Source organism: Falco peregrinus, chromosome 1, assembly GCF_023634155.1.
Source record: "Falco peregrinus isolate bFalPer1 chromosome 1, bFalPer1.pri, whole genome shotgun sequence".
Taxonomy (NCBI): Eukaryota; Metazoa; Chordata; class Aves; order Falconiformes; family Falconidae; genus Falco; species Falco peregrinus.
This window is the reverse complement of record NC_073721.1, coordinates 11,178,788-11,467,145: the sequence shown is the minus strand read 5'-3', so window position 1 is coordinate 11,467,145 and position 288,358 is coordinate 11,178,788. Positions and strand designations below refer to the sequence as shown.

The window sequence follows — 288,358 nt, the reverse complement described above, 5'->3', positions numbered from 1 at the left end:
TGCAGTACAACTATGCTTTTGCATCTATGCAGGCAAATCTTAGAAGTATGTTCAGTTTTACAAGAAACTTTAATTTCAAAGCCTAACAAACATGATGAAGTCTCGGGCAATAAAACATATCACAGCTTGAATGTGTTGTGCTTCTCTTTCAACATACAAAAAGATGTTTGCTCCTCAGCTATCAGAAACATGAATCCCCATGGGCTAGAACAACCAGTTATTGTAGCTGTGGTGATTTATTCTATTAAAGAATTTCTGAAATGTCGGAAAGAATTTTCTCAAAGTTAACAGTGAGATGAAAGACCACATATTGGGAGAGTGGAATCACTTTTGGAATGCTGGAGTAGAAAAACATAGGCTTGGGAAAAAATATTAAGTCCTTAAAACATTCTCTGCTTAGTATTAAAAGCAGAAATGGAGCCTTTGATGTAGAAATCAGTATTTACAATTAAAGTAGGAAAGTAGGAGGCTATTATTATCTTGCTTTCCTTTCTTAATTCAATCCTTTTGACAGAGCATTCTGAAAGAAAAATAACAACACATTATATCTGAACTACTAGTGAAAGGCATGATTATTCACTTTTAAGTTTGCTTTAATTGCTGCTTAATGTTCATTAATTATTTTCATGTTTTAAAAGCTTTTTCTCTCCTATAATGCTAAAGCTTAATTCCCAGATCAACTGTAGCTCCTGAAAAGGAAACCTAGCATGCCAGTTTTGTTTATCTTGCTGTCCATGCTTCTGTTGTTACAAGTCTATGGGAGAAATCCTCAGCTGATGTACACTGATACAATTCAGCTGATGCTACAGCAGCTGAGCAACTTGCACTGAAACTCTGGCATTTGTTACGAGAATTTGCAAAACTCTGTTCTGTTGTGAGACTCCAACAGAGTTCTCAGTTTGGAATAGAGTATTGGCTACTTCTAGATGCCTTGCTCCAAGCTGTATATTGATTATCTAATTAGCCATTTAGATTACTTAAAAATAAATCCTCCTTTCAGAGTCTTTTCACTAACTTTGTAGCAGTCAGCCTCCCACAAAGATTCTGAGTGAAAGTGAGGAAGTGCTCAGAAATTTCTCATAAAAAAAACCAAAAAACAACCCCAACCAAAATCCACAAACGAAAAAAACAAAACAAAACACACTGTCAAATGTGTGCACTACTCCTTCGCAACAGATACATTTCACCTCAATAATAAAACCACAGGGCTCTTTCCAGAGCTTAAGGACATACTTTCTCACCATTCTGACATAATAATTTCAACTAGTGTTATTCATAATTTCAGCACATTAAAAAAATCTTCTACGTTCAACTGGTCTTTGAGTTGACCCATGTCAGCATATGACAACGTCAGGAACAGTGCTTTGACACCATTCAGTCAGGATTGCCATCTCAACCCACTGTAGTGCTTCCTTCAGGAAGACCTCTATTTGTAGTTGCCCTTGCATGCAATTCAGAGATATGCTTTATGTATTGACATCATACGCTTAACAGTTTTCCCCTGACCACGCCTGAGGACTTAGATATGCTCAGGATAATTTTCACCGAATAACTGCAGCTGGATAATGTACTGCACATTTTCTTAAGCCTCTGCTCTCACTTTATTTCCTTGCACACACACAGTGGCGATGATTGGGTTCTAACAATGCAGGCATTCTTGTTTCAGTCCTTAAATAAACAGTAACAAATAACCACCCATGCAACAATGTTTTGTTAAATTAAAATAAACATTACAGAGCAAAGCTAGATTTTGCAACTTTCTTAACTCATGCTTTAGTACTTTGATATAATTTTGCACCATCTCGTTAAATTGGTGACTTCCTTTAATATGTATTTCACTAAAAACATCTTAATTCACCCACTAGATTATGATCTATAATCAGACTACATCAAATGCATGATATTAATAAAAATACAAACACACCTGTGTCCTTGCCCCCTGCCCCACTCCCCAAATTATGGAACAAGCCAATAGCTGTTTGATTGTTGAGGGGGTTGTGGAATGTTTGCAGTTCCATATTCATTTACACAAACTAAGTTTTGCTTAAGAGTAAAAATCCTTCTTTTACCGTAATTAGATAATTCAGGCAGGGAATTAAGACTTTCCTATGCTAACAGCTTCCAGTATCTTATGCATGCTTTTATCCCAAGAAGGAGCTCTGGCTATCTGATAGTCACAGTCATAGCTCACATTTTTCTGAGATACTTCTTTTCATTTTCTTCATAGGTCTGAGATATGGAATCAAAGAGAATAATTATCCAGTGTCCTGTACCTTGCATGGTCACTGACATCTATGTATAATGTGGAGCCTTAGCAAATAACTCATCCATTTTGCAGGGTAAAAATACATTTCCATCGCTAATAACAATCCTTTATGCATATTTTTAAAATACTGATATCATGAGATAGTTTTTGAAACTCCTATATTGTTCTGTGGGCTCTGTCCTACTTTTTCTGAAGTAGTTCTTTCTTGTAAAGATTTCTATGAGTGCCTGAATATAAGCATATGTAGCTAGTGAAAGCTAGGAGAGAAATGCAATGAGTCTGCAAGGTGAATAAAGTTACAGCTGCAAGGAGCTCCCCCAGAAACACAGGTGTATACACTTGTGCCTCATGATCAGAAACTGATCCTGGTTTTTAGGGAAAAGTATGACTGAGACTTCAAAAACAGAAGGGGAAAATACCAGCTATTTTTAAAAGGGTAAAGAAGTACCTGACAATCACAGATGACCCAGCTTTATCTGACACCCAGGAAGATCCTGGAAGAGTTGCTAAGTATTCAAGACTAGTGTTAAGTAAATAAAATTATCCCTTCCATGACATACACTCTTATCAAAAACATGTTACTAGAGCAATTTAATTTCCTTCTAGCTTCATGAACAAGGTTAAGCAATAGGTGTGCCACACCTCAGCTTTAGTGAGGTATTTGACACTGTGACATAAGAAACTGGAAATATTTGCAGAATGGCAAGCAAAATAATAATCTCAAAAATTAATAGTTTATGACTCAAACTAAGAAACTAGGTGAGGTCTTTCAGAGGTCTGTCCTGAGATACTTTTTAAAAACTATTAAAACCATAATATCTGTAAATTATTTGAGTAATGAAATAAACACACGAAATCCACATGTGGCACCACGTTGGGAAAATTTACAAGCATTTTAGAGGAGATGATCAGAATTTGAAGTGACCCTGGTGAGTCAGAGAAATGGTTTAAAGTCAGCAAGATAAATTCAGTGAGGACCAGTGCAAAGCACTACCCATAGGAAGGGGAAATAAAGAGCAAAAATACAAAGAAGGGAAACAAACAGCCGGATTAAGTCAGCAAAGAGTCTGGTTGTTAAGATTAAACCTGAATAAGCATCATCCATACAGGGTACTTATTCTAACTGCACTAACAGGAATATCATAAATCTGAAATGGAGGAAATTACTCTGCTTTGCTTCATCCTGGTGAGAGCTCAGCTAGAACTGCAGTTTGGCCAGTCTGCTTAAGGCAGACAAAAGCAAATTACTGAGTCCTGATGAGATGATTAAAAGTAATAAAAGGTTTTAAAAATGTGAACTAAAAGGAAAAGCTGCAGGAATTCAGTAGAGTTAGTCTAAAGAAGAGAAATTTTAGAAGTAACATGACAACAGTTCTCTACTGTCATGGTTGGTAAATATGCTCTAGTGATGAATAGTTCTGCAGTCTCACTGGAAGAAAGAAAAAAGAGAAACAAACTTCAGTTGCAGCAGAGATTTCAGATAAACGCAGAAACACTCTAAACTAGAAAGTTTCTTCCAGTATCTATCATTGGAATGGCCACGGAAGTTCTGTCACTGCTTAGGCCATGAAGGACAAAACATCGGTCATTAATCTTGTCTCACTGAAAGGAGATGAGAGAGATAGAAATGTAACATTATTACAAGACCTTCTTTAAGTTTTGCATGCATTCATTCATTCAAAGACACAAAACTAAATACTGAAAAATATTGTACAATACTACTATTTGCAGCTTTGTAATCAACAAGTCAAGCAGTTTTCTCCATCTAAAAATAAATGAAAGCCCAGGTAGTCAATGAAGTGCTCCCGTTGTACTGATCATCGCCCCTTCTGCATACAGACTACATTCCTTTGCACACTTAAACTGTGAACACCGTACACATTCATACAGCTTTACAGTGGAATGATAGGTAATAGTAATCTTTGACTGGTTAATGCATATGCCACTCCTGAATAGAGCTTTTGACCATAAGAAGCTTATTTGCTTGCTTTTTAAGGCTTATTTCTAAGTCATTGGGAGAGTTGCAGTAACTGCTAAGCCATTTTATGCTATTCAGAGAAATAGTTTATATCTGCCTGGCATTTTGTAGGTGAACCTTGTAAAAAAAAAAAATACAAAGTATTCACAGTAGACATGTTCTTTCTAAACCCTGATTCACAATGTCTATTGCTGCCATATGTCTGAAACCCATGGAATGTAGTGCTGCTGCTGTTTTTTCCCCCCTATTTAATTACTTGTATTATGAGGAAAAACCCACTATTTTTAATGTTGATTTCTCATGGAAATGTCAATACTGTATAATTTCTCTCTAATGATATTTGGGGGGGAACAGTGCAATTTTCTTAATTAGTAAATGTGATTAATAATGCTATGTTGTTCAAGCCATTATGCCTGTAATTTAGCCTTGGCAGTGCTGTGGTATATTACAGACATATTCCCAAAATGTAGGATTGCTTAGCAATTTTACCATCTCTACAAGTATTTGCTTAAGATATGTGAATAAGCATACAAACACCCACACCTGCCTTCTGATCACGTGATGAATTACTTTTGCCACCTTTCATTGCCAATCCTCCTCCAGTTACTCTCTTGATTAACTTGATAAGCCCAGTTTTTCCCCAGTTAGGAATCTCTTGCTCAAGTTATGGGAGAAAATATGTCAGAAGAACATACCAAAACCACACAAAAACCCCCACAGAAACAACAAATCTACTTCTGCCGCCTTCATCCAGTGTTGACAGCACAGCCAGAGGGCTCAAAGGTACATCAGGAAGACAAGCTGGTTACGCAAATTCAGTTTCTCTGAATACAGAAGTAAAGAAAAAGAAGGGAGAAACAGAGAAAAAGCTTTTATCCAAGACAGTCAAAAGCCTGCTAATTATTAAAACAGCAATGCAATATAGGAGACTGAAATTCAAGTTCTTGTTTTAAGTCAGCTCTCAATGGTCTTCATGGAATTGACTGTTTTCAATAGTCATCATAACTGTGAAACTCTGGGCAATTTTCTTTCACATTTTTAATGTAACTTTCAAACACTAATTTGAGGTATCAAAAGAAAAGCTGTATTTGTAGTCCATCACAGTCTTCATGGGAAAAAAAAAAAAAAAAGGTATTTCCTATTAACACTTACCCAGAGACCTTGAAAGCTTACACAGTTGAAAGGACAGCTTTTTGTAGTGATAATGTAGAAGAGAAGAAGTAATAGCAACAAACCATGAAAGAGGGACAAGAACTTTAACCTGACTCCTAGAGGAATTACCACCTAGCAGCTTACTAGTAGGGATCGATCTTCTTTGCACGTCCTTTCTGTCTGTGAGGCTTTTTACCTTGCACTGAACTTTCCCAGCCATTCTTATCAAAGGGGAGAGGGTCTGCATTTGAATCAGCCAATGGAGTTAGCAATGGACTGGTGGGGCAAAATGGTACTCATCATCCCTCTCACCTGAGTACCAAGGCTCTAGCATCTGTTATCTTCCCATTGCTCCACACCCACTGGAGGGTAAGTCAGCCAAAAGGGCTGATGTATTACTTAGCATTCCTTTCCTTTGTAGGCAAATGCATTTCTGTTCCTGCACAAACAACCTCTTCTCTATGCATCATTGGGTCAGGAACAGCATTTACTGTTTGGGCAACACATCCCTGTGTCTTCTCAAAAAGATGGTGGTGGGCCAGATAGGAGCTAGACTCTCTTCTTCATTAGGCTGCCTTACAGCATTACATCTGTGTACTATATTTAACATACATTAAAAGTATCCATCAAAATGGAGATCATCAATTAATTGAGCATTCTTGTTGATAACCATATTCTGGACCCTTACTTTTCCTCAGAAGTTCTAACCAATAACTGTTGAGAAGCATTTTATCAAATAACAAGGAAAGAAAGATTGTTCAAAAATTACTAATGATTTTGGATGCCTCAATTTTTCGCCTAAGTTCCTTTGAAAGGATTTGCTCTGCAAAGCACTGGCAAATATAAAAACCTACCAAATGTCTCTAACTAACAAAACCACTCATCACATTTGAAAAGCTGGGCTGTAGTATGTTCCTAACCAAGACTGTGCTTGAAATACTCACTGAGATACAAATAAATGAACTACAGAGTGCTGTCTGGCAAGATGATCAGCCCTGTCTGTTCTATTTCTTGGAAGAACATATAATTGTCCTAGTTCATAAATGGCTACTGTATCTACAAAACGAGTCAATTTTTGTCTTACTCTCTGGCTTTAATTTCAAAGGCATAACATCACATGCAAGCCAAAGTACCAAATGCTATTAAAATATTTTTTAACAGACCATGCTGTCTGCTTGTCTCCCAAGTAGAAGGGTGATGAGAAAGTGAATTCACTGATGTTTCAATACTCAGGCCTTTTGCAGTGACAGTGACACACTAGCTAAGGAGGATTTTATGCCTGTTCCCATTTTAGTGTGATCTGAAACATTTTAAATTGCCTGTATCTGCCAAACCCTGAGAAGGGTTTAATTGTGATGTCCAGACAAAACCAGAATGCAAGCTATTTGACTCCATGCCTGTCAAAACTACTCTAATTATATGTTTATGACGAGTTATACACCCTTGGCAAATCTTGGCAGATTATTGCAGCAGGAGGTTCCTTATCTTATAAAGAGAAAGGCTCCATTCCAATATATATATTTTACAAAACTAAGCCAGCTACAAGGGGATGTTACAGTCACTCAAAGATCTCCTATTATACAAAGAACAAATGGGAAAAAAATTGATCTGGCAGCCTGGTTCAGTAAAATACTATTTTAAAAGATGTGGCAACTAGCCAGAGTACTGGGATTCTGTGAGCAGGACAATCAGAGTTCAGCAGGCTTGTTCTAGTGACTACACCTCTTTGAATAAACCACAAAAATGTTTTTTTAGAAGAACACTTACAAGTAATATGGTAACAGAATGTTGAGAATAATTATCACTGTTGAATTATGCAAATTGAACAAAATCAAGTGCATGTTGATGCACAGTAAAAAAGGGAAGATAAAGCCAAACGGAGCAAGTCTGGCAAGATCTCTTTCCCCTTTCTTCCTTCTCCAGCTCTGGCCCATCAGGAGTTTCCTGACTCCAGCATTATGAGTTATAGATGGTCATCAAGTTGAGCACCAAAAATGATGAGCTGGTCTTAATGATTTGCACAGTGTCAAAGCTGAGCTAATATATGCTCACTTGGTTCAGGGTTTATTAGTTTGACTCAGCACTATGTTCATGACTTCAGATCTCTGAGCACAGGAGGAATACATTCATGTCTGCTTGCAGCAGGAATATGCAAAGCAACAGAGTTCACTCATATCTGTGTGAATAAGACTATTCAGACTATATTCTCATTTTCAAATTCTGTACACTATGCTCAAAGGGAACGAAATTAGATGTGCTCAACTTCTGAGGGAGTCAGTTTTTCAAAGCCCTTCTCTTTCCGTCAGTTTTAATGAGGTTTTAATTAACCTTCTCTTCCTTGGACAGTGCATACCTTTTCACAAACTTGATGTACTGTTTGTGTAACATAAAAACTCCCTCAGCAAAGCAAACGTTTGGCACATAACATTTTGTATTAAATTATTTAGTATTTGGCTTGGAATTGTTCCATCACTAACTTATGCTATGGTGGACCTTGACTGGAATGCAGCCCATCACGTAGCAAACACTCTTTCCAATTCTGTCTCCAGCCCACATCCAACTGGCTTGTTCTACAGGTTGTGGAAACACCATGTTCTTGGTAAGGCACCATTACAGTTCTCCCAGTCTACCAATTCCCCCTGCACAGCTGCTCGGGAGCTTCAAAACGGTACTTGAGATCTGTGTTGGCTGTGTGCCGGCCTTCTGAATAGGGCTGAATTTTTTGTCTGGTAGGACAAGAGGACTAGACCATGCCAAGGAAAGAAAATCATCTACGTCCCCATGCAGGGAATGAATTGAAGATGAGGATTATGTTCTATAGAGTCATAATACCCAAGGCATAGACTGTGGAAATGGCTTGACATGCATTTACTTCCTTTCACCTTAAAGGAGCTGTTGTGATGATCACCAAATCTTATAGTCCCATTTTTACATCTTAAAGCTCTGCTTTCCACATTTTGAAGTGTGTCTAGATTATTCTCTGGAGCTTGCAGGCTCTCTTTTCCCTCTGGATGGAGTTACTCAAGTAAGTTCACCCCTAGATGTTTCCAAATCTGCTCAAGTGTTAGATGAGGCATACCACTGCAATAGCCTAATCTGTACTCCTAGCAGAAAGTGCTTTGAGATTCAACTATGCATTTCACTAACTGTCAACATTTCTGACTGCTCAATTATGGACCATGACTGGCAGTTTAGAAGGAAAAAGAAGCTGGAGAAAGAATCATAAAAAAAATTTCAGGAACCACTGGTTTGACAAAGCAAGCTGTGCAAATAGTCCAGACTTTGGTGAAGTCAGCCAGAGGTCTGCGAATTTTTGTCATGAGCATGTGAGTAATAAGTTATAAAAAAAGAGAATGTGTATGATTGGAACTTAGCTACTATTCATGAATCTGATTTTTAAATGGTTTGGTATTTGAGAATGAGTTTGACACACATTTGTGGCACTGTTCTACTTAGACTGGATCATTACTGGAATCAAATCTAGCCATTTTTGATTCAAAAATTTGAGAGCTTTTCCCTTTTCAAAACATCTTTATTTGAAGATCTAGTACTGCATGTTATTGAAAGAACATTGCCTTGTAAGCAACAACATCTAAGGTGTAGCAGATGCATTTTACAAGATCGTTTCATTGTTATTCTTTTGGCAAAAATGTTACAGAACCTCTTATTGCCTGGGAAACTTTTTTTGTTTTTTTTGAGTTACAGTTTACAATCTCTCTTAATACTTCACATATGATTAACTGGCTAGCAGCTTGCAACCAGATACCTAGACTTGCCCTGGTGAGCCATTTATTCAAGGATAGCTCAGTTCAGGCTGATGACTTACGGAAGTTAATGTTAAGATGAGCTGTCTTACGTTAATGGGATTCACATTAAACAGCTACCTAATCGCCAATCACAAAACCTCAGCAGGTGAGTCAAAAGCATAAAGTCAAATTCATCCTCCCAGTCACAAAATCTATAGAACCAAGATGAATTGTACAGTAATGTTCTGCAGAAAGCCCAGCACTGCAGCTAAACAAACTTGCACTCTTAAATTCAACACCAATGGCTATCACTGCACTCACACTTTTTGTCTTGAACATCACAACATTTTCTCAGACGGTATAAAATTTTCATAGTATTTTTTCCACTGACTTGTTTTCTTTCAGTGCTTCTCATATGGGTCTAACTCCTCTGCCAATGAAGTCAATGGGAATTTTACAGCTGACCTACATCAAATACTGGCTTCAGGCCTCCTGACTTACCATTTCCACGCAAGTAATGCTAGAGAGGTGGTTTTTTTCTCTTCACACAAGACAGAGAGTTTTTCAGGAAGATTTGTAAATTAATAAGTTAACAAGTCAGAGACTAAAACCCTCGACAAGATTAATTTGGTGACATTCAAGATACTGTTCGGAGCAAAGCAGTTTCATAAACAATAACGGACTCTTATTCAGAAAATGAATGGCATTTGGACACATACTAAAGGATTTTATATCTATTACAGTGATGAAAGATGGAGAATTAAAAACATCTTTAAATAGTTTAATTTAAAACACTATTAAAATCAAAAGTCCTTTATCCAGTAAGAGTTTCTAAAATCTTTACTCAAGTTCGTTAGGTATGCAAAAACCCCAAAGATCTAAACTGTATTTTGCTTGGTGCTGGTGGGATTGCTACAAGATAAAAGGTTTGTGAGGATATGGATTTGAAGCATTACAAATGGCTTTTTACTGAATATCAGGGCCATTTTATTGATAATGAGGGATTTGCTGACTATTTACCACTGACATTTTGAGAAGTTTTTCTGTAATCCAAAATGATCTCATACTGTACTGCATTCATTTATAAGCTAGGATCCAGAGGGAAAAAAGTAGGCATTTGGCACAGCATGACATTTTGATGTATTCTGAAGTTATTAAAGGACTTACCATCCAAAGTAGTAGGATAGATTAAAAAATACGTAAGGACATTTTCATTAGAGATTGGCTGTTCTCAAAAAGTTCAGATGTTTTCATGTGAAGCACAAGAGTTCAGACATTCCTCTGAAATTGTTTCATGGAATTCAGGTCTCTGGGATCCATCAGGTTTATTCCTAGAAAGGTCTTCTTTTGAAACTTCCAATTCTTTACAGATCTTCTTGCATCGAATGTTTTAACAAGTTGGAAAATGAGGATAAAAGCAGTCTTGCATGGCTTTCCAGGAGTTTTGGATCAGGCAGGCACTAACAGAGCATTCCTTTAGCACTCAGTTCAAAACTAGTAAGAACCAGAAAATTAAGAGAGCCTAAGCGTCACTGGAATTGGAGGCACTGAGCTTTTCTTAAACTTCAAAAGAGTTCTGGTACTGTCACATATAAAATCAGAACAAATTCAGTTTGCCTGAAATTGTTTTTCTTAGTTTAACTAAATTGTCTGAGTTTTTCTTTCTTACTTCTTCTACAATAACTTTTCTACAATAACTATTCTGGCATGGTTGCCAAAGGAATGCTTCAAGCACACTTTAATGGTGCACTCAAGTGACTACAACCTATTGGCAAACACAGGACATATAAACAAACAAACAAACAAACAAATAAATAGATAGATAGATAGATAGATAAATAGATAAATGCAGGAGGGAGGAACCAGAAGGGGAAGATATTCATGTCTCTGAAAAGAAGCAGAAGATCTTGGACCTGGCAAACTGAGCAACAATAATCAAGTAGAAACACTGAACCAGTTCATAGGCTGAGTTGTGCTACAATTAGCTGTTTATTGTCCCAGAAAATATGTTCCATTGTCTCCTTTTATTAGCCTTATGATTGCTGTTGACAAGGGACTCTTATAATGTGTGTCTAAATAGATTGACAAGAACCGTCAGAACTTTCTGTGACTTTCTGTGACTCAACATAGGCTCCAAATTTGTTACTTTGCATCTATATTGCCTCATAAATTTTCCAATATGATGAACATCTATTGTATATACTAAGTCCTGCAGAATATCTGAGACTTTTCAGTTTGGTTACTTCTATTGTGGTGCCAAAATGTGACTTTTGGAGCCTAGCTGAGGACATGCAACTAAGACCTTTTTTATTTTATTTTTTTAAAAATATATTATAAGGTACTAATATGTAATACCCCTTTAGGAAGTAAGAGAAAGCAAGAAAAACAATAAAGATGTTGATTTCACACCACAAATTCACTGTCTGGAAGGAAAGATCTCCATCAAGGAAGTTAACAACGCTGGTCTAGTAGCCTTCCTGAGACAGGACATCACTCAGATGCTAATATAAATTCATTGGGTAGACATATATCTATTGCAATATTTATTCATTTTCCTGTTGTCAGTAGTAACAAATTGTTTCCTGGCGTTCTTGGGTTAGAAATGAGCTGCTTTTTTTTTTCCTTTTTTTCTTTATACCTCCCAACACCCCACACTTTCTCAGTCATGTCTGTAGTTGTTACAGAGCTCATAGCAACAGCATTTTATTAGACATGCAACAACAGCACTCACTGTAAAATACCAAGCTTGAAGAAGGAACTCCAGCTTTCTAGGCTAAAATGAAGCCTTCAACAAATCCTCTTGTATCCCATCAAATAGTTCTTGTAAAAAAACCAAACAACAAAAAAAACCCCAACAACAACAAAACCACCTCTGTACCTTTATCACGTACATATTAAAGAAATACAATACAAAAATGAAACATGGCCCAGAATTCCCAGTTGGGTTCTGTAAAATACTTTTCAGCTTCTTTTCAGTAGAACTTCTGCCCATATTCACACATAATAAAATTCAGCATCTCTGCTGTAATCTAAGATTAAAAAAAAAATTTAAAAAAGTGTATGCAAATACTGTATTGAAAGATGAGCTCCAAGAATGACTATCTGAAAAAAAAAAAAAAAAAAGTAACAATACAAGGACAGATTAGAAAACATATTGGTTGGACCAACAAATTAGTCAACTATGGATCCTCCAGAGGATATGGTGACAATGAAGGAAAAACAAAAAGATTGCCAGGTACTGAAAGATTAAAAAAAAAAAAAAAAGGGAGAAAACTCAACACAAGTCCCAGGGAAGCTATCCTAAAACTTTAGTACAAACATGACTTCTGAAGACCCCTTAAAAACCTCAAATTATTCTTTGATTCTACAATTCTTCCAATCTAAATTAAAAGCAGCTTCCTTCTTTTATGTCATGAAGTGGCTCTTTACCCTAGTGTTTGCTGTGCAGAATAAGGGCAGGAGATTCTTCATCTTTTACCTGCTGCTTCTAATCAACTAAAATTATAATATCATATGTCTACGTTTTATTTTCTCTGTTGGACTCCTTGGCTTGTTAAAAATTAAATTACCATGGAAAATACCCACAAAATATTAAATAAGCATAAACATTTCATCTGAACTATTTAAGAAAACTTGAACTTCATTTAGATGTTCTCTAGCTTTTTTCTTCTGTAGTGAAAGGATGCATATCAAGATTACTTTAGAAAATGAAATCAAAACCGAATAATTTCATTATGAAAAACAGGCATCATGGCATTCTTGCTAGCTATTTACAACATTCCTTATTATGGAAAAGCTTTATTACGTTACATTACTGAGCATTATTTCAGTATGTATTAAATAGTCCCAGGTTTTGAAAATTTATAGACTGTAGGAGAGCATATCAAATCAACCAGAACATAGCTGTGTGCCACTCTGCTTTCTCTACCACAACAATTCCATTTTAAACAGTTCTTATTTTGACATTTCTAAGTGTTCAGACAGTTCTCCCTCTCCTGTACCTGAAATTGTGTTTAGTGCTGTATGAAAAGGTGTTAGTGATAAGATTTAAATTTACAATTTCAGAGACTGATACACTTCATTTCATTGAATAGAAACAGTTCCATTCAGGGAAACACAGGCTGCCCTGATAATGTGTGTTCCAGCTGTGACTGTGAAGGTGAGGAGGGAGATTTACCATCTTTTGAATTCAAAGCTTGATCCAACATCCGTTGGAAACATTGGAAAACATTCATGGCTTTGTAAATATCCTCCATACTGAACTAATATTTTATTTTCTTTTAGTGATTCATGGAGATAGGAACATGTTGGACAATATTTTTCCTTCAGATTTTTTCTAGATCAGACTTGAACTGTGGATTTGGTCGACAATGAACGCCAACCTCCTTAGCAACCACTGAGAGTTTTCCTATTTCTCCTATTTCAAAAATCAGCCAGTATCTTTCCAACACCATTACTCCGGCAATTCTGGGAAGATAAGCCAAACAACAACAACAAAAAAATGCATCTTACCTACCAGTCCGCCTCCATCAGGTTAGTATTACTGGAGAAGAGGTTTCTTTCCCATTGCCTTTGGAGGCAACATGGCAGCTGCCTTCCTCATAGTCTTCCCAGTTCTATTGTCCAGTCACAAGTAGCACAACTGAGTTAGGTCCTTTTCAGCAGATGAAGGGTCCTTAAACCTGGATAGTTCAGCGTTCCCTCATGTTTTTCATACTGCCAGTTTTATCCTGTCAATCTGTAAATTATCTGCTACCTTCAGCCTGAGAAGAATCAACCCGTGGAAAAGGTTTTTATCCAGCCCACATTTTGGGCCCTGGTTCAGATAGGACTCAGTAAATAGGAGGCTTTGGGCAGATGAAAACTGATGTTGAAATTTTCCTTCAGTCAAGCTGCGAGATTAAGCCCTCAACCTCCAAGCCTTCGCTTTGGAGCACTGATGAGCAAACCGTGTCACCACAGCTCCATCCCACCGCCTCCTCCTCCTCCACTGCCAGCTCCTCGGGCCACCCCAGTAGTGCCTGGCACCTCTCACCCCAGAATCCACATGGGGACAAGGCTGGGCTTGGGGACAGGGCTGGGCTGGGGGACCAGGCTGGGGTGGGGGACAGCCCCTCCGTCCAACTGCCACGCTGAGACCAGGCTCGGGGGAGCGGGCTGGGAAAATGAGGGAAGTCTGTCAAAACTAGTGACAGAAACAAAACCAAGCGATGAATCCAGATCGGTTCAGGTGAATTTAGAGTGATTCAACGACTTTTATCCAGCACAAAACTAGAAGCGTCTGCTTTATGCTGACCTCAATTTTTCTCTCATTTGCAAAGAGGGTTTGGGGGCTTTTTTTTAGAACGGCTAAAAATTGCCAGATCTGAAGGATGAAAGTCTAACAAGCCTGGCTTCGGCGGCCCGGCTGCCGCGGGTGGGCGCTGGCAGCGCCGGCTGCGGGGTGCCAGCCTGAGGGGAGGGGCAGCTTTAGCACCTGAGGCCTCATCGCTGTGCTAGAAAATGAGCGGGAATCCCAATACGCTCCTGAGAGCCTCGGTTTGTGAGGAGGCTTCACTTTAAGGGACTCTCTGGTGCACCGGACTGCCTTCCCCGCTGGTTCTGCTCTCAGGTTTTATTTACCCACCAAGCAGCCGCGAGCCGTGAGCCCGTGCCCGGTGCTGTGACAGCCCCGAGAGCGGCTCGTCCCCAGCGCCACCCGCGCCGCCCGCTGCGCCCCATGGCAGCCCACAGGCCACCCCAGCTCCAGCTATGCAGGAACCCGCACCCAACTGGCCACACAAGCCTTGAGCAAAATTGTTGGAAAGTTTGTGTTTCCTCCTAGTCTATTCAAGCTTGAGTGGAAGTCATTTTCTTTTGTCATATGCTTTTTAGTCATCTACAGTAGCGAAAAATAACGCGAAATACCACAGAACTAGTTCATACGGCTTAGAGGACCACAAACAAACCATTTCTACAAGGGAAGAAAATAGTTTTCTGTACAGGTGCCTCCAAGAGGAAGCAAGAGTTGATGGAGCTTCTGGAGACTTCTAAGTTTCCTAATTTGCAATAGACAGACTGGCAGGACTCAGGCAGGGAAAGCCCAGCCCCAGCGCTCCCCCTGTGCCAGCTCACAGGCAAGACCCCTGCACCTCACGGGCTCCTCCGAGGTGGGTGCAGGGGTTGGTGTTACTCCTGCAGCGCTGTGGGATTATTCTGGCAACACCCCAGGCTCCTCCTGCAGTTATAAAGAAGGGAACTCAATTCATGACTTCATACTTCCCTGCGTTAATTACTTCAGATCTTCCCCGACTCCCCAGCTAGTATGCTAGGAGTTAATGTGTTCCCTGCTACATCTCTGTGGCATTTACATTTAGAATGATCAGCCACCAGCTTCAAACCCCACCCTTTCCCCATTGCCTCTCACAGCACATTGCTAATGTTAAACTAAGTTCAGTAATGCATTTCATCTTTATTACAGCTGATCACAAGGATGCCACCACCATTGTGCAGGAACAAAGTTATCAAAGAAAAAAACTCTGAAAAGCTATTTTCCTTCTGGTCTTTAATATTGAAACAGGTAAAGCAACATTAATTCAGCCTCGAGTACTCCGTTCCATTGAAATTTCATTGATTTGCTGCTGATATAAAATGAACCACCACAGACATTGATAAAAAAGCTTTATAAAGGAATAAGGCAAGTGATCACCAATTACTAAAGTGTAACTTGAAATGGATTTTAGCACTGTGGGCAGGTGCAGACATGGTATTACAAACAGACTATTAGCCAGCAGGCAGGTTTCTCCTTGGTTGTTGTGAATTTAGTTCATTATTAATGGGGGGGGCGGGGAGGGGGGAAAGCCCTTATGCCTCTTAATTTATCTGCAGACTGGCCCAAAGTTAAAGCATCCAAGCCTTTTCAAATCACCTTGACTGTCTCCTTGGCAGACAGAGTATTTTTAGTCCATTGGATTTGAACAACTTCCGAGAACAGATGGGTTAGCACTTCATGACTGTATGTGTGGTGCTGTAGAACAGAATGAATAAAAAATGACCTGGCTGTGAAATCCTTTTTCCCCACTTACTTCTCATTGACTTCAACAAATTGTCTAAATGTCTGCTTACCAACAGGAAAAAAGATGTCTGCAACAGTTTCACAAAGCCTCTTTTTTTTTTCCCATTGTAAACTGACTCTTATCTAGGGTGGTGAAAGGGAAGTATTTTTTTTCTATCATGAAAATATTTCAAGGTTTCAAAAGTCTTCACACTCTCTCCTGACCCCATGTCTCCTCAAATAACCAGTGATCTTTGATAGAGGAGCTGATACCACACCGACCTGGAACTCTGGGTGAAGTCAGTGTTCCTAGTCCTGCTTAAGGTGAACAACTGGAATCCAAGCTATTCATTTTTACTACATGGCAATGGCTATTCTGTGGGATGTTTCACATTTGCATGAAACTGGCTCATTGAAAACGTTTCTGTTTGGTATTTGAATGTGTAGTCAGAACTTCGTATTTCTCAATCAGAGACCTTCATCCAGGAGGAGATTTCTGTTGTGATTAGTCACAATGACAACTTGGAAAATTAGATCCTTTCTCCTGCAAAAGTTCATGAATAGGCTTAGTCTTTTACATAACCATAGGGTTGACAGAATTAGGCTTTTTCAGAGAAATTGGAATAGCAGACAGAATTTCCATTGTTATTTATTATTCCATTTAAATTCATTATTTTTCAGTGCTCGCACTTTTTAGTAGTGCGCAAATGGAAATCATACTGTAAGGATCCAAGCATGTAACACAAAATATTCAAAACTGTGAACAAGATACATCAGTTCTTTTTTTGGAACTCATCCACCTTGCTAGCTTGATTTTTTCTGGACAAAACATTATCTGGGGTCTTCTTTAAACCTTCATGAATTTATTTCAGTTGTCAAATCAGATATTTAATGGGCTTGGCATTTTGAATAACTGTTCCCCAGGTATTTACTTTCTCTCTTAAAAGGAAACTAGTATTAAGGGAGAGAACGGATACCTAATGAAATGTCAAAAACATTGAATATTTGTATTGATTTTGGAGCCTAATGCAGCATACTTTCTTTTAAGGCTGAATAAAAAAATTGATTTTGTGTGTGTTAAATTTGTGCATACTTTTCATATTTTCTGCAATTAAAAAATGCCTTTAGATACCTCTAATCTATTTTTGCCTAAAAAATTGAAACCATTTCATGAAGCTTTGCATTTTGAAAATAGAATATTTCTCCATTAAATGTGTCAATGGAAGATTTTAGAGTAGCTCATTTTCTTTCTGGGGGAAGTGAAAAGTGATTCTGACAGGCAGTCCTTATAAAAGATTCTCATATTTATTATCTAAGGATTGCCACATGAACTCCAGCAGGGGTTGTTGTTGGGGCTCAGCATTGGAATTCAGTGAACGTGTTCATCCCATAGAACAGTTTGCTCACGTGCAGAGCTCTTTACTGTTTTGTTATTAAAAAATGTAGATAGATTCTAATGTAGCACATAGCATACTGAAATTCAAAATGAATGAACCAATGTGCTATGAGTGCAGCACATAAAATGTAACAAAATACTGTCTAGCAGCCAGACCAGAACTGTGTGCATTTAGTCATTGCTCTTAGAATTTTTTATTTTTGCTGAGATTCCCTGAGAGAAAATATTAATGTTAAAAATTATAACAAAACATATACCTTAATACATCTTCCATAAAATTGGATTTGAATGACTTACTAAAAATATATTTTTCATTAGCGTCAGACCATCACAAAGTAAGATGAGTTTGAGAACCAACACCAAGTATAAGTGCAACAGGTTATCTTACTAACTGGAGTGCAGTGTTCAGTGTACAGCACTCTGAAATGATTTGCTGTAGTTTACGTCCATTATTAAGCTTAAACTTCTAGATGAGAAGACATTTTCTTGTTTACAGTATTGACAGCATTTCCTACAGGAGACGAGTATAACCGGGGACAGCTTTATTCTTTGTTGACTTTTTAAGTGCTATAAAAATTACACTGAGAAGTTCATTATGCTTTATGTGGTAAGCAGTGTTTACCTTCTACATTCTCATATCCTGATTGCAATGCGTAATACATTTTAAAATTCTCTGCCCCAAATATCATAGAATAATGCATATTAACCCTTGTCTAAGACAAGTATTTCTGATTTTCCTTTCAGGCAATCTATGTTCTATGAATTTGTGGGATAGCAAGTGCATTAGGATCAGCCATGTCTTCACATGCATTGGCCATTAATGAGAATTGCATAATTATGAAAATTATCTCCTAACAAACAAGCATTTGCAATCACTCCTAGCTCTGCACACCTATATACAAAATATGTCCTTACCATATTCTTGATCTGCACTGCTTCTGTACCATTTCTGAGGCACTGTAATGTTACTTATTTGTGCCCTTTTCACACCCATACCTTCCTGCTGCTGTTGTGTAAGGGAAAAGTGGTGACGATAGGTCTCAGCCTAGGTCCTCTGAATGCTAAGCAGGAAAAACACTGCATCTCAGGAAATATTTAATTCAAGACTTGCCTCCTGTTATTTGTAAAATTATATGAAATAAGACAGTCCTACCCTCTTCTCCATTTGCTGCTTGTGAGCGTATGACCTTCTCCCACATACAATTCTCATTAAAACTGAGAACAGGGGAGAAATGGCAGCTAAACTTTAAAGAAGACATTAACATGCTAAGAGTTTTCTTTACATATAGATCAAGCACACACAATTAGGAGCAAACTAAATGTCCAATCTCTTTTGAAATTATTTTTCCCTCCATAAGAAAAATCACTTATTGATGTTTAGTAAAAATATGATAAAATGATGTTGTCTTCATTTAAAACTACTGGAAGAAATTCCAAGACAGAAGAAACCAAACTCATTGAAGGCTCCAGCCTAGTAGAAAATTTGCACTAGCTATGGGTCATAATGTAAACACACAAGCTGCAGGACTAATCACTAGCAGTAAACAAATATTTGAAGAGAAGGTTTAACACAGCACTTACATGGCAAGAAATTAGCTATAAAAATCCATCACGCATCATTACCATGAGACTATGTATCCAGAAGACTCATCTCAGGAAACACAAATCAAACATTTGGTCAAGTGCAAACACCTCATTCTCCAATTGATAGCCCAGCCAGGGACACATTACTTATAGGAGGTCACTGACCCTATCCCCTTTGGAAGGGAAAAAGGAATCTTAAAACGAAGGCTTAATAAAATAGAAAAGTCAGTCCTTGAAAATCGTTGAAAAATAACGTCCAAGCTGTTAATTATGCAAACAAATTTATTCATTCAAGAGAAGAGAAGAGAAGAGAAAAATTTCTCCCACTGTGAATTACCACATTACACCTGAGATCAGGTTTGTGTTGTGGCATTCTGTAAAGAGAAGAATTTAGACTGCAGTGAAATGTGGTGTAACTCTATTAATGCTCTATATTCAGTGGGGACTTGAGGGAAGAATGAGCAGAAGTGGATCCCTAGTTCATACAAAACTGAATTGTTTTACTGTAGTCAGTGTATTAATCTTGGCTCACCTCAGCAACGAAATAGATTTTGTTAATTTGATTCAAAGTCACTGAAATCCAGTGGAATTTCTCACTCCAAATCTGGTCTTTGGAAACAGTTTCTTCTCAGTAAATCTGAAAACAAACCCTGTTATAACTAAAATTTTTAGGTCTCTCTTTCTTAATGCACAGGCTATATTCTTTTGCTCGGTACTTGTTCAGCACAATAGAGATTTACCACTTCATAGTTGCCCTGGATCTTTTATAAAGCTAATATGCAAATACACATACTACATAATTGTTTCATTACAGTCATTATAAGAGGTAATAGACTGGCATCGACATTCTTCGAATAGCCTTGAAAATCTCACCCATGGTTGCTGTCAATTTCTTTGCTTGGTTTTTGCTGTCTTTTAGAGAAGAGAGAGGTATTAAATTGGAGATGTCCATGTACAATAACAGATTAAAAAAAAAATTATAAAGAACAGATGCATATGTGGATCCAAGAAGAAGCAAGAATAAATCCTCAAGAGCTGCTTTTTCAACGATATTTGCAACCAAGCTTGGGACCTTGTGTGCCATATTTTATTGCTGTGAAACAGATATGAAGAAAAGTTCAGCTCATTTAGAAGTTTTAAAGTTTTCCTTATTGCTGTAACATTTTTCCATATGAAACAGAATTACCATAATAGGTATCTCAGTACATTCCCAGCAGTCTCATTGACAAGAAATATTGACAGGAAATCTTATAATGGAAATCCATAACATGCACTTCTTCCAACTCAACAATAGCTAACACTAGAAAAACGGATCAGAAAGCAAGACTTGAAGATCACTCTGTAACAGAATAAAGCTAGCCTTTCCAGACAATGAAAGTGCAGCACTAAAAACATTTGTATACAGTGATGAGCAGCTTCAGACAGCACTAAATGTAGAGGCAGACAGTGTGAAGCACATGCAGCATTCAAGGCTGCAGTATGGACCATCCCAGCTCTTACAGACTGAGAGTGTAAAATCTAGCTCAAATGTAGATTTAGCTCAAAACACTTGCAGAGTGAAAGGGAGGTAGCAGCGCCCAGTCTTTCAGAGCAGCAAAACTACAACATGCTTTCAAAACAATGGGATAAGCACATTTTTCCCTTCCTTGTTAATTTTCCATTTTTACTCCACTGCTTTCTCCTCTATACTTCCTACTAACTGGTTACCTTTCAATAGTCCAATTTTTAATTCTTTTTCCGAAGGCAACAAGAAGCATTTGTTAGCTTAGAAAACATCTCTACACCTGTACTTTGCTCACAGCCCTCAAGTATATTGACAGCAGCTGCACATCTCTACCAAGGAAAGATTCTGTTCTTCTTAACTTCTGCTTGCTCTGATCTCCTTTTATTTCCTTCAAAATTTATCTTCGGTTAAGATGCACTGCATTTTATTGCTGCTGTTTCTGGTTATGTATTGTTGAGTTTTTCTTTCCTGGTAACTATGAATTGGCTGGCTATTTTTCATTATTTCTGTAGGGCTATGAAAAAAGGGGAAAAAAAGCAATTCCTTCACTTGAGAATTCTGACATTTATTAGCATAATAAAACTCTCAGGTGAAATTGCAGTTTTCCAAGTAATTTCATTTGCAGGAGAATTTACAAGGGATTTATTTTAAAGCCAGGTAAAACCTAGAATGAGAAATGAATGGAATTCAGAAAGAAAAAAATAGAAAATTAAAAGTAGGAAATGTGCTCCAAAGTGAAAATGATGATGCTGTTGTGGTGTTAATTACATCACAAAAGGACACATAAACTAAGTAGCTGGTATTTCCAAGCCCGCTTATCAGATAAACAAAACACAAGCAGTTGAAGTGTGTCACTAAAAATAAATAGCTGGATGATTATCAGTCTCTGAATGTGAATTCCTTATGGAACATGTTCTTCAATATTCTGTCTATAAACATTCCCAACACTGTGTATAATAGGTTGAGTAAACTTCCAAAAACTTTGGAAATTGCATGTCTTCTTTTCCAGCTTACCTAGCACCTTTTCTAAAGAGAAGGAGGCATTTCATGCCACCTTTTTTTTTTCTTTTCTTTTCAACAGTTCATGAAGGTAAAACACCAGTCTGAAAGGATGTCTAGGTGTTTAAATACCACCTTAATTACTCAGTACCACCTTTAGACCCTCAGCCCTATGCAGCCAGCTGCTGCTCTCTGGCCTCAGAGATACAGTCTATAGGTACCTACATTTTTTACTTTAAAAAAAATCCCTTTCTGTTCTCCTTTAAAGCAGAGCTCCAGTTGTTCTGTGAGGGAACATGTGCAGCTGTGAAGAACCTGAGGCTGAGGTGCTTCCTGAGATGCATATACAGAGGGAGCAAGAGCAGAGCTAGTTTCTCAAAGGAAGCAGCTGGTAGATAGTGGGGCTCTTTGGAGGAGGTAGATTGTACTTAGTGAACATCCTATTAGAAAAAAGCAACTTACTCTGTGATTGATTTTACAGAGTCCATATTTGAAGCACAGTGAATTACTCTGTGCTGAACTTCACATTCTGTTTGCTGGATTCAATGTTTCTATATACAGATATATAGAATACAGGTGTATTCTGATCCCAGATCACACATTCCAGGCTTCTCATTTAATGGAGACTATAAATCCTGCTGGAGGCCTACATAAGGTTACTATGTTGAGAATTGCAGAGCTGCATTCCACTTCAAGAATCTAGCCCCTGGTGACCTGCAAAGGAGCACACTTTAACAAAATTCCAAGACCATTTGGGTACCTTGACCCTTTAGTTAGCTGCCAAGTCACTTTGTTTCTTAAGGTATCAGACATACCTAAAGAATGTCCTACTTCTGTAAGCCTACTTGCTGTGAAAAGCCCAGCTGTCATCTTATCTGAGCACTGTGCACTAAGAACAGCTGCTCCAGCAAATAAGCATTGCTTATTTGCTGTGTCCTGGTTTTCTTTGTTATGAGGTACTAACAGTAACTATTTAAAACCTCCAGAGCCAGTCTCCCAAGTGATTTAATACAGCAACTGTCCAGCTAAGTCTCTGTGGGAAAGTTTGTTAGAATTTTCTTTTCATGGGTCACAAACATTGATGGATTAAATCACACAAAAAGCAATGTTAACAAAAGAAAATTTTCCTGAACAATGAAGTTTGTGTGCAAAAATCTGAACTTTAACATGGGCTAACTGCATAACTGATTATGAAAAAAGTTGATATTTCCACAGGTATTTATTATTATTGTGGCACCTTAAATAGATGATGTGCTTTATAAGCTTGGACAAGTTTCTTTTCCTAAATGAGCTTACCATCTAGGTCAACGTATAGAAGGCAACCGTGAGTCCAGAGAAATGACTGCTTGAGGAGAGATAGATTTACACGGGGTTTGGGAGGGAACTCTACACTGGGATTTGGAAGGGAACCACGCAGGAATTCAGAGACTGCCCAAAACAGTAGCATACAGAAATATACTCAGTGTGCCTTTCCTACGTGTTCAGAGATTCCCAGGAGAAAATGAACCATTGATAACAAATATATGTAGCGGTCTACTTTACATCTCAAAATACACATCACATACAAAAAGGTACTGAGAAACCGCCTGTTAAAGGCATGACTATGAGACTATGCAATAGGTATACAACTATTTCCCTCACGTCCCACCTCACTCAAACAAATCAGTTGCATACAAAACCGTCACAACCCTGTTACTTGAAACGTTGCCCTGCAAAACAGATGTTGGGAACTGAAAAGAACAATTCTATACCCAGCAGTTATCTATCTGGCCATTCATGGGAACAGAGCAAGGAGCACGGGAAGGTAATAGTAACAGTTTAACTACATTTCCTGAACTGGCTGCCTCAATAGTATCCAGCTCACCAGTAAAACAATACAGGACCATATCTATGCCGTGTGTCAGCCCGGAGTGAAAGGATTGCTAAGACACAAATTTCAGGAGGGCAAGTCAACTACTGTGATGAGATTATTTTGCTTATAGTCCAAACACTAAGCAACTGCTCCACAGATCTAGACTAAAACTCTGTTTTCATGGGTTTTAGTACGTATAACAAATGGATCAAGAACACATTGTGTGGCTTTTTTTAAAAAAAAAACCCATGAAATAGCATAATGATAATATAATTAGTTGTATCTTTTCTATGGATAAATATACCACCCTCACCTTCACTCATAGCTTAGCTACGGAAAAATACCTGGCCCTATAGCAAAGTAAAGCTAGGAATCTCCAGCACGTATCTTGCACAGCAGAAGGCAGAAAACATGACAAGGCCAGTGAGAGGAGCTGTTGTTACTGCAAATCAAACTGCTTTCATCAGAATAACTAGTTCAGAATAAACTGACCACTTTCTGTCCAGGAGTAAAATTCTTTCCAAGGCTGTTGGACTGCATGAAATTGTAAATAAAATGTGAATGACCTTATTCTGTCTCTACTGTGGGGAACTTTGTAGGCCTGAACTCAAAAACAGATGGCAAGTTTCCAGCTACACCTAACCACTTAAGCAATCACAAACTGCAAAAGGATGTTCTAAGACTGTCTCTTTTGTTATCAAAAGTGCACCAACCGGCAAACCTTTCTTTGGAAAAAAGAATCTGTTCTCCAATACCGGAACTTCATACAATACTGTGAGTAGTTACCGCCCATACTTGTTGCTGCATTTTGCATTTTCAATCTCAGACATTAAGAAAATTAAGATAGGAACTTAGCATCCAGCGCAATTGGCCACAACCCCTTGAAAAATTTCTGGGAACAGTCCTCATTTGTAATGTGCCAGTATTTTCTCACCTTTAAAATGTTAGCAATACAAATAATGATGATAATTCAGATGCAAACCAGAAAAATTTTGGGCCTTCTAATGAGGATAATTTTTGGCCACAAGACCAGTGGCTTTGAAAGTTTGTTAACTATTTTTCAATGTTTAATTTTGTAGCTATCTATTACTACAGATATCCAGAATGCATTCCTGTTAGTCCTGGATCCGTTATTCAAATAAAGGGCTGTAGTCTGGCGGATTCCTCTGCTGTCCACATGGCTCCAGTAGTAGCTCCCCCCCTGAGGATGTGATAATTTCTTCCTAGAAAGATAAAACCGATTAAAATGTCAAAGGTATAAGCCTTTCCCTGTCTTCTAAGAAAAGCAACTAATAGCAATAAAGACCATCACTCCACTGTAATTGGTAACCAATTATGAGTAAATGCTTGGTGAAGTACAAACCACATCACATGTTTTTGAGACGGTCATGTGGAAGTAAACACAAAGATTTAGCAATGATCTTGGATTAGGTTATTGCTGCTTTGCACACAGTATTTAAATGCAATTAATAATAAGAGAAAATGCACACTCATACCCTCTTCTGTAGGAAGTTTGTTCTTCCAGCTAATGGTTACCACCCCCTTCTGTCAACTGAGTTGCTTGAGTGACCTCTTCTTAATATTTTTTAAAGCAAAACGAAGCAGGTTTAGATGAGCCCTGCTCGTTTTGACTGAAAGTGAAAAGGACCCTCAAGGAGAAGTCCATGCAACTTTTGGGGTGGGGAAGTTTTTTCTTGCCAAAAATAGTCCTGAGGAAGCGGTAACTTTTCCAAACAATATAGCAATAGCCGCAAGAGAAAGTATGCCTGCAGCGCAACCATTTACATGAAGATTGCAGAGTTGGTTACCAGGAGGTTTGGGACACTTGACAATGTACTTCACCAGAAAGGGCAGGCAGAAAAGCTTCAGAGAAAACCATGTGAGAGACAGGATAAGATGCCTCCTGAAGGGATTGCCAGAGACCAGTTTTAATATAGCTATTAAGCTAGACGGTTACAAGAGAATTGTGTGGTGATGTTAAAGTTGAGCCAGTTTCTCTGATGGGCTTACTACAGTGGGAGCTGTTAACTATTACCAGGGGACAGCTAAGAAAACTTTTTTTTTTTTTAAATGTCAGGAACCAAAAGCCATTCTGCTTCTGACAAGTGCCCTGCTGCTGTCTGTAAATAGCTGTGTTTCTAGTACAATGATTGCTGAGGATGAGCTGTGATGATAACACAGGAACACAGCTGGAGCAGAGATGGTTGGAATCAGTTGTCACCATCACTCCTCTCCAGCAGCACAGCGGACACTACTTTAGCCAGAGCTCCTATATCCAATGGCTGATAATCTGCATTTGAGGTGTTGTACGTGTGCTTTTCTTTCTCTGACAGGGCCCTGGTTTATAGACTCTTTCCAGTTGTCTGGCTGGGATGGAGTTGACTTTCTTCTCAGCAGTCTGTATAGTAGTGTGTTTTGAATTTGTGGCTTTATAAAACAGTGTTGATAACACACTAGTGTTTTGGTTATTGTTGATCAGTGCTTGCACAGCACCCAAAGCTTTCTCATTTTCCTACTCAGGCCCTTCTGGCAATGAGTAGGCTGGCACTAAGGGAGAAGTTGAGAGGGGACACAGACCAGTTGGTTGACCCAAACTGGCCAAAAGGATATTCCATACTGTGTGTCACACACAGCAATAAAAACTGGGATGGAGGAAGACGGGCCTTGGGGAGTTTGGCTTCCAACGTGGCCATTGAGAAAGAATTTCATCAAATCAGGGGAGGATGTATTTTTTGGTGAAATGTGTCACCTACTAGTCTCCCATGTGGAAATATAATGTCATAGTGATCTGTGACGGGATGCTAAGGCAACACCGAAGAAATGTTGTGAAGTAGCTGCAAAAAAAGAAGTATTCTAAAAAGAAGGGAAATTAGAAGAAAAATAACCTCTGCTTAGTGTCTGTGAGACTGAATACTGAAAAAATGAAAAGCTGTGAAGGAGGAGCAAAATGTTAACAGAATTCATATGAAACAACAGTGAGAAAAGCATAAAAAAGGCAAGGGAACTAGAAAAGAGAGGATGAATAGAAGTTTTAAGGGTGGCTAAGAAAAAAGCAGAATTAAAACTGATGAAGATGTGGAGACATGCAAGATGATGAAAACAAGCTATGCTATCAGAAACAGTGCTACTGTTTAGTCAGTCTGACAAAAAAGAAACACAAGTTAGAAGCAGAGTAATTCAAACTCATCTAAAGTCAAAGAACAGTAGTAAATTACTCCTGTAAGAGTTTTTTGGATAAAGGAATGACCTTAGCACATCTCCAAAAGAACCCTTCCATGTTCCCTTCTTTACTGCAGGGTGCCACTCCTTTGCTTTTGCATGTTACAGCTCCCGCATTAAAGGTCAAAAAATGCTGAAATTTCATTGAGAGACCATTCTATGGTATTTCCAGTCCAATTTTGCACAGCAAAGCGGGCCAAAAAGTGTTAGCTCTGTCAGTCCTTATAATAAGGTCCATTTTCAGCCCAGGATAGCATACATTGTGTAAGAATCTGCTTAGAAGGGGACACAAATACATGCTGAAGCATTCAAAAGAAGAGGAAAAGCCTTCTGATTCACTGCAACAAAAGACACAAACTACAAATGTTACAGCTTGGCTTAGTGTAGAACATGTATGTATATTCTTTTCCCCACTATGGCTACTACTACTTTTCAGTGTGGTTTCAAATTACATGATTCCTTTCTAAATTATTAATCCATTCCACTCAGCTATTGACCTCTACCTAGCAAGTGTTACCTTGTGAAAATCAATAAGATCTGTCAGTGTTGCATGTCGGTTTGGATCTACCCCCAAGAAGCTGTAAAAATCCCCCGAAGCATCAACCAGGAAGTGTTTGAACCCACTTTGCTGGCGATAAGACAATGCATAGCCCCAGATCTTCTCGCTGACCCGCACTAGGAATGTTCCTTCAGATTTATTCATCAACAACTCTTCTGCCTCCTGGCGGCTGATAATACCTGGCAAGAAAAAACCCTATAGTTATAAAGAAAACAGGTCTGTCAGAGTAAATAAAATACAACAAATGCAGAGCAGAAGTGTAATGAAAGTGGCATAACTTCCCCAGATTGAAATGTCTGTAGGAGGAGTTAGAGCTATGGAGACACCATTTATGCTATTCTTTTCCGAAGGACAGCTGTAAGAGTTTTGGTGGAGTCTGGTGGGATATGCTTTTTAATTATCTGACTAAGAATTGCTTTTTCCCATCCTTACTGCTTTTTCAAAGGAAGTGCACAAACACAACTGGCCTATCAGACCAGTGACTTCTGTACAAGTGATTGCACAGATACTTGCAATTTTATTGCAGTACTTCTGACTGTTGCCTTACAACTGCTTTATAGGTCTTACAGAAGGAATATAAAGCAAGTGCCAGGAGAAAAAGCATTTTTCTCGTTTTGTACATCCATCCATACACACTCATCCATAGATGGGCTTGTATTTCTAGGGAACACTGTCACAGAGCAAAACAAGAAACAAAGATCACAGTCCTTTCCTTCTGGGGCATTTCAGGCTTAATATCGGAGTACGTATCAGTAGAATCAGTGTCCTCTAGCTACAAACTGTAGCCATGAGCTAAACAGAGTACCAACGCAAAGAAAAGATTGAATACTGTATTTGTTGACTAGATGTGAGCTCATCTTTACAATTCATAACAAACAATAATGAGTTATGCACCCTGCTCCAGGACAAGAGAAAAAATTAGCTGGGGCTTCTTGCAGTGCGTAACTGTCACCACCCGGTGGTCATTTTCTCTATGAGCCAATTTACCTCTCAGGGAACAAACTGTCTCCCCATATCCTGGTCACCAAACAGTTGTTTTATAGATGAATTCCTTCCTTTGCTGTACAACAAACTTATTTGTCGGCGCAAAGAAGGATCACAAATTCAGATTATCAGAGTATGCAAGGGAAAAAAGTTTAACAGGGGTAGAGCTTTCAAGAACTTTCTCATTTTATTCTGCTGTGTTGGAAAAAATCTTCTTTTCTTTCTTCCTGATCCTGGGACACAACACTGAAGTTGCTGGTACTCGCTTGCAAACGGGGTATAACAGATAAACCCCATTCTGATCACACCCCATGTAAAAGGTGTGATCAGAATTTCACCAAGCAGTGAACTGGTTGTACCATCCTAGAGAGCTGGGTTCTAATTTGTCTGGTAGGCCTAGAGGACAGTGAGCTCATGCCTCACAATTATTTGTGAAATACCAGATGCTCACTTTAATCAGGAACAGATGTTGAATTAGGCCATCCTGAATGTGAACATGGCACCAATTTCAATAAATAATATATGTACATGTTCCAAAGTTACTCTCTGTGAAGCTAAACTTTCTCAAAACAATGCATGTAGTATTTAATGGAACTTGTAGGATAGGATAGATTCCTACACCTGTCCTAGTGAGAGATCCATGGAGTCTGGGTACTGAAAAGCCACATTGGTTTACTGTAATGCTAACCATGCCCAGGGCCTACCTGAAAGACCAAATTTTGGGATGCTCTAATTAAGCCCACAAGGAAAATTATGCCTCTGGGAGACATAGGAAGGGACTGGGGAGATCTGGGTCCTAAAAGCAAGCACTGTCTGATGTTAGGAAAAGCAAAAAAGCATCTTCTTTCAGCTTTTGTCTACTTTGAGACAATGAATTTTTTTTTACGGTTTTACTTGGTGCAGTGATGAACACAGCAAGGGCTCAATCTCAGCGGGGCTCAAGAGGTCACTACTGAAATATCCTCAGTACCAAGAAGAAACATACACATACATACTCTGCTGAATGATGCTGGAGGATATTACATCATCTTTGCACCAGCCACGCAAAACAGGCAATAAACATGCAAAGATACGCATTTGTTTAGAAAGAGCATGCAACTGCTCAGCCAACAGTGTCATTTACTGCACTTTGCAGATCTATTTTTTTATTACAACTATTCCAAAATGAATTGTTATAAAGTCGTGAACTCTGTTCACATGAAAAGATAGTACTAATATGAATCCATATGACACAGCATGTTACGTGAAGCTGTATCACTAGATTCCAATACCAGGTGCCACGTGCCAAGAATTACACAAGAATTATTCTGAAATTACACGCTTTGTTAATCCAGTCTTCTCTCAAATTGACCTTATTTAAAAATACAATGAAAGGTTTTATTAGTGATTATGATGCCTACTTCCTTGACAAATCTCTGCTAGAAATACATGTAGATGAGCCACACTAAGAACCTCAGAGCATTCAACGATACAGGAATCCATCACCAGCAAATCCTACATCAATTCCAATAATCAACGTTCATACTGTAATGCTAGATTACAATCATGCTGGTAACGTCTGGGATAGGAACTGGGTGCTGTTACAACTACCCCTTCTCTAAGCAGCGTTAGAACTGTTTATGCAGCCCTGCCAGGGAATGAGGTGGCCTAGACAATTTAGCACCTATAAAAACAGAGGGTTGGTAAAAAAAGAGAGTTGTAGAAAAAGAGGTTTTGTATTATATGGTGAAAATTATTCTTAGGATATTTATAGGGTTTGAATGACCATCACTATCAGGCATATAATATGAAATTTATTTAGCATTGATTAGTTTAATGCTGAACAATCTGTTCATCTACTCTTAACTCTCACCAGTACAGGTAAAGCACTGCAGGCTTCCACATGATGTTATCTTCTTTGCCAGACCTTATTTTTGTTCTGGGTGCTTTATATCATTGAGTAGGTGAGAAATGCTACATTGCTTACAGCCAAGTTCTTTTCTGTTTTTATTCTCTTTTCTGCTAAAGATGGTGTAATAATTTATCAGCCAGCTGCTCTCTTCCCTTTTTCTCTCCTGATTCTGTTAACAGCTCATGAGAAACCATCTTTCCCCGCCACCTCCTCCCCCTCTCTGCCTCCCAGTTATTTTATTTTTCTCTGGTTCAATTCTTCAGTGGGTGGTGATTGCAGCACTGAAAGTCTCCCTCCACCCTTTAAAAAATGTTATACTGTTCTCAAGATAACTAGAAAAACAGTGGCACTGTTCACGCCTGAGAAAAGTTGTAGAGAAATAGACAACATCTGTGAAACCCCTACATGAACATTTAATATTGTCTGAATTGAGGTCAAGAAACCTTGGTTTCCCAAGACTCTGGTAAGAAGTTTAGATCCATCAGTGCTCTTATTTGTGCTAGTTAGGATATTAATTTGAAATATTAACTGGAAAAGAAACCACTGGTGCTTTGAAAGCTGATGTTCCCCTCTAATTCTTGCTAATCTCTTAGGAAAAAAAAAAAAAGGCAACATCCTAACGTCTTCACTCGGTGTAAAGTGACACTGTGTCAAAAGCAATAATCCTTTCACATAAGCACAACTTTGCAAATTTGTTTTAAAATATATACCTCACAATTACTTATCATCAGTATCATAGTTTCAGATTGTCACGTGGCCAAATACAGACTAGCATATTGGACAGCAGTTAGCTACCCCACTGAACCTCACTCACATCTTCTACCTGTCATGCCAAATAATAGAGTATACAAACTGCTGCTGTCTGTAGTAAACTGTAAGAGAACTGTAAGGTTTTGACTGGGACAGGATCAAAAGTGTATGCGGCTCCTCTTGAAAGCATGGAAACTCTATCAGCTGGCTTGAATTTTAGCCCCTTGCCCCCCAAATTCACTGCATGCACCTATCTATGTTACAAGCATCTACCTGTACACTTGAAACATGTTGGTTTTGCAGTGCTTATACCTAGTAACATTTTTGATCCTTAGCAAGAAAATAACATTTTGCAAGACAGTTATTTCAAATCATAGGACGTTCATCATCAACTGACTTGTTCCTAATTAACAGCTTCATTTTTAAAAACAGTTCCTGTAATGACAATTTGTAGATAGGCAAGTCTTAATATTTTTGTTGTAATTATGTTCTTTTTACTGCCACCAATCTTCCAAAAAGGGGAAAGAACATCCTAACATTTAAAGTATATTAAGCGCATGGAGTGTCCGTTTTGAGTTTAGTGGGCACAGCTAAAAAATCTTCATGCTGCCTTCCAAGTTTACAGCAGCCTCAATACCAGAAAATGCTATTTGGAAATATTACGCAATGACACTTCAGCTTCCCACTCCTCTCTCAGCATTATCCTACATACTTCCTTGAGTGAAACTCAGGAGATAAAATACATAAATATTTGCTAAGAAAATGCCATAACAAGCATGAATCCAAACCAGAAAAGCTGATAAACATTGGCAACAAGGCAAGACTATATACTAGAAGTCTAAAATTACTCTTTCGATTATACAGAGCACAAAGTTACACCATGTCCATTGTTGTAATCTACCAGTGGTCAAACGTACTGAGTGTAATAACAATGTCAATACATAAAGATAATTTGGCCTTTCATGATCCATATATTTTTAAAATGCATATATGCATTTATATATGCCAAGAAGTCGAGTAAAATTAGAGGGGAAAATACAGGACAAACACATTGAAGTTTTCATTTACCCTTCTGCAATAGAAACTATTTGCTTAGCTGATGTTTTCTCTTTTCATATTTTTTCATTACCTTGATCTCAAACACTCTAGTGCATGAGGTTTTACTCACAGAGCAAAGCATCACAAATAGTGGCATGAATAAATATTAATGAGAGCATTCATGCCAAAAGTGCTTTCATGACCATTATGAAAAGCTTTCTATTTCATGCAAAATTGATTTGTTGAACAATTATGAATATTCACAGGTAGTCATGAGAGGAAAGAGACTTATCCTGTTTATACAACTTAAGACATCTAACCAGCAAGGTGTGTGATTTAGGTCACCAATCAAAATTAGGAGCAAGAGAAGCTAATACCAGTATCTCTTTTGTTTTCAGTGGGATTAGATCAAAGCCCATATGAATACAAATATCCTTGGCAATCATTACATGAATAATTCACATGCTAAAGGTCATACAGACACATTACACCTAGAGCAAGTGTAAACAATAAATAAATAAATGAGTAAACACAAGGAATTATGAGGAATTAGCAGATAACTCCCGACTAATGTAAAGGAGTATATTTGTCCGATTATACAGGCAGACCTAAACAGTAATTTGAAAGATAGTGATAAATTGGCACAAGGGTTAGAAGGATCAGTCTGCTAAGCACCAGCCAATCCCTTCCATTTTTTAAGGAACTGAAAATCTGAGCTAGACAGACATACTACTATAACTGTGCTACTTTGGAATAAAACGTTTCCCAAAGAGGAATAAACAAGCAAATTTTCCAAAAAATTTCAAATAAATTTCCTCTCTAGGAGACTTAATTTGAGAGTCAAAAGTTGGATTACACCTCACCTTGAAAAAAGCTGAAACGAATTTCAAAACAAACTGCTATAAAAGCCAGAAAATAAATTTGTTTAGAACAGCTTTTAGGGTCCTGGGTATTTTTAATCAAAACAGGAAAGTTCCAGTTTGAGGAGAGGAAAATACATCATAGTTTTTTCTGTCTACTTCTTTAGAATAATAAAACACCAGTAGTTGGAAGTAAAGACCCTACCTACTCTGGACCAAAATATGAATAAAGGCAATCAGTTTTGAAAGAAATAATCAGAAAAGTAAACAGAAATTCAGAAGGGATTAAGCCAATTGCAGCCAGTTGGTTTTGGAAGAGCTGACAGCCTGTGTTAGCATCCCAGCATTAACATAAACCACTGTCAGGAGGCGCAGGAACAGCTTGTAAGAGCGCTAGTCTACGAACCTAATGGAGGGGGTCATAGATTTCAGAGACCACAGCAAAGGAAGATATACAGGAGGAACAAACACAAGCTAAGATGAAAACTGAAGTTGGGGAACTAAGGTTTAGAATAGATCTGAACTTTTTTAGATCTCATAATAAGGTGGGACAGTAAAGGCTTGAAACAAATGTTCAAATGCGTGACAGTAGCAACCAGCTCTGATCTAGAAGGTGAAAAATCCGGCTCCTTCAACCGCTCAGAAAGATCAAAAGCATAAAAGCAGGGAAGATGAAGTGATTGCTTCCCTGCAGTGCAAGAACTAGAGCAGCTGTGGTTTACGCTCTCAAAGAAAAGCAGTCTCTACATCACTCAAAGCAACAGTTTCCTCAGGCTGAGTTTTTCAATTCTCTCCCACAGGTGCAAGTCTATATGTGGACTCTTAAGCTGGCTGAACATACTTCTGGTTGTTCATTCAGAAGGACACAATCTACAAAACTATGACGTCTAGACTGAATGCTTTGTTATCCTCCAGACTATTGATGTCACATATAATTTAAAGAACACTGTTATCAGTAATGATGGTTTATGGACCGATCTGCAACTGAAATAGCCAAAGGATAATGTACATATCTAGGTCATATCTTGTGCTTTCTCCAGCATTTACAGCAGGAGTAGCATGCAAAATTAAACACATGCACAAACATTTGCAGCAGTAGGATCTTACAGCATGCTACTGTATTAAAAAGGTTTCATCCTCTCCCTCTTCTCCTTCCTTTTAGTCACAATACTTTTTGGATGGTGCAACAAAACAAATAGCGGAAGAAGAGATCAATAGCATTGTGTGAGAAAAACTATGGCTGAGAGATAACAATAGCTCTGCCTCTGCTATTTCAGAATAGAAGCAATAAAGACTGCAAAGCAAAGCAAGGGAGTAAATCAAAGACAGCTGGTAATAGAAACAAAGCTGTTGAAGCTATTCACCATCTGCTGTTAAGGCAGGACAAGCTCACGTGGGACTAGGTCGTCAAAAGAGTTCTCTTCCCATTTAGGCACCAAAATAAATGGCCATGCTTTAAGAAAAAAAAAAACCACAAAACCAAAAACCCAACAACCAACAAAAAATAAACAAACAAACCAACAACCTCAGCACAATGACTGTTTTTCTTTTTTTTTCCCCCCAAACCTGGCCACAAGTGTTGTGGCAAGAGCCCAAGGGAAGAGCCAAGGGGCGCCGAGTACAGCTGGTGAGAAGACAGGTGTTTCATGCTATGCTGCACGTTGGTAATCTAAGTTCTAGTAAACTGCATAGTATCCATAAATGTTACTATATAAAGGACTATAGGACTCTGTGCTGACAATAGCATCACAAAAAAGCAAAACCTAAAATATGAGTAAATAAACTAAAACCTTCTTTTCTGCATAGAACCGCAATAGGAGGCAAAGCTGGAATGTATTTAGAAATCAACAAGTGAAATGCACATCTGAAATACACTGGCTGTGTCATGGATAGGTTATCTGAGTACTCAGTGGTCAGTGCAGGGCACGGCACGACTCTTCTCTGAGCTACATAGGCAGAGTGAAGTGACACTGGCTAGGGAGCCCCTGGAAAAACCCTTCTTTGTTCCACATTCACCACCTTTTCTTCTGCGCAAGCTCAGGAGCAATGCGCACAGTAGCGTAGCTAAGATAGAGATAAACCTGTGCTGTTTGCTGTTGAAAGGTGAGGAGGAGTCTGTTACCTTCACCATTCCTCTCCTTTGTAACCATCCTGGTACATTTAAGATACACCAGTGAACCCCAGCAACCTCCCCAGTGGGCCTCACTTGGTATGGAAAGTATGCCTGGGCTACTTACAGACATGTATAGAAAATCAAAGCCCAGAGGAATAATGTTTTTCTGATAGAAAGAGATCTCTTCAGGCAAGGATAAGGCATACTGATAATGCACCATGCCCTAAAGAAGCTCTCCTTGAAGACTTATGTGGTCATAGGACTATCTTGAGCCTTTACACAGGAGAAATTCACCAAGGAAAAGTATCATCTGTAAAATATATATAGGCCTGTTTTGTTGTGGGTTTTTTTCTCTTTTTCTTCTCTTTTTTAATAATATGTATTCATATCTCCGTTCTGTCAGGATAAAGTAAGTCTCAGAATAAAGAAAACTCAGACCTCAGAAGCTTTCTTAATTCCCTAAGGCTGAGATGCCTTAAAGCAATTAAAAACCTACTAACATACTGAAAGAAATGGGTGCCTGACTCCCCTGGGAATCTTTGAAAATCCTATCTAAATGAGCAATGCAGTTAGAATCACAGAACGGTCTGGGTTGGAAGGGACCTTAAAGATCATCTAGTTCCAAGCCCCTTGGCCATGGGCAGGGACACCTTCCACCAGCCCAGGTCGCTCAGCTGGCTTTGAACACTTCCAGGGGTGGGTAATGTGGGTTCCAGCCCCTTCACGCAGCCAGCGGAACGTCCCTCCCTCGAAGGGGCACCCTCCCACCCAAACTGCCACCGGCCGTGATCCCCGGGGCTGACGCTGTGGGAGCAGGGGGTGGCTGCCATTACCCTGTGGGTCTGGGCACTCCCCTGGGGTTCCCCAGCTCAGGAACCCGCGTAGCCTGCGACCTCCACAGAACATGCCTGCTCTGGAGCCGATCGCCTCAGCAAGTGACTGTTATAAGGGGTATTCCTCTTCAGGTTTACAGAAAATCAGATGTGCTACATCCATTGTTGCCAGTGTGGCTCACAGTTAATTCCCTATGCACTCTGGAGAAAATATACCCCTTAATTTTCTCCTTTAAAGTTCATTCTATACCCAAACTATCAAATACTCTAAAAACCCTTTACACTCACTGTCAAAATATTTATACCATATTCACTAACAGGCAGTGCAGCACATAAGAGATAGGCGTTTGCATTACTTGTCTGAATACACCGCTGGTATAATAGAGCTATAATTTTTTCTGTTAATGTCTCCTCAAAGCCTAGTGCTGGTTTCTTTCCTTTCTTTCTTTCACATCAGCCTATAGAATGCCATATAGACACCATTAGCCAGGAAGAAAACAAAGATTTCAAACTCCCTCTTTGCACATTATTGTCACCTATCAGAGGAGAAAAGGTAGCACAGAAGACCTTTAACCTTTTATCTCATATATATATATTTTCAGACTTGTTGCTTTAGAGATGGGCTCTTCTGACATGAAATCCCTTCATTAAACCTCTGCTATTACCATTTAATTTTTGTGAGTTTTCCCATCTGAACAGCTTCTGAAAAGAAGCTAATTTTTAAAAATGGAAGATAACCATTCCATTTTCTGTGGTTTCTCAAACTACATTCTCTGTGTAGTTCATCATGTATGATCAGTAAATTGACAGAAATTTAGGTGCAAGAATATCTAATTTTGTAATGTTTTCACTGACTGAAGTTAGAAGCCTCTATTTTCTAGTAAAGTCAATGCAAGACCAACAACAGGGAGGTTTCCAAGAACCTAAATAGGATGCATTACATAAACAGTACAAATATTATTGATAATGATGTTTTTTCCTTTGCTGATAGGATGACTGGAAAATATGCAAGTGTGTCTTTTAAAAAAACTAAAAAATAAAACAAAAAAAATCAGTAAATACTTCCAGGCCTATCCTAGATGCTGTTACATACATAGGTGTATTGACATTTCCTGTAAATGGCATGGAAAATAAGCATATTCATGAGGATGTCTGCCAACTCCAAATAAGAAACAAACATGCCTTGAGAAAATACACTAATCCGAATAGGGAACTTTGTTACAAACATTATTCCTGTAAGATGCGTTCACCCCCTTACAATACAAACGGGATTGAATTTTAATTCCTATTACGTGTGGAAAAGACAGCTGACTAAACAGACTATTAATAAACTTTTGTGATAGGTGCCTGATGCGACACATGTGAAGTAGATATTAAGACTTTACTGTATCTTCTGAAACATCAATTCTTGCTTAATCAGTAAAGCACACAGAAATACCTCACTAGAACAGCCTGGCAGGGCTAGAAATAGTACGGTGATGTAATACAAAAACACAGTAGACCAAAGTAGCTGATTTTAAGCTCTGATCCTGGTCCAGCAAAGAAAAACACATCTGTTCTGGTACAATAGTCACTGATACTGTGTTTTGTGTGAAAATTGAAAAGCGTGGCAGTTTTTTAGAAGGTTAGCGGTCAGTATTCACCATCCTTTCTCCAGGCAGGCAAAATACATTCATTCAGTCTTGGTCTTGAAAGCAACAGAGGAAAAAGAGAGGGAAATTCTAGCTTGTGGGCATCATTCATAAGCACTTCTTATCCACTTCACTTGTTTATGTTACTCACGTTGTTACTTCTCATTCAAATCCTCAAATTTTGCTGAATTTGAAAATGAGAGAAAAAAAATAATTTCTGGTATACAAATTAGATCTAAATCAAGGAAAAAAGATGAGAAAGCTGACCCGTGAGAGGATGAGAGAGCAAAAGCTCTCCTGGGATCTATTTACATTCTCATAAATCCAGCCATCAAAAGTCCTTGTTCCTCCTAAATACTTCTGAGGGCAGCGCAGACATGAAAATACACAGAAGACTGAGCTTTTACCAAACCAATTGCACAAAACTGAATAAAGCCCAGTGTGAGATTTTTTGTTACAGAAATCTAAAGCAAAGGTAAAGTAGAAGGATTAGTTAAAGGTAGTCTCTTTGTAGCCCCTTCCTGGCTTTGCACAACCCATTCTGAAGCAGCACTTCCAGATGACACTCCAGGGGGAACACGTGGACCGCAGACAAGAATAGTGCATGGAACAGCACTGCGCCCAGATAGCCTTAGCTGGGATGACATTCCTACAGAGACATGATTTGAGACATGGCTTCAAAGGGCCCGTTACTGGCTGATAGGTAGTTGCTGAAGGGGAGTTGGGAGGTACAGGTCTGAACACACAGAAACTGAGAAAAGTTTGTGAGGTTGGGGGAAATTCTATCTCGAATCAAAGGCTCCTTTAAAAAAGAATTTTAAGAAATATTCATGTAGAAGTAGAAATTATTAGCAATTCAAATAATTTCAAAATTATCGATCACTGGACACTTTGAATGCTGGAGGCATTAGAGTCAGAATTGAGCGCAAGTTCAATGCAAGCTGCATCTGGAACTTAAAACTCTAGACACCTGCTCACTTGTGTGTGTAAATGTTACCATTTCCCGCTTTCTGCAAGTGGAAGACAAGAATGAAAAAATTGCAAGCGTTAAAACTGCTGTCAGTCTCAGAGAGCGCTTCTGAAAAAAACATGTCTCAGATGTTTATCAGCTTGCCACTTCTCCCTTCCCTCAAGTATATGTGTACACTTAACCATCGAGATTTTCTTTGAAAACCAGTGCCAGAAGAAATACTTGCACTTGCAGATCAACAGGTGTTTAATCTCGACAAGAAAGACAAGTCAAACACAAAACTTCTACCTAGAAGGATAAACCATGCCAACCTTTAAAACAGCAAGCATATTTTACTAGCTCCAAAATAAGCATTACTGACTGAAGCGTGGAATACTTTTCAAAGCATGTAATTCCATAAGCACTATTTAAAAAATTAAATGCTAAAACATATACAATATATTTATTTTGGCACCAGGTTCTGCTTCTCTACTACACATTTTATATACTGATGCTTCTTAAGGAGTAAGATGTTCCTCCTCAGATAATTCTGACATAAGAAAAACAAAATATGCTAAACCAAATTATATATGGTTTCACTTACAGTCTTACAGTATTGATATGTAAATCTTTTTTGATGCTTCCAAATTGTGAATACATGGATGCTTAGGCAAACAATCATTTATGTTTGCAAATGCAGACTGGATCCTTTATGTAATCAGCCCCTCTTCTGAAAACATGGCCACATTTAAGGTTGTATAAAACAGAGAGCAATAATGCACGTTCATTAAAAAGCCCACTGTGGTTAGCCCACCATCTGCATGCTTTATCATGAATATATCACTTCTAGAGGAAAACAGGGGACTGAATTCAGTGCCTATTAAATTCTTAATGTTTAGGCTGTGAGTGTGACGTTATACTGAATAAATGATATAATAAATCAACATAAAAACTCTGGCAGAACAGTTAGGGCCGGATTTGCTTTTGCCTTGGATGTCATGCAGTCATTTATTCTGTGGCGGCTTTGCGACCCATTATACCCATTTTCCCATCATGTAACAGAGTACAGAAAATACAGAGAAATTAAAACATCAGGCCCTTGTCCACAGAGACTGTATTGAGACAACCTGCCAAAAAGCTTTCTAATAATACTAATAAATGACCAAGAATTGTAATATGCTGTGATTTCATATCAAAAGGAATAAGTAAGACACGAACATTAAGTTCGAGTGCAGTTTTCCTGTGCCACTATTACTATAGCTGTAAATACCTATGAAACATAGCCACTAAATTTACTAAATGAAGAAAATGAACAAATTAGTTAATAGGATGATACTGGCAAATTTCATCAAGCCAAGGGAGAAGTAGCAAAATGAACAATAAGGTAATTCTTATATCTTAAGTTAATTGCACTGGAGGCTGCATGGTGTAGAGATTAACAATAAAAAGACAAGCAAATGCAAAGCAGCCCTATCTATATCACCACATTTTGTGGGTACTCCTGTCTTTATCAAAGCATCTCCAAGAACCATACAAAAAAAAAAAAAAACAAACCAAAAAAACCCCCAACAAAACAGGAAGGAAAAGCAGTGCATTCAGTCATGAGCTAAATTATGAAAAGCCTGATTTTTTTAATGGTTAAAACTCAGGGAAGATCAGCAGTGCCACTTTCTCAAGCTCATCCCTAGGGGGAAAAAACAAACAAACAAACAAACAAACCAACCAAGCAACCAAAAAAAAAACCAAGAAAAATCCACGTTCTCAGGCATTCTCAGGCATTCTTTCCTTCTCCATATTGCCATGAAGCTCACCAATATGTCTTTTATAAAAACAATATAATTGCTTCATTAAAAAAACAAAGTACATTTAAAAATATCTTCATACATACTTAAGCTTTTTACAATTTTTGTGAATTAAGACAAAGCCCAACACTTCAAACTGGGACTTGGAAACTGAACTTACTGTCCTCATTAGAGGATTGACATATTTTATCTGGGTGCAATAAAGCAACCAAAAATACAGATTACAGTTTCAGGAAATCAGGAAATATATCCTAATTCTATTCATAATTAAACTTAAAAAAATAAATGAAATTTACTGAATGAAAGCACATTTTAAGAACATCTGAAGAACAACGATCATCCTAGTGAATAAAAAGGAAGGCAACTGCATTGGCTTTAGAGTAGCAGATGTCACTGACACATCTATGGATCCAAATAGTTTTCTACATGATGCATCTAGACAGCAGAAATAATATTCAATAAATACTTAAATTACTTCCATAAAGGCAGTTAATTTGCAGTTCTACCTAAAACAAATGAGCTTCACAATTACTACTGTGAAACAGAGAAGTAAGATTTTGACATCAGGAAGGACTATTAGATACTCAAAATCTGTATATAAACTGAAAACCGTATGTCTCCATATACATACATACTTAGTAAGATTTATGCAAATGTCACATTTCTGTGAACAAACGTCTTGAACAGTGTAACACAAAATGCGTGTCTGTGTAGGAAAGGTTTTGTAATTCTACTGGTTAATGACAAAGGCGCTGTCTAGGTTGGTCACGGTTTTTGAGCATTAGGAACGTTCAGAGTCTTCTTCGAGAGTCTTCCTGGTATATTGCTAGTTTAAATGGCTTTATTTTATGCTAGTATTGATTTGTCATTCAGTACACTGGGAATGCATTATGAATACAACTTCATTAATTTAGTGGTCTCACCGTAAGAGCATTTGCCCAGTGAATGGACACTGAAATGCCTAGAAGTTAATTGCATTACATGGCAGCAAACAAAATATCACATTACAGCCTCTGAGAAGCTGCTAATTTGCTAGAGTTGCTAATATTTTCCACTGGGCTTTTTATATTGATACTGATTTGTATTGATGTAGCTATGCTATTTTAATTTTAATTTGCTTTTTATCTGAGTATATGGAAGTTAGATTTTGATTCTTCATGACATCCAACAAGACTCATTAAACATCCAGTTGAACCTCCAGCTCCACAAGTAACAAGAGTTGACTTTTTGATTCTGGGGTCCATCTACATCAGCCCTAGAAAGGCAGCCCAAGGCTCATTCCGGTGGGTAGGGAGGACAATGGCATTGTCACTAGGGTGCAGTAAGCTCCAGCTTCTCTCTTCCCATGGTATGTTGCCCTGTACTTTATAAGATAGCTGAGGGTTCTTGTATGCTCCCAGCATGAAACTATTAATTTTAGGAAGAACTTGGGCTATTGTTATAAATTTGGCCCACAGCTTATAGCCAATTTGACACACTATCATGAATATACTGAGTAGATATCATGGCAATTATATAGTCCAATTGGCTCTGCAATCACCACAATTTATGAGTATAAGGTATAAAAACTTCTCAGGAGGATTTAATGGTAATGTTCTTTATTGTGAATTAGAAGAAAAGCAATTAAATGCAATTTCAATTCATTTGTAAAGAATAAAACCCCCTTGGTTATTAATAAAAATACATCACACTCAAAAATAACCAATCAACCCTTCTCCTTTCTATGATGAAATTAATAGATTAAAAAATTATGAAAACTTTACATGTGCCCATGATGGTCTTCAAAAGCACGTATATTTTACGGTTTACCTAGAATACTATAATCTCACAGGTGGTGAAGAAGCCGTCAAGACACATTTTCCATAAACCTAAATGACAACTGCAATAGTAAATCACAGTGTCAGCAGAGATCACAAAAGAGAAGGACAAAAATGAAAGTCACAGTAACATGGAGCCCTGGAATTCAAATGTTATAGCTGGTGTTAAAACACATAAAACTAAGCAGAAAATATACTGTGTTGTTTGCTTTTCATGCTTTTTTCATAGCTGATGGAAAATAGTTTTGCCTTAGATATATCCCATTTGTGTAAGGTTTAACAACGCATACATTTTTTTTAGGTACACTGGCAGTCAAATACGAAATCTATTTACATCTGTGACAATCTTCCAGATGGTATCAGCTTAGAAGAAATCTTTCTACCTGTTTTTTAATCAAGTAATCATTAGAACTTTTTCTGTTAAAAGGGATAAAAATTTAAATCATGCTGTATCTGGAGTATTTTCCCATATTCAAATTAGAATAGCAGTTCCAGACAGATTTCTACAAAGCAGTTTGATTGCAGTATTTTCTGTAAGTACTTAAGAAACTATACTTTATCTAGCTCAAAGAAAAACAAATCTAGGGATAATATTGATAACTGATTTTTCTTCTCACACTTGGCTAGATTTGGGAACTTTAAGTTAATTTTATTAATTACAGTGCTTTCTAGCTGCTTGCAACATTCTTGCATATTGATTTAGTGCACTGTTCCTCAGGGAAAAAAAAGTTACCTTTAATCACTCAATAAAGTGAACCAGACACCGAAGCACTATTGAAAGTCAAATGAGAATAACATTGGGACAGTAAAAACTTCACACCCAACGAGTGGCAGTATAATAACCACGTGCAGCTCTTACAATGATCCAGTTCTGGACATCCTCTGGGGTGTGACCCAGTTCTCAGTTAAGCCACTAAAAACCAGCCACTAAATAGCCTCATTTCCTACCAGCACTGGAAGGTGAGCAAGCTAGCAGCTAGGCTCAAACTCATAGCAGAATAATCTGAATCAGGTGTTCAAAGCCACTACTCAATAAGCAGAAATGGCTTCAAAGGAGGGACCAACTTCATCTGAGGTTCTGAAGAAGTTACAAACAGAAGCAAACATTTTTTTTTTACTTTATTTGTAATACAAACTCTGGGATTAAGAGTCCTTCATTTATGCTAAATTTCATCAATGGAACTATTCCAGTTTACGTGATAAGAGGATCTGGACACAGACAGCAAGTGTGCAGAATCATTTGTTGCTACCACCACCTTAGCTCTCAAAGATTCCATCCCCGCTCTGTAAACAGTAGCATGGGTTAAGAGAGAAAAAAGGAGAGGGAGCTCCATCCCATGACTAATAAACTATTACTCTCTTGTATCTTGGACTGAAGTTTCTAGACATCTTTGCAGCTCACTTCAAGTACAAGCTCACTTCAAGCTTTTTATCAAGCATACTAGAATGAATTTACAATAGCCGTATGCACTCATGAAAGATCCATGCTGTGTTTAATTGTGAGAAGCAGTGGTAACAGCAGTGGCAGAATGTTCCATGGAATTATACATGATTTAGACTCAAGTCCTCCTTATGACAGATTAAGAACTCTTGTGTATTACGTTACATATGCTAGTCTTGGATAGAGAGGTAGGGTATGATCCAGTCAGAGCCAGCGCTGATCAGCGTGCTAATCTGCATAGAACTTTTGGAGTTTTACCTCTTAAAAAGACTCATGAGTGTGTGATTTGACAGTCCCATTCACTGAAAGGCCAGGAGAAGAAGGAAGAGCTTTCTGAAATCCAAAAGGGAAGAAAAGGAGCTGCCATTCCCTTAACTTTTGCAGGGGAAGGGTAAATTTATGTTTCCCACACCACTGCATTCTGCCTCTACGCCAGCATCACATGGTGAAGTTGCACATACAGGTTAGTTACCCGCAGAGTTCTGGAAATCTCTTGCCTTTGTTTTCACATCATCTCCTACCGTTTATCTCCTCCAGTGAAAGCAGTTTACGTGTTTCACTCTGCTTCTTAACTGGGTGAACTGGAATTAAGTTAAACCAGCAACATAATTTTGTGCAATCACATGCTTTTCCCCGTGCATAACTACACACCATACCTGCTGATACTGTTTGAGAGAGTTGTGTTTTCTTAGCAGGGAAACAGCATTGCTTCAAAGGAGCTTTCAAACTAATAACTTTTAATCTTTTGCCTTAAGGCTGGATCAATAGGACTGTGGTTTCGACACTTTGCGTAGCAAGACAGTAGGACCAGTAAGGCAGACATCTGCTGGGAAACCAGTAAAATTTTCTGACCTTGGGCCTGCAAGTATTTGCTGTGCTGGGCTTTAAACAGAAAATACTACAGATAATAAATATAACTTTGTCTAGCATAAGCTGAAGAAAATGTATGGAAGCCTGTGAAATAGAAAGCATGTTATTGTAAGCATGCAAGCAAAGGGACAAGAGCTGGAGGTACGGCTGATAAACAAATATGGACCAACAATAAGCAGGATATCAGCAATTCATCCAAGACCAACGAGTTTCTATGCAGGACACCTGTGGTATGCTAGAGGGGGTGATCAGGAACATCTAGATACAGCATTTAAAGACATAGAGCATGAGCTGAATGTCTTGTGCTGGTAGTGACTGATGACTAAGCACACCTTGCGCATGGACAAACTAACACACACATACACAATTGACTCTGAAAGGAGAAAGCATGATCCAGCATTTAAGGAACAGATTATGATATATGTAAAAGGGTACCACAGCTCAGATTCAGGCTTCTGGACAGATGAACAAGGCCTTCTGCATTAGCTTTGGTCACCATAAAAGTTTCTTCCAGTCAGCATGAACAACCTTTGTAGATGTCAAGGCTTTTTACTTGAATGTAACATTCCTTATTTTCTTTAAAATGGTTCAGTTCTAAGTCCTCATATATGATTTCTTCCAAATAATACATGCTCTTTTATCACTTGGTTTTTATAAATGAATCTTCATTTCCAAACACTAAGAGCAGAGCTTTCCACTCAGCAACACCTCTCCTGTTTTATGTAATGTGATAAAGAAAGCCTGACTGAAGGAGCTGCAGTAACAGAGAAATGTTCTCACACACAGTCCAGTTCATTAAGAAGACAGAACACAGAACTGTAATGTAAAATTACAGGTAAATATATTAAACTACCACAATGGCTTACTAAATGAAATTATAATTGCTCACTATGTCATACTCTAATAGTAGCACATGGAGAAGAAGACAACCTTGAAGTGTTTTAATTAAAGGGGGCAAGAAGTCTTCAGAATGTAAAGCAATTTGGGTTTCAATAGGAAAATATTTGTTCATTAAGATATTCATAAATTCACCTGCGAGTAAACTCAATGAAAAAGCTGCTGCATATTCTTTACAAATGCAAAGAATCGTCTGGCAGAAACTTGAACGGACTTTTTTTTTTTTTTTTTTAATTTTTGACTAGCAGTGCACTGTATGGGCACTGCACCTGACCCGTTTGTATCCATGAAACCAGTAACACTTCATCAAACTTGTTTCCCTTTTGTGGTCACATGCGCTTTATTATCTCTCATTTTTAGTGTCTACAATACCTGTTTAGAATTGCTGCCTTCTATCTTTAGAACATGCCTAATCTTTAGAATATAGCTTCCAGTTAAAAAGCAGTCAAGAAGGACAATGTATTGTAAAAGAATAAGAAAGCTCATTTCATATTAGCAATTAGCCTATTTACATTAATTATTCAATTGCCTCATTCTACAATTTCCCTGCTGTTCTTTTGTGCTTCCTTTCTCCTTGCAGCATGTTACAGCTCACATTACCTCACTTTGATACTTTGCTCCCTTCCAAGGGGAGCCATGAGTCTAAAACATTTATTTTGTTTGCTAATAACCTGTCTGTGTAGACACTTTGGAGCTGTAATGGCACTAGAAAACCATTCCAAAGCCTGCAAAAGAACTGACAGACTGAAACAATCATTACAAGCTAAGTGAAATGACTTAGAATATGAAGGATTATCTTATTTCTCAGAAAACAGAAAACCACCTCTCATTTCTTAAAGAAGAAGCTGAGAACTGAACAAGAGCTGGTGAAGTATTTGGGCTTTGTCATGTTATGGGTCTTACTTGACTTGAGACTTCCATAATCAAGTACCAGAATCTACCACAGGATCTAAACACTTCCAATACCGTACTATCTTTGAAAATACTACCAGAACGGCCAGTAGATGTTTGATAGGAATATGTTTTGGAAATACAAAAAATAGTGTTCCATCTCACAGCAAGGAAACAGATGGTCATGGCTCTAATAACTATGTGCAAACCCACCCATATAAAGAATATATAGAAAACTGCAAGACAAAGTGGTTCATGTATAGTGCCCCAATAAAATCTGTATGCGTAGGTTGTGAACATTACTGCTTTATAGTTATTTCAAAGTAAAGCAAAATTGCAATATTATTACTATTTAAAGGCCATGGTGCAAAACCAGAGCAAGCCTATCATTAGTCTTTCAAATGCTAGAGACAGATTTTCCAGCCTGACTTGTCTCACTCAGTGTTCAGCAGCCCCTCTACAGAATACTACAGAGGGCTCTCATTCATCCTGCGTAACCACTGTGATATGAGTATCATTCATCTCTGTGTCTGAATTCAACAGTGACGAAAAACACAGGACTATGCAGCCTTGGAAACCCAAGTACTCTTTTTAACTACAGGACAGGTGACAGCAGTGTGTGCCTCCCCATGCAGGCCAACAGTATGCCTCCACCCTCTAAGCTAGGGTTACGTGACCAGAGTGAAATGTGGTGTCCACGCTTCTTCTGTACTTGTTCTTCCTGCCAAGATTCCCGGCAAAGGTAACACTCGTTCCTAACAATGTTTTTGGAGAAGTCCACACAGATTAGGAATGATGGTTAATACTAAATGACTGTGGTATTACTCGTTTCACACAAAACCAAGCAGGTGGCAATAACGACCAGCCTGTGTGGGCCTGGGTATATCCCTGCAGCTGCCACGAGCCACAAAGTCTACAGATACATGAACTGCTGATCACCGACTGTCAGCCCTCTCTTTGAGAACAGGCTGGCAAAGTAGAAAACAGAGGGATCCACCTTTTTGATAAAGAAACTAAGACATAGTCTCTGCTAAAATCTATAATGAACATAATCTTCAATTTTTAATCTTTGCCAGGCAATTGTTCAAAATAAATTTTGATAATCTGTAGCTCTATTTTAAACTCACACTTCCCCTTCTTCATTTTGTTGTAGAAATTGGAGACCCAGAGCTGTCCTGCAACTGTGTGCAAAGTAACAGGTACATTGTAGCAACTTTTGTTTTAGCTGTGTTTATCATGTGAGTCAGGAATTCTCTGATAGCATTCCAGATGTTTCCAATCACAGGATGGTTTAGATACCAAGCTTTGCATACAGTTATTTTTCAATTGTGTCTTTCAAGGCCTATGGAAGACAGTGGAAAAGCTCTCAGTGAATTCAGGAAATTTTTAACAAGATCTTGTATCTTTTTCCCAACAAAATACCCCAACAACAACAATTCTAGAATGTCCCAGACCCCTGGGGCTCAGTTTACTTAAGCAGAGAACCTGTCTGTGCACTTTCTCAACGAAAACTAAAAGCTAGATAACAATAAAGCAGTGAATTAGAAAATAGACTGTTAACATCAAGAAGGCTGTACTTCTGCTGGATTTACACCACTTGCTTTGTATCTTTCTAACATGCATTTATTGAACGACTGGAAGGTTCTTCTTCAAGAGCAGAAGAAGAAGTGTGCTTTTATGTTCAAAACAGCAAACTGTATTCACTGTCAGACATTTTTCCAAACCAAACCACTGCCATTTCTGTGTCCCTTAGAAAATATTACAATACAAACTACATTTTGTAAGATATATTTCCCACAGTTCAGCTATACCAATATGTCTAGCATTGTCGCTGCTGTTCAAGGACTTGAAATCAGTAGACTTTCAGAAATATTGCCTTCAATCCTTTAGTGAGAGCATCTGATTTGCAGAACCATTGCCACTATTTAGTTCTGCTAGATTTTCCTCTTGAAAACAATAGTCACCACCTGAAATTAAACCTTGATCTATAAACATTTACAACATGATCCTGTTCAAAATTAAAATTGCCTTCCCTGGCTCCCCTGACCTCAGGGATTACGCAGCTTCTGCTTCTCTCAGCATTTTTCAATCCATCCTTCAACTTGCTATGATCAGCTTCTTCACAGCTTGCAACTCCCTTAGCCAGTAACTGCACTGCCACCCTGACTTCCCTTGATAAAATAGTTCTCCACAACACAAACCATGCTACTGAAATTACATTTTAAAGGTACCGCCTTTAGGGCAACTACCTCGTGTTTCCAGATCTGTGATATCAGCCTCTGAAACTTTCCTTTCAACCTGAAGGCAAGTAGAGATCTGATAGTGCTACAGTAGATGCTTAGCAAACATGCACACAGCCACCTCATAGACAGGCAATGAATAAATCACTCATTTTGTCATACAGTATTGTACTCACTGTATCTCTGAGAGATGCCCTCTATATCATGAATAAATAACACCAACCATCATAAAACATCAGTTTCAACTAAAGCTAGGGAAATAATTAGAGAACAGCCCATCCTGCAAACAGTTCTCCGATGTTCTGAATGGAAAACAACCAAGTGCAAAACAGAATACGTGAAAGCGAAAAATCTAACATCTGAAGTTTAAAAAAAATAATCAAAAATATCAGAAGTAACAGCTGACAAACCAGTGGGAATGGAAAAAAAACGCTGAAACAGATTTCTAGCGAAAGAGAGAGATTAAAGGAGAAATGAAAGATAGAGCAAAGAAATGGAAATATTACCTGGCTCAGCCACCAGCACCCTTTTGTTAAACACTTACAGGATGAAGAGGCCTCTAGTTTTGTTGCCATATGGAATTCTATTCTCAGTGTCTTATGCTTGCAGTAAACTGAAAACTACAATTTGCCAATGTCTATGATAGTGTTTGGCAAAACTCTTCAACATATACAGGGAAGGCTGGTAACTTTCCCTTTATTTTGCAGGGGTCGCACAGAGGTTTGAAAATTCCAGTTCAAAGCTAAACTTGGCCGAAACAATGGGCACGTCTCCCTTTCTAGCCCTTCTGAGAGACAGACCTCCTACCCTTAACACCAGATTACCTCCCAGCTTTCAAACTGTACCAGCAACTGAGATATTGGCTAAGAATGTTCTGAATTCAGATTTACAAAAATTTTTTTTTTTGTTTCATACATCTTGATACAACACTAGGATGCCCTTGTAAATTAGATTCATCAGCCCATATTCATCAGTTAGCAGATAAGAAATCACATTACAATTATTAACTTCCTGGTTGTCAAAATTATGAGAATAGCCCAGCTTCTAAATTGAAAATGTCCAGCCACCACTCCCACACAGAAGGTGACAGGAAGGCATTCTTTTACCTTTAACTAAATTTAGTTTTCATAGTAAAAAAAAAAAAAATAAAAAAATCAAGGCATATTTCTTTTCACTCAAACTTAAAGCAACTATTAAAGAAACTATTAAATAATACAAAAGAAAAAGCTGTTTTTTGTACAAAAGATATCGACACCTTATATCCGAAGATAAGTCTCAGTGACACCTTAACCACTTGTTCCAATTCTCCTTTAATGTAGCAGTTTGAGAACTGAGCATCATTTCACTGTGGCCACTAAGTGAGCATAAGCCACTTAAAAAAAAGGTTCATTTTTTCCCAATCCAAATGAAGTAAATATCATCTAATTTTATGATTTCTGAAGGGATTAAATATGGTTTTGAATTACAAACAACATTTTAAAATAGATATTTATGTTTTAAAATTTTTTTAACAAACTTTAAAAAATCATCCTATATTGAAGAGGTATATGATCTACTTCTTGGCAGGGATCTACTACAAAAACATAGGAAAAAGAGTAGAATATACATCCAAAAGTCATAATAATATGTAAATGAACATTACATTTTGTATCTTTAACATGATAACTTTTTAAATCAAGAAAACAGTAAAACCTATTCAAAATGAGCTAAAATCATCTGTTAGTGGAGTTCAGGTAATGATAATATCAAAAGGCAAACAGAGACGAAGTCAAAGCTGGTATTTGTTTAAGAAGTAACTTTGCATACAAGGAAGGAAATGCTCAGATTAGAAAAAGACTTCTCCTTACCACAGATTTTACTGCTCCACTTCAAATGAAACATTTTGTAGTGATTCTTCATATGAAGATAAAAGGAAAACTTCAGGTACATTAAGTATGCCCTACATTACCCTGTTTCACATACCATGAAAGTGGCCTAGACAATATATATTTTAAAACAGAATCCAGATCATTTTTGATGATGTAATGTGAGAAATATACCAAATATATGAGGGTAAAGACATTTTTACATTGTTATTTGGACTTCACTATATTATCTAAACACACCTGCCTCCAACCTTCATCTCTGTATAATTAGAAAATACCATATGTCCATACTACAATTTGAAGACAGTGAATTGGCTAATGCTTAACTTCAGTTAAAAAGTTGAAAAACCTGAGAGTCAAAACAGGTAAGAAAAGGTCTATTGACCTCGGCAAAACCATGTAATTCTGTAACTAATATCTACTTTTTCAGTACTGCTGTAATGGATCTCTCAGTGCATTACATTCAAAAAGCCCTTAACATGAGGCAGAATATTATACTCCCATTTAATGGTCTAAAATTGGTATACTAGAAAATACAGAAGTTCCAAGATGTGAAGGACCTGATTATACTTCTTTTGAGAGATGCTTGAAGTTTTAAGAACCTGTCATCATAACACTAGACAACTTTAAAATACTAGGCAGCAGTTATCTACCTATCCAAATGATGATTGTATTATTACCCCATTGGCTCAAGTGATTAGCCTTAATTCTGGGCTCTGCAGAATGGCTGTCACTTGAATGGCCAATTTCTTACGCCAGTCAGATATATTCTGCTGTATTTTCATTCATACACAAAACCCATATATATTGTTCTGGTTCCATGAATACAATACAAAACATGAACACGCAGAAGATCCTAAATAGGCTTATACAACAGAAGTCACAATCTTTATTTTAATAAGAAGTAAACAGAGAACAGAAATAAAGATTACTGGTTGGATCAAAAATCTTCTGGCTGCCTTCCCTTCCCCACCTCCCCCAGCCCAAAACTGGAGGCCAATGCAATGAAGAGGGTTTGGGGTTTTTTCTAGAAAAAAGAAGGAAAAGTATGTCAATGCTTTCCAGTATTTTGCTTTGGGGTTTTTGTTTTTGTTTCGTCAAAGTTTGTCTACATTACAAAATGTAACACAGATGCTATATAACACAACAAAACATTGACTACCACACCTGTAACAACCTGATGTTTAGCTTCCACAGCTCCAGGAGAGTTACAAGGTAGTGGAATTGTTCACTAAGGATTCCGATGAACCTGACCAGAGCTGCAGAAGCTAAAGCAGCTAACCCAGCAACCAGGTACCAAAGCAGCATTCATGTGGATCTCTGCAAAGAAAACCACTGAACTTTGTGCTGGGAATCTATCTTGATTGTCTTTGTCAGGCTCCTTGAGTGGGGGGAGGACAAGCAAGGTACTTTGCACACTTCTATAAATGTTGTTGGATAGTTGCAGTTTCTTAAGATATGTATGGCATGATCGGAGAAACTAAAGAAAGACGATGAATTTCTCAATTCTTGTAGTGATTAACAGACTAAAATAAAAGCCACTGAAGTTTGCAGAAAGACTGCACAAGCGCATTAGCTCAAGCCCAGGTCCTTCTTCACTGAAGGCGTGAATTATGTTCCTAACACGTTCACATCAATAATAACGTCCTAGTCACGTCAATTTATATGGACGTGAACTTCCCACAAGCCGGGAAAACATTTACCATTGGACCACACAGAAAGATCATGGTTGAAAATACTTTTGAAAAATGTCCACAGATGAAATTTTAATCAGTTTGTCTCTCAAAGAAACCACACCAAATGTCTTTTGTAAGAAAACAAAAAAAACCCCTGTCTACATCACTATTCATAAGAAATGGAAGTATGTAGCATTTACAAGCTATTCATGACTGACTTCAGTGTCTTTGGCTAATTAGGCACTGAAAACAGTAGCTTGTTGATGTCTTTTAACACATAAGGATCTGTGTATCACACAAAGAAATCTGCAATACATGAAACACTAAACTTGTTCAGAAATCTTCCTTGCCTGGTTCAGTTTAGAACACCCACACATCTTCATCTTTTACTGAGAGAATCATGAAAACAGGATCAGGGTCAGCTTAGTGCTTTGAACAAAGAAATGTGAGACTCACCAAAGACAGCAATGAAAAATTATTAAGATTTACTTCAAAGTCTTTCCAGTCCCTCAATTATGTCAGCTATTAAGCCAGAATTCTTTTTTTCATGTTTAGGTACCTATGAAAGTAAGATGACTTGCCTGTAAATTTGATATTAAAGATTCAGCTGCATAGAAAATGCTATACAGAGCAAAAGCCTCAGAGACGCTAGGAACTCCAGCAGATATGACAGCAAATTATGGATCTGAACAGGAACTGGTTTGCCCATTTCATGAAAACTGTCTAAAATCATACACTACCAATTCTTTTTGAGAAAGATCAAGACCTTTCTATAATTTTTGTTTGCAGAAGAAAGCAAGCAAGAAAGAATGCTACCCCAGTTTAGAAAGTACAACAGGGATTTAACAGACATGAGTTCACGTCCCTCTTGCGAATCAGGTAAAGCAAAAACTTGAATGTCAGTCACCCACACACCATACCACTAGAGTATTCACCAGTTTATTTTGGAGTCCCCCTCACCCTGTCTTGGTCTCATTCCCCCTGCTTGGCTTGCTATTTTACAGAAAGTATATTTTGGCCAAAATACTCGTGAAAAAAAACCCAACTTTAGTGCTATGGGTCACAAATTAGTCTACTTAATCAGAAAAAAAGAAAACAGGAAAATCACATACTAATGACAGGAATGATGCTAACACCTTGTTTTAACAGGCACTAGGTTTCACAATGCCAGTAGAGGTTCCTTTTTGTGATGAAAGTTGGCAAGATTTATTTCCTGAGTGTATGCTTACAGCTCTATTATACAAGAAATGAAGGATCAGTGTATTACCATGAAACCATTGAGCAATCCTGTTGGTGTTCCTCTCAAACCCAGCACGTCGGGGGATCTGCTCTTCTTTGAACCAGCGAATGATGACATCTCGGGAAAAGGGTCTGGAAGGACGCTCCCAGATGTTACTGCATGGAAAGGCAAGTAATTAGAGAAAAGTCATACAGATAATTAGCAGTGTATGAACACAAGGGACAGTATCTCTTTTCTATATATATTTACAAAATGTACAGCTACAAAATGGTCATTATAACTGCTGTTCAGTATAGCTCACTGAATAATTTTAACCTTTTTAAAAACTGTTAAAAATATTGTTCGTTTTTATGGAAACCAGAATATTTTGATTTCACCTTTGCAATGGAATCTTAAACATTTTCTTAAGCACACAACTTAAACAGAAAAATAATTTACCACAAAAGAGGCAATGGACATTTCAGTTAGCTCTTTTTCCACTTAAATTTTATTCCAGTGTACATATTGACAAGTAAAGGTTTTTTTTGCCTAGAGCATACTACTTTTCACTGGCAAGCAATTCTCAGCTGTATCTCAGGTTGCGTATCCAAACCATTGAGCATGATAGAGGCAGCGTTTTGTTTAGACTCTTATGTCCCCTTTGCATTCTCTACTTGACAGCCTCCCTTACTGTTTCTTCTACTTTCTATGCATTTTAGTGAGTAGGAGGCAAATCAGGTAAAATATGTGGAAAATCTATCCAGCTACCCGAAATAACTACTAAGGATATTATATCAAAAGAATGTATGACTGCATTCCAATTAAGCACACAATCTCACTTTTCCTGAAAACAGTAGTAAAAGGGAGGCTTTATAATGCATTTCTGTATAGTGCCAAATCCCATGGGTTTCTGGGTGCTCAAACTGTTAGCACAAATTACCAGATCTTCATGACTGTATGTGTACCTGTACTATAATTTCACTCATTTGGTGAGATATACATTTCACAGCGTACAGCAGCTGGCTACCTGCTTCTAGCTTTCCCACTCCACCTGCCATACAGCTGCCTGTTAATGCTGTATATTTCTAGACAATGTAACAGAGAACTATTACTAAAATTAGAATGTCAGCTCAGAAGTCACCAAAGAGTGTTAAACTAATTTGTGAGATAATCAAGAACCCACAAAACCAGTCAAGGTTCTGCAATTCAGGACAGCAAGGTGCTCTTTAAAAAGGAATAAAAGCAAAAAGGTACATGCTGTCTGCTTGATGATATGCAACTGAGTCCTCCTTTCAGCTTGCCTTACTATTACTAAAACCAGTGATTGATTCAGTTGATACCAAGTCATGAAGCCCACAGTGAATGTAAGTTATTGTTCAATTGCACGAACCCATGTGAGCAGATCTGACCAACATTCATGATACAATTTGAAGATACAGCCATGAGTGAGGAAAGAAAATGAGAATTCAGTTATAAACACACGTTAAGGAAACCCACCTACATGTGTTCCTTATTTTTGTTTTTTAATATTTTCTATAAAGAAACAAGAAAGCCATTGAATTCCAGGGCTTAACAGTCCGTTCTTGTTTCTTAACTTATTTCTCTCTAATTCAGTTCAGCTTTGAAAAACTTGTCAAATCCATATTTTTGTCTGCCCTAGGCCAAATCTCGAAATTACTGGGTCAGGTTCTACCTATTCACTATTAAAGCAACTTTTATTTTTCTTGATACCTTCACAATCAAGTCATGGACAAAGAGGAGCCTTAAGAGATAAGAAAAATAAATACTGTCTATTTTTTGTAATATAGGTATAGCTTAGAAGCAGGTAAATACTATCGGATATGAGCTGGATAAAGATTAGAATATTTTCCAGCTTTTTTTCAGGTCCTTTTTGAAAAGGATTGCATCTAGCCCCTCCAAATCCTGTAGTAAATCACCTCAGAAGCTCAGAACTGCAGGTCAAACAAAGTTATGGGCTGTATTTTTCAAAATCTGCCACTGTCACTAGTGGTTTTACTACTTCAAATTGAAGAAAAATTCAAGTGGTTTGGAAAAGCAATAAGAGAATTCCTTTCTTTGATAATTTGATTTGATGATAACTTTAAAGATCCTGTGCGCTCTGAGATTGAATTTCTGATTCCTCCTCAAACTAGGAGTTTTGCCTACTGTTATGGGAGAGTTTCTGTGTCTCTGGATTATTTTTTTTTTTCATTTAATACCACCATCCTGCAAGTGTTCACATTGCCTTTATCACCACATGAGGCCAAATTAATGGTATAAGAAATAACCAGGACAAGAGTAGAGTGACTAGTCAATTTTCTAGCACCCATCTGCCAGTTCAGATTCTTTTCCCCTTCTGCAATTCATGGTGCTCCCTAAACAGTCAAAAGATTAATAAACACCAAAGTCACTTGATTTTGCCTGAAAAAAAAACCTTCAACCCCCTGAAACTTAGGAGTATGACAGCTCTCTGCAAAACATTTCAAAGACCCGTTAAGCAGCAGGCAGTTCTAGGCTTGAGGCTTAGACTTGTCTAAGATTTTGTCTATTTGAATTCTCCATATCGCAGCCTTCCATACTGATCTAATACTGATTTTTGAAGGACCCATCCCCCACCATGTGAACTCAAAGAAATCTGTCTGAAAAATAAATGGTGTTTAGTTTAAGTATTCTATCTGTTTTCACCTTTCTTTAAACATTCCTTTTCTGGTTGTAGCAAAAGAGCATGGCACTGAGAATTTCCAGCAACTGAAGAAGAGCTTGTTGAAATGGTGGGGATTGGAGAGAGAGCAATTCAACAGAAAGTTATTTCAAGGTCACTCTGGTACAAACTAACCTGGATGCTGCAGAGAGAGGCAGCAAAGAACTTGCACTATTGCTGTGCAGTTTTATCTCCTGATCATTATTCAGCCTTGTCCCCTGGAACAGATTACTCAGGCCAGCCACTCTTCCCTTCTGGATGGCACGCAAGGATTGTCGTCGGTATTCATCCCGGGCCCTGCGTGCTTTGTGGCTCCTTTCCTCATCTGCAGCTTTGGAGCGGCGCACTGCGGGGGATGAATGGGAAGGGTAGGGAGGAGAGACTTTAGAAATACAAACAGCCATTTACACCTTTCTTTATAGAACAATTACCTTTATTCCTTATATGACCTGATTTTAAGAGCGTTCATATTGCAATGCTCTATCAAAGAGATGGCTAACTGGATGACTTCCCTGATGCTTCAAATACAGGCCCACCAGTAGAATAAGCATGCCAGACTCGAGCTATCAATGATCTGATCACTATTGGCAATAACTGAGCCTCTACATACTGTGATTACATCTGACACTTGCTTTGGCTGTAAGAAGAGAAATTCTGCTTTGGGACATCTTTTCCACTGGCAGTGCACCAAGGTTTATGTTTCAAGAAAGAATGTTAACTATGGCTTAAAATTGCAACTATGCATGTAACAAGAATTGCAAGAGCTACTCCAAAGATTTACAATTATAAAAACTAACATGTAGGCCGCATTTTTTGTTGTTCATGTGGCTTTCTTTCTGAAAGGCCTATGCTATCTTTGTTACAGTACTCAAAGTCAAAGTAGTCTCCACCTTGAAAATTGCAGTCCAAAAATGGTTTCAGTAACAATGAAGAAATTAACAGCCATCGGAAAAGGCACACTGATACTATGGATGGGGTTGTCTCACACTCAAGTCTCTGAAATTGCATATAAAGAACCAGCATCTGTAATGGAAGATTTAATACACACCTATTAATGGCACTGACCAGGGAGTTACATATTTCCATAACCTGAAATGAGACTGCTGCTCTGGCCATTCCAGGTCAGGCATCTTTCATTTAAGGTTTTTTCATTTTGAATCTCTCTTCAAGATGGTATCACTTAAATGCACCAAGAATTGTGCTGCAGTATTTGTTATCTGTCAGCTCTTTTCTGGTGCCTCAAGCCCCATTTTGATGATTTTAATTTTTTTTCAGACACAAATAACTTCAGGCAGGCAAATTATTCCAGTGCAAAACAAACCTTTAACATCCAATGAAGCAAGTATTAAAGCAGCAAGCTATTGCCTCCAGCAGCAATTATCAATCCTGCCATGACTATCCTGGCTTAGATCATACCCAATTCATAAAGTGCGCACACTATTTCTTACACTACTGTGATTGTACCTGTGACTAGGAGTGCATGATACAATACCCGACAGCTGCATTTCATTAGGCTGTTTGCATGCCTCTGGTTTTAACAGTCCTGGTCTAAAGCAAGCAGAAGTATAAATGGATTTGTCTAAATTATGAAAAGGTTTGATGAAATCAAAAAATAAAAGCTCTCAAAGCAAAATGAAACAAAATAAAAACCTCAGGGCAAATGAGGGAAAGAGGAGACCTTTAAACTTAGAGTTATATATTACCATAGGTAGAAAGATATACAGAACTAAAAGCTTATCAAGATAGCACAGTAAACAAGTCATAGACACTTCATATTTATACAACTGGCAGGATTTCAGTTTCACTTAACTACATCCCCTGTAGTTTTAGCTAAACACAGTAACAGACAATTGTACAGCACAGAAAACATGAGTAACAGGCTTCACTATGGATCTTACAGGTCATTAATTTAAAGGGTAGATAATGTCATCTAGATATGCTACTTCAATGGCTCAAATATATTAGTTACAAAATTTCTGTAATTTATCCTTTGTAACGCTACTCCGTAACAGCTGCTTTAAATGCAGACTTCGTGTTTTCAACAACATGAGAGGCAGCAAGGAAGCTGAGTGCAATGCAACTTGGTAAGACCTTTAGAGACGAGCCATTTTTTGTCACAGTCACGGTATACAGAGTGAGGGCAGACTGCCTGGAGCTTCCTGGGATTCTTTTCTACTGTTGTACAGGCTGCCTGGTAACGAGAAAGGCAAGGTAGCTTCGTGCCCCACTTTCTTCAGCAACAGACACTCTTTTCAACAGACGTTCCTACTGCATTTTTGCTAGCTAATAAATTAATACCATCAGAAGCTAGTGACGTGGACTGCATTTTCCCAAACTATCAAATTTTAATATTTCTTATCACAAAACAATGTGAAGAGGTAGCAGAGTTATCAAGTGTTGCATATCAACATTCAGAAAACTTTGAAAGTATGTATGACATGCAGCCTTCCCTTATCCATACATGTATATGTGTTTAAATATATCTATGTATACATTCATACATGTGTATTTGTGTCTGCATGTATGTTGGGATAGGGAAGGCTGCATGCCATAGATATCTAAATGCATGCATATAGATTATATATATATGTATCTATACACACACAAATACATAGGCATCTCTTTAATGTCATAATGTATTTTTATTGAAATTTCCAACTGAGGTATCTGAAGAATTGTATCATTGACATAGGGATGCATAGGGGCTCTTAATCCATTTTTTTCATTACTGGAGTTCTGATTTTCTCTGTATTCTGTTCCTTATAGTTATTCCCAGAACTCTCTTTCTCTTTCCTCTATCTTTAGGAGTAGTCTAGTACAGCTCCTACCATTGATCTGTGTTGCTGTTATCCCGATTTTATTTTAAACCTCTCTGACTGGCCAAGGGACTTTGTGTTGGGTAAATAATCAAAGTCACTGGCACAATAACTGGTTTTGGTGACTGGAAATAGTACTGTGGATAAAGATTCATCCAGTCACTGCAGTCAGAAATCTACACAAAAGTTTTCCACTGCACTCCAGACAAGATGATGTGTGCCACATGAACTGTCCTCCCATACAGACACCTCCCAAAAATTTATCTATCTTGAGAAAGTTACTCAAGGTCTGAAGATAAATCTGGGCATATTTCTGCAGCAGGTTTATTTTACAATAGAATTTAGTGATTATTCATATTTCACTCTGAACCATCTCACTAGAAATAAGAAATTAATGTCTGGATTGAGCCTAGCACAAATATTCTAAGACCAAAGAAGCCACAAATTCTGCGTTACGTGTTGAAGTTCAGGACACATCATAGCCTTTCTCACAATAAGAAAGTAAAAGCAGTCAGGACTTCTAGTAATATCTTAAGTAGGAACAGATTACTTTTCTTGACTGGCTGTCCTTTTACAGTAAACGCACTTCTTGCATGACCCCTGTGCAAAGCATTAAATTCAATAGTCAATATTTTCAGTAGGGGGATTAGATATCTGAATGATGTCTTCCATCCTTAAAACCCCTGGATCACCACCATAGGTCCATGTATCTACCATCAAGAATTACTACAAATAATAGTTTACATTTTCTTCATCTTCTTGTTATATTATGGAATACTGTCAGGACTGACAAGACTGAAAACTGAGGAATTTGATTCATTTGTCAAGCTCACAGGAAATTTATGGTACAGCCAGGTCCTGTAAGTCCATGTCCACTACCAGTTTTTGCTTCAGGTGTTGGTGATAACAACGACAGGAACATCCTTCTTCAGTGCTTGTAAAATTACTTCTGCCCTGGTGGCACTGTAGCTTCTGTAGAAATGCCTGAGCTGTTTACGTAGGTTAGGTGCCAATATGATTACAGCTGCAGTAGAACAGGCCAAAAATGGGTTACCAAACCTTCCTGTAAAATTGGTAAAAACATCCAGACTGAGGTCTGTGCTGTCCTGATTATACGACTCATCGTTACTAGAATTTAATAGTTTAAAGCCATCTTGGATATGTCTACATGCCCTGCAGCGTGAACATACTCTAACAACAAAGAAGAAACCCAAAAGCTTGTGTACGCAATAGCTTTTATGATCCTATAGGTCACAGTTTAAGTTTGCCTTGTTTTCCTTGAACAGTTTATGAGAATCTATTATTCCCCTATGCTAACCTAAGTTGTCTTTTGAGTGAAAATGCAAGATTGCCTTTTGTATTTTCACTTAGGATTGGGAAAATCCTATTAGCAGTCCTGGCAAAGTTCTAATACCATGTCTTTTTATATAGATGAGGATTAATTCATGCTGTGCTGCAGCTGAACTTGATCACATAATTTGTGAAGGACTAGGAACTCTCCGTTTTGTATAATCTATTTTGTGCTTTGAAGAGCTGAGTTACAGTCAGAACTATGTGAAAGCAGAAAAAAAATAAATCAGTTATGAATATGCATCTTCATTTTTAAATTATTTTGTTTCAGCTTTATCCTTGTTAATAATTCCTGGAAGCTCATTTATGAGCAATTCAAAACAACTACTTAATAGATAAAACTCAATCTTCAGATTTTCTGAGTGCGCATACAAGTCACACAGGGTTTTTCCCTTTCCTAATTGGAAAATAACTTCCCACAAATACTCTGCAATATGGCTCCAGTTCACCAATCTTCTTATCTGAAAGCATGTGAATAATCCTGTCCCTATTCAACAACACACTCTAAGACCTATTGAAGTTCAGCAAGCAACATACTTAAGGCTGAACACTTGCTTAGTTAATACATAGCTGAACTGGGGACTACTCGCTTTAAAAATCAGCATTTTATCAAATGCTCCTGCCAGTAAACTCACTCACTTGAATTTCTGCAGAAGATAAGCAACAAACATACATAAATTCCTTTAAAATTCAGACAAAAATAAATTCACAGACATAGTTTGTAGAAGAACAGAAAGATACAATATAAAAGACACTGCAATGAGGCAGCCTGCTTCCAACAGAGACCAAAACTGAGTGCTTAGGGAAAGACATAAGAATAGATCAAGTTACTCAACTCTGTTTAGATTTTTGCTGGAATAATTTTTGTCTGGAGATGAGTACAGCTGGTAAGATGGTATCTGAGCACTTCAGTGCTTGATGCAGTTTTCAGGGGTTTGTAAGTGTACTAACAGAATGCCTTTTGCAGTATTCAATCAGGTGAATATTTATGCTACAGTTCTCTCACAGATTGTTTACTGAATACTCTAGAAACCTACAAATTGGAACAGCCCACAGAAAGGTCCAAACCTGATGAGAATATACATATTCCTCTCTCCAGGCTTTGCCTCAGTTGCCACTTCTCAGTTTCAAAGAAGAGCTTTGAACAGCAGACTCTTCGAATCAGTCCTTTCCACTATTCATCTTCTCATTTGCCAGCTGATACACTGCTCCCCACACTAACTCCCAACTGCCCGCTAAAATACCCCAACATATATCCATTACATGAAATCAAAGTGTATAATTGCTCTCACATCTTTTTTCCTTTTAGTACTGATTTCTCAAGTTATTCTACATTCATCACTTTGTATATTAAAACCCACTAAAATTTCAATTAATGCAGTGATTCTATGGGCTTTTACTGTTATTTGGCACAATCAGGCAAACAGCAGAAGCAAACTGAACTGAACAACAGAAACTAATATTAGTAACACTTTGCTTATTGCCTTGGCAATAAACAGCTGAGCGATAATGTGATGAGGAGAGATGAATCCTCATCACATTCTAAATTCCATCTACTAAATAAATTAGTAGTGTCATCAATATCATTGCTTCATTTGCTCTCCACAATAGCTGCTCTAGCACTCCTGTTCCTCTTCAGTACTGACCCCCCAGCACTGTTGAATCTGAAGGGCTGACTTCAAGGAGGTAAGACACACAGGAGCCTGGCCTTGTTCCTAATGGGCAATATGGTTTCCATTGCAGGTGTGTAGAGACAAAAGATGTTAATATTACATCTGCTTGTAATTCTGTTATGAATTCATGCATTTATTTATTGCTTAGAAAAGATGACAAGCGGATGGCTTTGCCCAACTTCACTGAATTTCCTCTCAGCATCCCGAAGGAGTATTTGAAGATAAAATGAAGGATTACCATAAAAAGGAAAAAAAAAAATCTGGAACTGAAATAAAAAGTGAGAAGTCTGGTGAACTTGAGGTATTAGTTCACTCCACAGCAACTCAGATGCTCCCACTTCCAAATATTTGTTATTGCCTGTCTGCTGGCGGTTCTGCCTTCTGCAGCAAAGTAAAGGAAACAGATGATGTTAACGCTCCTCAGGAAGCTCAATGCAAAGTCTGATGGCATAGTCTAAACCAGCCAGGAACTGGTTTCAGATAAGGCACTAAACACTGCATCTTCATATCTTAAGTTGTCACACCCATTTGCTAATGGAACACAGTTCTAAGCCCTCAAACCAACTGGGAAAAATTGAGACACTGAGATAAGCGTAAGAGGATAAACAAGGATGTGATACACTCCAGTCATTAGTCTGCAGTTAGTTTAATGCTGTATCAATTACTGATAACAGCATAAATTCTTGCAGCACAGAATTCATAGTAGGCTGCAAAACCCAGCTGTGGTGCCACCAGCCAAAGGTGCTGAGCTTTCGTTTGGCCACGGCAGCACTACTATTGGCGATCAGGCTAGATAGCTTGAAATTACATGAGCTGCAGTCATTTTGACCCCAAGCAGACAAGTCTACAGGTATTGAGGCACACAGACTGAAGGTGATAGAGTCCTTCAGAGCATACAGAATACTCCAAAGGTTACACAGGAAAAAATACGGGTGGTAGATTATACCCATGAGCATATGATGCGGCTGAAAGTGCTTTCACAGATCGAGGGTGCCATTGCAGAAACCATGGCCAAAACCTTCCCCAGCTCATTCCTTTCCTCTCTGCCTTCTCCCGTAATTCCTCTATTGCATTTCTGATATCTGTCCCTGTACAACCAGCATTGCTTGAGAAAACAGACAAAAATTTAAAACCTCAGTTACCTCTTTAATGTAATAGTAAGGAAATGATAACTGGGTTTAGTAATGTTTATAGGATTTTGTTTTATTGCCTATTTCACTGTAAAGATAGGCTGGGTGTTGTTCAATTTTTAATTTTTTATAACACAGTTGAAAAAGTATTTTCTTTACTTATATACCATCAAAGAAATGCTAAAGTACATAATACCATACTCTACACTTGCTTGCCAGCTGATGCTAATTTTCTACAAAACTAAATGGTTATTTTTACCCCAACTCATTCTGCTTCTAAACACCCAAAATACAGAAAGCTACAGTTTTCCTTTCTGAATAAACATACAGCTGGATTTAGATAATTCTCCAGGAAATAATTATCTTCTCTTTATTGACAGTGTAATATACAGAGGTTTTATTGATCAAAAATGAGAGTAGCCTGCTACGAGCTTGGAAAATGGCACCAGTGTATCTTATATAGATTTAATTCATGTTGTACAGAATGATTCACTATCACATCAATTCCAGGTAATAGGCCTTCAGTAATTAGTCCTCAGGAACTCCTGAAATGATGACTAAAACCATAAAATAAACTCACCGCATATTTTGAAACATTTATTTTACTTGTCAGGAAACAAGTAACACTACAGCAATATTTTTTTTCCTACTTCATGAGGTATTTTGTGCAACACATACTAACAGCTCCCTAAAACTACATTTTTAGTATTCGTTGCTTAATCTTTGTGTTACACCTAATTACTACAATAACCCCATATGAGCTAAAACTTTCCAACCATTAAATTTCTCTTTTTGCAGAGTAATCAAATCAGTACAGATGTGGGAAATAAAAAAAACATTCTTTCCCCAACAAAAATGCATAATTCTTATAGCAAAATTATTTTCTACTTCTAAAGCCAGCTATACAATAGACTCCAGATGGAATAGATGTACATTTTACTCACAATAACCTATTAAGTCTTATTACTCATAATGTGGGCCTTCACTTACCTACAGTATGTATGTATACATATATAAAGTAATATATTTGTTCTGTTCCTTATAGGCTTTTAAAAATTGCTAATGTATTTTGAAATTAATCACAATGATATTAACAAAGAATTTCAGGCTGGCTACAAAGGAACAGTACCCATAGAGTGAGATCATCATCATGAGGATTTTTTTTCAGGGCAACAAGCTAAGCATTATTTACTGTAATCTTTTGAAATTAAGTGAGTTTCAGTGCTGATATCGTAGCTTGATCCCGTTACCATATGGAAGCAATTAAAATACAGGTGAAGACAGATTTTACCTTTTCAGAGATAGCTGAGGACAAGCTGTCAAAATAACTGTGTCCAGAGCTATTGTTACTAAGCCAAAACATCTAAATAATTACATTAAACAAAAATTAATTCTTTCGGTCACTGTATGTGAAAAATTTTCTATAAGGCATTGACATGGATTCTTCTTCAGAAAGAAATGTGAAAATGGTAAACTCATGGTAACTTCTGTTTGTAAGGTCAAGCTGGTAATTTTCTGCAAAATAATACAGTATTTTGCATTGCTCTAGGTAGAAGAGATTTTCAGCAATACCTTTTTCCATTCTACAAGTGTCCTTTTATTTGCTTTCAGATATCCATTAATCCTGTGAAGGTAATTTTACTCACACTGTTCTTCCCACTCCTGGTCATCATCGCTGTGTTGACTATGCTGCTGAGCTTGCTTAAGGCTTAGATACAACTCCTTTGCTCGGATTTCTTCCTGTTGCCTTATTTGTTCTTCACCCTTTTGTCTTTCCTCTTCTTCTCTTTTCTAGGCAAATAAAGAGTACAACAGAGGTGATTAGAGAAAAATAATGTGCCAAAAGTTCGGACAGTTGCTTCCTCCCACAGAATAGCTACATTTCCTTGGACAAATCACTGTCTCTTCTAACTTTGGGTTCCTCACGTATCACATCAGCCATAATAGAAGTTTCCTACCTCCTAGGAATTTCTGAAGAAGGTGTGTTTTGAGATGCACTGGTATCATGGGAATAAGGAACATGAAGTATTTAAGACCTGAAACCTATATAGAAAACATGTTTTATCAGGTGGCACGCAAGCCTGTGCTATTCTACAATCCATAAGCAGTGCTCATCTTAAGTCCACATGTACTCCCACGGGAGAGATCACTCTCACTCAAGCAGTAAACACACCATCCACCGAATCTGTAGAATTCAGTAACTGATTTACTGGTGTTCTTAGTTTAGCAACTGTCACCATGTATCGTCATAACCAAGAAAGAGAAGAACATTTTCAAAATATCAAGACCATTGCACTCTGGAAGAAAAACCACATCCTTCAGCACACACCAGTCACTTTGCAAAACTTGGCTAAAAATACAAAAGTTTCCTGCCAAGACGACCTTAAAGGAGATGAAAATCTGATAAAGATTGCCTCTGCAGCTGGCCTTCCACATACTATCAATAACAACGGAGCTTGATTAGTGCAGAAACAGGTGTCTGTACCTGATTGCTGATAAATTTTCCCAAATTCCTTAGGTAGCAAAGAAACAGATTTAGTTCACTGTTTAATCGAACCCAAATAACCTACAAAACCAAACCTCATGAAGCTTTATTTATATTATCAAAATAACTTGAATTATTAATAAGATTTTTTTTATTTAATTTTATAATCGAACCAACACTATACCCTTTTGCGTAACAATCTTACAGATAATAATTTTACTGTCAGTCACTGAGTATAATCACCCTAAACATCTAACCTATTTACCAAACCTAAACTATAAGTGAGGCCCAAAGTAGATTGTGTGTTGTTGCAAAATCAAATTTCTAGGGTGAAGCAACTGCCATCCAGTTGAGTAAAACCTGGTGAAACTCTGCTTTTTACATTGGGAGGTCTGGGGGACATAATTCTGTCTTCCTTAAATAACTTTTGTTTACTAAATGTCAAAAAAGGGATTTCATGAGTTTTGCACTTTCCTAACTTTGCTCCCTTTTGGAGGGATTTTAATGTTTCATTGTAATGGGAGCAGTAATAGTTGAGCACAGGGAAAAACAAAAACACAAAACCCACCAAACCCATAACCAAAAAAACCCATTATTACTTTAAACTGGAAAACATTTTCTGAAATGCACCAAGACATTCTATCAATCAGCTGAGATGACATATTTTAGCAAATGTTTCTTAGTTACAGACTTTGTACTGGTAATATTTTCTTTTTCTTACGATACGGTATGATGTAAAGTCTGAAAATTATGTTCAGATGGGATTGCTCCTGCTCTCAAAGGGCAGACACACTTAGCTTTCTTTTTATTATATCGTATGATATATCGTATAATTCCACTATGAACTTTGTGGAAGGGCATATTTTGTAAGTTTGAAAACAAGCTTTCATGACAGCAGGATTCACAACTTGACCAAAACAATCCATGTTCTATTTTAGTAAGTACTGCAAATATGAGTGAGAGATTTAAAAAATGGGGTCAAAATATCACTTCTGTTACTAAGCTTTCATGCCGTTGCTCATAATCCTGCAAAAAGTAACTTGCATAACATTTTTTTTTTATTCTACTGATATGAAAGTTCACACTATGTTTAAATGTTTGTTACAATTCAGCCTCTTTGCAGGCTGAAAGGGGCTGAACTACCCAAAAGCAATATTAATTCAATAAAAGTGTATATAAATTGATTAACACTTCCCTGCAACAAATTATATTTTATAATACATTAGAAAAGTATTAATTCGAAGGTTGTTTGTCCTATCTTAACATCTGCCAGGCCAGAAGTATCAAAAGCAATCCAAATATATGAATGTCCAAACAATGTGTTTTAATGCCTCAAAGAGGGACTCATGCAAGTTTTCCCAGTGGTGAAACAGGTGTCTGGAATGTCTGTGTGGGAAACAGAAACAAACTTTTGTCTACCCTGGGGAAGGAAAGGCACTTTTTTCTCTCCTCTCTCCACCGCAGTTCTCTCTAGCTCTGCAGAAGTTTTCTGGTTTTAACCAGACATCTGGAATTAAAGGATGACAACGCCAATTCTTTTCAGAAGACAGCTTTCCAAGAGAAACAACATTGCTGTTCGCAACCTCTACAAGCTCAGCGAGGGCCAGAAGCAGCAGAAGGAATCAGGACTGTTTGGGTGTTCTGGTCATGGAGCACACGACGACATGTTTAAGGAAGAATGACAAAAAGACTGAAAAGAAGCAAGCAATTTAGCAGTGAAAAGCAACACCATCTTCAGAGTGGGAACATGGAAGAAATGCAAAACTCTATCCTCTGAAAGCAATCAACCACTTTTTCGTCTCCCTAAGTAACATAAATCAACATTTCTCCGTTTAGCATGGCTGAGCTCCACCAGGTAACACCAGCAGAGGACCTGTCTTCTTGATAATACAACAATTCAAAAGACCTGAAATATTGAGCATTAATACTGATGTATCTGAGCAGTGAATAATGGTTCCATAACACACATGATGAGCAGCACATTAGGCTGGTCTTATTATTTATAAGAAATAAAAGCCTAGTATTGTTCTTCAGTCAGTTTTAAGGCTAGTATCTTTGAATACTGCTAACATCATCCTCTCACTGTTATCCCCCAAGTCCTAAAAATATTAGTTGAGCAGACAGTTCATTATTTTTGAAAAGTCAATGCTTTTAGGAAGCACTAATTTCAAAGCCCAGCAGCTTCTTCAGAACAAACAAACAACAAAAAATCTTTTTAAATACCCCGTAGAATTAGGGATTCCATACTTCAGTTGCTAGTAAATGGCTCTATTCGCCTCTTGGAAAAAGTATGCAATCAGCTGTTCCTTATTCTTACAAGGAGAATATTTATTCACTTGGTTTCACTACCTAAAAAAATCCAATATATCTAGGCTATCTTTTCAGAAAGATGTACAGACACCCGAGTAATCCTGGGTTATCACAATGGTTTCTATTTAACGTTTCAAAACACAAGGTTAGCTTAATGGGGGTGGGGAGGGGGGATCAATTTCACAGCAGTTTCCCTGAATCATACGAGTTTTGCCACAAATCTGTTTTGGGTTTTTTTTGATGTAGGTATTGTTGAACCTACATCAAAGATGTAGGTAAAAAATGAAAGTGTCCAAAAAAACCCCAACCAAAACCCAAAAACTAGAATTCAGGTACAGTTTCACTTCTTAATGGAAAGCAGTAATGCCTACTAAGAAATGTCTACCTTTTTGTGTGTGTGTGTGTGAAGGAGATTTATGTCAAAGAAGAGACAACAACAAACTTAACGCTGACACCTGATTCTGAATTCACAACACTTTTTCCTATCATTTTCCTTTTTAAAGGAAAAACATTTTTTAATCCTATTTATTTAAATTAGCACATAGATGCATGTGTAAGTATATTGGTACAACTCCTTACAGATGTGTGTGAGGAGAAACAACCCGTGCTAGAATGATGCAGGAAAGAAGAGTCATCCTTTTGTCAAGTATGACTAAAAAGCATAATTTGCATTTAAGATGACCAACTGAACTGTTCCCATTTACTCCACTGGAAGACTACAGCAACCAGTTTCTCTGCTTCCCCTGCCCCGTGAATGCAATCCTGCGCATTAGAGCTGAGAGCCAAGAGCTGCAGTAACCTACAAACATCACTTCCAGCCTGACAGTAGAGAGACACTGCACTGTGTCCTGTGACCCTTTCAGCCTTTCCAGAATAATTAGGAAGGTGACAAGTGAGTACATGGTTGCAAATTGCCATCAAATACCAACGTGCTGCAATAATTCAGGCTGGCAATTCAATAGGCAGCAGTAATCCTCTCCAGCTTTAACTCCACTGGAGAATTTAAACATGCTAAATGATCTTATCTGGCCTCTGGCAGTTGAGCATTATACCACAAACTTGTTACTTATTACTGTAAATGTGTGCCTCGCAACGTTTGATAGCTTTACTACAACCAGCTCTAAATAATATTTAATATTAGCCATGGTTAACTTTGCATGTTTCAGTCAAGTGCTGATGAGGGGAGATTAGGTCAACATTTGGGTTTTGCTGCTGAAAGATTTAGAAAATACACTGAGGAAAAGCCAAAATACAGCAGTTGTTTATTTACAGTGGAAAACTGAGCTTCTGGCTGGCATGGCTCTTGGGGTCTCTCTGGGGAGTGCTGTGGGATGTAGGGCAGCAGCATGACAGCCATCCTGCTCAGGGCAAAACCTGAAAGACATATTTGCTACAACAATCCTCTCCAAAGCAAAGGATGCCTGGGATTCCCTCAAAGCTTCAGGCTGGCAGGAGGTGACCTTGGCAGCCCTGAAAGCTGCAGCTAGTCGGCTGTATTACACCTGCTGTGAATCTCCTGAGCCGCCTCAGCAATCACCCCCGAGCCAGGGCAGGTATTCAGGCTACCTGCCCCAGAGCTGAGAGGACAGCTTGTCTTCAGACTGGAGCCCCTAGGACTCCCTGCTCTGAAGAAGGGAATCTGGAAATCCCAAGGTTCCCAGCCTCCAGGGCAGCCTGCTCTCAGCAAGGCTGGCACAGGAGGCTGAATTCAGAGATCAGAGTTCTCCACAAATCCACCTGACAGTTTCCAACAGAGCTGTGAGTATCAGCAGAAATATGCCCAGCTCCTTCCCAACGTTTTTCTGAGAAAATTCTCTCTTTTGCATCAAAAAAGAAACTGTTTGCAGAGAGATTTTTAATTCTCTGCTGCCAGTGTCTCAAAAGGAACACAGGGTTTGCATCACTTCACTGCTCATGTATTTGCACAGAGACAAATGTACGGAATTCGGTCATGCTATACATAGAACAAGTTATGTTTCAGTCATGGATTGCCCCAGGACATGCTACTCACACACGGCTCCTTTAGGGGGTAACAATACAGTCTGGTTCACAAAGACCCTCTTTTAGATCAGACAGAAAACAGAACTAAGGACTATTCCTGACTGGGAGAGATCTGAGACTTACGGCGTGTGCTGGGCAGACCCTGCTTGGGTAACTTGCCATAGATCCAGTGACAATCTACTAAAATTTTGTCTCTGGATCTTAGGGCCTCTTCACAGCTTGAATTCCTGATATGTAAACTATCATTAGCGGCTCAGATTTTCCCATTTATCCATGGAGAAGATCAGAGCTTTGCTAGTTTTTACCAGCAATCCAGAATAAAGACAGCAGCTTCAGCAGCGCAACCATTACTGATATCACTGGGGAAAAGATTTTTCTTAAAATTAATATTGCAGTTCCTCACAAGCAGGATAGAAAAATCTGAAGGCCTGATTCCCAGCAGAAACTAACAGCTGCCTCGCTTCCAACATTATTCAAGAGACAACTGCATAGAGAAAAAATTTCTGAACTGTGTTAGCACAAAAGAAAACAAAATGATGTATTACCGAATTATTCTAATTGCGATTGAATGAACCCAACTGAGGCATTTTCAGAATGAACTGGGTGCCAAACTCCAGCAAGAAGCTGTTGTCATATTCCTGGATTCTAAATAAGCTGTCCTTTGGAAAGAGTTCAGCGTTTTTTTGGCACCGCAAAGCACAGAGCTGAACTTACAGCTTATTTGCACTTAAAGATAACAGGCCCACTCAAGTGTTTGATGTTTACTTGGAGACAAGAGGGGGTTTTTTTTAGATCAGGACAGAATGCTTGCTGTTACATCATAAGAAGCCCACGGTACTGTAGATGGTGACGGCGACATTTTACTGCATCCCTAAACTCTGTACCTGGCAGCAGTTATCTGAAGCATCAGGTCCACAGCACTTTTGGACACCGTAAAGCACTCAGACATGTGCTGAAAAGACACCTAAGTCAATAGGACTGAGGCACGTTCGTTCTATTAAGCATAAACTGTCCTTATTAGAGATCTCCTGAACTGAAGCACTCATTATTCTGTTCTTCTCTGAAGGCTGATTCTAAACCTGTCGTCTTTGATGAGAATGGAAACAGCTAGGACATAGAAATTCTTGGATCCAGACTTTAAAAAAAGCTCATCTCACTCACCACAATCCCAACTGCAAGTAAAGGTCATGAACTTGCATTTTAAAAAAATAATTTTTATAGATATATATATATATATATGAAGGAAATGAAAATGCACTCTGACTCTCTTGTTGCCTATCAAGAGAATAAGCATTATTTCTCCTTAAGTGCCACTCTCATTAAAATGCCTACTAAATACTTTTTGATGCATGAAGAAAAACAATACCCACAAAGTTTATATGCAGCTTTTGGTTATCACACGTTTCATCTCCGAAGGAATTTTTAAAAAGCAATCTAGCTTCACTTTCAACTGTGCTTATATTACTGAATTTGGCAGTATCTGATGTTGTCATACAGATAGTACTTTACTGTCAATATTCTCTGGCTTTATGCAGACCACATGAAAAGCGAGCTCAGAGAGTACCTCTCTCTAATTTCTAAATGTAGCTGAAGGATACCACCCGCCCCTGGCTGGCTGACACTCATACCTTTAATTTGCCCTAGCTCTGCACATTGTTCCAGACTCTTAATGACAGCAACTGATAACAGTAGGAAATTATGCCTATGATCTCATAGCCTTTGTGAATTAGCAAAAAGATTAATGATAGTAATTGGCTCTCTTATTTGTCCTTTGCAATAGGCACATAAAAGAACTGCAAAAATAGAGCAGTCAACATTTATATTCTAGCATCATAAATTAAAGGCATTTCTGCTAAAGAAACACTAAGGAAAGCAATACTTTTCTGATAGTGTTGGAAAAGGAACCAGGGATCATCATTCACTTTGATATGTGAGATATCATTTATCTAGTGCAGACAGCCCTGAAGTCCCATGATAGGTCAAGAGGAATAAAAGCATTTTAAACAGGAGTGTTTGTGATACAATACGGTTAGAAATTAAACACATCAGCAGAAAGGACAGAGTTTCAATCTCCTAAGTCAAAATGCTTCAAGAGGATGAAGCATTATTAGAGACTGAACTTTTCATACCCCACTTTGGAGATTGCTTTAAACAGTCTGGTTATCATCACAGAAGGATGATTACCAATGTATTAAATATTCTAAACCTGTGAAAGTGGGCTTGCTGACTGATCTGCATCCCATTCCACACCCTGGATCATTCATGAAAGGTACATTTCTTTGTGATTTCAATGACTGCAGTCATACCTCAGTACATTCATTAATTAATCTTTTTCCCCAACACCGTAGTTCTTACCGCCTTTTGTAGTTCGAGGCAGATGCCAGAAACATAACTTTCCTGTCTCCCTGTCTAGGTACCTTTCCAGTCGTTCGGCTTGTAAATATTTCACATGATTTTTCCACTGCACAAGAGTAGTTATAAAAAGAGTAAAATGGGAAGGAGAAGGAAAGCCAAGTGAGCTTAAATAAGCCAGCAGACAGAGGTTAACAACTCCCCCACACTAGCCTGTGAGATCCACTTGTCTTTGAAACGCCTTTACTGTTTCTAAATAGTTCTACAGCACCACGTACAGGATCTGCTCTTCCAAGACCAAGGAATAGCTAAGCTGCTTTTCTGAGTGGCAAAGGTGTGGTGTTATAGTACCAGGGATCAATCCTGCATTTGGATCTCTGCTGGTGGAACCCTATGTTAGCCCATGTCCCTTCTAACAGATCTCAAGTTATAAACCTAATTGAAGACCCAGGGCTGGAATTGTAATTAGACTATGTTGTTGTATTAATACAGAAAATGCCAGGAGAGCATGCTCAATAAAGGTGCATTTAAAAAAAACCAAAACCCGCTGCATAATATCTGGTTTTCAAACTAATATTTGAAGCCAAAAAGTTAATTTCTGCTGGGTCTTGCCTTAAAAATTTTCATCCATTTATTTAATCTTTCTGCAAATATTCTCTCCAAATTTTTGACTTAAAGGAAAAAATAGGGGGAAAAAAAGGTTTCTGTTTCTTTGATAAAATAAAGATGTTGGCAACTTTATGAACAGGACTAAAGAAATCCTGGCTGAAGGTTAGTATTTGAAATTCAAAGTAGAAACTGACCCAAATTCTCATCCCACTTAACAGCAGTGCAATTCTTTCTCCTACCAGGCACACAGCTGGATGGAGGATACCTGCTCACTTCCTGAGAAACAGTGGGAACACAGATCACTGCGACATTGCCTTTCCACCAGTACAAAAATGAGCAGAATGTGGTGCTATTCCTTTTAAATTGCATCAACAACTGAAAGACTAGTTTCCCTTAATAGAGAATTATGACTGCTGGCCACTAAAAGTCTCGCAAGTTGCTCATTCTGCTTTTTGAAAAGTCTCTTTGAAACAAAGTAACAACAGTGAGCTTGTGGACATTTACCCCATCAAGTGCACTGTAAATCAACCACAGAGATATAAGTGAACAGTCTTTGTTCAAGAGGGCTTTGCTTTCCGGAAAGCAGAGAAAAGAGCATTTAATTAGTTGCTCTGCTCATTATTCATACATTAATAAAGCACTTGAAAGGTATAGTTTCATTACTCATTGACATCAAATTTCAAAGGCCCTGTTCTCTGCTATGAATTCAAATTAATCGTGCAAAGGTAAATCGGCAACTTTGTGCAGAGGAGGCTACAGGAACCGCCCTTGCTTTGTGCTACAAAACCACCTTCAAATCCCAGGCCCACAATTTATAGAATAACAAGTAAGTTGCTGACTCTAGTTTGTAATCAAACTGCATAAATTTAACACCGAGTTTTTCAGCATTCCTCCCATCACAGAGGGACAAGGGAGGAGGCTATCCACACTTTTAATCACCATCTCAGGACGGGAAAAATGACATAGCAAGCTGTCAGCAGGGCAGAGGCGTGTAGACATGAGTTACTGGATGCAGATCTCCTAGGAGTCATATTTTGCTACAGGCTTTCTCCATGGAAACCCAGCCTCACCAATCTTGTGCAGTCCCAGTGTGCACATCCCAGACTCAGAACTCTCTGATAATTTCTCTACACACTAAACCAATTATATTTTATTTTCCCATTTTTAAACAATTTTTTATCTTTACAAAGTAATATGAAAAGGGAAGGCAAAGGCCATCTTTTCCTGTTTTTCTCAACAAAAGAATGTGAAAAAAATATTATTTCAAACAAACATTAAAATACTATAACGGAGCCCGTAGAAAATTCATGATGAAGTCAGTAAAATCAGACAAATTAACTTCTCCCCACAAAGCCAACTGGGTTTTTCCCATCTGTTGATTAGGAGGATCCACCTCTCATTACCTTAAAGAAAATAGTGACAGAATTTTAAAGTTCAATATGTGAACTCACCCAAAATACACAAAATATGTTCAAGCAAACTAACTTAAAACGAGACGTTTCACAATTGTACATTTTTCCCCCCAGTATGACTCACTCGGCACAGCTGACTGAACAATCCTGTTAATGTGTGAGCTGAATAACCAGTTTGATTGTCCTGACACTTTTGAATGAGATATGTAATTTTTTTGCATCACTCACCCAGCTGTTCTGGTGAACACCATGTAGCTATTTGTATATTCCAGGATGAAAAATTACAACTCTGGGTTTTAAAGCTTATTAATAAACATGCACTGAAGGTGACAAGAACTTTGAAACTATACAAAAAGACTACTAGAAAAGCTAAAGTACTCTGTGCAAACCTTCAGTTCCTCCTGAATTTTTTCCTCCTCCAATTTGGCAGCTTTCCGATCTTCTATTTCTATTTTCCATTTTTCTGCCACTATTCTGGCTTTTTCTTGAGCCATAGCATCCCGGAATTTCTTTGTTATTTCAGCCTCCTTTTGTCTCCTTCAGAAAAGAATTTGAAAATGAAAATAATTTAAGACACTGATTTTTATTTTTTTTTAATTGAGGATCAATACTTGCTCACTGGTTGCAACAAATAATTAGCACAAGACTTCATGGAAACATAAAAGGAAATACTTAAAATGTATTTAACAAGAGACCTACTTCCAATCAGATTTGAGGAAACTATCCCGAAAGCAGACATTCTCAGTTTTTGATAAATGACTAATTAGAAGAGTACCTTCTAAATTAGAGAAGTAGTTTGCGGATGTTGAGTCATACCCTATATTTTTCCTTCCCTGGCTGAAAATATAGATTTTTCTGTCAGCCTAGCAAAGCATGATTGGGAATGTATTGTCTCTCAAATATCAATGCAAATGTCTGCCAGATTTTTACAGTAGATTGTTTATTAGTACTGACAATGTAAAAGGAATGCAGAGCACAGGTTGAAGCTTCTAATCCCTGCTTCAATATGCAATCACTATAAGCAAGAAGAATCTCCTATGAAAAAGAATAATACAGAATAGTCTGACATTTAAAGTGTCACTTTTCAGTGCTACACTACAAAAGGAAGCGTGGGAGGCAGGTGGCCAACTTCCTAACCATATCAGGCATCCAAACACTTTTGAATCTTTCCCAAAGCTTGAAGAGGCCCTGCTGGAAATACCAGCATGGCACTTTGTGTAATCAGTTTCTGAACTGCTGGGATAAGAATTAATACAAGCAATATGTAAATAAAACCAATTTCAAAAAGGACTTTATGTACCAATACCCATTGTGGGCATAGATGCGCAATACAACAAACATCTCTAATCTAATCATCTCAAACACAGATGGCTTTATTTTTATTTATTTACAAACTGGTCAATGGTTTAGCAAAATTCCTCGAAAGAAAAGTTTGCTTCACTTTTTTTGCGGAAGAGGATTTTTGTTCTTCAGTATTCAACAAAAATGAAATTCATGTTTTCCCCGTGCTGAAAAATTGCCAAAACAAGTGAAAACTAATGTTCACAAAACATACTTACCAGTTTTACCCACCATTACCTGCTGCCTTTCTACAAGGCCATGTCTCCCATTATGCCAAGTGGACCCTGAATTCAAGATTCTTAAATCCTCACCATAGTTCTTCTGCCTCCTTCTGCGCTTGTTGCCTGGCTCGCTCTGCTATGAGCTCCTCTGATATCTGTTCATACGGCTTGTCACCGGGGGCTTCTCCCATTACCCAGACCCAGACCTCACCATCCTTCCCACGCAGCCACTGCACATGTTTGCTGTTACCTGCAACAGCCACCAAGAACAAACCAAAAATATAAATACTACCTCAAATTCTTACATAAATGTAGATGAAAAGACGGGAAATCTGCAATTTGGAAACGATAAGCTTGCAATTTACAATTCAGAAGAACACATTACTAAGGAGTGGATGAAATCTTCAGATTTGAATAATCTATCATGCTGGGGAAACAAAAGGGTTCGTGCACTCCAGATCACACAGTATTTAAAGACTTGCTATCATGCAAAAATAAGAAATTATTAATTCTGACATGCATTTCCCAGAATTTAGGTATTATGATCCCTTTTTAGTTGTATTTTCTTGCTTCGCTCAGCAAAGGATATATGAAGAGAATGGAAAGAGATGGAGCAACAACAATAACCAGTGACATTATGTGACCAGCAATGCTTCAGCACATAGGGACTGTTGATGGCTGAGCTTATAGAGACTTTATCAGAACCCCTGCCAAAAATTCAGGATTCCATCTCCCACAGTGTGAAGGAGGAGTTTCAGCAACCTGCAGAGCACACCACTCAACACTGCAGAGGCTTTTCTGCTCAGGTAGGCAACTGAAAGGGATTAAGTTTCTGGTTCAATTTTCATGAAAGACACCATGCAAAAATCTACAGTTACTGTGTTGATAGAGTGATTTTAAAAATACCAAAAAAGCCTGAGTGCTCTTTACAAAACAGACTATATTTGGTGAATGTCATGTCCAAGGACCAACTACAGGACTTCTGCTGACTACAAAGAGCACTAAAATCATGGAATCATTTAGGTCGGAACATAGCTTTAACATCATCAAGTCCAATTGTTAACCCAGCACTGCCAAGCCCAGCACTAAGCCATACCTCTCAGCACCACATCTACACATTTTTTAAACACCTCCAGGGACGGTGACTCCACCACGTCCCCGGGCAGCCCGTTCCAGTGCCTGACCACCCTTTCGGTGAAGACATGTCCCCTCACACCCAATCTAACCCTCCCCTGGTGCCACCTGAGGCCGTTCCCTCCTGTCCTGTCCCTTGTTCCCTGGGAGCAGAGCCCGACCCCCCCTGCCTACAGCCCCTGTCAGGCAGCTGCAGGGAGCGATAAGGGCCCCCCCGAGCCCCCTCCTCTCCAGGCTGAGCCCCCCCAGCCGCCCCCCATCCCACGGGTGCCCCAGCCCCTTCCCCAGCCCCTGCCCGGCTCTGGACACGCTCCAGCCCCTCTGCGTCCCTCTGGCCGTGCGGGGCCACAGCTGGACACAGCGTTCCAGGGGCGGCCTCGCCAGTGCTGAGCGCAGCGGTAATCAATAGATTAGATTCTATCTGAATACATTTTAAAAGTCATATAAATTACCTGACTTCATGTCGTTTGGTCTTTTCCTTCTGCTTTTATATGTATAACTATCAGATACTATGCATTTTAGAGGATCATAATAAGGAACTGATATAAAGATCTCTTATGCATCCATTTTTGGTATTTTATTTCTCACAAATCTGTTGAAACTGCTCTTCACGAAAGGAGATTCCTCCACAAAGCGCATTCCCAAAAGAGGCAATGGATTTATTTTAAAGAACACACACTAAAAGGCCATAAATGCTTGACAGATCATCTCACTTCCTTTATATTACGGTACACTAGATTTCCCCCTTTCACCCAAATACTGAGGGTAGTAAATTGTGCATCACCACATAGCTTCTAAAAGGCATCTTGTCACATTTGAAAATATGAAGAAATGGACAGTCCACCATTTTCCCAGGGATTTTTTCTTGGACGTTCCTGGAAGAGTTAAAAGAAACCTTGTCCTACTTGAATGGCCAGTCTTTGCTTCGGCTCTTTCTACATCTTTCTCTACCAGCATCAGCTTAGCTGCTCTCACTTTCAGCTCCTGTTGTTCTGCAATAGGACAGTATCCATTTAACCAGATTAAGTTTCCCAATACACAATCAGTAACATGCTTTTGACATCCCAGACTGAAGAGAGAAAACTGCAGGAGGGAATGATGCAGGGCTGTTGACAGCAGGCAGTGCCAGTGCCAGCCCACATTCTCAAGTGTTGACAGTACGAACTGAAGGCAACAAACATATCAGATCTCTCAATGAAAGCTAATATTCTATATCAAATTTGGAAATGTGATTTATACAAATTCCCAGCGTTGGCCTAACAGTTCTGACTTCAAGGGGGGAGTGGGGGTGGAAATTTAAGCTAATGTTTTCCTTCAGTAACTCTCAAAACCATTTGCTCTTTCACAGTCTATCAGATTATGTCTCAGGTTAATGTATTTTATTGTGGTTCCTATTCTGTACATTTCTGTGTTCCTGTCAACACCACATTCATGTTGTACTTTTTGGATACAACATTTGAATGCTGTCTGCTGAGAACTGACTGGCCATATCAGTATTTGCCTGCAAGGTTTTCACCTCCTGCATTTTATGTTAAAGTATCTTGACAAGTATGGAATGATTTCCCAGGAGTACTGATCCCACCTAACCAGTGGCAGGTTTTCTTTTAAAAGCAGCCAAAGTTGTGTTTCTTGGAAGGAATCTTGATATCCTAGTTGTTCCCTTTTATTTAATTCTTTAAAGAAAACACTGCAAACATGCCTTGTGTTAATTTATTTGCATCATAAGTGGTAGATAGCAAATACTTCTACTGTTCTGAGACAACTTCACTACTTCTGCTCATTTATGAGCTTACCAAATGGAAAGAAAATAAATAAACCCCTCTTCAGGTAAGCAGGTAAATTACATCTTTGCTCTTTTCCAGGTTTTCTGTGCCAGTTATTAATAGTTCTCAGAGGCGTTACTTAGCCATTACTACCCAGCTCCATAAAACAAATAGCTGATTTGCAGACATGTCTTGAGAAATTGTTCTTTTTCTTCCTTTTAAAACAATGGATCTCTCTTCTGAAACTACAGACACTAGATGTATAAACTCTTCTGAAAACATCAGTATAACATATTGTTGGTTCAGCACTAACTACTGTATACTACAGTACAGTATACTACTGTATACACATCCATAGCTCAAGTTGAAAGGTAATAGCAGTATCAAACAGTCTGCAATTTTAAGCTTCAGCATTAAACAGACATACCTCCATACGTACAATTTTAAAGCAATTCAACTTGAGTACATATGCCTTTATTCCATTTTCTTCTTTAGACAAAGAGAAAACTTTTTCACAACCAACCACCCTTTCTAGTATACTTCAAGAAACAACTTCCATTCAAATCTTCCCTTAAACCTACAGAATCACAGAATAGGTCAGGGTTGGAAGGCACCTGGAGCAGGCTGCACAGGGTGGTGTCCAGGCGGGTTTGAGTGTCTCCAGAGAAGGAGACCCCACAGCCTCTCTGGGCAGCCTGTTCCAGGGCTCCGTCACCCTCAGGGGAAAGAAGTTCTTCCCCATACTCAGAAGGAACCGCCTGTGGTGCAGCCTGTGCCCGTCGCCCCTCGTCCCGTCGCTGGGCACCGCTGAAAAGAGCCCGGCCCGTCCTCCTGACACTGGCCCTTAAGGTATTTGCAGACATCGAGAAGATCCCCCCTCGGCCTTCTCCTCTCCAGGCTAAACAGGCCCAGCTCCCTCAGCCTTTCCTCCCCAGGGAGATGCTCCAGCCCCCTCACCACCTTTGCAGCCTCCGCTGGACCCTCCCCAGCAGTTCCCAGTCTCTCCTGAACTGGGGAGCCCAGCACCGGAGCCAGCGCTCCAGCTGTGGCCTCGCCGGGGCAGAGCAGAGGGTGAGGATCACCTCCCTGGGCCTGCTGGCCCCGCTGCCCCTAATGCCCCCAGGGCACCATTGGCCTCCTCGGCCACCAGGGCACACTGCTGGCTCGGGGGCAACTGGCTGCCCAGCAGCACTGCCAGGTCCCTCTCCGCAGAGCTGCCCCCCAGCAGCTCAGCCCCAGCCCGTACTGGCGGTGGGGCTGTTCCCCCCCAGGTGCAGGACCCTACACTTGCCTTGGTGGAACTCCATCGGGTCCCTCCACACCCAGCTCTCCAGCCGGCCCAGTCTCGCTGAACGGCCGCACAGCCTTCGGGTGCACCCGCCGCTCCCCCCGCCCGGCCTCCTCAGCCTTGCTGAGGCACCCGCTGCCCCTCGCCCAGGGCACCGGTGGAGAAGTGGAACAGGACTGGGCCCAGCGCTGACCCTGGCAGCACCGCGAGCCACAGGCCTCCAGCTGGGCCCTGCACCGCTGACCACGGCCCCCTGAGCTCTGCCCTCCGGCCAGTCCTCGGCCCACCTCACCGCCCGCTCATCTGACCCGCGCTCCCTGAGCTCACCCACAGCGGTGGTATGGCAGACAGCGTCACAAGCCTTGCTGAGGCCAAGGTAGACAACACCCACCGCTCTCCCCTCATCTACCCGGCCAGTCATTCCAATCATGGAAGACTATTCGGTTGCTCAGCCATGATTTCCCCTTGGTGAATCCATGCTGACTACTCCTACGCTCCTAAAAATTTGGAGAAAAGTTTTACTGTACATTCTGATCATAAAACTTGGTAGTTTCTTAGCATAAAATAACATTCAAAAATGAGTGTGCCAGAAAAGAAGTACGCAGCTCAGGGAGAAAATCTGGCACTGTGCAAATGGAATTCCTGCCATACAAAAAGTCTTTGCAGCTTGCAGAATCAAGTTCACAGTGGTCAGTGTCAGCTCTGCTAGGCTAACGATACTGGGTTTGCACTTTTAAATTGTAGAACCAATTGCAAAATCTGAGCTGAAAGTACAGAAAATTATTTTCCTTAATAGTTTTAGGATACCAGTGTTGTCTGCTTTGCAAGCAGAGAATTACCACCATTGAGGGCTGCTTATAATAATTTCTCCTTTAAGATGACCCTCAAGTATTATATTCTTCTGCAAAATAAGACACATTTTGTTATATAGTTAATAAAGTTAACACACTTTATTTACAAATAAAACAGAAATAGGGGGGAAAAAAAATCAATTAAATCTAAAAGGAAGAGACGGGTCCTGACTAAACAAATTTGAAATCTAGGTGAGGAGGAGGCAAGGGAGCCTTAGGTTTCCTGCCCAGAAGCAGGCTTCTGAGCCCAGTCACAAAGGCTAATGCAGAGTCAGGGAATAAAAATTAAATCTTTGAACCCCAGCCTTGTGCCTTGACCACAAAAGTACTTTTCTTTTTCCTGGAGACACTGTGCCAGGCTGCAAATATTAGTGCTATTAGGAAGCAGTGGACATCAAGATTAGTCTGGATTTGAAATGAAAGTGTTTCAGAAACAAACACTTGCTTTATCAGGAAAACGTACTGAATAATTTACCAAGTCTTTTCCATCTCTATTCAAACCAACAATTTATCAGCTGTAGTATTCTACCAGTTTTGGTTTTTTTTGTCTGAAACAACACTGCAGCACCACAAGAAGGCAACATCAATTTTTGCAGTTCTTTTCACCTGTAGCTCCTTCATGAATTAGGACCTCCCATGGAGTTCACCTAAATGTTTATCTGTACTGCTTTAAGACATGAAAATTGGTTTCTGGATATTGCTCCTTACTCCAGACAAATGCAAAATCAGATACCTCAAATTTGCAGCACAAAGGGATTACAGCAAAAGCCTTCTTGGAGACCTACACCTTGAACCAACAGCAACACAAATGCACACATATAAACACACATAGTCAAAAATAAGACCAGAACATGTTTTCTATTGTTTTGTATTTATGCAGTCAATTCTATAACAGCAATTAAAGTGTAAAACAATGCCCTAGAGAGCAACAGTAAACCCAAGGCTCTCACCTGTAAGAATTATTAGTCTCTACCAGCAGCACTACTAATCTCATACACACTCCAGCAGTGCTGGAGTGCAACTGTGAGTTGTGCTACATGGCATCACACACTGCTCTTGGCATTTCTGCTCCCCTTCAGCAGTCCCTGGTGTAGGCAGGGTATCCTGGCTGCCACAGCTGACCACTGCCACCCACCTTAGGAGAGAGAGGAAAAGCAGCACCTGAAGGTGCTTGGGAGGGCGAATTCTGGCTGCATGCAATGCTCAGACTAAACCAGGCTCCAGCTCCAAGCAGCCCAGACTTCCACACCATGACTAAGGCTTAAAAGAAATGAAGTTGCACAAAGGAGAACTGGGCCTTACGCTGCCTCTTCTAACCAGGACGGAGGAGCAGAACCACAGATTGGGCTTGGGATTTCTATGGGTTTGGCTTTCTGGGTTGTTTTTTGTGGTATTGGTTTTGGGTTATATCTGGCTTCATTTTCACATGTGCTTCTAATTAAAAGTGCTTTAAAAAATAACAGTAGTCAGAGCAAATGGAATACTGTTGGAGTCAGCTTCCTTCCTCCAAGCTTGTTCGTCGTTGCTTTAACAGTTACAGCATCCCCAACAATTCCCATTTGTGATCCAAATGGTAGTGTTTACAAGGGAACCACTGCAAGGACCACTAGATGCCTGACTTGGTGTGAAGGCTCCCAGCTGTGCTGTCACCCAGCCACCCTGCCTGCTCAGTCCAGCAAAGCACCAAGCAGCCCTGACTGCCGTCGCAGGGAGCAGTACAGGCTGCGCCAGGTGTAAATTCAGAATATAGGAAGATCATTGATTTATAATCTCAGAAATGTGGAATGGCATTCAAAGTCTGCTGAAACTTTCTCAAAAGAGCCTGCTATTTCCATGAACAGTTGTTTCTCTGAGGTTGGGCTTCCCACCATAGCTCTGCTTGGAAGCTACAGATCTCTGTGATACCAATTGACTCTCCTTCCTCACCTGATGGAAAGCTTTGTAGTCATACAAATATCCTTTGACTCCCTCTTTAAAAAATATTCCTTTTCTTTTCTCTTTCTGTGCTAGACAAGGCTCTTGAAACTTATTCTGCATTTGAAAGAGGCTGCCTAAGCATTCACTGCTGACGTCAAGCTGAGCAGCCTGATTTCCTTTTGTCATTCAGAGATAAACCCTAGCTTGTGGAGTCTGGTTTGTAAGGGTTGGGGTGTTTGTAAGGTTGGGGTGTTTGCAAGGGTTGGGGTGGTTTTGTGCTTTTGGAGTTTAGATGTCTGGTATACTTGGGCCTAAGCACAGTGTGTTTTACGTGAGGTTTTACCCTTGGCTCTCCCAGAAAGTTATTTTTGTGGCTTCTTCAAAGTAGAAGCTTGAATTTTGATAGTGTGCAGAGTAGATGAGGTTCCATTCGGTTTCATTAGCTGCAGGACATGTGTTACAAGCACATTGATTAGGATGAAAATGAGAAACCTTAGGCTGTTCTCAGATCCTGGAGCTTACCCTGTACAAGTATTTTATTTATTTCTTTTTTATACTAACACACACATACAATTTCATGTCTTTGTAAGGAGAAAACCTAGGAAATTACTGAATGCTTCTGAGACTGTTCAAAGGACAGAATGCACTTTTCCAAACATTAGCTGCTGTAAATCTATTAAAATACATATAGAATAATTAGATCGTCATGATGAAAGTAATGAAAATAACATAATGCCACAAGCAACTGAAGATCTGCTATAACTAATGCTGTGGTCTGCCCCTGCTGATACTCAGAGGACCGTGAACTTCTCTCAAAACCCCGGTCACTTCGATTCTTAAAACAACAAGAAAATGGGGGAAAATTCTGAACTTCTCAAGCATCCCCCCAACATTTCAGTTTGCTCACCCTCCATTTTCAACACTGTGTTGTGTGCCTTTCTAGTTAAAGGAGGATTCGCAGGAGGAGAAAGAAATACAGCTGATTTACATTAATATATCAGTAAGGGTTGCAGGATCTCAGCATCGCTGAAAAATCAGCCTTCATGGTTCTCCAGCTGCTTCCTGATCCTATAACAAAGTCAATCTTCTGTTTATGGAATTACAAACTGTTACCATGGAAATAATTATGCTGCAATACCCCTGCAGGATCAAATAAAGGAAGAGTGACTGAAGACAGCAAACATTAAGGGAGGGAACAGTTACTCAAATAAGACTATGGTAATTAAGAAATGCAGCAAAGATAACTGTACATAACACTCAGAGGTAAGTGGGCTTGCCTTACCACATGGTATGCATATATGCAATATGTATATATAGGTTTGCATACTGTAAACTAAAAAAGAAGGAAAAAACCCCAAAAGAAACACAGAAATGAAGTATCATTTATGTGCTCTCTATCTAGTACATCCCAGGTATTTTCCTGGCTCCCTGGCCAAAGCACGCTGTTACATATAACAATTTTGTAGTTTGCCCGCCTTCACCTGGGAGATAACGTTCAGAACTCATTCTTAAAGATATTGTTCTAACTCCGTCTACAATCTAGATGTAGTCCCTCGTCTGTCCATTTTAATGACTTTCACTATAAGCAGTATAAAAATGCAGATACACATAAGATTAGCTCCAAGGTTGTAAAATCATTCACATCAGTATCATTCATTTATTTTGGTTTTTTCCTACATTATAAAAATTAAGTCAAGAACATAGCACACTAATTTCTGATTCCTGATCCCAACTGTCTCTCGTAAAGTGTAAAAGCCCAAAGGCTTGGTTTCTCACACAGAGCTGTCACAAAGCATCCAGGTTTTCCCACTGCTAGAGAACAAATGAAAGTCTGCATGGCTACTTCAGGGTCTGCTGGAAACTCAAAGCAGAAGGAAAAGGGTTCTCTGTCTAAGACTGGACAGAGAACCATGGATCACTTTCTGCACCAGACTCCCCTACTTAATGCAGCATGGCAGGTTTGCACCGACTCCTTTTATCAGGCACACAGGACCACAAAAGCAGGGAGAACTATATCACTGCATTGAGATTTTCTAGCACCACAGCACACGAGCGGACTTGGAGGTTACTGAACCACCATCAGCATCTGGCTAAATCCACTGCTGACTTGAATACAGGGAGTTTTCTCATGTCTTCCACATCCTACTATCAAAACCTGGTACCTCTGTCCTTGAATGTTTTAGTCATTTATGCTACAAGCTGGCAAAATCAACAAGGAAATACTGAATTAGCTTGGGCGAATCCTGTTCTCCCCTTAGCCACAGTACTGCTCTTTCCGTATCAAGTATTCATGAGCTTGCAGACAGTCACAACCTCATATCATTACCAGAGCACCAGTATGTACAAGAAAGCCCATCTAACACCACTGTGTTCAGACAGGCTGAGGAACATAATGCCATGGAGAAACACGGGAATGCTCTCCACGCCAGTGGCTCAATTAACCCAGTAGCCTCTCTCAGCAAATGGCTGACGCCAGATGCTTCAGACAACAGGAACGATGAGGATCACACGCATGCAAGAGAAACCTCCAGTGTAATACGGCCCAGGTAGCCAGCAATATTCTGCTTTCACTTTTCTGCAAAACAGAGAAGTCAGCTGCAGGGCAGGATATAAGACTAAAAAGCAGAGACTTACAGCTAATCCTAGGCGAGCAGAGAAGTCCCTCTGGATTTGTTCCATTGGGTACGTATTTAGGTCATGCGGCGGTTGGAGGTCTCTCTCTAGCCCCAGGTTCAGAGAAGCGAACAGCTGAGAAGCTGCTGTTTAACTGTACCTCGGTGCGCAGCCACACTGAGCACGAGCTCTGAGCCACTGAGTTCTGGCCCCAAGGAATACAGCACTAACAAAACCGCATCATATCACAAGCTGCTATACACGTCACGAATGTTACATTAAAACTTTTCCAATGACTTCAAATCAGTTGGTTCGGTCTCCTAATAAAAATTATTCTAAAGTTCCTGCTGATGTTTTCCTGTTACAACTCAGATACAACTGAAAAAGTAAACAAAAGATAGGGCTTTACAGAATTCCAGACCACGCGCAGCCAGAAATTTCAGAAATACTGAAGCCTGATGTCTCTGTTTAGTCCCATGCCCAGTGATACAGAGAAAGATACAATGACCACTGCCAGGAGCACACCTCTGTAGGAGATAAAATCTTAGCTAAGCATTACCAGGGTGTGTGGAGGCCCTAGTATAAATGAAGAATTCATTTCTGAGTTCAAAAACATAGAAAAAAATGTCACTGCTTGTACACCCACTAACACTTCACACACACTGAAACACACTCCCACTCGCTGGCCTTCACATGTGACACTGATGTATCCTCCCACCACCCACTTGTGATATTTGAAATACTTGTTTCCAAATAGCTTCATCTATTCTCTAATGATTTTCTAACACAAATGCCATTTAGATAAAGAAATTATTTTCTAGCCACGATTGGTAAGCCTACCTAATTTTCTCCTAGCTACTCTCGTTAAGGACAGGTAAATATAAGTGTTTACAAATAGCTCCTCCCTGAACATCACGAGCTGCAGTTCCCCATGAGTAATGTCAAAATAAGCAGCAGCAGACCAGCATTGTCTTCCCTCCCGCGTGGCTGTCCTTCAGCTACCTAATGCTCAACAGTCTTTGAGATCTCATTTTGGGTATGCTGACAGCTCTGGATACTGCATCAGGATCAAAATCCAAATTGGCACGGTGCTTCGCTTACTCCTAACTCAGCTATACTGGGTAAAGGGCTCCTGCCTAATTAAGTAAACATGTTTATTTGCAAATGGCAAAGCTTCCTGCCAGTCAACTCTCAGCAAATCCCAAGGGGATCTTGAAATTTTGAGGAGACTTCCCTTAGTGATTTTAGCACAATAAGAAAACGCAATCTTATTTTATTACAATGAAAATATGTTCCTGAGTTCCAGGAGTAATTTGTAAATGAACCCGAGATGGACCTGCAAGAGTTCAAGTCACTTGTGAAGCCATTTCAGTACAAGCCAGCAGTCATGATTTAATTAAAGCTAAAAAATACTTTTTTTTTTTTTTTACCTTGAATAAGTTCACTGAACACTGCACTTTTGGGAGGACCCAAATAATGCTCAGAATCTACTAGTATTTTTAGGTAAGGTACAAATGTAGGCGAGGTACAAACAGAAAAAGTCTGGGAAGGGTTTATTCAGTATCATCTACAGGAAATATCTCACTCTGAAGTGACATTTATCTATTGTTCCCTTTTAGACATCAGTCTGTGTTTCTAAAAAGGGAAGGAAATTAACACTGTCGAATAATCTGAAAACATTTCATTTACCCGCAAAGTGAAACGATTTTTTAACATTGACTCATTCTGATACAAATTTCAATTTTAACCTTTCCTCAAGACGCATGGAACCAAACAATCCAAATGGGAAAGCGCAATTTAGCATTTACTGAAGGTGACTAATACTATTTTCTTTAGAAATGAAGAATAAGACTAATTACACACAGACTGTTAAGCTATTTAACTTGCTAAACACTCTCAGGAACTTACGTTGGTTTTGTTTTCTGAGAAGCAAATTTCATTGCACTGAATAGGATGTTTATGGACAACCTGCATTCAGTGGTGGTTCTGTATAAATCACTGCAGATACTGGTCCTTTCCTAGTTAGTTTCCAAACAATTAAAAAGAGCATTCCCTAAACCTGCTGATGATTTTACCTGTAGCACAAGGCCAATCTGACCTGAATACGCCACTTTTTACCTCCCCAGCTCTGCACTTGTGGTTTCTGTAAGACAACACATCTAAACCTGGCACAAGAACCCTTCATCCCTCAAGTCACTGTAGAGAATCAAACCCAGATTCACAATCACTGCTCTGTTTCAAAAAATCCACCTCTTCTTCTGTGCTGCTGGGGTCACACATAGCATTGCAGGTAAGCTCCTGAACTGACTGAGGTTTGAACCAGTTGGAATATAGGACTCCACATCAAGCCCAAGCACTTTTTGGAGCATTTTTAATTGGAGAAGTGCCTGTTGTCATTAATCCTTTTTGTTCTATCTCACCCTATCCCATCCTAAAGAGGTGAGGCAAAGTTCTCGTATATAGCTATTCAAACTATGAGGAAAACAGAAGGATTTGAAAGGTAGTCCTACACGTATAATTCTGATCAAATTAGTAAAAACTTTTTTTTTCTACAAATGTTATATTCATAAACAACATACACATTTTTCTGTCGACTAGAAAAATTCAGAAACTCAGCACAACATTAGAGAGATTAAAGTCTCACCTCTGTGTTTTACTACGTCAGGCTACAAAGATCTTTATAAAGCCAGAGCAACTCTTGGCTTTAACAAACCAGCATGAACATAAAACCCGTGTCATGCAGTAGAATGTCAATGAAACTTGCAGATGAAACTGCTCAAATCCCTCAGTTTGAAAGGAATATAGGACATGTAATTGCAGTAGCTCTAAATTTTCTGGTAGCCACTAATTTTAAACAGGAATAAAAATATTCCATGTTCTATACTGTGTAGCAGGGAGAGAATGTTTGGAAATTCACTTATACATCAATGGAAACTGAAAACTAAGCAGCTTCAAGGTCCAAAAAATGTTGATGCCAAATGTCTTTTAGGGGGAAAAAAATAAATCACATATTTTAAGATAGGAAAGGATTATTACAGTCACCTACTCTGACCCTTTGAATCATCCAGGCAAAAATACTGCACAGTAATTCTTACCTTACACCAATAATCTCTGGTTGACTTTTTTGCCTTTTTTCTTTTTTTATTTTAAATGGGAAACTAGCTCCCCTATGAGACCATTTACCATCATATTATGGAACTATGCAGTAGAAATCAGTTACAAGTATCTGTAGAGTTAATGACCAGCATGCCTAAAGATGGAAATTACCTTGCAACTCTGGCCCACATCAGTTCATGGAAGTCAAAATATATTTTTAGTGGAACCAAATGCCTGACTTGCACATCTAATTCCAATAGTCCTCTCTACAAAAAAAATAAAATTGGTGATATCAGCTCTTTAGTACAGTTGTGAAGGAAGTAGAAAGTTTCTAACAGTGGGCAAAAGTCAAACCTAAGCAATACCTTAAACTGCTAATTTAAGAAGCTAAAATGGAACTGCGCTATTATGAAATTTATCTCCATGTGTATTTGTGAATGCTTTTGTCAGGGCAAATATAATCTACAGGTTACTCTGCTGCTCTCCTTTTGCTTTTTTCTTTATAAATCAGAAAATTAATTACGCAGAAAATGGTCTCCTGTAGTAGGAACAGGTTTAATGTATAATTTATATATGGAAATCTAGGTGTCAACAGTGTGACAAATCATCACATAAATATTTTTGCGGTTAGATTTTTCTGCATCTGTCTTCCTCAAAGAACGCACATAATACAGATCGCAATGATATAATGTTGTTTTGGTATGTGGAGCTGAACTGCATTTTTAATTTTTTCTCAGCTACAAATCAATCAAAATGAACAAGGTTTTTGTGCTATATGAGAGAAGGTATTTTGACGCCACCCTTCTAGGAGAGCACCATTCACAGCAAGAACACAAACATGAAAGAAATAGAAATTAAACAGAATGAGGCTTTCCGACATCCACCTTGACATCTGTGGAGGGACATTTTAAACTCCTATTACAACTGATTAGGGTGTTCTGAACATTCCCCCTTTATTTTAAGGTTACCATCGTGACTTACTCTAGAGTCACTTCATAACGGCCTGTGCTTCAAGTGAGTCTTGGAAACTAGTTTTGCTTTGCAACACATTTCTTCAACAACAGGCTTTGAGTTGCTAACTATCTAATGGACACTTTGTAGGGTTCAGAGGCTCTACACATTTGCAGAAGTCTGACAATTGAATTTAATAATCTGTATTGAGGTGCTCCAAGCAAAGCTTTCTACCATGGGTATGTTAAGATAAGCAACACTTTAAACACTGACTGCAGAGTCACATAGCTGCTAGAGTGCTGTCTCAAAATCAGCTACTCAAAATTATCAGAAATTTTAAATATTGAACTTTTCATAAATTTAAAGATAGGCTAAGATCTTTGGCATTTTACAGGGAAAGGAGTGTTTGACATGTCTCTGTGACACTTCCTTGTTGAGTGAGGAATCACTGCAACTACATTTATTTCCAAGGCGAAAATGTTTTCTATCTTGCATCAGCCTAACAACTTCATCCAGTGAATGGGGAAAGAGTTAAAAGCCACTTGTTCAGAGCAGAGAGCAAGGAAATAAGTATTTCTTTTTATTCCAAACAACCTGGACCCCAGACCACATACTTGGAAATGACATTTGGAGAAGCTCTTTTTCAATGTTTTCTTCCGTGATTTTGCTTATTTGCTTTTCAAGCCAACACACACATTTAGCATCTGTAACAGCTGTGGAAGGAGCTCCATAGTTTAACTACATATTGCATGAAAACATATTTCTGTTTTTTGCTTTTGGTTGCTGGGGTTCTTTTTTACATGTTTGCCCCGCTATTATCCTATTCTCTAGACATAAACTTCTGGAGACTGTTTACTAGTACAGTTGGAAATTTAGTCTCGTATGGTATGGCTTACACATAAACAGCCCTTCACAACAAGCCCAAATTCATGAATTTATCTCCTACTCCAGCCACCTGGAAACATTTAATGTCAAGTCAAGAAACCTCAACAGCACAGGCAAGACTGCCTTTTGCCTGATTGAGGGTGAGGGGTGGGGATGGTAGGTGAAGAAAAAAGCCTTAGGAGTGGATGGAAACTTGGCCATGGTGCATCTGTCACCACTGAGAGAACAGGAGCAGTGACTCCTGACTGAAAGGGGCACTTCAAAACAATTCCCCTTTCTCCCACACTAAACTGTTCCCCTAGATGAAGAACCAGCCTCGAGAGACAAGGGGCAGGAACATGGTGGGTTTGCTGTCCCAGACTTTTTGCCTATGGGGACAGCTGGCACTCTTTCTTGTAATCTTTTCCAGACACATGCTGCACCACAGCCAGTTGCAAGCCCACCACCCCCAGCCATTTAAGTATAGAAGAAAGATACAAAACTTACTCTGGTTCCGCCTCGCTGTCTTTCTCAGCACAGCCTCCTCCACTGGTGCTTTTTCTTCCCTCTCCTTCCAGCGCCTCAGCTGCTCTTCTCTCATTTTATAGAACAAGATTTGCTTTTGTTCTTCATTCAGCTCTGCCAGGAGCTCAGGGTCAATATACATATCACGCAAAATTTGCTGCAGCATGATGACTCAAAAAACAACAACAAAAAAAGAGATGAACCTGCTTCCACTTGCACTCGCTACAGTGACCAAACCCCACCAACAGCACTCCAGAAAGCAACCTGCAGCAAAGGAGCTCTCCCACACCTGCCTGTGCCTGCCCAGGAGAGGTTTGAGTCTTGCTCTGGCCCTCTTTGTGCGGGCATATTCTGCTCCTCGTCTCTTACAAGGACAGAGTCCTCTGCTTATCTCATCCTCCAAAGGTAGGGACAGGTGTCAAGTGAAAGGGAGGGGGAGGAACAAACAAGGATAAGGGAAAAAAAATTGAAGACCAGGAGAGAAAAAAAAAAAAAAGTCGCTTCAGTGCTCCTGAGTGCAAGTCGGTAAAAATAAGAGATTATTGAAAAAACCCATCAGCTTTGCTCCCCCGAGAAGAAGGATATCCAATGTGAAGTCTCAGACTTTCAGCTCAAGTCGTTCCCTTCAGCAGCAATACACTCCCAAGGGTGTAAGTGCTGCCCTGGGGTTTAAAGTGATGTCACGGTTAAAGGTATCACCTACACCAACAATATCTATGTCACTTTGGGAACGGATCTCTTCTGATAAGAGGGGAGAAACGAGTTTGCATATTATTTCCCAGTCTAGCCCGTTATCTAGTCTCAACAGGGTAGGTCATATTAAAGGTCCTGTTTACCTGGTGTTGACAAAAATTGTCATGCAAACTGATTAAAATGCCTCCAGAATTAAAAGCAGTTGTAACATAAGCCACAAGAATGTTTTTATCACTTTATAAATAGTAAATTAATATTAATTAAACAAGAGTAAGTTCTCAGGAGTTCACGCGGACTATGCAAGTCCTGCTGTTAATTAATTTTCCACTTTGTGACTGCAGAAAGTTATAATGTTGCTTTTCAAGCAAATCGTGGGGTTTCACTATGTAACAGAGTTTTACCAAAATCAGTAAGATAATACTATTTCAGCACCAGGGACAACAGGCACTTAATCATGTAAAAAACGAAACCAAACCAAACACCACAAGACACCAAAAAACAAACTCTCTTTATTCCAGAGCCAGCTTTCACTGGGCAGGGGTCCGGCCCCTGCAGAGAGCGGTGGCACTTCGTGGGGAGGGGGCCATCTTCTAAGGAGAACCAAGATGTGGCCACTCGGAGTCGTAATAAACCCAGATCATGTTTGCAGGCTGAGCTGCATCCCACTGCGTGACGTTTACACAAGACTGAAGCTTGAAAGCAGATCTGTATTTCCTTAGAAGAAACCTGCTTTCTAGATAGGTATCTGCCAAACTCTCATATGACTCCCATGATCCTTATATTCAAAAACTGTACTGTTAATGCATCTATTCATGTAACATTCTTCTGAGGTATCCAAAATACTAACATCTTAATTTAGGCAGAAAACACATCTGATGCTGATGTAAACTAAATTTCAAGAGAAGACACTGTATAACCTAGAGGTATGAATCCAAAGATTATACTTGAATGACGCCTTCAGCTGAAACAATTTCGGAACCCATCACGTTTGGACTTTAGAGTGTTTGGTTCACATCCAAGCTACTCTGCAATTCAGGTTCTCTCTTATGTGCAGACTTTCTCTCCTAAAATAAAATACTTTTTTTTTTTTTCTTTTTTCTTTTTTTTTCTTTTTTTTTTTTTTTAAGAAATACTGTTTGGCAAGAAAAAAAACTCTGATAAGGAGGACTTTGGTACTGCTTCTTTCTTCTATTTTACTTGGTCGGGTATAGAATGGGGAGAGCCGGGGGGGTTGGCCTTTGTTTCTCTGCTTTTATTCAATTATATTAGAGCTGTGGCTCCACATTCTGGCACTAATTGAAAAAGACTCGCCTTCACAAAGGCTTCAGGGCAAGCACTTTTGCTGTTCTACCCATTTGTCATCTTTCTTATTTTATTTTACTTGACTTCACAGAACAGAAATCAAATCCTGATCAGAAGCTATCACAGTGCAAAGAACAAACTCTTCATCAAGGATTATGTGCATTTAAGCATGATAAGAACCACCATTTCTGAACTGCATTTAGCTGCAGAAGTAGCTCAGGACAGATACAAGACAGCATACAAACAAATTTTCAGGCAACTACTGGTAACACTCAATGAGCAATCACAGAACAAAAATAGCGAAACCAAGGAAATGAAATGAATACGTCACGAAGAACCCACTGCCTGAAGGTTATTCACCAAACATATTTGAGAACGGTAACCAAATGATTAAGTAGAATTAATCTGTATGAGAATTTTTGTGCTTTTTTTTTTTTTTTTTTAAAGTCACATATGGAAGTGTTATCTTCTAATCACAGCAATGAATGTGATTAACTTCCTCTGTTGTAGCTTTTCTTCTTTGGATCGTAGCAACCCCAAAATAAAAATTGCAGACACACAAAGGGGAAATTAGGAAGATAAATAAATACTCTATCTGACATAAGCCAAAATCCAAAAGAAGTAGAAATATACATCACCAAGTCTGCCTTTAGTTTCTTGTCCAAGATAAAAATACTCTGCCTCAGAGCATTGGGTCTTCGAGCTCTTACATGGGTGGCAGTTTTCCATCAACTCCCTCCCTTTGCCTTCACTGGTTGCTAAGTTTAAGTCTTACATTTCTTTATGGGGTGGAAAATTCAACAGGACCAATGGGAAGAGTCAAATGTTTTCAGCAGTCCCTTCCTTTCCCTTACAAATTAACATTTGATTTGACAACAATTTGGGAATGGAGTAAATGGAGGGAGAGAGATGGTTACCTAGCTGCAGATCCTAAAGGTAGACAACCTCAGTCATGTAAGTAAATACTTGACATGCTTGAGAAACCATCCAACATTCCACTTATCAGAAAAGACTAATGGTGGATGGTGTTCCCAGAAATACAAGCTTTGAATATTTTAGCCCAATGAAGTATTTGGCCCAAACTAGGCCTAGCCTCTCGGCTTTATCAGGAGCTAGCAACACCCAACCCATCTAATGCTGAGCACCTTGCAGGAGGTAAAAGAATTACACAGCATGTCCACCTTCCATATATGCTTACCAGACTAGAAGTGCTAAGGAGCAATAAATAATTCAGACAACAAAGCGTAGTCACTAACCACCATTCCAGACCCTCAAATCTCTTCTGCATCTGCCACAAATCCTTTCGTACTCACATTTCTCCTCTGTGAAGAAATACTCTTGAAGAACCATCAGAAAACAATTAAAGGACCTCTCTGATACAGGCAGAATGACCCCAAACAAGCACTGCAAGGACTAAAAAAACCTGACTGCACAAGATATAGTCATCTGTCCCCTCGTAATAGCCATCATGGGGAAAACGACAGCAGGGAAATTCTCCTGCTCGTGCTTTTTCCAGCTCAGTTTATTTTGAACCCTCTCCTCTTGCTTTCCTGCCCACTGTGATGAAGCTTCCCGAGAGGCCACTTCCCTCAGCTGGTGGCCCAAACGTCAGAGCCTTCCTGATTAGCTGTAACCCTTTATCCGGAATGAAAGAACACATGTGCAAAAATGTTCTCTTCCACACTGCTTGTCTTCCTGTGGGAGACATCACTTTAGATGTTAATGCCATCCTCACATCTGGCCTTTAGTGCCTTTTAAATGTAGACTGTTTTCACAGCCCATTCCCATAACTCACAGGGGTGTCAGGATGACCCGTGAGAGACAGGCATCTGTGCAGCTCTGCTTCTTGCTCATCCTCTTCACCATGGGAAAGCTAGACACTTGCTTCCTCGAAGAACGATGATGTCTAGAACGACCTCAGGTAAAATCTAGCATATTCTGGTATGAGAGAGATATCTGACTATCAAAAATCCAAAGAAAACACTCAGTCCGCACAGTTAAAGTAAAAAAAAAAAAATTGCATAATCAAAAACAGAAATTCCAATTCTAAACCTATCCTGTCAGAGGAAGAAGAAATGCCCGTCTACCAGAAAACAATTTTTCTCATCACTGAAGACAGTCCTGTTAAAGGCATAAAAAGGCTGCTTCTCTCTTGGCTATGTCGGTGAACACGAAGTGTTCTCAGCAGTACCCATGCAAATCCAAGACTGGATTTTTAACCTAGTAGTCACCAATTCTCATTACAGTTCACCTCTCCATAAATATTCCAAACAAATAGTCTGAATTATCATGAAGAAATTATCAACTCTCCTATTTCTCAGAAATTTGGAAAAATCTGTGAGGTCCAAAACTCAAAAGGCAACCTTGAAGAAACACCTACTTTAAAAACCCTTGCTACTTCTAGGATTAGCTCATATTTTGGAATGGATGGGCTTTGCCATGGTTCCAGACAACCCAGAGCCAGAAAGCTGACTAACAGGAGAAAACACAAATGATGACTTTCTAGTGTGAAATAAAAATTTCCTTTCTTCCCCTCCCTTCCCAGACCTGATTAAATTATGGATGAATTAATGACTCTGAGCAGGGAAATCTGAAGTAGGGGTGACTGTTTCCTGACTGTGGCTGTTCACCCTCTTCCCAGCATTTCCCACAAGTATTTTGAATAGTTTAGAAGGACAGTGACCTCTTCACTGCTTTTCTATCTTGGTTACCCCGAGTTCAACAGTCCAAACTAAGCTAAAATCATTACAGAAAGACACGACACCTCTACAGCCTATACACAAAATAAAAGATTACTACTAATGCAGGTTTTTTGTTGGCAGCCATTACCTTAAAAGAACTGCCACACAACTTGATGCTCTAATTAGCAGCAGTCTCTGCAAGGAGCTCAGAGCTGTTTAAAATTTAAGTTTGGGGTTTCCTTTAACCTTTAACAGTATCTTCTGGAACTCGACCCATTCTGTCCCATCTCTGGCATAGCATCTTTGTGGCTAAGCACTCCTCAGTGCTGCCACTAGAATTCATCTGCTGGGGAAGGGAGGGAAGGGAAAAGGCACAGAAGAACATTTTAATCTCATTTTTAGGAAAAGGGGAAGTGCTTAATTGTCCAAGGCCTGCAAATCTCCTCATCCATTTTCTTCCACGCATGTGCATCTCCCATTCCCTGAACTGAATAGCTCACTGGCAATGCTAATGAATGCTGAGACAGCAGAACAGCATTTTCATTTGGATTTTACGACACAGCCATATAACCTACTTCATCCCTATCATTTACACAAAAATATTCTGCTATAACCTGCCATTGCAGGGAAAGACTGGGGGGTAATGCACCTCTCTCCTTCAAGAAAGGGATACGATTAAGAAACAAACAAACAAAAAAAGAGAAAAGATGGCAATCATATGTTTTCCAGGCTGAACTCTGCAGCCTTAATCAATTTTTAAAATATTTTTTATTTTTTAAGAGGAAGCAGCGTACAGTATCTGAATTTTTCAAGTCCTGCTGTGTCAGCAGCAAAAGGAGAACAGTGGAATCTGGAACTGAATGCTGCAGGAGGGAGCTGACCACGTGAAATGGGGAAGGTAAAATTAACATTGGTTTGAGGCCTTCTGAACCCTACAAATCTGTCACTAGAAAAGTGAATGCAGTAGGGCGCTCACACAACAAACCAGTCTTGTGTCTGATTTACACATTGCTGTCAATTAAGAACTAGAAAAAACAAAAGCAATTGAGAACCATCCCCTCCCCACCTCCTCTATCACAAAAACCTGCCTGCTTTTCCTCCGCTTCCATAGTCAAGTCTGTGGCTCCCTCTAAGGGCTAAAATGAGCTCCTCCACAGCACGACCTGCAGCTGGACCAGAACGATCATTTCCCTGGAGCTGCTATTCCATTAAAAAAGCATCACGCAGGGCAAGAATGAGGGTATGTTTTTCCAGACCTTCCTTTTCCATAGGGAGCTAGTATCAGGAAATCAGACTATATAATGTTTTGGAGCATGGACTGGCTTTGTGTGTTTCTCGTCTTCTCTGTACTGGTTCAAGAATAGTATTTCTACAAGGCACTGTCATAATAAATAAAAAAATAAAAAAATAAAAAAAAAAAGGAAAAAAACCTTGAGGTCTGTATAGAAAAATAGGAACTAAATAGATAAATTAAAACCTATGTGAAAGAAATGAAAAGCAGCAGAAGAGCTACAGACCAATTAATGAGAAAAGATGTCTTATCATACTGTCAGTCACATAGCTGTAAGCGAAGTGATGTAACTTGGGATTTTAATGGTGTAATGATGATTTATAGTGGCAGGAGATTCATCAGATAGCTGGGTTTTGGTTTGTGGGTTTTTTCCCCAATTTCAAATCTGTTACTCCTCAGCCCCTCACAGAAATTAAGACGATCCCAAATATAGGTAACGCTGACAGTACGGAAAGAAAGGGGATGGGAACTAACCCAGAGAAAGTAGTATTGAAAGTCCAGGGCTGCAGACAATAGAACAACCTGTCATTACTCCACTCTCCCAAGGTTAATTCTGTACTGTGCAACACAACTTGCCCTTCAGAAGAAGTCATATCAGTGATTATTTTTGCCTGGCAGCATGGCAATCATACCCAGCAAGATTACTTTAGGTCTATCACTTTGTGTTCTGTGCTACAGCTACAGCTGTTGTACACACGATTACATTGGAGCCTGTAATGCCTTCATGGTTCAGCACAATTTATCGGAGATTTGGGGAGCTGGGTAAAAAGGGCAGCACTGCGATTTTTCTTCGAGTTGATAGTAGATACTTGAAATTCTGACCTATGTTACAAAGGTCTGAGGATAAAACAAGTTTGTCAGTTTTGCTTAGACTTGTTTTAATTTTAATGCCTCTATAGTAATGCAACCCAAACTAGAAAATTATGTACTTGATGTTTATTGCTATTAATACACTCACAAAAGCAAGATACATTAAAGAGCTGGCAAGTCCCATTATAATTTTTCAAACGGAGAATGAAACATCCACCATTAAAATAATTCAGAGTGAAAATTAGTAAAGTAAACCACACAGAAAAGAAGCCAAGCTTCCTTAAGAGAGTTCATCTGACAAAACACGGCCCATAGGCTTGCAAGCAACGGCTACTGTCCTGTAAGCCAAGCACTGCAGAGAGAAACTTCCCAGGAGAGGAGCAGAAAAAGGCAGCAAAACACTTCCAACATGCTGCAGGTAACTGAAACAGAGCTCTCCATCCTCCGCCACCCTCTCACTTGGATCGCGCTCTCTAATTCAATTGGTGTATATCTTATTTACAAAATAGTAATCAGGATCATCAGGTTGGACCCTCAGCTACAAATGGGGTGCACTTGGTTGGCAGGTAGCAGGCTCTACTGAGGAAGCAATTACAACTCACTAAGCGTCTGCAGAGATCTCTCCTTAACATAGGTTAAAAGGCCTGCTGGCAACAGTCTCCATGGAACTTCTCAGTTCAAGAAGATATGCAGGATGCACTGCCCCCTACTCGCCTATTTGCACTTCCTTGCTCCTGTCAGATCCTGACGCTATACTTCACTGCATTAAATGCAGCATGTGCTTACGCTGCACACTGCAGTTCAGCTTTGTGCTGTACAAAACACATCAGTCCATCTGTTCCTCAGCAGAAGTCTCCACAGCTGAAGGAGGCCATCCACAACTCTCTAAAGCAGAACTGGTTGCCTTTTAACTTCTGAGTGACAGGCTTTCCTTATGACTCTAACACCTTTCCTTTTTATTGATCTACCGGATCCTTACAACGAACTATTAACCTAGGACAAAACTCCAGGTACAGGCAGCTTCCTAAAGAATACTGGTATAGCCTGCTCTTCCTCCCCTGCCCCTCACACACACCTCTCCAAGACCCAGCTGTCTGCAGTACAACAGGATACATATCTTCAAGCACAAATTCAATATTCTCCTTTACATGAATTATTTGCTTTGTGTATCTGCAAGGCCCACGAGACCTTTGGATTCCATGACCCAATTGCTACATGAAATTATTCCAGCATTTGGTACATTTTCAATGAAATTCATTCCAATAAGCTACCCAAGAGATATCACGCTCTAAATTATATGAGTTTTTTTCTCTCAGATATATATTAACTTATGAAGATGCTCGGTAAGTTCACCTTTTTCCATCTAACCGTTAAGTGCATCAAAATGTATCATCTGAGAGCTAATTTTCTTTAATATACTCCCTGGTACAATTTAGCTGCATTATGTATAATGCAGCAGTCGTATCATATCAGCTTCACATCATATTAGACTCTGCATTATGGCAGCTAAATTGATTACTTGTGTAATTGAAGGCTACTGATAGGAAAATTTTTGATCATTTAAATGACTCATCAGCTTTATATACAAAATGTCTTGCTTTAGTGGCATCATGCAAGTGATTTCCTTTCAGGGCACAGCATTTTGCCCATTTAAGCCACTTCTTATTCTTATCATCTTTATTGGCAATAAAATCTTACAGATTTACAAAAGGCAGAGCATATTCTGCATGCAGACTATATAGGATTTTTTTTTGACTATTGGATTCTTACTTGCAAGACCCGATCAACAATCTAGCCAAAGCTAGTTGCCATTCTGAATTGCACCACCAAGCTTTTGATGATTTCTGTTTTGGGTTTTGTTTCTGGTGGGTTTTTTTTGTGGGTTTGTTCTGTTTCGTTTTTAATAGTTCATTCACCATAAGACGACAGACTTTTCTTTGGTTTTCAAGGGTCAGGTAGAAAAATCCACAAACACTTTTGGCATGAGATACTGTTCTTCAAAGCCCTTTCAGCTTCACTTGCCACCTACCTCCTAAGGTGACAAAGCCTCTGTTGCAAGAGACCCCTAACTTTCTGTGCAGGTCATATTCGGCACTTGCCAAGTCTTAACACTGAGGTGCTGTTCAAAAGGTTTAAAAAACAGTACCTAAAGTATTCTGAAAATCCTTCTTTTTTACTTCATAGGTTTTTTTAAGACCTTCTCCACTCCTGTCATATACTGTGGGACAAAGAACAGCTCAGTACATTGTAGGACATTGTTGAAACTATTTTTTTTTTTTTTTTTTTTACTCTAATCATCTTCACAGTTTCAAATCACAAAACCTGGATTAAGCCCACAGATTCATTTTCACAACACAAGCATTAGCAGTTTTGTCATTCATGTCTGTGCTCCATTCACCTGACAGAAAATACATTCTTCAAAGGTGCTGGCAAAATTATGACACATACAAGTTTCATAATACGGATGTGTCCCAGTCAATCCGTTATGCTGGAATTTTGAAGTTAGAGCAGCTCTATGTCTCCTCATTTTCTCGTCATATCCTCAGTCATGACAGTCACCTCCTCATTCTTTTCCAGGCAGTGCAGTTCTTCATGCTTTTGTTTATTTTCTCCTTTCTTCCAAACATCTGCATTTTAGATTTCTACTGCTGCTTCCTGCATTAAGAGTCTACTTACTGCCAGTAGGTAACTCCTGAGAAAGAGGACCAGCTCAAGTAAATTCATCCCTACTCATCTCACTGCAACATACAACTGCACTGCCCCTGTAGCATCGCACCTGTCCCCTCTCCCAACAGGAAGACAAGCCCCTCTACATTCCTCAAAAACGAAACATGCAGGGGTAATATACTTTATTATATTAAATACATTATACAATAGGGCCACAAAATGACTAAAGTAGGCAGGTGACTGAGAAATTTCTTCCTACAGAAACTCTTGCTTTGGAAGCTACAAGCTAGTTCATGCAAAGAGATACCTACCTTATGTTGGCCAAATTTTCTAGCCATTCTTGAGTAAGAGTGGATTGAAGCAGGTTATGGCTGCTGCTCCAGGCCTTTCTCTCCTTTTATTAAGTCATCTTAAGCCACCTATGTGCCCTCAGGAAGATATTCTGAGTTTTCCAAAAATAAGATTATCTCCAATTGCCAAACAAGATCATTTTCATGTGCCCACCTTAGAATTCAAGTCCCTCTTTATCTTACCATTGGGCACTGAGTGTGGAGTCTGGGCAGGAGACAGCATGCTACCAATGATCCACCTTCTTCTACTCTCTCACTGCTACCTGTATGAATCATCAGTAACTCAGGTCTCTTCCATTCTCTGCAAAGTACTGCATGACAAACTGCTGTCAGCTGTCCTCAGAAATTTGGGGTAGAGCTCAGCCAGCTGCTGCACTTCAGTTATCAAAGTGTACCCCAGTCATGGGCACAGTCACGCCCGTAATGGTTACAGCCTCCGGTTGAAGTCACTCACAGGCAGCTGCAGCTGCCTAGCGGTCCCCTTCCATTAGAGCTGGAATAACCAGAGCTCCCTGAACTTTGTTAGTACATTGCTGGTTCAGCTCCTGTGATATTTTCAGGATTCCGATGTCTCATACCAAGGCTCACTTACCATACTCCACACTGGTAGATGCCATCCTACAGAGTCCTATCTTTTCCACAGACCACTTGCCCTACTAAGTAGCTCAGAGGTCTCGTCCATCCACACTGCCATCAACTCCAGAAGCCTTAACTAATTGCTCTGCTCCAATCTACAAAGAAACCGATTGGGCTTTTCCCTAGCCTTTTTCCAGTTCTCTCCTCACAGCTCCCATGTCCAGGCCAGGCTGGCACACATTCTGATGATAGTCTGCGCAGCTGTAGCCCAGCTCTCCGTGCTAGCCACAAGGCTGGCACTTCCAAAGAAACCGGGCTTACGCTGCCCTTGAGCGTATCTGGCTCAGCCTGGACTACGGAGGAAGACCCGGTCCCTCTGATTTGACTGGTGAAATGTGATTTATTTACTACAAAAGGGATTTTTTACATTAATACTATTGGGAGTTTCAACTGAGTCATCCAGTGGGTTATACCTTGCAGATACAAGGAGCTGCTTTGATTAAATTATACTGATAATCATTAGTCTCACAGTGAGACCGGTCATACACTAACGTGAAGTTGAAGGCCCAGGTTTGCAGGACATTTCTACTTGTTCTCTACTGGCACCACAAACAGTTCTTTGCAAACTACATTAACCATCAATTCTGAGTGCCAGAGTGCTCCAGCAGCCCCGTGAAGCCACTCCATTTTCTCCTATTGAATTCAGAAAGGTTGTAGGTCTGTTATATCCAGCCTTATGAACAAATGCTACATGGATAACTGGGTGAAGTTTTAATGTCCTGTTATGATCGAGATGATCAAATAGTCTCTGCTGGCTTATTTACTATGAGTCTATAAACTTACTCAAGATAAACTTACTCAAGAGTGAGATAGACTGCTCCCAAGTGGAGATGTCACTAAATAACACAAAGAAGTTAGCACTTAAACATAACTGCCAGAAGGCACTGGAGTAATGCAGTACTTGTGCTGATAATTTTATTTAGTCTTTACTTTGATCATATGAAGTAATAATCCTTATAACCGTAACCATTAAAGAAACAAAACCAAAGCAGCTTTCTATTCCACACTAAAATTTATTGGATTTGCTTGCAGATTTGTCACCAGCAGTCTCCCTTTGTTGGCCCAGCTGTTAATAGAAATATAGACTGAGGCAAGCACTTAACTTTATGCTGTAGAGTCAACTCTAGTAAAACCTATAGGATTAGCTAGCATGTGTAATATCGAAAAGCTTTGTAGGCTGCAGAAGAAATGGGATCAGACACTGCATCTTCCCTGAAAAAAGCCCAGTAAGTACAAGGGAGTATTTTGCGGCATGTGTGAAAATAGGGAAATACAGGCCTAACTTATCACCAGTATAGCTCTTTGGAAGCCACAGGGTTGTATGCAGCCAGCTTAGTTTTCAAAGGACTCCCCATTCCATAGGTTCCATTGCTCTGTACAGTCCATACAGCAGCTCACGAAAACAAGTAAACATCAGTTTAAGAACAAGCTACAAGGCATCGGCAGAATGCTATAGATCAGGTGGCTTATTTAGAGAAAAGATGCATATATCCAGGTGCCTTTGGGCCAATAAAAAGCCAGTAGAGCACTATAACAACCTTGAGACTTCTCTAGGCTACACAGGAATGTAAACTGCCCCAATTTCACTCCAGGCCCTTCCCACAGACCCCAAGGCTATACAAAAAGTTCAGCTCAGCTAAACTGAAGACTAGGTCCTTGAGACTGTCATTTACTGCATGTTCTTACTTTCTGTTTCAGCCTCGTTTCATATGATTTTATGGAAATATTCAGAGACCAATATTTCTTTAGCTGTTATTATTCCATTACAGGAATGCTGCATTAAAACTTATTTTCTGGAAACAAAATCCATCATAGAACAAGATGGACAATATTTGCATTCTCTAGGAGTGACACTACATTCAGTATGTAGAACAGGGACTAAATTGTCTATTTAGAAAAAAAATAAGCTGCAGGAAGATGCAGGTGGTTGATATACAAAGTCATCTTAAAGTCGGATCCGCATTTAAAAAAAAACAAAAAAGAGAGAGAGAAAGGAAGAGCTAATAGTGTTACAAACTAAAATTAAAAGAACCAGACTACACCCTGGTTTAATAAAGTGAGATCTCAGAATTTAACTACAAAAATAATATTGTAATCTGCAATAGGCAGAAACTATTCTGCTAGAAGGATCCCTTTGTGGCTTAAGGACTACAGGGGCTGGACAGGTAGAAATTCTGAAAATCCAACCAAGATCCAGACTTCCATGATGTTTTGCTTCCAAGAAATTCATAACCTTCTAGACTTACTGTGGCCTATTCTCCATTACGAACAAGTTCTCTTTCTTTAATTCAACAGCAGGTTGAATACAAAGCCAGTTCTCTGTGACTGATATATCACTGTATTTGCAGCTTTATATTTTAACATAATAGCTCATACCACTAACAATACCTGATCTTCTTGTGAGCAAAGATATTCCGTGGTCTTTGCTAAACATTCAATAACCAAAATCACACACAAGGATATGCTTCTGTGTTTACACACTCCTTTATCATACAAGTGTTGTAAAAAATTATTCTAAAAGAAAACACGCTCATCTCCTAACTTTTTATGTCTAATGATATATTGTCATCACCAGAGTGGAACAAGATGAACAAAATCCACAATCTCAGAAGAAAACAAGCAGTTCTGAGCCTCATAAATACTTGCACATACTTCCTTTGCCTTTGCTCTTTTTAAGTTCATGTGTATCAGCAACAAATCTTTTTGTGGATTTACAATGCATTTTACAGGCTCTTATATGCCCCACGGAGTCAGAGGTTCAGGTATTTTCAATCATTCCACATGTTTTCTTTAGAAAAAATTAATACCAATACAATTTTTTTAATTTCCAAACAGTTTTATAATACCATAAACATAATGCACCAGCCCTTTTCTTTGAACAAAGCAGCTACTGGATTGTTTTATTGCTCTTCAGGTATCTATTTAAGAATAGACAATTCTTCTCTCAATGATTTAAAAGACTATTTCATTTCAGGAAGGTATTACAAGGAAGAAGCATGCTTGAGTTCTCTATCTTCCAGAGTTCCTCCAAAGGTCAGCTGGAATGATCCTCCAATATGCCTAAGCAAAGACTACAGTCATTTTTTATACAGCTGAGCTGCAGGACCTGTCTGCTTCATTCTCTTGATGAGAATATCACGAGGCAAAGAGCTGGGAATAGAGCACCTCAAGCCAGAATTCATTCAGTGGGCTTTGAATCTATCTCTTGAGCCTCAGACTGTGCAACTGAAGAGGAACTGTTCAAAAAAAAAAAAACAAACCCACAAAAACAACCCACCAACTACTAATGAAAATTATAGGAAGCAAACTCTTAAATACTCAGAGTACCTAAGAAAAGAATTGACACCAAAAATTAATCTCAGCAGTGAAGAAGTTCCTTGATCTCCATTATAAAATGAAAAAGAACAGCAGGATTTATATCACAATAGGTAATTAAAAAGTGGCATAGAAGTATTGAATATTTCACTAATATTACTTATTACAGTGCTGTTTGAATTCTGAAGTCAAATATATGAGTTCTCTGAGCCTGACAGAGATAAAGTACAAACAACCGAATCTTATGCCTGCTTTTAAATCTTCCCCTTGAGCAATAAACGCACTAAATGTAGAAAGCAGGATCTAGCTTTCCTTTTGTGCTGTACATGCTGTCACACATGGATGGAAATAATTAGAGATTATCAGAATGGTTTCGACTAAAAAAAGTTCTGTGAAAGCTTAAATATTTCAGAATCTTTAAATACCAATAAACATTTCATTAAGAAAGGGCGGCTGGGGTTACGTCTAAGTATGAAAGTGAGGCATTCTCATTGCACCGACTCCAGTATTGAAGTCTTTGATGTACACGGATGAACTCTTCATTCAAAACCTACTCTCAGAAGATAGCAGGCATAACAGATGTGTGCATCTGTCCGTTCCTAAATCAGCTTTACCAGTCTAGCTGGATACGTATGCACAGTCTTCTAACCATAATGGCAAGGTTTCGATCCCAGAGATGACCCCCCAGTACAGCTCTGGTTGTGGAAACATAAAAATGAAGCAAAAATCTTCCCAATGTAGAAGAAAATAAAGTGTCAAAACCTCAAAAAACTTTTCCAAAACCAAGTTGGTGGTGTGTAGCCAGCTGCTGTTGTAACACATGTTATAAGGCAAATTATCTTTTTACTGGACCAGATAGGAAGAATGAAAAATCTATAGCTAATTTAAAATCTGCCTGGTACACACAACACCTAGAGTATTTTGCAAATGCATAGTGGCAGAACAGTTCTCCTAAACAAGGGATTTGCTCAGTTAGTCTCCAAGTCATCACCGATACCCCTTTTACAGTCCCTTAGTCCGTGAAAAGGAATTAGTAAGTTCATTAATTTTCTCTCAGAAAGTTTCTTGCTTAATATCCTGAGGGAAAAAGGATTTAAAAGTGAGTTATATGGAAGGACACAACATCTCACAGCCTTAGCAAAGTTAGAGAACCAATAGAAAAGTTAATATCCTTTTTTTTTGTTTAATATATATGAATAAACTCTCACAGTGAACGAACAACAGCCTAGGATTTCACCTACGCTATAACATTACAGCCAGAAAATCAAGGAATGGAAATCTGACCTGTATTCATCTTAATAAAGGATTCCTAAGTAAAAGAAAATTGTACTAGTGAGCAATTATACTTGTCCTTGGTCACACAGATCTTGCCCCACCGAGCAGAGCTCAGAAGCATGCACATTAAGATTATGTAGGGTTTACTACCTTAATGCAATTCACAGATTCCTAATTCACTACAATTCAGTTTATTCACTGCCAAATCAGTAAGGCCTCAATATTCCAGAGAGAGGGGAAAGTATTAGCCCTCTGTTTCAACCCCTTTAACTAAAAACTGTAATGAAACAAATCTCATCACACAGCAGGTCAGAAGCAGCTCCGTATGTGCCAGTCTACACAACGGCTTTTCAAGCAGCCTGAGGGCTTCCACTGGCAGCCCCTGCACAAAACCACCAGACTTCCAAATAAACAGAGACAACAGCAAAGACACAGTATCACAATAAAGTCTTGTACTGGTCCACTTGTACAAAAGTACAAGACTGCCAAATTAGAAATTAAACTCGCGCGTGAACAACCTTCGGGATTGACACCACAGCAACCGTTTTGCGCCACCACCACCACTCCTTAAAATGTTATGGGAGTGAAGGACAACAAATCCACGTATGGGTGGAATAGAGCTGCTCTTCAGCACAAAGTAATCTGGTCAACGTCCTAAAACTAACAGTGCTTATGACTTAGAGCTAACCTGAATTTCTTCCACAACACTGCTACAGCATCACACAGGGCTAGAAATGGTGTTTTGACAACTCTGAAAAACATTAGTATGTGGGCCTGGTAAGAGTGACTCGTAAAATAAGAAACCAGAGCACTGCGTTGTTACCACCAGCTTGAACCTCCACGTGCAAGCTTCCTGACTAAAATTCAGCCAGGATCAAACTATCACATCTATTCCTGCTAGTAATTTCTTTGCCTTCCGGAAACATCTCTTAAAAATGATGACTGAAATGACTGGCATTTTTCATCTGTGTTCTCTTTAAAGGGGGAGCTTCTTTCTGGTCCCCAAAACCACAGGCTTCAATTCCTTCAGGTCTCTGTCCATCATAGAAAAACTCCAGATACGCTTCTTTGAAATGCAAGTCAAGAGAAAGGCAGGATACTGGTAGTGGTTTTTCCTCAGCTGAAGATACTCAGGTTGACAGGTATCTGATGCTTTTCCATTTCAATTGGATATTCTTATTCCATACTAAAAAGCATAGAAATCTGTGGGGGTGTGTATATTTATTGCACCAGCATAACACAAAACAGGAAGCAAAAAGTGGTACATTAAAATTGCAGCAAGGGAGAAAGACAGAGAAAACTATTGAAAGATGAATAAACTTGAAGTATCTAGGTACTTTGTGAACGCACAGGAAAGGACAAACCTCTGTCCCTGAAGTACTACAAGTAGTAAAGATGGGAGAGGAAATGATGACTGACTTGAGTATAAATCCAGTTTTTCACACTTAACACGTTATTTGCTAAAAGACATTATTCTTTTCTATATCTTATTTTCATCATCTTGGTTAACTTACTTTTCTTTGTAGAGTTCCCCGACTACTCATTGTCAAAACACAAACACTGAAAGGATTACAGAAGAGTTTGTAACATCAGCCCTTACTCTTCTCAGTAGATACCCATAATCAGACTTTCAAAAATAACAGCCTTCAGCAGAGATGCTGCCTAGAGGTATGCTCTAAGGTTCTCAGTCAGTTTACAACAGTACAGACACCACATTTTCCGAGTAACTATGATTACTAACCTGCTTGAAACTTCATGGCATTAAATGAATCCTGGACTCTGGACGATGCTTTATAGAAAAAGTATAATCGTGCAACACAAGAGGATGAAACATGTATATTACAAATTAAACACCTCCACATTTCAGTATTATGGGAAGACTCTATTCTAGAGAAAGATAAAACTTATAACATGGACACGTGACAAAAAACCCCAACACACCAACAATCCAACAAACACACAACTTGAAAATAACCAGAGAAAAACTCTAATGACCCAAAGTTCAATGACCATATCTCTAAAGTGAATGAGACACATACAAAAGGAGAGGCTATCACCCTTTTCTTTTTTCGGTGGCCAAGGAAAAAAAAAAAAAAAAAAGTGGTCCAAGGAGTTGCCACGGTCAGTTGAACTTCGTTACACTGAACCATGTCTCCAACTTAATGCAATCCATTTATAATCAATGAATGTAAGATCTTTGGTAGGAGTGTCTCCTTTATGAACATGACGGTTGCTGCTTTTGATTAATTAGGAATACCAACCTAAGTCCATCAGAAAGTGAGATGAGTACTCAGATGGCCCACTGCCTCAGTTTCATAAAGCCATGACTCTTTAAGGGGTAGACAAGCTTTTGGTGTTCAAATTCCTCTCATAATATTGAGGGCATATTGTTAAAAACTGCTTGAAAAGAACTAGCAGTGACAGCAGCAATTCATACACTCTTTCACTGACCAAGTCCTTTTTTGCCATCAGGAAGTATTGTACTTAATTTGAGAACATGACCATTAGGTACATCCCAATACAACCCTGCCAGAACTCCAAACGTGGCCCCTAAATATGCACAAATAGGGTGTCCAGCATGTGTGTTAGGACCGGAGTGCTCCAGGTACACAGTAACAATTTGTCCTGGATTTGGGGGTATCTTTAGCCCACTCAGCGCTGGAGTTACAAGGCAAGCAGTCTGCTCACGTCACATCCAACATGCACAGGAGCATGTAGAGCAAATCCAGAGCACAGTAGATGTGTATGTTTCTTTCCAGGAAATTTTGGACAGAATTCCAGTAACTGTGGATACTTGTTGTTTTTACAAATAAGAATAAATAATTGTCATAAAAAATCAAAAGTGTACCTCTAAGCCAAATAACAGTATCTGCTAACACGGATTCCTCATCAAAGTACCTCAGAGTAATCTGAATTGCAAAGAGTAGTAAGTCTTTAATATCCTCTGCCCAGCTGGAGCAGTATTGCAGCACACTGGGAGAACTGCAGCCACATCTCTCATAGCACTGTGATGTTGTGCACTGCTCTGTGTGATGATACGCCCCCACAAAAAGAATAGGACTTGCTGTGAATTTTAATGGGATGCTGTAGATCAGCTTATTTCCAGCTCTTTCCCCAAAAAAAGTTTGCTGAAGCATGACAAAGCCCTTGGCTCTTACTCTCCAATATGTTCACCCTCTGCTCTAACTCCTCCACTTTCTCTTCTGTTAGGTTTATTTTTATCATAGTTACAGAAATTTCACGCTGAGCAAGTAAGCTGATGATAGTTCCTTTTCTAACAAGCTTTTGATTTTCCCAAGATAACTGCATCTACTAGACCTGTGAACCACACCAGAATATCCTTGCACTAGCATTCAAAGGCAGAGAACAAAAACAATAGTATATATTCCTCAGCACTGTATATTCCCCAGTGTAAAGAGTTCTGGTATTTCACTGCTCAGATCAACACAGGTATCCACTGTCCACTTTTTTTCTGAAAAGATGCCAGTTTACTTAAAGCTGCAATCAAATAAATCACATTTCCATCTTGTAAAAAATTAAACCCGCAAGTTAACCTTCAGATGAGAGATACATCACAATGCAGACTATTAGATTAACTTAAAGTAATACATCAACTAAGAAAGAAACACTTCTCCATTGATTCTAGATATTCTCTTTTGCTGAAAGGAAGTTTTCTCATTGGCATCTGCAAGAAAATGCTTTCTCCATGTCTGTAGGTCCTGGGATGTGCCTAGAAGAGACATTAGCTTACCTCCAGTCCTGCAGGCAGAGTCCCTAAGGACCAAGCTGCATCGCTGTACGGGCACACAACAAGTCTCAGACCACAGCACATTGTCCCTCTCAGCAGTGCTGACCAGCTAACGCTCCAGCAGAGCAAAGCTTGGGCCTCCCTCACCAGTGGAAAATCACTGGGTCCTCTCACCACCTCTGCCACTAACCCTCCGCCAGGTTACCGCCCAGATATTTTCTGATTTTTCAGTTTGGTTGTAAACTTTCCCAACACAAAAATACCTTGCTGTGCATTTGTACGGTACCTAGCGTAATCAGCACCTGATGTTGGTAAGAACCTTCTGCAGTGCCTTATACCAGGTTTGCAGGATTATATTCAGACAGAAAAAGCACTTTAGCTTGAGGGCACTATTCTATAAATCTGGATTCCCATACTGTCTTATTTTGCCATAATCTTTGTAACTGATTAGTTTGTGTATAAAATCACCGTTCATTTCAAATGGGATTTCCGTCCCTGGCTGCCTGTCAGTGCTTTGTGCAATACTATGAACCTCTGTTTTTCCATTAGTATTCACTGCAGCAAGATGATGAATGACACTGAAGATGAGTTTATCTGATGTGATTTCTTACTTGTCTTCACCCATTTACTGTATACCTCATTTTGTTTCCTTTGTTATCTTCAGTCTTTTACAAAGGAAAGCTTTTTTTTTTTTTTTTTTTCTTCCTCATTATTACTGTTTTCTACATATCCGTGAGCCTGATCCAGTGTTCCTTTGAAAAAACTCTCATTGACTTCAAAAGACACTGGAACTTGCCCCTATGGAGATTGAATGCTTCTGGAGGCTGAATGCTCCTGGCATACTTAATATTGCAGTAACACCACCTACTTGTCCCCTCTGTATTTTGTCTCTTTTGGGGCTTCACAGTTTACCATGCCTGCCAATAAAATGCTAACATTCACCCCTCTTGCGTGCCTTTCAGAAGTGTCACAGCCTCTGCCCACGCTGACAGCACATGGCAATCCTGCTTCAGGCTCAGCTGGCACCATAATATCAATAAAACCCAGCACCTTTATTATCCCAAAGCGGTCAAGAACCAATTCATCTTGTCCACCCCTGAACTGGCAGGAAGATGTGATATGCAGCTTAACCCATGACTGACCTTGGCCCCTTTCAGGCAGTCAAACATTCATGCTGTATTTCTTCAGTATTCATAGCATATGTTTTTTTCTGAATGTGCCAATGCAAATGACTGATATACACATAAGCAATTTTCCCCATTACAAGATGTCACGTAGCAGTCTTTACCTTAGGACTTTTCCAATTCATTTGCAATTTTGCAAAACATGTCATTAGGATTGGGGGAAAAAAAAAAATCCTGAAAGCATTCAGCTTCCCCTCCCTCTCCATAAGCCCAGCCAAAGGGACCAGCTTTTTAATTATCTAGCAACAGTCAGTAAAATGTCCCATCCTCCTTAACAGGATCCGCAGGCTCCAAACTCATTATCAGATTGCTTTTTATCTTTAAGAGTCAGCAATTTAAGCTCCCTCCAGTGTTATAATCACCATAGCGATTATAGCTCCACAGTGCAGCAAAGTTTTAGAACACTACAGATTTGGAGCCCACTGTTACTACCACAAACACTGCGATACACAGCCGTGGCCAGGCAGCACCATACTGGGAAGCTCAATCTGCTTACTGGAACAATCTTTAAATAGTATTAACTGGCAGACAGTGGTTCCTCTAACTCACGCTGCAGCAGCGTTAGGGGGTTGTCATGCATCCTGAACAGAACACAGCACATAGTTCGTAAGCCATCATATAACTGGCTCTTATTTGTTAGAGGTTCAACTCTCCGATAAAGTGGGCTGAAAAAGGCAACAGAAAATGTGTACATTTTTTTAACTACTGTTCAAAAAACAGCATTGTTTTTTCAATAACTACCAAAAAAAAAAAATTACTAAAAAAAACCAAACCAAAAACAAAACCACACCACGATAAAATAATAGTAAGCCAGAGATCACAGCTTCAGGCTCTAGCATTATTTTTATGGAAAAGAGCGCTCCCATTTGTCTCAGCTACATAAACTTGAAAGGTGAGTGTGAAGCAGAGTAAGATGAGCTTGGATCAGGCTTTCTCAAGAACTCAGCACCCATCAGGCAAGATTCAGGCATCAATATAGTTTGGCTAGACTTTATAGAAGTAGCTTCTAGGAGCCAAACACTTTTTAAACCTGGCTGGTGTACCTAGATGCCAATGAAGGATCTGGTCTCTCTTAGAAATCTGTCCCTCATTAGATTCAACAATCACTCTTCTGAATGACAATAGAAGGAAATTCAATATAAATTATTTTGAAGATCTGAAAGATTCTCTCCCAGCATGATAATTACTGTGTTTCCATTGCTGTTAATGACATCTAAGAACTGGAAACACAAGCAACAGTGGAGGATTAAGTAATTACAGAGTATTAGATGCATTTGAAGAGCAGGGTCACAGAAAAAGACAGAAGAGAGTGAGCATGCTGTGGGCTGCTCATCAGCTTGAAAGCTATAAAATATCCCCTCGTATTCACAGCTTGCTAGCTGGGAAGGACAAAGGCTCACAGTACAGATCAGCTATTCTTTATTGTCCCCATTCTGGAGAGCTACAGCTTTTATGGGTAAGTAAAGCTCTTGTTAACTATAGATAGATATGATCTCTAACGTGATTAGTTTTCTCCCATATAGGAATTGTAAATGTATAGAAATAGAAAACTAATTTAGGATCATTAGAAGTGTAGTTCTATGACAAATGCAGTATTATAGGTGACCTGAAATTCTTGTGTGTCTTATTTCAAACAACATGTAACACTTAAAAGTCATATGAAAATTAAGGTTTGTTTAAAGATCACTAGAAAATTATGAGAATAGCAATGAAAAATGAACTTAAAGCACTGGAAAAATGTGAGTACTCATGAATTTAAGTATTTTGAAGGGAACTAAAATTCATCACGCTCTATTGACAGTACAACACACATCAAAGCGAAGCTGCGCACAAACAGGTCTGCATTTTGTCAAGTGCTACTGAAAAGCTGCATTGAAGCGGTCCGGCCTTTGAATATGTTTCTCTATGACTCAGCTCTAGGCCTACATAACCAAGGGCTTACACTCCAGCTTTATGACCACGCCACACGAAAGGAATGACATTCACAGTGGATTTAAAATACACCTTTGAGATTTTATTTCCACTATTCTCCAGATCATTCCAAGGCATCAGGTAACTGGATCAAAGGGTTCAGCCTTCCACCTTCATTCACATAATGGTAACTTACTCCACAATTAGATCTCATGACATCAGTGGAACTAATCTTAGTATTACTCAACATGTTTAAAGGTGAAATAATTTGTCTGAGTATAACAACTGAGCAGCTACTTAGAGTAATCACCCTCCTAGTCAATTAAGTAATTATTCAAGTGAAGTTAAACATCTCAATAGTTTCGGAACACTGATAAAAAAGCAGGTTTAAATTTAATTTAAAAGCACCTTAAGCAGTCAGAGAGATGGACACAAGATGTAGGTGGACTAAACCAGTATTACACAGGCACCGCTTCTGGCTAAACCAGCTCAATTTATACAGAATTACTGCTGTAGGACTGACTTTCTAGTGTGATTCAGGTAGAGATAACTAAACTTTGTGGATTGTTTCTTCTCCTACTCCTACATAGTTTATGTGTACCTGTCCTGCGTTCCAAACGTTCCATTCAGAAGACTTACTCTTTTGAAATATTTGTTGATTGTGGCTAAAAGTGCTTATTCCCACTGTTGTTAGTGTTCTTTTGCTCTGTGATGGTCCAAGTAACTTTTAATACCCATTCATTTTAAACTATCATTTCTGTGCTTTGGGATCCCCTTCCCCTTCATTGAAAAGGCTACATTAAGGAAATACAATATAGTGCCACTTGGAAAAAACTGAATTCTCTTCTCACTATTCTAATAACAAAATCCACTTTTTTGGGGAGCTACTTTCTAATGAAGAGCATATTTAAAATAAAATCCATACAGAAAAATTACTTCATTCAGGACTCAGTCCAGTAAAAGTATTATGACAGCATAATTCCTGTTTGTAAACTGGTGTGGGGACTTTCCTAGGGCCCCTTATAGACTGAAATGTAAAATTATTGTTCTGTTTACTTTAAAAGTATTTGGGAATAGAAGTTGCTCACCTTTACTGGAATACATCTAGAAACTCCTTCAAAGACACCAATTCCAGAAAGAAAAAGGAAATGCTTATCCATTTAAGAGAAATTAGCCCATGTTACAGATTATAGAATAATTCACCTTTAAGGCAGTAAGAAATATCACAAATAAATTTTTCTGATCAGCACTGTTCAACCCATTTGTCAAAACATTTAGCAACCCAAAACTATTTCATGAAAAGCATTTCATCATTCTTTAACTTTGCAAGAAAAAGTAGAACAATAAGAAGAAATTAGTCACAAAGTACTTAAAAATGCACAAGCTCACCACAGCAAAAGAATGTTATGACTTGTGTGCGGACACTTCCTTCCCCCCTTTATTAAACTCTTCCTTTTCTCCTTTCTCCAAATCCCCTCCTATACACTTCAATATTAAAACACTGACTTAGATAATTTCTAACGACTGTAAGCATTTCTTCCAGGCAAACAGAAGTGAAAGAACCTGCAAAGATTTTTGAATGTGGTAGTTCTAGGCACTGTCAAAAAAGCTCGTATAGTGTGTTACATAAACAGAAGTTTGTGCATTAAAACCTCATTGCAATATTCAGCCCAGAAAAGACACCCAAGACAGAAGTCATTCATGTCATCTTGTGCAGGCTGGAGCTATTGTAGCCATTAAATCTGTCTAAAATGCTTTAGAACTGATTGTGGGGTAACTGCTTTATTGAATTTATTTCATTGATACAACCAGGTTTTTTTTCCAAGATGTCAGTCTATATAAGCCTGCTTCCTTTCAAAACAAACAAAAAAGTTACCCAAATTGAATTTTCAAAAGCATTAGGACACCTGTGCTTGTCTACATACCTTTAAATCTGATCCTTCTTGCTCCACTGGGAACAAGCACTGAAGTAGCACTTTATAGGCATTGATAAAGTGACGTACCGATGAGCAGATTCTGCTGAGCAACTCAGGTTTTGGAGCACAGGACTAAAATATAGGTTATATACTGCAGCAACAGGTTACTTGTATTAAGCACTGACAGATCTCGTAAGGCCATAATTTTTAAACTATGTGTCAGACCTCAGAATGATCCTCTTTTCAGTATGAGGTATCTTCTACTGCACAAAAATAGCCACACACACCCTCCACTAACTAGGAAAAAAATAATCCTAGCACGTCCATCATGAATCAACCTTGAGGCTATCTTCCAAGGATGATCTTCCCATCCCTATGAAGTTATAAAACAGGTCAAATACACGTCTGGATTGACACTATAATACTGAGCACTACAAAAGCTTCAGACAGTGCCCACAGGAAAAGTTGCCAGAACTTATGCAAGTTCCCACTACAGTCTGCTTTATTCTGGAAACTTCAGATTAGTCAAGAGCCTCACTAACTACACCATAGATCGTGTAACAGCCTTCTCAACAGTGCAGAGACAAGATCCTCCTCCCAGTGGCTTTTCTCCAGATCTTGAGTGGAAAATGGAACAAGCAGTTAGCATGGACAAGATAGGTGGAGGAGGAGTTGCAGACAAAAGCTCTGTCCTTTCAAGAATCTAGAAATATACTCTTTTTTTCGGCACTGTACCAGAAAGCAAAGAAGAAAGGAATGCCCCTTAAAAGTCTGACAACGTAGCTTTGTACTATAGCCTCCTAAATTTACATGATACACCCACCTCAAACAGCATTTGTCACACAGAAGTGGAACAGACAAACGCTCGGGCCTGTGAGTTCCCTTGCACAGACAACAGTAATTAATTAAACCCTAGAGTTCAGGAGTTTTAGTCTGGACTGTAAGACCTTTGTGTTGTGCCTGTTTAGGTGGAATCCAATAACTGAATGTGCCTCATAACTTATCATCTGTCCAGGTAGCTCCCACGCTACCGGGCGTGCTGGTGGGGCCTCCTTGCTCTGCCAGCTACGCCACATGATGGGTTGCCACTGTTTGGAGCCAGTCCTACTCCCTGGAGTCTACCTGGTGATGCTCTCTCCACTGCAAACACGCCTTCTGGTTTCAGTTGTGCATTGCCGTGCTCCAGCAATACCTGTACACCAACCAAAACATCTGCAATCAACCAGCTGGCTTTGCAACAAGTCCCTGCGGAGAACGGGATTACACACACTGCCATGGCCAGGGATGAGACTTTTCTGCTTCACTGCAGAGGCAGCAGACAGCTGGAGCTGAGGGATGGCACATCTTCCCAGCTATCCAGCCCACCATTCCGCAGTCTACCTCCTACACCTGTCAACAGCTTTTCTTACGACAACACATATGACTGTTTAGCAGGGATAGTTGAGGACTGGGCTGATGCTTTGATACCAGCACAATGGCTTATTTTTTCACAGCTGATCTTTTACTTGGCTGAAAAACCCCTTGTAGGAGTTGTCAGCCAACGGAAATTAGTGTTTTCTCTGCTATGGAGTCTAATTGGTTTTTCCTCCACTGACAGCTCTTCAAGCTAAATTTAGGGAGCCAGGGAAATTAGACTGAACACTATTTGGCTGAAACTACGGCCTACTTCCCCATACACACATAATGACCAAAGGGAAGGGTTCCCTTGAATTCCTTTTGTGCAGCAGAACTACAGAATGTGAGCAAATAGCAAGCCTATCATATAAAAGATCTATGCTTAAGATGTATATTAACCGTGTGATCAAAGGTACTTTTAGAGGGCAACATCACTCACAAGAAAATGCAGAAAACCAGATCTCCAGTGAGCAAGCAAGGCAGAGGGATTTCATTCATTTCCATAAGTCAGTCAATTTATACCCAGCTGTCACAATTTTTCTGATTACTTTGCTGCTCACATTGTCCTAGTCAGCATGTAGCTTTGCCAGCTCTGACAATTTACCCCTGTGCTTCACAATACTTGGTGAAATCAACACCTTCTGGAACTAAACAGCTATAGAAAAAGCTGAACTTTCATTTAAACCAGAAAGTTTCCTGACCTGTCGTTTACAAAGAAAAACCTGAAAACATGACCCAAACTGTTGCTCACAGAAGAGGAAAGTAATTTTAGGTGCATTACTCATTCCTTTTGAGCATAGTACATTCGTTGCTATTCTTGCAAGTCTGATCTCTAAACCCGAAAGCTGGCATTCCCCTTCCCTTGCATAAGGAAGGAAAGCATCTGGGAGCTCAGGCTCTGCATTAGCCTGTGAAGCTGTCACCTGTCAAACAGGCCTATTCCATAAGCACCAAGTGTCACAGTTAAATTACCAGGCACGTGAAATGGCGCATACTTCTACACAAGTTTAAAACATTTTGATTCCTTTACACTAAAGTGAATTTTATTCCTATTCTCCATCCTTCAAAAAAGGACTAAGTTTAGCAGAATATGATTAAGCAGCTTTTCATGCTACGGGTCATCTCTTCAGCACATATGTTCTCCCTGACTGCACTCGGCTGGCTTTCTTCCGACTTATCTCACTGACCTGTTTTAGGTTAATCCTAGGATAATCATATTTTTCCTCTTATCTGTTTTCAGTCAGGGTTCTCCAGCATTTTTCTTGATGACTCCACAGGGCACAGCGTAAGCCACAGACCAGTAGGAACTGCTTTCTACCCCTACCTCCCCCCTGCCCTCCCCCCCCTTTCCTGTATTCCCTCCTTGGTGGAATTCAGTTATCCAAGAATAAATTTGCCAAGGAAAAGTTGTTTTCCTCCTCCCAATCAATCTCCATTTCACAATCAATTGCTATTTTTCTCACCATCAACAGCGTATTGATGTGTGTTACCACAAGGAATATCAGTACCCCCTTTTACCAGGGCCCCTTCCTCTGAGCCTGAATTTCTCCACTGCAAATTTCTGCAAATACAATCTTCCCATCATGAGAAACATGGCTGAGTCTCTTGCTGTTAACAATGAAAAAAGCCTTTGTTCAGGCACTTACAACTTTATACTTCAGTCATTGCACTGTGAAACTCTCAGCTTCAACCATGTAATTCCCATCCAAATAATCCAATATTTCTAGATCTCCTTTAACTGCCTAAATTTTCAAGTTCTTTGCTCACTTTTGTTTTTCTTAAGTTAAAACTATGCACAGGTTCTCAAAGGATAAAATTTAAATGCCTTCCTGCATCAGCATACTCTCAACCATATGATGAAGTTGTCTCCTACCACACAATGCAATCATATTGTTAGTAAAACGCGTGCTCAGAAGCGAACCCCTCTGTCCACCCATCTGTTTTCTAATACCCCTCTCTGAACATGCCTGAAAACAAACCTGACATCAAAGGCCAAAGGAGAACTAAGATTTCCGGACAAACTGCAGGCCAAGCAGCAGACGGACAGTAGGGAGTCCTTCAGAAGTAAATGCTGAGTGTGGTGGTGATCAGCAGCTGGGAGAGTAAGTAACAGTCTAAGGCCAGCTGATGCACATCTTGTAGACATACCGACACCATAGTGAACTCCCTCTAATACTTGCTGCTCCCCAACCCCTTGCAATGCTCTTCTGTTTAATGGTTGGTGCTCAGGCATTAAAAATTCAACACTCAATATCCAGCCATGGCAGCCAGATGCTGACCCATTTGTGTTCTACATCTATTTTCTTTTTCTACTTTACCGCTAGGTAATATCCTATTATTCTTTACCTCTTTTTTAAAAAAAAATAAATAATGCCACACATTACAGCATGTAAAGAAAGAGTATTTGTGGCTGTCCTGGCTGATCTATGACAATTAAGAGAATTTTAGACATGGATTATAGAAAGCTTTCTTAAATCCTTGAGATTAATAGAGAACGTTAGTGTAAGTACTAGCCAGTCAGGCTTAAATTCCTGTTTTTATCATCCCTTCCACCTGCAGCTCAGGCTAAACAATCAAAATCTCCTTAAAAACTCGCTGCATTCTCATGTTCTTTGAATAGTAAAAAGTTCAAAGGCGCATCCTACAGGATCATAGCCACTGAACAATGCTCAGAGGAGTTCAGTATGGGTCAACGCAGTCCAGAAAGGTTGCAAAAGCAATGGGCAAAGGCTAGTTTTTGTGGACAATACACTGGGCTTTCATCTATCTTTTTAGTCTTTGGCAACTGGCATTTTTAAAACGCGCTTAGAAACTGTACATATTTGTCCATTAACAATGAGAATATTTACCTTTAGTCTAAACCCGGATAAGAGAATATTGGGGAAAATACTGCCCTTTTCAGATTCTGAGAGGGCAGGAGGAAATATTTCAATTCCCAGATAGCAACATGGCTCCAGTTTTCTAGGACAACCTCTACAAGCCATCTAATTCCTACCCCTTTTCCTCCTTGGAGGAGGTTGCTGCAGGGTGCAGGGGCAAGGCAGAAAGGTTATATATGCCCCACATGATCATAAACTACAGGACTGTCCCGGTTAATTTAGAGTTAGTGTTAGGTGCCATTCCAAACAACATCTTAGATTTCATCCCCATGCTGCCATACACATAGGATCGAGCCTTAAGCTCAGTTCAGCTTAATTAAATCAAGGACATTGCAGTGAACATCCACCAAGAGAACCACAAATTAAAACACCATCTCAAGCTTTCAAAAGTATTTAAAGAAAAAAAAAATTTCTGCTTTTCTAATTTAAGAATTTTAATAAAGCCAATGTGTCCACAAAGTAGAAATCCTTTCTTGTCCACAGATGTTTTCTGTCAAGTAACTTCCATTCAGAAAAAGCTAAAAATGTCAAAGGAATCCTTAAAATTTACTTTCATTGTGAAATCTTTACAATTACAGAATAGACAAGAGTAATCAACCACACTTCATAGAGAAACAAGTGTAAAAAAAAAAAAAGTCAGGTGATGAGCTGCTCATAATTATATCCCCTGTCATCCTTAGGATATTGGTTTTAAAGTCTCTCCCCAGCTCCTTTTTAATCTAATGATTTTTCTCTCCTACATCTCATCACCCTTGAGTGCAGTGACAAAGACACAAAACGTATCTTTTAGCATGGCCATAAGTGACTTTTCATGGAGACATAGATAATAGCTTAGCTGATTTATAGGACAATTTCCTTGCCATAGGTTTGAAAGTCTGAAGAGATGGAGGAACTATTCTTTTCCAATACTTTATTTCATGCACCAAGATAAGATAGTTCTATTGGAAAGCATGTAAGTCAGCCCTGTCCCAAAACAGTTGCATGCCTTTCTAGAGATGGAATACAATAATTCACCACTGGAGAAATTAAAAAAACCTTTCCTCAGATTGAATTGTACCTTTCTCCTCCCTTTCCTGGTAGGGCCACCACAGTCAAAAGCAGCAGCTTTTGCTTCCCTTGGTTACAGCAGAACTGTTGTAATCATATAGCTGTACCATTCACAGTCGGCAGGAATGTAAGTATTTCACCTTGGAGGCTTTATTTGCTCTTAAGACACATATGCTGACCAGCCCTTCTAGATTTCTCCATCTCCAATTTACATCTTTTTTATGTTTCATTATAAAATAAATACAATAGCACATTCTTAGATGAGGAGACCTGGAGCCTTACTTCTATTACCATTGCTAATTCTTGTACTTAGCATACAGGCACATTTGTTACCATAGGTTTATATGGGTGTTGACATGGACCAGGAATTATTTTTGTTATTTCAGGGAAGAGCATTAAAAAACACACTGCGAGAAAACAGAGGCTTACAGTGACATGATTTTGCAGGCAGCCACATGAGTATGAATGCAAGTCACCTTCTCATTTTGTTTATTATTAAACTGCTAGACAGACCAAAAAGCTATTTTCTAGTATTATGACTTGAAAGTTTTGTTTCTTCAGGTCTCCTCTTATGCCTTCCAGCTACTCTTGACATGCAGAACTCTAGCAGTTTATCAGCATGGACTCTTACTCTCAGCTGTTACACAGGATGCATTTAATGGAGACTTGTGCTCCCTGCCCTGGTGATACAATTTTCAGAAAATCAGAGACAAGAGAACAATGATTTCAGAGACAAGAAATAAAAATGTGTTGTTTTCTCTCTCAATCAAAAATTACTTTGTGGAACTCATTACTAACGTGTGTTCTGGAAGCTAAATTCAACAAGCTCAAAACAAATACTTTCATGAATGTAAGTGCAATTAAACAGGATGAAACTTCCAGCAAAGAAAATCCCTAAGGAGTTGAATACTAAAAGTTGAGAAAGCATAGCAGGGAAAGGATATGTACTGTCTTCTTTTACTGGTTTTTAATCATCTATTACAAGAGACATTACACTGAGCCAAATGGACCTATACTGTAAACAATTACCACATCTTTATGTTCTGGAAAATCACATTAACCTGTTTTCCAGCTTTGAATAATAATAATAACAAAATCCACAGAAAAATCATCTAAAATATACTAAAGGTAAGAGGCAGAAGAATAAGTTTAGTATGTGAAATTACTAAAGGAAGAGGCAGCAGAAAAAGCAGACACACAAGACTCTGCATTCAACTGGACTAATTTGTTTCAAGCCCTCAAACTGGATCATACTGACTTCACACTGCTCAGGATCCAAACAGTAATAAGTGACAGCAAATGTAGCACTTGGCATTGCAACATAAGGTCTGTATTTCCTCTAGAAAAAACGAACCAAACAAACAAACAAAACAATCCAAACCACAAAATAGTTCCTACACGTGTGAAAGGGTAGAAAATGAGAAGAAAAAAAATAAATCAGATAAGGCATTCCTGTTTTAGGGAGTGCATAATCAGTCACTGAATAAGAGAGATGTGTGAGATTCCTTCTCTCTAGGTCCCTGAGGACTTCATAGGTCAAAACTTGTGCTAGGAACTGGCACAGCAATAGTCCAAGGGATCCAAAGAGCTCACACCTCATGTTCTTTCCCCACTGTAGAAGCCAGATGAAACCTCCATGGTCCAGAATGTTTTCTGCGTTGTTTCTGCTCTCAAGATGATCCAAAACCATCTCCCACAGCGGAAGTCTGGTTTCTGTGCCTTTATTTAGTAGCTTATGCACAGATTTATGTGTGAAACAATAACCTAACCGTTCAGGTAAAGGAGAGAAAAAAAAAAAAAAAAAAAAAAGCAGCCTTTTGAACTTCAGTCTCCAGGGATTTTTAAATTCAGGCCCTGCAGGTAATCAATGAAAATGTAAAATTAGAGCTTTCCAGGACAGAGCCCGAGTCCATTTCCCCTATTTCTACAGTGAATTAAAGCTGATCAACAATATTCTGATAAAAATGCTGATTCAAGAGAACAAACAAAATATTTCTTAGGAACGTTTATTCTGCTAAAACCCTCCTCAGAAGGTAGGCGGGCAGGCACTCCCACTGCCCAACAAGCCCGCTAGCCTGGCTGGCTTCTTTCCAGCTTGCCGGGCAGCAGACCAGTATGCCAGGCAGCCCCCGGCGGCAGGGGGAGAAGCACATTTGCAAGAAATCTGAAACAAATTGTTCTGTTTTGCCTGAAGTTCCACCTCATCAACATTCTGTTCCAGCACAGGATGAGACAAAATGTCAACACCACAGAATTTTACACAAAACAGAAATATCCTTCTCTGGACAATTTTAGTCACAGTCTGTATGTGTGCCTCTCCACAAAAATAACTGTCTCTTCTGACGTCTGCTTTAATTCCACTTTAAAAGCATGGACTTAAAGGCAATGAGTATTGAGGAATCAGTGCCATGTCAATAAAATTAATCAAGTTTTTATAAACAACACGTTTTATAACGTGTTTTAAAACAAGTTTTATAAACAAAACAAAAATTACATGATGAAATTCTGAGTACCTAAGAAAAGGGTTCAGTGTTTTAAGAGTGTTACAGTTAAACACTGCCTTCCTGCAAAACTTTTATAAAAATAGCTCTTCAGTCAGCTACTTGGTTGAGTCTCCTGCTTATAGTACTAATTTCACAATACTACGGACTGTAACCAGAGAGATATTTTATGAGGACTTTGTCATCATGCATATGGTGTTATTCTACTGATCTATTCCCTGGAAAAATAACAATGCACCTGGATTTCTAATTACCACTATACCAACCTAACAAGTGACCAGTAATGTAGCCTGTTCCCTGCTATTTGTAAAACCACCTCCCCACTTTAGAGTGCGCGATTTGCCTTTTCATCTTTCTATATATACTAACTGTATCAGAAACGTAGTTGCAAATATCACTACTGTTCTAATTAGAGGAGAGAGTACTACAAGTTAAATGTATTACCTCATGCCAACACATTTTGGGTCTTCATTAGGACGAAGTCAGAGTTCAGCAAATAATTCATTCTCACAGGATCCTAACTTATTTGATGTTGCTCTACCAGCAACTGTAGCCTTCTGCCCACTCCCACTGGATCTAGTTTAAGATCAAAGCTGATTCAACTGTCAGGTTGCTCAGGTGATTTTTTTTTTTTTTTTTTCTTGCAAACCCCCCTGTTTTCTCCATGTGTTTCATTCATGCAAAAATCATTTATTCAGCAAGTTGTGGCAGGAGAATGTGGACAGAAATGGAAACATTATTTTTTTAAAGCAGGTCAAAAGATGTACAACAAGGTTAATTTCCATATACTCCAGGAGCTTTCAGCCTGTTCTTATTAAGAAAACGGCAACAAATCTGAAGTCATCTATTTCTTAAAAAAGCCATTGATCTCCCATCAATTTTATGCATGGGTTGCCCTTAGCACATGATTTTGAAGAGGCCACAAAAGACAGTTACTTTGAACTACAAAGCCTTTCCACGAGACATCAACACATATAGCTTCAGTTTCTTAATCAAAAAAAATAATATTGACACTTCCCCATAAAGATTTTTAACCTGATGAATCCATTCATTTTTCTACAGACAGCATCTTGTTTAAAGCACAAAACCAAAATTGTTTTTCTTAAGTAACAGCTTTTGATTTTTTTTTTTAAACCAAATAATTTTTCTTCTCAAAGGACAGTAACAGCCTTTAATTACATTCTACTTCCCTCCCTTTAATTCATCCTCTCTTCAAAACAACTCAAGACACTTCTGGTTCCTCTGAAGTAGATTCCTGTATGCACTAAATTCATGGCTTCTACTTTTTAAAACAACACCACATTAACCAATGGACACATTAAGAAAAGAGAAAACAGTGAAGCCATCAAACAACAAGTAGTATGAATTATTAATCCTGGGCTGAAGAATTTCTAGACTAAAACTCATAACTCATCTTTTTCAATGAAATAGTTTGTGAAGTAAAATGCTATTTTACTACAGTTTTGGTAGCACTTTACATTATATTCTACTATAATTAACTACTTCAGCCATCAGTTTTCCCAACATTATTTCTTACATTCATTCAACCACTTCAGGTCTTTTCACTTTAAGGAAGTAAATGGAGGAGCCTTCAGATTGAAAGGACAGAAGATTTAGGACAAATCAGTAAAAGAAACGGTAACCAACTGTCATGACTGGATGTTATTCCACAGAGTTTAAGGCATTAAAGAAATGAATCATCAAGTCACCGACTGTGATATGCAGAACGCCATTTAAATCAACTACAGGATTAACAGGGTGGAAAGCAGTTAAGGGTGGCATGAGTTTACAAAAGCAGTTGCAAGGAATGCAGGAATTTAAAAACAGTAATCTGATATCTGCATAGGTAAATTGCAGAATTATAGTAAAGTATAAAATTACTAAACACAGACATGATAAAAAAAGGAGAGAGTCTCCGACTTCTGTGGAGGCAAGTAATGCTCAACCTCTCTTGCTTTAAATGTATTTTTAAGGAGCTGGCAAGAGGGTGAATAAAGGAGATACTATTAACTATGCATTTCAATTTCTACAAGCCTTTCAGTAAGGTTTATCATATACGCTATCTTGGGGTTAGAGATAAGGTTATCTGATGAAGTTTGAAGGGCAAAATAAAGACAGCTTTCACAATAGAGAGACATAATTATTAGAGGTTACCTTTGCTGGAACCTGCATCATTCAATACATTCATAAACAATCCAGAAATAGCCGAATGGTGAAGAGGTTTTGGATTATTTGGAGTACACAGCTAAGAAGAACTGCAGACAGTTGCAGAAACATATTATCATCCTGTATAACTTGGGACAGAGAGGCACATCAAGTTCAGTGTCTGTAAATACAGAACACAGATGGGGAAAAGACGGCCTAATTATGAATCATGGTGGGGATCTAAATTAAGTCTCTCTGCCCAGAAGACAGAAAGTCATTGTGAATAGCTGCACAAAACACATCCTCAAACAGACAAAGGATTAAAAGAAAAAACAAACAAACAAAAGAAAAACCCTATCTCTGTCTTAATCCCAGTCCACCTATATCTTGAAAACACTTTCAAATTCTAGCTCCTCACCTAAAAAAAAAATAAAAAAAATAAAAGTGAACTGGAGAAAGATTGAGACAAGTTATATCAAAGCTTCTGTAGAGGAAACGTTAAATGAACTGGCAGAAGAATTACAAGGGAGGGTTATAATAAGAATCCATTTAATCATGCCAAGTATGGGAAAGGCAAATAGTGAAGCATCTTTCCTTTCTCTTACTACAGAAACTCAAAGGCTATTAGCTTTGAGCTTTTTGGTAGCTATTTTAAAACAAAATGAAGTACCTGTCTTTTACAACAGCGAAACTGTGGAACTTAATGTCATAGTGTGCTAAGGAGATAAAAAGTATGAATTATCTTAAATAGGCAATTAAAAACATTATGGAATACAAGTCCATCAAAATGTATCAAGTGCATCGATGTAGATACAAGGCACATTTCCAAAAGCCAAGGTTGCCAGAAACTAAGGGAGAAGTATGTTACTGTATCTGTTTCATGCTTGCATTCTTTCAGTGCCTGCTACTGGCCACTATCAGACCAGATACACATGTAATCGAACTGCAAGTGCTATGGTTAGGGTAAGGAGACACTTAGAAATGACAGGCTCCATTTGGGTTCTCTAACTATTCCTCTCCCCTCCCCACTTCAAACTCTGCCACAGTTACTTTATATGTTGGTTTATTCTTCCAGATGTAATTTATCTCTGCACGTCTATACCTGCACAAGAGCTATGTGCTAAGAAGCAGACGGAGCCTTTGCCCTCACACTTTTGGATTAAACGAGTTATTTAGTGAGCCTGTTTAGATCTGGACCCTTCAGGAGCTGATCTTACGGTCAGCCATTGTCACTGAAAAATACCAGAAAGAACTAAAAATATTGTCCGTACAGGCTCACCACAGTTCTCTATACCATTCTGTTTAGAAACCCTGAGTCAGCACCTGGAGTACCTTGGGCTCTGCGGAGATGACCCAAAAGCTGAAGATCAGATCCTTGAAAGTCTGAACAGGATTCTGCTGGCTCTTACTGAAGACAGCTAAGTATCACTCCAGATCACTGTTTGACCCTTTGCACAATCCAAAAGCATTCACTGAAGGTTTTCATCTGTTGTGGTAATCTGTATTACAAGTGAATATTACAAGCTGCTGGAAATATAGCTGCCCTCAGCCTGTTTTGCTGCTATCCTTTCTCTTTGTATACTCATAAATCAACCTGTGACCAGATAAAGCTACTAGTCACTAGAGCACCTGAAGCTGCAGAGAAATTCCAAAGTTAATATTTTATTTCCTACAAACTCCTAGGATTAAATTAGAGTGACCCTATCGGTTAGGAATTTTAAAAAAGCAGTTCCTAGTTTCCTTATAAGAAAGTCCTTAAGGTCTCTGCACATTCTCCTGAAATGACATAAACCTGCATTTATTTGGATCTCCTGGCAGATGGTAATTTGCTACCTTAAGGACAATTAGCCATATTTTTGATGAAAAAAGGCTAAGGGAATTGACTGCTCTCATTGCTGGTCTAATAAAAGAAGATGTGCCTACCTACAAAATGAATCGCTAGGCCATACCTCAGGAATAGTCTTAATCCCTTACTTCCCATGCCTTATGCAAGCATCCTTTTATAGTCAGAGAAGATGAAACTGCCTTCCTCTTTGCTTTGCCACCTGTGCTTCAATTCCACATGAGGCAGAATAATCAACTGGAATTACACTTGCTGCAATTCAAGCAGATGACTGCTTCCATATATTTAGACTAAGCCTTCAAATACCTTGTTAAATCAGAACCTTGGATCCCACAGACGTCCACTCAGAATTCTAGGAAACAAACAACATCTAAATAAAACAGCTGCAAACCTACTGCAGGTATTGTTAACACTCTTATCATTACAGAGCAGAGATCCCTCAGCCTACTCAGAGAGAGCGGAATCTTCCTAACATTGGCAAAAATCCTGAAGGGCAATCCACGATGTGCAGTGAAAGCAGCCCAGGTGCTTTCAGAGATAGCTAAGAATGGTATGTTCTACTAAAGTGTTACTACAAGACATATTACAGCACATTAGCTGTACGTTTCCACTCTTGAGTTTTGTTTCATGGCTACCGGCTACTGGTCTTACAACTGCAACTGTTTCATTCCAACATGGCAAAACCCCACAAGTTCCTCTCCTTTACCTACACAGAGGAAATGAAGAAACCATGTATTGAAGCAGATTTGGTTCCAGTTTTGATACCTTTGCTGGAGAGTACAGACCAAGAAATGTTGCTGCATGCTGGGAGGGCTATTGGCCGTATCTGTTATGATAATCGTAAGTATGGACTTGCCAGAACCCTATTTTCCCTAGCTCTAAGGTATTATAACCTGTAACTCTCAGCTTTATGAGACCTGAGCACATAATGTACTTCAGCCTCCAGTTAAACATACAGTTTACACAGGTCACAGACACCAGGCTGAATGCATCCCAAACACCTCCAGAACTCTGGGCTTCCCCCTATATTTTTGACTTCAAGGTAATACATCTTTGTCAAAACTGCTCTGCAAGTACAAGAGTAGCCGAGCCTCATATATACCTTAATCTTGCAGAACTGCCTTGGGATCAAATCCTGAATGGTTTTGTCTTCTTTCAGAGTAATAACAGTGTCTATAAAGCAAAGCACTTTTTTTAAAAGACTCAGAAAAAGCATATCTAAAAAATAAAAAGTACTGATATATTTATCTCTGCAAGGAATTGTCCTCCCTGAGGACCATTGCTTGCATATAGGAGATCTCTGTGCTCCAGATTTTTCCATAAAGCCAGTACACTAGCTTGCCTGTTGGTCTCAAGATTTAAACCCTTTCCATTTACTTGCCCCAACAAATTAAGACCTTTTCTACCTTTAATCCCCAGACTGACCAAAATTATTTATTGCATACTGGAGGTAATATGGAACTTTTTACGCCGTACCTTCTATCTATTTCCTTCTACCTTCGACCTACCTTCTCTTACCTTTCTAGCATGGACCTGCATAGCTTTACCTAGAAAGCTATGGTTTTGCCTCGGCATTCTTCGCATAATAGGTACTGTATAGATTCTACCGGTCCCCTGCAAGTTATGTGTATTTGCAGCAATTTTATAAAAAACTTCCCCATATGATTACACGCAAGCCTCATGCAACTACTGTAAAGCCAGCATTACTACAGCATATGGCCATACTCCAAATCTGCTTCACTTCTGTCAGAACCAGGCCCAGCATAGATTTAACAAGATGACTATGACTTTAAGATATGTGCTTTAATAATTTCTAACACAACAATAAATACATCACAGAAAAATTAACTTCACCGATTCCCTGACTGATTCCCTACAATTGTGTATGCTGCAACAGCACTCAGGTACCTTCTGGAGTCTGTCATATATGCCATCATCCATGTTTGACTAGTTCTCAGCAAGACACTGCTGCAAAAGCCGTGTCACCATACTGTTAAGCAACCACTGTCCAACTTCGTATTTCATAGCTCTTGGCATTCTTAAAGTCATTTTAGATATTAAGCTTTCATTCTTTACAAGACAAACTACAAAAAGAAAACGGATTATCAGTGTTTTCCTCAGCAACTCTACATGTGGGTGGAGACAACTGTAGTTAGTATACTAAAACCAGGATCAAATTAGTTTTTACTTACTGTACTTCACTGACTTCCCTTAAGGGACATGAATTTACACCTGCTTGGAAACCTTATCAGCCCATAAAAATCCCAATGATACCTTGAATTCAACCACTCTTCATTCCTACATGCTGATCAGCTAGCATTCAAAACACTGAAAGAGGATGATTCCCCTGGATCAACTTTAAAGCAGTCTGTCTCACAGTGATTTCTTGTAATAGCCCAGGTATTTGTAAAGTGTCTTGTTTTACAAATAATATTTTTTTTTCCTTAAAAAAAAAAGTAATTCTAATATGCAAAAAGCAGGTATATGGACATTTGCTCTGAGTCAAAACACTACTGATCTCGGAAAGCAGACCTGTCACTAGACCATGCTTTATCCTGAGTTTCCAGTCCCTTCCCTCTCCCTGCCCTTCAGAACAAAAGCATCCACAGGACAAGGCTGAGATTCCCATTCCCTGAGAGAAATAAGCCAACTGTCTGTTCCTCACTCAATTTTCAGGTACACACCAACAGATACAGCCCATCAGAACTTGCATTAGTAGCTGTAGTAGTAATAGAGATGCTCATGCAGTTGGCTTTATGTATTTTTACAGTGGCTTAATTCCTTCAGTCAAAGCAGAACCGGGAGGTTTAGCAAAACTGCCCTGAACCTGCATTTCTCACACACATGCATTCACTTAGACCCACAGCACAAAAGCTGTATAAATTCTAACAGTGTGTGACAGAACCAGACTATATTGCTGCAAACCATCTCAGCTGGACCCTTTTTACTGATCTAATTGGACCCCTATAAAAGGGTCCCCTATATATTGGTCCCCTTTAACCTCTACGCTTACTGTTACCAGGGGATCTTCAGGAAGAGCTGGTGAAGGCAGGAGTAACCACATCGCTAGTCCGAATATTAACTGATTATGCAGACAGTGAGCCCCTTGTCCACGTTGATCTACTGGCCTTATGCAATCTCGCAGACCTTGGTAAGTAAATGTTTTCGTATCTTCAAGTAAAATATCATCTTCACACTGTCACTGCCTTTCTATGTATATGCAGAACACCCACAGGTTTTTGCTCTGGGGGTTTTTTGTCTTGTTTTGTTTTGGGTTTTTTTGTTTCTTTTTTTTGTTGTTGTTGGGTTATTGGGGGAGGGGTTTTGGTTTGGGGGTTATTTTGGTTGGTTGATTTGGGTTTTGGTTGTTTTTTTTAAACACTACTGATACCTAATCAGGGACTGGCCACCGTATCTGTATTGGATGCTTTGTATTTTTCCTGGAGTACCAGCTATTGCAGGTACTCTATTAACACAATTAAGATTTAAGAGACAAGTTTTGACCCAGAAAAAAGTACAGAGGGCATAACTTTATGTAATAAATTGGCAGTTTCAGCTATGTCAGATATGGTATCTTAAGTATTCATTTATTAAAATTTTATTTAATTATTAAGTTTGTATACCTTAATGAAACAGTTTCCCTTTTCATTTATGCAATTTTCAAACCAAAGGTGTCCTCACTGATTTAAAATACATCTACCTTACTTTAAACAAGTTGTGACAGAAGAAAAAGACCAAGTAGAAAACTATTACCACGCTTCGTATATGGTCTAACGACAATTTGATTTACTGCTGCCTGCATTTAGGGGGAGGGAGAGGCAGGGAAGTGGGTATGGTACCACACTGTCACATCATCCTCCAGTGAGGTCTGTCCTTTGTAGATTTCACATTACTTAATACCATACTCCATCCAAATCTGTACTACATCAGATACCAGCAAGCTTCCAAAGAAAAAAAAATTTTTTTGTTAACATACATCCTGTAGATATTTAGGATCCCAGCAAGACTAGATGCATCTAATAGAGGCAAAAAATGTACTACTACAGCCAAGTAGCATGTGCCAGTTTGATGTATTAAATAATCATACTACAGATGGATTCATAAAAGTCAGTGAAATTAAGCCAGGATTAATTTGAAAGCTGTTATAAAGTCACAGCTACAGGAATTACACAAAAATGATGTTAAAGAAAGTGGGGGGAAGAAGGGATGGAGTAGAGTTTTGCTATCTCAGTGCTGTCCAAAGGGACTGAAGTGTCTATAAGAACAGAAAAAACATTCAAGACCAAAGTATGTCTAATCACTTCAGAATATAGGGAGATATGCTTTCAACATTTAATCAGATAAACATTCCAAATCCTGACTTTATCAAATACACAGATACAGCCAAGGAAGCTCTAAGCAAGACCAACATTGCTGAACAGCTGGTGAGACAACTGAGAAGAGCAGCGAACCATGAGAGGTTAGAAATTGTGTTTGAGGTCCTGCAAGCACTTGCAGAAAATGGTAAGGCTCCTTTCAGCCTGGGGGAATGCGGGGAGACTGGGTGCTGGCACTTAGCTTCAGCCCCAGGTTCAGTGTTTGCCATGGGATCCTACTAATGGAACCAGCAATCCCTTCAGTGGAAATAAGACACAAGAACATACAAAATTCTGGCCTAAGAAGGACTTTGAAGCTTAATAGGTGAGGCAAAAAAGAAAGGAGAGAGAGCATAGCATTCCATTCCGTTTCAGCGGATCCATAAGACAGCAGATTCAAACCAATGTTCTCCATGGTGCTAAGAGGAAAGCAGACTAGACAGATTGCTTTTTATAAAAAAAAAAAAAAAAAAAAAATGACAACAAAGTAGCATAGAAGATGTCTGTTCTAAGCAGTGGTGTAACAGGCACCAACAAGAATCCACTAAAAACATCCGGTTAACTGAACAGATCTTAAAAGAAATGAAAACCCATGACCAGTAATACAAGAAACGTCAGAGATCAATTCTGCCTTGGTGTTATCCTACCACCAGAATGCTCCTTACAAATAAAACCAAAACAGTGACTACGTCTGAAAAAAACACTGGCTAAAGTTCAAGGATTTAGCTTCCTAGTTTGAAACACTTCAAAGACCCAAGAAGCTTTAGTGTGCTTTTACTGTGATCTCTACAGATTCTCTGAAAGTGCAGCTGGTGGAGGCAGGGGTGCAAGAGGTGCTGTCCGAGATCCTGCTGAGGCTCCAGGGTAGTTCACAAGCTGAAGACACATGCATTTTGAAGGCTGCATCAGATCTCATTGTCTCTCTGCTGCTTGGAGGTAAAAACAAACAAACAAACAAACAAACCAACCCAAAAAACAAACAACAAAAAAAACCTCAGAGTACTGACAGTCCAGATACTTAAAGAAACCACACCAGAAAGTCTCCTTAGCAGAGAAGTTGCCATCTGCTCTGTCGCTTTCATCTCCTTAACAGGGACACATCTGCCCCCTGTTTCATGATCCTTAGGGGAATTCTCAGACACCACGCTTTTTCATTTTATAGGAGCCTAGTACTCACAGTGCCATGCTTTCCTTCAAGCATATGAGTATGTTGCCACAGGTCATCTAACACCACTGCAACCACTCCTGCGCAGCACACAAACACAAGCACTTCAGCTCGTTGTAACTGTACCTGTGGTTGTCAATTCACACACTGCTTCTATAACTTCACTTTCAAAGCTGCCCTAAGAGCTGGTTTTTAAATTTAAGCTAATCATCAGGTTAAGTTCACATGGTATTCAACTACTCATGTTTCCTCATTCACTATTCCAAATCTGTGTACATAAGAAAACTTGGATTAACAAATGAAATATAAGAACTTTCTTATAATGTAAGTTCTGCATCTATTAGGAACAGACTACATACATTGCTGACCTAGATTTTTCACTAAGTCTTTTAAGCTGATTTCAGGAATAACACAAAAAGGCTGAAGACCTAACAACAACTTAATTTAGGGAGCCCTGCTATGTTGCATTTTGGACAATACAGGTTAAAGAATAAAACATCAGGAACGGGACCACTTAATACTGCATCCCATCATGCCCAATCCCAGAGCAACCAACAGTTTAAAAGTTTTAAAATATTAATAACAACAATCTTAAGTCATCATTGATTTGAACTTCCCCAAAGGCAGACAGAACAGTTTACTTTGGGGCTAATTACAAACAGACATGAGATGTCCCCTCTATTTATTGTGCAACAGACAAGCGCATACAGAATTTATTTTTTTTTTTTTTTTTTGCTAAGGGATGTGGCATCATCTCCCAGAACACCAGTACTTGCATCACATCTCAATACATGCAGCTACAGAGACAGGAGCAAGGGCTATTGCTAATTTTACAAAAAAAATGGTAAGGTTGATTATTCTCTACCCTTCAAAGATGGAAAGCCAGTGTTTGTGAGTGGAGAAAAAAAACAATGCTATTAGGTTTCACTGCTACCTGGCTCTGAAATGGTAACATTCTTGCTTTTCTGCAGATGCGCATACCTTTAAGTTACAGATACTAATGATATTGAAGCAGTTTGAAGGACATAATAGTGAAAAATGAGGTAGTTAGGCATGCGAGTTTTGCGGTTTTCCGTTGGGGTTTTTTTTGTTTTGTGTTGTTTTTTGTTGTTTGTTCTCCCCCCCAATCACATATTATTAGAGGCGAGACTCTAGGAATGTTTCACAGCAAATATATTTGTTAGAAACAAAAAAACCCCACAAACAACACACAGTTATTGGTGTTTTAGATTTTAAGTCACCTTTAGGAAGGGAGGGTTATTCAGACAAATCAGGGGAAAAAAAGAAATCTCAAGATAAGTCATTTCATCTTTTACACTTTCCAATTATAGGAAGCAATAAGCCTTAATACTATGTGGAGAGAAACACAGATTCCTGGAAGGCATGCTGTGCCGAATCAGTCACCAGACAATACCCCACCATGTTTTCTGTCCTTTCTCACAGATAGCTACTGTACTGGGTTCAAACTCAATTAACAAAAAGGAACTTTTTCAACATTGCTCAACTTTCTGCATTAATATGTGCTTAGTTATCATAGAGGATTCCCTCACATCTGTCTCAATATTTAGCTAGTCAGTCTAATGCATTTGGACATTTTTTTTATTTGTTGGGGGCTTTTTGCTTGTTTTTAGAGCAAGCTATCATACATGCTCTCCACCTTCCCACTCCCATCCTTTCTTCCTTGTCTTATACCTTGCTCTGAATCACCCACTGTGCACCATGGTTCCACAAAGGCCAGAGACATGCCCTCGGTGCCTTTAAACTGGCTATCTTCAATGTATTCAGCTGAATGGCTTGCTTTGCCTGTCGCTCTTCTCCCTCCACCTCCCCCACAGCCCCATTATATGTTCATGTGGAAAAAGTGAGTAATTGCTCTCAGGCCCCCATATATGCCACTGATGTATGCACAGGCCTTAATCTAAGAGGAAAAAAATCCTATGGAAATCTGATCTCGACATCATATGTCTTCTGAGGCAGTGAAAAGACGACAGACAGCTTTTGAGCTATGAAAGTGGTTGTTCCTACCAGACTTTAACTATGAGCCATTACATTCAAGGTTCTGCTGTTATACAAGCAAAAATCCATAGGAGGGAACACCAGTTTGGAGCTCTGTGACCATCAAAGCAAGGCAACCACTAATGGCTTCTGCCTATTCTCACTTGACTACAAGAGAAAAAAATGCTCTACCATTCTTTGGTTTGAAAGGTGGGGGGAGAAGAGAAATTAAGTTCAGTTAAGGTTAGTCTACATGAAGATCAAAATATTTTGCCTGTAGAATTTTGTCACACCAAAAGAGATTATTTATTCCTAGAAAACCTGTTCCTAAAGAGGACTGGGTGATTTCTTCCATATACTTTCATCTCTAAAGATTAGGACCAGGCAACAGAGCATCTGAAGAATCACAAGCAAACCCATCAGCTTTAGAAAGCATAAGCATAAATTACTATAGAAAGATTTTTGCATGATCAGAGTTCAAACTATTTCAGTTACAGTTCTATCATGAAAATATCCACTTCGATTGTATGAACATTTGACAAATTCTTACTTAACATATGCAGTAATATATGGGAAAAATATGCTAACAACAGAAATGCTATGAGATTAAAGGAATAGTAGGCATTAGTTCAAAAGACAACTCAGGAGTTTGTTACTTTGGGGTAGAAATAATATTCAAACCAAAGGCATTAAAATTACTAGACCCATTTTCAAGTGGTATACACACAAAATTTAGAAGCCTGTGCATCTTAGGCATACAGCAGTTAGTACCATGAGAAGCACTTAAAGCTACTTTTGGCCAGATTCTGTATTTGCACAAAGTCTGTATAGGTACATGGATAATTGTTTACTCCAGGTGAAGATGTGATCTTCCTATATAGCATTCACACTTTTTTGCCACATTTTAACAAACAGCGCCCACATGGTAACAGCACAGCAATATGGAAATGGCCAGTGTCAGGAAAACGCTCCATTTGAGGCATAATAAATTGCATAAAATAAAATACAGGAAAATATTTGACAGATGGCATCTTCAAAACACTTCCTTCAGGAAGGCTGCAAACTGTAATATGGAGGGTTTTCTTTTGCTCTTTAGGAGAATGCTTTCTCATTTCCTGTCAAGGTGAGCTAAGATGCCTCCTGATACCAAAAGGGCTGTTACCCCTGCAGATCAAGTTCTTGGGCAGGGGGAAAGATACAGACATATGTTGACAAAACAGTGCAGAGCACGTACTGGGAAAAATGGTAGTTCTTTGGAACATAAAAATCACTTTCACCAGCATTAAATAGATCAGAACTCTCTAAGTCAACTCATTTTCCTAGCTTCATACGAGTGCAACACAATAAAACTTCTCATTTCAGAAAGTGGGTTTCTCAAAACAGGTAAGAAAAGCCTAGGCCCAATTCTTTTTACGATTAGTTAATGAAAAAAATTTTGATTAATACAAGAATTAACAGCAGTACAAAACTAGTAATCACTCACTCACCTTGCTAGATAAGATCCTTGGTCTCACAAGAGTCTCTTAAACGAGTAGAATAGCAAAACTGGATTATTAAGGCTATCCTGTGGAGAAACGGAAAATGCCACCAGTATTCCACTACATATATAGTGGAAAGTAAAGCAGCACTGAGGAAGAAATTGATGGGAAAACACATGGGCCTGAATTTGACAGTGACTGTCCCTAAAAAGCTCTCTCAAGCTAAGCTTTACTAGACGGTGTCTCAGCATCAGTTCACAAGTGGCTGATGCCCACTTATCTCTCGAGTTGTTGTAAAAAACAATGCAAAAGCTACAGTGTCCATCTTATCAAGACATGAAAAGTCAAGGCGAGAATTCTTCAAGCTCTCAATCTGCATGATTAATGTCTATCACTGTTTCTTATCTCGCTCACCTGCTTGGTTTTGCCTCTTTCTTCAGATGGCAACTGTGTACGAATGGTACAGCTGGGAGTCATAGATCAGCTTCTAGATCTTTTGGAGAAGCATGTAGAGAGTGGGGACATCTCTGTTCAACATGCTGCACTCAGCGCACTTCGAAACCTTGCTATACCAGGTACAGAGTTTGAAGACAACTGACTTACTGTAATTCTTTGTAAAGACAGGTCATGTAATGGAGATGTGTGCAGCTCTGTCCAAGTCACCAACTCCAGTTCTTTGTATTTTGAGGGGCAATTGACCATTTTTCCCCCTGTAGAGACATATATATTTGAATAATTCATCAGGACTTCTCATCTACATAAAAGTTATAAATATAATAAAGTGTGATCTCATTGGCCGCTGATGAGATGTTGTCATATTAACAGTATACAGCAGTTCAAGACAAAAATTCAGAATAAGGTTTATAGTTTAAACTACAGTGTATGGGGTGGAGCTATCACATCACAACTGGAAGGGATTTCCTCAACCTGCTCCTCTCCTATAAAGCCAATATTCATTGATTATTTGGCTTTTGTAACACGCTTAAAAACTACAGTACTTAAAAGGGGGCATGTAAGAAAGATGGGGACAGACTTTTTAGCAGGATCTGTTGTGACAGGACAAGGGGTAATGGTTTTAAACTGAAAGAGGTAGATTTAGACTACATAAGGAAGAAATTTTTTATGATGAGGGTGGTGAGACACTGGCACAGGTTGCCCAGAGAGGTGGTAGACACCCCATCCCTGGAAACATTCAAGAATACCAGGTTGGATGGAGCTCTGAGCAACCTGACCTAGTTGAAGATGTCCCTGTTCATTGCAAGGGGGCTGGACTGGATGAGCTTTAAAAGGTTCCTTCCAATCCAAACTATTCTACGATTTTACTCTTGTGATATTTTGTTAATACAGGTCAGAAAGTTATGCTGCTTCTTATTGCAAATTTACTGCTTCCATGTAAAGGCCAGACACGTTTTGCTAGAGACTTAACGGTACGTTACCCTGCAACGCAGTCCTTACACAGCTCTACAGTACCCTAGAGAAGAGCGTGACAGCAAAATTATTTTGTGAAAACAAAAACTTGAATTTGTGTGCTATAATCATTGCTTTGAACAGTGAGAGCCCCAGAATGTACTAGTTGCTACTTAGCCTCCGCTACTTCCTTTTAAAGCCTGTTACACTCATTTCTTCTTGCAGGTAGCTCTCCTCAGAACTTCACTTATTGCTTTCAACTGTTTTTTTATATGCTTTCAAGTAATTTATTTAGTTTGGCTTACAGGATCATCACATCCTTTGGATCACAATAGCCAGTCACATCTTTCTACTCAGTATTTTCATAAACGTTCACACCATAAGCCCCTCACTGCTTCTATGTGTATTTTATTTTTCTGTGAAGAGATGTTCTACCACCATCCACATCAGCACACAGAGGCCTGTGCAAATTGCTTTTTGGTGCTAAGAGTATACAGCTTCTTGACCATGCATGCTAGCTACCTTACATCAATTACAACCTAACATAGAGCTGTTAGAAGATAATCACAGAATCATGAAAAATCACAGAAAGCCATCCAGCTGAAACTTGGAGAGTAGTTTTGTAGGCAAAATGTGACTAATTTTATTAGAATGAAAAGAAGGAATTTTTTTTCTATAAGCCTAGGCATGGGCTCCCACTTAGTTCTCATTGACTTCCCTCCTGTAATGTGTACAATAGGATTCAATGATTACAAGGAGCAAAGAAACCTATTAATCTCATTTGAAAGATAATAATTTTGATGTAGTTTCCCTTGAAAACAAGCAGAGATGATCACATTCTAACTCAAAACAGAACGCATTCCTCAACAAATACTAAGGTCTGCTTTTTGTAGTGCCAAGCCCAAGCATTCCTTGGGAACTCCTTAACAAAGCAATGAATGCAGATGATCTGCAAAGATGATAGGTCCCAGAACTCCAGAAAAATGTGGTTGCGGCCTACAACTTCATCCCTCTATCATTGCCTGTTACAGAGTTACCAGTACATCTTCATGTTCTTTGCAGCTGTACTTGCAAAGGCTAAGCTCTGAATTATAAAATATCAATGTATCAATATGGAGTCTATTTTGGTTATTTCTTCTGTTCAAGTGTGTTACAAACTATTTTAGATCTTTCTAAGTATGTAGGCAATGTAGGCACTTAAAATGCTATTTCTGCACCACACTTTTGCTCATCAATTGATAAAAATTTCATAACAGGGAAGCTGTAAGACATTCCTTCATGATAATACATTGCTCTATAGATACAGAAATTCTATCACTTTCAACAATATAGTCTGCTACCTGGAAAAAAACCCGAACACCAAACAAAAAAAAGACTGAGTGCAAATCCAAATAAATCATAAAATTAAATTAAATATGGGCTAATACTTACAAAGGTACACAGGGGAAGTCTTCAATTCAAGTGCAATCTTAAAAGAGAATAGGTGCTTATAAAAGAATTGAAAAAAGTCGTTATGCTGCTCTAAGTGAATGGAACCAGTCAAGGACATTAAGAGCAATTTACTTAACAGTGTCTACTTCCCAATTTGCCCAATAGGAGGAAGAGATAGAACAGTTATCTCCCTAATTTCACTGCCATGCCACCACCCCACCCCCTCAAAAAAAAACCCCAACAAACCAAAACCTAAACAACAGGACATGAAGAAGATGGGAGGAAAATTCCTCTGGAGGAAGCGGCTTTCGGTAGCCCAGTTAAGAAGCATTAGGATTCTTTCCAGACAAGCTTCTGATTATCACCAGGGATTACTGCATTAACAACTGGAGGAAAGATGCAAGAATTAGGAGAGGGAAGTACAGAAACAAAGGCGTGAACAACAGGGGATCAGTAAGCTCAAATATGAAACCAACATTCATTCTCAGGAAATAGTTACGTAAATGACTTCTGCCACCTAGTTCAGTTAAAATGAGCAAGCACAGGAAAGCCTTGCTCATGTGAGTGGGTGAGTAGATGGATAATCTATTACAACTAGAAAAACAAAGAGAAACAATGCTGTGCTTATCCTCTTAAGTACTTCGTTCAGGGCATAGCTGAGATCAAAAGTAACCAGAGTATATAGTAACAGCAATTCCTAGGAAGTTTTTAGCTCAGAAGGAGCCTAAACAGTTTGGTAGTCCTAACTTCATTTCCAATTTCTCTAACATGTTAGACCTTTTGCTAAGAGCATAACAGAGCATAAAATTCTGAACAACAGTTATGTCCTATCTACATTTTTCACATGTGTAGTCACTGAGCTTCACATTCACATTCTTTTTTCCATTTTCTAGTTGTTAACAAGGTTCAAGTGCTAGAGGAAGGTGTGGCAGAACGGATTCAGGTACTTCTAAGATCAGAGGTGCCTCCTGTGCAGCTTAAACTTCTTGGGACACTACGGATGTTAGCAGATGGTCAAGGTAAGGAATTGCCAATGTTTCATGATGTCAACTACATGCTCCCCTCCTCCTGCAATACAACGGATGTGAAGGAGATTACAGGCTAAGTGTCCCGCTAACCTAATTCCATTCAGCCTGGAGAGGTTCCAACAGAGATGATTGCTAGGGGCTGCAAGCCTTCCATACTGACCCAGGCACCCTCACAGACAGATGAGAAACAAACTAAATGGAAGAGTCTGCAGTAGCCAGTGAAAAACGGCAAAGGCCTAAACCAAAAGTGTTTTCTACCAGAGATACACCAGCAAGGCATGAGTTTGATGGAAAAAGAGTCAGGCGGAGGCTTTGCAGTGCCAAGTCACAGGAAAGCAAATCAACAGGAAAAAAAAAAAAAAAAAAAAAAGGAGAATATGAAACAATCACAGGGAGCTGGGATGGAGAGAGGCAGGAGAAAATCCACTGTTTTGCTTCTGAGCAAAAGAATTTGTGCACTTCAACAGGCAAAGGACTTTCAGATCAACTGAAAGTTCGATCATGCACACAGTTCATTCAAATCTGGTGTTTTGTAAATTAAAAGGTCCTCCTGTTCCTGTTAAGAATAACTAATTAGATTTTATCTCAAAGAGCTCTATTGCTGGTAGACATCAGGAAGTCCCTATCAGACTGCTTCAGGGTGCTTTCGCTGAACAAGCCTCAGGCTGAGGTTCCACTCACCACCCTCTCACAAGTTCCAGCTTACTGTATTTAACTGGATTACCGTAATCTCCTCAGACTAACATGTAACATCTATGTAACATCTGACCCAGAAACAAAAGGAGGTAATATGCAGGTGGTTCTGCGACAACAAGTAACTCAACTCAAAACAAAGATGTTCAACTAAGCTACAAACAGGACCAGGGTGATGCCCCTATCAGCTAAAACTATCCCTTCCGTTCCATGTGTTAATGGTGGTTCTTCCTCAAGTCTTTGCTTCAGCAAAGCTCTGAGACACAAAACTTCCCAGTATCTTAAAACCACGCAGACTTTCCCCCACATTTTTCCCTTTCTGAATTTGCTTCCAAAAGCAGGGATCTCCCCGGTTACTTTCTTTCAGGCCTGGAACTATTTAAAGAGATTGGAAAAGCAGAAAGATTGGGAAAAGCTCACAGACCCTTTATAGCCCTTCTCAGGGAATGTACACTTCCCATGAAGGCCTCTACCACACCTTTCCTCCTTTGGAGCACCCAATGCACATTTCATGCTCATCTGCTCTGGTCCTCCAGCACCAAGAGGTAGGGGGCGGACATGGGACAGGACTCAATATGACCAAAATTAAGTCAACAAGAAAACCCCTTAATTACAAATAACTACATGAGACCCCTAAATTTGAATTAATTCTTGCAGCCACAGTGTAATTTTGCAAACAGGGTATTTCTACACCCAAAGTTAGCATCTGTCTGGTGACTACTCTTGCCTCTCAGTTGCTACATCTGTTGCCTAACTGGAAGTGCTGTGCATTTATATCCTCAGTTCACGATCAAACGGAACACATGGAACCAGCACTTTGGCAGTTTACAAAACCAGCTCTTTTGTGCTCAAAGCCAAATGGGCGAACACTCAGTTCCTACAAAAAGGCACATTAAGTTTTGCACATTACTACTTTCTTATCTTTCTCCTAGTACTCCTCACTTAGAAGAAAATTCCAGTTGAATCAAGATGCAGAATTTCAGTCTTAAGTACTGAACAGAATCAACTAACTGAAATCACTGAAGCAGCGTCTACCAGGATTTTCTCCGGACTGAACCCTTGCTTAACATATTTGGTTAAAATAGAGTATGTCAGCCTTCAGCACCCTTAACTGCATTTTTCTTTGGCTTAGGAAATCACTTTCCAACAGTTAGTCACTTTTGATCCACAGCACTTTAAAGATGCATTATTAAACTGCAATAAGATTCACACAGAACCATGTGTGAGACTGATGCAATATTTAAAGAGCACGACTTAAATCCCTTCTGCTGTTGAACTTTTAAGATTTTGGGGAGTAGTCTCCCTTAACAGCAACAAGATTTAAACCATAGCATATCACTAGAGTTCCACTTCTTAGAAAAAGTTCAATCTAGTGAGGGTTTTTCCAGATGTCAGCCACAGATTAATACTTCTAGCAAGTTTTAAGATTGCATTCCCTTGTGTTTCAGGAGTCCTAATTATAAGGCTCCTCCAAACACTGGGAAATTTTGATGATGCCCAATACACAGTTCACCACACATTCTTGAGACATGCAATTACAGACATGCTGCAATTCTGTACCAAGACTTAGCTTCCCACCTGCTACCAACAGTAATTATTACCACTACCAAGAGCACTCAACCAGAACAGGCTCCGAGGAGCCCATGATTACATTTGTGCAGGGCTCAAAGAGCAAATGCAAGAAACCAAACAGGAAAGGGACACTCGTCATGAAGACTTCAGTATAGCAACAGAATATCTGCTTTCAAAGATATGAAGCTGTTCATTTCAAGCCCTGCTCCAGCAGCCCCTTAGATAGGGCAGCTCTTGGAGGTAAAGAGCAAAGTAAGGTCTTCTGATAGACCTAACACAACTAGCATTCCTCAGGTAAAGATCTCTAAGATCCCTTAAAAGCCCAACACTTTAGTTACAGCTTTTAAAGCACACCGAGTTCTATACTCACAATTCTTTGACAGAAACATTGCAAGGTCTAATTTTGAATGTCTCCTGATGATGCTTTTCTCCTCAGCCGACGCAGCTGAAATCTTGGGCCAAGACCCCATGCTGCTCAACAGACTTGTGCAGTGGTGCGATGCCAACGACCACACCGGCATTCATGGAGAAGCAAATCGGCTGCTAGCATCCATCATGCATCACAACAGATCCCAAGTATGACTACTATTGGTCTGATATGTTTCTACTTTCTATCTTTCTCAAATCTTTTTAAAGCTTGTTGATACAGCTAGGTGTGCAGTGTTAAACAGCACACACAGCTTTATTGTTAAAAACATGAAAGTTCACAGTAAAACCTCCCCTAGTCTGCCTCAATACCAAGACAAAACACATATTTTTCTTATAGATATGCACATTCATAATTGTAAGTATTGATATTCCAAAACAGACCACCTCTAAGCAGACATGAATGATCAATGCCAAAAGCAATGTTATCTCTAGTCTCCAAATATCATCAATTTGCATTGCACCAGGCAAATAATTTTCCATCTCTTCAAAGGCTGAAGAGTATAATCTCATTTCTCTCTTCATTCTATTTTATTTGTAAAGATTTCCGTCTGTGATATTTTACCTTTGCTTTAACAGGAAGTGGTCAGAGCCATCCAGGAGGCGCAAGGAGTGAAGCATCTGGTTTCCATGACAACAAGTAAACACGCTGCCATGCAGAATGAGGCTCTGAATGCCTTGGCAATAGCATCTGCAATCGATTTAGGTATTTTTTTTCTGCTAAAAGTATTAGAGCTATGCAAGATCTTCAGTTACAAAGAAACTCTGTCATGCTGTTAATTCTACATAACATGGAAGATAAAGCGTATTTCTTGTCTAGATTTAGCTCTTCAGCATGAAATAAAGGTCAGCCATCCAGAAGATCACAAAAGCAACAGGCTTCAAGAATTGCCTGAAGATTTAGGGTAGAGTCAAATGATCAAGCTGTCTGGACAGGGACAACCTTAAGTTGCATGGTACGATGCTAGAAACCTACACACACAAAGCGCAGAAGTAAAGATGAAAGACTAGAGAAAGAGATGAAAAAGTCTAAATGAACACAAAATTAAGGATAAACTCTGGACTTGAATAGTCAGTGAAGCCTAAAAGTGGAGGAAATAATCTTCAGAAGACAGATAATTGAACGCAAGAGACAAAGCAGAAACACAGATAAAAGGGCCTTATAAGAAGCTGCAAATGAAAAAAGTGAAAAACTGAAGGTTCTAGCTACTTTTACTGGGCTTATTTTCAGAGATTGAGTATAATTTTTTCCCAGGGTTTTTTTTTTTCCCCCATGTATGACTGATCACGTTTGAAAATGGGTCTCAATTTATTACAATAAAGATTTTCACCACAAATCTACATACATCAAGAGATAAATTGAAAAGAACTATCAACTTGCAATTTCTTGTACCAACAAAGCAAGACAGTAAAGCACCCATTTCACTGCTTGGTCCACCAATAAAGCTCTCAAACTCAGTTGGGTAACTAATGTGAACCAACTTTTCCAGCACTGATCATCGCAAAGTTTTATCTATGATGAGGTTATTTTATACAGTCTATAGTATACATGTTCTGTCTTCCAGAATGAGGCCAGCAAAGAAACACTACAGAAAATACAGTAATTCTCCAGTACAGAAAACAGATGCCCAAGACATCAGCGTAAAGCCAATTTGAAATAAGGCCAGTCAGGGATTTTATTTAAAAAAAAAGCAAGCATGTTCACTTTCTAGCTTCTTCTCAGGTAACAGCTCATGTATTTGTTTACTTATTTTTCAGAAACCCTTGAAGAATCTTTTAAAGAATCACAGTTAGTTCAAAGCTTACACAAACTTCTACAAGATGATAATACAAGTCCTGAGGTGAAATATAATTCAATGGGTCTTTTGTGCAGTCTTCTTAATTCAGGTAACGTAATTTTAAGTTGTCTGTGATGAAAAGATGGGAGTTTGTGGCAAAGACAAGTGTTTTCTGTTACCAAAATGTGCTGCTTGTGATGTTACAGTCAGTGAGTAGTAAAAGATATTCAAGAGGTTCATTCTTTATTGATCACCAAAAATCCCAGTCAAGTAGCTTCTTTGTTTTTGGAAAGTTGATTAAACCATCAGCTGAATAAAAAAAGAAAGGCTTTATTCCAGTGAGTCAGTGGCATAATCAAGTCATGAAACAGCAGAATTAGAGCCTTGGAATAAAGGCATCTTTGTCCAAATTCACCATGCACAAGTGTCTGGCAGTCCCAGGTCCTGTATGTACCCCAGTATTTTTGTGTTCAAAGAAATAAAGAGTCTGTGTTATCTTCCACAGGCAGGCATGCATTTGTTCTCCCTATGCTGTTAAGTAAACTAGAAGCCGAGATAAAACAGCAGGTTTAGCAATGCTGTCTTTGCACAGCAACTTTTAGTAAAACGTATGAAGGATATGCTTTCAGATTCTCACTCCATGGTTAGGGCAGACTTAAAATGCTTCAAGCAAGATCAGACTCATCCTGGATATGTGGCACTAACTGAAAAAAACACCCTGAAACCAGGAGTCCAAAGACCTCATGCCATTTTCTCACATCTTAATATATATATCATATAAGTTGAAAATAATGATTGTGCTCAAGCAAGGATCTGCCACACAGGGAGCTGCTTTTCAAATCCTGGAGCTACCTTATATTGGCAGACAAGCTGGATTTTGTAGTACTCTATTTTTTCCCTGTAGCCATTCAAATATTGGAATAGGAATAAGCATTTGCATCCTTCAGTGCTACTACAGAGTATTGACACAATTAATGTGATTTAAGACTTCTTCCAGAGGTCCATATACATAGTACTTTATAGACTAACATTAGGAGTTGTGTCTTATTAATATGAAAGGCTAACAGAAAGCCTACAGGCAAAAGAATGCTGGAACTTGTCCTATATTATATTTTCACCAAAGTACTTTTCCTCTGTTCAGTCACTTCTTGGAAGTCAAACAGGAGAAAACAACATCTTAACTGGTTCAAGACTTTCAATGGCTGAAAGGGTATCTATTGAGAGAAATTTGTTTAAATTAAAGCAGTTCATTTTAAACAGCAAGCACTCCAAACTTATCTTACAGCAGTTATTGGGAGTCACTATGCCATGGCACATCACTAAAAGTCACCATTTCATCTCCAATTCAGGTGATCTGAGACAAGAAATAGAAGAGGACAAGATTAAAGAAACCCTCGAACAACTCTGCAGTCACAGCAATGCAAATGTAGTCAAGGAAGCTGTCACAACATTACAGGTTTTGAGAGGAGAGACACCCCACTAGCCTCCCTTCTTCCTCATTGCAACCCTGCACTGCTGCTGCTGCAAATGCAATAAAATGCCAGCTTAGTCAACCCTACCTTGCATTTGTCATGCTGCCACATAACCAACACTACCAAAGCCCAGGTACAGTTCCTGCTTTTAAAGCTACACATACAAAAAAAAAAAAAAAAAAAAGTCATTTGCTCATCTATTTGGCCTACAGATGCTTGTATCACTGCTGCTCTTCACTGAGCTACTAACACGTGGCAGTAGGAATGAGGGCTGTCAAGCAAGTGGTCTTAAACATCACATGAGAAGCATCAGGCAATTACCACTCGTGTAAATACATTTTATACATTATATTATGCAACCTGAAACAATGGGGTTTTACATTAGTGAGAGCTGTAGCTTAAACAATGCAAAGGGCTAATTGCCACCAATCCAATCTCTGCACACTGCCACAAAACTAAATGTAAACCAATTCCCCCTTCAACTGCCAATTTTAAAACTCACGTCCAAGTTTTTAACCTACTAGTGTCACAAGCTATATTCCTAAATATCTGAGGTCACAGTCTTGTTCTTTTCAAAGTTGCAGCTATTGTAATGCTGAATGACACTCAGTAGAAGCAAAGTTTACAAGAAACTGCAGTCAACCTCCATACAGTGCTTGGACAAGATAGAAATTAACGACAGTTACAAATTACAAAGCGGACATGTGAAGATTTGGAGGCAGCTGGCATTTCATTAAGTTATCTCCAGTAAGAAAACCTAGGTTTAACTTTAAAAATTAAAAAACTGTAGTATGAAAAATGCCTCTGAACATTTCTACAGAAACTTTTCTTATTTAAAAATGGTCACTTGACAAAAAAAGCTAACGGGATCTATTGCACAACGTGTTCTTATGGGAACTTCCTGAAGCCATTGCAAGCATGTTGCAGAGTCCCACTGCCAAGAGGTAGGAGATCAAAGTAAAAATGTAGTGGTAGATGCTGAAGAGCTAAGTAACAATTACTCTTTTGAGCCAGCAGTAAAAGTTATTGAGAAAACAACAACAGAGAGTATTGACCTTCAAAAATTATTACAAAGCAGGGAATATTTAAAAGTCAACAAGGCCTCCTGTACTCGAACAATTTGAGTTTAACTGGCTTATGCCTGCAAAAGTGCAAAAGCTTTCCCACTTGCAAAATCTGTTAACACCATTTAGCTCACCACATTTGCCACCAAATATCACCTTGAGGAGTACTCTTGAGAAAGAGGAATTTCATAAAACCACCCAAGCAAGCTTTGACCACATTGTAGGAGAAGAAAAAAAAAAAACCAACACACACACACACAACAAAAAAACCTGAGATGAACCACACGCAATCTTCTCTAGTTTAAAGCACACAGTGATAGGGGTGTCAAAATCGGCACAGCTTCCAACAATCTCAACTTCAAAATGAGATCTGGGGTTGTGCCTAAACAGGCATTAGTATGAGACAGACCAGGATCTATTACAAGTTCTATAGATACACACCAAATAGCCACATTCAAGCGAAGTCATTGTTAGCAGAAATGATCCAGTCTTAATATTCTAGAGTATCCAATTCTGGATATTGCATTATTCAAATACAGTAATTATCTATTGGTTAAATGTCTCTCTGACCTTATCAAAACTAAAATCAGGTTTTAATGCATTGAAGAAATGTTAAAATGGCCAAAGAAGCAGACACAAGCCTATTTCTGCAAGCCTCATCTTCTAATCTGGAAGTTCCCTTCTGCACTCTTAAAGAGCAATTTCAGGAACATTGCTCAGAAATGACAAAGCATAGACTGCGCAAATCACAAGAGCAATAACTGTGGATAATAGCAGTCAAAGTGCAAACAGCAGTGCTAACTTTTTAGGTGTCTACATATTTAATAACTTCTGTACACCATTCTGCAACTCCTCACTTGTTTGGCTTTCCATTAACAATGGAAAGAAAAGCACCAGTGTTACCCTATTATTCAGCAGCCCAGACTGGAAAAAAAAATAATCAAGAATTAGTTTTGGCAAAACATACACATGAGCACCGGCAGATCTTTACCATTTCTGTAGTTATCCACAAACTGCAGTCTCAGTAGCCAGCCTAAACTGTACAGAAGGAAATACTAATGACTAGAAGCAAGAAATCTTAGAAATCAAACTCCAGGCATACAAAACATTAAATTTTATTTAATCAATCAAACTTAAGGCTTGAGAAAAAAAAAAATACTGAAAGTCACTCAAAAAAGCCATCTCAGAAGAGGAGACAGAACTTCCCCTTCCACTGGCTACACAATGTTCAAGCTGCATGATAACCCACAGGCATTAGGGGGAAGGAAGAGGAACGGGTGCAATGGGGAGACAAAAACCAAGGCAATTCTACACATAAGCCAACTGCCACATCAACCTGAATGGACCAGAGGTACAAGTCTATCCACATGGCACTGTATGAGGGTCACCAAAACTAAAGGCCCCTTTGGAGGAAGTATTCAGGTCTTCAGGAGGCAGCCAAAGCTCCTTTGGTCATGGCAATTTTTTCAGTGCTTATATTCATCGTCCTCCCTCATCTTCACATACAGGGAAACTGTGTCCAAATGCAGGTATATTAACAGAAACAAAAGGGCAGTTGCACTGTCAAACATACTGACAAATAAATACATTGTTTCACAGAAATAAATTGTGCTCATTTCTGAGAAATAAAAGTGATCACACTGAAAAGTTTCCTTCTCTCAGTCTAGTTATTCATGTCTGATCTCATCTTTGACATCATTAAAAACCCTGTTTCCATTGTAGTGTTTGTGGAGTTGTTCCAAATGCAACCACTGAAATCTAGACATCAACAATTTTTCAAACCTCTCTGGGCGAGATCATTGAATTGCTTCTCCTTCAAGGTTTTAGAGGCAAGCTCACACCCAACTGCTTCTGCTGACAAGACTTTTAAACCATAGCCTAGATCTTTAGCCATGAAGTCATTGCAGGTCCACAGAGAAGGTGCTAAATACAACTAACAAGAACGTGGTAAGAAAGTATTCCCATTCCATGTCTGAAATTATACCAGCCATGTGTGCCACCAGTTGGGGTGCACTTCAAGACGTCTAAGAGTAAACCAGTATAGAGCCCTAGGGTTTTAAAAGTGATACTGAATAAGCACAGAGCAGTTCATCCACAGTGGGGTTAATAAAAAAAAAAAAAAAAAAAATCACCCCATGAATTTAAAGATCCTCAAATAGGCTGAAGTTGCTCTCTTGAATTCAGTTCCAAATAACTGCAGCATTGATACAAAGCTGGTGTCAACGTGGCCAAAGCCAGTACAAACAAGCTGTGGAAAGACAACACTTCAATTAAATTCTGTTTTGCATACAAACAGTACTTCAAGAAGAAACCAAGTATTCATTTGTCTTCAGGCAACTTGGCAAGACTTGCAGACACTGGAATCCTGATCCATGACACTGGCTCAGCAGCAGCTCATTTCAGTGTACAAACTCCACAGGTATCTTTGACACCATGATGATTCTCACCAACTGCTGAAATTACTTCCCAGTATTAGGAGCTTTCTGTGTCAGAAAGTGGCAAAGGGAAAAGTACTCCCTAGATGCAATTGTCAATGCAATGTTTTACAAATAAAAAGTTACAAAAACATCCTTCCCCTGTTTTACATACATCAGATTACACAAAACCATTACACTTTAGTTGGTTGATGAGGTGTTGTAAAGTTTCAAGCACCAAAATTTAGAGCAAAGGTTGCTGGACACTTCTTCACTGCTTAAAAAGTAGCAGTAACAGCAGGAAATTTTTGGCTGCTCCTAATGCATTAGATTCAACAAATAAGTAATAAAAACCTCAAATTCAAGACTCTACAGAAGAAATGTCACTTGATCTCCCCTCAGTGATTTACTGCTATTGTTTCCTTGTTGTATATCAAAGCTAAAACAAAAGAAAAAATAATCACAGTGCACTTCTAGCGATTTTACTTTCAGGTTTTCAGATGAGTAACAGCAGACTGCTCTCTCTCTACTGTAAGGAAATCAGCCATCCTTAGACAAGCTTCCTTTTCCTTCCTGTTGTGCCTCAATCACTGGCCAGAAAAAGGACTATGAAAGCTGAATTAAAGTACACATGAGACGTACAGCATTGTCTGTGAAGTGCTGCTCAGATTAAAAGCCAGAAGGATGTCTCGACAACCAATACAGACAAAAAGATTCTTACTGTTGATTTGCTTTTGCCAGTGAAACATTCATTAATACATGCATAATAGAAAAAAGGACAGTAGAGAGATATTTAGAAGTTTAGCTTCCCAAGAAAGCCATATATTTTGGAAATAGAAGTATTAAATCCTTCAGGCAGACTACATGTAGTAAAATATCATAGTAAAAATATATACTTTTCTAAAATTTACACTATGTTAGGCACTGTAAATTAACCTGCTCTCCCTGAAGAAAGTGGTGTCACTGGAAGCAGCAAACAATGTTAGTTGTATGCCCCACAGTAAAACTGACAGCTACAACTACTTCCAAGAACTCTGCGCTTTTATTACTTCTACCTTATAGCTAAACATACTATGCCAAAGCCTTTTAAAGTAGTCTGGAACTCTTACTGAACTACATACAGATCCATCTACTGAATCCCCAAGAAGGGAGGGCAGGAAGAAAGAGAGTTTAGATTTCTTCCAATAAAAATTAAAAAAAATATTAAAAAAAAAATAATCACTTCAGCAGGAGTAGTTCAGTTTGGTGCAGAAGATTACTGTGAAGAAGCCATTCTGGTTCACCACATTGTGACGGGCATTTGAACCAGGTATCTGAATGCAAGCAGAACTGATGATTCAATAGCTTTACAGAAGATTTAAACATTCAGCAACTACTAATCTTTCACTAAATGTGTATTTCCTCATCAAATGGCGATTTCAATAGGGATCAATGACTAATTTAAATGTTTTTCATCAATCCTGATATTAGCAGTTAGGACTTGTGAAGATCAATACAGCAGTTGAGAGAAACCAGAGGAAAAGCAAAACCGTCAACAGCTAGCACAGCATGCTTGCTACCAACTGAAACAAGCTGCATTTTGAAATTTCTGCAGACAGCACTTGTAAAAGGTATTTCTGATCAATAAAAAGCTAAGTATCGTTAAAGAGTTTTTTCTTCTATAAATAAAGAATATTTACATTTTTTTGACATGAAACAGCATCAGAGATTTACACCCCCTTGCCTTAAATGGAGATTTCTAACACACAGCGCTACAGATAGTCAAGATTTTTCCCCTCTTGAGAAAAGGCTTCCATTTTCAAACAGCATTGTTTACTCAAGTTCTGATGCTGAGCACAAGTTCCTGCTCCCAAGACATCACATTTTTCCCAGTCAAACAGAACTATCACTGTTTCTGTACAACTGAAAACCAATTAGAGAACCAGATAATTTGTGACTTTTTTTCCCTCCAATTTCCAATATCATGACAATTACATTGCTGGATATCTTGCCAAAAAATGACTGCATGACTCTACTGTAGAGATTAAAAATATTTCAAGATCATGAAGAAATCAGCATGCCTTCTGAAAAGATTACATTGAGATTGATGCCAGTTGGGAGTGAAAACAGAACAATCTTCACAGTAATCCTTCAAGGAAAGGATTTACAGCAGTTTCACATCTCCTTGCAACAACCTTTAAAATCTGTTCCACCAATGTCTTGGGAAATTCCATTTCTTCCTCAGAGATCAATGCTGGTGCATCAAGTTGTCTCATTAGAAAAAAGGTAGGCAGGTGTGTGTGTACAGGGTTGGTTTTCTTCTGTACCAGCTTCCAACAAAAAAGCATAAGCAGGGTAAAATCCACATAAGACTTTTAGTAACAGGATTATTTCATGGTCTGTGCATTTCTTCTACCTTGGTGTCCGACCGATAACCGTAAAATACACTTTTTTTGCAACATGTGTCTGCTTTTATATTCAGAAGGCATTACCTGCCTTTACAGCTTCAATATCAGAAATCAACGTCCTGGCTAGGAAAATCCCAAAAATCTAAAAAGACAAAAAAAATAACCATTTGTGAGATGAAACACTTATAACCTACCAGTCTGCCAGATGTTTGTTTGTAGATTCAGGTATCATTTCATAGCCAGGATCATCCATCAAAGCATGGCTATTACTAAACAGTAAAGGCAGCAGAATCTTGCAGCAAATAAAACTCATGAGAAAAAGGTGCTTTCACATAACACTTCAGAAGCATTCAAAATAATAAGCTTCTAGGTACCTTAGAGCTGGAAGAAATCCACTTCAAGTCTGAATCTTGTAACACACCTATTGCTAAAGTTACAAATCAGGCATTTGCGTTCATTCCACAACTTTGGATAATCCACTCAATTTTCTGATCATTTTTTTTTAAATACATGCATAATGCACAACTGCCTGTACTAAAATGAAATTCTTGTCAGAAACAGTAGTGAAAAAAGTTCCAGATTATCCTGAGACATTTAAGTTTGCAATTCCAATGTTCACTCAAGTTCTCAGGGGAATCTTCCTTTACAAGTTGAAGATAAATTCACAACTCAGCACATTTCATGAAACATTCTTGGAAAAACAAAAGACTGGGGTGAAGCTTCAGAAAAGCCAGAAGATTCGTTTTAGAAGGAGTCAGGTTATGTCTAACTCTCAGTCTCACCATGAAATAGTTTAATCCACAAGAAAGAGCCAATTTGAAAATATAAGCAACTGAAAGTGGCTTCACAGAGACTCAGGACAAGAACAACAACAAAATCAAGTTGTTGTCAACATGCCGCCAAAAGATTAGACTTCATATCTTGAGTGCCTTCCTAGCAGAAAGTGGTGTTCTCAGGACAGCAGCTCTCGAGCCGTGGAAGCACCATCACTAGATGGTGATAAAATATCAAAAGCCAAGCAATAGAGGGCAGCACTGCCATGGCTGGGAAAAAGTATTTTGCCAGTACTCTACCTGCAACTATTTTCAGTTAAATGGGAAATACATTCTACAGAACATTTACAATTTTATTTCCCACCAAAGTGAAGCAGTACTGTAGCAAAGAAACTTAGGCATGTGTAAACAACTGCCACAATGAAAGCAGGATCCACCTCAAAAGGAGTAATCTGGTATACTTTATATTTTTTTTGATGTACCAACAACAAAACAAGGTACTAGAAGAAATCACAGCAACTCCTTCATCTGATTCTGCTAATATCACATTTGCAACCTGTTCACCCATGTCCCTACTCTTCCATTCTCAGCATTTGGTTTTTGGGTTTCTTTTGTTTGTTTTGGGTGGTTTGGTTTTCGGGTTTTTTTGTTGTTTTGTTGTTGAGTTTTGGGTTTTTTTAGCAGTGTGCTACATGTCAACGCAGCCAGCTGAGTGGTAATGTTAGCATGAAGGACAGAACTGTATTTTAGTCATTTTACATTTTTGACAGAAGGCTGTAGTTCAGATCTACTGGATTAGATAACCAGAAGATCTCCCCTCCCTCACAGTATACTGAAACGTAAGAAATATTATGATATCACATTATTTTATATCATCATCATATATTGGCATATTGCTATATTAATATATTACAATATACATCACAATCATCATTAGTGCATATATTGTAATCGTGATATATTTTTATAATAGCCTTCATTGCTTTGAGGAACATAATTTCAACAGAATTAAACTAGTTGATATCAGATATTTTCACTCTAGAATCCCCACGTCCCTATAGGGTTTTTTTACCATATTATTCTCATACATAAAAAAATCCCAGTGTCAAAATATTTACTCTACCTCTCCCCATGACTACTTTAAACTTCAGCAGGTCTGCATCTGCAAACTTGAAACTTTTTTCAGGGTAGCATAACAAAAACAACTAACCTGGAGCAGTGAGATAGCTATGAAGACACCTGCAACAATGTAGATATTTCGGGGTAACCAAGCTTCAAGTGCAAGAATACATCCTTTGACAAAAATCTGATCATCCCATTGACTCTTGCTCTGAATGTGGAGAGGAAGAACAAGAATTTAACCAAACTTCAGAAATAAATGTATGCCCAGATTAAACCAGAGAATGTTGGACATGGATGTTAGCATCTTCCTGCAAATCCTAATAGAATATTTTAGAATTGGCAGATAACACAATTCAGAGTTAAGACTATTATAACTAATAACATTTGAAATGCAAGTCCTACCCCTTTTTGTAACACACCTTTCCCTTTCTCCATTCCATCACTTGTTTTCTCCACTCTCCCACAGTATGTTTACTTCAAACAAAGGAAAATCTCTACCACTCCACTCGTAGTATGATATAGCACTGCCAACTGGTTCACAGAGTTTTAAGCTGACAGCAATTCCACCGTTTTTATAGTTTTGCCTATGCAGGCATAGAACATGACAAACAGCAAGATCCCAGCAGCTTACCTTCTTCCTGACATCATAGCCACACTGTGTATTCACAACTTTTTGCTGCAAAGGAAAAAGAATATTATTTTAAGTCAAATGAATTCTAGTCACTTATGTTCACAGGAAATTTTTCTCTTTTAGATTAACACATCAAGACTGTCAGAGCCAACCACTTTAAGAAGCTTTTTTACTAATACTCAGCAAAGCACTAGCAGAACACAAGAAAAGTAATTACAATGCAGAGGTGTATACTACCAGGAAAGCATCCTCCAACAGAAATCCCAGCTGCTTCTACCGTTTCGCTTTCAACTAGCAGTGACTTTTTAGCATGAAGCACAGCAGCTGTACTGGCAGCATACAGATAAGACATCTGCATTTCCAAGATCAGTTTCATGTTAGCTATTTCACATAACACCTAAACATTGAGGTAACAATAAAGGTATCAGGCTGATTTATTTAAACCTGCTGTGCAAAAACATGCCTTACAACTCCATCATTTCAAGCGGTATACAACTTGCTATCCCAATCAGTTAAAACAAGTAACAGCTGCAAGCCATTTGAGCCCCCTCAGTCAACAGCTGAAGCTCACGCAAAGCCAAGCGCCAAGATACACCTAGACTTGAAGACAAAACACTCCAGTTGCAGATCCCACGTAGGAAGATCATAAACACCTTCTAGATCACAACCCTACACAACACAATGACAGTATATATCTCCAAAGATGCAAAGACATTCCTTTTAAGACATTTTTTGTTTTCTCTGTGTAAGACTTATGAAAACGTATATATTGCACAATTACAGCATAATATACACAAGGCATAGTGAGTTATATAGAAATACTAAGAGCAGAATCTCATATTAAAAGATTTACATGTGCTTATGTCTCCTTAAATACAGCACGAGAAAGTTGTAGTGGAATAGTACTGCTCCAAATTAAAGTAGAAAATAATTACTGGGGAATGTGAACACTGAATAATTCCTTGTCAAAGTTTTTCCTTGGCTCACTTCCAAGACAAGCAAAAGCCATAGTACAACCTGCCAATGGCTATCTGCACCACACAAGGACTGCTGGACTCATTTAGAACTAGAACTATTCCCACTAATACTATAAAGCATTTATGTTAGTTCCTACCTCCACGTTTTTGCTTCCAGTGAAAGGGTCAGATTCCTAGTTTAGTAAACAGATCTAACCAATAAGCACCTAAATCTTGCCAGAAACAGAATTGGTTCAAACTGAGTTTCTGCATGCGTACTTTATTAGTTACCGATTAAAAAAAAAAAAAAAAAAAAATCATCAGCAAATGCAGTTATTCCTACTTATCTGGCAGAGAGATGGTGTAACATTAATTCTAACTGGGGCAAGGACAGAGCTTAGACAGCACTCTCAGATCCCTACAAGCTAAATAAGAGGTCAGGAATTCAAGTAAACAATACATTGGGAATAAAAAAAAAAGTAACAGTCACCAATACTTGCAGACTCAAGCCATACAAAAATAGCTTGAATACCTGATGACAATACATTTTCAGCTGTGTAACAGGTTACCACATCTGGACTCTAAAAAGGATGGAGCAGAAACATGAAAAGAGTTTGTCTGTACAAGAGTAATTTTTGATCACCTAGGAGACCTTTTAAAGCCCCAGTCATCACACCTTATTCAGGAATTCCTTCCTTTCATAACTCTCCAACAACATCACATCAATACAAAGCCAGGAAACAACTTACAGCAGGATCAGGTATACAACAGGAAAAAGGAACGCCACACTTCTCACGACTTTTGCTTTCACTGCTGCAGTTGAAGTATATGTTAAAGTCCCAGTCATCTGGACCCTGGGCACCACAGCAATGGTTCTGCAACAGATAAACACACACTTGGCATTTGGGGGTATGTTAGAGACAATTTATACATTAAACTAAATCTCTGGAATGGCATTCATTCATGACCTTCACTTTAAGAGTGTGAAGAATTAATGGCAGAGTGGGGGAAAAAAAAAAAGAGCAAACAATATACTGCAGCTTTATGAAATCAAAGCAATACATTTGGCATACTACTCTAAATATGTGTCAGCATGACAAGCGAAATAAGTTATCACTTTAGATGTAACTGCTAGATGTACATCTATAAATGCTGCAACAAAATAGTTTATACAAATGCTTTGTGCCCCATTATCTCCAAGTCAACAAAAAACCAGAACAACTGCGAAGAATGTTTCTTTGACTCCATCCTTAAATATTCATGTCAACAAGTTTTCTTCTTGTTTACTTCTTGTAAAAACTGGATCCAGACATTTATGAATATACTTGCTTTCTTCTGAATGAAAAGACTTTCATATCCAAGTGAAATAACTAGTGAAGTCTCACTAGTGCAAAGGTCAGTCAGCTGCATAAGTATTTCACATAAGTTTCTTGACCTAAACAGCATAAGGTAATTATCATAATTGCAGGTTGGAGAAATCCCAACCTTTCAAGGAATGTTCAATTCCTGGAAATAATAAAAGCTAGTTTCTTATTAAGTTATGCTTTGCAGTCTACTGGCCTGAGTATTTAAGGGTGCAAATCTTTCCCTGTAATGTGAGTTCTTCAAATGTTATACCATCACAGAGATTTTCCTGGTACATGAAGTCCCATCCTTTCGGGATATCTCTAACCTCTCTCCTATGCCCGCTGCCCATCTCCAAAAAAGGAAGTAGTATAATACACTGCACCTTGTATTAAACTGCCTGCAAGTCCACCGAAACCTGAAGTCAGTAAATGGATTCAGAAAATTACCAAGTTGGGACAGACACAGATGCAAACAGAGAGCAGAACTGTTTGCACAGTTCCCACAGGAAATATGATGAGAGCGCTGAACAGAACGGTCAGAACAGAAAAAAACGCCAAGAAAAGAAAAATTATATTAAGTCACTAATTCATTTACCAGAAAAAGCAAAAGAGGTTCATTTTTGCCTTCCTAGTCCCTCCTCCCTCACACACCTAAACCTTAGTAAAAGGCCATACAAGCACTAAACAGGCTAATCTATTTTAGTAAGGAAGAGACTATGAGGTCATGCACTTTCAGGCCTGAAAGTAATATAATTAGCCAGAGCAAGGAGCTGCCTACAAAAAGCCCTTCGGGTCCTAAGGCACACACTGCGAACAGAGCAAGTCAGCCTAAGGAGCACAGCTCCTTTAAAGACAGGCTTCAGTGAGGCATTTGAACACACTGCTGCACCTTGTTGTTCAACCCTTGCAGAACCGCCCTTGCTAATCCCCACTGCATACTTCCCCTCCTTCCTCAGTACTTTCAGGTACGGATCAACAACAGGCTGACTCACATTTTTCTGGTTTTTTCCTTTTTGTGTTTTATTAGCTTGTTAACCTGGCTAGTGATCTCCTTTTAGTAAGCTCAGCCTTTTACTTTCATTGAAAAAGTATTTAACTGGAGTTCAACTGTAAATCAGCTTAGCATATTGGCCTGGCTGACTATACTGAAACTAGATAGAAAGAGCAACAACTGAGTAGACAACACTGAGAGAATTACTGGTGTTGGTCATGGCCAGGAGAAGCCCTACCTTACCAAAAGCTAAGGCAAAGCAGCACTGAAATCCATCCAGGCAGCTTAGAGGATGCTTTCCTATCAATGTGTACAAGACTGAATGAACAAAACAGTTAAGCTGCTGGTAATATACAGCCGACCAAACCAGTAATCACTCTAAAATGCGCTTTGCTATCAAACTGAGCTGTGATTTTTAAACATGATCTTCTAGCAGATGAAACAGACAAAACCAACCTTCTTCCATAAAAGGAAAAAAAAAAATTTGAAGGAGACAAATATTTTACCTCTTTGTGAAGTACTCACATGAGTACTCTGTTTCTCTCCATATGTATTTTTTTAACCACACACAAATAAATAAAAATCAGAAGAGTCACACTCACTGGTTGTTTCCTGGGCATGATTACAAAAGCAGCTGATGGAATGAAAACCATCAGGCCCTTACGAGAACAAGTCTTGTCATCTCCTGGTGTACATCACTATCGTCTGGCAACTGAACGCTTTTAGGTACAGAGGAGCATAAAATTATTTCATCCTTTTTTGACAACTAACTGACTAAAGACTAGCCTTTCCCAGTTAACGAAAATCCTCTTTTGCTTCAAGATGAGGTACATCTCCAAAGACAAAAGGCCCTGTGCTGCATCCCTGAACAAGACTGCAGTGCCTCTTAAAATAACAGTGCAGACTACCAGTTCCATTGCACAATTTTTTCAGGCTATTTTTATTGCTCACTTCACTTAAACTGGTGCAACACTGATCAGAGCAGGGGAACAAGTCAAGAAGGTCAAAAGGCAGACAGATGCTTGGCAGAGCTTCCACATTTACAGTCAGAACAGCACTGTGTCTTAGAATATATTGCCTCCGTGATGCTTTCAATGCAGAAAGAGCAAAACAGCACATCTGTAACATGACACTATTAAATTTATATAATATATACACAGATGTGTATATATTATTATATAAAATATCTATTCATATTGTAGAATATGATAAATTTATTTCAAAAAGGAAAACTTCCAAATCTACGTATTCTCCTAGAATGCATGAAAAGTGACAGGATATAAACTTACAATTTTCTGTAGCGAATCAATGAGGTTCTGGAGGTCAATATCGTCGCGGTAGGATTTAATGTTATTCTCAAAGAACTCCTTGACCCTGTCCCTCACCCAGTCCTGGAACAGGAAAGCCAAAACTGCCACTGCCAGCTCCAGCAGGAATATAAACACAATAGCTCCACAGAACTGTAAAAAAAAAAAAAAGTCCCAATTAGGAAATATCCATTCATTTTGAGTGCATCCCTACTTCAGCTCCACCAGAAACAGAGAATTAGGTTAAGATTCTCATTCAGTACAGATACCATAAGAACACAGCCCGTTAAACGAGAATACAACATAAAGAAACCCCAAAAGTAGTAGAGTTATCTTTTTGATTTGGTCACCTGAACTTGACGCTAAAATAAGCACCATACCACAGTCATTATGCACAGCACTGAAAATAATAATAAGCAAGAACGTGCAAAACACAGGGCCAAAGTAGTCTTGATGTTACCTCTTGGATTGTTTCTAGTTTTATAATTTTTTGTCCAGCTCCACTGTTTTCAGATCTAAAGCCAAAAAGAAGCCTCAGTACCACAAGAGCCATTTAAGAAGATTTCACACCAAAGTCCAAGTTTTGTCCACCAAACATTTAGAAGAAATTTTAAAGTGTAAGAGATTTTGTTCTTCCTAAACCACTATATCGTCTCCTCTCCATGATTCTTTACTGACTACATGTTCCAGAACACCATATTTGGTATCTTACATACACAATGTTAGATTCCAGTATATATACTATAACATCACTGTATAGCAGAATGAATGAGAAAGGAAGAAATGTTTTCCAGAAAGGGGAAAACATACAAAGGTTTGAACCTACACTGCTTTTAATACTCCCCTGAAAAGCCTTTGAGTAATGGTAAGTTTACCATATATATTGTAACAAACCAAACTGTATAAATTAATTATCTGGGTTTGATACTAGTTCTTCACCCATTGTTCCCTGCTTTCACAAACCTAACAGTCCAGTTATATAATGATGTTACTTACAAACTTCAGAAGGCAGATGTTTTCTCTCAGTGCCCCTACACAACCAGCAAATCCCAATGTAAACATCACTATTCCCACCAGTAAGACAAGAACCACTGGGTCCAGACCATGAAGACCAGTCACCTTCGTCAGATCAGACAATACACCCTGAAAGAGAAACAGGGTAACAGAGAAAGGTGAACACTTAAAAGCATTTTTCATTTAACATTCCTTCTGGATGTCCATGATTCCAGATGAATCTGTTGCAACATTCTCCTAGGTCTATTTGTCAAACAAGCTTTCACAAGATGATGCCAAAAGCTAAGTACTATTACTGAATACTCTTCTAGTTTTAAGGCAAAAGAATTTATGCTCTATATTAACTTGAAGTACATCAATAAGAAGGGCACTCCAATTCCAGTCTCTTAAAAAATGCTAAGGAATTTTTCCAGTCCTCATGTTTAAGTGGCAGAAAGGGAGAGACATGGATATGGGTGAAACTTCGAGGGAAACAATCTTGGTTTGGTTTTCAAGGGAAGATGATTTTTCCTCTCATTGTTTTAGTTATACCCCTTCTAGTGCTGAATAGTCTTAGGAATCATCCCGTATTTTTGCAAGAGTTGGGAGAAGTATAGTCTAAATACTCCCCTTTCACCCCAGATAAAATTCTTACACCAAAAGAGGTTATCTATTCCCTATTAGATAGTTGCAATTTTCCCAGTTTAGCAGCACCTTTTTTTAAAAAAAAAAAACTATCCAGAGGCACAACTTATCTTGGCATAATCTTGCCTATTAAGCTTGTCTGCCTAGAACTTAGGACAGAAATTCTATGTAAATGTAGTGTTAACACAGTGAAGCTCTTATTTCTAGATTAGGTTTTAAAGAAATTTTTATATACCAGCTACCATTGAAATTCCATCAAATACATATAACACAAGCTTCTCATCTAATGTGCAAGAACAAGATGCAACATGCAGAAGACAGAAGGAACAAACAGCTGAAACTCTTAAAGTTAACAAGAACAACTTGTAGGGACATCCATGCAGCCTTGCAATAGTCTGTTTGTCATACACATCATCAACAAACAGAACATTTTAATAAGGGAATACTTTCCCTTTAAAACAGAAGTAGCAAAAAAACCACAGTACAATATGCTTTGTAATAAATAAATAGAGTATGTTTACTTTTTTTTTCCTTTGTAAAGTACATTCTGAAGCTAACTATGTTTAGTGTAAGAGGAAGATATAAGAAAGACTCGAAGTAATCAATACAAGCAGTCAAAGGAATGTAAATTCTCATCTTGCTACTCAGGTATTTGTGCTGAAGTGCAAAGAATACACATGCTAAAAGAATACCTTGGAAAAATCCCTATCACTTTGTATTTAAATGCTTACTTAACAAAAAAAATGTTTTCAATATACAATTAGAAAAAATGTATACATGGAGAAACTTCATGAGGTGCTGAAAAGACAATGATTAACAGCACTATAGTGATACACAGGAGTTCATCTTCCTTTTATAATGTGTTCCATAACAGACCTTGTTAGACCTGTTAACTTGGCAAAACAATAGAGTTATTTTTACCAAAACTGGTTGAAGGAATGAAAATAAGAAAAATATTCAACTGTAGAACTCAGAATTGCCTTGCAATACCTGGTGACTAACAGTCAAAAGAGCCTACTAAAAAGTGGTCTCCGTTTATAAATTTCCCAGCATTCAGAAAGTCTTGGGAAGCAAAGACTTTTCTAGTTCGTGTTACCAGTGATGCACTTCATTCTTACAAACTGTAAGACCTCACAGCTAACTATCAAACTTGGTCTACTGGGATTAATTATGAGTGTCCCACCTAATCAAGCCTTAGCTCAGACCCACGACCAAGGAAAATATGCCAAGATTAGCTAGGCTAATTCAGTGTCTTTGTAGAACCAACACTATGAAACCAAACCCTGTATGACGGATATTGAAACTTTCACAACTATTTCCAGCCATCTCCTTTCCACACCCAAACTCAAGCTTTTTTCCCCCCGGACAATCTCACTCAAGCAACATTTTTTGGAAGAAAACTTCCTCTGATTAAAGCATGTTATGAAGAAAAGCTGGCAGGAACTGGGCTCTATTATTCACCCTCAGATGTTGCTGGTTCACAACAGTTTCTTCATGTTCACATTTTATAATATTCTCTTTTGAAGAGAAGGTTGTGGGTTGGTTTTTTTGCCAAACAAAAGATGTTAAGTGAAAAATCCTTAAGGAAGCAAACAAGAGGATTAATTCAGGGGACTATCTCATTCCACCTCACTCATCTCTCTAAGGATGCTTCTGCCTGTGCCATCTGCAGGATGGTAAAAGCTCTCCGAAGCACAGGCTGCCCTTTATAACAGCACCTATATTTCATACCAGCATACAGGAATGAGGTCTGATACCTGAAGTCAGTGTCAAAAAAATCCAAGAACAAAACTCAGCCTTCAAGACTTCCTTTCCAGCAAGCTAAGAGTTCAACTGCACAATACTTAACCTGTTTTCCGCTTTCTTTAATTTTGTAAGCATTATGCCACCATCTCAACTGAAGTATGTTGGCAGAAAGCAAGCATGGATTGCCCTTAAAAGAAGTGTTTAAAATACCAAAAGCCAAGCCAGTTACTGTCTTGAGGTACACTAGTAGGGAAACTACAAACTACATCTAAGGACAGAGTTTATTTCTTATAATGAAGTTCTGTAAACTGGATGTTGATTGTCACAGTATCACACTGCCACTAATTATAACACAAATTACACGGACGTACCTTTAGTTTACATAACGCTGTATACAAACACAAAGATCAGCAGACTAAAGAATAAGTACACTTCATCACAGAGTAAATTAGGGTTGGAAAAGTCCTGTCTAACACAGGCAGTCCCAAACCCAGACACAATACTCCAGATCCAGCCTCACGTGTGATGAATACTGTTGGAAAAAGCTCTCCCTCAACCACTGGCCACATCGGTGCTAATATAACCCAGTATGCTGCTGGCCTTGACATGGGGGCACACTTGATATTCAACTTACTGATCAACAGGAACTCAGGTTTTTTTCCGCAAAAAGCTGCTTTCTAGGCGGTCAACCCTCATCCCCTACTGACACATTGGGTTGCTCGATCTCAGGCACAGGATTTTGCACTTGCCTTTTTTCTTTTTTAAATAAACTTCCATCAGGTTCCTGTCAACCTATTTCTCCATGCTTTTGAATTCCCTCTAAATAAGTCTTGCTTTGAAGTAGACTGACTGCTCCCTCTCCATTTGTTATTAGCCATGAGCTTGCTGGAATGAAGTTAGGCTGACTAGCCTCTAGTTTTCCAGATCCCCCTTTGTGTCTTTTTTGAAGTGGTTTTACCAATAAAAACTGGTTTCCTGATGAAAGGGTTCAGTGTTATTCACATTGCTCCCATTAACTTTCTCTTTAGTGACTTTTGCACTCTCTTGGGTGAGAGATAAACATCTATCCAGTTTTTATTGTGGAGACTTAAAATTTTGTGCAGTTTAACATTGACGTGACCGTTCCAAATATTTCCTTATGACCTTGTAACTGGGTTTTGTTAATTAGGTACACCAGTTAAAGAGACTGGATTTGGCTCAAAAAGGTAACACAAATCAGGATGAGTAACATTTTTACATATAGTATTTTCAACATTTCTCACAAACCACTATTCTGATTTTGATATTTTGTAAGAAAAAGATGCACAGGATTTATAGACAGAAAAAGAGGCTGCTGAGGAATCAACAAGAAGTGTAACCCCAGCAGAAAAAAAAAAAAAAAAAAAAACCAACCCCAAAAAAACCAGGGAAGGTAAAGGCACCCAATATACTTCATGTTGCACTGGGAGACAGGATGTTTGAAACTTCCACCACCTGTAGTTTATCTTTGAGTTTACCACTGCAGCACAGCTTCTGGAATGTTTTTCTCCTTCTTCCCATCTATTGTTCACCAAGATGTTTATCTGTAAACACACAGATCCACATATCCATATCCCCTATGGCTGAAGAATGGCACTACTGTGAAAGACTATCCACACAGCACAGAACAGACATGAAAAGCACGTACAGATTTCACAAGACATTCAGAAGTTCAAAACCACAGAAAAAGCTTTGAAGCCCTTATCTGCAAGATATGACAGAGAGCAGAAATAGTTTAGGCAAAATTTAAGAAGTCAAGATAGAAAGAGCCTGTCCTTGCCTTTTAGTAACTTCAGCATACCATAAAGTCCGTTTGGCAAGTGGAGGTAGTTGTAAGCTAGTAATTTCCAACCACACAGATCCTACATGCCTCTTTACAGAACAGAAGATAATGTCTGACCATGAAAGAATACAAATTCAAGACAAGTTTAACATCCTCCCTGAAGGGTTGGAAAGAAAATCCTTTTGTAACAACATAATAGAAGGTAAATGCATTTGTGTGTGGAGATAGGCTGCTTACTGTACATCAATAACACTATCTAGTTGTGGGAAGGTGTGCATGCACATAGGCCGCAGGGAGAAGGAGAATAAACATCCCAGCATTAAGATCATCATCATCAAACTCTTTCACTTCCAAAAAGCAGAACAATCCCACAACCTCTCTCTATGTGGGTAGCTGCTGCATACAAGCATTCTAAAGGAACTGTTACACTACAATGGTATTGAAGTGTTCGTACTCAGCAGCACAATGGAACAACTGAGGGTACCTGCCCCTCGCTGTTAATTAAGATGCAGATCAGTAAATCTGCTAGTAGTTGTCACTTTTTCCTACTGCTTGCAGTCATATTAAAGGCATGCTACTACATTCATAACAAGAGGGTGAACCATTCATTTCTATACCTAAACCATCTCTTCTCTTGTAAAAGAACTCCATAGGTACATGCCCACACAGACCTTCTGTGATTGAGGAAGTTATTCAGCTGAAAGAAACCTTTGCCAAAAATAAAGGTGTTATTCAGATTGATCATGCTCCCCAATTTTGTCTCTCTACATGGAGATGCAATAACACAAGCAGCTCCACGGAGAGTAAAGTAGAAGACAACAGATGGCCTGCAGATTGGAATACTTCAGAACAATGGTCCCAAAAACATTGTTTTAAATAGAAAAAGATATCTTTTACATTCCTCCCAAATGCTTCTTGTTTTTAATAAAAAGAGGTGGGTAGACATGCGTATTTTAGAAAACAGGCTTTCAAAAGAGAACCAGTTCCTAAAGACTATTCATAAAGGTTAAAATCTCCCTAGCAGCCTGCTCTTACAAGTTTACAAAAAAGGTCTAGAAATCAAGGCTCACAGCTTAATACCTGATGAGGGACAAGAATGAAACTAATTAAAACCAGTTTAGATCATTTGAACATGGTCCTGAGCTCAGATGCTACATCTAACCTTTGCTGCCTCCTAAGGAAGTAGTTTCACTGGGGCAAGGAGCAGGGGGGTGCAGCCATCAAGCAAAGACCAGTCATTTCTACACTTACCTTTTCACTCCATGCCCAGAGACCAGCTGCAAGGAAGGCCACCCCAGCTAGCTAAAACAAAAAGGAAAAAAAAAAAAAGAATTAGCTATTCTAAACACATTCTCAAAACACAGCCAGTAGCACTGTTGCTCAAGTAAAATATTCTCCGTAATCTCAGACAATAGCCATGGGATATTCCTCCCCATGAATCAATCTCTTGCAAAAAGGATTTAGAGTGCTTTATTCCATAGCATTCTTGCATATTTTTTTTTTTAAATTATTTCAATTTGATTTTTCATGATTACTCAAGAAGCACACAGTCCTAAATTAACAGTTCTATACAGTAGTGTGCAAGTTATCCATGTTCCAATGACTTGCTCTAAACCTTATTCCTGGCACACTAATGAAGATTTCAGAATATTTAATGCATTTTGACTTTAATCCCTATTTAGCCATTTTGTAGTACCACTGCCAGACAGTAGCCATACTTGACTCTTCATAACTTCTCAGTGTCAAGGCTCATTGTATTAGCCTCTCCTCAAATAAGATAGTTTGTCTCCTGAATCCTTACCTTGTTTAAGCCCTTTTGAATTAAGCTGAAGTAATGGTCCATCTACTTTCAATATCAAAACTAATTGTCAACATATAAACATTACACCAATATATGTGTTTCTATAATAACCATGTCTGAATTACATTCATCCAAACAAAGCAAGGAGATCCTCATTCTAGTCTTTTATTCCCTTTCTCCATTCTCGGGTTGTTTGTCTAAAGACCCAATTTCAATAATCAAACTAAAATGGCCTTTCTACAAAGTGAGGGCAGCTCCCCCTCACTACTCTAAAGCGGCATTCTACTCTGCTGTGTCCATATAACCTTCTAAGACATTGAGGTGCTGAAATGTGTCCAAAGAAAAGCAATGAAGATGGTGAAGGGTCTAGAGTGCAAATCTTATGAGCGGCTGAGGGAAATGGGGGTGTTCAGCCTGGAAAAAAGGAGGCTCAGCGGGGACTCTATCGCTCCCTGCAGCTGCCTGACAGGGGCTGTAGGCAGGGGGGGGTCGGGCTCTGCTCCCAGGGAACAAGGGACAGGACAGGAGGGAACAGCCTCAGGTGGCACCAGGGGAGGGTTAGATTGGGTGTGAGGGGACATGTCTTCACCGAAAGGGCGGTCAGGCACTGGAACGGGCTGCCCGGGGAGGTGGTGGAGTCACCATCCCTGGAGGTGTTTAAAAGCCATGTACACGTGCCACCTGGGGACATGGTTTAGTGATGGACTTGACAGTGCTGGGTTAATGGTTGGACTTGATCTTAAAGGTCTTTTTCCAACCTAAACGATTCTATATAAAGTACTGAGGCTGCTCCCACCCCCAAGCCTTACACAGATTGACAAGCAGATCCCAACAACTGAAAAATGCCTTGAAAAGGTGCCCTTTCCTCTAGGGAACGCAGCATCTTGTATGAGCTAAACAGGCATCACAGGCAAGAAGCAAAAAAATTAAATAAATAATGAGACCCTCTTACAGGGTCTCATTCACAAGACTATACGTATAGGTTTTAAGTACCAAATTGACTACTAGTAACATGGAAAGAGCTACAAAGTAGTGCTAAGTAAGTTAAATTTCCAGGTGTTGCTTAATAGACAGCACGACGACTACTCATCTCGGACTGTGCATGAACTACAAACATTTGAAGTGATGATTTGGATCAAAGCACAACTTTAAAAATACTATTAAAACCCACACAGATATAAACAAAATATTGATCCAGATTACCCTTAAATCTTAACCCAGTTATTTTCAGAGGAAGCAGCAACACTGGTGGGGGTAATACTCAAACTTGCATATCGCTAAGTTACACCATGCATGCAATTGATGCATCCTTCACACTTTCTCATTCCAAAGGCTCCAGAAATGCCAAGGCAGTTGAAGACAGCTGGTATAATTTGCAGTAATCAAGGTAAATTACACAGTAGATACAGATGGTTCTTTGGGAATGTTTTCTAAAGATATGAGGAAAAAAAACAATTGAGAAGACACACATCCTCCACAGTCTGTACACAAGCTAATGTTAGTGTAACGCTAATACTGTGCTATTGAATGCACAAACAAGACATCCTCTTCAGACTGGCTGCCTTTCACCACAACTGCCATCTTAATTACATTGTAATAGATTCTCGATTAAGCAGAATTTTCACCGGCATGCTTCATTTTCACCTCAGAACACAAACATTGCTCTCATTTTTATGAAGTGTTCAGGTTCACAAACTATGCTATTTTTGTGAAGTTATTTCCATGAGCACCTATGCAAACTAGCTACAAGTAAAACTATCAGCAGAAAAATAGTCTCATAGAATCAACGTGGATAAATCTAATACTTAATTCAAAGACAAATGATTCATAATTCTCACTAGAAGCAGCCAAATCATATACATTATGTTTCTTTAGCAAAAAGACAATGAAGTATGGTACACTAGCAGAAGAAACAAAGCCATTAGCTGCTACTTTTACATGCACAATCACCAAGACAACCAGTTTGCAAGGAAGTAAAATATTAGCTGTTTAACCCAATGAAATTCCTTTGCTTTAAATACCACGTGCAAGATACTTTAAGGTAAGTATCTCACTGAAAATTATTGTAGAACACACCATGGTGATAATACTACCTCAGAAGTTAACATGATTGAGCACACCCAATACAGAGTTCTACAGACAATTAGCACCAGGAAAACACCCTCTCTTTACCACTTTTTCAAGTGACTGCTATGAGGCAGACCAGGGAACTAATCCAGCCTGAACTGAAGGACAAGCTTAACCCTTCATCAGCTCACTGAACTAACTTGTCACAAGAATAGGAGAACAGGCTGCTGAGAAATAGCAACTCTAACCAAAAGTGCTCCCAAGGTGATAAGTGAGCAAGACCGCTATTTCAAGAGAAAAATTTTGAAATTTGCTTTTCACCAGAATCTGGACAAGGTGTAAGCAAGAACAAACTGGACTACACAATTCACTTCTATAAAAGAGCCATTTAAGCCATATCCTGCATGAAAGGTTAGATGGAAACATACATAAAGCACCTCAGCTGTACCCCTTTGAACAGGAAACTCGAACTAGTAACCAACGCTTTGTCATTTCCTGCTTTAGTACTGAAAAATCCACATTATTAGCATATTGCATTGAGCTGTAAGCTCTACTCAGGAGATGTGCAATACTGATGCCAACTCACCCACACCATGCACAAGACCACTTAGTTTAAGCATTATCTGTTCCCAACAACAGTTTAAATTTCTTTGATTATGCTATCAGAATCACCCTACTGAGAAAACAGGTTTAATTTGTTTCTCAAAATCTAAGTTGCAGCTAAGCATAATTCTTGCAAGAGAACCCTTTGCAAATAAACTGATTTTGGGTCAGTCTGCCTCAAGGTCTGGTTAGAAGCAATGGGAATGCATTCTTATTGTGCTCAGTTTGCATAAGCACAAAGTGTTACTCTTACAGGGAACACCTTCTACCCACTGGACAATCCTATTTCGCACTGTAGCTCCACCCATGCTGTAGCAATCAGCAGCCTACAGCCCTTCCTTCCTACCCTGATCTTTCCCTCTCAGGGTCAGGAAACCACCTGGTGGGGGATTCCTTCCTCTACTGGGCACAGCCTTGCTGTTTTAGACATCCCTGAAAAACATACAGACACTGCAAAAGAAAATCTTATGCTAGCCTAAGTCTTCTTTTACTTTTGAAAAGTAAGCTCAGAATTCTTTTCCAGAACTTAGAAGAGATTTTTTGCCCGTAATCATCATGTTCAGGGCATCAATGCCCCATCTCCTATAGCACTTAGTAACAGTGAGCTCACATGCAACCTAAAAGGCTTTGGCAGAGCACACATGCAATCCTACACTTCACTGAAACAGCCGTGTTCTGGCTGAGGTGCAATTCTTGGACTACACATCCCCCCCCCCCCCCCAAAAAAAAATATCCTTCAGCTGGCGACAAAGAAGCAAGCACCAGAGACAGGTGATTGAGGCATCACCTTTTAATTCCTAAGGCCTTCCCAAGTACAGGCTGGAAGATATAGAGCAGCGCTGCACCCCAAGACAGGGCACCCATGCACTCCTCCTGGAGTCAGTTATCCAACCTCTGCCTCCACAACAGAACTCCATCGCAAAATGACTCAGAACAGAAAGGTGCCAAAACCAAGCTCTTCATTTGGTATTACTGCAGGGTTGATTTCATTATGACAAATGAAGGTATTTGGAAAAAAAAAAACCCACCAACCAAAACCACCCAAACAAAACCCACCAACCAAAACCCCAACTTTCAAATTCAAAAGGAGGTCCAGTCTTGCTGTAACAAGGTCATTTCACTTAAGCTTCTGAGCACTGCCTAAGAAAACTGCAGTTATCTTAATGGTTGCAACACTGCCTCATCACTACTCACTAAAACAAGAATACTTGCAGAAGATAAATCTTATTAGCATGCTTAAAAAGCAAGATGAAAATAAAGTAATATCACATTAAAATCATGCTCAGGAAGACAGAGCCTTCCTATAATCTCCATTCCCTTTCTTACAAGGGAAAGCCAAGCAAAAAGAATAGTGACTTTGCAAGCCAGTCATACACAACTAACTCAAAGCATCAGAACTGAACGTTCTATTTCCAAGTTGCTTCTATTGCCAAGTTGCCCCTCTGGGGAAAAAAAACAAACCACCAAACCTCCAAAGGACAATGAAGATTTACAGATTTCTAAAGGCTGATTAAACTGTGTGCTTGCTATTATTAAATTAGTCATATTTGTCCTCCAAGTTCAGTATTTTGTTCCACCCCATTCTATGTGAACTGCACTTGAAACATGGCACAAACTGAAGAAAAGCAGCCACCTACTAAAAAGTTTAAATACTCTGTAAACTACTCACTAAGTCACCATATGCTTTAACTTTAAAGTTTACACAGTGACTGGTACTGTCTTTAGAGCTACAACAGGGAAGTCAACATGCATCTTTAAGTAAGCCTGACAGAAAAATAAATGCAGCTCTTCGCTTACATGCCAATTACCTGGCTTGTGAATAAAGCCTGTCACAAGCTGAGACACAGGTGAGCTACCATCATACCTCCAGTAACAGCTTACATGGGCAAAAGGCTGTCTGCACTCCTATCTAAATACCATCCCTCACACCCATTATATAGTGGCCACCCTTACTAACATAAACACAAAACCTGCTCCCACAAGCACCTCTCCTGCAAGCCAAGAAGAGGAGGGAATGTTAGACGATTCACTTAAATGCTGCTTTTTTGAATCATGGTTACATTTCCCTTCTGATTTTGCAGTCCTTCAGTTCTTTTAAGGCACATAGAAAGTTTACTTTGTTCTACACATGATGAATTTGTCCAATTAAAGATATTGTGAGACTAGTCATCCCAGCCCGCAGGACATCATAGACTCCCGAATCATCATGTCAGCTAAATGATTCATGCATCGCCTACAGGAGTCTCTCCTCCCATTCAACATTTACATAGCTTGTTCTACAACTACAGGTGCTGAACTCTTATCAAGAAAGAGCTGTAGTTACACATAATTTACTAGGTCAGCCTGATAGTAGCTTCTCAGAAGAAGCCTCAGACCATTCATTGAGCAAGACTACTAGTACCTGTTCAGAAAAAAAATTCCTCCAGCCAACAGATGATCTGAAACACAAAAGCTGCATTTCAAATTCTCCTCAATTTTTCTGCATCTCTTTCTTTAAAAGTGATTCTTTAAGGCACAGAAAAATCCTTGGAACTTCATCATTAATTTCAAGAGAATACAGTTAAAAAAAGAAGTTTGAAAAAATTGAGATAAAATGACTCTGCAGGGAATAAAAAAAGAGAAAATATTAATTACTATGAAAAAGCAAAGGTAAATTCTCAATAGTCTTCCCAGTAAAGACAAAAAAATTCAGTTTTCCAAAGTTGTTTACCCAGCAAAAACAGTAATAGACCCCACTTGATAAGACACTCACTATCAAGCAAGCAGAGATCTAGAACAACAATAAATTCATGAACAAAAGAGTCTGTCAATTTCTCACATACCCCCACACTACCTGCTGAAAAGCATCCACCTAGTTAAAGCAATTTCTCTGAAAACCACAACAGGTTAACAAATATTACTTCTCATTGCACCACACTCCACTACGGGTACATGGGAGTTGTACTACATAGAAGAAAAATAACTACAGAACTGATGGACTTTAAGCACATACATTTTTTGACACATTAAGCCATGATAGCAATCCTCAATTACTAGGGGAAAAATAATTATCACTAACCAACATTTGCACTATGGCAATACTGTGGCAAATAACCCTTACTGGAAAAAAGTTTTACTCAAGCCACACACCTTTTCTGCAGTTATCCACAAAAGGATAAACTCTCCTGTGGCTTAATGCTACAGTATTACAGTATCATGTCAAAACACTGCACTAGGAGACAAGAGGTGGTGACAGCAGCAAAAACTTCTGTGATTTTCAACAGCCAAACATTGCAGTCTCGGAATATTACCTGGCTTTCTAAGATTTTAATTAGGTTGAAGACAGCAGAAAACTGATGAGTAAGAAGCTCACAAGACTCCCAGCAATTCCTTCAGGCAGTGAATCCACTCTATGGGTCTTGCTTTAAACAGAAAATTGGGCCAGATGACCTCCAGAAGTTCATAGGATTATAGAATGGTTTGCGTTGGAAGGGAGCTTAAAGATCATCTAGATCCATCCCCTCGCCACAGGCAGGGGCACCTTCCACCAGACCAGGTTGCTCAAAGTCCCATCCAACCTAGCCTTCCATCTGGTGGTTTGTTCCAAACATACACTTTTCTATGATTCTAAATTAATTCATTTTTTTCCATCATACATGCAGCTTTCAAAAGAGCTTATTTTCTACCATAAATACTGCCAAAACTGCCAAAATGTGCAGAAACACCAGCCTAGTTTACCAGAGGTTGACGTGGTTTAATCAAACAAGATACCAAGCCATTATTGACAAGTACAAACAAGGTTCTGCAGCCTGCAATTTGTGTTTGGATACTAAACCCCCTTTTTTACTGAAGTTAAATACAGATTTGTGTAATAATTCTGTATATCTTAAATTTTAGGTAGCAAAAAGCTGACACTGTTCAAGGAATCACAGTAAACAAGTAGAACTAATACAGTCTTCTCTAGCATGTCTACTGATCTCAGACAACTCAGGATCAGGAAATTGGTATTTCACTCAAGTTGTGTCAACCACATACCACAACTTTCATTCTTACCACTTGATCCTTTCAGCTTTGAAAAAAACCTAAACATTTCAGAAAAAGCTATCCATATTAACAAATATTTCAATTCTGAATCAGAACATTAATCTAAGCTGCTAGCATGGGCAAGTCACGGTGTCTGCACCTCTCCATGACTACCCATGCATTTCCATAACTTCAGGTGCAAACTCCTATGCTTGACCTGCAAGTTCTGAAAAATTCTGAACTGCATCCTAACCTTCAAATCCCCTCACAGATACATTAACTATTTCTAATGCAACACTATGCATTAACCTTTGAATAGCCTTCTTTTCCAAAGTAGTCAGGTGCTTCAGTGATCTTGACCATCATACAAGTAAGTGTGTGTGTGTTACGTGTGTTTTTGCACCCTTTTCACATTCACAATTCTAAACAAATGTTACAGGCAGGCTAGTCCCTAGCTAAGTATTTCAAGACACTACCAGATAATTTCATGACATTTAAGATCCTGACTATGTTGTAATGCCAGCTGTTAACGTGTCTGGGGCACTTCCTTTCTTCTCTTTTGCATAATGTATTTACAGTTATACCGCCCCAACATAGAGATCAAAGATGATCTGAAAGGAGATATTAGAAGAGACGTCTCTTAACAGGGAAGCAACTTTTAAGTGCACTTGAGTGGTATGTTAAGGTAGCTTTAACCTTTGCCCCAAACATAACCAGCATTTAATGGCCTCCATCATTCAAAAGACATAGGCCTTGTCAGCAACAGTAGAGATGCTATTTTCTTTCTTTCTCCATCAAAAAATAACCCACAACCCAAACCAAGGAAACCAGTTTTATCTGCTTCAGTCCTCTATCTTCACTCAGAAAGTAAGATAGGAGGAAGGGGAAAATTGTGAGTAATCTGTATCGGTGTAATTTTCAGTAATTACTTTCTCACATGGGATTGGCTTCAGTTCCAAAACACCCAGGACATACACTATACATCAGCTTCCTGCTTTCAGATAAAATACTTCAGCCTGTTCCCTTGAGCAGAAAAGTTAGTAACAACGAGGTATGCCTAAACTATTTCAGTTTCTACATTTTGTACTCACCCAGAAGACAATGTTGTAGCTGAAGAGCAGGTATTTGTACCAACAGCTGACTTCTGCATTAGAATATCTGTAATAGTGCATCTTCTATAGCACAGTGCCTGCACAGAAGAAAGCGAATGCGAAGAATTAGGCAGCGAAAGATTTGACAAATAAAGAATTTTTTTTCCAGAGAAAGGGACTATAGTAACCTGTACTGTATGCCATTCAGAGGTATGTTCAACGTCAGCTTAAAAACTTCTGCTGACCCTAAATTCCCTATAAGTATTTGTTGCTTAATAATCCTATCTTTTTTAAGCACCCTTATGTGGTAACGGGGAGGGACACCCAAAAAGGAAACTAGCTATACAGTTAGCCTAGAAAGACCTGCATCTGCAAGCTGACATTCATGCGCTTTCTCACTCCTTCAAAACCATTTTACTTACAGATGGCTGCTTGGACTTACGCAACAGTCTGAACATACACCCTGTGGATTACACATCCAACAACCCAGCTAGCAAGACATTAGAAGCAGTTACCTGGAAAACCTCAGCATCTACAGACTGCTAAAGGTAGTTGTACTCTGCCTTTTCCATACTTTAATGTGTCTTTTCCAAATCAGTACTCCACAAGATGTTTTATTGTCAAGAATAACGGCCCCACCATGAAACGGCCCCACCATGAAACAGCTGGCAGTTTGGTATTCCCACTTCCTTAAGTACACTAGAGATAAGGTTCAGCCACAGCTGTTGCTCAAATATTTCAGAGAACTACAGTTTTTCAGAATATAACAAATAAAGCAACCTCTGCAGGAATGCCACACATAAGAAAAGACACACAGGACAATCTGTTAAATCAAAAGCCAGACCTGGGAAGACAAAGCACTCCCACAGCCCTTGCATTCTAGAGAGCTGACTACACCACTGCTGCCTATGGCAGATAAGAACCAGCTCCACATTTAACCCTCCACACACGTGAGGTAAATGTTTTCCTCCCATAAGATAACAGTGGAAGGTTTATGACAGGGAAGCAAGCAAAGAGAATTTTCAAACACCTCATAACTAAGAAAGAGACTTCAACTACACTGACCTGGACATTCACAGACAGCATGCAAAACCCAAGCCTACCCAGCAAAAATCTGAAACCATGGAACAGAGAACTAAAAATTTCCACCACATCCACAGCTATGAGAAGGGAAACTAATTTTTTTTAGAAGGCAATTTGCACCTGGGTATAAAAACCAATCCCACTGAAAAAAGGAACACAAGCAAATACCTGCCAGGTTTAAGAATCCCATTCAATACAATGAACGGCTTGCTTTAGCTTTTTAGCAAAATACCAATTATTTTCTGAGACAATTATGGAGTACTACCATTAATGTCTCCTTGGAGGAGCTTGCTTTTTGAAATCTCAATAAAAATGTTTCAAGCCTTACCTTGAGCTGGTTTTCTCCTGAAGGTGAAACAATACACTCAACAGATCAAGGACACACAACAGACATCTCTAGCCCATAAGACCATAGACAGAAATCCCAAACAAGCTTTGATTTTCCTTCCAGAGGTCTCCCCATGCCAGGCTTGGCTTCCATCTGGAAGCAGACTGAGAATCCCTTCTTCTTGGTCCAGACACATCCTCCCATCCCTCTTTGAGCCCAGCCAGGAAGTTTCTTTGCTGCCCAACTAAATGGAAATACTTTTCAGAGACCATGGAGAAAAATCTAAAGCTTTAGATTTTGGGGGGGGTTGTTTTGGTAGAATACTCCAGAGCTTTAAGAAGTTATGGAAAAAACAAGTGGAAATTCAGGTAACTTGTCATACCAAAGTAGAATTGCAATTGTGGACAGAAAATAATTTCTGCTTTTTTCAAGCTAAGATGACCTGCATGTGCATAAAAGGAATTTTCAGATCCTACTGACAGGTGGTAGGTATTATACAACTCCTAGTGATCCACCTGACACAAAGTAGATTAATTTGTATATAAAGTCAGGCATCACTTAAGTAGCCTTCATGCATACGTTACACCTATGCAGGCTGCTTAAGATACATTACCCACAGGCATCTCCAGATTAGTGCATCTGGACAGACAAAACAGCAACAGAAAAATCATTAAAAAAGGAATTACTCATCCTGATTCCATCCAAAATGGAGTAAAAAATTCTATATGAGATAGAGTAAAACTGAGTTAAGTCAGAACTAAAAGATTTTTTCCTCAATAGCCCCAGTAAAGGGACTGAATACACAGAATGAACTACTTAGCTGGTTCCAGAGAAATGGCAGTCTGGAGAAAGATTAAAAAAAATAAATTGCACATTCTTACAGAAACAATACCTGCAAAATTTGCCAGGCTAGAGAGTGTGAGCATTCACCATTAACACCTGAGCTTGGTATTTCCACAGTTTAGATGTCTATTTCCATACAGTTTTAACCAAATACTGAAAACAAGGGGGTTTTTTGCCTTCCAAAACCTCATCTTACAACTAGGTCCTAACGCTCACAGTTCACTTATAACAAAAAGCACTTAAACCGTGTTAAAACAAAATTGTACTTTGTGACAGTATAGGCAGTGACTGGAAACAATTTTCCTGCATGTGACCCAGTCATCTACATAAGCTGATTTTTGCCACATACATTCCTAAATAGACAGTTTGGTTTCCTCATGCCCTGGTTCAGCTATATTTACTGACCTTTTCAACCCATCTATCTTCACAGACAATACTTAGGAATATTACTATTATGACATCTAGTAAAGAAAACTTGTTTAAAAACCACTCTCCTGACATGCTTTATTAAGCTGGCAGCTGAGAGAATACAGAAGGAACAAATGGTTGGGTTTCTGAACTTCTTTATTTTAGTCTCTAGCTCCAAATGGCAATTTATATTTCAGCAGTCAATAGCCATACACTTGACCAAGTCAGTAAGTCTGATGGGCCTGCAGAAGAGAGGGAAAAGAGGGGGCACTAGGAGACAACTGCAGAATGCCACTAGTCTGAGCAGAGTTCAAAACTCAATTTGCATCAGTGTAAATGTGTATTACAGCAATAGGCTGGCTACCAGTGCAAACATTCTCTGGATGCAGGCACACCAAGGCCTCCATCACTGTTTTGCCTCCCTCCCTCTGAAAATCAGGATCCTGGCAAATGACAGGAGCAGCAACTCTAAGATGTACATACTACTACTAAGAAACATCTCTTCTGTAGTGGTAGTGGCAGCAAAAGCAGAGGCAGCAGGTGGCATTTAGCTAGCACATCACTAAATTCCGTAAAAAGGGGCTTCTACTAAACAAAGAGGCTTAAAATATAATCTGAGGCAGAAAGGCAAGTATATCATTTCAGGACCTAAAATATACAAAGTCTGAAGTCTTACTTTTTGTTAGGTTGCCCTCCCTGGCATAGGGACTGACATCCAGCTGTTGTCAGGGAAGCTATTCACAGGAATAAGAGCATCAGAAGTATCTTTACTGATAAGCACCATTCCCCACCTACCTCACCATTTTGACCACATTTCTCCCCACTTCCCCATACAACTGGCAAGATACTCCAGTCAATACCAATTACAGTATTCTCACAGAACGAAAAAGAAAAAAAGTAATTATATACTGTTTGGGGTTTTTTAGTGCTCTGAAGTAACAGGGGCCCAGTACTACCAGTACTGGTTCCTTGTTGCAAGGAGCTATCCTATAACAGCACGTGGCTGCCCAGACAGATGTTACCTTCTGGAACACCTGCCTATATTAAGAGTAGATTTGACTTAATCTCTTTGCTTATCCTTATCAGGAGTCTTTTGGTTCCTCTTGACACTGAACACCATATAGTACGGTATAATCACTACTGGTGTGGGAGTGACATTCTGACACTATAAATCTCAACAGTAGGTGAATCCAGCTTTTTCCCCTAACCCTACAAATAAACAGACCAACAATCCAGTCAAGGCCACACAGCTGCCTTCCCTGTGTTTACACTAAAAGCAGTCATGTTTCCTAGTGTAGGAGGCATCTGTTACCAGCCTAGAAATCTGCTACATCAGTACTTCGTTGAATTTACATCACAGGCTACACATCTATGGTTAGGCAATAGTACAAAACACTTGGAAGATTAAAGTAGTATGTGGGCAGCATAGACAAGGAACTTTCTCTACAGTGTTTCAAACAAAGCAAGTCACATTGTGTCAGCTGACAGTTTTCACCCACTCATGACAACAGGAATTTCTAACAGTTAAATACAGAGCACTGCTGCTTTGGTAGAACATATAATTTTGTCTTTGTGTTTACAGCTTTACTAAGGAGCAAAAAAAAAAAAAAAAAAAAAAAGTAGTCATTCATCAAGAGGCTACTGCCATTTCCAAAGTGTTTCTACACCCACAGATTCCACTCTTACCTTCAAAATGTTTACAGCACTGATATTCATAGTCTATATATTTTAACTCTCATAAAGCCAAAGTTGTGATATATGAATCTAATTTAGGTATGCAGGAAAACCCTCACAGATAAGATGTTAAATATAGAACAAGAACAACTGGAACACTAATTCACATCTCTAGACATAGGTCTACTAATTCTTTTGACCCTCAGGAGATGTTAACCTTACAAGGCTGACCTAAGTCACACTGAAGTTCCAGGTTCAGTCACTACTGCCACCGTGTGTAGTCCTGATCCCTTCCCTGCCCCCTCCTAAAATCCACAACCACTAATCATCCTACTCTGTGGAGCAAACAGTCACAGAGCAAATCACATAGCAAATCTCAAGAACAATCCTGTGATCTTGTACCACGCACCACGGAGAAAACATTTTTAAGCTTTCCAATCTACCTCCCTGGAACTCATATAAATGCCAGTGTGGGTGCAGTTGGGAGGTGGCAGGAGAACAGGATGGGAGGCCAGAAGCAGTACTAGCTTCTGAGAGTGCTCCTGGGAATGCAACACCCCTGCAATGACAGCACACAGCAGCACCGCAGGCTACACCACACTTGAGGCTAACACGCTGAAATGGATGATACTGGGGGAACAGGGGCAGAACTGAGGCAAGAGAAAACAAAGAAAAAAACCTGTCATTTTATAAGCTGTTTGCTGCTCCCTCATCATTCATCAGTACAAAGCATCAAGTCTATATGAAGCTGGTGAAACAAATCAAGTCGAAAGAACACACTGAGGAGCAAGAAAAAATTTTACAACACAGCCAGAGATGCACTTTGGCCTATGGTTTGTTTCAATATGACTACTTAATTCCAGTACTTTATCAAAACCATTCAAGTTTATTCAAGAAATGGTGCCATTAAAAATAATTGCCATATTCTTTGGACATGCTCAATCAATAGGGTTGTGGGGTTTTTTGTGAAGTTCAAAGGAAGACTTCTCCCTGACCAGAGATCACAGATTTTCTCATAACCTTCTGAAATGGAGCAACTTAGCAGCACCTATAGACTGTTCTTTCCACATGCCAGAGAGGTCTTAATGTTCAGTACAAAACCTGGGTGCCGAGGATCAAATCTTCACGTGTTAAGGGCTGATCTGGTGCAACACAAAGGAAAGAAAAACTGATGGGATTTGGAGCTCTTACAGGCTTATCTGTTCCTGGAAACAGAGATAGTAGCCCTGCCGATGATTCAGGAACTCCGTGCAAGCATGTGTCATCTTTATTTTCGTAATTTTGTCTCCAAGGAACTCTGACTGGAGCCTCCCAAAGAAAATGCAAGCTTCTCTTAAGCAATAAAAGTATAGTGTATTTACTTCTGCTACAGTCCAGAAAAGCAGCAAAATATTTGCTCATTTTTAGAGGAAAGCTGGGAACTACTCAACAAAAGGGTATTTTTTTTTTATCCTGAAAGACTCATGATGCAAGACAGATATTGCTAATAGATTATCCCTGGGTTTACTAAAAAAATAACGGCAGATAGCACATCTCTGAACTCAATGGAAAACATGACCAAAGCCAGACAGATTCCTTAAGACACCATCTTTTGAGGCTTTTATTTTTGTAGTGTGCTGAAGACTCAAAGTTCTTAAAGCATTTGAAGAATATTTCAAGCAGAAGTTGCTCTGATACATACTCTACAAAACAATCCCTCAGAGCAGATCCAATCCCCTATAAATTGGAAGAGTTTCAGGTTTCAGTGATCAGGCTTCATTTGCTATGGCACAAATTGCAACTTAGGAAAACTTGTAAGTAACATACATACACCAGTGTTCCCAAACCCAAAACAAAGAAGCAGCAATTCAGAAGAGCTCCACTCCAGCTCTACAGACAATTCACACTATATGCATGTGCTTTTTGGCCTTTTATGTGGATGAGTTGCATCTGAAATACCATGAACAATTACTCTAACCTTAGACTAACATTCAGAAGGTAGATACCTTAAATTCTGAAAATAATCTACATGGGCATCGGAAAGCATCATCTTTTAACCTCTTCGGAACCGTCCACTTGACTAACATGACCAATAATTCAACATAAAAGCTCTACATTGCACAGCTGTAACTCAAGGAGCTAGTCAAGCTATCATTCACGGAATATTTTCAGCTTCACTAGATTACTTTAATAGAAATATACTTCAGGAAGATTTGAAAAAGCAGAGTAGAATTAAGGATCACTCCCACAGCAATTAAAAAGCAGTGACAGAGGACAATAGCAGTTGTAACAATTTTACTTTTCATCATTCTTCAAAGAAGCTACCAAAAGATACAGCTGGCTGGCCTTGCTTTCACATCTTAAAGTCTTTATTCCTACTTAGCTATGAAAGCTACTAGTAATGCTAAAAAATATATCCACAAAACAGAAGCAGCTCCAAGAAATCCTTATTTTCATTTACACACACTAGTCAGAATGAAAACCAATGACACTGTAGAATTCAAGTATTGACTATGTAAATCCAAACTGCAAATAATTTTAATTGACAATGAGGAGACATACAACTGTACTCAGCTATCCACTGAGTTTCACTAGGTTTATGCTACTTCTGCTCCACTGAGGTAATAAGTGAACAGATTAAGAGACTTTCCGCTCCAACATACAGCAGCGCTTGACAAAGGCACCAACTAAAAGGTATGGGTCTTTTACCTAGTTCAAGGGAAATCTGCTCAAAGTAGCTGACTACAAATAAAGTGTATACTCCATTCTGACTTAAAGCACGAGGTAGCACAGGAAGCAGAAAGAAAAGGAAATACCACAAGTAAACTGCATCTTAAAAGCCAGTGACTTTCCAAAGACGAGCAGAAGAGTAAAAGACAGAAGAGAGAACCTGTTGTAAGCCATCAGGCTCTTTATTAATATTAAAGAATAGAGGTAACGGCAGGAGTAGAGGATGTAGAGCCTTCACTGACCTTATCCTCAAAAGCACTTGGGAATTACCCATGCTCATGCAAGTTAAAACTCAGTTGGATTACACCAGAGTAAGTGAAACCAACACTAGACACCATCACTGCAGTTCAATGGATGGCTTGTTAACATCTTGGTAAAGTTTGGAAAAAAAATCTTTCATGTCTATGAAAGTTTAACAAAGCTGTCAACCAGTTTCACCTGAATAGGAGCTTGCCTGTGCTGTAACTTATTTAGTATGTGCAAGAAACCACAAGCCATGTTTTCCTTTTACTTCACAGAAAGTTCAGGTATTGTGAAATGCATAGAAGCGTGTCAGTCATTCTGACCAGAAGGTTATTCACCCCAGGGAGCAAAGCCTGTTAGAACAAGTAGCCAGAATAATCTTAGCCGATCAAAACTCCTTGGCTGCTTTCTACTGCCTCTCATGAGGCTCAGATACATATCCACTGCCTTTAACAGAACAGTAGCAAGGCAAAACTCAAGGTCTCAAATTAAAGCAAGCTTGTAATTTGACTTTTTTTTCCCTCCAACAGAAGGTTTTGGAACCCTAACAAAGCAAATATTTTATTTGAGGAGCCAGATCTTCCAGTTTGGGGAACAATTTTATTCCTATTTAGTGATCAGGGAATAATTTTATTTCTGTTTAGTGATCCAACAGTAACAGAATCTATTCCATATACACTGTCCGCTCCTTCCCATACCTCCATACAGACCAAAATGTTTCAAGAACAAAAGAGGTCCTGCTATACCACTTTATATCACAAAAGTAAGTCACAACTTAAGAAAAGACAGGAAGCCATCAACTTACTTTGCTGATAAATGCACGCTTTCTTCAGAGAACATCCTAAACTTTTACCATATTGTGGCTTTCCTCTGTTTCCAGAAAAGCTACTTGTTTGAGTTTCCAGTTACACTTCAGCCAAAATTGATAACCATTCATTTTCTTTTTTCGTAAGAGAGAAGAACAGGAGACTGATTATAGTAATACACCCTAAAGAAATGACGAGTATATAATTTGTTTCAGGGTTTTGTTTGGTGGGTGGTTTTTTTCTTTTCTTAAAAACATGCCTTGCTTTGGGTATAACATGCAGTCTGTCCACGTCCACACCATATTTCTTAGCCTTTACGCTGAATGTTCCTATATATGTATTTAAACACATATATAATATGTATACATAATATGTGTGTATATATACAACAAAATATATATTTAATAATTTAAACCAGATAAAGGGGTCTCTAAGTTTAAAAAAAAAAAAAAAAGAATTCCAGCATTGACAACTCCAGTAATGAGCATGCTAAGAAATGAATGCGTGTATTTGTACAATACTAGTTATATTCACTATTTGTTCAGGTTAAACAAGGTTGTCTCCATGTCGTGGAGACATGATGTGGAGCTGAATCCATAAAAATTCAATTTTTTCTCCCCTCCCACCCCAAGTAACAGGACCCATCCTTTCAAACACCAGAGGAAGAGTCATTCCAAGGAGGTGCCCTCCTAGCACCAGGGCATGCTACTTGTTGGGGGAATGGACTGTTAATACATGTTGGGTTTGGGGACAACACTTTCAAACCTTGCTTTCCTTTGCTGCCCTCCACCTTGTACACCACCTGCATTCTCAGCACACCCAGGGGAACCTTATTTTATATGCTGAGCAGAGCAGTCACCAGCTCAAAGGCCACAAGAGAAAAAGGCTATTTGTGGTCCCATAGACAGCTCAACCACTATGCAGCTATTCTCCCTACTGACTGACTTTCTGGTAAAGAAACACACTTGTGCAACTTTCAAAAATCAACTAGCATATAAATCTCTTAACGCAACATCAGAAAATGTTAGAGACGTGACCAAATGGCATTCACTAAACACCTCACAGTCTTAACCACTGCCAACTCTTCAGCAAACTAGATGTCTCAGCCCAAAGACACAGAAATAAGGTAATGCTTCAGGAGACACAGCAGGTAGGTTTGCAAAGCAACCTGCACACCCCACCACAACACCAGGAAAAAGAATTTAAAAAAAGACAAAGACCAAAGCTGCTCCAGGCCAAGCCTGTGCTTGAACAGCTTCAGCCCTTCCCCCAAGAGCCAGTGCTCAGGCAGGTCATGAGAAACCCTTGACTGTCTCACTGGAAGACTCTACATCCGCCCCAGGGGAAGGAGGAAAAACAGGCTTTCCACCTCTCAGGATTATGCCAAGAACAACAGGGTGCCATTAAGAGACTGAGGCAGCAAAAGCTGCGAAGTGACACTGTTGGAGCACCTTCCAATGCAGACATCAAGTCTCTGCAATACCTAATAGCAAACAACAGCAGAATTGGAAGGTGCAGAGGTTAGACACAAACACTTCCTAATCTGCAGCTTTTATTAAAGGAAAAAACCCCAAATACCTCCAGAGGAAAAAAAAAAAAAAAGTGAGAACACAGGAAACTGCCATCTTAACAGGCTGACAGCATGACTGGTTACACAAGCAGCACAGCTCAGAAAAAAAAGATGGGAGCTGAACACCACCTTCCCTTCTCACTTGCCCAAGCTAGACAGTCTTTCAAACTCCCTTCTGCTTTACAGCAGACCACTGCTATGATCACTTTGTCAAAAACCCCTCTGCAACCTCAGCACACTGTACACTTTGCAAAGAAAGCCACCTCATTGTCTTCTGAGAGTCATCTCACTAATTGCCTATCCATTAGTTTCAAGTCAAACAACTTTTTAGATTAACCTTCCTCCTCCACAGGCTTGCCATGCAGACAAACTGAAGTAACTTAATACTCAGGGCAGGGTAGAAAGCTTTGTCATTTTGTACCCTTTATTATTTATAGCTATACTACCGCATTCATACTCCACACAACATTAAGTACTTCCCTGAGCACTGTTTAATAACAAATTGTTGAAGGGAAAGAAACGTGCATCAAGAGAATGGGCCCCGTGTCCCGACAGTCAGAAGGCTGCTGTCACATAGAGACCAAAGTCCACCATCTCAGGTGTCTTCCTTCAGGTGCAAGTTACTTGAGGCTATTCCCTTTGTTTTCTATACCAGGAGTTTCTAGATGTCAGTGCACATGTTTCAGCACTGATTTTATACCCTAAAACAAAAGTAGACAGCTCTCACCAAGCGGAACAAATCACACTCTTTTTGAAATATTAAAATTCACAGCATTCAGCTGCCTTTGAATATTGTGCTTCATTCTGCTTCCTGTAGCTGCAACTGCAGCAACTGGAAGCTGTCTTTTTACCTCCAAGTCCATCAATTATTTAGAGAAAACACCTTTCCAGAGACACTCAAGCACTCAAGTATCAATTATTTAGTTTTGGAGCAGGAATCAAAAACTTTTAAAACAGGAAAAATGATTTCTGGAAAGGACTGTTGGGCCACATGAACAAATTTGGTTTTGTACGCTAGCAACCTGTCTGAAACAGGATAAAAAAGCCAAAAGTACACACAGAAGCGCAGTGAGTGCCTGAGCCTCCTACTGCCAAAGGAAGAGCCCTAACTGCATCAGGGTGCTTCAGCACAGGTCTTCACATGGAAGACCTTTATCAATTTGTAATAAATACCTGCTCTCCAGACCAGCAGAAAAGCTCCTCTGTAATACCAGAACTCTGAAAAACATTCAACAATGCTTACTGCAAAGATCAAGAGGAAGCAAAGCCCTACATTTATTACACCCTTGCCTTTCACATTCAGGTTCAGATTGAGGGTGAAGACACCTCTAAGATGTTCAGCTTTTGCACAGACTTCTAAAGACAAGGGCACAGAAAGAGCTCTAAGAAATACATGTAAGCAGGCACTCTGGCTAAGAACAAAAATTAATCCATCTACACATAGTACAGCTCATACATGATACAAAGAAAGGGATAAAACACTTATTTTGCTCCCCCAAAAAGATGACAGACAGGAAACATTGAAGCAAAACAAGTGCTGGTCGCCCCATTCCAAAGGGGGGCTGAGGAACACTTTGAAGCAGAAAGGTTCAAAATACATAAACTTTTAAATCCTGCTAAGAGCCTTGGGTTTGGATACAGTTCCTCTTGTGGTCAGCACATTTTATGTTCATTTGCTAAAATTTTTCTGCTTAAGTGACAACAGAATTCAAGCGTGAATAATCAAGTAGAACAATACTTCACCTCTCTCAAAGGGCTTCAATTCCAAGATTTATGTCACATTGGTAATGAAGATCATCTAAAGCCTGGCCATTCAAGTCAGTGGTTTCAGCTGCAAACACTGCAGTCCTTTACCCTGTGTCAATATTTGAGGATCACCATTTGCTGCAGGTTAAATCCTTTACCATAATCCTCACCTGTGACATGCCTAAAATAGAAGTATTTACCCAACAATGATTTTTCAGCTCACTGACCATACTGAAAACAGGTTTTGTTCAGTCATCCAGAATAAAGAGAGACTGGTTTACAATGCAAAAAAATCAAATACAAGATGTTCAACTATCAGTAATTAAGTTGTGGATGGACCCATCTGAACCTAGATGCTTCAGCCCGCTCCCCTACCTCACCCGCTTTTTTTTTTTTTTCATTGCTACATTAAAAATCAGATCTCAGCCTTTTTGGGGCGACCCAAGCTATTAAACTTGAAAACCCACACATATCTAATTTTGATTAGCTTACTCTGATCATCTCCAACATTGTTCTTAATGTTTCCTTTACCAGATGCTTTTGGCTGAGCATGAGCCAAAGGGCCAAGGAGAAGGATCCTGCTCTTGCCCAAAGTGTGGTAGGGGCTGGAAGGCTGTGTCAGTTCCAGAAGAGCTACAGAATTTAGGACATGCAATACCAGGGGACAGACTCAACTGTCCTGTGGATGTATGATCAGAACCCACCCGGGAAAGGACCGTTTCTTAACTCCCCCTTATGTCTGCAACATTTACTCTGAAGTAAAAACAATTTTTATCCCTTTTATTTAATTTATCCATGATACTTAAGCTCAAAGCAACATAAGAACCATAGCATGTTCATGGATTTTGTGAATTGCAGCCCGTACACCTTGGAAATGCACCACAGATGCCAAAATACCAAAGTCCATTCTTTCCTTCAGAAACAGGAAGTTTTGACCCAGGAAGCCACAGCATGAAGCAGCATGGCACAAAAAGCCCACAAGTAAAAACATTCTCGATTCACATGCGAGTGAGGCATAAATGTCTCCTTTGTCTGGTGTCTGAAACCCACATATTTTACCATAACCCACCCAAGTGGAATTTTTTTTTGGTACAAGCAGAAAATGACAAAAAGGGAAGATCTGTAGGAACAGCTTTGACAATCGCTCTGTGAACTCTGCTCACCACCACACACCTCAATGAGATTTCTAACCTAATACAGTGAGATTAGAACAAGAGTTTAATTTATTCACACTCAGCAGTGCTCAAACTGTGCCACACCTAATATACCACGGGTAACTTGATGGAAAGCTGTAAGAATTAATTGTAGGAGTTTGTCAGCAGAAAAATTCACCCCCTCCACCCCCCTTTTTTTTCCTCCCCAAACATCCAGGTAATGGCGAACTGTTAGCCACACACCAAAGCTTCATAAACTAAACATAACTACCCTCTAAGAAAATCAGGTCATCCTCAAGATGAAACAATCTATGAGAGATCAAAAGGAATATTCCTCAATTACTCATTAGAAGTTAGCCTACAATTTAAGCTTCTTCATCCAGATTACCTACATATTTGTATCCAAACATGACGAAATTCAAAACACACCATTTCAATAATTTTCTCACTACATCTAAGAGGAAAAAAGTAACATCTTCAATACCAAAGACAGTGTCCAAATTAGATAGCATTGTAGGGCTCAGAGCAAGGGCTTTTTATGATCCTTTCATTAAGTATTACAAGGCCTAAAGCTAGTAAAAGGTAGGTCAGAACATACCCCCCCCATTTCAGTCCCGTCAGGTATATTACCTATATGAAAGCTCTCACACAGATGCTGCTCCTAACAAAAGATAGTATTTTTCCTTTTTTTTTTCTGCCACCCCCTGTCCCGCCCCTTGCAAGGGGGCAGGGATCAGGGAGAAGAGGCTTTAAGCAGGAGAACAGTGTATGACTAATTATTCTACAATGCACTAAATGTCAAAGCCTACCCAGAGACAAGAATAAGACTCGAGGTTTCTTCTGATTTGGTCTTAGCTAGGTATTGGAGATAAGGATACAAAGGAAGCTAACTGGACCAACTTACACTAAAAAAATCACACATAGCACACACCAGATAAAGAAGAGTGACTTTCAATGACTGATTTAGTCATAGACCTCACTTATCAAGTCCATCTATGAGCAAGACGAAAAAAAGATAAAGATGCCAACCACGTAACTTACTTTGCATATTGTTTTTCAAGACTATTATAAGCACATTTCCAAGCTTTTGGGAAGCTATTTCTAAAACCTGCTCTTTCTGTGGTGTTGTAATTTTGAACACAAAAATCTTCTACGGACAGGCATTATTACTTCATTCTTCCCTCCCCATTCCACAAGAACAGAGCTAAAAGGACATACATCACACCCCCAGAAATTACCTTTCTTCCAGGGTCATTAGCTAGAGGATAAAGAACACCATTCCACCAACACAGATGTTCTGGATTTGTTTAAAAAAAATAAACCAGACCAACCAAAAAACAAAAGCCGCAAAGCAGTTCCTCCTACAGCTCATTCCTACTTCACACCAATGACTAGACTTGAAATTCCCACCTGACCCTTTCTGTCCCCACACAATTCCTCAGTCAAGCAGACAGGGGTTGCATCTCAACCATCCACACAGAAGCATTTAAAGTTTCACACATTTATTCTAAGTATAAAGTGGCTCAGAAAGTCCTAAAAACATGTGAGTACCCATGCCTAACTCGCTGCCAGAAAGGAGATCATCAAGCCACTGAACATTTATGAACAAGATATACCCAGTATTTCCGTTCTCTAGGAGCTGGTTTCCTTCCATTTTAACTAAAGCTCTAGGTCACAAGCTTTATGTCCCTATTTAGAAATAAATAAATAAAAGTGCAGTGCTGGAAAAATCTTGTTGTGCCTTTGAAGAGCTATTATGGAAGAGAAATCCAACACAGTAAGCAACTTATTTTTTACAGCTTTTTTTTATTATTAGGAAAGTGGTCAATATGAAACCATTAAGTCTACATCGATGTGAGGTTAAGTCAGATGGACACTTAACAGCCTCATGCAGATACGCTGAAAGTGTAAAATTGCAGTTTATTCTACACAAGAAAAGCCAGTATTGAACTTAGGCAGGTCTCCATAACACTAAGCCTTTTCCAGCTTTGCTTGAAGTATCTCTCTAGAAAGGCACAAGGGCCATCCCTTTCTTTAACAAAAAAGTTTACAAAGGGGGGAAAAAAACCCAACAAACTTTCCCCACATTAACCGTACATAACGCATTTGACTTGCACCCCCCTGGCAGGGTCTGTATGCAGCAACTCCTCAGCAGCACTCTGTAGTGGTCACAGACCAGAAATTAAACATTCACCTGGAACTACAGAGGCAACCAGGCAGCAGGTAAATGACCAAACCGGAACCGGTGATGCGTAAGTTTTCCAGACACCCATGCCCGGACCCCACAGGAGCCAAAGCAGGCCCGGCATCACCTCAGGTGACACCCGCCCAACGGCCGGGCCTCCTTCGGCGGGAAGCTGGAGGGGTGTCAGAGAGGTCCCTTACTAACACAGTCTACAAGCAATTAAAGTTAAAATAAAATTTAAAACCCAAAAAGTTACAGATCTCAGCCCTCGCACACACAGAGTGGCTGCTCCTGCTCACAGCAGCCCGGACGGAGGGCTGGGGCCGGCAGCAGCCGGTGCTGTGGCAGGGTAAGGAGCAGGCACACACTGCCCGGCGGCTCCAGCACCCCGAAAGGCCTTTTTTTGTTTGTTTGTTTGCTAAATATTTTTCTCCCTCGTCGCACCTCACAACGAAACAACAACTTCGCCTGAACTCCCAGAGGAAGCCTCGCCCGGCTTCCTTTAATGGACAAGGACAATGGCAGAGGCTCGCCATAGCCCCGCCGTTTCGGGAACTTGGGAAGCCTGAAGGCTGCTGCCCGCCCGCTCCCACGGCTGCCGGCTCCCGGGGGATATCGCAGGGGACAGCCGTGCTCCGGGGCGCGGGGGGTGGGCTGGGCTGTGTGTCAAAATGCCGGTGCTTAAAGACAGCGTGGGGAGGAAAGGGCATTCCGTACGGCGGGGACGCGGCGCGACCCCCGGGGCAGGCGGCTGAGGGGGATGCCCGGGCCGGCGGCGGGGCGGGCAGGGACTCACCGGGGCAGCAGCCTGCTCGCTAAGTTTCGCCAAGTTGGGCGGAGGGCGAGGCGGCCGTCGGCGTAATGGGGGATCTCTCCGCTGCCTCAGCTAGTCCATGGACACGGCGCGGCGGCGTTCCCGGACCTTCCCCGCCTAAGCGCGGCCGGCCACCAGCGCCAGGGGTGCCTCTCCGCCGAGCCGCGCCGCCCCGCCGCTGCCGTGCGAGCGGACGCACGTCCTGCAGCCACGCCCGCGCGTAGCTCCGCTCCACACAAAGGGGAGCGCCAGAGGCCCAGCGCTGTCTCCGGACCGCTGGGCTCCCGTGGGCCGCTCCGCCTGCCGTGATCCCCGCGGGCGTCCCCCGAGCTGGCGATGGAGTGCCGGCGGCCCCCGAAGGCCGGGCGGAGGCTGCGAGCGCCTCACGTTCCCACCGCCCCTTCCCGGCGGGCGACCCCCGCAGCCCCCTCCGGCGGCTCAGTTGGAGGAAGCCCGCGGCCGCTCAGGAAGGCTCTCGGCTTTTTTATTGAGGCTCGTTTTCTGGTGGAGATGGCTGCGCCCCCCGCCCTGCGGAAGAGGCTCCGCCAGCAGCTCCGCCTCCGGGCCGGGCCGGCCACATCCGCGCTCCCCTCGGCCCCTCAGCGCCGCTTCCTGCTGCCGCGGGGCTTCGGCGGGAAACGGCCAGGCGCGCGCGCGCGGCGGGGTGAGCGGCCGGCCTCTACCTGGGAAGCTAGAAGGCGAAGGAATAAAATAAATCGACCCGACCCTGAAGGGTATTTTGAAACTTTAGATGTCCTGGGGCTTCTAAACCTCTCTTTCGAGGTTGCTGGGAAGACAGGAGGGGGCTGAGTCATGGGGTTTTTAAACCCATGTGGTGAGCAAGTGATGGCTCACACCTGAGGTGGCTGGGCCCGGCAGGTGGGGAAGCGCCTGCCCCGTCCCTGCCCAGCTTAGCTCCTGACTTCATGCACTGCTCCCGTGCCCTTCTTTCCCAGGCATCGCAACCTCCTGGCACAGGGAAGCACTTCTGTTGCTTTTGTTCTCTTTGTCAAATGTAGAGCAAAACTCTTTACTTCAGCACCTGACTATGAAAATACACTTGTGCGCAGGCAGGCAAGGCGACGGCAGTTCAGCACCAGAGGTGTTTGGTACAGGCCGCCTCATATTCTCTGCGCTTCCTTCACCTGCTCCAGGCCTTGGACTTTGAGGACTTCCTCGTTCCCCTGAGCTCAAGAATTGCAAAGGCAGCAGCCACCCCACCTGGTGCTCAGCTAAAAGTGGAAAGGAACTGCTGAGCAATTAAACGGGGGTGGCTTAGTGCTTCTCTTGTGTGGTAATTCTTCACTAGGTCAAGGCTGACAACCAAAAACTATGCTAGAATTACTATGTTACAAACACACAGTTCCCCTCACCCACACCAATCTGCAGTCAGAGAAAGCAGATAGACACCAGTGTGTCACCCACCCACCGGCTGCATTATCAAGATTCCTCCTCATCTCCTACAGCAGTTGTTCAAAGAAATATGGAGAGAAACAAAAAAATGTGTGTGTGTTGTAGACCTCCCCCAGCTTGCTTGAGGCTTCTCAGAAACCAAAGTAAAATGGAATTGACTGGTAAAGCTGAAAGAAGATGCTAGAAGAATCACCTGAACTTTAGGGAGGAGCAAAGTGAGTAAGGGGAGCTAGAAAAGGTCACTGGATGCCCAGGTGGTTAAAAGAACTAGAACAGATCCTTTTTCCATCTCAGAAGTACTTAAGTCATCTTACAGAGTCACATCTCCAGAAAGTCCAGAGCCAAGGCAGAAAGCTTCAGTGTGCTGCTTCTGTAAGAGGTAGGAAGATGGAGGATGCAATAGTAAATGTTAAGATTCAGCAGGGGAAATGGGGAAATTTCAGGGAAGTTCAACAGCTTTAGGATGCAAGGACTGTGGAATTAGGAAGGGCGTTTGGCAGTAAAATAAGGTTCTCTGGCAGCTTAAAATAGTCTTGTAAAATGGTTTGTGTTAGCAGTCTGCAGAGTAGTTAAATTGACTGTGCTGCTAGCACAGAGACAGTTCGAACAACCGTTCTATGTCCCATTTATTTGCCTTTGACATTATCTCTGTTCTGTGTGCTTCGCAGTGTTGCCGAGACAATTAGGGTAAAAATGTCATCCATCACAAAAACATTAACTAAGTGCTAGGGCAAATTGGAAGACTTTTAAAAAATAGTAACTTTGGCAGTAAAAGGGTATAATAATACTGCAGGAATGAAAATGGAAAATCTGATTTTTTAGTGAACTCATGCAGGCCAATGTTAATGTATGGTTTGTCAATGCTTTTTCCTCTGGCCACTACAAAACATTTCCTGAAATATGAATGACTCATTATGAGGACTAGCTGGTAGAAAATGGCATTACCTATTCACCAATTCCACTGTATCTGCTCAGCATCATTATTATCATCAAATACAACTTTTTAGTGGAAGAAATTTCTATTTATGCAGGGAGGTTTCTGGAAATCAGAGTTAAAGTTGGAATTATCATGTGGTTTCGATAATTATGAGGTTAAGAGAGAAGAAGGTGCGCAGGGAAAAAAGCCCACAGAAGCTACTGTGAGGCTTTAAACAACTTCAAAGACAAAGAAAACAGTACCTGGACCTAAAAGAGAAAGTAGAAATATTTCAGGGAAAACCTTTTTAACATTTTCGAGATAAATTACAAGAAGAATAAATTAGGATGGAACTACTCAGGTATCAAGTAAAATTAGAGTGGATTAAACTGAATCAATGATTTAACTTCATTCATCAAGTCGCCACAAGGTTTACTCCGTCTCCCAAGCTCCCTCTGCCGCTATCAGGTGGCTATTGCACCTCGCTGCTCCAGCTCCACTACACCGAGGCTTTGACGGAGCTCTGTGGGACAAAGCAAGCCACTCACACGCTGGCAGTATTTAAAATTAATGTTACTAAAACATAAGACTCACTGTACAGTGAGTCTGTTAATAATTTATTCCCTCCACACTCATTTAGAAATATCTATATACCACAGACTGTATCAGAAACTTCATTTAAGTTGCTTATTTTACAGAGAAAATGTCCGTACAAGTAAAAAGATCGCAGGAGCAGATGTATTTTCTAACAGCTTTCTTCTAGCCTCATCGGAATCTATAGTGGTCTCCTCCTGGCATCTTTATTATGCAAATCTTACTGCACAAAAAAACCACGGGTTTACGGCTGACCTTCATTTTGGCTGGGGTAGCAGTGACATCCAGCGGTTCAGAGAAAGAAAGAAATTCGCTCATTCTTTCTACCACAATGCACGGCAGGAAACGCATCAGAACATCGCAGGGATCCCTTGTCATTCCCTTCTTTGTGGATATTCGTAAATGGCACCAACTACAGGCAGTTTGACAGCCGTGGGTATGGATAACCCACACGGGGAAACACAAATGCGGAACAGGAAATAAATAGAAAACATCCCCAAGGCAAGCCATCCTTCTAATGGCTTTAAAAGGACACCGCAAGTAAAAAATGTAATTGGTATTTTTAAAAGTTCCAGTAAAAAAGAACCTTCCTATATTACACCTACCCCATTGACTTCACAGCATTTTCCTTCTTAAAAAAAAACCAAACCTATTTATTAACCCTCTTTTTGTATGGGGAAACAGGGCAAACAAAGAAGGGAAAGTTGATTGAAGAGAAATTGCTACAGGGGTTTTGTTTCTCAAGCCTAGCCTAAATAAACTTTCAATTATTAGAGTTTCCACTAACTAGCTGAGTCTTGAACTGTGATGTGATAGTTGATGCACTGAGAAGTGATTTAGACTTTGTGCACATGTTGTGCTTTATAAGGGAAAAAAACCCGAATCAAAACATTAAATGCATATCATGAACTGGGCCAGCAGAGGTAGCTGTTGGTACTAAAAAATCAACAACTATGACAGTTTTGTTCAATGAACATTCCTCATCTGAAGAAAAGCTTTACAACCAGTCAGACCTTGCCATCTCCAGCACTGAAAATTCACTTAGAATTTGTTACTCCTTTGCTATTTTGCTGTCATTTTTATTTGACACTGCCCATTTCCAGTTCCTGTTAACTGTTCCAAGCTCCTAGTCACTGGGTACCTTCTATCCTCTCCATTTGTAATTTGTCAATGTAGAGTTCCGAAAGATGAGTCAGCTCCAAATAATCCCAAGGTTGGCTAAAAAAAATTATCAAATTTATCAATAACAATTCTTCAGAACATTTTCAAATGCCATTTGGACCTTTTGTTAACTCCAAATTTTGACTTATCTCTGAAAGACAAGGTTGGAAAACTTTGAAATGTGGATAAGCTTACATAATTTTCAAATCAAGAAGTACACTGTCCCACTAGCAGTTTATGGGAACTATCAGTGTTAACAGCAGGAAAATACACTCTCCCAGACCTAGATCTGACATGGTTACCATACATCAGCCTTTGCTGAAGCTCACAGAGCTGAAAACCTTAATCTCCGTATTTTAATAAATACCTTCCAAAGAAAGTTTCTCAATGTGGTAGGTGCTTTATATACATAAATATATATATATATATATCTCCTTCAAAAGGACTTCACAGGTCTTTCTAAAATATTTCTACGCTAAAGGAATATTTCATCATGTTGTAGCATTAGGGATTTGTATATTTAACAGCTATTATGTTTTAGCTAAACATGCCAAATGCTGGACACAATGGCTTGCTGCTTGTTTCCAAAATCACAAAACACCGCCCCTTTGGGTGGGCTAACAGCAGAGACGCAACACCAGGGCATCCATGTCATCGTTTAGGACTTCCTGTAGTCTGATTGAAAGAACTGGCAGCCAGCTCTATCAAAGTGGGTGGAATTCAATTGCATGTACACAGCATTTTAAGTAGATGCTCCCCAGATTTGGCAGGTTCTAAAGGCACTTTATGTTAAATTCCTTGGAATCTATCTGGCTTCCCAGATAGATTCATTCTCCATTCAGCCCATTCTCCAAGGACTGTTTATGCCTTTCGTACTTAAATGTTTATGTGCAATGTATAAGCAGCCCTTGGAACAAGGCCTGAGAGCCGGGTCTAAGATCAGTACCTTCTTTGCCTGCGTCTGTGCAAGATGTTTTCTACAAATAGCAAAGCTCTACCAGTTTCCACTGGGAAGAAAATGCAAAACTCTATAGGAGCCATGATCCAGATTTCTCCTCCTATTGTGAGAAAGATCTTTGTTATTAGTAGCATCTTGCAACTGTAAGAAACAGTAGCTCACATCACACCCATTTCTTTTAGAATCTTTTGTGTTTCCTACCACATGCCCTCCAAACCTGCTGACGAAGGGACACTTACACAATGCTTCAAACTGCGTATTTGCACAGAGCTTTAGGTGCCTCGTGTCAGGCAAGAACTCATGATACACGTACTTACTTTCACTGGTAAAACCTGGGACAAAAAGCCTTCAGGCACAATTCCTTTATTTCACGGAGCAAACTCTCAGAGGAGCCCACCTCCAGTCAAGTCATTTCATGTCTTTGAACACCCAACAGCTTTTTGACACCATCTTACAGACATACTTACCTGGGCAGCTCAGAACATGGACAGAGACAATACATGGTGCTTTGCACCTGTCCATGACTCCTAGAAGAGCCCTTATGAAGTCCGTATCATGTAGTTAATATGTTCTAGACTCTGCTGCTCTACTCTCCAAACTCCTGTTCTTTCCCCCATCCTCCAAAACAGTCAAACCACAAATGTCTGCTGACAGCTGCATGCATTGAGCCCAATTTCCATTTAGTTTTTAAACAAAATATTTTCATGAACATACGAATTACTCAAAATTCTCACTGCTAGGGGTGTTTCAGGGAACTGTGAAGAACAGACTCTGAAGAGCATATACTTTTAGTTAACAATAGTTCTGCCTGGACACAAATATTATTAAAAAAAAAAAAAAAAAAAAAAGAGGTCAGGATTTCATCCATAATGATGCAGTTTTAAAGCCTATGTAACTGATTTAACACAGAACAAAGCCAAGCCCCAATGTTTGTGAAGTTTTAGAGCTTCTGGCATTGTAGGTTTCATAAAGTCAGTGTCATGTTTGACCATTTTTTTGCACCCAGCTCAGTAACAGAGACGGATAGGCACTGGCACACAGAACAAAAATAGCCGTATTACCAATGTTTCAGTGGTGCAAAGTATCCCTGCCCTCAGATACATGAAGGTTTCATTAATTTTACACTCAGAAGAAGTCACAACAGCTGTTTGGACTGACCTGCTGCTAGAACAAAAAAATCCTTCCCTTTAATTCTTCTGCTAGCTTAATACGTTCTAGCCTGCATATTTTTCCAATTACCTAGCCTTTTACATACACCAGCTAACAAAGGATATGCAACACTTGATAATCCTTTTTAAGTGGAATGTTAAAGATTTGTTTCAGACTTTGAAACATCAGCGTATTTCGAAAATTCACATTGTCTTGTTCATACTTCAGTCTAGGTACACATATTTGGCTATGCATCGTACGGGCTCTCATGGATCATATTGTGCAACACTACCTACATTTCTACTGCAGACTCAAGCCAGGATGGAAACTCTACCCAAACTGCTCTGTGATATTGTTCCTTTTTCTTAGAATCTTAAACACAAGAAGGAACTTGCCCTTATCACAGTTATCTTCTGAAATGAACACTAGATGTCTTCACCCTTTCTTGCAAGGAATCACACAAAGACCTGGTAGAACTAGAGCCAGCAGTTAACTACCAAGAAACTTACTGGGTGGCATGTCTTGAATGCAGAATCTCAGAATAATCTAGAGGAGTGACAAGATTTAGTCTTCTAGAAACACAGATGTGTCTACACATTAATGAAAAAACAAAAGGCAATAGCGTTTCATTTACATAGAAGTTTTATTATCCTTCAACCTCAGCTGGTACTGCATTACTCCAGCCTTAGCAGATTTTGCTCCCCTAGGTAGACAAGTTTTCAACCGACTGTCTCTGACTGAAAACATCTAGGCTAGGTCAAATTTTAGACCCAGCCTTTCATTAATACAGTCAGACACAAAAGAGCAGTTGAAATCCTGACCACCTGAAAGGCTGCAAAGCAACAAAAAAAAAGATCCAGGAGGATTTTCATAATTTTCTACGTTTGATTAGAGAATCTTTCCTTTGCGCTGATCACTAGTTAAGAAGCAATTAAACTGCATGTTCAAGAAACGGATACACTCTACATTTCAAGCTGTGATCAGAAACATGTGCAACTAATTTTCCACTTATGAAGCTTGTGGGTTTATCTTCTCAGCAGCTTCAAGGACAGATGGAAGGCTGACTTTGTCTCCAAATTCTTTCTCACGATGCTCCAGTAAAACACCCTAGTTGAAGACACAAGAGAGAAATTCATACACTAGTATCCCCACGGGAGAACAACTGACCAGCACCTGAACAATTCCAGAAAAGAAACTTGGTCTCACAGGAGGCATAAAAGCCTCCTAGATGGCCTGCAGTACCTGTCTTCCTGCCCCAATCACATATACTCCTCCCAGGGTGAATCCTTCCCCTTCTAGGTTACCACTATATCCACTTCTCCAAGCACGGAAGAAATTTTGCCAGACTCCAAAGCGGAAGAATCCTGACATCATCATTTTTCGTCTGCGTGGACCATAGAAGCCTTTCTGCAGGGAAACAGAAACTTATCTCAGCAAACAAAGTTAAAAAGACTTTTCCTACCAAATGAAATTCAGGAAACCAGCTGATCCGGTATCCAAGAAAGGCTGCAACACACAAAAGCTAACCAAGCATATCTAAAAAGAAATTGCACCTGAACTAACCTCTTTAACGCAATACCTGACCATTTACCTCCACACAGCCAGCTCGTGGTACCGCCACCATTCATGTGGATTTTAAGCTAATCCACATTTATTTAAGCCCCATGTACATCCACATCCCTACTGCTGGCAACAAGGGTTCTTTGTGCTAAACATATTTTTTCTTGTTTTTGAAGTATGGCAATAAAAATGCTGGTAAAGAGATAACAGTGGTGCCAAGTCCTTGAAACTTTATCAGCCATCTGTTTTTGGTTTCGTGTGTGTTTGTTTTTTATGGGATTTTGTGTTTGGGGTTTTTTTTTTATATCACAATGATTTTTTCACACAGGCAGAGTGAGGAGGAAAAGTAAAGGTATCTTTCTAGTTGATTTTGAGAACTATGTATTCTTTTTCCTTCAGAAGCCAAATGATTTCTAAATGCATCCTCTGGGTTAAGGAGTAAGCAGGGCTGTGGTTTTCTAGGACATGAGACGGGCAATACAGCATGTGCCAGTGCACTGGGACAAGCCACATCACTGCAATTTGGCCTGTACATCATGAATTAATTATTTCTGTCAGCTTCACACCTTGATTCATACACCATAAACACCAGAAAGTCACACAGCCATTGGAAGAAAGAATAAATATTAATAGGCCATATTGTTTACCTGTTAAAGGGGAGGGGAGGAATAATGCTGCAACAGCATGTTATCAGTGCACAGCTACAGAACAGTTTGTAAGCTGAGCAGGATATATATATATAGAAAAGCAAAGCTAATTAACTTCTTAAACTACAATGCTACTAAATCCTTTTTCATTGAGACCACATTCTATCTATATTATTTATACAAGGTCTTCAAAGAGGACATTCAACAGCTTGTTTTTAAACAAAAGGAGAACACTGACTTCACTATACCTTTTCATCCAGAAAGATTTCTCCTCTGAAATAATGCTGGAAATCCTCCACTTCAGTCCCTATCTTCTCTTTCACAACAGCATAGAGAGGGACACCCAGCTTGGACAGCTGAGGTTGCAGAGAGGAGAGCTCAGAAGCCTCCTAAGAAAGGAAAAAAGACCCAAACATTTCAGGCAGTAAATGGAGGTTGGAAAGCTTCACCTTGAATCTCAAAAGCATCAGAAACACACGTAAATTCTAGCTTGAGGCACAAAGCAGAAACAGACCTGTAAATCAGACGTTTAAGCTAGTTCTACTCCTGGGCAGGTCTTCATTAAATTTACTAAATTTTTTTTCATTAAGCACGGAGGGAGATTTTTTTCAGTTTACTGGATAAAATATTAAAATCCTGAAGAAAACATATTTTTAACTCAAAGCTGCAGATACACCTTGCCTGTAGCTAGGGCTTCAACTATCTTTTGAAGTGTTTACAGAACAGTAAAAAGATCCTGCCTGCACTTCGCTTAGAAATTCTGGCCTTGGAAGAAAGTTAATTCTTTTTTCCAAGTAGAAATACACCTTATCAGCCTTTTTGCAAAATATTTAGAGGGCTCTGTGCAAGAGCAGGCTATACAAGTGTAGAACAAGTAAAGGAGTGAAGATGTACTCTCCTACCTAGATCCCCCAGCAAAAATTATCAGGGAATTTCTTCACACACCTTCAGTATTCCAGAATCATAGAATCATTTAGGTTGGAAAAAACCTTTAAGATCATCGAGTTCAACCCTTAACCCAGCACTGCCAAGCCCAGCACTAAGCCACGTCCCCAAGTGCCACATCTACACGGCTTTTAAACACCGCCAGGGACGGTGACTCCACCACCTCTCCGGGCAGCCTGTTCCAGTGCCTGACCACCCTTTCGGTGAAGACATGTCCCCTCACACCCAATCTAACCCTCCCCTGGTACCACCTGAGGCCGTTCCCTCCTGTCCTGTCCCTTGTTCCCTGGGAGCAGAGCCCGACCCCCCCTGCCTACAGCCCCTGTCAGGCAGCTGCAGGGAGCGATAAGGGCACCCCCGAGCCCCCTCCTCTCCAGACTGAACCCCCCAGCTCCCTCAGCTGCTGCCCATAAGACTGGGCAGACCCTTCTGCAGCTTGTTGCCTTAAGAAACTTAAAAAAGCACTACTGCTTTTTCTGGTGAATAAGGGAAGTATAAGGTGTCACTGCTCATCTGCTGGTTTTTTTTGTTCTGCTGAAGGAACTCCTGCTCCCACAATTTGCGCAAACACCTCTGAGGTTTCCAACAGATTAGAGTACGCATTGAAAATATGTTTCTTCTCATCTCCAGTGGAGAAAGGCCATTTTTACTGGACAAAACTCCCACAAAAAACTCCATGCTTTGAAAAGTAGACACAGTTTACAGGACCGTCCGTTAGCCACCTAACCAAAAAGCCTTAACTCAAAGGCTTGAAGGACATTAGAATTTAGCGAGTATCAAGCAGGAGACAGATAGGGGTGAACAAACAAGAGAAAAGATATTAGAGAAAGACATCAGTAGGTGAAAGGGTAAGGGCAGCTTTCCAGTCCACTACTCTTTTCCAGAAGAAATTAAGAAGGATGCATCAGCATCACAACCAAACACTGAGTAGTGAGTGGTTAGAGTTTAAGGATCATAGCTTATGCTTGCTGGATCTTTCCTCTCTTTTCTTAAAAAACTGGTAATTATTTATTTTCTGTTTTCCCCTCAACAAAATGCCTTATGATCTTCCTAAAAGGGAGGTTAATAACAATTTTACCTGGCATTTTTTATACAGTTCAAAACTCTCATAACAAACAAAACAAAAAAGATCTGTATTGGAACCTAACATGTTTGAGAACCGATGTTCCAGTGGGGTGCCCTGTAAAGCCACAGTCTCTAGACAGCAAGCAATACCATCAAACCTTGTTTAACCTTTTGGAGAAAGGCACTTCAGCAGTTTGGTGGGGTTTATTTTAGGTCTTCTTGCTTGGCTTTTGGGAGGGGAGAGAGCAAGAATGATGTAAAAGCATAGTTAAGTTTTAAAATTCTCAAGAGATTAGACTCCAAGCAGCATCTTGGGACTAGACCTGGTTTGTTTTTCTCTACTGCTATTTAAAATTGATATAATAAGACAAAGCAAAGTCTATTTTTTTTTTTTGTGGGCACACTGTATCACAAAAAAGCTGTGCAGCCTTATCATGGGGCTGTGACCATTTCATTTAGTCTGTGCAACTGTTTCCTTCTTTTTGTAAAAAGCAGACAAGCACACCCTAGCAGAGTACCTTCTCTCTCCCCCAAGCACGGACAACCCAAAAGAACAATACCCATTTCACTTTGCCCCTCCGATAGTTCAACTGTGGCTCTTCTGCTACTTCAGACTGCTTGAGTTGATACCTACAATATTTAGCAAGCCCATGGCACTTTCACAATGACTAGAGTACTGGATCGCTCCACGGCTGGCTCCAGACTATAAGATGTACAAGTGCAGTCCTGTTAAAGTATCTTAAATAACAAAAAAGGAATCTGGTGATTTAGGATGTAGATGATAAAGATAAAAGACACCATATTTCTTAAATCTACAGGCCTCAATTCTCAAGGATCCAAGGGCATCATTCCAGTAGGATTTGTGAGATCCTTTATAGTAGATAATGGAAGCAAGTCCTCCCACTGGTACCAGGCCGGTGATCTATAAGTTAAAATAGCCTCTTTTCTATGCCACCACTGTGTCCAGGGAAGTACATATTCCTTCATGGTGCTGTCAAAAAGGACAAAGTTCAATATCCTTTCCAAGGTGTAAGATGGCAGGAAAAAAGTATATTTTGTCTCTTGCAAAAAAATAAAAACCTATCACCTGCAGGTTAACAGGTATGGCAAGTCACCCGTACTCAACCATTCTACCAGCTCAAAGTCAGTGACAGTGGGGAAATAAGCTGCTGTCACACTATGGAGAAAAGTTAACAGACAAAAAAAAAAAAAATGCAACTGAACTGTTCCTAGGAGAAAAGCAGGAGTCAACTCACAAAAATGCTTTGAATATACAACAAGCCTCATTCCTCACCTGCCTGCAGCTTTCATTGCCCTGTCACCCAATACTCTCACATGCACCCTTTTAAACTATGTCTATATGGATATTTTTTACCTATCCAAGATAGGTTTAGACAATTTAAAAGCTTTTTCAAACACTTTCACAGTTAAAATACAAAATTAGTCTTTGCCCTAATTAGCTGATCAGTGCTGTAACTGCCTCTGTTTTGGCATTTTTTTTTTGTTTGGATTTTTTTTGTTGGTTTTTTGCTGTTTTTAAAGTTTTGAACCAAAACCAAGAATTAGAAAATTAAATTTCTCTCACCTCAATTTTTTCTTGAATAAGAAAAACAACAATTCTTTGAATTTTGTGCTTTATTTCTATTTAGGGTGGTTAGCATTACAAATATATATATAAATAATTAATGAATCCCTGTCTGTATGCAAAAGCCACAGTCAGGCATTTAGCGCGTTCTCCTCCTGCCTACGCTACACCTGTTCAGAAAGCAAAGTACTTTAATCTTTAACCTTCCATGAATGCTACACATACTTAAGCAGTTACTACTGATGGGAGCAGATTCCTTAATTAAGTGATTGCAATATTAATTACTCCATGTTACAGAGCGGTGAGTAACAACATAATAGCTATTTTTCCCCATAGCTATGAGAAAAATAATGTCCAAGGTGCAAGTTATGGCTGTTCTTAGGCACATGGTATGTTCAGATTATATTTTAAGTGTCTCCTTGTGCCTCCACGCAAGGAGCCTAATGCCAGCTTTGTGTCCCAACCCACCTTGTTATGGAACAGTAACCCCTTGTCTTCAGACTCCTTACTTTCCTGCCTCACATTCAGCATTCAGAACAGCAAGGGACTCCTCTTTATGCACTTGTTTTCCTTGGGGTTTTGTTGTTTGCTTTTTTTTTTTTTTTTTCTGATGAGCTTTACCTGATGGCTTTCTGCCAGTCCAGTCTGGGGCTGCTTTTGACCAGAAACTACCTGGCTTACAGAGATTTATTTTGGACATGTGGAACACAACTAGCTCATAAGACTCATTACCAATCGGATTTTGTGTAATCTCCCTTTCTAATTACCATGGCCTAGGTCCCTGGCAGATGTAAAAATCACATAACCACTACCTTCAGAAGGAAAATGCTCAGAACCTAGACTATACAAACCACCAAAGAGAACTAAGTATGCTGTCAGCTGGCGACAAGTTTGGGCTAGGAAACAAGGCCTTTCAGATACCTCAGATTTATTTGATGACCATCCTACTCACCACCTCCCTTTACTTAAAGGGAATCTGTGCATGTAGAGCTCAACTCTCCCTAATTAATCCCCAAGCCCAGCAAGTACCTCTCTGCACAAAAATCATCCAGGTCTTCGCACAGCCATGATCACTGCACCATTCTTCTTCCATAGTTCTCCTGCTTTGAATGTTCTTTGTTCTGTTTATGCAGGAAAAAAGCATCAACAAAAACTTCAGCCATTCTTGTTTATAATGATTAAAGCTTTAAGGAGCAACATAAAGCACCACAGAAAATTCCACATTCAAATACAGTTCTATATAAAAAAGAAAAATTCTATATGCATAACAGGGTATTATTACTTTACTGATTTTTAAAAGTGTGCCATGTTTCATCCAGAAATACCAGCTTTTGATTGCTTTTCCTTCATCAGAATTATTGGCTATCAAGACACCCAACTAAGAGTTATAACTAGGAAAGACTAAGAAAAACTCTTCCAACCCTGGCCTTACAAATATTCTTATAAAAGCCCAGTTATTGAAGAATGTGGGCTAAAACATCCATAATCTTACCTGACCCCAAAGTTTTTAGCTCTATCTCCTCTAAAAACTCCAGTGTAGCCTTTTCTGGCTTGGACAAAAACAAGTCAGTATTAGCAAGTACAATCCCTGTCACAGCTGCACCGATGGCTCCAAGACCAACAGACCACATGCCCATGGTGAAGATCCCAAAGTCAGGCAGGAAGGACATTTCTGGAAAGAGAAAGAAGCAAGCAGTTCTTAAACTGGACATCAATGATCCCAGACAAAGAGGAACTGGATTAAAAAAACCAACTAAAACCTCACACAGATATTTTTGGTTTGACTGTAGACATTCTGTATATGTGGATATATCGGAGGGAGTAATGTTCCGTTATCATTTTATTTCATTTACCATCATTAAGTGTTAGGTTTTCATAAGATACATTACCTCTAAACTGCTAGTGTTACATAGCAGTTTTATTTTATGTGATCTTAATTTGAATTATTTTTTTTAATTAACTTTTGCAGTTATATTGTGGTGGACTTGGTGGTTGGACTTGATGATCTTAAGGGTCTTTTCCAACCTAAATAATTCAATGATTTATTAATGTACTCAACTGGGTTTTAGAAGATCTAGATTACATTCCAGTTCTGTGCCTGACCCACACCAAAACTATTAACAAGATACTCTTGCCTTTTCCAGCTACTGGACTCACAAAAACATTCATGATTAAAGTGCTTAGTTGCAATGAGGAGAAAGATGATTGAAGTATACATGTGTAATAAAGAGCATCTAACATGATGACCTTTATGATAGCCAGTAACTTAAATTATTACAGTATGACAGTGGTGGAGTTTTTTAGTTCATTTTTTTTCCAAAAAGAAACGTTTGTAAATTAAATGTTTCCCTCTCCCCAATATATATTTGTGCAGTTTACAACTATACCACAGAAGAATCAAAAAAAAAAAAACCAAAAACTTTTTATCTGGTTCACCATAACTGGTAACCTTTCCTGTTCCTTACAGTTCACCACTAGAACCAAAACAGGCACCAAGCCAAAAAGCAGAGACCATCAGTCATGCCTGCAGACAGAAATATGTAGACTTGCAACCATTTGATTAGACACAGTGATCCAACATTACAAACATGCCTTGGACAGCACCTTCAACATACTAACCCATTTCCACTCTTGCTAAAGCAGATATGACATCGGGAACAAACAACTTAAACTCACACCCATCAGTTAGAACTGATAACATTGCAATAGAAGCCATTATATACACGTTTCCAAGTCTTAAAGTACAAACATACTTCTTGTTACCAATGACTCCGGTTTGGTGGCAGTTTTGTTTAACTGTCATCCATCCACAAACACCCTACAGCCCAATCCTGACCCTTGCACATGTTTCACAAGCCTGGAAAGATCTGCCAGCCACCTTCCCGGGAGGCAGTACCAGTTAAGAGGATGCAGGAAAGCACACTTAGCCCTGTCTCATGGACAAAATTCAAGATCCAGCTCTGAGCAACAACTGGTATAAGAGTCATTGGAGTTTTGGCAGTATAAGAAGTCAGTGTACACTTACATCACAGCAGTTATGTGTTACAAAGGGCTATAGATTTGCAGCCACCCAATTTTAGTATTACACAATACAGAGAATCAAATTTTTTCCAGAGCCATCTGCAAAACCCTATTCCCTGACAAGACTGTTTTGGTAAATATTGCTGTCTGTATATACTTTTGTATGGGAGAGGTTTTTTTCTGTCATAAATATAGTAAAATTTTACTATTTTGAACTGTGACTGCAATAAACCAGAGACACACTTAGTATTTATCCCCACAGCTAGCTGTTGCCAGAATTCAGAAAGCAAGAACTAGTAGCTCCTCGCTTTTGTGCCTAGGATTTTCTGGGAGAAAATCCCTTTCCATCCTTAAAACTAGCTCCAGAATACTACTGACAAACAAATACAACCAGCTGCTTACCTGCAAAAACAGCTAGAAAGCATTTGGTTGAAAAAAGAAAAAGGGGAAAAAAAAAAAAAAAAAAAAAAAAAAAGATTGCTTTGTTCTTTTAACAGTGTACTTGGCTCCAAGGAAGGCAATATCACAGTATCTAGAAATGTGAGCAAGCCATGATCCCAAGCAGGAAACAAGGCCAGTCTACACAAACACAACACAGATAAAAGAACAGATTCTACCCCACCTCACTTATTTCCAACCAAGGGAAACTTTCCTTGAGCATATCTGCTTTTTCTACATTTTATCAAAGTCATAATGTACTGACAAGTTTTTGGTATCTGCCTTTCACTCGTATCAGAGGTCATCCTGACTCCAGCCTTAGGAATAATCAAAGTGTAGTTCAAAATGTATTGCCATAATGCAGCAATATCCTCGTGTTAACACTCAAAATCTCTGTGGCATACTCAAAAGGCTACAGCCCTGCTGCCTCCCAGAGCTGGATTATTCAACTATTCTTTGGACTTGGATCTTGTCTGGTAAAGAACTCTTTTTCTTTTAATTAATTTTTTAAAAGAGAAGGGAGTAAAAACCAAGTATTAATCCCTTGTGCATGTCATTTGTATATACAAATGTTATGAAATCTGTGGCAACTGATTAATGAGTGGATCCCCCATAGCTTTTTATTGGCATTATTATCATTGCTAAAAGCCAGCTTCCTCTCAGTTGTAGCTGAGAGAGAGATCGTTAAGCGTAGTCAACACACCTTTTTAGTTTAGAGGGACTCTTTGATGTCCCCTCAGTGACAAAAAAAACCCAAACCCCTATTCAAATATGCAGAATCTTTTGCTATTTAAGTAAATAAGGGAATGGAAGAAGCAGCTTTGCATGGTGATACTGAAATTCCTCCCCTTCTAAGCAAGCACCATAGTGAGCCACTCTGAATAATATGCATGGGAAAGAGCCACCAGGATTATTAAAACATTTGCTAAGACAGGCTGAGCCCCAACATATCTATGTCACTGAACCCCATGTGAAGAGATGAAATGCAAAACAGCTGAGTATTTGCAACTAGCAGTTTTGTTTCTGTTTATCTGCCGTTTATTAAGGAAATCTGAAGCTCCAAAAAACTTCACAATCCTCCACCCCACCTTAAAACACAAATGCTACCACCTTGCGATCCAACTCTATGAACTTTGAGACATGAAATGGCAATGCACAGTAAGAAAATACAACAAAGCATCCCATAATCCATAATCCACGAGGAGAAGATACAACAGGGCATCCCATAAGACTTTAACATTTAGATGCAGGCACTCACCAGAACCCATGCAGCCTGCACAAGCATCAGCCACCACCAGCTCCCCCTGAATGCGAGCACCAGCAAGAGAGAAGACAAACTGCACTGGCAGGCAGGACCAGGCAGGAGTCCAGCTCTTAAGCCTTGTGGACCAGACCCAGATCTCAGCGACTTTGAGCAATACATGCCACAGTCACCCTGCAACAGTTACGAAAGAACGGCTGTCCAATCCACAGCAAGACTGTTTTAAATGTATCTTAATCATTTAACTTTTTTTTTTTTTTTTTTTTTTTTTAAGCGAACACATGGTTACCCTCTTTATGGGGTGGGTGGGTACAGGGAACAGGAATTACACAAAGCTGTTTTGAAGCTGGGCACACAGCACTAAACTTTTAAGACTTGCATGATAAACTGTGTGCTTCAAGTCTGCATTTTTCACAAGTAGTATTTTCCCAATGTTTCGGCTTATACTATTTCTAATCCCCACACACATGCACACTACATGCCATTACAATACAAACAACCCTGGAAACAATTACAAAGCCTGCACAATGTTGGAAAAAAGTTTCAATATAGAGGCTGTACTGGTGAGTTAACCCAGCATTTCTATGCTCTGTTACTTGCTTTAGCGGTAACATCCCTTTGCTGAAGAACTGCATTTTTTCTAGAACTATCACAACTGCAGGCTCTCAACCCTGCTAAAACCTCCAGTAGGGAACCAGCACTTCTCTTTACAGAAAGCAGAGGCCAAAGTAAAAAGGAAAAACATCTTTTTGTGTGTTTTTGTGGTGACCACACGAGATGTTCAAGATGACAGTGAGTAATTTTATAGTCTATTAGTACTCAGCTAACCAGAATTTAAACAAGCCTAGTCTTAATCCTTTTTGAAGTGCCAGTTGATGGTCTTCACTTTGTGTCAAGACGACCAGTTTAAACATGGCTTTCTAGATGTCTCATTTCCCTTCCACCTACAACTGGAGAAAAAATTGTCATGAAGGGGATAGCTATCCCTAAACATTTATTTTAGCAGTGTAAACATGACCCATTGCAGCTGTGTCAAAAATCTGGAAAGCCTGTGTTTTCAAGTTGTCAGTAAAACTCAGGGTAGCACACAGATTTCCTCACATACTTTTCCTAAGACGACAGTGGAGCAAAAGTGGAAACACTCAATGGGTACTCTCTCAAGCAAGACTGCACCAACACATATACCCTAGTCTAAAATGGCTTTGACCATTGCTTATTATTCCCTTCTCTTCTGCTGCCAACTACCCCAAGACATTCCATATTAAGCTTAAAAATCTTTCAGAGCTTTGTCACAACTTGCATACCCCAAACAAGTTGAGCTGATTATTTTTTATGAGACATTCTCCCCCAAATGAGTCATATGATTACAAACATATTTAGTCCCATAAAGAAAATTTACAATTCACAATAACCTGGTAACATGCTCATCAAGATTTCATGAGCTTTTAAATACCATTAAGGATGACAAAATACAGCATCCTGACCCATCTTCAAGATTAGCCCTGCTTTAAGCGGGGATTTGACCGAAGAAACTTGAGAGGTCCCTTCCAACCTAAACTGTCCTTTAAATGCAAAAAATCAACACACAAAGAAGCCTCCTAACATTTCTGATGGTATGAACGTAATTTTCACAATGTGAAGGGATTTTTGTCTTTTCACCATTGTAAAGATCCTGTAAATTCCTTGTGTTGAGAGTAACGGGCATCTTTTTACACTTCTTCCCAGTCTGCAAATGTTTCATTACTCCAGTACAAAACTGCTCTTGGCTCTAGCTGAAGGGAAAGTTGCTGTGTCAAGCACCCAAACCACACTCCTTCCTTTGAAAGGAAGTTAATTGTTAGACCAAATAATCTCCCCCATTCTTAGATTTTTTTAAAGAAACCCAACATCTCAACAACCCTTTTCTTTTGAGCAAGGGAGAGCAAAGAGCTATGGCCCAACGCTTTTGGAAGTCTTCCAGCTCTCCAAATGTATTCAGAGGGAACTGGCAGATAGATACCATGTAGGGGAAAATTCACATCTCTGCTCGATCAACAAAATGGAGATACCATGGAGACAGGAGGAAATACCTTGAGCACAGAACTGCAAAAAGTCCTTACGTGAAGATAATACTGGCTAAACTCACTGTGGGGTCTGCTGGGGACCCAGAGCAGGACAGCTGCAGGCTGCAGTGATGGGGAAAGAAGGGGAAGGCCAACAGACCCACTAATGGTGCAAATCAGTGCTTACTGAAAACACAGGGACCCAAGTGATACACGGCAGCAAGTGGTCCCTCCCGTTCCAACCCAGCCATAACTCCTGCAAATCCAAACTTAAACTACTTTCCCACCTTTTGGGACCCTTAGGCCTCTCTTGTATTTTAACTTCCACATTCCTCACATTCCCAACAGCACAATTATTCGTCGCTAAAAGCAAAAACCCAAGATGATCACTACACATTTCAACTCAAACCCACAGGGCAGCGGATGCTCTATGCATAAACCAGGCTGTAACTCACGGGAAGGCCAGTCTGCTGGTACACCCGGCCAGGAACCTTCCCCGCCGCCTGGCGGCCCTCAGCCGGCCCGGGGAGATGCGCCCTGCGCTGAGGCCGCTCCAGGCTAGTGCTTCAAGCAGCCCGAAGGCGCGGTCAGGGCGTTTCTTCAGTCCGAGCGGAGCGATCGCACCTGAGGCTGGACCACAGCGGTAGGAACGACGCCAGAAACGGAGCACGGAGCCTCTTCGCCGGGCCTGCTGCCCTGCTTACACCCAGGTTAAGTTACACGGCAAACGGGGATGCACCGAAACACTCAGTCATCACCAGGACTGACCTCATCAGGACCGCAGGCTTCAGAGGTCGGGGGAAGCTGCGGGGCTCGGCCGGCGCGGAGCTGCCCAGGCCACCGCGGCCCTGCAGCGCGGAGGGGTGGCGCCCCACGCCTGCCCTGCGCGGCCCGCGGCGCTGCCGCCCCCGGCCCCCACGCCTCGGCAGCCGCTGCCTGCGGCGAGGAGACAGCGCAGCCCCGCGCCGCTGCGGGGACAGGCCGCCCGCTGCACCAGCCCCCCCCCCCCCGCCGGCCCGCACTCACTCACACTGCGACCCCGCACCGCGCCGCCGCCGCTCCCGCAGGCCACATGCGGCGCCGGGCACCGCCCCGCTGCCCCCCGCGCAGGCCCGGCGGCGCTGGGTGCCCTTCGGCCCGGCGGCGCTGCGTGCCCTTCGGCCCGGCGGCGCAGGGGCTTATCCCCGGCGTCAGGGACGGGCTGCGGAGCAACCTCTCACTGCCTCCCGGGACCTATTTTTCCCCACTCGGGATTTTCTTAGCTTCTGGCAACGCTAAGAAAGAAACGAAATATATGCTAAGAGACAGCACTTAAATATACTTAAGGCACCCCCCACCCCCACCCCCCAACTTAATGACTTAAGTCTAAGAATGTAGTGAGCTTATCATTCCAGTACCCTGATTAATGGAGCACTCAGAATGCTTACATATACTGCATTCAAGAATATACTTGTTCAGAGAATCCAGCCAGTAACATGTCACAACATCATGTAACGAATGCACTCTTCAGTTGCTTGTGGTCATTAGGCACTGCTCCAGCCAGAAACCCAAGGGGACTCATCTTCACTACCTTGGGACTGTTTCCTAAGGTCTCCACTTAACCTGGCACTTAAAATAGTGAAAACCAAAACCAGTAGTAGCAGTGACAGCACAGTCTGGCCAGTAACAACAGCAGCTCAGGACAACGAATGCCATCTTTTTGATGGTACCAGAGAGTCTACATTCCAAATGACTGAGAGCCACTGGTTTTCAGCATATCCCAAACTTTTCTAGACCAAATGGCCTTTTCTGACCTCTCTCTTAACTGGGAGTCACTGGCCACTCTGGTTAGACCTGCTTAGTTTACCTCTTATTTGCAGCTTATCTTCAGCACATGCCTTGTTTTTTTTTGAGGAATCTCACCACAGAACAAGTTCTCTAACTGGAAGCAACAACAGCCTTGGGGTTCTGATCTAGCACTGATCAAACTGGAGGCGACAACATGCCACTTGTGGTGGGATGCTTCAGAAACCATCACCTGGAAGCCTGCCTGGACGCCCCGGCAGAGCCCTCTGAGCCCAAGCCCAGCAGCTGGCTGCTCAGTGGGCACACTGCCTTGCCCCTACAGGAGGGCACAGTGGCCCTGCGCTGCTGGAAAGCCACACCAACTGGCGGCTTTACAAGACACAGCCCCGTGGCATCATGTGGCTTAGTACACGTCGGAATGGCACAGTCCCAGGCAGCTGCAGGGAAAGATTTGGGGTCTTCTTGCCCGAAATTGTGGTAGCTATGCTTTCATCTATACATGTGCTTTTACAAATCAGATGGATTCTAAAAAGCACTGAAGTCACTCAGACTTGCCAGCAATTAAAAAATAACCTAAGGAAACTTCATGGCAGAAACAGCATTACCAGACTACCTGAAAGAGCTGGGGAATCTGGCAGGACTGAAGGGTTTGGGGCTCCTTTTCTTCCTCGGAAATATATGAAACCAATTAATATCTGTATTTTTTCTCTAACCAGTGTGGGAAGGGTCTCTGCCAATACCAAACATAATAGGTTAAAGGGGCTTTCTCACCATTTCTGAAATGCAGTCAACGTTAGCATATACGTAGCTTTGCCACTGTGACACAGCAATCTTCGGAAAAACACTACAACAAAAAAATGACTGATGAATTTTTTCAGCCATGATCATGTAATTAAAACCCTGATTTCTGCAGGCTGTCAACATTCTTTTCTTCTGAATTTTATAATGGTTGTGGCTTCAGCTGTCAACATTTGGCAATGGTAGAATTGCAGCTCCATTATTTTTGTTGTCATGGTAAGCACACAAAACAAAAAGCCCATTATTTTTTTCTTAAGCAAGAAGTTACACCTCTTAACTATCTGGCATCTGGTCTTCACAATGCAAAGGCAGCCAGTATTCCGGGGGGGGGGGGGGGGGGGGGGACGGGACAGGGGGGACCATCTATGAACCTATGACAAGATGAAAACATCTTTTTTTTAAAAAAAACAACATTCTTTGCTCTGGGTAGGAGTCCATTACAAGGCATCAGGCAAGAGCAATAAGCAGTTAATCACAAAAATTACTGACTTGATTTGTCTCTACTGTAAAAATGAAAAATGCAGAAAAATCTGAGCCCATGCATCTGGATTGCATCGGTATCTTCCTACTTCACAAAGCAGTGAAATTCCTTGAATGCATGCGCACTTCTAGTAGATGCAGAACTCAAAGGAAAACGGTGTCATGAAAATACTGGAATCTAACCTTCTCTTGACTACATCTCCAGAAAAGTCTGCTTTCCATGAAAACCTACTGTGTTGCATAACTGGAGTTGCAGCAACAATTATTTTGTCCTTATTAGACTACCCTTGCCTTTACTGCTTCAGAAAGTTATTGAGATTTTGGCAGGGAAGTCAAATGGAAATTTCACTTCTTTGGTTTTCTGGTTTTGCCACTGGATAAAATCATATGGTAATTGATCCATAGTAGTTCAGTTTTTCCATACACCTATTCAGATGTTATACTCTTATGTTTCCTCTTAAAAAAAAAAGTGAACAATAAAGTCCCTAACACACATGAAAAGAACATTTCACAAAGCAACAGGCACCAACATTTTATCTTCTAGTTCTCAGGTTTTGAACAGTGTTCTTAAAAAGCACACTGATTCTCTACCTGCTTTCCTAATTCAATTTTATAGCAGTTAAACTGACTGAAGAGGATCAGTCTGTAAACTGCTAGTATATCAGTTAATTAGATTTCCCGAGCATGTCTGTGCATAAGTCACCCAGCATGCACTGTATCAGTATCTATGCTAAAACATGATTTAGCATTACGAAATTTTCAATTCATGTACAGAATGACAAAGCTGTGTGTTACTTCAGAAGTTAATTATTTCTATTTCTTGTCAGATCATGCTTCCATAGATCAGCTTTAGACCAAGGGCGTTGTTAGACAAATGGCTTATACTAAACAAACTGTCTTTTCTATCAGGAAACAGGAGATCTCAAAAGCAACCAGGAAACAGCCAGTGGTGGGCTAAGGCAGGATCCAGGTCCTACAGTAGTAGAGTCTGTAGAAGGGTTTCCAGACTAACTGAGATTTTCAATATTGAGCCACTAAGACTGGGTGCAGATAGACAAAAACACCTCTTGAACTTTTCAGCCATGTGCTTCTAAAGGCATATCTACATGGATGCAAACTGGCATAGGTTTCAACCAGGCAAAAGTAATCTCCTGTTTGGAGGCTGTACGATGCATGTGGTAGTGTTTTCAACCCCATCCTGATCCTCAGGAAATAAAAGCACCAGTCTGTCCACAGCCAGTCTGGACACAGGATCTCAGATTTATCTTAAGGTAGATCAGGGTGCAGTAGGCACAGAAGAAACCGAAGGACCTACAGGTCTTTTGAAATCAGTTTCACCCACATGAGCAGTTCACAGTGGGACACCAAGAAGAGATTTGTGCAACACCCGCCATCTGGACAGGAACAGGAAGAAAGAATTAGCAAGTCTTTTTAACTGCTACACAGATGCTCATAACAAATCCCCCTTGGCAATAGCCTACTAAACAGTGAATCACAGAAAAACCTACCGTTTAGAACAATACAATAGATAACTAAAGCCTTCGGAAAGAGTAGATGAGGTCATTAGTCCTCTCTGTCCATCAGCCTTTACGTCAGCATATCTTTACGTCAGGCAAGTGTAATTAAAGCAGAATTGAATCTCAGTGGCCTATAGTTTTTCTTTGTCCTGTTTACTGCAGTGCTAGCTATATTGTTATTCTATTTGAATTTTTTCTTTTTTCTCATGCTAGGTAGGACATCGAGGCCTAGTAAAAAAAGTTATTTTTAATGACTATTCAAGCACTAGAAGAACAGTAATCAAGTTTCAGGCTCTATAAGCAAAAACAGGCTCTTGAACATCCCAAAATACCCATATTGATAGCACTTCTGCAAGATCAGGACATCAGAGGAAAACAGTCATTCTGCAGTGGTTCTGGTTAACCACCAAGTACTACACAGTTGTTCTTAAAATCCAGGCACCCAACATGTTCCTAAGCTTTTTCTCTTTCAAGTTGTTGGGGCAAAACTGACCTGTTAATTCCTTACTATAGACTTCAGAAGTAGTTACACACCTTGCAACCCATAGAACTCATCAGTAAGGGACAAGGCTGCTTGTGTCACTAGTGCAGCTAAATAGTGTCTTACATTGTCCTTAAGACAGCTAGTTTCTATAGTCAGTCAAGTTGGTTGTATGTAGCTAAAAAAACCGGTGTATTTTTTTATGTAAGTGTGTAAAGCTTGGAGATGACCAATTTTGTGAAGTTCAAAATAACTTGATTTACTGGTTGATTTAGCTGTTATTCAGAATTATTTGTTCAAGCACTAAGGAAGAAAACTGGGCCTCCTCTAACACATTTGAGCTTCTCCAGTAGTAGATGAGCTGCTTTTAATATTTAAAATCTGAGAAAAAAATTCCATGATCTCATCTGTTGAAAGAACATTCAGGTTAGAAAAACAAAATAACCCTGCTATTAGAAGTGTTGATGCCAATTTGCTAATGTTGATAGAACCTGGCTACAGACTCAAATCTACATGCCAGCTAACCTCAGTTGCAACTTCTGGTGGTAAGGTGATAGAGTAGTTGGGCACAAGTAAACTTCTTATCAAGCAGAGTTACAGCCACACTCCAACCATAGCCTTAGAGGTAAGCTCTTAATCCTCTTGCTATGTTGAACTATTTGCCTGTGGTATCTCCTTGTGCTAGAGCAAAATACAAATGTTTTACTATTCAAATTTCAACACTGCATATCTGTTCTTTCTTTTAGCATTTATCCTTCTCTTTATACAATACATCAACCTAGGAAGGGCCACCAAACTATGTATTTCGTATTTTTGATGTATGGTTTCCAATTAATTCTTTGTGAACTTTAATTTTAAGGGGTTGTGCTGAACAATTTGTACTTCCTAACTGTTGTCACAACAACCTGAAAGAAAAACAACGTAACAAAGCACCAAAGGCACAATCACCAAACATCTGGAAATGAACTCTAATGACTTAAACTGACAAAGGCATATCTCATGCGGATAAATGCAAGAGAAAGACATTTTACTAAGCAAGGTACCTTTCAAGTCCACAGCATCACTTCTGCAAGTTCCATTTCCTGAAACATATGTGTTACTGTGCCTTTAATAGGAGTGTGAAGGGCTTCCTGTAACATTCCCAGCAGAATACATAATTAATTCACGAGGAGTCTTCCCAGAACCAAGTTACATTTCATGTCACTCTTTTTGGTGATGCTAGTTTAGTCACCGAGCCAGAACTAGAAGTTCACAAAGACATCATATAGATTTTGCCTGAATATTTTGTTCAACAGCTAAAGCTTGTCAAAGCTAGCAATTAGTTTAAGGAATATAACTTTTCTCCAAGTTAAAAAAAAAAAACAACAAACGAAAAAACGACACACACACACACACCCCCATATTGCCTTCTTTTAGTCACGTTTCCAACATTTTTCCCCACACCCATTTTTCTCACATCCACTGTCATTTTTTGCCACTGCATAAATTGTCAAACAAGTGTAGTACATACCTAAAATGGTTGTGTAGGGGGTAAAAATCAAGTACTTTGTGGATACACCATTTTATTATGTTAAAAACCAGCATAATTTTAATAGATTTTGTTTCCAGCTCTTGATTTAACTAAGATTGTATTTGGGTGATAAGCAGTTAACAGTGGGATGGAACAGTGGGCAGTGTGAAATAGGGCACTGACAACATCAAATTCTTTCAAGGTCAACATTTGCTATGTTGCATTACCAGAAAAGCATTTTTAAACTGGTGACCGATCACGTATCTTACGGCTTCAGCTTAAAACTCAAGACTTTTGGGAGAGAAAGGAGGCTGCTTAGATAGGTAAAAGGGGGAGTGGAAAGGCTAACTGCATTTCAACCCACAACTCTTCAGGAAATGATCTGTCATGCCTCATTCCCGTGGTTTTACCATGACGATCCAAGAACAGCCACAGAAACAAAGCTGGCACCCTGAGATTATCTGGCAAGTATTTTTCTGCTTATGCCAGCTATTCTATTAACAGACAACCTGTAGGGGCTCTGGTTAGCTAAAGCTGAAAAAACACTGAGAACAGAGTTAGTGAAATCCTTTTGTGGGATCTTTATTAAATTACAGGTTTTCACCTGTACTAAGAGAGAGATTATAGGCTAAAAGATTTATGGGATGTGAATGAGAGTCACTTCAGCTGGGAGAAGACAGGTGAAAAAAACATGACTAAAGGTCTACCAAGCCAGATGAGCAATACCCTAAATGCTAAATAGGGAAGGCAGTGAAACCCAGAAATAATTCTGAATTGTAGCCATTAGGCTCACATGGAAACCATTAGTTGTGTTTTTATTGAATCAGGGGAAGCCCTAGGTAAGCATATTAAAAGATGACTCAGAAGGGGTTCTGAATTGAAGCAATTTCTAAATGCAAGAAATGCCAAAGAAAACTATCATCAAATACTGCAGGCTAAACTTTGGATGAAATATACAGTAAGGAACATTTTTATTTCCACTTGGAATTAAGTTAGTATTCAGGCTTACTCCAATCCATTTTTTCTAACTATTGCTATCAAATTATTCAGCTTATCAAGAACCACAAAAGAGATCCAAGTTAACTACTTAAAAACAGCTCCAATTCCCAGTTCATTGGGTACATACAGCCAAATTCTCCCACAGAAAGCAGGAATCAGTACCTCCCCTTCTGTTACTCTAGGGTTCTCTTTCGCTTTCAAAAGAACAGTAGCAAACCATTCACACACACAGACTGACAGCTTATCCTTCCTAGGACAGCATTTCCTCTGTATACATGTGAGGAACTACTAACACAAGGAAGCCTAACATAGGCTTTTATTAGAAATGCTTGTTTTGTTAAACATGAAGCAAAGCTAGACGGAATCTCCATGCTGTAACTAAAGAAAACCGGTCTAAAGTATGTAGGATTGAGAAATAACGTTGCTATTGCTGCAGTGGTTCTCCAGCTAATCTCTAGTTACAAAGCACTTATGAAAAGTTGCAAGTGCCAGGTTGGATGGGGCTTTGGGCAACCTGGTCTAGTGGAGCTGGTAAGGCAGGGGAATTGGAACTAATGATCTTTAAGGTCCCTTCCAACCCAAACCATTCCATGATGCTGTGATGACTTCAAAGGACATAGCTCACTGGAGATAAAACAGACTTCACAGCAATCAAGCTTCCTGAATGTTGATACTGAAGTTATACTTAATACTACTACCCAGGTTATCTTGTAGATAAAGTGGTAGTCACTGTGACCATATGTTAGGACTTATCTGATCATCTGCTTTAACCGCCGTATGATTATTTTGTGCTGCACCCTATAATTATCTTCTGGTATTTTTGACCTGTGTTTTTATTCCCAGATTTTGTAAAATATTAAATAACAACTTCTTGTCACTGTATAAGTAGAGCACCTTACCAGAATGAATGGCCTGCAGGATAATTTCCGCTACCCCAAGTAAAAAACAATTGTTTATAATGATTAAAAAACCAAATATATGCAGCTTACAAATCAACCAGTTTTCTCACTGAAGACTTCAGTTACACCTCAAAACTCACAGCTAAAGGAAGATTTTTGAAGAATGTCTCCACATCAGTCAGAATTCAAATATAAACAGCGTTTCATTATCACAAAAGCGAGTAAAACCAAAGTTCCTAAACAAGACAAAAAAAAAGCAGAGAGGATGAAGAAGGGAACTAAAGAATAAAAGTCTAGTACTTTATTTAAAAAAGTGGCTTTTAATATAAATCAGAATACAAAAATGACGAAAACATCCTACAGCCATCTCGAACAAATGTGCAACAAGGTTTTCTCTTGTCAATTCCCTGACAATTTCGCAAGCGCTTGTTTTCTCTGCTCTGCAGTCATATACTCACAGGCTTCCAAAATATTTACTATAATTAAAGTCTGTTGAACTGTTTTTGCTTTTACCCATATTCTTCCATTCATTCCCAGCACCAGCTCAAATGGGTACAATTGTGACAACTCCTGAATTATTTCACTTTTGGGAGCCAAGAGTCTGTAAACAGAATTTAAAAAAAGTCAGAGAAAGAAGTGCTCACATTTGATAGACACATTTTCAATAACTAAAACACAGTACTGGTGTTCTGGGAACTATTAAAGCAACACCAAAAGGTTAAGATGATCACATTGCATATGGATTCAAAACCAGCAATACAGTAACAGATTTTTAATTCTCTTCTCATTAAATACATCTAAAAAACCACATTGAGCACTTGTGAAATTATGTTTAAACTAGTTAGATTCAGAAGTGATGCCTGACAAATTTCAAGTGAATCAATACTTTTATACCAATTCTATGATTTAATGAATTCTAAAAATACATTGTTTGATAAAGTAACATTTCTAAACTGAGGTTATTTGTAAATTTGACACCAGAGTTAAAGGTGTGTCCTTCAAAACACAACTTCCCTTCTCCTTCAGGAGACTGTATTAACAGCAGTCAATACTGAGTATTTTATTAGCTAGCAGCACACTGAAAAATAAAACGATTAAGAATATTGTAACTCGTCTAGGATTAAATCAAGCTTCAACAGACTTCCTCAAAGAAGAAACAAACATATCATGATTTAGCATTTACTTGTAACATACTGTTATTTCTTTATTTGCATACAGACAAAATTCTGAAAACAAGCTGTGTGGCTGCAAAAAATAGTTGTCATCAGTTCACACTGACTTCTGATGGGACGTGTAAAAAAGACAAACCATTACTTACAAACCCAGGAATGAAAGCTGTACTGCACCTCTGCATTGCTTTTCCAAAGAACAACAAACAAAACCCCCCACCAAAAGCAACAAAGATTGACTACCGTTTCTCCCTACTATCTCATATTCTTTGATAGTCACAAAAGTCTTTATTTACATCAGCTTAAGTAATTCCAAAGTTCACAACACATTTAACAGCTTATGAAACACTTCCTGGATTAACATGTGAGTTCCAAATGAAAATCCCATGAATTTTTAATCTGTATCCTTATTTCAATGCAATTCATTTTTCTTTATAAGTCAGAAAATATGCATTGATGTGGAAAGCCCCCTTTCAATCGACTGTCAGCCAAATGCACATCCCCCACTATCCCATTAAGCAGAAAAGTGACAGTAAGCATTTACAATTTTTAAACTCCAAGGTATTGGGTACACACATGAAACTATCTTGAATGTTTGATTTCCCCAGGTCACTAGTTTTATTTTCCATACTGCCTTGGCAACCACATCACTTTTTCTAAACAGGTCACACAATGCCACATACAAGAGCATCTAAATCTCTCAATGGGGAAAAATAAATGCTTCTTCCAGGTCAATATCCATACTCTATTCAGTAAAACTGGTATAAGTGCACTGAAGCAATTACATGCCCTGATTACCAAATTGTCCACACTGCTCAGAGGAAATAGTTGTGCAAATTCTATCCCTCGTACCACAAATGTTAAAGTGACTACTTACTTTTCTTAGTACTTACTTTCTTATTAAACCTAAGGAAACTTTAATGAGGAAGCCATCTTGTCCAATTATTCCCATTCCATTTGATCTTCCACTGCTGTCTATACAGACCATCTCTGGTTCCATGTCTTTATTTGCTACAAGGAACTGACCATAAATAAGATCTCCCACCTAAACAAAGCAGCGCCAAAAAGCAAAAGTAGTAAAAAAGATAATACTGCATTTGCAAGAAATACTCAGTTAATAAAGATCCTCTCGTGAGGCCAACAAATAGTGTTTACATATTGTTGGTAGAAAAATAAACCAGTACAACAGGGATTTCACATTTCCCTCTAATAAAGGCAACATCCTCTCAGAAAAGTTACCTTGCATCGCTACCAGACTTTACAAAATACAAAAAAAAGTACAGAATTCTATTTCATGGAATATTCCTCTTTTTTTAAATACCAAACATGAATTCACTTTCTTCAAACTTTAAGGGTATTCAAAGTTTAAGCAACCCGCTCTTGTAATCATTTATGAGGCTGATAACGACAACAACAAAAAAAAAATCATTGTAATCTACCTTGTTTTTCTTCAGTGTCTATTTTCACATTCTGGTGATGGCATTTCAGTTGAATGCTGCAGCTGTGGCATGCATGTGCCACACCTGTTTATAACAGCACTATTAAGAAAACATTTTCTACTATTACCAGATGGTGGAAAAGCTTGGTTTAAAAACTTCTGAGTGCCTCCTTGGACACATCAGTTATCAACAGCATCTGCTGCTGGCAGGGTTATGGTACAGTTAAAAAGTCAGGAGTGAAAAAGCCTGCCACCTGACAGGTATCAAACCACACTAGTTTCACATTCTCAAAGCCCACTGCCTAATCGTGAAAAAAGCCTTCAAGGAGGGCAGAGGCAAAATGATTATGAGTAAGCCTGCATACCTCCTTTTCCATGTGGCTTATAAAAATAATTTTACTAAGAAGAACCACTAAAACGTAGCAGAAGCACCAAACGACATCGCTAACGTGTTAGCTGATACAGAAAGGCATTCACCTGCACGTTGGGCCTGTTCCTCTTCGTGGCGCCTTCAAAGGCCAAGTAGGACAGCGATGCCTGCTCGCTCCCACCGACGTCCAGCTTGAACACGTCTCCCGCCTTGGCCGTCACCACTCCTATGACGTGGTCGCCCTTGACCGGAACATACTGCAGAGGGGGTTGGGGGACAAAGGGGTCAGGCAAGCGCGGACGAGGGGGGGCTCCCCCCACACCCCCGGCCGACCCGGTCCCTCCGCCCCCCGGGCTCCCCCCCCGCCCGGTCCCTCCGGCCCCTACCCGCTTCTGCTGCGAGTCCACCCAGTAGGCGCCGCCCGCCGCCGCGCCGCCGCCCGTCTGGCGGTGCCTCAGCAGCCCGCACTTGGTCACCAGCAGCCCCGCCGCGCACCGCCGCAGCCCCGGCCCGCACAGCAGCCGGCCCCGCGGGGCCGCACCGCCGCCCAGCCGCAGCCGCTCCCCGTCCTCATCGGGGTGGGCGGGCAGGAGCAGCACGTCCCCGGGCAGCACCACCTGCCCCACGCACGCCTCGGCCGCCGCCATGACCGCGCCGGCGCGGAACGGCCGCCGGGCGCCGCGCAGGCGCGGGAGGGGCGCGGCCCGGGCGGGGGGCGCGGGGTCACCGCGCGGGGGGGGGCGGTCCCCCCTCTGCCAGCCGCTGCCGACGGCGCGGGGGCAGCGCGGGGGGCTTCCCCTCTGCTCCGCGGGCGGCCCCGCCTCAGCCCCCGCGGGGAGGCGGCCGAGCCTCTGCCCCCTCCGCAGCGTGTCCGCGGAGCGCCAGCGGCACCCTCCGGCCGCAGCGCCGCCGGCGGCCCTGCGAGAAAATACCAACGAAATACGCCAAGAAACACCGAAGCCAGCTTCTTAACACGCTGAGAAATACCGAAGGAGGAGAAATCCTCCTTACCGTTCAAAAGTCAAGTTCCCCGAGCTGGATGCTTCGCTGCCGCGAGGCAGGCTTCTGCTCGGAAGGAATCGGTCCGGCAGCCTCACGTCTGCTAGGGAAAGACCAAGATAACGTTAGTGTCACCGAGCTTCGGGATTCATACAGGCGCTGAATCAATTATTTCACTTGCAAAATTATTTCAAGGATTTTTGAATACCGGACGCTAACGCAACAAGCAGCCGGCTCGGTCAGAGGCGGCCGTCTGCCGAGGAGCTTGTCAGCGCGGAGAAGCTGGAGCCCGACCTTTGGGAGACCGCCGCCGTATGCTGGAGCCTTAATGCTGGAGCCCGACCTTTGGGAGACCACCGACGTATGCTGGAGCCCGACCTTTGGGAGACCACCGCCGTAATTAAAAACGTAACCTGTAACCGGAATGCACCCAACGATTTAATCTTTAAACTAACCGGGGAGCAGCTGTGCGTTGCCGCCGGCCCCACCCCTGTGAGGGCCCGGGCCGCCCCGCGGGGCGGTGACTGACCCGCGGCCCCGCCCCCCGCCCAATCGGGTGCCTCCTAACAGCGATGTGGAGGTCGCGGCGCGGTCGCGAGCGGCGTTGCTTAGCAACCCACCGCGTTCCGGGGCGGCCGCTGCGGGCGGGGAGCCGGCGCAGAGGTGCCCGGTAGGCCGCGGGCGGGCGGACTGCTGCCGTCCCGGGGCTGTGGGGGCTTCTATCAGGGAGCGGCGCTGCGCTCTGAGGGAAGGCGAGCGGGGGGGCGCGGCCGGCCACAGAGCAGGCCAGGTGGTTACCGCAGCGCGCAGCACCAGAGGTGGGGTGGCGGCGGCAGCGGGTCCTAGTGACGGCCCTCGGAGCACCGGGTGCGGCAGGGGGACGCGCCGGGTCTGGCAGGAGCCGGAACAGCGCTGCGGGAGTGGGACTGAGGAACAGGCCTGCCCAGCGCGGAGCTCAGGGAAGGGGTAAGGGCCCGGCCTGTGCTTGAGTGGAGCCCGGGGGCAGAGGGCGTGGGTGGGGGCTGCAGGTGGAAGGGGTCGGGGCTGGGGCCGCTGGGGGCTGCCGGTGCCGCAGGGCCGCTGTGAGCGCGGAGGGCCAGCGCCGGGCGGACCTGCCCCCGGGCCCTTCGACGGCAAACGGAGGGTGTTTGAGCGTTGCAGACATCGGGCTTCAGCTATGCGATGTGTTTACTGGCGTCGGGGTAGTAAAGTCTTGCATGTACGCACAGAGATTTGTGCCTTCGGGAACGGGATGGAGCGATTGCTTCAGGCCCTGGTCTTGCATGCATATCCTAATGCATAGTTTCGTTAGTTCAAACTAAAATCTGACCTTAATCGTTTGCAGAACTACTTGGCCATTCTTCAGATAATCTGTACAGAAGTTTTCTATATCCTGTTGTGGTTTTGAGGGGGTTTTGCCATTATGCTAACCTGGCATCGCCAGCCTATTTCCAAGCAGTTTCTGAATTAGATGTGCCCAAAGAAGAAGGGACTTCTTATAGCATTTTTTTCTGTAATGCTTCATATAACTGAGCTGTCACTGGAGCTTTTTAAGAGCTACACCAATTTTAAATTTAAATAACTTTTTAATCTTAATTGCTAGATTAATAAAAAGAGTAATGTTGTATTTGATATTTGGTCTCTAAAGCAGTAATTCTTAAAACCCTTAGTTTAATTTTGACCTTGGTGGCTAATGTCTGTCTGTCTGTTGTTAGTAGGTGTGAATGGAGTCACAGTATCTGAAGAGATGCCTGGGGAGTTGCTTGAAAAAGGGACTGGCAGAGGTGGTAGAGCATCGGCCAGCAGATCCAATAGAGTATCTGGCACACTGGATTTACAATTACAGAAGAATTTTAGATGAAGAAAAAAAGGTGGATCCATCTTGGGGGAATAAAAATTCATGGTGATATAACTCATGCTATTTAGTTTCTCTTTATTTTTTAATTGATATTACTTCTGAAACAGAGAATGTTGGAGAGGACTGAACTGGAACAAGAACGGGAGGCGGCCCTGGTAGAAGTCGAAATATTAAGAAAAATGAAGGAAGAAGAGCTAATGATCCAGCGGAAACTTGAAGAACAATGTCAGGTTAATAATAGTTAATAATAGATAATTATAGATAGTGTATTGTGGAGTGGCATCTGGTACCTCAGTATATATCTCTAATCTCTGTATAATGATTTTGATAGAGGGTAACATAAAACAAGTATTTTAATCTCACTTTTTAAAATAATAACTGAAATACTAGTCAGCATATAGGAAGTAAAACTTCAAACTCTGCAATAAAATATGAAGGAGCCTAAGATAAAAAACAACCAGTCTGAGACTGACACAAGTAATAGCTTTAAGTAGACTCTCTTCTGTAGGTAGTTATGAACAAGAGCTGCTGCAAATAAAGCTAGAAACAGTTGCAAAAATTTGTGGCCTGCTAGGAGGCCTGGGAGCAATAACCAATCATTGTCTCCAGCTGCTTCGGTGTGATACCTGTGATGCAAAAGAAGGTAATGAGGATGTATGTGTAATTAGTGTCCTTAAAGCAGCTGGGAATCAATGAATGAAGATTGCATATTTAAGCAGTATGTATCAGATAGCCTGCTCCAGTGAGATGCCTTTTCCTTTCCTTAGCTACCTGAGCATTCTGTTGGCATGAAGATCTTTGAATACTATACTTTATGGACTTTAAATATAAGAAATACAGATAACATCTGTGTTTCTAGTGATTCTTTATAAAAGGAGTCATGTGAATTTGACCATGTGTGTGACAGCCTTGGTGGTGTTTGTGCTAATGCTGGTATTATCTGAGTGGATTTTTTAACATGGCTGACTTTCACAACGTTAAATTCGAAGGTGTAACTAAATCTGTGCTGATCTTGTCGAGCCCAGTTCTAGTGTACAACACATTCACTCTGTTTCACTTGTACTTTTTAAATTTGGAGTTTACTAACTTGCAGACCAAAAGTTATGCGCTTAAGGATTTCATGAGTCATTCAAAATAGCAAATGGAAACAAGAATATTAGATCGTGTCTAGAGGTAATTGACAGAGAATTAAATGAATTATTTCATGTAAACTACAGGAAAGATGTTCAACAATACTCACATTAGACGCATTTTTTTAACCTAACTCACAGTTTTGGGTATGTTCATGTTTTCAGACATGTTTTGATTGTGTGTACCAAAAGGGAATGTGAAAACTACTTACTACAGTGTGACTGTATCTGTTGTAACTGCCTACGAAATGCTACAGCAAACAGTATCTCTAGGCCCCGGGACTGTTGAATGTGAACACTTAGATTATGCAGTTTCTGAAGTTTTGATTTAATAGGACTTAAGCTCACAAAGAATAAACACTTTGTATTAGATATTTCCAATTGGAAGTACTAAAGGTTGCCGCTGATGATTAATGTTAATGACATTGCTTACCAATCTTTCTGTAGATGTGATTCTATATGGATTCATCTGTCTGTGCTAGATACTACGTGAAGTATCAAAGAGCTTAATCCAAAGCATAGAACATAATGAATATAGACTGATAAAGAACATGGGGAATGAGACAATATCTTAAGTGTGTGCACTAACTTCGGTTGTCTGTTTCTTTTTCCTCTTGGTAGTAAAGCCTTTCTATCCACGCAAGTCCAAAACCTATGAAAATGTTGAATCTGATGATATGGAAAGGGCTTTATGTTATTGGCATTGCAGTTACGTTTTATGCTTCCTTTTTATTTTATGTAAGATTTCAGTCATTAAATACATTGTAAGAGATGGGGTGGGGAAGTTGAATGTGGGTTGGGGTTTTTTGCCTTCTAATTTGTCATTTCTTAAACTGACTGCAGGGCCAGTTGGAACAAGAACGTGAGGAGTTGGAACTGCAGAATGAAGATGACAAAATGCTGTTTCAGCAGGAAGATCAAGAGGTTTAAGCCAAAGCTTAGTCAGTGGTTTGAAAATACTGTTAATCAGCCGTCTTTTTCCAGATGCAGGCACTAAATAACATGGGCAGAAGCCCATGAGTGTTGAACTAACACATAATTATTATTTTTTAAAAAGTGAAAAAGGACTAAGGATGTCTAATACCTTGCTTCCATTCTGAGTTTTATACTTGAATTTTGGTCTGTCATATTAGGCTTATTTTATTTATATTCAGAATAGAGCATAAATTCATTGCAAAATTGAGCGTAAGGGTAGCTTAGCTGGTGCTTTCACGTTCCTTGGTGATATTTATGAGAAAATGTAACTTGAGCATGCCTAATTTAAGTGTCTAGACAGTAATGTTTTACAACGTATCAACACAAAGTCCATTTACTGTACCTGGAAAAAGAACTGTGGTTTGGAATTGGGATAGCTCTTGATTCTGAGATCTGGTGCACAGGAATTTATACTAACAGAAGAGTGTGTATACAGATGTCCATGTGAATGTATGGTCTTTTAGTGCTATTTCAGTAAAAACCTATGCTGATAATTGGCTTTTAAATGTGACTATCTCTTAAATTTACATGCAGCACGTCATATTTTAGAGATATGTATGTTTTAGTGCACTGTTAAAATAATGACAGAACATAATTGTAGAAAGATGATGACCTGAAAGAGACAGAAAAAATGAATATGTATAAATTTAAACCAAAATTCCTGGTATTTAAAAAAACCTGGTAAAAGTAGTCTTAACGAGCATACAAAGACCATATTCACATACCAATGCATTTGTATAGCACGCATCTAAAGTATTCTCTTTATATTAATATTAATAATATATTAATAATACATATATTAATATGTAATGTGCTTTTAACACATCTGAAATAGTCTTCATAAACAATTATTCATGGTGTGGAATACTTTTAACTGGAAACTGGTTTCCATTACCATAGGAAATTGGAAAGACAATAGCTGAACTTACAGATAAAGCTGGAGTGCCTAATCTGACCAGAATTGAGGAGAATGAACAGTTAGAAGTAAGTGTTTAGAAAGAACAGGGAGATTATAAATGATTGATTCTTACAGATTTGCTTTTCTGTGCAAAGGTTAAAACTGTTGCAGGTAAGACTGTGCTGGTTCGTTCTTACGGTTTTAAGGGATGGTATTTTAGCCACAACCTGCAAACTGCTGATAGCTTGTTTTCTGGTACAAGTTAAGCCCTTGTAAAAGACTGTGGTGATGGCTGACTAAATCCTCAAGATTTAAAATGTGCTTTTGTATTCAGATATGTTACAAGTGAGACTATGAATATCCTCAGAGAGGAGGCAGCCTTCCTTTGCTGTATGAACAGTCATATAATATACAACATGTACTAAATCACAAATGATGACTTGCTTTTGAGTGACCGAAGTTATTTATATTTTTCTGGCTGGTGTGAATTATATTTTTTGGATAGCAGAATGCACTCTTGTGCGGAGATAGGTGAGCAACCATTGAACAAATAACACCAGATACTAAAGAGACACAGTGCTTGCTACGGCTAGGACTTGCAGAGAACCAGGTTATCTGAGCCTTATGCCAACATGAATGTAGTGCTTTCAATAACACAACTACACCTCTGTACTGTGATCCTCAGGCATATTCTACACCCAGCTTTTTACTTAATTTTTTTAATTAGTCCCTTTATACTTGACAGTCCAGGGAAATGAGAGAATATGAGTCAGCCTTCATTTATTGGAAGGCATGGCAATACCTTTAACAAATGATGCCAAATATTGCAAAATCACTCAGCTTTATGGGTATTCACTGGTCATAAAGATATTCATATCTATCTGACTTTTTCCAGTTAGAGTATTCCAAGTGGTACAACTTGAGATTTTGATGTATTAGTTTTAGTATGTCATTATCGGAACCCTTTTTCCTTTATTAGCCTTAATAATTTGCCCACTTAATTTCTGGTATCAGTAGAGTAATTTAGCTCAGAATTTATATTGTTATATTAATATGCTTTATGCTTAAGGTTACTTTAATAATAGTCTGTTTTATAGGTGTAAATATATTTATGAACATACTTACGACTATTCTTAGGGTCAGGTTTTCAGAGGTGGTTTTTTCACTATGGTAAATCAGATGAGTTCTCAGGGTGTTGTATAGCCCCATTTTTTATAATTTTCTGATAATTACGTATTAGAAAGTATTCTTGAGGCTTCATGCATATTTTATGCATTCTTAAATAAGTTAATTGCAAAACCAGACGTGAAAAGTACTATGTACTGCTTCACAGAAGTAAAGAATGCTGCATTTAGCTCTAGGGCCCCCAACGTAAGAAGGACCTGTTGGAGCAAGCCCAGAGGAGGCTACGCAGATGATCAGGGGGCCCAAGCACTTCTCCTGTGATGACAGGCTGAGAGAGCTGGAGCAGTTGAGCCTGGAGAAGGGAAGGCTCCGGGGACACCTTAGGGCAGCCTGCCAGTACCTAAAGGGGCCTCTACGAAAGGTGGGGACAGACGTTTTAGTAGGGCCTGTTGTGATAGGACAAGGGAGAATGGTTTTAAACTGAAAGAGGGTAGGTTTAGACTAGATATTAGGAAGCAATTCTTCACTGTGAGGGCAGTGAGGCACTGGCACAGGCTGCCCAGAGCAGCTGGGCTCTCTAGCTTGCCCCATCCCTGGCAGTGCTCAAGGCCAGGTTGGATGGGGCTGTGAACAACCTGGTCTTATGGAAGGTGTCCCTGCCCGTGGCAGGGGGCTTGAAGCTAGACGATCTTTAAGGTCCCTTCCAACTCAAACCATTTCATGATTCTATGAAAACGAGTAATAAAGTTACCTGCTGCTGGTTATATGTGCCGTCTTCCAAGTTTTCATGCCTGAAGTCATTTAAAGTTGGATTACATTGGCCTTTGGTAATGTTATTTCAGATTTTACAGTGATATGTATGTTGAATTAAACTACAAAGAACAGATCAATAAAATTAAAATATATAGATTTGTACTCTTGAAACTGTACTGCTCTCAGAATCCTAATACTTCGTCCAGATTCGTTAGATTTTATAACAAAAGTCTGGTGATAAACTTCATGGTATTTCACTGAATGAAAGAGTTCATAATTATATTGATGGTCTGTCATGTGGGTTTTTTTCCCTCTTTTTTACTTTTTATGAAGTTCAGTTAATGCTGGTAACTGATAAAATTTCTTTTTTTATTTTGTAGAGTATAACAGATCTCATGGCAGAAGCAGAACAAGAAAGTTCCCAACTGATCTGAAAGCAGTAAATATATTTTTTCTACTCATTACTTGCTGAACCTGAAGGTTAATATTTATGTATTTTATATAGAGAGCTGATTTACATACCTGTTGCTTCGGTTTCTGTGCTTTCTGGGTGCTTGTATAAAGTCTGTTAATTCTGCCATGTGATGCTTTCTTTTTGTTCTGAAACCATTGTAGCTAGCACAGCTGACTCAGGAAGAAAACTGCAATTGAAATGAAAGCAGTGAATATATTTTCTACTTATTGTGCATTGATTCTTGCAGTGTAATCATAATAATTGTAGATATAATTGAGTCAAGGTTATTTTGGAGTAGAGGCTACAATATGATAATTTGAATCAATATTAAAAGAATAAAAGATTATTGAGAAAGGATTTCTCAAGGATTTGAGCGGTTTCTAATAGAAAGAGGGAATGCTCTGTGGATTAGAAGATGGAGGGGGTTCTGCACATCAAACTAGATGCAAAAATCAAATCACAAGGTTTTCCCGTTTATCTGGAAGAGATAAATTGAACTCTGTGACTTAGTAGACAGATGTACTAAAAGATCTTCTCTGTCTTACAAATCATGAGGTGCTTCTTGTAACACTAGGTGTTTGCTGTGTATAATACCTTTTTCTGGTTATTATGTGATATTAGGTGAGTTGCAAGTGTCTGCATATCAGTTTTGATTAGCCAAGTCTTAAAGTGATTTTTCTGCATTTTTCTTGAATTTGCAGATCACAAAATTACTTCTGTGTTTTTACTAAATATCATTAGTTCTCAAAGCTTTACTTCTAAAAAAATTTGGAAGAATATTTACTTTGATCCATATTTATCTGTTAAAAAATAAGTTTTATAATCCTTAAAGCTTGCATTAAGTTTTATAAGAACAAATTTCTATAATCACTGTTGTCTTGGTATAGGTTGTCAAGAATATTCTGTGTCTGTTAATTATAAATGGAAAAGACACCAGCATTAAGAAATCCTATGCGTCTTGGCTAAAACATGCCTTTCCATCTCAATGGCTTCTAATAATACAGGTTAGTCGGACAATTAACATTAAGTCGTTGCCAATATTATAGAGTAAGAATACTTTTATTACAAATTCAGTGCATAGTTAATGCATTCATTGCATCAGTTTTGGCATGGAAGAGATTTTTGTGATAATTTCTCTTTGATTTGTTTATATTATATCTAGTTTTAAGGATTTTGATGTTAAAAATATCTATATGCCCAAAAAGCAAAGGTCAACCATGTAATAAGTATTTTTCTGCTCTAAATAACTTGTTCTGTTCATGTAGCTCATACTAGGCATAATCCTAGTAACTTTTAAAAAGACAAGCATAAGCACTATTGGTTTTTAGTATAGTAATACATCATTTTGCCCTCAAAAATAATAAAATATGTTTATTTAACAAGTCCTGTTGCCCTCTTTATTGCTACATTGCTTTTTGGATGCTGTTAATTGGCACATCTTATATGAACATCCTTAATGTCAAAAGAGAAAAATTTCACTTTCCAAGTATAAATGTGCAGAACTGTTTGTGTAACTTCTTAAGTAATGAGAAATGGAACTACTTTTGTGACTAGGTGGTCAGGCTTTGCTGTCTGCATTCATTCTGCATTGGTATAGGTTTGTGATTTCCATGACAGTCAAGAACCTTTTCTGTGGAGTGAATATGCCCTTGTGGCTGATATTCCAGTGAACTGATTTTGTCACATTTTATGGTTTTATCTATTAGTAATAGTTGAAATAGCATTTTAAGATACTACAGATGTAATTACACCTGTTAACACTGTATGCACAGCAGGTTCTTGTGCCAATCTCAAAGGGATAGAGTAACTGGATAAATAGATGGAGTTTTCTTTTGAGCCAGTATGTATAACTGACTCTTGTTATTTAGACTAAAAATTTCAAAAAGTGGTAAGTAACTTGTGTCCATCTGCGGTTTATGTCCAGTCATGCCAACTATGACAATTTCATACAGCCTTCATATTTAATCAGGAAATATGTTCGAGTTACAAGACAGTATTTTAAAGCAAAAATAATTCTTATTACTACTTCCAACATGCAGCTTTCACTTTCTATCTTGTCATAACATTTGTATCTTTCTTTGATTTTGTGTGTCCACTAGAGTGCATCCTAAATAAACACACTGGTGGCTTTGTCAGTTACAATCCAGGAAAACTACAACTTGCTGTCATTTTGTTTCAGCTCATTTTTAACTGTGACTTTTCTTTGTGATCCTGCAGTTTGTATTCCCCATTCTCTTTGTAGATAAGTATTGAATATTTGGATGGAAACTTTTATCAGAAAATTGCTTAGCAAGTGTCAAAATAAAATGGTGGATTCCAGTTTACCTATTTCTTTGCTGTTACGTACAGAAGACACAAGTTTTTCAAATGTTATTTATAGAAATTTTTCAGGAGTTGTGCGTTGATCACCTTCTGTAGCTTTATAGGAATTCTTAGGCTGAATAGACAGTTCTTGGCTCAGTGCTTTAAGGTGCAAAACAGCCTGTAGGTAACTTGGAAATGTAGTTCACAGCAAAGATGACTTCTGCTTGGGTGTCTAAGCCTGGAGGGAAATTAAGGCAGCTTAAAATCATCTTTTCCTTCTCCTTCTGAACTTTAACCTTCTTTGGAGTATAGCAAGCTAGAGCTTGGAAGAGGCAAAGAACAGAAGAGAAGATACTATTTTATTGTTACCACACATGATGCAATTTCAGAAGTGTTAATACAATTTAACCTCTGCATAAAATCTAAGGTCATATATTGGAAAAAAAATGCAGTTACCTAATGCAGCTTCAGCTACAGATTACATTCCCTTCAGACACATTTTTGTGGAACAAAGAAGATGGAATTCAGAAGCAGATGATGGAAAATGTTGCTGAAAATAAGATGCTAAATACTGACAGAAGATTTATGAAATTGTCATTTTCCTTTCTTCAGAATGGGAGCAACTTATTTAGGCTGCTATCAGACCCCATGTACAGATCCTCCAAAGAATGTGCTGATAGTAAAGTGCCCGTTCACAGCTGTTCTCATTCCAGCAATAGTGAAGCATAAGGATGAAAACAGATATGAAGCCCAGAATAGGACAAAATGAATCAGATTAACTATCAGTCTGCTCACAAAGATGGAAACTCAGCTCTGCAATGTGAGAAGTTTTTTTCATGCAAGGAGAAATGTTGTAGCAAGCACATTTTAATGTCACCTTTTAACAGAACAGGCTTTATTAAGTCTGCAGCCTCTTATGATGGATGATTTTCTTTCATAGTCTAAAGGAACTAACTTATCTTTTTGTAAGCAAAAGCTTTATACAGTAATTTACCAATGGTAGTGAGTCGGATGAATTAGTCTGGATTAAATGTAAAATTGAATTCCCCTGAACTTTGCTAATGCAGTTTAGTCATATTTGAAGTCAGCTATTAATTGCTTTACTTCTGTGAAGTTTTTCCTGTACTTAAAGATAAAGAACAGTGTTTTCTATTGACTACAGCTAGAAAAGTCTAAACCTGTTACTTGCTGATAAGGACTGATCCACTTCTTAAAATGTCTTACCAGTACACTTGTTTGATTATTATTTTTTTTTTTAACTTTTGTTTGTTTTCTGGCATTACCATTATAAACCCTCATGCGGTCTTTGTGCTTTATACTTGTCTGCTTGTTTCAATTCATGTGATGGAAGAAGCTATGTGATTATAAGCATATATAGGCATTACTGGGCTAGTAGTGGAAGAAAAGCGGAGAAGAGAGGAATGTGCCACTTAATTGAGCTGTCACAGTGTAGCAAACTTTATAAGAAGCAAGAGACAGATTCACAGAATGTGAGAGCTCTGAGATGTATATTCAACTTAAAGGCTGTGGGTCTTCCCCGTTAACCTGCGCCTTGTAGAATCACTATCATAAACCAAAGTCAGCGTTTAACTTGGATCAGAGATCAGATTTGCTGTCACTTGTATGACTTTTTTTTTTATTTGAAATAAGTTACTCTAGAAGGTGCTATGTCATGAAAAATTACATTTACTAGGGCCTGTGTGGAAATGCTGATTGCTTTTGGTTTATCTTTAGTTGTAGAGCTCTCACAGTCAATGGCCATTTTGAAAAAAAATATAAAAATTGTGATGACCAGTTCCTTAGGTTAGTCTTTTGACTATATGGACATGAGTTAACTGAAGAGGAGGTAAATAAATGGTTTAACACAGTCCTCTTTTTTTTTTTTTTTTTTTTTTTTTAATATTAATACCAAGCATGTTTTTATTATTACCTGAAAGTAAATCCACAGGTAAATGGTCAAGTAATAAGTAGAGAAGGTTGCAGTTTGCTGCTTCTTGGTTAATCTTATTTGAGTTGTTACTTATTACAAAGGCTGTATTGATGTCTCTGTACTGATGCAGAATTATATCCTCGTTTTGCATTTGGCATGATTTAAAATTTCAGTGTACTTTAAATGACGCTGTAAAGCTTGGGTTTGATTTAGGAAAAAAAATGTATTTAGGGATGTCACATCAAAATTATCTGAATAATCTTACCCTCTCCAAGGACTATTTAGAAGTTTTAGGTATCTTTTAACAAGCTCTCCAAGGAGATTTTGCTGCTTTCTGCACGTAGTCATTCACGGATCTCAACAGAAGCTGCTATTACAAAGGACTATTATTTTTTTCCCGAAATCTTGAGAAAGTTAAGTGTGAAAAATATGTGATTGATGCAAGATTCCACTGCTGTTTGAGTTCAGCAATTTGTTTTCTGGACAAAAGAAATTACTTTACTCAGTGGTTCTTCTATAATTTAGACATAGTCTAGCAGATTCCAGACAAAGAAATCAGCTGCTTCTGTGGCAGGAGGAGAATGTCTGAACTTGATCAGTATCTTGGCTAGTCCAGTTTTCTTAATGAACTGAATCATTTGCAGCTCTTATAGAGCTGATTGTAGTGGGTTTGTTTTCACAAAAAATTGAAGCAAAACATTTTTTGGTGCATTGAGAAAGTAGTCTTGCAAGAACCTGAATTTTGTTCTCATTGAAGTTACTGAAACAGCTGTAATTGAAAGTTCTGCCTCTGAGAAGCTGTATCCTATTTATTAAACTTTTAATATACTTAACATTAAAACATGAGAGAATCGATTGACTCAAACTACATGTAAGGAAAGATACTGCAGAAATGAAATGAGAATAATTGTTGTGGGGTGGGTGGGAGAGGGGAAACATTCAGGCAATAAATCATTCCCACTGCAGCTCCCCTTTGCTGTTTCAAGTCACATTCCTGGGAGTGTGTTGGGCTTCTCCAATCATTCTGCTTCATTTCTACTCCACCTCCTGAATGTACTTTCTTCCAGAAATGACTGGCTGCATGCAGACACACCTGTATTTGGTTCATTATTTTCTTAAGCAATTGCGGTTTTGCCACTGATGTGTTTAGTAGATAAGTTTAAAAAATGCTATTTATTTAGCTGATAATAGTAACCCTGGAAACAGGATCTGTTGTTTGTTTCATTGTAAACCTAGCTGCACTGAAAAGTTACCCTTAGGCACTGACAGCTGAAAATTTCTAGGGCTGGGACTGCTGCGAAATCCTGAGACAGCTGTTCTTCAACATTTTTTGGTGGGCATATGTATCTTAAGTGGAGTCTATAGAAGAAAATGCACTACTGTTTTGTCTCTCACTTGGGCTTGAGTTAAGTGTTATTGTATTTGCTTGTATTTTAAAATTATTTAGTCAGGTTTCTCAGCAAGAATGATGATCAGTCATCCCTCTGCAACACTATTCTCTTACCTCAATAGATTGTGTTTTTTATAGACACTGGTCTCTATATCTTTAGGATAAATCTTTTCACCACTGCTCAGGCATAGGCCACTGTTAACTCAAACAACTATTCCCCTTATCCCTTTACTTGACTCTTTAAATTTTTTTTTTTTTTTTTTTTTTCAAACTAGCACTTGGAAACTCAGCATAGTTACATGATGTACAAGTCTGTCTTAGAATGTGCACAAGCTTTCCTTGGTACAAAAACCCAGGAGAATACAGCCAGACATACATATTTCTATATACTTGGCCTGACTCTTTACATAGAGTACTATAAAGGCAGGTTTCCTTTTTTTTTGCCACAGCTTCTTCAACTGTCTCTCCAGCAGCTACAAGTCTCACTATTCTGTGACTACAAGAAAGTTGCTACTTGTATGTGTGGGAAGCTCATGCTGCTGGGAGCAATACACCAGTATTCTTTTTCGCACTTTTTTTTAAATCCAAGAGCCATCTAACCTTTAAAAATGATCCATTGACTATTCTGTATTTTGCTTTGGTAGGGCAAATAAATTCCTAGTATTAAGTAAAAGAAAATTTTACTACTTACAGTATTTCAATGATATAAGCTGTAAAAGTGAAACCTGCAGTTTTGAACAGGTTTGAATTTTTGTGAATTCAAAATCTGGAAATGAATTTTGTGTTCTCGTTTTCTGTCAGCGTAGACAATATTTTAGTTTCTAAAGAGAGCAGGTCTGTACTTACTGGCAGGATTCCCACTTGAGTGCTGGTAAAACATTCGTGCCAGCTGCGTGGGAATATCTGTATGTCTTAAAAATAATTACACATTGGAATCACTTTGCTGACCTTGCTTCTAAAGACTTGCAGAATCCCAGTGACATATTTTTACAGTACTGCAGAGGTGGAGACGTAACAAAATAGAGCTGATCAATATAAAACTCCAAAGGCCTTGTTCTCTGACTGTTGCTGTTGGGATGCTAAGCTGTTGGTAACTGGCAAATCTTTAATAATAAACTGCAGTATAGACTTACTATTAGTTTTCTCATTAGCCTAGATTTCTAAAGATACAGAAGAGAGGACGTCTTAGAGCAGTGCTTTATGAGTGCCAGTTTCAGTACTAATTTTCAAAAGCAGGAAGTGTGGTGGACTTTCACTTCACTGTCCATACATTCTAATATGTATGGTTCAAATGCTTTTTCTTTCAAGAGTTGATAGGAATAGTTGATAGGTTTTGTTTATGGCAGGTCTGCTCTGTTCTCTGTTTTCTGGTTGACGACTTTGCTAACTGTTGAGAGACCAAAGGCAACACTGGTGTTTAATTACAAGCAACGTGGATTGTGAAAATAAGAAAGGAGCAGTAGTAGTAATTCTGTAAGCTGTCAACCTCAGAAACAGGAAATGAGCCTCTGCCTAGGAAACGGAATCAATGATTGGTATGAATTCAGAAAATTCAGGCACTCCTGAAATCCATTAGTAGGAGAAGCTGGAAGAGGGAGAAAAGAACAACCAAGGAATGAGAAAATACTGGAGTGGAAGAAGAGATACAGCCTCAGAGCAGCTCTTGCACATGTTAAGCTATGAGCCACTACCCATGGGTACTCTTATGTAGGGTAGAGTTTAGGAAGGTAAAGAGAATACTTGGTGGTTCTGTTCTTTCCTGCATAGTAGAACTTCAGGCTTCAGTTTCCCTTTACAGGACTAAAACTGGGTCTGCTTCCTTGAGATCTCATGTTACTGGTCCATTTCCTGGAGCTCTGTGATTATTTTTTTTTTTTTTTGTGATGAGCATAACTTGAATACTTTCATTGCAGAAGTGAAAAACTTATAGATCTTAATCCTTAAGAACCAGATTTTGAATTTTATAGCCTTAATTCACACTAATACCAGATCGTATTCAGAAGGTTTTGTTAGTTTTAGTCTTTTTTGCATGTTTCATTACAAGAGGGAAGGTGTGACATTCTTAGTCCTGACACTTCTTTCTCTTTGCTAAAAGTGTTCTTGTGGCTAAGGGTCAAAATGAGGTTGTTACACCTCACAAGTCCAACGTTAGTTCTTAGGCAGACCTAGTGCCACTTGGCAGAAGGGTAACAATTTGCCCTCACAGAAAAGGCCAAGTTGTTACATATCTATTTGTAGCAGAAGTGCCTGGCTTGGTTTATCATTCTTCGGTGGTTCTTCTCTGTTTTCCAATAGAGTGAGTAGGCTGTCAGTCGTGAAGAACACGGGGAATAAGAAGCCACTAGGTGCTTATGTCTTTATTACTAATAATTTTGGAAGGAACATTATAAAATTCTCTTTTCTTAAATTTTAAGCTGATAATCCTGCATGTGAATTTAAAAAAGAAATGCTTTTGGAAAGGGTATTACTTGTATATCACTCTTATGGTAAGCATTCTGTTGGAAAAACAATGGCATAGATAACATGACTCCGTTGTGCACTTAGACGGGTATATATGAAATTTTATAACAATAGTTGTAACAAGCTCCACGATACCATCTTGAAAGTTTGGAGCCTAACTATTCTAAGCAGCTTCATCTTATCTTATTTCAAGGTATTGCCATGATTCGGTGCTTTCAAGCATCCCGTGGTGTCAAAATACTTGTTTAGTGATAAAGTAATAGGAAAAATTCCTTATGCTGTAGAGAAAGTATGTGTACAAACACATATATATTTATACATATGAAAGAAAGTTTTCAGAGACGTCTTACCCTTATTGTTTCTTTCTAGTTGGTTATGAATCAATTAATAGTGTAATAATTTTAATAATCTTTGGAAAATAAAGCTAAAACAAAGATGGCGGGGGGCATAGTGATATCCTGCACTGCAGATGTTGTGAGCTTTTGCTGACATTCCCCAGAGTTGCGTCTGAACATAAAGTTACAATACTAATTCAAAACATTGCAAGGTAGCATTTCTAGAATGCTGTTTAAAACGTCAGTAGCTTGCAGTAATAGATGTTGGACTCTTATTTGCTTTGTCTTAAGAAACCAAATTTATTCACAAATTTGGAAAACATCCTGAGACTTTTTGTTTGTTTCAGGGCAAAGAATTTTAAAAAGTTTCATAATGAAACTCTGAGATTGCAACTGTGTCTGTAAGCCTGAAGATCTTTTGGCTAGACTGAAACTTTCCATTCTATATTCCATCTATGAATGGGAATCTCTAGAAATGTTTGTGTGTTCTGGTTATTGTATGCATTTTTGTCTAGTATCATTTATATACTTGTGTTGGTTGATGCTGCATACCCTTCATCCATTAGACAATGTCCCCTGTTTAGACAGATATCTAAGAATATAGTTGGCAGTGTTTTATTTCATCCTTGTTTATCTGAAACTACTAAATGACTAGTTGCAGTAAAATCTTTCAGACATAGATGAAAGATAATGATGTTTGCTGTTTGCTAATATATTTGCCCAGGTGGAGTAAGTGAAATTGCTATTTCAATGGCAGCCTTCCCTGGCTGAACCAACTGTAGGAACAGTTAGTTAGGAGGTTAGGTTGGGGGATTTCAGAAATGTGAATTTCTGAAATGTGATTGTGACCAATCAGATTTAGTTTGCAGTTTTTGCAGACCTCTGAGCACCACTAGCGTGTTTGAGCTCTGTAGCAGTGATGGTGGGAGCATTTCTGAAAAAGCTGTGAATAACCTACGGATAGGAATCATGACAAAAAGTGTTGCTGGATGTGTGTTATATATTTTTCTCCAGATAGCCATACAAGCGTAATTCTGCAGCTCACAGCATTATGCAGTCCTATTCAGTCATGCAAAATGAATGCAAAATTCTGCTATGCATTGTTTACTAGATTAGTACTAAGTGTGTAAGTAGATGTGCTTGCCTGTATCAAGCAGTTATAGTATGTAAATATTTTCATTGCAAGCATAAAAGAGGTATTTCTGCAAATATTGGTTATTGTTTCCCATACACTATGCATACAGGGTAGACTTATGAAGGTTTTTGATCACTAAATGTTTCAGAAAAGTGATTATAGTCCTATACCACATGAAAGAAAAGTCTCTTCTGGCATTACCTATCTAGAAAAAGTCAAAAGTGCCTGAATTTAACCTAATGTTCCTTGTCAGGAAGCCAGAATTTACGAATTCCACAACTGTTCTTGCAGATAGGTTCCTGAAAACTGACTTCATGTACTAGCGTCAATATTTGTTTCAAAGTCCAAAGACCACCTGTACTGTAAACATCTGTGAAACACTGCAGCAAAAACTCTTGGGTAATGGCTGTTTAAATGCATCAGTCTGTTTCCTAAGGTACTGAGGAAATCCTAATGGTTTACATATATACACTAATAATGTCACAAGACACGTGGAAGCAGGTCATACAGATCTTCCCTAGCCAAACTGTTTTTGAGATCTAAATCTATGGCTGTAAATGGGGTTTAGTCTGGACAGGTGATGAGACCTGTCATTAACAGCAAGGAGTCCTAACTATTCTCCCCGAAAGGAACTGTGGCTGTGCGTGTATCTGATGTGTGGTCACACCCTACGCAATTGAAATTAAGGGTTTTGCTTTATTACATGTCAGATGACAGTCTTTCTCCAGCCAAACAAATGACTATCGACCGGAAAAAGCATCCAGGGGAAACGCATAGATGGCTTTCTGTAAGGTTAAAGAGAGACTGTTCCTAATCAAAGATTTTTCCGTCCCTGTCCAAGGCATAACTTTAACAATGAATGGTTTAATTTATTCAACTTAGCATAATAGCATATGAGCAAAATGCTAAATCTGTAAGTTATATACTCTTACATTTGCAAACTGAAAAAAACTTTGCTGTGTGAGACAAAGATAGAATAGGGCTCCATTCTTTCTCATCTACCCCCTCATCGTTTATGGGGGACCCAGGGGATTTGTGATTCTGCTGTAACAGGACTCCACATAAGGACGTAACACAAACAAATGCTTCTATGTTGCTCTGTAGAGCTTATAACTTAAACAGGAAAAATTGCCAAAGACTAAAGGCAGAACTAATTATATACCAGTGTGGTTTAATGCTGTTTAAATGAAGCAATAAAAAACAATCAGCGTAAGGGAAACCTTAAACTTTAACTAATCTTGCTATTTTTCCACCATTTCTGATACAACAATGCTAATTTGTGAAGACTGATTAGAAAACAGACTTTTCTATTTGTTATTGTGGAAGAAACTGAGGTGTCTATCTGAGGTGTTAAAAATGCCTGTGTTTGTAAACAGGTGTTTCGTTTAGAGCCTTAAGGAACGATCTAGAGGTTGAGACTTAATTTTCTGTTTACTCAATAAAAGTCCTAGCTCTTTAAGTTGTATTCAATTCTACCTAGATTTCCAGTTCTGTGGAAATAATGCTTCTAGTGAAATTAGTGCCAAGACTACAGCTAACTTGGGTGAAGGCAGAATTTAGCCCCTGAAGTAGCTTTAAATATTTCCTCAGAAGCAACTCAAAGTTGCTACTTCACGTATAAGGCCCTAGCACATGCTACTTCATGACACAGCCATGAGCAACCTGTTCAAGTTGGTGCTGCTTTGAGCAGAGGGTTGGACTAGAGACCATCCAGCCTCAAGGATTCCATGATTCAGTGATGTGTCAGAATAGAGAATTAGAGGTCAAACGGATGCAAAGAGGACAAGCACATGGGAGAGGAGCAAAATTATTTTCTTTGATGTTAGTAAAGAAAGACTTCTTAGGGAGTGAAAGGGAAGGCAGATGGGAGACAGCAGAGGATCTCTCTGAAGCTGAAGTAACTGTGGAATAACTTACATAGATTGCACACCAAGAAATTGCTTGAGTGGATCTGGTATTTACTCAAAAAGGTATCAGAAAACTCAGGAATGAAAGATCTGAACTGCTTATGGTTGTGTGTGGAGGTTGCAGGAGGTCCGGTACTCCAGAGAAGGAAAAAGGTGATGTGAAAGAACAAACGCTGGGTGATGAGCGCCCATCAGAATACATACTACCTCCTCTCCTCTTGCAGTCACGACAGGTTTTTTTCTGCCCCACGGTATTTATTTTAATCTGAATGTTTATGGGCCAGTGAAATTCTACACCTGCACATTTGAGAGGCCTTGAGCTGCTCTCATTTTCAGGTAACAGAGCTGAGAGTTCTGAAGCAGGTGGGAGTTCTGTGTTAAGTTCCTGACGTTCAACCTTTATTGCTCTGACCAGTCTTGTCATTCTTTGTGCAAAAGAAACAAACCCAGCTAACATTTTCTGTATGTTAACTTTAAAAGCAAAACAAAACATCCACCTCCCCCAACCCAAAAGGTACAGACTAAATCAAGTCTTTTCACCAACAAACCAAAAAGCCCTCAAAGGCATGCCCGTGAGGCTTGCATAATTTAGTGCTTATTTCCAACTTATTTCCAAAAAGGTGAACTGTAGTTAGTAACTGCAGTGTGGTGAAACAACACTATTTGTATTATATGAATTACTTCTACTAAACAGCATAAATGAAACTAGTATTAAAGTTGGTTTTGTAAACACCTGGAAAACTTTTTTTTTCCCCACAGGCATGAATTAGGAGTAAATTCCTTGCATGGTTTTATGAAGTGATAACAAAATAGCAGGATAAAAACTTAACTGTTTAACAGGCTAACAGTTTAACTTTAGTAAAATAAAGTCTTACCTGATGATAAAGTTGAGATAACAAAAGAGAAGTATTTAGGAAAACACTTTCCTATGTGTTATTTGTATGCACAAAGTGTTTCTGTATATTGTTAGTTAAGCGTGTTTGAGTCCTTTAATGATAATGGAATTGTAGTTTTCAGTTACTGTGAAGTGTGTGCTCTCTGCAAAGCAAGTCCTTGTCCTTTGCGTTTGAGAGTTGTGGTGAGAGAGACAAATTACATAGCTTAAGCAATGGTTTTCCCACGACTGATTCTAGTCATGTAGAAGTGCTTCAGAGTTCTTGATACAATTTCCTCCTCACTCAAAAGAAGTCACCTGAAAGTTTCCATGGTGGTGAAACAATAAAAGTGAATGAGTCTAAACCTGTACTGAATAAGGATGCCTACTTTCTTCCTTCCCCTTCTGCTGTGATAGTTAAACCTGTATTTTCTGTAAGCCATTAGCTCAGACACATTTTCTCATTTCTACAGATACCATTCATCCATGAAGGCTCCATTCTCACTGGTTTATAAAATGAATGGGACATCAGTAGAGACAGGTAGGGTGGTGGAAAGGAGTAAGTAAAAGGAAGATAAACAAAGAAAGGGATATGTGTTTTAATCAAAAGAATATATGCAAGACAAAAAGAGGGAAGGGGAGTATAGGAGAAAATCAGATAAGGGTAGGAAAGGAGAGGATGAGCGAGTAAAACAATCAGATGAGAATATGTCATGAGAGTTTGAAGGTCAAGACAATTTATTAGTCATATCTGTCTAGAGAATCAGCAGCATCAATAGCAATCATTCATAAAATTCTTTTCTCAGTTAAATCTTTTCACATCATTATTTTCAGCGCTTTCTCAAGGCTACGATAAAACCATCCCTTCTGACAGCTGTTAAGTGTTACATGAACTAGAAGGGGGATAGTTTTGCAGGATTCCTGTGAGTAAAAGTAGCAAAACTGTGGGATGTTCCAAATATGAAGACTTACAGTTAATAGATTCACTGTGTGGTTATTCCAGTGGTGACAACAGACATTATAGTCAGTGTGAATAAATACTTAAGCAATACAGAAGGACAGTGATACTATTACATTGTGATTTTCCTGTCTTTCACCTCATTTCAAAGCACAGGAGCTGTACTGGATGAGAAGATTTTGCCATTAGGTATCTTCTGAGTAAAAGTTATAGAATGTAGTCAGAAGATGCTGGGCGATATACAAATTATAAATTGATTTGCAGAGAAACTGACTTTCTTAGGGCTCAGCCCACAAAGCTGTTGAGTACAGCAATAAAGTTAACAAAAAAATTGGAAGCCTGTTACATGACTGGTGAGTCATTATCAATAAAATGGAATAGGGAGAAACACTGATATCAATCATTATTTTATCATCCTCTTTTTTTTTTTTTTTTTTTTTTTTTTTTGATAGGCAGAAGGTATGTGCCAGAAAGACATGATGGTAGAGCACTATCTTAAGTTTTTACAAATATTTAACAAGTCAAATTGTCTGGGAAGAAAAGCCAAATTAAACATTACCTAACCCTACAGTGGTTTAGAGTTGGTCGCAGGTGTCCTAGAAGAGAACATGCTGAGATGCTTCATGGACATAAAGCAAATGTGTTGCTCTTGATAGTAAAACCACAACTGGAAGCTGTTCAGGCTGGAGTTTTTACACAAGCTATGTGAAATGCAGCTGTGCAGCATTTCTAGAACACTATTACCAGAGAGGCTATTTTAATGAAGGGTGACCCTCCAAAGTTCTCAAGGACCAATGCATTTCACTCACCAGAAGTGAGTCCAAAAAGGGGACTGTAACTCATTAATCTTGTATGACAAATAACTTGCGCTCTACAGCATTTTAAGAACTTGTGCTTTTTTGGTTTTATATGGGATAAGAGGACTATGTGAGACGCTTGCTTCTGCATTCTGTTTAAGCGTTACCTTAAAAACAAAAATGCAGATTCCCAAAATGCAATTTCTATCCTGAAGTGGCACTGAAAACCAAGAGAAAGCAAAACCAGAAGCCAGAGAGAATGGAACTTATAAACGGACAATGTTCAATCTTTTCTGCTTTTTTTGGGAGGATTGTTTGTGGAATTAGAATGAAAACTCTTATGTGTATAAAAAGAGGTTTTGTCAGACGTGTTTCATGTATTCCAATCCTGTCTTCCGGTGCTTACATAAAGAAAAAGCATTTGCATTTAAGAATGGATGCTTATTACTGGTGTTACTTTACTTTAAAAGTTAATATAATTTTTGAATGTTACCCATTTAACTACGGTTAGTATCATGAGTTACTCTTTGGTCTTCTGTTTTTCTTACAAATTCTATTTATTTTTTTTACTGGTGTTAATGCATAATTTATTCAGACTGGAATAGAATGTTCGTGTCATAGGGTGATGACAGTTTACTCCAGAGAAAGCTATGTCTCATAGTGTGTATCTGATGTGTGAATTCTGCATTCTTAAGTACAACTAGTGCTTTTCATCCTATGAAATGAATTCTGTACAGCAGAAGACCAAGAAAATGTCCTTGAAGTTAACACTTCCATGTCAATGATAATTAGAGAGGGGCCAATACTACAGCAAATAACTGCTGAACATTCACAGGCATTGGTTATTGTTTTCAGGAATGTAGGTGGAAAGTGAAAATTCTAATGAATTCTTACTTAAATATGTAACAGTGGAGAAATTAGACTCCAAGGGGCTGTATAAAGTGATCTTTGAAAAGAATACTGACCAAGGTTTTGAAGTAAACTAAGTCAGTTTTTAAACTGATGAGTTCTAAGGATTTCATTGCTGTCAAAATTGCAAGGGCTGTTGAACAAGCAGTGTGTTGCTCATTATAATCCAAGTATCAGATGCACTTTGAATGATTAAGAGAGTATGATTCAGTGTTTGTTGAAGTAAAGGGAAATTTTTATTTTGGTAGACCAATGATTTGGTCTGAGACTGAGACTAGGATGGTTTCTTTAAAGCAATTAAGAATAATTACATTATTTTATAATGGTGCAGTAATGCTGGGCATTTTCTGGATCTGCCCCATGGGTATGTTTACTTTTTTTTTAATGTATGCTAACTTAAAGACATGTATACCCACAAAATGCCATCTGTCTTCATACCTGTCATACCATCATCATATTCCAGACACGAGCCATCTGACTAGAAGTAATTTTCAGTAGCAAAACAAGTGCTGAGTACTCAGATGTGGCAGTCATTGTATTTCTAAGGGTTATGGAATATAATATGAGAATACGATACAAAAAGAATTAAGATGGATCTGAATTAGTAGGAGAGAGGACAGAGGAAAAGAAAAGCAAAGGCTGAAGGGAGAGGTCTGCATCTGAATGAGAAGCACTCATCACGCTAGATCTTATCAGATGTTTCGTCTCTCAAATGTGCGTGAAGAATGAATGGAAATGAAAAAAAAATATTTCAGGAGAGAACTGTACTTTTCAGGAGATGAAAAAGTAACATGAAAATGCAGTTACAGGATGCACAGTAAACTTCTTCCAGTCTCTGCTAGGAAAGACATGCATTTACATATTTTTAATCTATCCTTGTAAAACCACAACACGCAGTTGGAAGCACACCATAGATCCCAGAATTAGGGGAGAGACAAACTGAAGAAGCAGCTGACCTGAACTGTCACCAGTATTCCTGCGTTACTTCGTGCTCAGCTGAGTTGCTAAGATAACCAGTCTTGCACAGGTTGAATGCAGAATGTTTCCAAGAACTGAGTTAATTAGTGAAATATCCTAAAGTTAACTAACTCCCCTGCCAAGAAATGGGCTCTTCCATTTTCCTCACATGATTATCTAGGCACTTTCACTTTTCCATATATAGGAGCAGCTCAGGGACTGACAGATCAGGCTAGGTAGGGATACAGACTTCAGGCACATGCATACTCCTTGCGTGTGTACACAGGTGCAAGCACATGCTCACTTCACACACTGAAATTCAAGTTAGTGTAAGAGGTAATAAGTGAAGACAGCAATAGTCGTGCTGATAAAAAACCTTCTCCTTTAAGAGAAGGCACTAAAGTTAGAACTCTTCAACCACTTTCTAATAATCCATCAGGAAAAGCATCACAGTCATGAATGGGCCAGTGGATGGTTTATGTGATTACACGCTGGATGATGAAGGGGCTTTCATGTTCACATCGGAGTCGGTGGGAGAGGGACATCCAGGTAAGAAACCAGCTCTGGCAAATGTTTAAAAAGAATAATATGTTCATTTAAAAAGTTGTAAAAGCCTGAATTCATCTACTATTAATCTTATTATGGAAGTTATTTGTAACAGAGCGCTTTTTACTTTATTTCTATTGGACCTTGTCCATATAGACTATAGAACCGCTATACCTAGGGTGCTTCCAGCGGGAGTTTACGTACTTTTGCTGGGTGTGTGTTACACTGAGGAGGGCAGTAGGGTTTATGGTTGCTGCTCCTTTCTTTTCATCTGAATATCTTTCAGTATTACTGTGGGGACAGTACTATCTCTCTGATAGACTCGAGTTTCACATATGGATAAGAACGCATAGCTTGCTTCTCAAGTTCCGTATCTTTAGGAGCCTTGTGAAACTGTCCTGCATATATGCTATGCTCTAAAACTGTCACCCACGACAGGAATATCTCTAAGCAGGCTGTTTTAAAGCCTTTAAAAATCAATGGTCCCAGCAGCTGTACATGGCAAAGTTGCTGATTTCCCACCCCCCCATACCATTATCTGATGCAATATATGGAATTGCTTAAGCAAATAGTGGACAGTTATTTGCTAAACTTTCTGTATGGTCAGCAGAGCTTAGTTTGATTTTATTGAAAACAAATGTTCATCCGCCATAAACATGTACCTTATGTCAACAGCAAGTGTCCCCCCAAATGAGGCCAGGGGACAATAGACTGTTTGATGTCCTGAAAAGTGTATTTATTTTTAAAAGCCAATTTGGCATGCTGCACCTTTTGCTATAATAAGGCTTTTTCAGGTCTGTACTTGTGCTATGTGAATAAATCACAAATGGGTGGAATGGCATAGCAGAGAATCAAAAGGTCACAAATGAGAATTTTGTGTCTATAATTCTGATACTCTTCTATAATATTAACTTATTACTGCACATCAAATCCATGGCTGATGCAATTGAGTCCATCTCTGTCAATGTCAAGGCAGCTACATCAGGTTAAGCCAGTTGGGGTTCTTTCTGATGTAACACAATCAGAAAATGACAACCCCATTCGGTCCCTGGGACATAGGTCCCATCTCAAATTTCTATATAATTACATTCAGCGTCTGTAGCGCAGTGTAGTTTCATAGGAAAGATGACATTCTACAATATGGTAGTTTTAAATGGATGATTGTATTTCCAAAGATGACAGGTCAGAATTTATGCTCCTCTAATCATTATTGTTAATCCCATGGGTCAATAATAGATAAGTCTCAGAACAGGGGGAGTTCAGCTGAGTCCCCAGGTTTAGCTTTGCCCCTTGGTTTCCTTCCTTTACTGATTCTCTCTTTGTCTTGTTTCCTGTTTTAAAATTTGGCCTATTTTTTACTTCTTCTTCACATTCCCTTCTTTATCTCCAAAAACTCTATTGGCCCTTAGCAGGCCTTCTTGTAAGCCCCATGAACATTATTTCCATCCTGCACTGAAGTACTGGGCAGGCCTTTGGGAAAGGATGTTATCACTTGTCAGGTTCGTGTGCATCCTCCCGTGGGCAGAGGGTACCAGATCTCTGGGGCGGGGAAATGCGGAGTGGCCGCCTGAGAGGCTTGTTGTAGAGGGAGTGGAAAGCTGGAATTTACTCGGATGTGTTCAAGACTGTGATGCTCATACTTCGTTAAGCAGCCTAGGTTTTCACATAGGGTACTGAAAACCCAGATGCTTATGATGAAGGAAAGATGCAGATTTTCCAGGTCAGGGGAGGTCAGATTGACAGTAAGTAACTCTGGGTGCTCCTGCAAATTCTTGTTCCTGAACACAGCCCAGCAATAGGTCTTAATGGTCTCAGCAATAGCTCTGGTTTCTGACAGCAGTGCTCACCCTTACATCCTAGGCAACCCCCCCTTTCCCTGTCTGCGGTTTTACATGAGAGGTGTATATATGCCATTAGGTTTTATCACCTGGGAAAATCTTGGCTATTTCCTTAAAATGGGGCCAAGGCTGTAGCTGAGCTTCTGACATTGTCAGTAGCACTAGAATTTTAGGGTGAGATTTGAGTTCCTCTCTTTGCTACCAAGCGGGTAATTTGTGTGTTCTTGATTATTTCTCTTCTGTATGTGATAGTACAGTTTTGCCAGAGGGCATTATGTGAAGTAAAGATCCTGAAGCAGATCTTTGTCTGGTGGAAATGTGAATCGTTCTGATTACGTTAGCTGGGGATTGAATACTTTAAGGGAGACCTCCTTCTTAATAAACAAAGCAGGAGCGATTACATACGCATTTATTTGGGTATACAGGGAGCAGCCATGTACCTGTGCAATGCCTAAGAGCTGCGTATTGCCAAGAAGCCCAGATTACATAGAAGCAAGTGGTAGCTGGCAATAATTAACGTGCAGGTATTGTAGAAGAGTCTGTTTATCCCATCTTCTCAGTCCAAATTCTCCAAAATCACTTGGGTGTGAAATTTGGGACTTCCTTCCAGGTCTTTAATCGTGGCATTTAGTGGGGTAAATTCCAAATTCTCTGAAGACTTAACACATGACTTCTTTATTTCAATATAAGAAAAGCACGTAGATAGCAGCATGGGGAGAGAAAGTTTGGTATTTTTTTTTTTCTTCAGATAGTGTTGTCACTGCTCCATTTTGCTTTGTCCAGTAGTGTCTGTCCATGGTGCACAATGGTTTCACTGTGCTTTGAAAGGCATTGTGTGTTTCTCTGACCCACAATGTCTTACAGGTGCCAAACCACTTAGGATTAATTCCTTCTCCTATCTGGTGTGACTTCAGGTGGAATTGCCCGCAAACAGAATGTCATTCAGTTTTCCAGTAAGTATCAAGGAATCTTTTTAAAGGTATAAGAGAAAACATCTGCCAAAACCACCCTCAGATATTTAGATTTTCAACCTTAACATATGTTTATCTTCTGGATATTCACGGAAAAAAATCGCAAAAGAAAAAAAACCCAACTGAACAAACAGAAAATGCAGATCTTCCCAGCAAGTTGATGCTTGCATGTCTCATATCTAACATTATATATACTTAACAATATCTAACTTCATATATACTTAACAGTATACATAATACTTCAGCAAACGGTGTATTGAACAAAGAGAACAGATGTACAAGATATTTAAACAGTGTAGTGTTAATATTGAAGTACTACTGCCGTTATCACCTAGCACTCCTCAAGAGTCTTTTAAATAGGAAAAATGTAAACCAGCGCAATTCAGCTATTCAGGCTTTCTAGTGAAACATTTTTTGGTGGAAAATTTTTTGATGAAGTACTTATGATAAGTATCTGCATTTCTTCACTGTTTTAATTTTTTACCAGAAAACTCAGAATTGCTCAGTTTATCGTATTTAGAAAATATAATTTCATATTCTAGTTTTAAATTATTTTTTCTGTTGATATAATTAATGTATCTGATTTTTATTTTGATGATCACAGGTTTTTAAGAAAACCAACCTTACCTTTTGAAGTTTTCAGTGGTTATTATATTTACTACCCCATCAAAGCTAGGAGTGTGGTTGTACCTGTTTGTTGTACTTTGAAGGGTGGAGCTTTTTTGAATTACATTTTCAGTTGTTACTACTGTTCAAAGATTTTTCTGTGTGTGTGTGAGGTGAATCCCTGAAACCGAATTCTTGGGGAGATCCTGAGAACTTGCAGATGTCGTGGCTTGTGTTGGGCTCTTACATAGTCTAGCTTCAACTAACAAACTTACATATAGCTATCTGGAAAACTGTGAAGTTCCTTCGAATTATTGGAGATCACTTCTGTTGTTGAATGCTTCGTTTGCTTCGTAATTTGACAACTGGCCATTTGAGTAGGGTTTCTCATCAGCTCCCCTAGACTCATTCATTCCTTGTATAGTTAGCAAGAGCTGCTTTACGGCTAATTGACATCTCTGCCATAAGGCTGGGTCTGTGGGATGTTTGGATTTAATGAAAAGAATTTGTGGTTATCTAATACTTTCCTGCTCAGTTAAGAAATCCTCAGCGTGGACATCCCTTTTGCAGTATTTGTCCTATTGGATAGTAATTTGCTATATGAAGGTATGCATGAACTGAATTCTTACCTATTACATCTTTTTTTTTTAGACGATAAAGCCTCACTACAAGTTGTCCATTACACTCTCCCCATTTCCAAAAAAGAAGGAATGAAAAAAAGGAAGGAAATAATGGACAAACCTATCTTATCACATTTAGCAACTAATAAAAGAAATGTGTCGTTTGAGATGAGAAATTCAAAGAACAGAATGAAGGGTGCACAAAGCCTGCTAAGCATTGCTAAAAATAGAATGCCTGGTTTTATTTTACACCAGAGACCTTTACTAATAGGCATGCCTTTAATTTAATGCATTATTCAGCCAATCATTCAGCTAGATTTCTCTTTCCAGGCTGGATAGATATATCTGTGGCTGTATTCGGATCTAGTTGCACTAGAGCTGCTGGGTGTTGCACCAACAACATGAATTGTCAAACTGATTTGTCTCAGCCTATTTTAATCTAAAAGTGTGCTATTGGTATAGCAGATTGAATTATTCTAATTTATTATTTTAATTTATTAAATTCTCACATAGATTTTAAAGACCAGAAGGGACCTTTGATATATAATCTGGTCATACGTTCATACTCGGGTAATAATATTTCATGCAGTAATTCTAAACGTGCTTGTAGATGATGGTTGAAATTCATTCATACCTGTTAAAAAGATACCCAATTTTCATCTAGAGGTTTGAAGGAACAAGGAGTCCTGCATACCTCAAAATGAATGGTTTCAATGGCTCTCACCCTTTTAAGATTTTCATTTTTGAATCTTTACCTGTGTCTCTAATTTTCAGCTATCAACTGTAGTTACATTATTGTCCATCAGACAAAACCTTTTCTCTCAGCATATTACTTTTGAGTTCTTAGAGACTGTGATTCCAATGCCTATAGAGATTTCCTCTGGTAGGTCACCTTTCCTTCAGGCTTTCAAAACTAGATTGAGCTTGATTGATTTCATCTTGTAAGATGAATCTTTTCTGATTTGGGGCCATTCTTGTCAGTCTGCCCTAAGCCTTCCCACTGCTTTGTAATGCCACCTTTGGAACACCACCACCAGAATCTAGCATTTCTGTAGCAGTCTCACTAATGCTATTGTATGGAGATAACTTAATTTCTATGGATGACTGTTAATCTGATTCTCTGTCGTGATCTTCTTGGAGTAACAGTTTTGTAAGATGAATTCTCCCCTTCTGTAAATGTGGACTGTGCTTTTTGTTCGTGAGTGTTTGCCGTGTTATTTCTCTGAGAGGGAAGCAAAAGAGCTGCCTTTCCATCTACCAATATCCTTGAAATTCGGTAGGTACTAATGATACAGTTCATGCAAAAAAAACCAAACCCAAAACCATGAAAACATCCTATTAAATCTTCACTTATTGATTTCACTACCTAGTAAGGCTAATGCTTCCTTAAGATATTTCATGAAAATTTTAGTTTATAAATTAATTTCAACCACAGCATGCAAAACCAGCATAAGGTTCTTTGTACCAGGTAGGTGCCATGAGGAGAGATGAGGATGAATTAGGCATATGGAATTGCCTGCACTCTTCTTGAATGTTTTGGAAAGAAGGCATATAATACCCTTGTATGTGCCATATAGGGAACTTAGACAAACATGGGACACTGGCATCTAATGCAGGTGGGACATGCTTCATGTGGAGCAAGGACAGGGATAGAGGTTGTTCCTGGCATAGAAACTCTGGACATTGAAATAAAGACTACCAAGCAGTCCCAGTCACTAGGAGTTTACTGCAGGGCATTGAACCTGCACTAAGAAGGTCATCCTATACCAGTTGCTTTGTTGTCCCATGCAGGTAATAAAAAAAATTACATATATTCATTAATATGTTTTGGATTTTCTGCTTGAAAATATGGCTATATTTCCTTATAAAAATGGAAACTTTGAAGAGAGCAAGCAGAGATGCATTTTAATAACTTCTGCTACCTTTGTCCCCAGTCTTGCTAAACAAGGTTCATTTGGACTTCTAACTGAATTGCAAGAATGGTGTCTGATTCCTGTTCGGTAATAATTGTCCCAATTTAATAATCCACGCACAGCTCTTGCAAGACCGACATTTCCAATGCAGCCTACATTGGCTAGTTGTCTTTTGTGTTGAAGGGGTTAATATGGGAGGTAAGAGCGTCAGGATCACATTGGTTCTCTAGTCTGATTTGTCTCTCTTAGCTAAAGGTACACCATCCTCATGAAAATAAATGAGAAACTAGTTTGACTTGAGGTTTTAAATGTATTAAGTCTCTAATGACATACTGTTACAAAACATTGCTTTCCAACACATGGTGCTGCAAATGGCAAGGCGGGAGATTATTTTGCCACACAGCATGTTGTGGCAACATCTAAACATAGTATGCAATACTACACTTTTTTGAACAAGAATACAATCAAAATATGAGAAAAAAATACCATTTTCATGTGGAAGGCATTGTTATGGGTGCTGCCTTTTAGATTAGCTACATTATTTGATAAAGATTCATTATTTATTAGAATGGTAGGAAAAGAAAGATAGAAAAAGAGAAAAGATTATGATGGTAAACCTCAGCTGAAACCTTTGTATATGGGATGTAACTGAAGATAAACTCAAGATTTACCTCAGGCAAACTGCTTGGTGACCCCTTCTTGCTTTCTGCATGTGCTGCTCGCCCCCCTGCCTTAGGCGGGTTGCAGTGAGTATTGAGAGGTTTGCATTGCAGGGTAGTAGGAAGCAGTGAAAAGCAGCGAAGGTGAAACAGGCACTTGACTCTGAGCTGCGCATTATCTGTACTAGTTTAAACACTTTCTCAGGTTTTACCAGCAGTGCTGGTCCAGTGCATTCTAACTTTCTGCTGGGGAGATGGAAGCTGCTGGTGGAATATGACCTTGTTAGAATGCTGCTGATGTGGAGTGTGTGCTGTATTGGCTCGTGGTGTTGGCGAAGGAGAAGGCTGGGAATAAAGCCTCTTAGCCTCTCGGGCCTCTCAGGTAAATCTATGCATAACATACTTGTTTCACACTTAGGTGCAGAAAACTACAGATAAAGTTATAGTCAGTATTAGTTTACAGCAGTAAATGAATTCCCCGTTGCATCTACTGACTTTGATTGCAGGATGTTCCATGTTTTTCTACTTAGTTAACTTTAAATACTCCAGTACTAAGCAATAAAAGAATTCCTTGCTGAAATGCCTACCCATTCAAAGAAACACAAACAGTCCATGTTTTGATTTGAGTGCTATGGTTTTGAATCACAACTTTGATGTCTTTCAGATAAAATCTGTGATCAAATCAGCGATGCTGTACTAGACGCCCATCTCAAGCAGGACCCAAATGCCAAGGTTGCTTGTGGTAAGTTCTTTGCTGCTTTGCTTTAAGTCAGCACCCAGTCACCGTTCTTTTTTAATGATGTTTGCAGAGAACATGCTGCTATCATTTGCTAACTCATTTTGCTCTCAAAAAATTAAGTAAGAATTACAGTCTTCAAGTAAAGGAGAGATGAGAAGAAACGAAGTTTCGATAAAGCCTAAGCAGGCTGTAGAAGGGTAGGATAGTTTATTTTGTGTGTGGACTGAATTTTCCTGGGAGAAACAGATTTGGCTTCATTACAGTGGGTTTTTGAAAGAATATTTGAATGTTTTGTTGAAAAGCTCATTTGCTGTATTTAATAAGGTATTAATTTTTCAGTCCAAGTGCCCATAACTACTGGTTTGAAAAAAAATCTCTTCAGAAAGAGTTGTACCATCAGCTCTCAGGTTTTTAGCCCAGTTCGTGTATTAGGTAACTAAACCCCATCTTCAGATTCTTCCTCCTGGGACTGGAGGCAAGTTTTCCAAATAGTTGATCCCTTCTGAGTTTTATTTAGCCTCAGTATCTATCTTAGAGTGACGAAGTGGATTTAGAAATCACGGCTTAGTGCTGTATTTCCCTAAAATCTGTGCATATTGCTGAATCAGGTTCAGTGTTTTGACTTTCCCATTTGTAAATTGGACATATTGGTCTTTTCCTTACCGTCAGGCAGACAGTGGATATGAAAAGAATTTGTTGTAGAAGGAGCTAATAATACTAAAAATATGGGTAGAAAGGACTTACACTGTATATAGCTAGTAGTTCTCTCAAAATCACTATCATCACAAACATAGTTATTTGCCTTAGTGGGCTGGGTTATTCTGCTGTTGTAATCCTGTTTTCATCTCTCATTTCAGAGACAGTATGTAAGACAGGAATGGTGTTGCTCTGTGGTGAGATCACATCTCGTGCTATTGTGGATTATCAACGAGTTGTCCGAGATGCAATTAGACATATTGGCTATGATGACTCAGCTAAAGGTTGGTGGAAAAACTCATGAAATCCTTGAAGGGCAAGCGATAGGCAACTACAACCCAAGTCTGGCACCACTTCCATACACGGGCTTTAGCAAGCCTGATAAAAACTGAATATCCTCTGTCAAAGCTGCTTACATGACACTACGTGATACACTTTTTGGCTTTGTCCCAGTAAGCAGAAAAACTGAAAGGCACTAGGCAGAATATACTTTGAACTGTAGTATTAGGCCAGGATACTTAACGGCAACTTGAGCCACAGAACCTACCACTCCTTCAAACCTGCGAGAACTTTAATCTTAGTTACCCATTTGGGGAGCCGATCGATGCATCTGGATGTGAAAGTGAGGGAAGAAGAAACCTAGTTAATTTTGTTGTACCATTATATATTTGTATTGTGGTAGCACCTAGAATTCCCAGGCGTAAAGCGGATTCTCACTGTGCAAGGTACTCACTTAGCTCTGAACAACTCCTACGCTGAGGAGTCTGCAGTCCAAATCCAGTTTGTGTAACGTACAAATGATAAAAAAAGACACATTAAACTTTCTGGTTTGCCATGTATCTGTTTATACATTACAAATATTCCACTGTTACAGTGAAGTGTATCTTTCAAGAGCATTTGGTTAAAAAAAGTTTTTTCCTGCAGGCCTTTAATTGCTATTGAATTTGCAGGGAAATTGTGGTGGGAGAATATTATAGGAGCACATCTGCAAGTTACCTCTACTGTCACGTAACAGCAGTGCTTTCAGAAAATGCTGGCAAATGTAGTAGGTCATAAATCTCCTTCTTATCCTAACTGCCAAAAATTATAAAGGAAGATGCAACGACCCATAAAAAACAATTTCTATGCAGAAGTAAAACAAAAAGTTAAAACAAACAATTGCACGCAGAAATACAATTTTCTTTTCCACATAGCCTACTTGAAAGAGGGTGAAGAGCATTCTCCAAGTGGATCATATGCATATGGATGTGTATGGATGTTGTATTGGCTGAACGTGAGTTTGGCCGGCAGCTGCCAGTAGCTACAGTTCTAGGAAAGGCTGAATTTGGAGAGTAGCAAGTTACTATTAATACACCTAGGAACAGGTGGAAAATTTTGCCACAATCTTCTCTAAGTCTTTCTATTTCTCTTTAAAAGCTTCCTTTTAGTCTTTCAAAGTAATGTAAATAAATTCCCACTTCCAAATATGTTGTGAGACTTGAATCTGGGGTTTTTTTTCCCCTCTGTCTGTAGCTCTCGCATGAACTCTCATAAGAGGTTTAGGTCTAGATGCTGCTTTACAAATAATGTATCAGAGCGCAGAGCCTTCAGCTGCTCAAAACATCAGCGCCTAGGAATTTATGTAGAGGTTTTTAATACTATTTATTTGGGAGAGGCTCATTATTTACTTTCTTTTAGAGACTACTTTTCTGCAGTTAACAATTCATAATCTGAATTGGCTTGGCACAGGGTACCAGTGCAAGAGAAAACAAGCAGTAACAAGCAATAAAGGCAACCCTGTATACCCCACCTCCTCCCAGAAAAGGTTTCAAGTGTTGTATTGACAAAAAAACCCCACCCAAACCCAACAACCTAAAAATAAGTTAAGTTTTGAGTTCTGAATGCAGTACCCTTCAGAATGAAAATTTTGTCATATGGTTTTCCATGTTACTTAATTGTGACAGAAAAAGCTAATTTACCGCTATTCTTTTCTCCAAATAGGCTTTGACTACAAGACTTGTAATGTTTTAGTGGCACTCGAACAGCAGTCACCTGATATTGCTCAGGGTGTTCATCTACACAGGAATGAAGAGGATGTTGGTGCCGGAGATCAGGTAGACCTAACCACATCAAAACTATCAAAGCTGTCTGAATGGAAAAAGTTTATCCCATTTTATTGCCCTATTTTCTAAATCAAAACCCATGTGAAGAGTTCCATGTTTCCATCTTGGCTACCCCAGAATAGCAAACATATTTTTTTATTAAAACAGTTAGAAATCCATAGAGGACAGACTTTTGCCCAGTATTTGTCATAGCACTCCATGCAAATCAGGAACGCTCTGTCAGTTTGTAGTAGCCGAGGATGTGTCCTTTAGAACTTAGCAAGTTTTTTGCATATGTATTTCATGTTTCTGTTGAGTAGCTTTAGATTCATTAGACCATTCATCTTGCAGCCAGGCTTGTCCTGTAAGATGGAATAAACAAAGGATTTTTTCACTTTCACTGAGCACTTGAGATTTTACACAGCAAAAAATTAGGCGCTGTTTCAACTGTCTTCAGCATTAGTACAATGAAGGCAAATACACCAGAGTACTTTTCGTTCTCATTTATTTCCCAGAGGCAGCTATTGTAATAGGTGTTCCACATAATTAAGACTGTCCAAGCTGCATTTCTATGAGCTAAATAACACATGTAGATAATTATGGTATGTTCCCAAGAGAAAGATGCTACCATAAAAACTCCATAATCTGACTGATGCCAATATGAGTGAGTTTAACATTTACTGTTGTTGTCATTAGTAGTAATATCTAGTTTATAACAATACTGTCGAGAATCATAAGTGGAGATATCAGAGTCTAGGAGCCAAGCTAATATTGTTCAAAAAGCCCTTGAGGACTAAATTAAAATGCTTTTATGCTGTCATGGGGACATAATACTACGTAAGATGAAAAGATATCTGACTTTATTTGGCATTTTGATGGCCTCAAAAGTATCAAATGGTATCAAAGTACCTTCCTGTCTTTTTTTTTTTTTTTTTTTTTATTACAACATACAATGGATGAGGAGAAAGAAAATGCTGCTAACGCTATTTAACAAATGATAATCTGGTGCAGGGAACATGGCTGAAAAGCAGTAGAAGCTGTGACTAGAAGCATGTGGCATTGAAAATCTGAGGCAGGTGCCTTAAACTGTTGAATGGTATGTCCTTCATGGAGCATTCACATCCCATTCCCCTGAAATTTCAGATGCCAGTTGCAGTAAAAGTGTGTCTGTACTTGTACATAAAAGCCTCTACAGCGTTTCCAAGCTAATTATAACACCTTTCCCACGACAGAATAGTTCTGAAATTATTTTGTTCCAACAGGTTGAGAGGTTTTTTTTATGAAAGAACCAGATTTTTTCACAGAAACTTCTCCATTTTTGTCCAGGTTTCCAGCTCAACGTGTAAACCTTCAGGCTTTCAGTGAAAAATTCTAGGAATGTGGTTTGTTTCTCATTACACCGTAACATGTTGGAGCCTGATCTGAGTTTAGGCTTCTTGCACTGCAATGTAAGACAGTAAAAAATAAACCTGAGGGTACTGTTTACTCTTTGCTTCAGATGAAATCTCGCCGCCTTTGGTTGTAGTGCTTTCAACAGTGATTGAAGTATGTCTTCTCCTCCTGTAGGGTTTGATGTTTGGTTATGCAACAGATGAGACAGAAGAATGTATGCCTCTAACAATTATTCTTGCTCATAAACTGAATGCCAGGTTAGCAGAGCTGAGGCGTAATGGAGAACTTCCTTGGCTGAGGCCTGACTCTAAGACACAGGTAAATACTGCTATGGATAGTCCAAATAGTTGAAAGCTAACACTGTTCCTTTCCATAAATCTTAAGTATATTTAAAGACAGCAATTGATGTTGTTCAGAGTATCAGAATAACGTACAAGTAGCAGATAACACATTTCCACTGCTTGCGATACTGTCTCCTTGAGTGTTGGCAGGTGGTTAACCTGTATCAGAGTGCTAGGAGCACTGAACCACCTACTGGTGAAGAAACATTTAACCCTTCAGACCTAAATGGTCTGTTTTCATTGAAAAGGTGACAGGAGATCCAAAGGATTTTTTTATACGTAGGGATTTGGGTTGGCCTTTTTGAAGATATGCTGAGAATATAAATTTCTGAGGCTTGGGAGTTTCACTGGAAATCCCAACCAAAAGACAACATTTTGGACAATTACATAGAAAATCAGATTGTCCATATTGAGTCTTTTTATTTTTTTTTTCTCAGCACAGCAAAAATGAAGAATGAGAAAATAGGCTTCATTTCTCATACCTTGGCAACAATGTGCGCAGTAATTGTTGTAATGTCAGCATTGACATTTTGGTATAAATTTCCTCTTAGAATAGCACAGCACGACATTTGATGTAGACCAGTAATAAGTTTTATAGCAACTTTGTTCTTTTTCTTCCTCCTTCTCCTGGTTCTATCCAGGTCACAGTTCAGTACATCCAGGAGAATGGAGCAGTCATCCCAGTGCGTGTTCACACCATTGTGATATCTGTGCAGCATGATGAAACCATTTCGCTGGAGAATATGCGCAGGACCCTGAAGGATCGCGTGATCCAAGCTGTTGTCCCTGCAAAATACTTGGATGAGAAAACTATTTATCACCTTCAGCCTAGTGGACGTTTTGTTATTGGAGGGCCTCAGGTTCGTGTTGTATTATTTTGGGGCTTTTATCAGCTTGCCTTTGTCATTGGGTGTCTGTCTTTAAAGAAATGTTCGGCTCTTTGGCATGTCTGTCCTAGGGTGTAAGAAGCAAGCTGCCTAGTGCAGTTATGTATAGATATAGATATAAAACTGCAGTTATGTATGGGAGAAGCAGCCAGGTTTTCATGTGCTGTATGCCAAAGTAACCTCTGAGGCATGGTTATGTCATGCATCCTGTCACTAGGCAGGCAAGTTGAGCTGAATCTTTCATTGCATGTGGAATGTACAGCCCAGCTCTGGCTTTCCTCACACCCTCAAGCCCAGCACCAAGTGAGACACGCAGACCTTTCTCATGGAGAGCGGTCCTTACAGAGATACGGACAAGAGACACTTCTCTTACAGTGAACCTGGTTTTCAGATCTGTAGTCTCACGTTCCGCCTGGCGCCAGTGAGAGCTGAAGATGCTGGTCTGCTCTGATAGGCTTCTCCTGGTGGGAAAATAAATGTTGCTTTTGCTTTATCTAGGCAATGCAGAAGCTGGGATATATAATTTGATCCTGCACTCAACAGAAGTCAGGCAGAACTTCCACGCTCTGCAGGAGCAGGACTTTTGAGATTTAGTTTTCAAAAACAAATTCATCTTTCCCAATGTTTTAGTCTTCAGTTCCCTTCAGAACTATCACAGCAAAGTTTCAAAGCTCCTTCCTGAAATTAGGTCCAGTTCATTTACTGGAATTTGCCAGAATTATTCCGAAGGTGCTGTGACTTTTTTACGTTAGTGCAGTGGAACAAGTTGGAAGGTGTTGAGATCAATCGTTATAATAATGATTACACAAAAAAATGTGGGCTTGTGTAGTTGGTAGTTGAATCGGTTGCATTGCTGTAATTTTGTGTATCATTGACATCCTAGACTATGGACAATGGAGAGGCAAACTTGAACTGTAACTTTGGAGCAAGTGAACCAATGCAGCCGTCATAGCTACTTACAAAAAGAAGGCTACACATATGAAAACTTTCAGGTGTGCACCGATTTGCACCCATTTAAAAATGTAATGTAATTACGTTTGGTAAGCCAGCCGGGAATACCTTTTCTACACTTGTGGTGGAACTGTATTGCTTGTGTTTGCACATGCAAACACAGGCACATTGCAGTGTCTGCTTGCAGCTTTTTAAACCTGGGATAAGTTTACTTAGTATGGGTCAATCTCCCTGTGTGTCCATGGCCTTACAACTGCTATCATCACTTACGCAATTTACAATAGCATTGCAGCAACCAGAAAATAACTATTTCTTTCCTTGTCTTTTACATCTTGAACTTTCTGATTACTTTTCATGAGGGTATTACTCAGTTTTATTTTTAACAATTCTAGCTATAGAAGGCTGTCTTAATCACCAGTTCAGTTCACCTAAGGGAGACATGTGTATTTAGCTTGGGATTTTCACCTTACATTTTTGATCTTGGTGGTACCTTGAATTCTGGCTGTGGCAAAATTAGTCATTTTGCTGCTGTCACCATTTTCCCAACAGCAACACCCGCTGGTATTGTGAGAACATTACAGTCATTGCAAAACTGACTTCCACACACTTTACAAATGCATTTGTGCTCTTTCAGCACCTTTAAAGTGGGATGGGGGTGGGGTTGGGGGGTTGGGTTTTTTTCCTTTCACCTGTCCATTTCTCTTCCTCCCACTCAGTTCTGCAGTTCTGTTAGCACACCAGGTGTCCTTAGTGCAACTGTCTGTGCTATCACAAATTAAGGTTTGCGAGAATCCCAGGAGGACAGGATCCTTTAGGCAAGGTCAGCTATCTGCCATTCAGGCTTACACCTCACTGCTTTCTTAGCAGATTGGAACAAACAGTGCCAAAGGTTTTCTTCTGTGTATGTGCACAGTCTTTCTAAGAAAAACTTTGACTCCTCACTTGTGTTTGCCATGCAAACATTCCAGCAGTTGAATTTTACTGACATGATATTCTGTAGACAAAGAATTCCAAACTTGCCTGCACAGGTGGAGACTGAATTTCAAATTTGACTTGTTTCCATTTACATCAGAAAGCTTAAGCATTTAGTAAATTGAGGGGTCAGACAGTTAACCAGGTAGTGATCATCTAACCAAGATAAAATGAAAATATCAAGTACTTGTGAGAAGCAATCAGGATAGCTGTGTGGCAGTTAGAAGGTTATCTGCATCCTTTATTTAATATTTTAGAATATTCACCTCTAAGTATCTGTTCTTAGAAAGAAATAATCCTTCTTTCCCAATTACGTATAATTGCCTACTACTCCATACCTGTTGGGTATAGTTTAAATTAGACTATAAATATTTTGGAGTTGAAAATGTGTTTTTTAGGACATATTTGCATGACAGTCTCTGTAATGGTATTGTACGGGAAGTGTTGGGTGCCAGCCTCTGTGTAATGGTGTACATAAGGTAGCACTGACATACCTTTCAATAGTAAATACAAAAAGACATCTGCTCTTTAATAGTCACACAACTTCTGATTTTGGCCAAAAGATGTCAAAGCCTGATTTTATTTATTTCTTTTTCTAACAGTGTAAAATCTCTCAGTGGTCCCTCTATAGCACATAGCTTGTTGGCAATATTCTGTATTCAGTTTGGATGTGGTAGATAGGTCACTTCAAAGCCAAAGTTGCCATATTGCCTGGAACATTGACTTTTGAAACAGGCAGCATGCTCTGGCTATCTGAGTGTAAGCCTGTTTGCTTGATTACCAAACACAGTTTGTGAATGGCTTGTTTTACAAATCTGGCTTTAAAGAACATTTATAGCCACTGTTGTAGCTCGGTGAGACAAGTTCATTCCTTCCACTACCTCACATCAATCCATATGTGGTGAACTTACCTGTTGTTGTAGTCTTCAGGAGGAGGCATAGCCTTGCACGAGACTTGCAATAAGATGGATTGCAAAACCAGACAAATTCTTTTACTGATTCAGGGTGATGCTGGTGTTACTGGTCGAAAGATCATTGTGGATACCTACGGTGGCTGGGGAGCCCACGGAGGAGGTGCCTTTTCTGGCAAAGACTATACGAAGGTCGACCGATCAGCTGCGTACGCGGCCCGTTGGGTGGCCAAGTCTCTTGTGAAAGCTGGGCTCTGTCGCCGCGTTCTGGTGCAGGTATGGTTTGCTATGAATGTGGCTTGTCTCAGAAAGGTTTTTCCTTTTCAGCTTTGAATACACATCATACAAGACATTGTAGTAGAAGCAGTCTTGGTGATGGCTTGGGGTTGAAGGAAGGAAGACCTTGATGTGCTTGGTTCAAGGCCACTGCAATATCACTAATAGCCTATCAGCTTCTTGAAGGTGGAATTTTTCATTTAGCTTTCATTTTATGGTCTGTTTTTCTGGACTTTTAGTGAGCCCTCAGCCCTGTGACGCGTACTGTCATGGAAATGATCATGGGATGATTGGTTAACAGGAAAGAAAGTTATCCTGAGACCTCAGCATTTTCCAAGTTTTCTCTTTTTTCTAGAAATACAGATTGAGCAAGTATGGAAGTGGAGGAGAGGCCTTAGTTTTCCTAAAACGATTCATGAATGAATGCTTTCTTCTTTGGCGTACTGTTGCCCTTTGAGGTGTGGTGTTTATTTGCTAACGATGGTGTCTTTTTTGCCATAGGTTTCTTATGCCATTGGGGTTGCTCATCCACTGTCCATTTCACTGTTCACTTACGGAACTTCCCAAAAAACAGAGAAAGAGCTGCTGGACATTGTGCACAAAAACTTTGATCTTCGGCCTGGAGTCATTGTCAGGTACAGAAACACATAAAAAGGAAAACATCGTGGTGATGACATCCTAGAAACGGTTTCTTACAAAGCCATTAGATGTTACAATGTAAGAGTCAGCCTCTTGAACTGACATGAGATTGTTCCATGCAGTACAAAAGAGACTTTCCCTCATTCTGTCATTCTGTCAGACTTCACCGTTGATACTTTTTACAGATCTACCAGTGTGCCATATCTTTTAGGATAACAAACGTACTTTTCAAGTTTCATATGAAGCATATACTTTCAACATTTGGCCTTATATAGTATGTGGAATTCAAATAAAATAAAACAACTTTTGTATTCCAAGAATTTTAAGTTATTTTGCTGTGAAAAAAAGATATGTTTTGCTTTACAAAAGGAATTGAAGGTTATTTCATCTTCTCCCTTTAAAGTTGGTACTTCTCAATAATAGAGACTTCTCCTGTAGCCCTAAAGTACTTCACATTTAAGTTTTGTTGTCATTTTTATGGTTCTCCATTGGAGAAGTTCGCTGGTATGCTTATATATCCAGAATATGCTTGCTTAACTAAGGATGTGAAATAGGTATCAGTGTCAGGATTTTAATGTAATTATCATGAAATATCTCAATGTGAATATTTTTCTCTTCTTTTTATTACACACACAGGGATTTGGACCTAAAAAAGCCCATTTACCAGAAGACTGCATGTTATGGTCACTTTGGAAGAAATGAATTCTCATGGGAGGTGCCTAAAAAACTTGTGTTTTGACACTAGCAGTCACCCTTTAAAAACAAAAAGGAAAAGTCCATTAATGATGAGGATGCTTCCAAAAATAAAATTTGACAGCTTTGTATTCAAGAAAAGGAATTTTAGATTTTAAATGGAAGGAAAGAAAAGGATATTTTCTTGGAAATTGATTTTTTTTTTTTAACCCTCAGTGTCTTTCGTCATCTACGATATAAAGGACAGAGTCTGTTTTTTTAATCAGCGTAAGAAAACAAAATACAGTTTACTTTTTATTGCTGCTCTGTTGGTTCTTTTTATAAAGGTGAAGTATGACTCAGGTACGCAAACCAGTGGCTGAACCTCAAACCTTTCATGGGCAAAAGCAAAGACAACTTTCCCAACTCTGACTAAAGATCAGCAGATCTCTTGCTTCTAATCAGACAACAGGAAATTCTGGGGTCCAATTTCCTTACTGGAGTTAGCATTGCATACAGCTGGGGGTTGCTTTGAGGGGAGAAGGCTGAACACCACATAACTGTATCTCAGCCTCTTTTATAGAAGATGTTAACATATATGTAATATTTAAATCACCTTCACTGCGTATGTGCTGTTACTGTTGTGTTTCAATTACCTGTTCCCCCATAAAACAACAATCATAGAATAAAAAGCTTTTTCCTACCATGTATGTAAAGGTGCCTCTTTTTCTAGTTGGTTTTTGATGTTGTAGGAAAACGGTCCATCTGAACTCAGCCTTTTATACTCTTGTAGGATTTTAGTTTACCAACATAACTGAATTTTATTAGATTTTGGAATTGTGATCTGAATTTATCTTTCACTACATGTGATTGCTATTTAGTCCTTGTGTGTAATAGAAACTTGGTGAAAAGCATTCTCTCAAAATTTTTGCTGCCAGGTGTTAGGTTTATTGCATGGCTTTCTAGGTTTGGTGTAGTTTTGGAATAAAATAAAGAGCATAGAAGTAACTACCATGTCTACCTTGGCCTCAGCAGGGCTTGTGACGCTGTCTGCCATACCACCGCTGTGGGTGAGCTCAGGGAGCGCGGGTCAGATGAGCGGGCGGTGAGGTGGGCCGAGGACTGGCCGGAGGGCAGAGCTCAGGGGGCCGTGGTCAGCGGCGCAGGGCCCAGCTGGAGGCCTGTGGCTCGCGGTGCTGCCAGGGTCAGCGCTGGGCCCAGTCCTGTTCCACTTCTCCACCGGTGCCCTGGGCGAGGGGCAGCGGGTGCCTCAGCAAGGCTGAGGAGGCCGGGCGGGGGGAGCGGCGGGTGCACCCGAAGGCTGCGCGGCCGTTCAGCGAGACTGGGCCGGCTGGAGAGCTGGGTGTGGAGGGACCCGATGGAGTTCCACCAAGGCAAGTGTAGGGTCCTGCCCCTGGGGGGGAACAGCCCCACCGCCAGTACGGGCTGGGGCTGAGCTGCTGGGGGGCAGCTCTGCGGAGAGGGACCTGGCAGTGCTGCTGGGCAGCCAGTTGCCCCCGAGCCAGCAGTGTGCCCTGGTGGCCGAGGAGGCCAATGGTGCCCTGGGGGCATTAGGGGCAGCGGGGCCAGCAGGCCCAGGGAGGTGATCCTCACCCTCTGCTCTGCCCCGGCGAGGCCACAGCTGGAGCGCTGGCTCCGGTGCTGGGCTCCCCAGTTCAGGAGAGACTGGGAACTGCTGGGGCGGGTCCAGCGGAGGCTGCGAAGGTGGTGAGGGGGCTGGAGCATCTCCCTGGGGAGGAAAGGCTGAGGGAGCTGGGCCTGTTTAGCCTGGAGAGGAGAAGGCCGAGGGGGGATCTATATTCTCGATGTCTGCAAATACCTTAAGGGCCAGAAGGACCCTTACGTATGTCATTTTAAATGATAAACAAATACTTGTCAGAAGGATGGGCCGGGCTCTTTTCAGCGGTGCCCAGCGACGGGACGAGGGGCGACGGGCACAGGCTGCACCACAGGCGGTTCCTTCTGAGTATGGGGAAGAACTTCTTTCCCCTGAGGGTGACGGAGCCCTGGAACAGGCTGCCCAGAGAGGCTGTGGGGTCTCCTTCTCTGGAGACACTCAAGCCCGCCTGGACACCACCCTGTGCAGCCTGCTCCAGGTGAGCCTGCTTTGGCAGGGGGGTGGGCTAGATGATCTCCAGAGGTCCCTTCCAGCCCTGACCATGCTGTGATTCTGTGAACTGCAAAACATCCATATATATATATATAGCATGAGGTTAAATTAGTCCCTCACTGAAGAACAAGCCGCTAGGTGGCTGTGTCCCCCACAGCTGGGGGAGCAAGTCTGTGCGGAGCGGTGGCCCTGTCCGTGCCCGGGCTGAGCTAAGTGTGGGTGCTGGTACCCTGTCACCCCTGCTGGAGATGGTGACAGCCTTCCGTCTGACAGATCAGGGTGGCCGGTGTGCACGGTGGTTTGGGTAGGGTCTAGGCTGAGAACAAGGACGTTTCTGTACTCGTGTGGTGTATTGTCCTGCAAAGTGACAAACTACTTTTTGCAAAGGACTGCGGATTAAGCCCAGGTTTGTTTAAATTGGGAGGTTTAACCCACGAGGCTATCCTGGCTTTGTGGTTTCAGCAGCAGACTGTTAAATCTGCCACACTGGACAAATGTTGCCATCCCCTGCTTCTGTCCTAACTAAATTCCTTCGTACAGTGTCTCCCAAACCGGTGTTGCTGTGGAAAGAGGGTCATTAAAGAAAAGCTGCCATTCATCCTCTTCAGGTATGTCACAGACACAACTTTTATCTGTTCAAGCCAGAAGTTGCTCCATTTTATTAATTATGCTAATGTTTTATATGTCCTGTATAAGTTGAGATGAACAAGTAGTGGGTTTCTGTGTCGCTCCTGATCTCCCAAGGACTTACAGTATGAATCAGTGGCCCTTGTTGGGCACCTGGATACATTTTGGCAGGAAAATATCTTAAAGCACAGCTGCGTCTTAAAGAATGTATTGGCAAAAATTTCCCAGCCACTATTTTCCCAGCTGTATATTGCTCATCTCACAAGGAAGAAGATTGTTGTGTGTGTCAGCCTCAAAAATCTAAACCATTTGGAGCCAGGTCCTGTTGGTCTGCCTAGAAATACAAACCTCGGCCTGTGTTATTAACTTGTTTTGTTAATGAACTTTTGCTGATCAGTAATGTATACAAAGACATTTTACTAATAATAAGGAAGTCGCCATTCAGGCTGCCACAGAGCTGGTTTGTGGAAGTGTTACAGTCCTACATGGACCTGTTTATCAAGATGTCCCTGAGATGGCCTAAGGCAGCATGTCTTTGTGGATGTGATGGAGACGTTGCAGTTGGCTTCACTACAGAATCTCCTGGTCATAATGTGTTGTACTACCACTAGCAGAAGCAAGCGGATGAAGAATAAATGAAAAGAAACCTGAAAAAGGGCTGTTTAAATAAATGTGTTGCATAAGGTAACATGAAAGCAGAACATCCCTGTCTCAGCAAAAGCAAACATCTGCAGAGAAGACAAGCAGTTCTGCTCTGGCGGTGACGATACCAACCACTAAAGGGTTTGTTGGAGGGGGAGGGTGTGTGTCTCACTGGCTGGGCGGGCAGGTGAGCTCAGCGCAGAGGCTGGAGGGGTGACAGGCTGTTGGTTGAATGATCACAACTCTGAAACCTGCATTTTACAGATCGACTCGGTCACACCCCTAACCATGAGCATTATCGGGGTAACTGGATTAATCTGCTAGTAAATGTATAGGGTAGAAATAACGGAACTTTTGTGGTAATTTTGCTAGTTATGAGCTTCTCCCACAAATGGATATAAGCATATGAGGTTCATGGCTCAATTAAAAATATATATCTGTATTTAATAACCCAGAAGCTGGAAGCTGGAAATGTAACGGCTCTCGCTACCAAGTAGCTAAGCTCTGGATGCTACAGAGTATAGAGCATATCCCCTTGGTCGAAAGCGGTTGAACCATCTTTCGATGTTCTGAGCTTTCTCCTGGAGCATGAGATACACAGTTAAGCCCTGTAGGTAGGGCATACTTACGTCTTCTATATAGGTCTTTATATGTGTGTGAGTGAGAGACAGACAGACAAACAGACAGACAGACAGATAAAGCAGGGGAGAGAGGTGGGGAGAGAGCAAGAGCATGCCAGAGTGTGCATACACTAAACATGTTTACAGTAAATCAGTTAATCTGAAAATTTCTCTGTGGGGTTGGCAGCAGCAGGAAAGTCAGACCGCCTCAGTACCATGATGAGAGACCTCCCCTTGCCCTCCCTAAACCGTGCTGGCAAACTCTCCGCTAGCTTCCCAGCAAGTTGGGCAATAGCTGCATCCCCCTAATGCCTTATCACACCAGCCACACGGTAAACAACTGGTGACCCACATGCAGCTTTGTGCCTGACTCCAGTGCTTCAGCTCTTAGGCTCCACAAGCAACAAGTAACTAGCCCCTGGTCTCCCACAGAAAAAATGCTGTTCAGCTCCTGCCTGCTCGGGAAAACACTGTTTTTTACAAGTTTAGCAGTCCTTTTTGGAGGTAAGATATTACCATTCCTGAATATAGCTAACAATTAGTTAAATAGCGGATGTCTTAGAGAAGTGAAGCATCCCGCTTGGGAACTGAGCCCTGGGTGGCCACAAACAGGCAGCCAGATAGCTGACTGTTTAGAATAAATCAATATTTCCACAGTTAATTCACATTTGAGCCCTGATCGCCTCAGGTATACAAGGTAGTATTAAGACTACAGAATAGTGGCACAGTTCTGATAAACAAGTGCAGTTGTGGGGTACCTGGGGTTTGTTCATGTGGCAGGAGGGGTTATTACCTGGCTGTGTACCAGCTTCTGTTTGTCTTTCAGATTTTACTGATGTCAGAGCTTTTGCCAGTCCAAGTGAATGCAAAAGTGCAACCGTAGACGATGTGAATCAGAGCCTTGAGGTAAGAGGTTGGCTGCATTGGCCAGCCCAGGATCTGGTGGTGGGACGAGCAGGGCCCTGCTGTGGGTGCCGGTGCAGCAGATGAGATGTGCTGGCTGGGCAAGCACCACCAATGCCTGGCTCAAAACAAGAGCACATGGTGAGGAGGGGAGCAACATGAAAAAAACAAAAAAAATGATTAGTGTCATTTGACCTGCCATGTCTTTTGTCCTGCTATTGCTAGTAAAAAAAAAAGTCCTTGTAGGTGTATTTTCTAGTTTTGCTTTGATCCAGATTGCTGTCCTTTGCTTTACCATGCATAATGTTTTTTTCAATCCTGCTTTCAAATATAAAGAAGTGCTAAATATTTTAAATACTAGTAGAGACAGTCAAATGAAAGCCTATGTTTTATGAGTTAGTGCCTGTCTTCTATGGGAGAGGCATATCACAAGGGACTGATCAGACAGTGACCCTTGAATATGGCAGAAATGGTAAAGAAATACCAGGGGAGAGCCTATAAAAAATTTTCACACACGGTTAAAACTTCTGCCTGTAAAACAATAACACAGAACAAATAGCTGGAGCTGGGTTCACATACCACTACATACTGAGCTTCTACCTGGAGCATCGTTCTCATCACACGGTTGTTTTGGGTTTTTTTTGTTTTGGGTTTTGTTTTGGTTTTTTTTTGAGGGGGGTGGGGTGGGGCAGGGAAGCTGAGGGCAGCACTTGCCAAGGAGATGTTCTCCCAGGTCTTTGAGGTTTTTTCCCCCTAGAGTTATTAATTATATTATTGTCTTTGTATGGCTGATGCCCATCACTTTCAACAATGTTTCTGTAAGCTTCAGCCTGAGAAGTGGAGTTAGCCATTGCTGGCTGGTGCTTCAGCAGCTGCTACGGAAAATTGGTCTTGCTTTTTGTCTGGCATCTGTGTAAGTTCAAAGTAACTGGTGTCAGTTATAATGGTGGCACACATTTCTGGTTTGGTTGTGGAGTTTACCACAGCTCTGCACTATCCACATATGTGCATAGGCATGCACATATGGACTGAAAGCTATTTATATGGGCATGGAGCTTAGATAAACACACAGGAACATTTTAGTTTACACATGTTTACAAATGTATATTTTTATACACACAGAGAAAGTCTATGCGATGACAGCACTAAGAAGATAAGAATAACAAACCAGTACTTTGTATAGAAAAAAGATACATACAGTTGTTTATAAGGGCATCTTTTTGTATATTGCAAAAAGAAACCCTAACCCATACCAGTCCTCCCTCTTGAACTCAATACAATGGGAAAACCCTATCTAGCAATTTTTTTTCAAAAAAAGTTACCGGATTTCTTCCAAAAACGTTGTAGGGAAATTAGTGTTACTTAAAGCTATATAATTTTCAGGATGGGTCTTATTCTGCATTTTAGAAAAAAAATAAAATTATTTGAACACTTTCATAAACTAATTCGGAGGCCTTTCATCTTCATCTTAGCCTTTTTCTCCTCTAACTCCATAGAAATACTCAAAATGCTTTAATGAAATGATTGCCAAAGGTGAAAAAGCTTCAGTCAATTACCTTGTCTGGACCCTGCAAGAAATACTTGATCTCGTGCGCCCTGTCCAACAGAAATGTGAGGCCCTCCCCCAAGCTGATGCTCCTCTTTGCTGGGTGTTGAACAAAGGGGAGGTGGAGAAGCACTAAGAACGTTTTTAACCTACAGTCAGAGTGAGCTAAGTGTCTGCATTTCTTGAGGACGGGGGGTGGGGAGAATAAGCTAAAAGACACCTCAGCAACAAGCCAGAAAACAAGGGTGCTCAGCCACTGCGCTGGCAGGCACCTGGGGTGCACGGCAGCACCCAGGCATGGGGTGTCACCGCCCCCGCCACCAGGAGCAGTGCAGAGCCGCAGGGGCAGCAGGGCATGCGCTGCCCTGCAGCAAGAGCCGCTCTGGTGTCTGGGAGTGGGCACGTCAGCCAGTTTTCCAAGAAATATTTGGATGGTTTTGGCCACAATAGTGCTGAATATCAGTGCTGTGAACGCAAATGCTGCTTGGAGCCACTTTTAAAGTGTAACTGGGGCTGACAAGGACTTGCTGTCACAGGGAGAAGTGATGGAAAAATTTGGTATTGCTGGAAGATAAGAAAAAAAAATACTTACTTTGACAGAGTCAGGTACTGGGGGCAGATATCACCCATACTCGGGTCAATGACTATGCCTATGGCTTGCTTGGGAAGGGGGAGACTTTCATCATCACTTGCACTCTGACATATTGTTTTCTCACTCTCGTCTTTTCTTTCTAATCCACCCAACAGTTTGCAAGCAGCTACCTCTCTGCCCACTCCCACTAGCCCCTAGAAACGGTGGGCTGGTGTGTGTCACCATTGAAAACACACAGTACTGCAAACCCATGTGCAACCAGGTAACATTCATGGTTTACTGCTGTATCTATTCACCCATTTGCAGGTATTTATTGTGTAATGCATAATTTTCCTTGTTATACCTTTTTTTTTTCCCCCTTGGGGCAGGGAGAAGTTGTAGAATCTGTGTAGACCTTCACTGGCTGAATGTTTCTTCAACTTACAGTTGCCATGATGTAGACTAAGACACTGTTTGTTTTTTCCCCATCTTTGTTTCCCAAGGGTTATGACTTTCAATTCCTTAGAAGAAGTAAACTGTATGAAGTATGTGGCAACACCACTGGGTTTTCCTGGACAACACAGTTTGCTGGGGACAAGACACTGGCTGTTTGTATCCGTGAGTAATTCTCAGGCACATCTGGTCACAGGAACAGGAGGCTCCATCTGTTTTGTTTAAAAAAAGTAGGCAAGAGAAGTTTCTCTTTTCTTGGCACGTGTGACATTGTAAGAGCTAGTGCTGGGCTGGTAAATTTTTGAACAAGAAATCACATTAGCTTTAAAATTATCATGAAGGCTTGAGCACTGCTCTTTCAGCTTGGGGTAGCAAACATGACACATATGCAATGCTTGTGGGAAGATGCACTTTTCTTTTTTTTTTAAAACGGTAAATAGGTATTGTCTTAACACAAATACTATGTTGCACAAGGGCTGTGTGACCCTGACAGACAGCAGTATAACATAAAACTGATGTTTAGCTTGCAACAGTACTTGAAGAACCTCAGCAAAATCGGCTAACACCTGCACTATGCACTGTATGTACACACAATAAAACCCAGCAGCTGGCCCCCAGCCAGCAATGCTGCCTATTTCATGTGGCAGCCCAGGGGTTTTCATGCTGCTCCCATTGCGTCCCGTGAGCAATCTGTGACCTGAAGCACGCTGTCTGACTCCGTTGTTACTGCCTTAATTTAAAAATAAATGTGCAGATAGATACACAAAAGGGCCAACCTATCTCTTCGACGGCTAATGCAAAATATTTTACTGTTGACAGTGTGTTGGTGCTAGAGCAGTTGTTTTGCAAGGCTTACCAAAAGCAATCATCTAGGCACTTTCATCCCAAGTTGAAGCCTTTAGTCCAGAAAATGGGAATGCTAGCACTTGTTTAACAATTAGGATGAATCTAAGCTAAATCATTCAGCTGCTCTTTTTTTGGTTTTGTTTTGTTTTCATCTTTGATCTTTCCAGCCTCTGAGGTGGCCATCAGTGGAGCTAAATCTGCCTATTTCCCCGCCAACAGCACCTGTCTGCACACGCTAGCCTTCGCTGAAACTGAGAGAGAACAGCTAAACATCTTCCTCAAAGAGCTCAGTGAGCAAGGCATCAACAGCTCCAACCGTGACAAGGAGGCTGATTGTATCAGCTGTGGTTACTAGCAGCGAAAAGCTGGTGCCACGGACCAGCGGGCCATTTGCAATTTGGCATGGGTATTTCAACAAGAGAAGCGGAGCAGTGAAATCATGGCTAAGACATGTAAACATACAGCTTTTATTTGGTTAAAGGACTAGAGATCATCGTCACAATTTGACCTCAGCTCTTGGATACAGATATATAGGCTAAACGTGATCACGTAGCTCTTGGCAGAGATGTTTCAAAGAAAGATCACTTCTATGGCTTAAATTTGTCTAGCTGGAATTTAATAAGAATTAGAGATGGTTAATGGATGTGGTCATTAAACACAATAATTATCAAAAATCATCTTCTGTCAGGCTTCATCTTTACTGAGAAAGGGCCATACTTTTAGTTGCTTTTACAGTTGCCAGTTAATCACTATTGTTGCTCTGATGACCATTAAAGCAATGCAAGTCACAACAGTTACTGGCTGCGGGGGTATCATTCTGTACTCATGTGCCTGCTTGATTGGGGGTTACATCAGGCTGTGTTCCGCATGAGCTACAAACCTGGAGCACTGCAGTTCGTTGGTGCGACAGCTGAAAGGTTTCTCCCTTATTTACCACCTTGAGGACAACCCACAGAAAGACACAGACTATAGGTATACTTCGATCCACTTCTAGGTGTCAAAAAGTGCCCTGTATGCTTGCTGTAACCAGGCAAAATGGCAGGAAAAATGTAACATCTCTGTCCAGTACAAAATGTGAGAACTGAGACTGGCCTAAATTCACATGTATTTGCATCCTATCTTCTCTGCTATAAAGATGAAGGAGGTGGGTGCTGAGGGACCTGCATGAGAAGCTCTCTAGTTCGTGTGCCAGGGATCAGCTTCGGTCTCCTCTGCTCAGACCCTGTGGGGTCAAACCGTGGTGGTTCTGGAAAGAAAATCCGATTGACCCCTGGTTTGCTCCAACAAGAGCTGTGCCTGCCATGTGGGGTCCAGGGCTGCACGTGCCCTTCTGCACTCACACTTCCTTGCACTCTGGGCACATGCGGCACACACCGGCGGGGCCTCCCTTAGGCACACGTTGTGGGTACCACAATCGATGGCTTAGCTTTGGAGGGAAAATACAAAAGCAAACAAGGCCTGCTTGGTGCTAGAGTTGGGATGGACAATACTTAGGGTAGAGCTCTAGGGCTTTGGGCTGACCTGCTGAGATGCTCTGGTCTCAGCAGAGTAGGGCTAGGGCAGCTGCTGGTCCTAGTCCAATATTTCCACAGCTTCTGGCTACTCATCCTCTCCACTTTTTCCCTTCATTATCTTTCTAAACTTGGTTTAAGCTGGGGCAGGTTTAGCTGTTGCCAAAGTTAGCAAAAATTTAGCTGGTTATCTGCATTTGCAACAGTTCTAAATAAGAACAAATAGCCGTGATTTTTTGTATTTGATTCATCTCATGAAATACAAAAACCTCTTGTTCCTGCTCTAATCCCCATTCTTCTGTGAGCTCTGCCTCTTTTACACTTCTCCTGCACACCCTCCACGTGCATTGTGTGCTCTGGAAAACCAAAGGCAAGGAGTAAGAAGTGGGAAGAGCAGAAAACAGGGGTTGTTGTCCACGTGGCACCCGGTGCAAGTGAAGACCAAAGACAACTTAGCTCTGGTGATCCTGTTTATTTGTGTGGAGCTGTAGCTACAGAACGGACAAGCATGTGAATTATTATGAAATCTAAACAAGAAACTTAGTTACTGCTTGCTTGTTTTTCAGTGGAATCCGTACTTGAGGTTTTGTTTTAATTTTCTTCTGTTGAGCAAACACTGACGCCGTAGATCTGAAGGCAGCCAGCTCATCTGTTTGTGTTTCCTCTCTCTTCTTTACCTTTTCCCTATTCCTGTGAATCTCTCAGACACAGCACAGTTATGCGGTACGTGGTGTATAATTGACCTTTACCTCGTCAGTCAGTGAAATGATTCAGATATATAAAATTACCCATTATCTTTCAGGCTCAGAATGCAGTCATCATTAGCAAAAAAACCATCGGTTGCTTTTGGGCCTGGGACCAGACAGTCATATGACTATGAGTGTAGCAGGCAATTACACCAACAAAGGGATGAGTTGGCTGCTTATAAATGATGAGGCAGTAGCTTAAGTCATTGTGTTGGAGACAAAAGTGCTGTAGTCTTAAAGAAAAGCATCGTTTTTCAATCACTGGTGGGTTTGTTTATTTCTGGCAAACAAATAATCTCTATCAAATGAAATGATAATGTCTTTGAGTCATTTCCAGCCAATTCATTATCTGCTGATGCTCAAATAAAATAGCTGAAGCACTGAGCACTTCCCAGTATCATTTTCCTACTGGTGCTAAAAACCATTTTCCTCTGAGTTATATTAAGCAATTCTAGTGGCTTTCCAAACCAACCAACAAAAGCAAAGCAGCCCAGCATTGGATTTCATGAGGAAATCAAACCCATTGCTCTTGTAAACTGACAGAAACTGTTACTTCTGTGCCTCAGAAATCCTTCTAATGAGCGTCCCACAGTGTGGAAGAATTAGACTGGAAAGCTTTAATTTGATCTGGCATGAATATGACATTAGGCTGGAGATTGGGTTGTTCGGGTGGTTGTTTTTTTTCATAAACTTGCAGAGAAACAGTTTTGTTCTATTCCCGCCGTCCAAGCTATTATTTATATATGAGAAAGGGAAGCTGCACCAATAAACCTATACAACAGTTAAAAACTAAAGTAATCTTAATCACATTATTTCCCAGAGTAAATTTGCATAATGTAGTTCAGGCAAATAGTTGCTCTATGTTTGCATTAACTTCGAGCCAGTGTCTGGCCAGGCATGTCTGAGCATCGGGCCATCCCTCACGCTCCTGCCCTAACCCTGGGATGCTGAGGGCTTTGTGTTCTGGCACTCGGGATTTGCAGAGACAAGAAATTCATGCATAAGGAAAGAAATGAAAAACATTTTAGGCTAGCGAATTTTCAGATCAGGTGAGAGAAGCACAAGATGCTTATTTATTACCCCATTTGTCATGGGTTCGGGTTTTGGGGTTTTTTTAGGTTTCATGGTAAAACCAGACCAAACCACTACCTTCCTGGAGTACATTCCGAGCTTTTGGTATGTCCACCTGCATAACTGACAGTCACATCAGCTCAAGGCTTTGATAATATTTACAGTGTAACTAGTAGAAAGGGAGGCTTTCCTGAAATTAAGGGAATGCAATGCTGTATCATGCTTGCTTCTCTTCCAGTCTTATTTTCAGTCCATTATAATGCAAGAGAAGAAGTCGGTCTAGGAACTAAGCCAACAACAGTAATTACAACATAGCCGAAGAATGGAAGGCAAAGTGCTGAGAACTGTGGTAGATGAGGACAAAACTATACATGTTCTCTTTCCACAGGAACTTAGCAGCAATAGGCTGGAAAACCTATTGCCTTTGGATGGATCCTAGGCGGTAAGAGTGACCCTGAGAGCTGTCATCATTCTGAACCATCCTTTCAAGGGATCGGCGGTGTCACGGCTCGTGCCAGGGCTGCCTCACACAGAGCCATGCAGCGAGATCTGTGGCACATGCTTCATTCTCCAGATCACCACTGCAGCGGGGGGCAGAAACATGAGGAAACTCATTATCAGCACGGCAGCAAAAATGACCAGCATTATTTCCCATAGGGCCAGGTTCGTCTCCAACATGGTTTCCTTCATGCCAAGAGGCTGAAGCTGTAAAGCAAAAAATATACTGCATTACTTTTTTGCAACTGTTGCACCTGTATAGATTTGTTTTAGCCAACACAGCCTCCTTGGCCTATTCTTTTCGCATCCTGAAGAAGAACCCCATTTTCCCTGGCTGCAGGCCCTAGCAGAGCTCCTGCGCTCTCTCTCTTTCCCCTCGAGAGCCTCCCTGGAGCGCCAGCCTGCCTTTCCCTTTTGGCTCTGTTGCTGATGCTGGTGTAAGACACTATGTCCACCCTGGAGTGCCGTGCCCGACTCCTGGGCGAGCCTTTGTCACCTTGTCTTCAAAACTTTGATTTTTGAGGCCCTCCCCTCCCACTTAGAGCATCATGACACAAAATGATTATTACACTGACATGCATCAAAGCTAAAGCTGAGAATAAAAGGATATGCTGGAGAAGAGGGAGAACTGTAAGTTACCTGCTATCGGAGTGTGTGGGTTTTTTCTTCATATAAAGTAGGCTTTAAAAACCTTTTGCTTGCCAGAAAGCTTCAGTGGACACTCAGTAAAGAATTTTGTGCTTTGAAAATTACTGCATATATATTTTAATGAAACTGCTGAAAATTGATTTCTATTTGAAATGGTTTAATCAAACAAGTATGAGCTTAAGACGCAGGGTGGTTTAGCAGCCAAGCAGCGGGATGTACGTGCAGAGAAGAGGCAGAGCTAGTAAGTCTCAAGTCTATAATTCTGCAAAATAGAAAAAGAAAGAGTAGGCCAGTTAGGAAGGAGTTAAGTTATGTCGGTTTTGAGACAAGAAGCCAGAATTGTTAACAGGTGTGTCTGGTTAATGGAGGGCTTGATGCAATTCCTTCAGCACAGGACCCACACACCTGAAAGCCATCACGGAGCCGAAGCTGTAAGGAAAGTGAAAAAAAAGTGGTGACCAGGGGCTGAGCAGGGCTTTTGTGTTCTTCCTGATGTCTTGTCTCTGCACCCTGACAGCAAGGAGGTTTCCTGAGAGGCCTCAGTACTACTTTTAGTCTGGGAGTTTGGCTTCGAAGACACTGGAGATCTCAGGTTTGTCCATTTTTTTTCAGAGTGGGTGGTAAACTAGGTTTCTGGTGCTAAATCCTGACCTTGTGTGAAGGAGAAGACTGAAACAGGATTGATAGAATATGCTTACTTAGAGGGAGTAGTACGCGTGCGAAGCTAATGAGTTGCCAGCAATTTTGTACCTGGCTTAATGGTGTTAAAATTTCTCTCAGCTCGGTTTTGTGCTGTGGCCTGTGAGGGGAAGCAGCAGGTGCCTGGCAACAAATCCTGGAGGGTTCAGGCAGTGCTGTGCCTTAATGAAGGCTGGCTGGCTGTTAGGTAGGCTCTAGGTGGAGCTTCTGTGGGCTGCTAAATGGACTGGGCTGTGCTGCTGGGGCAGACTGTAGCTTTCTGGTGCCAACCTCTCATTTACCTTCTCCTCTTGTTCCTGAGGTATCAGCTCAGCCTTTTTTGAGAGAGACACACAGGCTTTGACAGTGGGAAGCATGCTCTCTCCAGACTCAGTTGTGCCTACCCAGCCAGGGTTGGTACCTACCTCACAGCAGTACCAAGACCTTTCTGCGAACCTCAGCTCTTGCCTGGTTGTGTCAAGTTTTAGATTAATGACGAGTCTTGCAAACTCCTTCTCATGTCTTAAGGCTTTGGGCTCCCAGCTTGTAAGTGAACGAGTGCTGCACAGCCCCGGGGTGCATGTGCAGCTTGTTTTGGTCTTTTGGGGACTGAATACATCAGCAAACCTTCATAAGTATGCCTGTATGATAAGAGGGTCGTATCATGCATCAGTACTACTATATTACATAATTTTCAGTAAGATACATCATAAATAAAGTACATTCATGGCAGTGGAATCCATCCCAAATAGATACAGGTGCACTGACAAGTGAGTGTGCTGAAGTGTGGTGCTGCGCAAGCAGCAGGGATGGAGGCTGGATAGAGCCCATGACTTAATGCCCCTTCTGAATGTTGCTTGCCTGAGCTTCATTAAGCACAGCTGTAAGAGATCTGGGGTGGCTTCGTTAACAAGGTGTTTCTTACCTTCACCGTTTGATGCACACTGGCTGTGTGTGGTTAAATAATCTTTCCAAAGAGCCAGCAGCCCTACCAACTTTCTAAACCTCTAAAATTTGATGGTGGGAGCATATGAATAAATCAAAATAGTGGTCAACCAGAACATAGCTGTAGAAATACAAAAGCAGCAGTGCTTCTTTCAGAATAAATAGACGCTGTCACTGGGGCTTTGCAAGTTCTGTCTCAGCTAAAATCCTCGTGAGTGAATGTGTGAGCACGTCAAACCTGGTCTCTAAACCACAAAATAGCCTGCAGTGAAGGGTGCTCTAAACCTATCCCCTAACTTTAGCAACTGGGTAGAAAAGTAAAGGCCTCTGCGAGGACTGGAGCTGAAGGCACAAATGGAATGCAATAAACTTAGAGAAGTATACAATAATAAAGGTATTTGGGGAGGGGGAAAAAAGAGGCCTATTAAGTGTGATTTCTGGGCGTACCTTCTATTCCCAGTGTCTAATTTAAGATTTGCCCTAGGGCTACGTGAATTTAAAGGGGTTTTCTTTGAGCTATAGTTGATGGAAGACCTTTTAGGACACTAAGGAAGGAGTCATCTTAGCATGGCGGACAGAGTGTTTTCCTTAGAAAAATCACAATTCTATCCTTACACCCTCCACAGAAAACAAAATTATAACCTTGTTACATAATTCTGGAAATGCAGCTGGTATGCTTAGTTAACTGCATATGCTTAACGCGATCCAAAGTAGACCTTGTAAAAATGTATGTCTTAGCTTGTCAATTGCTTCGCTGCTCCCCTTATCTTAGCAGAGATCCATTTATGAATTGCAATATCTTTTAAGATCACGGCACGCAACTGTTGCAGAGGACTATATAAGCAGGAAACAAAAGACTTGCACTATAGCGTATTTAGCTGATGCACTTGTTTGCCAGCTTGCAGACTGCTGCAATACAGAAAAGCCAGAAAATATTTTTTCACCATTTGATTTGAAGCCTTAACTTTTGATTATTAGGAGAAAGCAAACCCATGTATAGGCAGACAGGGTGCTTTACTCTTTGGCGTGGGCTGCTCTTTTGCAGTGGAGCAGGTGGGCAGGGTGCAGCTGAGACAGCTGCTTTGTGGCTTCTGTCCTCCAAGGAATCTGCCCCAATCATTCCCCACCAGCTGAAAATATTTAAGGGTGCTTGTCCTGCCTGCTGCAGGTAGTGCTGTGTGGAATGTAATCTTTGGTTCTAGCTGTAATAAACCTGTGCTTAAAAAGGCAGTTATTTTTCTCCGCTAGCCTTGCATTTTTTCCCTCCAAGTTACTCATGAATGTCTTTTGATTTTAGAGAACTAACGGTAGGGAAACCTTATGAAAACTCAGATGTTTTAATCACCTTATTGGAACTAGATGGTGAAGCTATACTTCCTCAATATATGATGAGGCCGAATGCTGAAGGCAGCAATACTCTTATGCAAAAAAGCTTATTTGCAGTCTACAGAAGTAGTGTAAAGCTTTAAGACAGCCTTCCAAAGCTTACAGGGGTCACTGTAAGATGAGAAGGTCCCTGAGCAAGATGCTTGTGGAAGGCAGTGGCCTCCCAGGCTGTTACTTGCTCTCAGTTGTGGTTCTTCTGAAGATGTCTTCCCATGGGGCAAAAAGATGATCTGGTATCTGAACTGGCACCTCTTTATACAATTTGTTGTCCTCCAAACCTCAGGATAACTGACTGTCATGTAATAATTATTTTCTCTCTACTGGGAGAGGTCACAAATTTAGTACTGCTGGCTAACCTCTGGGAACAGAAATGTTTTAAAAAATACTTTGAGAGGCTAGGAAATTTGTAAGTACCGCTGCCAAAAGGCAGAATGGATCAAAGTTTGCAAGGTCTGTTTCATGTCAGTGAATCGAAATAGATTTTCCTCTTGTTTCTGTCAGGATATCCTGATTAGTAACTACAGCACTTAACGTCAATCAAAAGCATCTGAGAGCAAAAGACTCACTCAGCTGGAAGCCCACAAGAAATGCGGGCAAAGACTGTTTGCTGTTCCTCGTCTGCAGAAAAGCTGCAATTCCTTCATCCCCCTCAACACAGCATTTCAGGTTTACACCAATATTTATGTGCTTTTGGAAAGAACTGATTCTGTGTAAGTCCTGTGACTCTCAGATGGTTTCTGGAGGTGAATGACTGTAGGCAGATTTAGGTTTAGACCCCAGTCCCTGCAACAGAACAAATTCCCTACCAGTGAATGACTTGGTGCTCTTACTGAGTAAAAACCTTGCTGCTAAATATTTGTAAAGCAAGCATAAACACGCCTCAGGCTGGTATTTGCTTGTAGGCTTGTGTGTCTGAGTATTTATGGAAGAACATCGAGGAATTTAGACCCTTGACTGATGTCCAGACAGGTGAATTTGGTGTTCAACTTTGTGCTGGGTGGCCTGCTCTAAGATTTTTCTTTCTAGTGTTACTTGGAACTCTTGGCAACAGCATTAGGTTCTACCCCAGATGTTCTTGTAAGCAAGAAAACACTGATAAATGTAGGCATATGGATCTCAGCAGTATCGTTTGCAAAGACCTGGCTGGAAACACTTACTGGGAGGTTTGGTTTTGCTGCTGTCCCTGGAGTGGGTAGGAGAGCACTGGTGTTTATCATGATCTTGTCAAGGAATCACAACTCGTTTAGCCTCTCCCACATTCCATGTTGAGCCGGGGGGTGGAGTGGGGAGGAGGAAAGAAAAATTATTCCTACACCAAAGAAAATGACTGTGGCTTTAAGAAAGGCCAGTCAGCCAGGTCAATTTTCCTGCATGATCTCTCGGCCATTCATTGTACTGTTTGGTAATCAAGTAAGTGAGAAATAATCCTTCCCTTTTCCTTCTCCATCCCCAAAGGCAGGGTCCTACTCGGCATAAGCTTGGAGTCTCATTATTACCGAAACAGGCTGATGCTAGAGCAGACAGTACAAAAGAATATAACGAAGTTGTATTAGCACTTTTGGGAATCTCTTGGCCACAGTCTTACCTTTGTGTAATCAAGTGACAGTGCTCGGTTGCTAGTTTGGTGGAGATTAATAAAGTCAGATTGCATGAAAACCCCACAATCAATAGTACTAAACAAAAACATATCTGAAATGTTAAAGACTGAGTATTAGTTATTTCTTTACGCAACAATTTTTCATACTTTAGCAGCAGCAATGCCACTAAGTTATGCTAATCAATGATACCAGATTAACCCAGATACGTGATATTGAATTTCTGGTATCTTGCAGTGGCAGTGCTCATACTCTCGATGTGGGGAGGGGATTTGTTATCTAGCTGTGAGAACTGCCCAGTTAGATGCAAAGATCGACCTCAGTTGCTTTAGCAGGAGGGGAGCTGCAGAATGCTTTCCATTTCGCAGAGGTGTGAACGCCTTCTCTCAGGCACGTACTTATTTAACAGAAGAGCAAGTCAAAAGGGCTAAACCAGCGACAGCAATGAGCTTGTTCTGCTTCCCGTTCCACTCGCTGTGATTTAAATCTTTCGCCTTTGAGCAGGGCAAACAAGTGTTACTGTGTACATGTTTTCTAACACAACTGCCAACTTTCTATTAATATTTAAAGATAATTACACGTGTCTAGACTAGTGTTCTGAAGAGGTCATCAGTGCTGCAATGTCCTTAGTGTGCAGCTGCAGAAATGTAAATCCCTATGCTGCTTCTGTGCCTGTATGTTATAAGCAGAGGTAGGAATGCGAAAAGTTTCCAGACCTGGAATTCTTGCACAATAATTGACTTGAACTGAGGAGGATGATCAAGGAACAACTGTACTGCAAGTTAAAAGCGTCACATAAAACTCCTGTAAAAACCTGACATCAAATTTGTGAGTTTACCACCTTAGAGAAAAGGCTGTGTTTCGATTGTGTAAAACCTCAGAAAGATCTAATAATGCTGCTTCAATCTCTAGAGGGCCAAACCTTTCAATCCAAGTGACTGTTATGAAACTGCGCAAAATCATAAAATATTAAAAGAAATATCACTGAATTTCCTTGTGTTATAAATATCTCCTCTACAAGTAACAACTGAGTGAAATGCTAATTATAAACATTTCAGTATTAATTTTTAAAAGGATTTCAGCTTTTATAAAGCAAACTGTTGTTTAGTCTGATATACATTTAAGTAAACCGCATGTATATTTAACTTTCCGTAAGTAAAGTCACTATGGGACGCAAATCTAGCTTAAAGAAGTCTAAAACCTATATGACATTGGGTGTAGAAATCAGATGTATAAAACTTGTGAGATGTTAAAGGAAGGTAAGATGGAGCATATTTAATAATGCAAAAGTAGTATAGCACACTGCTGGGATTTTGCTGATCATGCCTTTAGTTGCTGTGTGTTTCATCTCACTTCCAAAGTAAGCAGGTAACTACAATGAAAGTTAAAATACAACAGAAGTTTCCCAGATGTTATTTAAAATATGCATAAATCACTATTTTTTTTTTATTTTTATGAACAAGTCAATTCTGATTTTTGTATTTCAGCTAATAAGGTGGCTTTAAGTGTTATTTTAGAGTTCTTGGCATATGGCCTTAATTTTCTGACTCTTGAATGTATCGCAGAGAGAGGTTATATGCGTCTGAGTCAGGTAGACATTCTTCTGTTCAGGAATACTCAGGCTTTAAACACTTTTGAGTAAACTTACACAAGTCAAAGGTCTTGAAACTTTAAAAGGAAAATAAAGGCTTGCTTTACACAGTGCATTTACAGGCATAACTATAACCATTTAGCAAACTATTTTTGACATCAGTGAACTTAAATACAGAGTTGCTACTCATATAAATTATTTTTCCTCTTCATCCCTTCCCTGCTGTCAACCTCTTAACCAAGTTAGAGATAATTCAGCTCTCTTTGCAGATGAATTTGGGTTGAATGTAGCCAACTCGAAAAAGATGCAAACCTGAAATAAGTTCTGGCTTTCCCTAAAGCTTGCGGGTCCCGTAGTCTTTCAGCTCTTTTCAGTCCACTCTCGCCTTCTCAGCGTCCTCAAGGTGTCTTGCGAGTCTTGTAGATAAAATCGAGTCACTCTGGGTGACCCTCTTCTGTCAGGCAGCAAAACCACACGTTAGAGAAGGTGGTGTTCAACCTACCAGACAAACCAGGGAGGGCGAGGGCAGCATCCCCTCAGCTGTGTGAGGCTCTGGTGAGTGTGGCAGCATGCACAGGTACTTGTTTGTACAGCAGTGCCTATATCACCTCCCACTTGGTGTTCTTAAAGTGGCACAATCCTCTCCAAGGAAGGGATGAAGCCATTCTGCCTTGACTACGCTTTGCTCAGGATCAGCAAAACAATAGCTGGCTGTTCACACGTGTACACGCTGCCTTGGGAGACAGTCACCTGTGAAAAATGATGGCCCTTTCTTTTGTCAGGAAACCACTTAGGCTTTCCTTGTATATCATCTTACTTAAAGTGAATAATCTGATAGTAACAGCTAGTCAGAATCTAAGTTATTTAATGAGTAGTACATGCAGCCTTCAGAGCGTGAAGGCCGATGTCCCTAAGGTTACTGCAGATCCAAGGGGTTCATACACCCAACTCTCTTCCAGCTACGTATGTTCAACAACCCACTTGCTACGTACAAGCTGAGGTTTATTTAAATATCGTGGCTATGGTCAGGCTGCTGTAGTACCTATTTTATGGAGTAAAAAGTACATAGAAACCTTTTTGGAGGCTTAGCTAAGCTAGCTCTGGCTCAGCTCCATGCTGCTGAAGGGGGGGTGGGGGGTTGCATTACAGTCCCTGAGAACTGGCCCTCCCATCTGCGCACAGTACTGCACCTAGCACTTCTTTGGTGGCAAGGAAAGGTGCCAAGGCCAAAATGCAGCCTGGGTTAAAAATACATTGGTGGGAACAGTGAAGTCTGTGCAACTACCTCTCTTGAAATGGGTACATCCAAAGGGATGTGTGTTTGCACTGACCGAAACCAAAGTTCAGACTTCAAGCATGTCCCTTTAGACCTTCAAGTCACTTAACTGGCAATAGTTTGTGGGTTTTTTTTTTAAAAAAACTTACAAAACTTATGTTCTTACAGAACATATGAATTAGGGTATTTTTACAGAAAGTAACTGTTGAGAATTTTTCACATGATGGATATCTTTATAGTGTTACAAACAATTTTCTGAACATTTGTTGGGGGAAAAAGAATTTTTTTTGGCTGTATAAAGGAGGTTCAGTAACACTTTCCCCCCCATATCTGACATGCGACTTCCATCTCTTGATATTTGACACTAATATTTCATTGGTCTTGCCAAAACCAAGTTCCTTTTACAGTTTCTTTCCAAGAAGTCTACTTATCTTGTTTAAACTTAGTAAGATTTTAACCTTACGTAATTCTGGTGGTGGTGTCATTACTCTCGCCTTTGGAAGTGGTGCTCTCCATTGGCTGCAAAGTGAACATCATCAGGCAGCTTGGCTGTCAGCAAGCTGGGTGGTCCAGTACGTGCACAAGTACTCACAAATACATGGCAAACAGTGGCAGTCTTATAAGGCACAACTAGTATTTAAGGTCAGGATAGGGTGGATTAGGCTTTTAAAACAAGTTCATAAATGTTTCAGAAAATAACTTTGAAGTGAGCGGTTGCCAGCCTTGGGGAATCCTGTCTTTCTACAAATCAGAGGATGCTGTGCTGCCTCACTCAGACTTAGGAAATAAATGAGGTGCCTAAATGCTGAACTGATTTACTTCTCAGGCTGGTACTGCTGGTTCCAGACCTGCCTGCTGACAGCAGGGTTGCTAAGGGAGCAGCCTTAGGCAGGGTGAGAAATATTTGCTTTGTTTGGCATTTTTGGTCCTTATCTAGTACCGCAAGTAGCTAGTGTCTGAACGGGGCTGACATCTGTGGCTGTGAAGTAACACACTGAGTCCTTTCCCTCTTCCCTGGGAGGCCACAGGGGAAAATGCCCAAGTGTGAGGTGGTGGGGGGACGTTTCTACTGTGTCACATTCAGACTGACACTGCAGGAAGCCACTTTCTTTCACACACCTGCAATCAGCTCTAACTTTGAGGTAACTCTAAACCCCCCAGAGATAAGCAGGATAAAATAACAAAAACTTACCATGGCTTTAAGTGTCTGGGGAGGGGTCCAACTTCATTCTCAGGTTGATGTTAATCACTGTAAACTTCCCAAACTTTATTGGAATACGATGAGTGGAAAACTACTGTAGGAGGTGATGCCTGTGTTCCGGTTTCCTCATGCTTGTGGCAGAGTTAGTTTCACAACAAGAGTCACGCAAGGCTGAAGGCTGTGGGTGGGTGAGCTGTAAAACTGTTGTGAGTAAGAGTAAGAATTGAGTTTGAAAGTGAAGCAGTGCCTATGGACTCCTGAGCCCTCATTTCCCCTCCGCGTACCTGTTTCAGCTGGGTTAGCATAGCAACTGAACAGTCTGCCTAGACCTTGCATGACACAGGATTCACTAGTTTATATTTTGGCTGTGTTGTCCGAAAATAAGGCATTAGTTAAGAGCTTGTAGATCTCAAGTGCTGAAAAGATGCACTGGATAAACTGAGGACTTTGCTCAGGAAAGTTTTCTCTTTGCATATGTTCGGATAACTTTACAATTCTTGGAAGAGGGAAATGTGGTCCTATTTAGCATGGATTGTTGTGATGGAGGATTTGAATCTTGCTGGAGTGAATAATTAAGTAACCTGTGGAGGCAGACCACCTGCAGGTGCCAAATTGTTTGAGCAAAAAGGTGTCTTAGTTTGACATTGGCCCTGTTGCGTTAATCATCCTGAATAAATACCTGTAAGGTAAATTGCCTAGTTTGCAGAGAACAGCAGCAAGAATGAATCACGAACTGTGACATCAAGCAGAGGGCTGAGTGAAGGCCAGGAAGACCAATGCCTTGTCACAGAGCAGGTGGCAAGAATGTGTACTCAAAATATTTGAGTAATTGGATTTAAGGATTGTTGTGCATGGCCAGTTGCTTCTCTGGAATTGCAGCGAAGTGTGCAGCGATGAGGCTCCAAGCAGCCCCTGCATCCACACCAACCATGAGCTCACCTTCCCTCCAAGCAGTTACCTTTGTGCTGGGAGTGTTCCATGCCCCTGTCACACAGAGGGCGAGAGGAGCTGGTCTGGCTCTAGAACTGGGTGTTCGCTTGCTCAGCTTTCCGTGACCAAGCTGGAGCTGACAAAGCACACGTCAGTGTGACGGGTAGCCAGGCATTTGGCTTTCTGTATACGTGGAGGCATGCTGAGGTGCTCAACCAGCCTTTGTACCATGTCATGGAGCTTATGCGGAACCTTCACGGCTGAACATGAGCCCCCCGCGTGCCCAGGTGGCCCAGGAGGCCAGCGGCACCGGGCTGGTGCCCGAAACAGCGTGGCCAGCAGGCCCGGGGCAGGGACCGTCCCCCTGCGCTCGGCACCGGCGAGGCCACCCCTGGAACGCTGTGTCCAGCTGTGGCCCCGCACGGCCAGAGGGACGCAGAGGGGCTGGAGCGTGTCCAGAGCCGGGCAGGGGCTGGGGAAGGGGCTGGGGCACCCGTGGGATGGGGGGCGGCTGGGGGGTTCAGTCTGGAGAGGAGGGGGCTCGGGGGGGCCCTTATCGCTCCCTGCAGCTGCCTGACAGGGGCTGTAGGCAGGGGGGGTCGGGCTCTGCTCCCAGGGAACAAGGGACAGGACAGGAGGGAACGGCCTCAGGTGGCACCAGGGGAGGGTTAGATTGGGTGTGAGGGGACATGTCTTCACCGAAAGGGTGGTCAGGCACTGGAACGGGCTGCCCGGGGAGGTGGTGGAGTCACCCTCCCTGGAGGTGTTTAAAAGACACATAGATGTGGCACTTGGGGACATGGTTTAGTGGTGGGCTTGGCAGTGCTGGGTTAAGGGTTGGAACTGGTCACCTCAAAGGTCTTTTCCAACCTAAATGCTTCTGTGACTCGCTGCCTAAGCTATGTTGAAGTCAACTGCCCTAGAGGGAGGGTAGAAAAAAAAATAAATCATGGGTTTCTCTGGATGTGCCTGTTAAACTGCACAACTGTAGATCTAACCTTGGGAATACTCAGCTCCAGTAGGTGACTGGACTCAGCAGTAAAGCAGCTCAGAAAGCTTTGTCTTAATGCCTCAGCTCGAGCTGGAGCGTGAGGGCTCTGAGCACTTTCTGCAGCAAGTGCAGGGTACGGGCTGCTTTAGAAACACAGGCCCAGGGGAATCCCAGCAAGGGTTTGACAAGCAGCTCTGTGGTGCCCACAGATTAGCTGTATTTGAACCTCTCTATATCTAGCTTAAAAAAAAATAAAAAAAAAATAAAAAAAAAAAATTGGCCTTGTTGTATCTCTGCTGATCTTCTTAAACCACATAAGCACACAGCCTGCACGGCGTGGCACCCTGGGCTTCTTGTGCTGCTACCATTTTAAGTCAGGAAAGGGATTAAGAGGTTTGGTGGTTTTTTGGGTTTTTTTGTTTGTTTGTTTTTTTAGAAGTGTGTTGGTTTGGTATTCTTTTTTTTTTAGGGGAGTGTTAGGTTTCTTTTAGGAGAGATTTTTGCCTGAGGGGCTCAAGACAGGTGGCTTCTGGCCACCACATTTCAGGTATACGAAGGTTAAAGACGTGCTGACTCCAAAGCTTTTCCATGGGAAAGACGAGGTGGGTGAGTCCCCCTTGTGCTCATAGCTCTGCGTCACCCTAGCAGCACTGCTTATGTCTCCGTCAGGGGATCTGCTGTGGGTGAAGATGGCCAAAGAAATGCAGCCGGCGCAACAGCAGTGGTGGCAGGAGTGTCTGTAGAGGTAGACTTGGTAAGGGAAACTTCCAGAAAGGGATCAAAATGCGCACAGCTTAGAGGCTTGTGGGTTAAGGGGTGCCGGAAGATCTTGCGGCTGCAAGTCACTTTCATTATGTGCCTGAGAAATCTTACTTTTTGCTCTTGTTGTAAGTTAGCAGGCTGAAGGAGCAGTGGGAACCCATAGGCAGTTGTGTCAAGTGGGCAGTGACTGACAGAACAGCCAAAACAGCCAGTGCTTTCATTATAAGTAATTTCCTCTTTATGGCTGGCAGGCTGGGAAAGAGCAACTTATTTTTTCATGCTGCATCATCTGAGTTCACTAGCTACAAATGAAGAGATAAGGGATAGGCAAGTGCAGCCCAGGGAGCTTGCCAGAGAGCAGCACTAAAGCTGGCAGGCATAAGGTGATTCTGGTTGCACCTTTTGTCATCCCAAGTGCCATCAGTGTACACCTCCACATGTTCCCCTTCCCCTTTGCCAGAAGGTTCATTTAAATGCCAGTTAGTATAGCTCAGCTGTGTACCATCCAGGAACTAGAATTTGCTTGGAATTAGGGATTCCTTTATCTCCAGGTAGGCATAGGTATTAAAACTCTTCACAATGGAGAGAATGGCATCATTCTTGCCAACGTTCCTCTGAGTGGCAATAGACCCTCCAGCTTCTTGCCATTTTTATAGTAGTATGGACACCCCTCTCTTCATAGCAAATACTTTTTCCTCCAGACGCTGCTGTTATCTTCTCCAAGTGGAGGACCGCAAGATGCAGTGAAAGCTGATAAGCTTTTATGCATAGCTGTGTGGTCACTTTGCTGCCAATTGTACTTCCTGCTGTTTTCCTCCATAACTTTAGATTAAATCCAGGAAAAGGTAAAGGAGAGGAAAACTTGAAACCAAAAATTAAAAAAAGAAAACAAAGAGACAATCCCCAAAAGCCAAAATAAATCTGAAAGGATGAGGGGAGGGGAAAGAGAAGAAACACATAAATACACAGACAATGAAATAGGTGAAGCACAAAAGAAGCTGGAAAAGGAGGAAAGGAAATGATGAGTTCTATTTTCAGAAGAAGTATATTATCATTTTCTTTGAGACTCTGTGTAAGCTCTCTGAGATGGGTTTGCAGTATGCAGGGGTGCATGTCAGTCCTAAGTGAGTACGATCATAAGATCTTAGATGTGATTTGGTTGTCATTGTTTGGTACGTTTTTAGTGCTCATTTTATTTGTCTGTTAGGAGTATGGCGTGCCCATGGAGCGCTTCTGCATAGATGGGGAATTTAATGCGATCATTTTCTGACTTGCACCCATACTTCAGAGCTGTTACCTAGACTAGTCTCCCACTAGTTATGAAAAACTAGTCTTCTCCTCCCTGCATTTGAGAGTTATCACTCTCTTGTCTCCCAATGTAAATGGAATAAACCAGAATGCAATGAAACTGCAGAAAGTTCTGCCTTTTCCCTAAGAAGCCATTTTGTTTAGCTTGTTTATGCCCAGTAATCCAGGCACAGTCTTTCAAGTCTGGAAATCCAATGCTCTAACTGACAGCTAACATTTTCCATTTCATTATCAACAAATGGTAGGAAACCTATGAACAAACCCAGCTATTAGGCACTTTGCCTTATAGTTTGAATCTTGGCTTTCGAGATAAAGCAGGGGTAATCATGTGAAATTAATACAAACTGCTAAAATGTTTGTTTGACCTGTTTTGGTTTTCTGCTGTGCTTCAAATAGGGGATCTTTTCACACACTGATCTTTGCAAGGATAGGGAATGCATTCCTGGAAACTACCTGCAGAGCAGTGATGTTTATGGAAAACTTGAATTAGCAAACTGAGTCAGTCTTCACTCTATAAGTGACTAAGCCACTCCAGGCAAAACGCTGGCAGTTGTGCGGTAGGTTTAGTTGATTTTTAACTGTGTCTAGGGATTGTTGACAGAATCTTTCAGGCTGTTTAAGCACTCGCAGCTTCAACCTAACACCTAGCAACAAGTTTCTTGCGTCCTGCGTAATGGGAAAGGATACCCTTTTCTCTGTGAATCTCACTGTTGTGTCATTAAGTAGGAGAGGTTTAAGCATCTTGCTTCATACAAAGAATTAATAAAGATCTGGGGGTTTTCTATAGAGTAGAACCCACATCAGATTATACAAGGTAGCACTGAGTTTACAAAGCATGAGAATAGAACACAACAGTACATCTAGATAAAAACGGAGATGGTAACTGCATGCTCCTGGCATAAATCCTTCACCTATCCCATCTTCAGACAAGTGCATGAAACTGGGCAGTTAAAGGAATTCCTGCAGGTTTATGTTGAGCACAGCATGGGAACAGGAACAAAGCTGCTCCTAAGATTTTGTGGAACAATTGTGGAGACAGCATTATTTAAAGCCAGCTATAAAACAGGCTGCTTTACTATCCAGTGTAGAGTACTACACTAAAAAAAACCAATGTTTCAAAATTTTTCTGTCTAAGTTTGAAGTTTTATGTACCTTAGGCTTTGCCTCCAGTGACACGAGTGTCATGGATGTAGTTGCAAAGTTAGGTTATTTCAAATAAATAAAATATTCTTCCAAAAGACCTAGTCTGCTAGTCTACAGATTGGGGAAAAAAAAACCCAAACCCACTCCACACATACACACCCGCCCCTCCAACCAAAACCCACATCCCTTTCAAAGTGCTTTTTTGTACAGCAGATACCATTATATGCCATTTCTCCCCTGCAAAAGGTTAAATAGTTTCAGTCCTAATTTGACAGGGGAGCAATATACACATGGCTGAATTAGTAAGTGAAAGCCAGGTTAAGATAAACTGGGACGTGCTACCTTTATCAAATGGTTTAAGAGCAAACAATTGTTTAATGCTTATTCCTCCATCTTTTAAAGTCTTCACCTCAGGTGGTATCCTCTGTAAAAGCAGGCGGAAGTTTTAATACAAATGTTGAGACACAAAGATAAAAAAAATCCAAAGTGGAAAGGTTTGTGATACAGTTTAATCAGATTCAACATAATTTAAACAGAAACCTATTTAAAGATGTACAATTTACCTAGCAGCTACAATATGAAAAAAAAAAAAAGACTAATTAAATGGTCAAATTTATAGGGCATGTAACTTGAGATTCACCTTGTTACTTACAGGAAATACAAAGAGCATGTAATATGATAGGAATTTGCATCTGAATAGAAGTGTAATGCACTTTAACTTCAGTGATGGGGTGTGTGCGCGTGTGCTTTCTTCAAGAGGTAAACACTTAAAATGTGCGGAAAATATTTGAGGGTACTTTCTTGACTTGTAGAAACACTTTCACATATTTTAAAAAAAAACCCAATGCTGAAACAGAACAAAGCAATTTCTCAATACATATTTGAACCCCCTAACGTAAATGTTAAATGGCTGTGTAAATGTTAAAGTGTAAATGTCACTGAAGGCAAGCCAAAAGAAGTTCACCTGAAATATAATATGCAACAGGAACATCGCCATCATTTTCATTACAGACTGAGGGCTTATCAGTGATAATTACTGAAGCCTTGTAACTAAATAAAAATAACTGTAGAGCAAAGCCAAAAGACAACAGCACATTTGCAGCACACGTAGAGGTAACAGGCACAGAAGCATATACTGAAATAAATTATACTCCAGAGGATGTCTATATATCATAAATAATGTTTTATGCAACAGAACAATGGTGTTTCAGTGAAGGAAAAAGCTGCTCTGAACCAGTGCTGTAGGTAGAGCCCTCGGGATGCTGAACTGGTGAGATGGAGCTGCGTTGCCAGGTGTCTGAGGGTTACAGCTGAGGGCTGTTTCTGTCCAATGGAGACTTCTAGGAAAGCAGTTTAAGGCTGTGCTGCATTTCAGAAAGGGAAGATGTGGTCATACCGTCCTTCTGGTGTCAGGCCAGCATCCTGACGTTGCAGGAAGGCTAACAGCCAAGTTGGTTGAGGAACAGATGCTTTGAGATGAGGTGGGGAATGCGAGCAATATCCATATTTTTTTATTCAGAAATTATCCAT

At 39.9% G+C, this 288,358-nt stretch overlaps 8 protein-coding genes and 2 long non-coding RNA genes across 25 annotated transcripts; 4 read left to right on the top strand and 6 right to left on the bottom strand.

Annotated features, from left to right (window-relative positions):
* Nucleotides 1–19,082: 19,082 nt before the first annotated feature.
* On the bottom strand, nt 19,083–92,842 carry SH2D4B (SH2 domain containing 4B). The gene is made up of 8 exons (XM_027795554.2): nt 90,441–92,842; nt 75,547–75,706; nt 74,284–74,431; nt 64,372–64,516; nt 55,892–56,102; nt 53,104–53,231; nt 27,247–27,467; nt 19,083–24,733 (listed from the first exon to the last, which is right to left on the bottom strand). Exons 1-8 carry the CDS (start codon nt 90,622–90,624, stop codon nt 24,641–24,643), a joined length of 1,290 nt encoding a protein of 429 aa, XP_027651355.1. The 5' UTR covers nt 90,625–92,842; the 3' UTR covers nt 19,083–24,640.
* An 18,842-nt stretch (nt 92,843–111,684) lies between these two features.
* LOC101922919 (rap1 GTPase-GDP dissociation stimulator 1-like) lies at nt 111,685–146,167 on the top strand. Of its 2 annotated transcripts, XM_013304132.3 has the most exons (13): nt 111,686–111,866; nt 125,511–125,621; nt 126,475–126,597; nt 126,762–126,887; nt 129,070–129,198; nt 130,425–130,550; nt 131,195–131,338; nt 135,481–135,615; nt 138,772–138,897; nt 141,608–141,747; nt 142,177–142,303; nt 143,356–143,484; nt 144,725–146,167. In XM_013304132.3, exons 1-13 carry the CDS (start codon nt 111,863–111,865, stop codon nt 144,856–144,858), a joined length of 1,554 nt encoding a protein of 517 aa, XP_013159586.2. In that variant the 5' UTR covers nt 111,686–111,862; the 3' UTR covers nt 144,859–146,167. The 2 variants fall into 2 exon arrangements, with proteins under 2 accessions (XP_027651290.1, XP_013159586.2); XM_027795489.2 differs by lacking the exons at nt 130,425–130,550; nt 131,195–131,338 and having other exon boundaries at nt 111,685–111,866.
* An 843-nt stretch (nt 146,168–147,010) lies between these two features.
* TSPAN14 (tetraspanin 14) lies at nt 147,011–188,699 on the bottom strand. The gene is made up of 9 exons (XM_055802790.1): nt 188,133–188,699; nt 172,588–172,685; nt 164,275–164,325; nt 158,835–158,981; nt 157,821–157,991; nt 154,944–155,069; nt 153,239–153,283; nt 152,696–152,815; nt 147,011–150,854 (listed from the first exon to the last, which is right to left on the bottom strand). Exons 2-9 carry the CDS (start codon nt 172,666–172,668, stop codon nt 150,783–150,785), a joined length of 813 nt encoding a protein of 270 aa, XP_055658765.1. The 5' UTR covers nt 172,669–172,685; nt 188,133–188,699; the 3' UTR covers nt 147,011–150,782.
* A 6,266-nt stretch (nt 188,700–194,965) lies between these two features.
* Nucleotides 194,966–208,118, bottom strand: PRXL2A (peroxiredoxin like 2A). 5 transcript variants are annotated; one of them, XM_055791227.1, is made up of 6 exons: nt 207,932–208,118; nt 201,636–201,815; nt 201,173–201,264; nt 196,797–196,937; nt 195,584–195,748; nt 194,966–195,448 (listed from the first exon to the last, which is right to left on the bottom strand). In XM_055791227.1, the coding sequence occupies exons 2-6, from the start codon at nt 201,811–201,813 to the stop codon at nt 195,350–195,352; spliced, it is 675 nt and encodes a 224-aa protein (XP_055647202.1). In that variant the 5' UTR covers nt 201,814–201,815; nt 207,932–208,118; the 3' UTR covers nt 194,966–195,349. The 5 variants fall into 5 exon arrangements, with proteins under 5 accessions (XP_055647202.1, XP_055647192.1, XP_027651351.1 ...); XM_055791217.1 differs by having other exon boundaries at nt 207,936–208,116; XM_027795550.2 differs by lacking the exon at nt 207,932–208,118 and adding an exon at nt 207,674–207,802.
* Nucleotides 208,119–215,653: 7,535 nt separating this feature from the next.
* Nucleotides 215,654–219,024, bottom strand: EXOSC3 (exosome component 3). Its single transcript, XM_055795081.1, has 4 exons — nt 218,738–219,024; nt 218,459–218,608; nt 217,437–217,588; nt 215,654–215,975 (listed from the first exon to the last, which is right to left on the bottom strand). The coding sequence occupies exons 1-4, from the start codon at nt 218,996–218,998 to the stop codon at nt 215,774–215,776; spliced, it is 765 nt and encodes a 254-aa protein (XP_055651056.1). The 5' UTR covers nt 218,999–219,024; the 3' UTR covers nt 215,654–215,773.
* A 71-nt stretch (nt 219,025–219,095) lies between these two features.
* On the top strand, nt 219,096–227,925 carry DYDC1 (DPY30 domain containing 1). Of its 9 annotated transcripts, none has more exons than XM_055795109.1 (6): nt 219,096–219,758; nt 221,066–221,221; nt 221,316–221,438; nt 223,182–223,262; nt 224,214–224,297; nt 226,470–227,925. In XM_055795109.1, the coding sequence occupies exons 2-6, from the start codon at nt 221,075–221,077 to the stop codon at nt 226,521–226,523; spliced, it is 489 nt and encodes a 162-aa protein (XP_055651084.1). In that variant the 5' UTR covers nt 219,096–219,758; nt 221,066–221,074; the 3' UTR covers nt 226,524–227,925. The 9 variants fall into 9 exon arrangements, 8 of the variants coding, with proteins under 8 accessions (XP_055651084.1, XP_055651095.1, XP_055651079.1 ...); XM_055795120.1 differs by having other exon boundaries at nt 219,097–219,758; nt 221,069–221,221; XM_055795104.1 differs by lacking the exon at nt 219,096–219,758 and adding an exon at nt 219,795–220,020.
* LOC129783795 (uncharacterized) lies at nt 226,650–242,583 on the bottom strand. Its single transcript, XR_008745664.1, has 3 exons — nt 242,499–242,583; nt 228,869–229,085; nt 226,650–226,730 (listed from the first exon to the last, which is right to left on the bottom strand). It is a non-coding gene; the product is annotated as an uncharacterized LOC129783795 (long non-coding RNA).
* Nucleotides 242,584–242,670: 87 nt separating this feature from the next.
* MAT1A (methionine adenosyltransferase 1A) lies at nt 242,671–261,217 on the top strand. 2 transcript variants are annotated; one of them, XM_027795501.2, is made up of 10 exons: nt 242,738–243,048; nt 245,798–245,836; nt 250,317–250,394; nt 251,249–251,371; nt 253,068–253,180; nt 254,735–254,878; nt 255,543–255,761; nt 258,716–258,898; nt 259,400–259,533; nt 260,174–261,217. In XM_027795501.2, the coding sequence occupies exons 1-10, from the start codon at nt 242,955–242,957 to the stop codon at nt 260,274–260,276; spliced, it is 1,230 nt and encodes a 409-aa protein (XP_027651302.1). In that variant the 5' UTR covers nt 242,738–242,954; the 3' UTR covers nt 260,277–261,217. The 2 variants fall into 2 exon arrangements, with proteins under 2 accessions (XP_005243624.1, XP_027651302.1); XM_005243567.4 differs by lacking the exon at nt 245,798–245,836 and having other exon boundaries at nt 242,671–243,048.
* Nucleotides 261,218–264,546: 3,329 nt separating this feature from the next.
* Nucleotides 264,547–269,341, top strand: LOC114013904 (uncharacterized). Its single transcript, XM_027795534.2, has 6 exons — nt 264,547–264,733; nt 265,056–265,135; nt 266,629–266,743; nt 267,426–267,532; nt 267,753–267,867; nt 268,716–269,341. Exons 1-6 carry the CDS (start codon nt 264,667–264,669, stop codon nt 268,901–268,903), a joined length of 672 nt encoding a protein of 223 aa, XP_027651335.2. The 5' UTR covers nt 264,547–264,666; the 3' UTR covers nt 268,904–269,341.
* A 1,175-nt stretch (nt 269,342–270,516) lies between these two features.
* LOC114013905 (uncharacterized) lies at nt 270,517–281,847 on the bottom strand. 2 transcript variants are annotated; one of them, XR_008744799.1, is made up of 3 exons: nt 281,686–281,847; nt 279,530–279,967; nt 270,517–272,581 (listed from the first exon to the last, which is right to left on the bottom strand). It is a non-coding gene; the product is annotated as an uncharacterized LOC114013905 (long non-coding RNA). The 2 variants fall into 2 exon arrangements; XR_003557163.2 differs by having other exon boundaries at nt 279,530–279,671.
* Between the last annotated feature and the right edge of the window lie 6,511 nt (nt 281,848–288,358).

Coding starts and splice junctions, on each gene's coding strand:
- SH2D4B (XM_027795554.2), bottom strand. CDS start 90,624: ATGCTGCAGCAAATTTTGCGTGATATGTATATTGACCCTGAGCTCCTG. Junction 64,517..74,283: donor AAATTCAGGAGGAACTGAAG/GTTTGCACAGAG, acceptor TTATTTGCCTAG/AAAAGAGAAGAAGAGGAAAG. Junction 24,734..27,246: donor ATCTTATTGATTTTCACAAG/GTAACACTTGCT, acceptor TTATCTTTCTAG/GAAGAAATTATCACATCCTC.
- DYDC1 (XM_055795109.1), top strand. CDS start 221,075: ATGGAGTCACAGTATCTGAAGAGATGCCTGGGGAGTTGCTTGAAAAAG. Junction 223,263..224,213: donor TTCAGCAGGAAGATCAAGAG/GTTTAAGCCAAA, acceptor CCATTACCATAG/GAAATTGGAAAGACAATAGC. Junction 224,298..226,469: donor AGGAGAATGAACAGTTAGAA/GTAAGTGTTTAG, acceptor TTTATTTTGTAG/AGTATAACAGATCTCATGGC.
- LOC101922919 (XM_013304132.3), top strand. Junction 126,888..129,069: donor CCGTATCTGTTATGATAATC/GTAAGTATGGAC, acceptor TACTGTTACCAG/GGGATCTTCAGGAAGAGCTG. Junction 143,485..144,724: donor GTGCAGTCTTCTTAATTCAG/GTAACGTAATTT, acceptor TCTCCAATTCAG/GTGATCTGAGACAAGAAATA.
- EXOSC3 (XM_055795081.1), bottom strand. CDS start 218,998: ATGGCGGCGGCCGAGGCGTGCGTGGGGCAGGTGGTGCTGCCCGGGGAC. Junction 217,589..218,458: donor GGAACAGGCCCAACGTGCAG/GTGAATGCCTTT, acceptor TGCTTTGTTTAG/GTGGGAGATCTTATTTATGG. Junction 215,976..217,436: donor TCCTTAGGTTTAATAAGAAA/GTAAGTACTAAG, acceptor TTCTGTTTACAG/ACTCTTGGCTCCCAAAAGTG.
- LOC114013904 (XM_027795534.2), top strand. CDS start 264,667: ATGCTGTTCAGCTCCTGCCTGCTCGGGAAAACACTGTTTTTTACAAGT. Junction 265,136..266,628: donor ATGTGAATCAGAGCCTTGAG/GTAAGAGGTTGG, acceptor CTAACTCCATAG/AAATACTCAAAATGCTTTAA. Junction 267,868..268,715: donor GACACTGGCTGTTTGTATCC/GTGAGTAATTCT, acceptor TGATCTTTCCAG/CCTCTGAGGTGGCCATCAGT.
- TSPAN14 (XM_055802790.1), bottom strand. CDS start 172,668: ATGCACTATTACAGATATTCTAATGCAGAAGTCAGCTGTTGGTACAAA. Junction 158,982..164,274: donor TCTGGGCATGGAGTGAAAAG/GTAAGTGTAGAA, acceptor TTTCTCTTTCAG/GGTGTATTGTCTGATCTGAC. Junction 157,992..158,834: donor ACATCTGCCTTCTGAAGTTT/GTAAGTAACATC, acceptor TTTTTTTTACAG/TTCTGTGGAGCTATTGTGTT.
- MAT1A (XM_027795501.2), top strand. CDS start 242,955: ATGAATGGGCCAGTGGATGGTTTATGTGATTACACGCTGGATGATGAA. Junction 250,395..251,248: donor AAATGCCAAGGTTGCTTGTG/GTAAGTTCTTTG, acceptor CTCTCATTTCAG/AGACAGTATGTAAGACAGGA. Junction 253,181..254,734: donor ATGTTGGTGCCGGAGATCAG/GTAGACCTAACC, acceptor CTCCTCCTGTAG/GGTTTGATGTTTGGTTATGC.